Below are 238,360 nucleotides of genomic sequence, written 5' to 3' on the forward strand. Positions count from 1 at the left end.
AAGTTAGCCGACATTTCAAAATTTTTAGAAATTTTTCATTGAAAAAATTTATGACACTGAAGTTGACAGACATTAGAAATTTTTTTAATATTTTTTAGTTATGAAATTATTATAAAATTTTACATGTGAAAATTAATAATGACATTAAAGTTATTTGTCACTTGACAATTTTTTTAATTTTTTTAACAAATAAATTTGTTTCAAAAAATTGCATTTATAATTTTTTAAAATTTCTAAGTGTCAATTTTTTTTATAAATTTTTTTTGCCATAATTTATTTGTTGAAAAAATTTTTAAAATTATCAACTATCTGGTAAGTTAATTTTCAAAAATTAATAAAAATTACAAGTCAAAATTTTTAGAAGCATTTTTTTATTATTATTAATTTGTTAAAAAAATTTTTAAAATTGACAGCTGACGGCTAACTTCAGTATTGTAAAAATTTCAATTAAATAATTAAAAAAAAAATTTCATCTGTAAAAAACTTGAAAAACTTTAAGTGTAATTTTTTAGAAATATCTTTTTAGTTGTAATTTAATTGCTAACTTCAGTATCATTATATTTAATAATTTTAAGAATTTCACAAGTGAATTATGGCAAAAAAAAACCTTTTTTAAAATTGACATGTTGAAATTTTATGAAATTAAAAATGCAATTTTTTGGAATAAATTTTTTTTTGTTAAATAAAATTAAAAAACTGTCAAAAAGTGACAGCTAGATTTAATATCATATATAATTTTTTAAGTAAGATATTTATAATTTAATAATAATTGAAGTGGTAAATTAAATAAAATAAATTAACAATTGATTAGTGATAAAATGAAAATATTTCAAATGCTATTTATTTCTAAAACCTGAGAAAATTATTTTTTATATTAATATTATTACATTAAAAAATTTATTTGAGTTAAACACACTGTATGCAAGAAAATGGTAACTGAAAAATTATTGATAATAAATCTAGATAAAATAGTAACAAGTGAGAAATGTAACTAGAGAATAATAGTATTTTTTTTAAACTAATATTGCTTAAGATTGCAAATATTTTACATCACAGTTACATCAGTCTCAAAGTTTTCATTGGTAACTTTAACTTACAATAATATTTACGATAATAAAAATAGCAGTTGTATTTAAAATTTTTTATAAATCTCAACAAATATCTATAGAATTTTTTTAAAACTCTTGATCTGCTATTTTTATTAATTTTGACTGAAATTTTAATACTTTATTTAATACGTATAGCACTGATATAATACTCTTAATAAAGGTATTAAAGGAACCATCAAAAAAATCTGTCATCAAATATATCAAGCTCACAAAAATAAAATAATTTTTTTCCGACAGATTTTTTTATAAGCCCTTAAATACTTAACAACTACATCTAATATATCGTGTTCCAGATGCCATAAGGGCGTATAATAAAAATTCTGTTTTTTTTAAGTTCAAAAAAATTTTTAGTTTGAAGAAAAAAATTTTTTTTTTTTCGGGAATTACTTATTTTTGTATGATACGTGCATAAATGCAAAAAAAAAAATTTTTTTGGACTTGAAAAAAAAAAGAATTTTTATTATACGCCCATATGGCATCTGTAACGCGATATATACTTCAGTCTTCTGAATCTTTGAAATATTTCTTCACAATCCTAGCTCAGTATCATTATCTAAAACATAAAATACAAAATCGCCATCTTCGCCAAAAATGTAAGTATTATTCAAGACGGTTTCAGCTAATTGTGAATCTGAGTCAATTCTAAGTTGAGGAACATCATTAAGTAACTGATTGTTAACTTCCAAGTCAACACTTTTAACATTTTGCATCAAATCTTGAATATTCTCAGTCCCTTGAATTCCTTGAACTGTATTCAAGCTCTCCGAAAATTCTGTTGTTACAGGTTCTGCAATGGATCCAGTAACTTTATCAGTATCTTCAAGATGCTCCGTAACATCTTCAGATACTTGCTGTTCTACCAAAACTTTATCAAGAGTACCTGGTTCATCAGGACTCTTATCACTATTTCCAACAGTAGACTTTTCTTCAAGTTGTTTGTAAAATCCCGGCTTATTCCATTCATCAGTAAGATCTCTGTGCTGTTTTTTAAAATGCCTTCTCAAACTATGCCTGTGCCTGACAGTGGACTTGCAAAACGGACACCTATAAATAATTCCACTGTGGCAAGTTTGCATGTGCCTGGCAACTTTAGCTTGAGAGGGAAAAAACTTTTTGCAAACGTCACATGGATATCCTTGAATATTTTTATCATGACCAGCGACGTGTTTATTAAAAGCGCTTTCAGTCATGAACGTTAAGGAGCAGTGAGGACAACTTTGCAAGACTTTTTCAGCGTGAATTTGTTTGTAGTGCTTCAAATAATTGCACTTTTGAAAAAAGCTCTTGTCACATTTTTCGCACTGGTACTTTTTGTTGCCATGCAACAAAACATGAACATCAAGAGCTCTCTTGCTCTTGAATTTCTTACCACAGACATTACAAGGCAGCTCGGCGCTCTGATGCGTAAATTTGTGTTCCTTCAAAACACCAATTCTGTGAAAACGACGATTACAAATTTCACACTCGTAAGCTTTCTCGCCATGAGACTTTTGATGCTGTTGAAGATTCCCAAGATTTTTAAAAATATCTCCACAAATTTCGCAGATCGCCGATTTTTCTTCCCCAGGCTTTTTTTTCTTCTGAGCTTTCGGCGCCTCGTGTTGTCTCTTGATATGCCGCTTTAAATAAAGCGCAGTGAAAAAATTCTTCCCACACTGGCCACAAGCTTGATTGGGTGACCCACACTTGTGTGAGTCCAACTCGGACTTGGTTGAGAATCTATGCCGACATCTTCTGCATCGGTAGACCTCACAGTGCTGAGCAATGTGATTTTTAAAATATTTTTCTTTTGCAAAATTTTTCGAACAATATGAGCACTGGTAGCAAGTAGAGTCTTTTCTCGGACTCTTGGTGGCTGAACAACGGTGTGACACTAAATTTTCTTTCCTTGCAAATACACAGAGACAAGTCGAGCAGATAAATTCTCCAGTGTGCTTGCGCAAATGACGGTACAGATAATGCACACGTTGGAATTTTTTTCCACAAATATCGCAGTCAAAATTCTCAGTTGAATTTTCAGAAATTTTTTCCTCGTCTTCCGGAATTATGTCTAGCAGCTCTGAGGATAATTCTTCAACGTTGAACTTGACAGAATCCGCGCTTGAAATGTGCTCGGATAAAATAGAGTCAGCCATGGAACTTACGTTCATATTTAAGCACTGGTTTTCGAGAATAGACTTGAGGGATGAATTTTCTATAAGACTTCCAGCGTGATGAAGCAAATCATTGGTGTTGATCGAACTGTCCAGTAAAGACAAATCATGATTTTCTTTTTCTGTCATAAATTGCTCGCTCATATTCAAAATAGTCGCGGCATTTTGTTGCTGCTGGTTAGCAGTTGTTGGAATTCCGACAATATTTTCTTCATTTCTTCCTGGACTGTGCAAATCAGCTCTGTGTCTATCTAAAGTAGCCAAATTTGGAAATTTTTTATTACAAATAGTACAAATAGTTCTTACAAGAGGCTTGTAGTGATTCATCTGATGCTTGGCGTAAGCAACCACTGAGTTAAGAGTCATCGCGCAAATTCGGCAAGTCCAAATTTTTTTTTTATCTTTTGCGCCGAGCTTCGTCGGAGAAAGTCTGTCTGCTAATTCTTGAGCCAGAGCTACGTTTAAAATCTCTACGGAATCTTTTTCATCGGGTGTTATCGGATGGAGAGGAGGGAGAGCTCTGTTGTTGACGTGCAAGGGGATCTTCATCTTCTGGGCGTAGTAGGGCGCGTACCAGACTCTCAGCTCTTCTCCAGCCGGGATTTCTCTCGAGACAGTGTAATAAATTTCTTGATTAGACTGGTAGCAAATTAAATTCTGCTCCTTGGCGTTGGTAGCCGGTGGGACGAAACACATCCAGTTGCTGGTATCTTCGTCGGAGTAGTCTAGGTAATAAGTGTCCTTGGTAGACTCTCCGAAGATTTTTATTGTGAAGTTGATCGCGGGGTTCATTGCCCAGTTTCGCTTAGCTTCGAATGGTCCGAAGGTCATTCCTCGCTGGTAATTGCACTTCGCTATGACACTTGTTGTGCCATCGGCCATCCGGATGATCTCCAAGTCCTTTGGCAGGGTCTGACGAGCTCGGGTAGTTGTTTTGGAGTCGCGGATCTGGATAAATTAATTAAATTAGTTTTTTTAATGAAAAAAAAAAACTATTTCATGGTTTGTAATTATAATTCTGAAGTTAATTGACAAATTAAAAATAAAAATTAATTAGAATGAAAAATTTATACCAAAAATTTTTAATAAGTTTTATAATATTGATAACAACCTGAAATATTTTTTTTATACGCCCTTATGGCTCTCGGTAGCCACCTTTGATGTCAAAAGGGCATATATTAAAAATTCTATTATTTTTTCTAAGTCCAAAAAAACTTTTAGTTTGAAGAAAAATTTTTATTTTTGCATTTCTACACGTTTTATACAAAAATACGTCGATTACTAAAAAAAAATTTACTATTACATATAAGCACTATTTTCAAACATTATGTAACTGTTTTTTTTTTTTTTTTTTTTTTTTTTTTTTTTTTTTTAATGGAACCCGCTTATAGGCTTTGCTGTAAGGTTCAGTGTATTGTTTAAAAATAAAATAAAAAATAAATATAATAATTTTAACATGTAGAATTTTTTAATTACATTTTTTTCATGATAACTTTATTGCTATAGAATTGTAAAAAAATGTATGTCCGTTAAATTCATAATACTAAAATTAGCCAACGTTTGTAATTTTTTAAAAATTTAATTATGTAAATCAAGTTAGCCGACATCAAAAAATTGAAAAAATTAAAAAAAAATTTTTTATTTGTAAAAAATTTGAAAAACTATAAGTGAAACTTTTTAAAAATAATTTTTAGTTAAGTATTATAACTTAATTTAATAATTAGAACTAAAAAATTTTTTTTGTAATTTTTTTTAATTTTTAGATGTCGGCTAACTTAATGTTAACTTCAGTGTCTTTCTGCAATTTAAAAGTTGTAATAATAAATATTTATTTTCATTTAAAAAAAAAAAATTATTTGAAATAAAAATAATTTGTGATAATTGTTTAATATAAATATTTACATATTGAAAGTTGGTTAAAAAATAACACTCATGAGTTTTGTGAAGGTCACCACAGATATTACATCCTGGAAATAAAAATAATAGATTTATGTAATCAAAAATGATAAACTTAATTTTAAAACATAATTAATTTAATTTGATGATTTACCTGAAAATTCTATTTTAGTATTATTACCAACGTTGCAATTAAGCAAGTTGTCTTCCATTTTTTCTCTCATTGATAAGTCATCAAGTTTAAATTTGTAAATTTTAATAAAAAATTTTTTTATATAATGATAAAATAATTAAAATAGAAAGATTGAAACTTAAACACATGATCAGTTTTGTTTGCGAAATTAGGTTAAGTTCGAATTGAACTAAGAAATAATTATATATATATATATATATATATATAGAACAAATTACTACAAATTTAAATTTGGTGATTTTCTAGTAATTTCTTTTGTGACTATCATTTTCGCAGTCGCGCGTTTAGTGTCTCACTTTCTCTGCAGAGATATTTTGTAGATAAAATATTTTTGAGTGAGATAAAAATAATACTGAAGTTAGCGATCAGCTGTTGATTTAAAAAATTTATTTAACAAATTAATTACATTAAAAAAATGCTTCTAAAAGTTTTTACATGTGAAACTTTTTGATTAAATTTTTTTTAATAATTTAATTGCTATAAAATTCCAAAAAAATTATTTAATATCTGTCAACTTCAGTGTTATAGATAAAAACTAAAATCTCACCGCGAGTGCTGACAGGCTTGTCACTCTGAAAAACAAGTGAATGTTTGAAATATATTTTTCAGAGCTGCTTACAACTCAATTCACTTTTGTTTACATTATGCCATTGATGCCTTCCAACAATTGTTTATTTTTTTTTAAGTACCTGTAACAATGCAAAATTACTTTTTTAATAAAAATAAAACAATGGTAAGTTATAAAAAAGATTACTTAGATGTAAATATTTTTAAATAAAAAATAATTTTAAAGGTTAAATTATAATGACACTGAAGTTGACAGATATTAAAAATTTTTTTAGAATTTTATAGTAATTTTATTATTATAAAAAAATATTGTTAAAAAGTTATGACATTAAAGTTAGCTGTCACTTGACAATTTTTTTATTTTTTTTAACAAATAAATTTGCTCCAAAAAATTATTTTTAAAAAATTGCATTTGTAGTTTTTTAAAATTTCTAAATGTCAATTTTTTTTATAAATAATTTATTTGTTACAAAAATTCTTAAAATTATCAACTATCTGCTAAGTTTATTTTTTATTAAAAAGTTTCACATGTAAAAATTAATAAAAATTTTTAGAAGCATTTTTTTTGTAATTGATTTGTTAAAAAAATTTTTAAAATTGATTTTTTTTTATATTTTTTTTAAATTTTATTTTTCATTTAAAACTAAATTTAATTGATGTAAACCTAATTTATAAAGCCGATTGGCGTTTAAATAAATAAATAAATAAATAAAACAAATTTATTTAAAAAAAAAAAAAATCAAAAAACTGTCAAGTGTCTGCTTATTTCAGTGTCATAAATTAAAAAAAAAAATTCCAATACATTACAAGCCTCACTAGTAATTAAAAAAATAAATAGGAAAATAATTAACGTGGCAGAAGATAAACAACCAGCCAATGGAACGTCAGTTGACGTTTGCAGTGGACAAAAGCTGAAATAAATTTCAATTAAACTGGTGAGTCGAAAAAAAATAAATAATAATTAAAATTCACATATTTTTTATGTTTCAGAAAAATAAATAAATAAATAAAATTAAATGGAAAAAAGCAAGCTTTATAAACTAGCCTTCAAAATATGTCCACCAATTGCATTGATATTCAGCATCCTGGTGACAATAACAACTCTGTACATCAACGAAGGACTGTCACCGCTGTTTATCTTCATTTCAATCCAAGTTTATTTGAACTGGTACGCAATTTACACGATAAGCCAGGGAGTAACGACTGCTAGACGTCAAACACGCGACGAGTCTGACTTTGACAGCGTGGCAATAACCATCGCACAGGAATCCCCTGCAAATGTGAAGTACTGGTACTGCGACAAGTGCCAGAATTATACGTACAAGCCTACTCAACATTGCGTAGTATGTAACAAGTGTTTCCACTACCGGGATCATCATTGCTTCTTCATCGGCAGCTGTGTCATCCAGCAAAACATAGGAAACTTCATCCTGATCTGCTTCCACACCTCTCTGGCTTGTCTCTACTCTCTGATAGTAATCGGGCCTTATTTGTATGAGAGTTTGAGGGATATATTCGAGCAAGATCCAAGTGTCGTCAACGTAATCATCAATTTTTGCTTTCCAATAGCTATTGCAAGACTCTTGATCTTCGGAAATACTTCTTGCTTACTATTGATAACCTTGTTTGATACTTTATTTTCGGTCTGGATCGTTTGCTTGGTTTACGGAGCTTGGAAGTTGTTCAGTTGCTACACCGGAAGACAACGATACTATCCCCATGTTAGAAGAAAATTTGATTTAATGCAGATTTTCGGCAGCTACGGTCTGTTGAATTTTTTTTTTCCGTACAATGGATTAATTAGTTCTAGAGATTTGAGAGGAAGATATCTGCTGAAAGATATTTAATTTATTTTAAAGGCTTGATATGTTTGCTTAAAAATCATGATTATATAATTAGCCGACGTTTTGCAATTTTTTAATTTTTTTCATCAATTAAATTACAAGTGAAAAAAAAAAAAAAAAAAAAAACTTAAAAAAATTGAACGTATAATTTTTTAATTTTCTACATGTGGAATTTTTTTTTTTATTTTTCAATAAAAAAAAAGAGTAATAAAAATTTTTAAATGTCGGCTAATTTAATTTTCATTAAATTATGATAAAGTATAACACTCAATTATTGACACTTGCCCTTTTATTTTAATTAAAAAAAAAAAAAAACAAAATAATAATGAATTAATAAATGTAATTTTTGAATATTAAATTTTAAGAAAATTAGTTTTTTTGAGAACAATTAATTTTTTTAATTAGAATAAAACTGCTGCTCAATTTTAAAACACAGTAACTGACATTTTTTAATCTTTAAAATTTCTTATTAAAAAAATTTTTTTTAATTTCTTATTAAAAAAAAGTTTGCGCGTCAAATTGATAAAAAAATTTGATTTATGGGTAAAAAATACTTTTAAGAAAAAAATGCTTGAAATTAAGGTCTAAAAGTTATAAGAAAAGCAGCAGTACTAAAAATAATTAAAGTATAAAAATTTTGCAATTACTGTGTTTTAAAATTAAGCAGTCGAGAATTGCAAGTGTTAAACTTTTACCTTACTGAAGTTAGCTGTCAATTTTTTTTTATTTTTATAGTAAATTAATTACAATAAAAAATGCTTCTAAAAATTTTATTTAATTTTCACATGAGGAATTTTTTTACTAAATTTTTTTTTTCATAAAAATTTACTATAAAATTATAAAAAAAATTTCTAATGCCTGTCAACTTAAATTTCACCTAAAAATCTTGTAATTATTGTAAATTATGTATTATAAATATTAAAATACTATGTAAACTATTTAATTTAATTATTTATTGATAATCCTCGCGCTTTGGTTCATTCACACTGACAAACAAAAATTAACATTTATGCATTGACATATCAAGTGGAATATATTTACAACTCAATTATCGATGGAGTGATGTCAGAGTCTTGAAGACAATTAATTTAAATTAATTATTATGCCTTAATTTTTATTGTATTTTATTTTTAGTCTTTAAATTTATTTAATCATAAATTATCTGGAGTGATTCATCTAAAGTTCATCGTGCCTACTGCCGTGTAAGCTTGTTGGGTTGATGAAGAGTCCTTCCATAGCTTGCCATTGCGTGTACCCACTGTGTACCGAGTGTTCTCCGACTACTTCCATCTGTCCCGCAATTGGAGATCCGTATGATCTTCCGCTTACAGATAAAAATCTAAAAAATTTTTTATTTTATTAATTTAAAAAAATTTCAGCCAATAAATTTTAAAATTAAAATAATAACTTACACTTGAGTATCGATATGCTGAAGAGTAACTGGTTCACGTCTCTCCCAATATTCTGAGTTACAAACAACCATCCAGTGATCACCCGAATCACCCTCGCCTTTTTGGTCACCATAAGCTGATACTTCTTGCTTGCCGCTCAATGGTGAGCGCATTAAATGGGAATGAAGATTTTTTTTTGTATTTACATGCTCGAATCTTACCGTATCTCCACATTTTATCGGTTCTCTATAAATAAAAAGAAATTTTAATTAAGAAAATTCATTTAGCAGACATTTAACAATTTTTAGAAATTTTTTCAACAAATAAATTATAGAAAAAAAAATTGACTTGTAGAAATTTTAAATTATTAAAATTGCAATTTTTTTAAAAATAATTTTTCAAAACAAATTTGTTTGTTAAATAAAATTAAAAAATTATTAAAACTGCTAATTTTAATAATAATACTAAAGTAAGCCGACGTTTAAAATTTTTTGATTTTCTTTTCATTATTAAATTAGAACTAAATAATATTTTTAAAAAATTTCACGCATTATTTTTCAAGTTTTTTACAATTGAAATTTTTTTTTTAATTTTTTTTTAATCATTTTTTTCAATAAAAAAAAATTCTAAAAATTTTTAGATGTCAGCTGACTTAATTTATATATTTTAATTAATAAATTTAACAATTTTTATAATTTTTTTCACAAATAAATTATGGAAAAAAAAAATTGATTTATAGAAATTTTAAAATGTTAAAATTGTAATTTCTTTAAAAATAATTTCTTAAAACAAATTTGTTTGTTAAATGAAATTAAAAAATTGTTAAGACTGCTAATTCTAATAATTAATTAAATTTTAAGTTTTTAATTTTTTGATTTTCTTTTAATTATTAAATTAGAACAAAAAAATATTTTTAAAAAATTTCACGCATTACTTTTCGTTTTTTACAATTGAAAAATTTTTTTTAATTTTTTTGCAATCATTTTTTCAGTAAAAAAAAAACTCTAAAAATTTTTAGATGTCGGCTAACTTAATTTACATATTTTAATAAATAAATTACGTGAAATAAATTTTTTTACATAAAAATTAGCAATCTTGACTATTTTAAAAATTTTTTTATCAAACAAATTGATTTTTTAAAAATTGCATCTTTAATTTTTATAAATTTTCAAATGTCAATTTTTTTTGTTATAATTTATTTGTTAAAAAAATTATTAAATTAATTTTCATGAATTTTTGAGAAGAAAAAATAAAATTACCCTCTGGTGAATGGTTTTTTAGTGGGACCCTTGACAAACCAATATGAATTAGCATCAGTCTCAACTTCTGTCGCTGTTACGGATTGTTGTCCACTTCCACTGCCATACTTGACATCGTGAGAGTGCAACCTCACTTTATAATCAACATTTAATAATTTTAAAACTGAGCTGTAAGTGACGTAGGGAGTACCAGTTACTAAAACAATAAGTTGTAGGTTAATTTTATATTAATTTTCTTTTTTTATGTAATTACAAGTGTAAGTAATTAGTTTTTTTTATTACTTAAGGATAATTGCATAAGTTAAGTGTATATTTACCTCCAAATATATTTGTTAAGGATATAATTATTATAAAAATAGGAAAAACTAGCCGCTGCATCATACACCGCGTGGCCATTTTAAATGGAACTGTCAGCAATATCGCGTGGGGAAATTCTATTGGTGGATATATTTTTTTTTCTCCTAGTTGAGTTGATAAAGAAGAAAACAATTATTTATGAAAACTAAAAAAAAAAATAATTTAATGACAAAATTCAAAAAAAATAAATAAATAAGAATTTTGTTGTAAGATAAAAATTAAAAAAATGATTTTTTTTAAATTTATTTTATTATTATTATTATTATTATTATTATTATTATTATTATTATTGAATGTCAATAAAAATATATTCTTCAATTTTATATTTTTGACAGATGAATAATTAAAATTTTTATAAATTTAATTTAAAAACAAAAAAATTAATGAAAATAATAATAATAATAATAAAATTTGATTTTTATAAAATTTAACTTGATAGTAAAATTAGGCAACAGCTGTCAATTTTTAGAATTTTTTTTTAATAACTAAACTATTGTAACTAGCAACCTTGCAGTCACTAAGTGAAATTTGTGAAATATAAATAAATGGAATTTTGCTTTATTAAAAAATGACTTTTGTTAAATTGCACAGTACTTTCTTAAATAATGACATTTTTAAAGATATAAGCTCGTCTTGATGTTATACTCATCAAAAGCTTTCATTTGAGTACCCACATGTATTTTTGATATATTTTTCATATATACATATATATAGTATATATCAATATATAATATATATGAAAAATTGATGTGGGTACTCAAATGAAAGCTCTTGATGAGTGTAATGTCGGGGTGAGCTTATATCTTTAAAAATATCAATATTTCACAAAATTCTAGGTAATTTTTTAATTAGGTATCTAGAGGTAAAGCACTGTACTTTCTTAACTATTGACATTCTTGAAGATATAAGCTCATCCTGACGTTACACTGATCAAGAGCTTTCATTTGAGTACCCACATGCATTTTTTATATATTTTTCATATTATACATATATATAAATATGTAAAATATATGAAAAATTGATGTGGGTACTCAAATGAAAGGTTTCGATGAGTATAATGTTAGGGTGAGCTTATATTTTCAAAAATATCAATAGTTCACGAGATACAAGGTCGTTTCTTAATTGTTGATATTTTTAAAGATGTAAGCTCATCCTGATGTTACACTCATCAAGAGCTTTCATTTGAGTACCTACTTGCATTTTTATATATTTTTCATATATACAAATATAGAATATATATAAATATATAAAATATATAAAAAATTGATCATCTTAATAACATAGATTAAAACTTTTTTTTTTTTATTTCACATCAAGATATCCACACAAATTATCAATATAATTTTTTTTTTAATTTTTTATTACGATTTATTTAGTGAAAAAATTTTTCCAAAAACTGACAGCTGTTGGCTAATTTTACTATCATAATTTAAATAATAATTGAACGGATTTTTAAAAAAGACGAAATAAAAAAAAAACTTTTCAGTTTAATTAATCCGTTTTATTAGTAATAAATATTAAATTAAAACGGTGAATGAAGATTTTATCAGCCAGTTTTCATTAAAATTAATAGCAATAATAATAATTAATAAAAAATAACTATATACATTAATATATTATTAATTATTATTTATAATTCAATCAATACCTTCAGTATAACAATTAAAAGTATGACTGAAAAATTTAAAAACTTTCAAATAACGCAGGCATTAGAATGAAATCTTTAATACTGAATCGCAGACCTACGACCGATCTGAGCATCATAATAATAAAACCAAGACAATAAAATACAAGTGCCTGCTAAAGATTTTTTTTCATTGTGGCTACTATTTATTAAATTGCAATTTTAAATCGATAATTGTAAAGTTTAATTTGCTCAAGATTTTTTCCTATATCAATATGATAAATATTTCAATTAAACAGATAACATTAATAAGTCTGTCAGTACCGCGAAGCGATATATATATATATATATATATATATATATATATATATATATATATATATATATATATATATATATATATATATATATATATATATATATATATATATATAAGTATGTATATTAATTTACAAGTGTGTTACAGTATTAATGAAAGAGGTAATTTCCACGTGCTTGCTTTTTTCATTTGAGTGATTTTAACATAAATAAAAAAATAATTATGCTAAATCGATAAAAATATTATAAATATTAACTTTTAATTTTACTATCGATTTTTTCGCATTAAGATTATGGCGATTTTTTTGTAATTTTAATGTCAATACGTTTATTCAATTAAATCAGCGCTAAATTTATGAAATTTGAGGAATTTCAAAGTTAACGCTGAGATTTGCTGAGTGAGCTAATTTTACAATTGTCGACAATTTTACGGCAATGCGAGCTGCTTCATCAAGATCATCTACTGGAACAATTTTTAATCCAGCGTTAGCAATCAAGGCTTTGGCTTCATCCACGTTTGTTCCCTGTAATTTAAAAAAACATTGATAAAAAAAAATATTAATTAATGTAAATTAATTTAACAAACATTTGATCATTTCAAAAATTTTTTTAACAAACAAATACATTGACAAAAAAATTAAAAAAAAAAAAAAAATTGACGTAGAAATTTTTAAAACTTGAAATTGCGATTTTTTAAAAATAATTTTTTGAAGTAATTAAGCAGGCATCTAATAATTTTAAGAATTTTTATGACAAGTAAATTATTCTAAAAAAAATTTGGAAAAAAAATTGACAAGTAGAAATTTAAAAAAAAAATTAAAAATGCAATTTTTTTTTTCAACAATTTTTTCGAAAAAATTTGTTTGTTAAAAAAAAAATTAAAAATGATCAAGTAACTGCTAATTTTAATGTCATGACAATTAAAATTAATTTAGTGGATATTTGATAATTTTAAAAATTTTTGTAACAAATAAATTATGACAAACAAAAATTTTTTTTTTTTTAATTTTAAAAACTGAAAAATGCAATTTTTTTTAAATAACTTTTTGGAACAAATTTGCTTGTTAAAAGAAAACAAAAAAATTGTTAAGTGACAGCTAAATTTGATGTCATTATTAATTTAAAAAAAAAAAAAAAAAAAAAAAAAAAAATTACCTGAAGTCGTACAACAACCGGAATCTTGAGATCTAATTCTTTCGTGGCAGCAATAATACCCTCTGCGATTACATCACATCTCATGATACCTCCGAAGATGTTGACCAACAAAGCATGAACCTAATAACAATAATAAATTATTATAATTAAATAAATTTACTCCTAGTTATTTATTTAAAAATAAATGTTACCTTGGGATCGGATGTAATAATTTTGAAGGCTTCTTTGACAGCTGAAGCAGTAGCACCACCACCAACATCCAAAAAGTTAGCGGGCTCTCCACCATGAAGCTTGATAATATCCATGGTAGCCATGGCTAAACCTGCACCGTTGACCATGCATCCAATATTTCCATCAAGCGCGATGTAATTCAGCTCGAATTTAGCGGCCTCGACCTCTTTGGGGTCTTCTTGAGTCCAATCCCGGAGGGCAAAGAGGTCTTTTTGCCGGAACTCGGCATTATCGTCAAATCGGCACTTGCAATCAAGTGCAAAGTCTAAAATGATATAAGTATAAATATAAACATAAATATTAGGGTGGGTCAAAAAAATCGAATAATTTATTTTTGACTTTATACTCTGAAAAATAGGTTCGTAGACACCTAAAAAGAATTCTCTCCAAGTATAAGCTCTTAGTTATAACGGGAAGGTCCTCCGCTTTGCGGGTTTCTATTTTTTTCGAATAATCAGATAAAAAAATTTATATCTCGCTTCCAACTGCTTGGAAAAATATTCCGTGGCATAGATTTTGTGAGAAATTGAATGCTTTACAAAAAAGGTCTCTTATGACTTTTTCAAAAACTCAACCGATTAAAAGATATTCATAGTTAAAGTTTGGCTATTTTAAGGAAAATATTCGTTTTTATTATGAATTTTATAAGTCGATGAAAAAAATTATTTCGGATTGCGGAACTCATGATTTTGTAGGAAATTTACTGCTCTACAAAAATGGTCTCTTATGATTTTTTGATTAAGTGAAGCCGTTACGAGATATTCATCGTCAAACATTAACGAATATCAATATTTCCAGTTTTTGATCAATAATTCGATAAATTTTAATTTAAACTATGAGTTTCAGGAAAATTTACATAAATTTGAGTTTCGATCGATAAAGAAATGTTATAAACAATTTTTTTAATATTGTTTTCAGTCTTGAGCTTGTTTGATTGCATTAAAACAAGAAATTAGAGCATTTTTTCGACATATAGCCAATGATTAGTTTAATTTGAAGTGAATGACATATTTCTTTGTCAAATTTAATATGAAAAGTATTGAATCAAGTGAGAAACAACCAGTATTTAACTTTTTTATAGATAAATTTTTTATTGAATTATCAATTGCAATATAATTGTCTATATTTTTAACATAACAGTACGCTATTACTATAAATAATTTCTTTTATTACAATTTGGGAATGTTTTTGATGTTCTTTGACAACTTGCAATAAGTACTGGAATTGTTCTTCATTTTTGTCAAGCATTGATTATATTCACTGACTAATGCAACAGCTCGCTCTGCTGAATCATTGACAACTTTTAGTTGTTGAAAGTATTCTTTATTTTCGAGATAACTCTCATTAGTAGGCCATAATTCAACATCGACATCAAGAAAGTCATACGGTAGATCGAAGATTTTGAAAAGATTTAATGACTTTTTAGACACAAAGTCACTCAGAGTTCTCTGCGCCAATGAATTCAAATCTTTTTTAGCAATTACAAATCTTTTAGCTTTAGAATCTGTACCTTCACGAGTATTAACAGCTTCAACAATACGTTTTTTTACTTCTAATGGAACGCCATCGTCAAACAGTGATAAAATGGCAAGTTCATCGCTCAAATACCATAAGTGCGAAATCATTTTTTCACACGTAGCTGAAGAAATCAAAGGATTGATATGTTTGTACTCCAATAAATTTTTCATAAACTGCAAGTCATGATAAGCAGCAGTTGTTGCAGAAGTTGATGAAAACCAAGCTTTTAAATACAATGTGACTATAAAAATACAGAAATGACGAAGACCATGCAATTCTTTCTGAGAGAGTTTGAATTCATCTCTGAATAGATACATTTTCAAACTATAAATGGCCTTAGCCATCCATCTAGCATGATGAACAGCACCAGGACGTTTGAAAGAAATCTTTTCTTGAGGCATTTCTCCAAGGAAAATCAATGATAATTCCAATAATTCTTTATCTAACTTATTATAACATTTCTTTATCGATCGAAACTCAAATTTATGTAAATTTTCCTGAAACTCATAGTTTAAATTAAAATTTATCGAATTATTGATCAAAAACTGGAAATATTGATATTCGTTAATGTTTGACGATGAATATCTCGTAACGGCTTCACTTAATCAAAAATCATAAGAGACCATTTTTGTAGAGCAGTAAATTTCCTACAAAATCATGAGTTCCGCAATCCGAAATAATTTTTTTCATCGACTTATAAAATTCATAATAAAAACGAATATTTTCCTTAAAATAGCCAAACTTTAACTATGAATATCTTTTAATCGGTTGAGTTTTTGAAAAAGTCATAAGAGACCTTTTTTGTAAAGCATTCAATTTCTCACAAAATCTATGCCACGGAATATTTTTCCAAGCAGTTGGAAGCGAGATATAAATTTTTTTATCTGATTATTCGAAAAAAATAGAAACCCGCAAAGCGGAGGACCTTCCCGTTATAATTAAGAGCTTATACTTGGAGAGAATTCTTTTTAGGTGTCTACGAACCTATTTTTCAGAGTATAAAATCAAAAATAAATTATTCGATTTTTTTGACCCACCCTAATAAATATATACAGATAAAAAATAGCGATAAGTATTTTTAATCTTCTGATAACTTACAATTGCCTTGGATGTCTTCGGCAAGAGGGTTCACCTCGAGCAAAAGCGCGTCTTTCTTCAAGAACATGGCGTAAAGGTTCAGGATGATGTTTGAGATGTAATCCTTAACGTTGCCCAGACCAAGTTTTTCAGCGATGCGGCTCGCTTGTTCTTTAGTAATGCCTTTGTTGATGTCAATTGGTTCGTACATAATGGCATCTGGGTTGGTAGCGGCTACTTCCTCGATGTTTACACCTCCTTGACTTGAGGCAATTATTACTGGACCCTGAATTTATTATTTTATTAATTAAAAAAATTTTTTTTTAATCAGGTGAGAAATTATTTAGGTTTAATATTTACTCCAAAGGCTCGCTCCATCATTACAGCTAGATAGTATTCTTTTCGAGGAAACATCCGCTGTGTTATCATCACAGCATTACATATTCTACCACCCTCACCAGTTTGCTTGGTGATTAATAATTTTCCTAACATCTGGGCTGCTAGAGATTTAGCTTCTTCTGGTCTATAAAAATAATCAAAAGAAATATAATTAATAATTAGTCAATAAATCATTATAATTGAAGAAATAATAAATACTAGCAACCTTGCAGTCACTAGGTGACTAAAAAACTTTTTTTATTATCTCAACAACATAAATTATATTAAAATTAGCAGACATTTAACAATTTTTGATTTTTCTTAACCAAAAAAATTATTTTTAAAAAATTGTACTCAGAATTTTTCAAATTTTTTTTTTAATAATTTTTGCAATAAATAAATCATAATTGTCAAAATAATAAATACTATATTAAAATTAGAAGACATTTAACAATTTTTTATATTTTCAATCAATAAAAATTACAAAAAAAAATATTTTTAAAAAATTGCACTTGATATAAAAAATAAATAAAATACATACGTTTCACACATTTTAACACCACTGACAGAGCTGTCCTTGAAGTGACCCTTTCCACGGCCACCAGCCAAAACCTGGGCTTTCAGGACAATGTCCTTGGTTTTGAGATCAGCAGCAAGAGTAGCAGCTTCATCTGGAGTCTTGGCGATTCCAAATTTGGGAGTTGGAATACCGGCTTCATTGAGCAAGCTGTATGAGATGTGTTCATGCACATTCAGACATCTCACCGGTTGTTTTACTAATCCATTAGACTTTGAAAGAATCTAAATAAGGAAAAATACACAGTAAGTTAATACATACTAAACAATATCATTAACAATATTTTCACAGAATGACACTGAAGTTGACGGACATTAAAAATTATTTTAGAATTTTATAATAATTTAATTTATATAAAAAAAATTCCACATGTGAAAATTTTTAAAAGCATTTTTTTATTGTAATTGATTTGTTATTGAAATTTTTAAAATTAACAGCTGACGGCTAACCTCATGACACTGAAGTTGGCAGATTAAAAATTATTTTAGAATTTTATAATAATTTTAGAATTATTATAAAATGACATTAAATTTAATGAAGATTAACTTAGCAGATAGTTGATGATTTAAAAAAATTTTTTTAACAAATAAATTATAACGAAAAAAAAATTATTAAAAAAATGGACTTGTAGAAATTTTAATAAATTAAAAATGCAATTTTTTTAAAATAATTTTTTAGAACAAATTTTTTTGTTAAATAAAATTAAAAAATTCCACATGTGAAAATTAATAAAAATTACAAGTGAAATTTTTTAAAAGCATTTTTTTTATTTTAATTGATTTATTAAAAAATTTTTTTTAATTAACAGCTGACGGCTAACTTCAGCATTATTTCACAGATCATATTTATATTGTGTTACAAAAACATAATTCGGGATATTTTAAACTTCTAATAATAAACAACAAACGTAACGTCATAAGAGTTAACCTTGACTGATGAAACGTAAAAAAAATCCACTAGAGATAACACTAATAATCATTGCATAATTATAAATCCTAAAAAAATAATCGAATAAACAATGTCATTGGCGCAATGCAATGTTTTGCGATAAATTGGCTTTAAATTGTCTGACCCTGGCGCCTAATTTAGCAACTTGACACAATCTAATATGGAGATCATTCAATGTTGATCAGTAACCATGATCTAAATATTTAAATATTAATTCCATCACTTTTTCACTATCAGTAGAAGAAAAATAAATTAAATGCTTACAAAAAAAAAATTAATTTATTAATTAAAACTATTTAATAAAACTTACTTGTGAGTTTAAACGGACAATCGCCCGGGACAACATGGTGGCCATGTTACTTGAATCTAAGACGGTGGCAATGGACTGTCAGCTGGTGCTTGGGTTTTATCTTTCTTGTCTACCACCAACTTCACTCTTTTTGCTCTTATATTTTTATCACCAGACTACTACACTAACTCGTTATTTATCTTTGTGCTAGTGTAATCGAAACAAGTCCGTGTGCTGCTGGGATGAAAACTAAAAACCATGTGACTGATCGGTGGATCCCTCTGGGCTTCTTCTTCCTTTCGGCGAAATTATGAAATTACCTCTCCTCCTGCGCGCTTCATGCGCATGCGCAGATCAATTGCGCATGCGCACAGCTGTATTTTATATTTGAATCGTGGCCACGCCGGAAAAACCCGAGTGAAACTTTCACCGAGCAAGACATGCATGCATTCTTGAGTTTAAATGCCTTCGAGAGTTTATTAGTCATGATTTATCATCGATAAAAATATTATTTCATCAGCTGATTAAAAAAAAGTATGAAAATAAATTTAGCAGATATTTAATAATTTTTATAATTTTTTTTAACAAATTAATTATGGCAAAAAAAAATTAGGAAAAAAATTCGACATTTAAAAATTTTTAAAAATTAAAAATTATCTAGTAACTGCTAACTGTAATGTCATTGAAAATTAACAATACTAAAGTTAGCCGACGGTTTAAATTATTTTATTTTTATTTTTTTTTTTCATTAATTAAATTATAACAAAAAATTATTTTTAAAAAATTGCATGTGTAATTTTTTAAATTTTCTACATGTAAAATTTTTTCTTTATTATTTTTTTAAAAATAATTTTTCAATAAAAAAAAAAATTCTAAAAATTTTTAGATGTCGGCTAACTTAATTGTCATTGAAAATTAACTTAGCCAACATTTAAATTTCTTTAGAATTTTTTTTATTAATAAAATTATTACAAAAACATTGCACATGTAAAAAATTTGAAAAATTCTACGTGCAATTTTTTAAAAATATTTTTTTATTGTTAATTCAATTAATAAAAAACAATAAAAATATTTTAGTTTCATAAAAAAGTAGAGCTGTCAACGAAAAAATTTTATTTTTTTTTTTATTAATTGAATAAGCAATAAAAAAATTGTACATATAACTTTTCAAATTTTTTACATGTTCAATTTTTTCTTTTAATTTTTTTCTAATAGTTTTATTAATAAAAAAAATTCTAAAAAGTTTCGATGTCGGCAAACTTAATTTTCATTTGATAAAAAGAGGTAAAATTTTTTTACAACAGTTTATTAAGTAAATAAGCTATAACAATGTTTGTTGAAGATAAATATATCAAATAGAAAAAAAACTTGTTTTTTAAATTTATTTTCACTCAATTGAAATAAAATTAAAATTAAGATTACATTACAATATAAATAAAAAAAAAAAATGAGTTAATTGAATCAACAAAAAAATTTAGTCCATACTAAATTAAATTAACAAAAAATTGAATAAACTTAATATTAATATTTTAAATTTAAATGTAATCAATCGATTCTTTTATAGAATATTTTATACACCAGTGCATCGGCACAATAGATCATACACTTAGTACGATTACGCATATTAAATTGCTGCTAACCATGATTTAAACGTCTGACGCAGTCTTTGATAAATATATTTTAATATTAATATCATTATAATTAAGTTAGTTAATTAATTAATTAATTAGAAGCTAAATCTGTCGTTGAGAGTTCTGCCAGTAACTCCAAGATTGTTGGAAACACTGTACATAACTTGGCTGAAGGTCCGGTCGTCAGGATTTGCGGGTATTGACGATACAGTTTGGGCACGGCTGCGAGAGCGAGACCGTGAACGGCTTCGTGATCTTATAAATTGTGGTCTTGGAAGCTGTTTTGAAATAAAAATACAGAGATAATTATTATCTATTAATATAAATAATTACAAAATTGAACCTCATTGAGAGATAAAAAATTTTTACGCAAATTCTCTAAATTTTTTAGCTTTTACTGATGTAAGATATTTTTTCTATCACTTATGGGTTGTTAAAAATAAAAAAAATTACAGAATTCTGCATAGTGGGTCTGAAAGGTGACCGTTCTCGAGACATATGACGCATATTTGCCAAATTACGAGGCGGAGCTGGGTTGAAAGTCATCTGGCGGTTCATGTTGTACTCATCTCCAAGAGTACACATAAAATTGACGTTTGGATTCATTCTAGTAGCGCTAAAAAATAAAAAATAAATTAATAAATAATTTTAAAAAACTTTAATAAATAGGCTTAGACGATAATATTGAAGTTAGCCGTCAGCTGTTAATTTAAAAAATTTTTGTAATAAATCAATTACAATAAAAAAATGCTTCTAAAAATTTTTATTAATTTTCACATGTGGAATTTTTTAATTTAATTAATTTTTTTTATAATAATTGCATTACTATAAAATTTTAAAATAATTTTTAAACGTCAACTTCTATGTAATAATTTTTACTATTTTTAGCTCATTTTTTAACTCATTCAAAGTTATTATCCAAAAAATATGTGTGGCAAATTTCATTTAGATCTGTCAAGAACTCTAGACACAATCGCGGCAACATTCCTCGTTATATTGTATCCATATATACATTATTTGACTAACATTATTTTTGACCTTTACTCTACTAGTTAAGAGATATTACGACAAAATTCTGACATGAGTAACAATGCAAAAGATTGATTTCCATGAAATCTATCTAAAAATTTTCACGTGTAATTTTTATTAATTTTAACATGTGAAATTTTTTAATAAAATTTTTTCAATAATAATTTAATTGCCATAAAATTTTAAGAATATTTTTTATGTCTTTCAACTTCAGGGTCATGCTTAGACGTACTTTATCTAGGCCATTAAAAGATAATTACTTGTATTCCGAGTAACGTATTAACTTATAAAAAAAAAAATGACTAAATATTACGACCTAACAAGCTGATGATAATAATAATAATAATAATAATAATAATAATAATAATAATAATAATAATAATAATAATAATAATAATAATAATAATAATAATAATAATAAAAGTACACAATAGTTTACTTTTGTCTCATGAGTTTCTGGGCGTATTGAGCACGCCGTTGAGTGCGTAATATTTGATCAGAACGAAGTCCACCGGCGTTGTACATCCTTTGTTGCGTTGATAAGAGTTGTTGTTGTTGTTGTTGTTGTTGGCGACGCTCGATTGCGCGTCGTTGTAATGCTATCAGTGATTTTGCCGGGCGATACACCTGCAAAAATAAATTATAATTAAAACCTTGTCTTAATTAATTACAGCTTAAATAAATAATAAAATAAATTACCAGCTGGTCGTCGGCGCGCTTCTGTTTGTTCTGAAGCTGAAGTAACAATTTTTTAGCTCTCTTAACGCGATTTCTGTACGCAACTTGATTTAGACTCTGATATCCCAGACGATTGTGAACCGAATTGGGGTTACGCAAATCCGGGAGGCTGTTTGTTTTCTTGAGTACTCGAGAGTTGGTCGAAAAATTTTTAACGGGAATCGTAGAAAGGTTGTTACGACTTCTCGATCTGGTCAATCCAAATCTCGGGTTCTTTGTGCGACGAACAGCGAGCGCTTTCTTGTTAATCTGCTGTTGCTGTTGCTTATTTTTCAGCGCAAATCCAGGCTTGGCTCTCTTAACAACTCCATTCTGCTGCTTGTATCTCTTAGTAACAAATCCACTGTTGGGTTGATTAACATTTCGGCCTCTCTGTAGCCGCCAAGCCTGACTCTGGTTGCGTTTTTTCGCGTTAGCAGTAACTCCATTTTTAAAATTTTTCTTAAAATTTGCGTTAAATGTTTTAGTTCCAACACCGGCAGCATTACGTGGACGTCCTGTACCTCTTGTATTATTTCTTCTCAAGTTCCTCTTGATAGCTGGTTTTCCATTGACATTTTTCTTTTTTTCCTTGCGGTCCAGTTTTATGATTTCATCTTAAAAGAAGGGTAAAATTTTGGTTGATCGTTTTCTTGTTGCCGTTCATATTTTTAAATCTCAATATTTTAGCTTTAATGTGAGCGTACGGTCTTAATGAAATTTAATAAATAAAATTTATTTTTTTAACAAAATATGTTGAAGGATAATAAAACAGCGCGTTTAATTACTATAAATTCATATGAATTTTTTTTTTTTTTCACGCAAAGTAACAGAAATTTTTTAAAAAAATCATTGGGAAATTTTATAAACTATTCTTCATAATGATAGATAAATAAATTTATATTCCATAATAAATCACTCGCGTAAAACTAAATCGCTGAAGACGACCGACGTGACTCGTGTAGCTTCCTTAAAATACATTTTTAAATTTTTGACAATTTTAACATCATGCATTACGTGTACTCCATTTTATCTCTATATATAAATATATATCTTGATTTAAAATAACTCCCTGGTGATTTAATATCTTATAAATATCATCCGCTGCAATGGTAATGATCTTCTCAAGAGAGAATAATTATTCTCGTTGTTACTTAAATAATTCCTTTTTAGGAAACACCACCATCTTCTGATCTTGGTATGAATGTGCTGCTATAAATATATATTATTTACATAATATATATCTGTATACACTCAAATCATTGGTATGATTATTATCTATGGTATGGTTCTGTATGGTATTGTTTATAATATACATATAGTAGAGTATTATATATTTATATGAAGGATGTAGCTAAAGGTACGGCAACTGGACGATATACGGCTCCGTATACATACGACTCGTGTAAATACAAACGGAGTCGTACGCATACGGAGTCGTAAAGCATACGGTCCTGACTTGAAGATTATAACTCGGAAAATTATAAAATTAATTATCGAAGAGTTCCACATATTATTAATATTCATAATATTAATATTAAGGGCTTCACTTTTATTTACCAGGCATCTTTTTTCATCTCCCTGAAATTATTTCAGAGGGAATTTCGAAAAACAAAAACTAGACATTTTTTATTTAACCTGTCTAATGGTTGTATTATACGTGTGTATGGTCATCCTTATGTGAATGTAAAATTTTAAAAAATTTCATTGGATTAATTATCTGTAGACATGTTAATTTAACAACTGTGAAATTATATTGAACCGTACGCTCACGGAGGTATTACGTCGTAGATACTTAAAAGATTTTTTTGCTTTGGCCACTTACCAAGAGACATATTTATTTTCGCGTCAAATTCGGCCATATTGTGTGGCTTTGTTTTTTTTTTTTTTTTTTTTTTTTAAATTTTTTAATAGAAATTATTATGTGTGCGCACAAGCGCGTGCCTTAATATAGAATTGCATATACTTTCTTCTATATTATTATAAATTTAATCACGCCACGATTAAATAGGCTTCACATATATTTCGTCTCAATTTTAATATTATTATTATTGTTATTATTTAGAAAAAAAAAAAAATAATATTCTTTTAATTTTATTTTATCACGAGCGATTGACGCTAACGAATGTAATTATTATTTAACACTTTTAAAACGCGAAACTGTCGTAGAACAGTTGATTATTTAAATCGACAAAATAAATATTTATTTTTGTGAAACCTGGACTGTAAACTCTGGACACAACACGAATGGACGACAAACTTTAACGAACTAAAATGGCGGCCGATGCCAAGGAGACGGAAGAGAAGACAAGCGAGCTGCGCATTGCAGAGACCTCTATATTAGAGTGCGCATGCGCAGAACTAAGTGCGCGCGCAACTTGAAATATTATGCCTGAAAAAATAAATAAAAGTAAATAAATAGGTTATTGTTTTTACCTAGCGCTTTGTAAATAATGGATGATCATTTTCATATTATTATTTTTAATTGGTAAGTTTGAAAAAAAAAATTTTTTTTTAAATCAGCTGATTTCATATTTTTTTTTTTTTTTAGCTGACAAAAAATGTGACGTTGATGTGTTTATGGTAAATTTAAAAAATACATGAATGATGACGTTGAAGGACTTGATAAGACGATTCACTAGGACAACAACGAGTAAATCTAGTCAGGAAAAAACAAAGAAAGTTGAAAATAAACCATCTCTTATTGTGTATTGGATTCTTGCTGGGTTTAGAATTCTGCTCACTTTGCTTCCGCAAACTGGGTACCTTCATCCTGATGAATATTTTCAGTCGATAGAAGTAATCGCAGGTCATTTTTATTGATATTTTTAAGTAGCGGAAGTAGTGGACAGCTGTCATTTTTTTTAAATAATAAATCAAATTTTTTTAATCACCAAATATTAATTAAAATTTGATAAACTTTCTATGATAATAAAAATTAATTCAGTCGACATCTCAAAATTTTTTTTAATATAAAAAATTCGCTTGTAAAAAATTAAAAAAATTATACATGCAATTTTTTCAAAGTGTTGTTTTACTTGTGATTTAATTGTTGAAAAAAAAATCAAAAATTGTTAAACGTCGGCTAATTTTAGTATCATTCTATGATACAGAAGTTAGCTAACAATTTTTTTCACTTTTTAACAAAACAATTACAATATTTAAAAAAAAGAAGCTAAAAATTTTTTAATTTTCACATGAAGAATTTTTTAATTAATTTTTTTTCATTGCTATAAAATTATAAAAATCAAATAAGCCGACATTTTTAATTTTTTGATTAATTTATTAAATTTAAACTAAAAAATATTTTTTCTAAAATTGCACTTACAGTTTATCAAATTTTTTACAAGTGAATTTAAAAAAAAAAATTTTTGTTTTAATTTTTTCAATAAAAAAAAAAGTATGAAAATTTTAGATTTTTTTTTCATTTATTAAATTATAACAAAAAAAATTTTTTTTAAATTGCATGTGTAATTTTTAAAATTTTCTACATGTAAAATTTTTTTTAAAATATTTTTTCAATAAAATAAATTATTAAAATTTTGAAATGTCGGCTAACTTAATTTTCATATTAAGTTAGCCGACATTTTCAATTTTTTGATTTTGATTAATTTATTAAATTTAAACTATAAAATATTTTTTTTTAATTGAACTTACAGTTTATCAAATTTTTTACAAGTGAATTAAAAAAAAAAAATTTTTTTATCATTATTTTAATAAAAAAAAAGTATGAAAATTTTTAGATGTCGGCCAACTTTATTTTCATAAAAAGTTTCTAAAATCATAACTTTCTGCTATTTCAGTATTTTATAATCAATAATAAACGAAAGAATAAAAATAAATATTTATTTACAGGTGATCGCTTCGACATAGACGTGTACAAGCCATGGGAATATAACACAACATTCCCTATAAGATCAGCATTTGTATCCCAAGTAATAATAGGAGTTCCATACTCCATAATAAACGTGCTATCTCCATATCTATGGTACTATTTCCAAGTAAGAATCAGGACACCGTACTTCCTGGTGACAGTTCCACGACTAGCAATATGTATCCTGTCATTCTTATCAGATTACTGTCTCTTCAAACTATGCCAGATCTGCAAGCTGAACTATCGATCGCGATTAATAATTTACGCAAGTTCCTACGTCATGATGGTTTACGCGACGCGTACTCTCTCAAATTCCATAGAATTAATTTTAAATACTTTATTAATTTACTATGTCTCACGATGCATTGTCTACTCTGAGAAAGTGGTCATCCAGAGTGACCACTTAAAAAATGCCTATGACAAGGCTCAGAATATTGTAGAACGAGTAAAGTACTACAAGTTGCGAGCATCGCTTCCTTCGCACTCGCTCAATCATTGCCTGGTCCTTGTGACTCTTACCGTACTTGGTATTTTTAACCGTCCCACATTTATTGCTTATGCATTTCCACCAATTTTCTTCTGGCTTCAACGAGGACTTGGCTCTCGGAGTGTAAATCTCTGGGATTTTCACATACGGATTGTTATGTTTATTCTCTGTGGTATTCCAGTAACTTTATTTTTAATAATAGTTGACAGTTTTTATTTTGGATACTTGACACTTGGAGAAATTATTAATTTAGATTTAGGATTTAAAAATATTATTGTAACACCTTTGAATTTTTTGAGGTATAATTCTGTGACAGATAATCTCGCTGACCATGGATTACATCCAAGATATTTGCATTTTTTAGTTAATGTACCATTTTTATTTAATATTATTGGAATTATTGCTCTTGTCGTCGGCTTAAAAATGTGTCACAGGTATAAATTATTTTTTTTTTTAATTTGGTAATTATTTACAAGTGGGGTCAACCTCATTTTGGGCCATAGCGAGGTGAAAAATTAACATTTTCAAATTTTTTTATTCTCCTTGTTTTAACGGTGCATTTATGATAAAAAATTTCGTAAAAGGAAAAAAATTAAGATTTTGATAGCTTTTTTGTCTTTAAAAATTTGAAAAAATTTTGGCTCTCTTGTTTTTGGATAAAATTTCTATTTCATCTTTTTTTGATATATTTTTTTTGAAAAGTACATAAAAAACGAACAATTAAAAAAAAAAAATTGAATATCACAATTGCCTAAAAACTTAAAAAAATTTTTTTTTAATTTATTAAAATTGTGATTATCACTTTTTTTTTTTTTTTTTTTTTCAAATTGTTTATTTTTTTATGTATTTTTCAAAAAAAAAAATCTATCAATAAAATCAAATCGAAATTTTATTAAAAAAAATGAAAATCAAAATAGTTGACTGACTCCACTTGTAAATATTTACCAAAAACTATTATTAATAAAAAAGCACAAATTTATAAATAAAAATTAAATTTTCAGCATCGCAAAAAGACACTGGTTGGAGCTACCACGGATCCAAAGTATTGAAAGTCTAATGACGGCTTGCTTCATCATACCAATTGGACTTCTATCACTATTTCCTCACCAAGAGCCAAGATTTATCATTCCAGTAATTTTTCCAATCGTATATCTCTACTCTCCAATAATTGAACGCAGCAATAGATTGTTAGCTTGTAAAAATACCCAAGAAATAGTGGGCCTAGTACAAAAAAACATTGGAGTGAGAAGACTCCAGTACCTCTGGGGCATAAGCAATATTTTACTGATAATTTTCTACGGATTTCTCCACCAAGGAGGAGTGCTACCTCTTACTAGGCATGTAGCAAGAGAACTCAGAGCCAAACCCGAGCTTACACACATTCATCTCTTTACTTCCTACACCTACTCGCTGCCCACAGCTCTTTTGCAACTGAGAAACACAAAGAGAATTTACACGAGCTCGGATCAGCATCGCTACAAGCTTAAGCAAGATTTCTTTCTCTACGAGCAAGGCAGCAAAGCAATGAGCGACGTACTTGGTATAATTAATTCCAAGATTGTCGAGTGTGAAACTAAGTTGAAGAGTCATAAAATTCCTTACAGAGTTTATTACGCAATGCCTTTTAATTCATTAAGTAATTTTATTAATGAGCACAGTCTCGCTGTTAATGGTACAAATAATTTAACTTTTAGTACTGTTAGTATTTTTTATCCGCATTTAACAACCGAAAAGTTACCTCTGTTAAATTTCACAAGCAATTTTGACTGTTTCTTGGTTGATAAATTAGAAGTTTGTTTTGAAAAATTTATTTCGAATTTATTAAATCGTTTTGTACAATTTTTCAAAAATTTTGGCCTGTTAGTCATTCGGATACAATATTCTAAAAATATTGATAGTATTTAGGATATTAATTAATCTTGTAAATTTTATATATTTTAATTAATATAAATAAAATTTTAAATTAAAGATTTAATTAAGTGACAAGTAACATTTTATTTACTATAAAAATAAAAAGTAAATTATAATAAGATTAATTTAAAACGAGCATTAAAATATTTAATAAATTTTATCAATATATTGCGTTACATCTACTATAAGAGCGTATAATAAAAATTTTATTTTTTTTTTAAGTCCAAAAAAATTTTTAGTTTGAACAAAATTTTTTTTTTGTATTTCTCGACGTTTCAGATAAAAGTAAATAAATTTCCAAAAAAATTTTTTTTTTTAGAATCAACGTATTTTTGTATGAAACGTGCAGAAATGCAAAAAAAATTTTTTCTTCAAACTAAAAATTTTTTTTGGACTTAGAAAAAATAATAGAATTTTTTTTATACGCCCTTATGGCATCCGAGGTGGATCGATATTATATTTTACATTTCAATAAGAGGTTCATCGTAAGTCCAAGGAAGTTCTTCATTAAATTTACTGAGGTAAGCGGCGCTTTTGGCAGCATGTAACCGCGGATTATCAACGTAGGCTTCGCATCCATAACACCAGACAGAAAGATCAGTGAAGCTGAGAGTCAAAGGGTGTCCTTGATCCTGCCCATGAAGAATAGCATGTTGATTAACAGCTCTGGCGCAATTAACCCCATAGCAGTGAAGACAGATCCAATTTTCGGCTGTACTATTGCACTCTTTGCAGGGAGCTTTTACATCAATACCTTGTGACGGAACCTCAGCTATCAGGTCCAAGTGAGGACAATAATTCAAAGGAATTATTGCAAACATCATACTGTCCATCAGCGGTTTATCTTCATGGGGATTCCCAGAATCATTCGGATTAATTCTCGAAGATCCAGGCTTGCTTTGGCTAGAACATCCAGGTTGTTCCTCAACCTTCCCCGGCTTTTGTTCTTGAGAATCAGAACACTGCTTGCCCTGGACACTCTGGTTGACATTCAACCCACCCATTTCTTTAGACAGCTGATGGATTGCATTTTTCTCAGTTTGCCACTCTTCCTGGAGAATTTTGGACTCCACTCCCGGACTCATGTCAAACTTAAGACTCACTGGTTGAGGAATGACATTTTCTTTCGGCAACGCGGCTTGATAAACTAAATTTGGCCAGTAGGGTTTGTGAGTTTTTAAAACATTTTTAATACTAGTAATAGCAGACGTCGACAAAGCAGCAGTACTGCGAGTTATAGGAGCCAGAGGATCTCCAAGAAGAGCTTTAGTGCACATGGTCATTGCGTAAGAGATTGAGTTGACATTGTACCCGCCTTCTAGGATCAAAATCAGCCGGCCATTAGCCAGCGACGACAACCAGTGAGTAAAGTGTCCATAAGCGACTGGAGAAACGCTGTAGCTGCCAAGAGGATCTCCAACGCACGCGTCAAACCCAGCAGAGACTAAAATTAATTCCGGGTTGAACTGATAAGCAATCGGCATGATTATTTGCTGAAAGGCAGCAATGTACTCAGTGTCACCCATTTTTTTGCGGTTCCAGGGAATGTTTACGTTGAAGCCTTCGCCTTTTCCGCTCCCGACGACGTTGTAGTTGGCTTGCTCTGAGGAAGGAAAAAAAGAGCCATTGTCATACCTGTGAATTGAGATGTAGAGAACTTGGGGATCTTGTTCAAACATCGCTTGAGTCCCGTTGCCGTGATGGACGTCCCAGTCGAGGATCAACACGCGCTTGCATCCGTGAAACTCAGTAGCGTAACGCGCAGCAATGGAGACGTTGTTGAAGATGCAGAAGCCACAAGCTGCGTCTCGCTCGGCATGATGTCCTGGAGGGCGAACTATCGCGACTCCTGACTGGCTTTCTCCATTGAGAACGCTGTCAACCACTTGCAAAACTGAACCTGCTGCCAGGCTGGCGCTGGACCAAGTCTCGGTGTGGAGATAAACGGACTCGAAGTTCCGTGACTCTTTGTGAACTTCAGACATTTTTTTCTTCTCAGTCGCCTTCATACTTTCTACGTAGCTCTCAGTGTGCACCAGCAGAAGCTCTTCCTCTGTGGCAATCCGACTGGGAATTCTGTGGCAGCGCTTGAGCAAGTCGTACTCCTCGTGTTTGGAAAATATTCCAGAGATTCTTTGAGGAGTTTCGGGGTGCGTGGTGTCGGTAGGGTGACAGTGCTTCAGCATACGCTCGTCGTAGACCAAGGACACTCGGTGAGGAGCTTTGTTTAACTTGGTAGTTAATTGAAGGGAAAGTAATTGGTTGCGAATGTCATTCAGAAAAATTTCACTTTGTACTGGGTAGCAATTGCGGGTCTCGTAGACACTAAGTTTACTTTCATTGCCTTTAAAAATTACCGCTGGAAGGTGACGGTCGCATTCTTTGGTATCTTCTGAGTGGATACTGTAAATGTCCTGGAACTCGTAGCAACTCCAGTAAGGCTTCTGTGCGTAAATTACGTTCAAAATTGTCTCTCTGATACTTGCCGAAGGTGGCTCGAGGGTTGATATTATTGGACACGGGTCGCCTAAAAGAGCTCTTAAAGTTAGAGCTGCTGATTCTGAGAGCGACTCTAAACAATATCCGCCTTCTAGGATCACAGCTACTTTTCCGCTGGCTAGGCTGAGTAATTGTGAAAGTAAATGCGCGTAAAATGCTGGAGATATTTTCATTTCTCCCTGGAATAATTTAATTATATTAAATTAATTTTTTTTTTTCTAAATTTAAAATTGTAGTTTAGATTATTTTATTTATTTCACCACCTTCTCGTCTTCTAGAGCAGAGTCAAAGCCAGCTGATACGACAATGAGGTCGGGGTGAAACTAAATAAAATAAAATAAAAAAATTTTGTTAATAATTTGGGATAATATTACCTCGGGACAGCCGAGAGCGGCGTCGTAACCTGCTGAAATTACTACGAGATCTGGTTGAAACTGAATTAAAAATATGGACAGTTTAATTATTGTAGTAATTGTTTATACTGGGATTTACAGTGGAAATAAAAAATATACCTCGTATGCCATAGGCAGTAGAACTTGCTGGAAGATTGCTAGATAATCTGCGTTCGTCATACCAGTTTTATTGAGGGGTATGTTGAAGTTATATCCAATACCCATGCCTTCACCGACGTAATGGTAATCAGATTCTCTTAAATTAGGCCAGAATTCACCCTGCTCGTAGCGGTGGATCGAGAAATAGACTACTCGGGGATCGTCATAAAACATTTGCTGCGTCGCTTGGCCGTGGTGGACGTCCCAGTCGACAATCAGCACTTTCTTGGCTAAGCGTTCACTTAGCATTGATTCCACGGCAATGGCTACATTGTTAAAGAAACAGTAACCACAATATTCTGATTTCATTGCATGATGTCCTGGTGGCCTAAAAAAAGTCATTTTTTGTTTACCATTATTATAAATTTTTATTCTACGATTTAAAAAAATTATTTTGTGAATTAAATGATAAATGATGCTGAAGTTGCTAGACATCTAACTATTTTTTTTTATTGCAATAAATTTTTAAAAATTGTCACAGAAAAAAATATTTACTTGAATCAAGTAGAAAAATTCGGTAATCATTTACGGTTTTTATTTTGGGTACTTGACACTTGTCGTGGAAGAAAAAAATAAAGATTTTGATAGCTTTTTTGCTTTCAAAAGTTAGAAAAAATTTTGGCTTTCATATTTTTGGATAAAATTTCTATTTTATCTGTTTTGATATATATTTTTTTTAAAAGTACATAAAAAAATGAACAATTTAAAAAACAGAAAAGTTGAATCTTACAATTTTCTAAAAAATTTGTAAATTTTTTTGAAAATTTGTTAAAATTGTAATAATCAACTTTTTTTTTTTTTTAATGGTTCATTTCTTTAAGCATTTTTCAAAAAAAAAAAATATATCAATAAAATCAAATAAACATTTAATTAAAAAAATGAAAATTAAAATGGTTGACCCCACTTGTAAATATTTACTAAAAATTCTTGAACTAAAAAATATTTCTCTTGAATCAAGTTAATTTTTTTATCAGTGTATATGTATTTTAATAAAATTGTCAGCTGATTTCAGTGTCATAATAATAATTACCTAATTATTGCCATTCCATTTTGAACTTCTTTTTTACAAATAGCTTGCAATAAATTAATTGTCGATCCAGCAGCTAATTTCGACAATTTATATGTTGACTAAAATAAAAAAAGAATATTAATACCAAGTTTAAATATTCTAATAACGATATTAAATTTTTCTTACTGGATGAACATAAATAGCGTCATATTTCGAAGATAAATCCTCGAGTTTAGTGAGATCAGTACACCCGTCAGTCGCCTTCAGAATATCAATCTGCTTGCGACTATGTTTCAGCAATAACTCCTTATTTGTCGCCAACCTTGGGCTGATCTTCTTGCACCTATCAATCAACCCGAGTTCTTTGCATCGCTCCAGCGTTCTAGTCAATCTTTGAGGACACTCAGGGTAATTTTTGTCCCAGAGGCATTGATGCTCTGCCATCGAATCATCGTAAACTAATCCCGTCTCTCCCCGCGTCAGCAGACGTGAATCCATTGCACTTTGATAAATATCGTAAATAAAATTAGTGTCTGGTACCTTTGCCTGCAAGAGTTTCAACTTTTGTTCCGCAGCAACCTTTTTTTTCGCAGCTATAATTTCACTAGACGGTCTAACCTGAAATAAAAAAAAATTTTAATCACAAGATTGCAACAGGTCTTATCAGCTGGCTGATAAAAGCTATAAATTTAAATTTAAAATAAATGAAACTAAAGTTAGCAGACGTCAAAAAATTTTTGATTTTGTTTTATCAATTAAATTACAACGAAAAAATATTTATACAAAATTGCACTTATATTTTTTCAAGTTTTTTACATGTGACAATTTTTTTTTTTTTTATTTTTTAAAGGAAATTTTTTCAAAAAAAAAAATTTCTAAAAATTTTGAAATGTCGGCTAACTTCATTTTCATTAAAATAAACATAACATTAAATTTAGCTGTCACTTCACAATTGTATTAATTTTTTTTAACAAATAAATTATAGCAAAAAAAAAAAATTATTAAAAAAATGGACTTGTAGAAATTTTAATAAAGTAAAAATGCAATTTTTTAAAAATAATTTTTTAGAACAAATTTTTTTTTTAAGAAAATTAAAAAATTGTCAAGTGACAGCTAACTTTAATGTCATAAAATAAACTTATAAATTGTTCAAGTACTTTTGATAATGATGATTTATTTTTGTTGTTGGTCCATGACTTTTGTTTTGCAGACATTTTTAAATCAACTCAATAATGAATTATTTTTTTTTTTTAAGTCTTGAGAAAAATTTAGTGTTGATAACAATTATTAATATTAATTAAATATATTATTATTTTAAAAATAAATATAATGCGTCACTGATAAACACACTGATGTCAAATGATACTTAAATAAATAATAAAAACATGTGGGCGATTAACTTCCCACGGAAAATAATTAAATTATTCATAAAAATGACAAAACATTTTTAAAAACTTTCAAGATCTCATATTTTATTAATTATCATCATCATAATAATTATTTAACCTGAATTTAAATAATAATTTGACATAAATAATAATAAAGAAAACATTCACTCTGTTAAAACAATGAAAGTAAAAGTATAACGAGTGATGAACAATTGTTTACCCGTCATTTTTTCCAGATCTACTTTGTTTTAAATAATTACTCAACCGAAATAAAAAAAGAAAATTAGAAAACGTTATTATTTTGTTTTTTTTATAAGTGTGTTCGTTGGTGCATTACTTGTTTCATTATTTACACTGAGCGCTGCAGTCGCGCGGAAAAAATAATACTGAAGTTAGCCACCAGCTGTCAATTTTAAAACTTTTTTTAAAAAATATGATATTCAAGTTAGCTGTCACTTGTCAGTTTTTTAATTTTATTTAACAAAAAAATTTGTTTCAAAAAGTTGAATTTTTTATTTTTTTTAATTTTTAGTCAATTTTTTTTAGGAAAATTAATTTAGCAGATATTTTATAATTTTTAGAATTTTTTTAACTAATAAATTATGGCAAAAAAATTAGAAAAAAAAAAAATTGGCATGAAGAAATTAAAAAAAATTAAAAATCCAATTTTTTTTGTTAAAAAAAATAAAAAATGGGTCAAGTGACTGTTTACTTTAATGTCATTTTTTTTTGCCAAAATTTATTATTTATAAAATTATTAAAATTATCAAATATGTGCTACATTAATTTTCATTAAAAAATTAATTACAATAAAAAAATATTTCTAAAAATTTTCACCTAAAATTTTTATTAATTTTTACATGTGGAACTTTTTAATTAAATTTTTTTTATAATAATTTAATTAATGCCATTAAAGTTAACAGTCACTTAATTTTTTTTTCGAGTTTTTTTTTTTAACAATTAAATTTGATCAAAAAAATTATTTTTAAATAATTGCATTTTTTATTCTTTTAAATTTCTACATGTCAATTTTTTTTTCTAATTTTTTTTGCCATAACTTGTTTGTTAAAAAAATTCTTAAAATTACCAAACATCTGCTAAATTAATGACATTAAAATTAACTGTCACTTGACAATTTTTTAATTTTCTTTAACAAAAAAATTTGTTCTAAAAAATTATTTAAAAAAGATTGTATTTTTAATTTATTAAAATTTCTACCAGTCTATTTTTATAATAATTTTTTTTTGCTGTAATTTATTTGTTAAAGAAAATAAAAAAAATTGTGAAATGACAGCTAAATTATGACATAAAAATAAGCAGCCGGTTGATAATTTTTCAATTTTATTTAACGAATAAATCTTTTTTGAAAAACTATTTTTAAAAAATTGTATTTATAATTTTTTTTAATTTCTAAATGTCAATTTTTTTTCTCATTTATTTTAGCCATAATTTATTTGTTAAAAAGTTTTAAAAATTAATAAATACCTGCTAAATTTAATGTCATACTAAATTAATTTATAATACTGAAGTTAGCGGTCAGCTGTCAATTTTAAAAATTTTTTTAACAAATTAATTACAATAAAAAAATGCTTCCAAAAATTTCCACTTGTAATTTTTATTAATTTTCGCTCGTGAAACTTTTTAATAAAATTTTTTTTTAATAATTTAATTACTACAAAATTCTAAAAAAATTTTTCATGTCTGTCAACTTCAGTGTTATTAAAATTCTAAAAGAGATTTTCAGATTTTAATGTCTGTCAACTTCAGTGTCATAAAAAATCTCTCATGAAAACAAGACTTACTTAAAGCTCGACACTCAACTCAAGAGTCCAACCAACGCCATTTTCATAAAGCTAATCTTTGAATAAATAATTATCAATTAATATTTTATTTATTTAATTAATTGATTAGTAGAGCAGCTGTTATATTTATTGAATGTTTGAAAATGAATGAGAGGAAGAAAATTATCGATGAAAAATCAGTGTGTGAACCGGAGTCGAGTGTTGAAAAACCCGCGGAAAATACAGAGGTGTCTGAACCTCGTTTGAGTGATAAAAAAGAGCAGGAGGAGTTGAGTAAACAGAATGTTTCAAATGTAGGACAGGATTTGACTGTAAGTATTTTATCTTGATTGTTTGTTTATTAATTTTGACTCCAAAGAGAAAAATTGATTGAATTTGTTTAATTTTTAGGTATCTAGTGCCTCGACGACGGACAAAACCCCTGGAGTTCACACAGATGTTGTTGCTGAACACTATAATGCTATTCCCGAGCGAGGTTTGTCTCATAGAAATCAGAGTAGAATTTTTTTCATGAGAAATTTTAACAACTGGATTAAAAGTATGCTTATAAGTAAGTACTGTTTTAATTTATTTATTGATTTTTTATTTTATTGAAAGTTTTGAAATTGTAGCTTATTAATGGAATTTTTTTAGATGAGTATCTGGTGAAGATAAAAGACTCATTGCCCCATGGGACTCCTATTAAAGTACTTGACATGTGTTGCGGTAAAGGTGGTGATCTTTATAAATGGAAACAGGGAGCAATTACGCACTTAATATGTACTGATATTGCTGATGTTTCTGTTCAGCAATGCGAGAGTCGGTATAACGAAGTCGCTAATCAGGCTAACAATAATCGTGGATATGCAAAAATTTTTACCGCTGAATTTATTGTTGCCGATTGTACAAAGGTAAAATTTTACTCATGAAAATTAATAATACTAAAGTTAGCCGACGTTTTTAATTTTTTTTTTTTTTTTTTTTTTTTTTTTTTTTTATTAAATTAAAACAAAAAAATTTTTTTTTAAAATTGCACTTATATAGCTTTTAAAGTTTTTTACGATTGAAATAAAAAAAAAAATTTTCTATGACAACTTTTTCAATAAGAAAAATTTTTAGATTTTTTTTATTGAAAAATTAATACAAAAAAAAAAAAAAAAAAAACATTTTTTTTTGTAAAAAATTTGAAAAATTGTAAGTGCAAAAATTTTTAAAAATATTTTTTTGTTCGAATTTTCTCAATAAAAAAATTAAAACTTCGGCTAACTTTAGTATTATATTTTACTATTTTTTTAATCAACTTGGGTAGAATTAATAATTGTAAAATGTAATTTTGAATTTATTCAGGTACGTTTAAGAGAAAAATATAAAGATGCAAGCGTCCAACTTGATTTAGTAAGTTGTCAATTTGCATTACATTACAGTTTTGAAAGTTTACCACAGGCTGAATGTATGATGAGAAATGCTAGTGAGAGTCTTAAACCAGGTGGTTATTTTATCGCAACCATTCCAAATGCTAATGATCTAGTGTAAGTATTTTTTTTTTTTTTTTTTTTTTTTTTTTTTTTTTTAATTTACTCTACTGATTCATTCTTGTAAAGTAAATTTCGCTGTCATAAATTTTAGATATCAATGGAAGCAAGCTGAAGGCAATAAATTTGGAAACAGTGTTTACAATGTTGAGTTTTTGTGTGACAAGGAAAACATACCGCTGTTTGGCGCCAAGTACAATTTTCACCTAGAAGATGTTGTCGACTGTCCAGAATTTCTTATAAATGTTACAGTATTAAAAAAACTTGCTGCTAAATTTGGACTTGAATTCATATCATTTGAGAGATTCAACGAATTTTACGCCCGGTGCAAAGCTGATGGCAAATCCTTGCTGGCTAAAATGCAGGCAATGGAGTCATATCCGCCGTACCATGAACCTGAATTGAAGGGTAACAACCCTGAAGATTATCAGCACGCGATTCAGTATACGCAAAATAAACCCGATCATCGCAAAATCGGGACACTTACTCTTTCCGAATGGGAAGCTACATGTAAGTATTTTTTTCAAAGATTACTAAAATAATTTTTGCACGTCTCAACGCAAAGCGTGAGTAGTGATTTACTCTCACTCTCTCAAGGTCAAGCAATTATCTCTGCTTAAATTGCTTTTATCCGAACTTTTTTGTACTTTGAGTATTAAATGAGTGGATTAATATCAACAATAACATTTTTTTATGACAGTATGAGCGTTGAGACGTGCACTTTTGTATTTTCCAAACTTTTTTATTTTATACTTTGATATTTATATTAATTTTAATTATTTTTTCAGCTTTATATGCCGTGGTTGCATTTAAAAAAATGAAAACATCGTGGAGTAGCGAGGGTAAACCTGAATACTCAAAAGCGTGAGGACTTTTATACATTTTTTTTTTAATAAAAATAGGATTAAGAAATTACTTGCGTAATAAAAAAATGAATCGTACAATTATTGAAATAAAAATTTTTTCAACCTTACTCTAATTGATAATCTGAACCAGGGAATTTTTTTAAAACGTTGATAAAATAAATAAAAAAAATTTATTTATATACATTTTTTTTCTTTATACCAAAATTCAAAGATCTGTCAATTTTTTTATTTTTATAAGAAATTTTTAATAAAAAAATTATAAGTAAAAAAATGACACTGAATTTGACGGACATTAGAATTTTTAAAAAATTTTATAACAACTAAATTTTTATAAAAAAATTTAATTAAAAAATTCCACATGTAAAAATTAATAAACATTTTTAGAAGCATTTTTTTATTGTAATTAATTTGTTATTAAAATTTTTAAAATTGACAGTTGACCGCTAACTTCAGTGTTATTAAAAAAAAATATTTTGAAAAAATTTTCTACATGTCAAATTCTTTTATTTTAATAATTTTTTTCAATAAAAATTCTAAAAATTTTTAAATATCAATTGATTTTACTTTCATAATTAATTTTTATGAAAATAAAGTTAGCCGACATTAAAAAATTTTAAGAATTCTTTTTTATTGAAAAAATTATTACAAAAAAATTTTCATTGGTAAAAAACTTGAAAAACTATAAGTGCAATTTTTTAGGTCTAATTTAATAAATTAAAAATAATCAAAAAATTAAAAACGTCGGCTAACTTTATTATTGAAAATTAAGTTAGCATGACATTAAACTTAGCTGTCACTTAACAATTTTTTAAATTTCTTTAAAAGAAAGTTTTGTTCTAAAAAATTATTTAAAAAAAATTGCATTTTTACTTTATTAAAATTTCTACAAGTCCATTTTTTTAATAATTTTTTTTTTTTTTTACCATAATTTAGTTATTAAAAAAAATTTTAAAAATTGTGAAGTGACAGCTAAATTGAATATTATTGTTAGCCGACATTTAAACTTTTTTTATTCATGAAATAATAACAAAGCAATTCCACATGTAAGAAATTTGAAAAACTATACCTGAAATTTTTTTTTGAATATTTTTTTATTGCTAATATTCAGTTAATAAAAAAAAAAAAACTAAAAATTTTTCGCTGTCGGTTAATTTTATTTTCATCTTCATTATTATTTCATTTTTAATTAAAAAAAAAAAAAAAAAAAAAAAAAAATCAGCTGTTTTTGAATTTCAGTAAAACATTTTTCCTTATCATCTAATAATTAATATTCGTATAATTTCCAACAACAATTTATTAATCCCACACAAAGTTATCAACACAAAGAAGTTTAAACCAATAAAGAAAATCCGGAAAATCACGTGACCCAAAAATGTATGCGCATGCGCATTTTTGCATTCGTGGCACTTAGCTATTTTCCAGCAAGTCTCTGGCGTGAACTCTGTGCTCTCGCTCGTGCACTTGTGTTCCCGAGACTTGTACGACCGTTTGAGGTTCTCTAGTTGCCGTGGTGGTGAGGAGTGGAGGCCTCCTAGCCCAAGCTCATTTAATGTCACATCACTGATCACTGTTCTCGTATCCACCTCAGCAGTATCTACCCCAATACTTGTACTCTTATTGCATAAATTATACAATTACATCGTGTACAAGCACACAACAGCAACTACATATTTACAAGAGTGTACAGTGTACGAGAACCGACACCGAGTACAGAGCAGCCGCCAGTTGCCAGAGCCAGTAGGTCTTAGTTACCTGTCGTCATCACACTCTACCATCGCTCGCGGTCACTACCACTTTTTCATACATTACAAGTACAAGTGTACCGCAAAATTACTCTCACTCAAGACTCAACTCTGAGTGAATTTCTTGCCGAGGTAGAATGGAAGTCGAGCAACCCGCTAGACCAAACTCTGAATCCGTAAGTTTATTAATTTATTTTATTACAATTATTTATTTCCCGAATTTTTACCTATTCAATTATTGATAAAAATTCCGTATCAACTCAGTTTACTCTTTAAATACGGTACGCTTGTTTGTAGAGACGCGAAATTTTTCAAAGTCCCAAAATGGCGTCTGCGACTAAGTCCCGAGAGCATTATAACTCAATAATTATAACTCTGAGTTAATATTTAATTTCTAGCATTTTATAACCAATTATTTTAATTAAAAAATTATTAAATAAATAAATAAATTATTTATAAATAATTAATAATAATATTAAGTCTGTTGGTCCAGAATTTTAATGATAATTTTATTATTTTAGGAAAAAAAGGCCAAGGAAAATAGTAGCGCAGCCGGGAATCATGGAGGTAAGAAACATGACGAACAATACGTAAAATAAAATCACAAGCATGAGTTTATAAATCGTGAACACGTTCGAGAATTTTCTAAGTTAGGTTAACTGGATGGTAATAAATCCATAGCGTTTAGTGAGGAATAAAATAGCCAGTAGGTGTGTATATGTGTGTGTTTAAAACTATTGAGTTTATTTAAGTTTAAAAGATATCTCGTTTTATTGTTACATGCATATAGTTAGAGTATACCACGTGCTCGTATCGGACTAATGTGTGTTCTTATGTAGATGTACAATGGCTATTAATTATTCAAGTTGCCTGATCAATAGATTTCTCTATTTTATTTAGATACTCATATGAATGGTATGTCCAACGGGTTCGATCGCAAGAAAGAGCACAAGTCCGAGCGTAAAGACAAGGAGAGATCTCATAAGTCTGAGCACCGGGACAAGGATCGCAAGGACAAGGAGAAGAGCCACAAGTCTGAGCACAAGAGCAAAGATCGTGATAAAGACAAGGAGAAGGATAAAGATCGGCATAAGGACAAGCACAGCTCCTCCAATGGCTCTAGCTCCAAGGATAAGGATAAAGACAAAGACAGACATGCTAATAGTTCTAGTAGCAAGGATAAAGACAAGGACAGGAAGAGCAGTTCCTCGAGCAAGGATAAGGACAAGGAGCACAGGAGCAGCAGCTCGGTTACCAAAGACAAGGAAAGGGATAAAGACAAGAAGGATCATCACAAATCTAGTTTGAGTTCTAAGGATAAAGACAAGTAATTATTTATTGTTATGCTTTTTTTGTGTTAGTAATTATTTTATTTTAATTTATGAAAATTAAGTTGGCCGACATTTAAAAATTTTAATAATTTATTTTATTGAAAAATTATTTTTAAAAAAATTAAAAGGAAAAATTTCACTTGTTGAAAATTTTTAAATTACACATGCAGTTTTTTAAAAATATTTTTTTTTTGTTATAATTGAATAAATGAAAAAAAAATTAATAACGTCAGCTAACTTTAGTATTATTTTTTTTTTTTTTAATTGAAAAAATGATTACAAAAAAATAAGGAAAAAAAAATTCACTTGTAAAAAAATTTAGTAACTTTAGTGCAATTTTTAATTAATAGTTTTTTGTTCCAATTATATTTAAAAAAAAAAATTAAAAACGTCGAGGAAACTAAAATTAGTCGACAGCAATTTTTTTTTTTTTTTTTTTTTTAAATTGAATTAGCAGTAAAAGAATATTTTTAAAAAATTGCACGTATAGTTTTTCAAATTTTTTTGTTATAATTTTATTAATAAAAAAAATTCTAAAAAAGTTTAAATGTTGGCTAATTTAATTTTTATAAAACGCCGACTAACTAGTATTATTAAAATTTGTAAAAACTAAAATGGGTGACATTCAAGTTAGCAGTCAAAGATTTGATCCAAAAAATTATTTTTTAAAAATTGCATTTTTTATTTTTAAAAATTTTTAGTCAATTTTTTTTTTTTTGCCATAATTTATTTGATATAAAATTTTTTAAATGATTAAATATATGCTACATGAATTTCCATTTAAATTATCCGATATTGAAAAATTTTTAATAATTTTATTATTGACAGAAAATTTTTTAAAAATTTGACATGTAAAAAATTTTAAGTGTATAAAAAAAATCATAAACTATTAAATTGCTAATTTTATTATCATTAAAATTAAATGAGTTAATTTTTTTTTGTCAAGGCATCATTCAAGCTCGAAAACAAAAGACAGTAAGGATAAAGAAAGGAGCAAGGACAAGGATCGGCATCACCATGAGTCCTCCCGGGATAAGGAAAAAGACAAGACATCATCCTCAAAAGACAAAGACCGTAGACACAGTTCGTCTAAGGACAAAGATCGACATTCCACGTCTCATTCTTCGTCTAATGACAAAGATAAGTCCAGATCGGACAAGGATCGGCACCGCCATGATAAAGACAACAAGGATCGGCATCGTCGTGATAAGGATAAAGACAAGAAGAGTCGCGAAGACCGCGACAAGGGTGAAGTTAAAGAAGAGATCGCCGTGAAGGAAGAGGAGAAGAGCCAGGTTTATAATAATGACTCTCAGGTTTACGAGGACAAACCTCAGGTTAAAGACGAGCCTGTGAGTCAGGTGGCTGAGGACGAAGACGACTCCAACAGTGAAAACGGTCTTTGTATCAATGAAGATGATGGTAATGACACTGCGGACAGAAATGTTAAAAGAGAGGAAGAGGACGAGGATGAGGATTACAAGCTGGAGCAGAACAGCATGAACTCGTCGGACGCTAATGATACCAGGCTGTCTGATTTGCACAATACCACTCTGAAGACAGAAGAAGAGTCTGACGAAGACTTACCACTGGTATGGTTTTGTTGCTGCATTTACTTTTAATTTTTTTGTTAAATATTTGACACTTTATCTTGACTTATTAGAATATTTTGACAACTCGCTTTTTATTTTGTGATAAATTTTTGGGCAGTAACACATTTTTACTCCAGATTACTCAACTCTGTGACATACTGTACTCAATAGAATTAATCGAATAACTTAAAAAAAAAAAAGACAACTTTACTAAATTCATTCACTACTCGATAATAATTTTATTTAACGGTAAGTTTACTCAGTACTAACTGTATTCAATGTAATCTTTACTCAATAGTATTTTATAAGTGTTGACGCGCTTTTAAAAATCTCTATTTAATTTTTTTTTTGTTTAATAATATGTTTACTTTAAATGAATTAAAAAAAAACTCTACTCAATAATTTTATTCTTAAAAAATAAAATTCTATTGTTTTACAAACTTTATTCAATGTCAACTTTACTCAATTATATATCATTTATATATCTATATGTAGTAAAAAATTTTTTTTTTAATTTATTAAATTATTTCATTGGAGTATAGATTGCACAGAGCTGAGAAATTTTGAGTACAGTTTTGTTTTTGCCGAATAAAATATTATTAAACAAAAAAAAAAAAAAAAAAATTGAATAGATATTTTTAAAAGCGCTTCAACACTTCTAATGTACTATTGAGTCGAGATATCATTGAATACAGTTAGTAGTGAGTAAACTTAGCGTTGAGTAAAATTAGTATCGAGTAGTGAAAGAATTGAGTAAAGTTTTTTTATTTTTTTAAGTTATTCAATTTTTTTAGTTGAATACAGTATGTCGCAGAGTTGAGTAATCTGAGTAAAAATGTGTTACTGCCTTCAAAAGTTGTAACAAGTTTAAAAACGGCTAATTTTACAATTCGTAAAGTTTACAATCGGCTAATTTTATAAGTTTCTGCAGTAAAAATTGGCTACAAATTCACGTAGCCACAGATTTTTATTTTTCGCTATTTTATAAATGACTGAATTTATATTTAGTGAAATTTCAATTTTTCTAATTTCATTAATATCATTTTTAATTAGCGACTAATTTTACAAATGACATTATCAACTAATTTTCACATTTATAGTTTATAAATGTTCGAGTTTACAAACGGCTATTTTCCAGTAAACTTAAAAACATACTTAAATTAATGACCAAGATTGTATTATTATTATTTATAGAATATACTAGTCACAGGATCGGCAACTGCCGTTTTGTTGCTGCATTCACTTTTAATTTGTTTGTTAAAAATTTGACACTTTATCTTGACTTATTAAAAGATTTTGACAACTCGGTTTTTATTTAATGGTAAATTTTTGTTAAGTAATGGGCCATGAAAATTATGGAGACATTCTGGATGATTTTTTAAAAACAAAACAGCCAACTGGCTATCAGTGTAGCTTTAGTTATAAATTTAGGGTACTATATTCATTAATTTGCGTGTATATTATTTTAAATGTATGTTTTATTATTGGCTAATTATTTTACGGTTGACATATCTTTATTTATTTATTTTTAGAGTATACGTAAACCAACGTCTCAAAATTCTAAGAGAAAAGTTGAGTCCTCGGATGACGAAGATGATGTTCCTTTAGTCGCTAGGAAGAAAACTAAAAAGGAGGTTGTTAAGAAAAAAAAGAAGAGAAAACACTCTGATGATGAAGAGGAGAATGATTATGAAGAAGAAGTTAAAGCTGTAAGTGATTTTTATTAATGATTTTTTTTTTTTTTTTTTAAATATCTAATTAATATAAAAATGATGGTTTAATTTTTATGACAGAAGTCAAAGAAAAAGAAGACGGCAGTCAAGCCTGTAAATAATGCGTCTCCGAGGAAAAAAAAAGAAGGATGAAGAAGAAACAGAAGTTTGGAAATGGTAAGAAAAAAAAAAGAAAAAAAAAAAAACATTTTGAATATGTAATTAAATTGTTGACTTGAGAATTTAATTGAGGCCAATTCTAACATCACTTGAGCTTGGTTGTATCACGTGGTTAAACAGTATAACCTCTTTTAGCGTTGTAATTTGATGAGTCTCTCATTGAAGTAGACAAATTCGATAACTTATTAATTGTTTTATTTTATCTATTCTACTGTAATATTCAGCTTTTAAATTTGCTCCGTATTGATTTATTTTATTAATCAGAGATTTTTATTTTAAGTCATGAGTTATTTGTTTTTTTTAATGTACTAAAGGTTGTTACGCAAAACGGAGTTAATTATGTCAAGAATTTGATTACTAAGAAGCCAAATAAAATGCGCTCGAGCATTTTTATTTTTGAGAAATCGATACGTAGATTATTTCTTGATTGCTCTGCTAGTAATAATGTCGCTCAATTTAAATTGTATAATAGTTTTAATGATAACTGCAGATCGTTGAGGTTATGGACGCGTGTGTTGGCTAGAAAGCCTGCGCTAAGTGTAAAGCCCGGGAAAAAAATCAATCAATGGTTCAAGAATTTTCTTATTAAATATTTAAATATTTTTTTTTTTTTTTTTTTTAATTAAAATATTGTTTCTTTAAAATTAATTTTTTACAAATAAACATTTAAAAAGTTACATGGGTTTCCTCCGGGGTAAAATGGTCTATTTTCAACAATTTTTTTTTAATTGAAAAAATTAAATATTTTATTCAAATTTATTACTGTCTAGAAGATATATGTTTAATAAGGGATTACTGAAATTTTGAAAAAAAAATTTTAAAAACTCTGCTAGGGTGACGTCACTTTCGGCGAGCCCTCGGAAAAAAGATGCGTCCGCGTGATCAGTAGAACTCCTAGCAGGATCATTTGAAGTGAAAAAAAAAAAAAAATATGTGCTCTAGTTAAGACTTTAAAGTAGGTCTTGAACGGAAGAAAAAAAAATGAAAATTAGATTTTTGGCAGAGGTTTTTACAAAAAAATTGAAAATTTCGCGGAATTTTTTTTTTAAATAGTTGTAAATGAAAAAAAAAAATCTTCCGTTCAAGACCTTGTAAATTATGTCTCGAAGACTTGTCTAAAATTTCATCAAGATCGGTTCAGTAGTTCTCAAGGAATCGTGGGTACCGTTTTTGAAAACATAGTTTTGAGAAAAACGCGTTTAAAGTTTTGAATTTCAATACAAAAGCGCCTTGAGCGCGCCACTTTTTAAAATTGTATCTCCGAAACTATTATTCGAATCGATTTGAAACTTTAGGACAATATTCTAGAGATCTTGTAGAATTTAATATAAAAAAAAAAAAAAAAAAAAAATAGATTTTTTGAAACCATGAAACTCATGTAACCATTTAAATATTTTTTTCAAAAATAAATTATTAAAATGAATTTTTTTATTTCAGGTGGGAAGAAGAAAAAAAGTCAGATGGAACAAAATGGACATTTTTGGAGCACAAAGGTCCTGTGTTTGCTCCAGAATATGAACCACTGCCTCCATCAGTAAAATTCTACTACAACGGCAAAGAGATGAGGCTCACCGAGCCAACTGAAGAAGTAGCAACATTCTACGCTCGTATGTTGGAGCACGATTACACTACGAAGAAAATATTCAACGATAATTTCTTCAAAGACTGGCGCGAAGTAATGTCAGAGTCTGAGCGTAAAACAATTACGGACTTGAGTAAGTGTAATTTCCGACCAATGCACGATTACTTTGTTCAAAAGTCTGAAGAGCGCAAAGCAATGACCAAGGAAGAAAAGAAAGCACTGAAGGAAAAGAACGACGAGATAACTAAAGAGTACGGGTTCTGTACTATCGACGGGCATAAGGAAAAAATAGGAAACTTCAAGATTGAGCCGCCAGGTTTGTTCCGAGGTCGTGGTGAACATCCCAAGATGGGAAAGCTTAAAAAACGAGTAATGCCGGAGGATGTTTTGATAAATTGCTCAAAGAATTCTGTTATTCCGAAACCACCACCGGGACACAAGTGGCGAGAAGTTAGACACGACCCCACGGTGACGTGGCTGGCTTCTTGGACTGAAAATGTCCAAGGACAAGTGAAGTATGTCATGTTGAACCCGTCGAGTAAATTAAAGGGAGAAAAAGATTGGCAGAAATACGAGACAGCAAGAAAATTAGCCAAGTCTATAGATAAAATTCGTGCTGAGTACCGCGAAGACTGGAAGAGTAAAGAAATGCGGATTCGACAGAGAGCTGTGGCACTGTACTTCATTGACAAACTGGCTTTGAGAGCTGGTAATGAAAAAGACGAGGACCAAGCGGACACCGTTGGTTGTTGCTCGTTACGTGTTGAGCACATTACTTTACACGAGCAGAAAGACGGGAAAGAATTTGTCGTTGTGTTCGATTTCTTGGGTAAAGATTCTATCAGGTATTACAACGAGGTACCGGTTGAAAAACGCGTCTTCAAAAACCTACAGCTTTTTAAAGAGAATAAATCCGACGGGGATGACTTGTTTGATCGGCTTAACACTGCTGTGCTGAACAAACATCTTACTGAACTGATGGACGGACTCACTGCCAAAGTCTTCAGGACGTATAACGCTTCTTGGACCTTGCAACAGCAGCTCGATGAATTGACTGATCCTGAATATTCGGTTGCCGAAAAAATTCTTGCTTACAATCGGGCCAATCGTGCTGTTGCTATTCTTTGTAACCATCAACGGTCTGTTCCTAAAGGACATGATAAATCTATGGAAAATTTGAACGCTAAAATTGAAGCTAAGAAAGACGCTATCAAGGAAGCTGAAGGTCAAGTTAAAGATACTAAGCGGGAAGTTAAACATGGATCGATGAAAGCTAAAGAGTAGGTTTATTTTATTTTAATATTGACATTTAAGTTACCAGTCACGATCATTTTTTTTATTTTTTTTTTTTTTAACAAATTTGTTCGAAAAAATTGTTGAAAAAAAAATTGCATTTTTTATTTTTAAAAATTTTTAATGGTAATTTTTTCTTTAATAATTTATTTGTTATAAAAATTCTTAAATTTATTAAACGTCTGCTAAATTAATTTTAATATTGTTATAACACTAAAATTAGCAGTCACTTGATCATTTTTTAAAAATCAAATTTGTTAAAAAAAATTGCATTTTAATTTTTTTAAATTTCTATATCAATTTTTTTTTTGCAATAATTTCTCATAAAAATAATTAAATGTCTGCTAAATTAATTTTAAGATTATTATAATTATCTAACGAGAATGTTTTTTTAGTGCACATGAAAAAGCTAAGAAGAAATTGGAAAAATTAAAAGAACAGCTGACAAAATTAGAGGTACAACGAACTGACCGTGATGAAAACAAAGCTATCGCCTTGGGAACGTCTAAGCTCAACTATCTCGACCCACGAATTACCGTAGCCTGGTATTTATTATTCTAATTTATTGTATTTAGAATTATAAAATAAATAACGAGTATAAATTAAAAAACAATTTTTTTTTTTTAATAGGTGCAAGAAAAATGACGTGCCAATTGAAAAAATATACAACAAAACTCAGCGTGATAAATTCAGGTGGGCGATAGACATGGCAGGACCCGATTACGTTTTTTAACAAGATTCATTGTAATTAAATTATGAATAATTACATACTTATACATATATATTTATATATACATATAAATATAATTTTTATAATTTCGAATGGTTGACTATTCGACAATTCGATAAAGTATTTAGTAAATTTTTTTTTAATTAAATTGCCACAATAATTATCTATTTGTTTTTATTTCAATTAAAGTGGTCAGTAGTTTGATATTCATATTGTGCTGGTGAATAAATTACAAGAAGAAATTCAATGATTTTTATTTTTTAAATTATCAATTTGATTTCATAGTAAAAAAAAAAAAAAAAAATTAAAAAAGCGTGAGTGTGTTGCAAAAAAACGAAAAAAAAAAAAATTATAAAACTCCGTAGTAAAAATAGCAAAAAAGCACGTTTTATATAAATATTATATAGTGTGATGAATGAATAAAGTATGTAATGACTTAGTTAATAAAGTAATTACAATTAATAACAATAATAAAGTTAAAAAAAAAAAATTATTATTAAATTAAAGTGATAATGAAGGGTTGAAAAAAAAATGTGTAGACTTCTTATGGATTTTTGAAATAATAAAATACAAAAGTTATTATTTAAATTTGATATTGTAAATAATGTCTCTTAATGTACAAAATGTATAACTGGGTGTATATGCTACGTCTTAACAACGCTGTACATTTAATCACATCATTAATTCGGGCCCAACCGGTGTGAATTTTTTAAAATTAGACATTTAAATTAAATTAATAATTAACAAAAAAAAATTAAAAAAAAAAAAACATATACATATTATTAGTTAACACTTACAATATAAATAATAATTAAGGAAACTCATCGTCCCACTATGAAAATACGTCAAACGCATAAATAATTATTATCGATAATCAATAATTAATTAGTGACATTTAATAGTAATAATAATAATAATAATAATAATAATAATAATAATAATAATAAATTAGATAAATTACGAAACAACGATAGATTTAAAGCACAAGATCATTCATATTTGATTAAGTTTAATTTTTATATTATAATTATATCATACAATAACCTGCCTATATTAATGCAAATTTATATTATAGCATGTCCTCAATATATATAAATATAAATATATTTAATAACGTATATAAACATATTCAATTATCGAAGCGTTTAAGCTGAGATAATTGATAATTTATTATTTTATTTAAACAATAAACAATTAACAGGAGAATTAATTATTTTTAATCAAGGAAGATGACATTTTATGTCCAGTGACTGAAAATTTATACTTTTTAAGTCAATCATATTTTATATTGTTTGCTTGTGATTTAAAAAAAAAAAAAATTTTTTTTTTCTAACTTAATTACCATTTATTTCACGACTCTCAATGTAATAATAATTAGACAATGATATTATATAAAGATATATTTAATTAATTAATTATTCAAGTGATTAAGGTTTAAATTTAAAAAAAAAAAATTGTCATAAATATGCGACTAAATAAATAATCAAGTAATAAATTATCTTGTTATTTTATTAAGTGTTCCTTTTTGTTATTTTAGTAGAAAATTGAACGCGCTTTAAGCGCTTCTGTTCAAATTTTTATTATCGACAATTTAAGAAATTTAGATTTTAAAAAATTTTATTTATTAATATTAAACCTTTGCTATGTTAACCGTTTCCATAGTAACCGTTGCTATAGTAACCGTTTCCATGGTAACTAATTAATTTTTTTTATAAACCTTAAGTAAGAATTAATAATAAAAAAAATTTTTCTTTACTTTGATATAATTTTATTAACCAGTACAATACCACCGTTTTATTGTATAAAATAAAAAAAAAATTATTAGTAAAGAAAAATAATAATCGAAGGACTAGTAATTAATAATGTTAAAATAAAGTCTTTTTTAGTTTGAGACTAGACTATCGCAAAGAAAATAAATAAATAAATAATAAATCATTGTAAATTATTTTAAACGAATAAATGTAACATGAAGAGTATAGTTAACAAAAATAACAAACGTCGATAAATAATTAATCAGGTCTAATCATTGGTGCGCTAGTAGTAAAGATACAAAAAAAAAAAAGAAGTTTAATATTTTTTAAACGTGCCAGTTAGTGACTCTTTTACTGTTAAAAAATCATCAAAGCAATTAAAAATAAAGCGAGTAATAAATTATAATATGTAAGTCGATACTTAAGAGTCAGTAATTGGTATATTTATTTTTTATGGTAGTAAATAGTTAATCTTCTTTTTTTTTTATCACTCTAAGTCATTTTCTTCGGCTGAAGACAGCACAGTTCTCATTCCAGCGGCTGCGACTTTAGCTTTGTAAGTGTCCGGTTCGAACCAGCGAATCGGCGACTGAAAAAAAAAATATTTTAATAATTAAGATGATTTTTTAATTAAATTAAATTAAATTAATTTTAGAAAAGCTTACCTTGTTAAAAAAAAAAAAAGAAGTGCAAGTACAAATTAGCAAAAGGTTAGTTAATTAACAAATTTAATTATAATTATTATAATTGTTATTGTATTAGTTATTAATGTATTTATTTTAAGTTTTCTACATTTCCTCACATTATTCTTTTAAATCGTAACGCTCTCCTAATAAAATTTTGATTTCAATATTAGTAATAAATATTTTAATCTTAAATATGTATTTGATTTTATTTTTATTCTTTGGAATTAATTTTATATGGCATGGATAAATTTTTTACCCTCGATATAATAAATTACTTACGATCAATACAATACATTACTATAATTATTTATATTATTATTAATAATAATAATAATAATAAGAAAAATCTTACTAATACCAAGATTTAAATCTGAGATTCAATACATCAGACAAATACTTATTCATATCCTACAAGTCTTTTACTCCTTCTCGTACTCCAGGTACAAACAATATAATATTCTTCTCAAATACAAATACTATCACGTTTAACGTAATTATAAAGATCAAATATTTTAATTTTTATAAAATACTGAGTAAAGTAAGCTATTTTTTAGTCTATGCGTATGATTTTTAAAAACACAAAATATAGCAAGCAAATAAACAAAAAAAAAAAAAAAAAAAAAAAAAAAAGGGTAAAAATTAATGAATGAATTATTGATTAATCAAATCAATGGTATGAATGTTAATAAATGATCAAGCGGCTCATTGTTTTGGTTTAGTGCGTATTTGGTTTAGTACGACCGACGATGGCGGTCACAATGATTAGACATTCCATAGTGAACGTTTGAACGTATGAAATTGGTATCGGTCGACCGGCGACTTTGAGTTTCTACCTTACGAATAATATTGGGACATTCTTCTTTTATGCGCGCCCAGTTAGCTGGTGGTCGCTTTGCGTAAGGACCTTTTGCGCAGAGTAATAATAATTCATATGACATTTCTCGATTTTCTGTAAAAAAAAAAAAATTTTTTATCAAGAATAATCAATATTATTAAGAGAATAATAAGAAATGACCTTGTATCTTGTCAACTATTGACATTTTTAAAGATATAAGCTCACTCCGATGTTATACTCATCGAGACCTTTCATTTGAGTATCCACATCAATTTTTCATATATTTTATATATTTATATACATTATATATTTATATATATGAGAAATATATCAAAAGTGCATGTGGGTATTCAAATGAAAGCTCTTGATGAGTGTAACATGAAGATGAGCTTATTTTATTAAAAACATTAATAGTTAAGAAATGACCTTGTATCTTGTCGACTATCGACATTTTTTAAGATCTAAGCTCAATCCGACATTACACTCATTAAGACCTTTTATTTGAGTACCCACATCAATTTTTCATATATATATATATATATATATATATATATATATATATATATATATATATATATATATATAAATTTATGAAAAATATATAAAAAATGCATGTGGATATTCAAATAAAAGCTCTTGATGAGTGTAACATCGGGATGGGCTTATATCTTTAAAAACATCAATATTTAAGAAAGTACAGTTCAATTCAATAAAAAGTCATTATTTAAAAAAGCAAAATTTTATTTATTTATAGCTCACAAGTCACGGCAGTTACATAGTGACTGCAAGGTTACTAGTAATTATTAATTCAATTAGAACTAAAAAAATAATTTTAAAAAATTACAGGGGTAATTTTTTAAATTTTCTACAAGTGAAAATTTTTCTTTTAATTTTTTTTTAAATAAAATAAATTAAAAAAATTTTTAAATGTCGGCTACTTTCATTTTCATTAATGTAACATTGGAATTAGCAGACATGAGACAAATTTTTGTTATTCATCTTATTAAAAAAATTATTTTTTAAAAATTTCATTTGTAGAAAATTAAAAAAAAAATATAAATGATATTTTTTAAGTTTTAATTTAATTAATAAAAAAAATTTTTCAATTTATATAATAATTATTAAAATAAAACTTACCGTTTCGTCGATTATTAATTTTTTCTTTAATCGTTTGATTAGTAGACTTAAAAGTTTCTTCGCTCTCGGAAGTCGCATTACTCTCCAAGCTATTTTCCCTTTTTACAGCAGCATCAACATTAACATTACCATTATTATCGGGGATTTTGACCTGCTGATTATTGATAGGAGTGTTGGAAAAAGATGGAAAGTCATCAGTAAAATCAAAACACTCGATCCCACTGTCTCCAGACCACTTGGAAAAGTGCTCGTCGAGAATTATTTTGGCTGTTCTCACAAGATTCAAGTTGCTTCCAGTTATTTTTAATGAATGATTGCCGACGTTTACGGTGTGCTTGTAATCACCAATGCTCGCGTCGTTGGTCGACAGGCTGTGAAGCAGGGTCGAACGCATCTGCGATGGCTGCTGGAACTGTTGAGGAAGACGATTACTCTCGTCTGAAGCGCTGCTGTTCAAAGATGAGCTTGATCCTCCGATACCGCTCGTATCAGCTGCTCTGGCCGGTCCCATTCGGACTGGTGAAGCATTTCGTTGGATTGTTTCCTTGATTAAATCTTTCGCGTAACTTAAATAAAAAATATTATTAATAAATATTAAACATTTTAATTTATTTTTTTTTAAATTTTCAGTTTTATAAAAAATTACTAAAAAAATTAGACATCTAATCTATATTTAGCAATTTATTATGATAAATATTCAGGCTGCATTCAAAAATGCTCTATCTCTAGATACATAATATATCTTCAAAAATGTCAATAGTTAAGATAGTACAGTGCTCTATCTCTAGATACATAATTAAGAAATGACCTTGTATCTTATGAACTATTGGCATTTTTAAAAATCTAAGCTCACTCCGACATTACACTCATCGAGACCTTTCATTTGAGTACCCATACAATTTTTTATATATTTATATATATTACATATATGTATATATGAAAAATATATCAAAAATACATGTGGGTACTCAAATGAAAGGTCTTGATGAATGTACCATCAGAATGAGCTTATATCTTTAAAAACGTCAATATTTAATAAAGTACAATGCAATTTAACATAATTAAGAAATGAGCTTGTATCTTGTGAACTATTGACATTTTGAAATATATAAGCTCATCCGGATGTTAAACTCATCAAAACCTTTCATTTGAGTACCCACATCAATTTTTCATATATTTATATATTTTATATATATGTAAATATGAAAAATATATAAAAATGCATGTGGGTACTCAAATGAAAGCTCTTAATGAGTGTAAAATCGGGATGAGCTTATATCTTTACAAATATCAATATTTAAGAAAGTACTGTGCAATTTAACAAAAGTCATTATTTAATAAAAATAATAAATAACTTACTGTATTTTTTCTTCTGAAGTCCCAGTTATTTGGACTAGTCGTTCTCTAGCTCCAGGATTGACTGTAAAATATAAATAATAAATTAAAAAATAATCAATAAAAATTTTTAAATTATTAATTAAAAATTTCATAGCAGTTATTTATAATTCAATTGTGACGCAGATTGTTACAGTGCATATTAATTGAGAACCATGCGTTCTTTTTTTTTTAATAATAAATTTAATATACAAATTGTTAATTAATGGTAATTATGGATGATAAATGCTGAATAAAACTAGTATAAGTAAACAAAACGAAGTTAATATTGGGTTGGATGCACGTTAACATGAGTGTTGAAAAACACAATGCTTCACTGCAATCTCGAGTATTAATAAAATTAATATGTTTCTTTTTTATGGTTTGTTTTATTTTTTATTTTGTTTGTTTACTGTACTTTTATTTATTCGTTCGTTGTCTTTTTTACCTCGCTGAAAGGAGATGATCGTCTCGCTGAGCTCCTCTATCATGTGAACACGCCTTCCCTTTATTCCCATCACTGTTTTAACGTTCAAATTTTTTTTTAAAAAGTAAAATAAAATTTCGAACGACTATTTGAAGAATATCTTCTAAATCGCTGTTTAAAATAATTAACTAAAAATATTTATAATGTTATGTCGGACTCAACGTCCGACATTTTTATTTTATAACAAATAGAATTTAATTATTCATAAATAATTTTATGTTCTTACAACTAATTACATACATTTATTTTATTTTTAAAATTTTGTTATCTTCAAATTTATCAATAGCATTTTCGAAAGAAACTTATTTGAAAAATTTAGTTTTAGTTGGGCCTGACCATACTAAGGGATTTGAGCCTGAACAAATACCCTAATAGAATTTTAAACTTTGTCGAGATCCAAAATAGAAGTTTTCGATAACAAAATAAATGTATATATAAAAAATAGTTTAAATAAAATAAAAGTAAATAATGATAAAAGAAAAAAATAAAAAGGAATGTTATGATTATTCTAGTATCAACAGAAAAAAAAAAATATATATATGTTGATAATTTAAGGAACAAAATTTAATAACTATAATTTAAGTTTAAACAAAAAAAAAATAATAAATAAATGTTTTCTTTTATTTTCGAATAAAATAACGACTTAAATAAAAAGAAAAATTTAGATCTAAAAAACTAATGACAATTTGTAATCTATGCACAAATTAATTTTTATCTAACTAATTTAATATAAAAATTTGGTCACAGTAAATAATTTAATGTAAAATAGTACACATGTATGTCTTTGTCTATGCATAAATGCGCTTACGTATACACAAACACATAGATGTATAATAGAGCATAAGAGTAAAGGAGAAGCGATATTGTACTCTGACCCAAGTAGAGGGGATTCATGCAACATTATAGAAAAATCTAAGAGAGAGGGCAAGGGCTCAAGGAAATAGAAAAATAATTGGACATTATTTCTCCCATCTAGTAAAAATAAGTAACGCCCTAAAATTCGACACCTTTACGATTTTTCAACAAAAATATCTCTCGTTGTCCTGACGTCCTAGTGTTAACATCGAAAATGTTTTTATAAGTTTTAATTAAACCACGCGTCAGATTCAAAAAAAAACAATTGTTAGTAAAGTAAATTTCAATTATGTAAAGAAACGGTAACAATGACATTTAAGTAAGTTCTTAATTGAGATTTTTATGTTTGTTTTAATAATTCAAATCTTTGTATGATAATTTTATAATATATTTATTAAATTGAATTCATTTTCTTATATTATAACTTCAACCCCTTCCCATAAAGCTTCAGATCCTTATCTATTAGCCTAACGGCTAGGATAAAAATAATTAAATTTTAGTTGCGTTTTCGACGTAACAATAAAAATAAAATTCAATTACCTTTTCCAGAGTCGCTGTTCCGAATCACAACTTCATCTTTGCAGTAATTTTTACCGGGAATTCGCGTGGGTTTAGTAAATTTTCCGCTGGCTTTTATAACTTCACCGACACCGAGCACTGGAGGCGTTTGAGGTGATGTCAGATTGAGGGTTGCTACTTGGTTGTTCATCCCATCAACGCCGATCATATTATCCGGCTGCTAATTAATTAATTAATTATTTATTGTGTGAGAAATAAAATTTTTAAAAGGTGGTTATATACTTCATTTAAATCAGCAAGCTTGGACGCATAATAAGCATCCATTGAATCATTGTAGCGCCATTGCTTAGCTCTCAGTTCAATTAGCTCCAGTAAATGAATTCTTGTCGTCAGATCAAGTCTTTCGTCTTGGCTTCCATTGCGTATGGCTACAAAAGCTCTATCCAATTGATCTAAAACATTTAATAAAATTATTTAAAGTTAGTTGGAAAATTTTATTTTATTGCACTGAATGAAAAAAAAAAAAAATCAAGAAAATTATTTAAAAATTCGCTTGTAAAATTAGCATTGATAAAATTTACCGTTGAATAAAATTATTAATGACAGCTCGGAATTTAATTAACTAAAAAAAATATTATAAAAATAAATTTATGAAACTGAAGTTAGCTGTCAATTTTTTACGTTCTTATAAAAAGCCAATTACAATAATAAAAATATTTTTGAAAGTTTTTTAATAATTTTTTTTTTAATTTTCATGCATGGAATTTTTTTATTAAATTTTTTTTTTATAATTTTATTGTTATAAAATTCTAAAAAAATTTTTCATTTTTTTTTATTGAAAAAATTAAAAAAATAAATTTTTTTTTATTAAAAAAAAAAAAAAAAAAACAAAATAAAAATTTCAATTGTAAAAAAAATTTGAAAAATTTTTATGAAATTAAAGTCAGCAGTCATTTGATTATTTTTCAATTTTACAAATAAATCTTTTCTGAAAAAATTGCATTTATAATTTTTGAAATTTTCGACGTGTCAATTTTTATTCAATTTTTTTTTTTACCATAATTTATTTTTTAAATTCTAAAAATTATTAATCAATTCGCGTAAAATTTTATGTGAAATAAAAAAAAAAAAAGTAAATTTAATAAATTAAAAACGTCGGCTAACTTAAGTATTATTAATTTAAGCGTTGTATAAATTTTTATGCTTGAATAATGACTGAGATACTGACGATCAACGCTAGCTTTATAGCGTTTTAAAAATTTAAATAAAAATTATTAGTATTAAAAATTATACATACTATAAATGATTGATAGTATAAAAATTATTGACAATTAAATAAAACCTTTATAAACTGGTTCGAATTGATGAGCACATTGTTTCAAAGTATTACACATAGTAATAATATTCTGCTGAAGTGTTGGGTCGTGAAAACCATTCGATAAATTCGAAGCTACGTTGTCGATGAGAGATACCAAATCTTCAACTGAAATTATTATTAATTTATTAAATTATTACTGTTAAGGAGTTACATCGACTTCACGGTTTCAAAAAATCGATTTTTTTTTTTATTAAATTCTACAACATCTCTAGAATATTGTCCTAAAGTTTCAAATCGATCCGAATAATAATTTCGGAGATGCAATTTTAAAAATTTGCGCGCTCACGGCGCTGTTGTATTGAAATTCAAAACTTTAAACGCGTTTTTCTCAAAACTATGTTTTCAAAAACGGTACCCACGATTCCTCGAGAACTAATCAACCGATCTTGATGAAATTTTAGACAGGTCTTCGAGATATAATTTACAAGGTCTTGAACGGAAGATTTTTTTTTTTTTTCAATTACAACTATTTAAAAAAAAAAAATTCCACGAAATTTTAGCCAAATTTGCAATTTTATTGTAAAAACCTCTGCCAAAAATCCAATTTTAATTTTTTTTTTCTTCCGTTCAAGACCTACTTTGAAGTCTTAACTAGAGCACATATATATTTTTTTTTTTTTCACTTCAAATGATCCTGCTAGGAGTTCTACTGATCACGCGGACGCATCTTTTTTCCGAGGGCTCGCCGAAAGTGATGACGTCACATTAGCAGAGTTTTTAAAATTTTTTTTTCAAAATTTCAGTAATCCCTTATTAAACATGTATCTTCAAGATAGTAATAAGTTTGAATAAAATATTTCATTTTTTCTGTTAAAAAAAAATTGTTGAAAATAGACCATTTTTTCCCGGAGGAAATCCATGTAACTCCTTAAATAAATAAAAATAAAATTTATAAATAAATGAAATAAATACCTGTAGCAATTCTCTCATCAATACTTGAGTGTCGAAGATTAAGTTTCAAAGGCCGTGGCTTTTCGTGTTTTTTCGTCATTCTAGGTCGTGGTGTCAACTGAGTACTTGCCATTTCGAATCGTTACAACTGTTGACAATAAAAAAACTTATTAGAAAATTAATTATGAAAGTATGATCTAGAACTGATGAAAAATTCAGTGTGGGCACTGAATGCCGAGCCGATGTGAACTAAAGACTGAAGAAATAGAATTAATAGGTGTTACTTGATAAGATACATAAAAAAAGGGAAAGGGAAGTAGAAAGAGAAAGGGAAAGGAACTGAAAAAACACATGTAGTTCCAGGTAGGTGATTGATCCTGAAAAAATTAGTCTGCATTAAAATGATATTAAAAAAAAAATTTACTGTGTGAAAAATTCTTAAATTATGGATTTGTAATCACTAATCAAAAAGCAAACAATTTAATTCAGTCGTCAGTTCATTGACAGAAAATTCACCTAGATGTTGAAGACTATTAACTGAAATAAAAAAAAAATTTAGGATTAAATTTAGTAATTTTAATTACATTGTTATTAATTAAGATTATTTTATGATACTTAAATTAGCAGACATTTTATCATTTTTTTGAATCAATAAAAATGAGAAGAAAAAAAAATTTTTTTTAAAATTGCAATTAATTTAGCAGAATGAAAATTAACTCAGCCGATATCTGAACTTTTTTTATAAATAAAATTATTACAAAAAAATTAAAAGAAAAAATTGCACATGTAAAAAATTTGAAAAACTATACGAGCAATTTTTTTAAAATATTTTTTTTATTGCTAATTCAATTAATAAAAAAAATAATAAAAATTTTTCGCTGTCGACTAATTTTAGTTTATTTTTATCAGATATTTCATCGTTTAAAATATTTTTTTTTTTAAATTAGTGGCAAAAAAAAAATAAGAAATAAAAATTGACATTCAGAAACTTTATAAAACAAAAAATGCAATTTTTTAAAAATATTTATTGGTTTCTTTCAATTATTAAATTAAAACTAAAAAATATTTTTAAAAAATTTCACGTATTGTTCTTCAAGTTTTTTACAAATGAAAATTTTTTTTTATTTTCTTGTAATCATTTTTTTAGTAAAAAAAACAATTCTTAAAATTTTTAAATGTCGGCTAACTTTATTTTCATAAAAATTAATATGACACTGAAGTTAGCAGACTAAAAATTTTTGATTTTTTTTTTTAATTAAATTACAACTAAAAAAATTTTTATAAAAAATTGCACTTGTAGTTTTTCAAGTTTTTTACATGTGAATTTTTTTTTTTATTTTTAATTGTTTAATTGAAATTTCTTTAATAAAAAATTTCTAAAAATTTTGAAATGTCAGCTAACTTCATTTTCATAAATTAATTATAAAAATAAAATTGTTGGATTCTCTGAGCAAAGATAAATCCCAGTTACAAACTTTTAGTTTTATATTTTATAAATATTTATTTTAGAAAAATAACGTATTTTCTTTTATTAGTTTTTAAATGTGAAAAACACATTTAAAGCACATTTGTGCAGCTAGAATAAGAAGGTTGATTTTATGACCTTAGATACTTGAGTTGTACATAGGACTTCTTATTTTACACTGTACAGTACCACCAAATATTACGGTTTTAGTTAATATAAGAAAAACATGTGTTTTACTAAGAACAATACAGAGGGTTACCTTACAATAAAAAAGTTTCAACATTATAGTTAGTCTGCGACTAAACTCTGTCAAGTAACGACACTTTTCTCAATACGATTACTTTTTAAAATAAAGATTTTATTTGAATCACTCCATGTGGATAATAATCTTGTATTTTCTCTTTATTTATTATTAATCCTATACATAACTTCCTACAAAAATCAATCGACATTTAAAAATTTTTAGAATTTATTATTAAAAAAAATTTTTTTTTAATAACAATGAAGTTAGCCGTCAGCTGTCAATTTTAAAAATTTTAATAACAAATTAATTACAAAAAAAAAAAAAATGTTTCTAAAAATTTTCACTTGTGATTATTTTTTCAGTAAAAAAATTTTAATATGTCGGCTAACTTAATTTACATCAAATTTAATTGTCAAAAAAATAAAAAAATTGTCAAGTGACTGCTGTTTTTAATTTTCATTAAGATTATTTTAATACTGTCTATTGTTAACAGATAAAATTTTTTAAACAACCTTTTGAGGTTATAATTTGATAAGTACTATAAACTAGATGATTCATTAATGAAATATTAGCTAGTGGGAGATTGATGATAAATAATCTCGATTATATTCATTTAATTACGATGTAATTTGAGATAAATAAACAAACATTAATCTATAGTATACAAAAATAACAAAATAAAATATAACTAAAAATAAATCTCTGATAAAAGAGCTTACATTGTTGTTATAAATATTAAATAATATAACTTGGTATTATTTATTTCACTGACTATTTTCGTATTACAATTTAATAGATTTTAATTTAAATATAAAGATGAATATCAATATATACGGCACACTTTTTACGTCACTCTCAGCGACGAGAATAAAAACAGCTGTTTTATATAGTGAGTAAATTATTTCTTTTAATCCTAAATCAGTAATTAATTATTTCACAATATGTTTGGATATATTTAATGCAAATTTCTGAATTAAATAATTTTGTCAGTGAAAAAAAAAAATTGTCTATGATAATTAATTAAACTTGTTGCTTGTATTTAATTGATTTAAATAAATTAATCAAATTAATTATTTAAAAACTTACTTTTAATAATTTAACCCACGACTTACTAATGTATTTCGAATAATGGCTTTCTTTGTAAAGAATATGACAGGAGGTTTCGTCGTTTCTTTTTCCTGTTATACATGTACACCAAGGAATGTATATATCACAAGTACCTATATTATATGGAGATGTTTGTATATGTCATTTACATTTGTTTCACATGCATCAGTGTGTGTTGCAGCGACAGTGGTGGTAATAGTGAAAGGCTTAGCTTATGAAAATTAAGTTAGCCGACAATAATACTAAAGTTAGCCGATGTTTTTCATTTTTGGATTTATTTTTATTAATTAAATTAGAACAAAAAAATAATTACAATTAACTTAGCACATATTTAATTATTTTAAAAATTTTATAACAGGTAAACTATGGCAAAAAATGTAAGAAAAATAATTGACATCTAGAAATTAGAAAAAACAAAAAATGCAATTTTTTTTTTTAAATTAGTTATTTGAAACAAATTTTTTTTGTTAAATAAAATTAAAAGATTGTCAAGTGACAGCTAACTTTAATGTCATAAAAAAATATTTTGTAAAAATTGCACTTGCTGTTTTAAAATTTTTATAACACTGAAGTTGACAGATATTAAAAATTTTTTATCACATTAAAGTTAGCTGTCACTTGACAATTTTTTTATTTTCTTTATCAAAAAAATTTGTTCTAAAAAATTATTTTTATAAAATTGCATTTTTAATTTTTTTTTAATTTCGACTAGTCCATTTTTAAAAAAATTTTTTTTTTGCTATAATTTATTTGTTTAAAAAAATTAAAACAATTGTGAAGTGACAGCTAAATTTAATGTCATAAATGAATAAAAATTCTAGGTAAAAATTTTTAGAAGTATTTTTTTTTTTATTGTAATTAATTTTTTAAAATTGAAATTTTTTTAATTTTTTTTTTTATTGAAAAAATTATTGCAAAAAAATAAAAAAAAAATTATCATTTGTAAAAAAACTTTAATCGTACTAACTATTATTATAATAAAATAAAAATTTCTACTATTTTTAAAAAAAATTCAGAAAAGTCCAAAAAAATTGAAAAAAATGTATAATTTTTTCGGACAGCCGTTTTTTAGCAAAAAAAATTTTTTTTTCCACCTTTTTTTAGTTAGTATGATAACAGAATTTATATAAATTAAAATTAATAATCTTTTTTATTTTTTTGTTTCAGATCATTAGAAAGCTTGCAATCGTGAAAAGATTGGCGCGCTATTTTCTTTGTACCTCTTATTTTAATACCATCTAACTTTTTCAGTTTTGTATTTTTTGACTTTTTTTATTTTTTCTTGTATTCTCAAAACATTAATAAACGCCTGTCAAAACAATTTATAGTAAAAATATTTTTTGTTTTTTATTTGTGCAATTTTTTTTTAAATATTTTTTTTGTTGGGATTTAATTATTAAAAAATCATCAAAAAATTAAAAACTTCGGCTAACTTTAGTATTATCTTAGCTTTTATATTTTGGCAAATGAAAGAATTTAAACATCAATCACGTATACACCTTTAAAATAATTTTATTCTGCATAAAATAAACGATATTACATCTATTATTTTGTTTTATTATTACAAAAATTAACAGTAGTTATAGATTAGTTAATTGAACTAAATAAATTATTTACATTATTTAACCTGTATACAACTAAAAATTGTATGATTATTTATAAAACCAAATCAAGAGTCCAAACTTAATGATCAAATGAGTATTTTTCCCTTAAATCATAATCATGGATTTTTATTTTTTTTTTTATTTTAACTTATTTATAGTAAATTCGTAAGCTCATATGTGTAGGAGGTTCAAGGTAGAATAGAGATGATTTAAAATTTTTTTTTTTTTAATTTTTAGCATTTGGAAGTTTGTTGGCTTCGTAGTTATATAAAATTGCTTGAATTTTTTTTTTTTTTTTAATTTTTGGCATTTAGAAGTTTCGCTTCTTCTTAAAACCTAAACAGAAATAAATAATTAATTTATTATTGAGATAAAAAAAAATTAAATTCCCTTTAAAATTAATTCTTAGATTTATTTTTGTATTTATGGTATTAAAAAAAAAGATTTAATTTAAAAATATTTTAAGTATATAAATTATCTTCTGGTATTTTTAATAAATTGCGTTAATAATTTTAAAGGGAATTTAATAAATTTTTAAAATAAATATGAATAATTAAAATACATACGTTTCTTGGTTTTTTCTTTACCCGCACGACGTTTTTTCCCACCAGAAGGACCACCAAAGCTTGTAATTTCATCCCCAAGAGTACCAAGAGTCGACATTTGACGATTGCGATGTTTCTCTTGTTTAGACACCGGTAACCGCGTCATATAAGTCTCCTCGTACTCGATTTTCTCTTTGTGCTCATTACTCAAGTCTATTTTCTTTTCCCTGTCAAGACTGTCCTCCATAGGTGTTTCGAGAAACTCTTCTTTCAATTCCCGTAAAATAGCACCCGATACAGCCTGTCTGCGAGATCGTTCTTCAGCCTTACGTATTTTGTCCAACTTAGTATCATCTCCATCTAGAAAAATTAACAATAAATAAATAAACAGATGAAAATTAATTTAGTAAATATCTGATAATTTTTTTTATGGCAAAAAAAAAATTAAAAAAAAAAAAAAATAATGAAAATTAAGTTAGCTGACATTTAAAAATTTTAAGAATTTTTTTTTTATTGAAAAAATTATTAAAAAAAAAAAATTTAATTGGTAAAAAACTTAAAAAACTACAAGTGCAATTTTTAAAAAATTTTTTTTAGTTCTAATTTAATAAATTAAAAATAATCAAAAAATTAAAAACGTCGGCTAACTTTATTATTATAAAAAAAAATGATATTGAAGGTAGCTAACAGCTGTCAATTTTTTTATATTCTTATAACAAATCTATTACAATACTAAAATTAATTCTAAAAATTTTCACTGATCATTTTCTTTAATTTTTACAAGTGGAATTTTTTTCACAATAATTTAATTGTTATAAAATTCTGAAAAAATTTCTAATGTCTGTCAACTTCAGTGCTATAAAAAAATTGATATTTTTGGGAAGAAATTTGTTGGTTAAAAAAATTTTTTAAATAATTAAATGATTGCCAACTTATATTTATATGAATAACTCAAAGAAAATTCAAATTTAATTTTAAGCTCTCGAATCGTCGTTTTTTAACTCAAAAGAAAGTTAGTTGTAAGTGCATTTAATTAATTAATTTTTTATTTTTTTAAAAATAAGCTTAAACTGTAAAGTTGGTTACTAACATAAGGGTTAATGTGATGATACTGAAATTGAGAGACATCTGATAATTTTACGAATTTTTTTGACAAACAAATTATAGCAAGAAAATTAAAATTAAAAATTTCATCTTTAGAAGCTCTGAAAAATTGAAAATGAGATTTTAATAAATAATTTTCTATGCCTAGTTTATTTTTAAAGAAAAATAAAAAAATTGTCAAGTGTCTGCTAACTTAAATCTAATTTAATGTGAGAATAAACCTAATTTAATTAAAAAAAAATCAATTACTACTCTATTAGTCGGTGCAATAATTTCTTTATAGTTATTAAGTACATGCATAAAAATAAAGCTATCTAATTAATTAATTCATATAATTTTCTAATAAAAACTCAAATGTATAAAGCCGATTGGCGTGTAATCGTTCTTGAAATAAATAAATAAATAAATAAACAGAGTACATACCATAATGATGAGCTGAGATTTTAGGTGGCACATAGACGCCTTTCTTGGATTTCTTTTTATCAGAGTCTTTGGCCTCACCGTCCTGGTCATCATTCTCGCTCTCATCCTCATCATCGTCATCAATTTTGGCAGCAAAAGCCTCGGGGTTGGCTTTGAATTTGGTCGGATCCATATCATCGCCCACGCTCATGGTACTTCTCACCAGCTTCTCGATTTGGTACTTGAGCTTATAGTCAATCGGCTTAATCTTCTCCAACACTGTTTTTATTTCAACAAGACGATCAATCGACGGACTTCCCTCGATTTGCTCTCCCGAGCACTTTTTTATAATAATGTACGTCAAGTTTATGAGGTATGAGAGTAACATGTGGTACTTAGTTTCTAAAAAGCTCAGACCCTTGGACGTTGATAATTCATTATTTTTAGCACGACTCATCATCAATTCCACCAGTTTGTTAACTTCAATAACACTTGCATTCATTTCAATTAAAAGACTCAGCGACTGAGCCAGGTCCTTCTCCTCCATTTCATCCGTAGCCTGTCAAACATTTTTTTTATCAATTTTATTTCCTCTTTCTTTTTATATTTTTTTTATCCTACCCTTCTTTTTTTACTTTTATTATTTTTATTTCGTTTTATTCTTTTTTCCCCCCAGCAGATTTTATATCAATACCCAACGCCTTTATTTTAAATATTTATTGTTAATACTTACGATAACCATCTTCTGTGACTTTTTAGTGATACTTTTAATACATAATAACCTTTATTTAACTCATGTATGTACTTTTAATTATAAAATTCACGTGGGATACAACACATATCAGTATCACATTCGCCATATTTGTTTCCCTGTGGTTAAACTTTCAATTTAACTTCCATTTGATTTACTAAAAAAATTTATTATTTTTATTTCTTCCCTTAAATTAATATTTATATTTTATAATGTCAAATAAATGTTTATTTCTTCTTAAAAATTATTATTTATTGTTTGTAAATTGAAAATTTGACTTCAGACGCTGACGCAACTTCTGGTGGGAAAATTTAAAAATTATTTTAGAATATTTTTTAAAACTTGCGAAGATTTTATCCACTGAAAAAGAAGAATATAGAAAAAAATAAGCATAATATTTTTTTATTATTATTAAAAAAAAATAATTGTAAATATTAATTTTATTTTATTAGAAAAATATAAAAATTTTTAATTACTTACCAAAATAATAGTGAAGTTAGTAGTCAGCTGTTAATTTAAAAAATTATTTTAATAAATTAATTACAATAAAAAAATGCTTCTAAAAATTTTTACTTGTAATTTTTATTAATTTTAACACGTGCAATTTTTTAATTAATTTTTTTTTCAATAATTTATTTTTTATGAAATATAGAAATAATTTTTAATGTCTCTCAACTTCAGTATCATTTTTATATTATTAAAAAAAATAAATTACACTGAAGTTGGCAGATATTAAAAATTGTTTTAAAATTCTATATTAACGCGATTATTAAAAAAATTTTTTGTAATTTTATTCAACAATTAAATTTATTATAAAAAAATTTTTTTTAAAAATTGCATTTTTTAATTTTTTTAAATTTCTAGATGTCAATTTTTTTTTCTTACGTTTTTTTTCCCCGTAATTTATTAATTAACAAAAAATTTCAAAAATTATCAAATATCTGCTAAATTAATTATGATACTAAAATTATTAGCCGACGTTTTTAATTTTTTGATTTTTTTTTAATAATTAAATTAAAACAAAAAAATATTTAAAATAAATTGCACTTATTATAGTTTTTAAAGTTTTTTAAAAGTGACATTTTTTTTTTTGTAATAATTTTTTTAATAAAAAAAAATTCTAAAAATTTTTAAATGACGGCTAATTTGTTAAAAAAATTTTTTAAATTAACAGCTGACCGCTAACTTCAGTATCATATAAATAAAAATTCAATTTTAATTAAAAAAATGTAAAATTATTAATAACACTGAAGTTGACAGATATTAAAAATTTTTTTATAATTTTATAGCAATTAAATTTTTATAAAAAAAAATTAAATTTAACAGTTTCACATGTGAAAATTAATAAAAATCACAAGTGAAAATTTTCAGAAGTATTTTTTTATCGTTATTAATTTATTAAAAAAATTTTTTAAATTAACAGCTGACGGCTAACTTCAGTGTCATATTTATTAAATAACTTATCAAGACGAAACAACTTAAAAAATAGTATCTCAATAAAATGTCCAGAAGAAAAATAACTGAAACCACAAATTCAAAAGGTGCGCGCGAACGAATTGTTGACAATTGACAATCGTTACTAGAGAGCACATAGACCCCAAGGTAGGCCAATGGAAGCGGTGTAAACACAGAACAAACGTGTAGGATTGGTCAGTTAGTAACTAACTCACCTCGGAGTAACAAATGAGGTTGGCGAGTGTCGTCACCTGGACTAGTTCCAAGAGAAAAGCTGCTCTCAGCGAGAGGCACCAGCAGGAGTGCTTGGAGAGAGAGACTTCTCGGAAGTATTTAAAAGATAACAAGAGGAAGCGAGCTAGCCGAAGACTCCCCCACTTAGGCGATAAAGAAGAGAGAAAAACATACACAGTAACACGTCCGTGGTAGGTCCTCCAGAAGCTCGGCCATTTGCCTCAGCGAGTAGTGAATTGTAGTTGAATCGTGAGTGACACCAAGTGACACTAAACATACAGCCTGACAAAAGATTTTATTTAATAACTTTGTTTTAGACAATTAACTGGGCGGGTTATACCCGTAAATAGAGTCAAAATAACGCGGCGGAAAAGGATGATCCATTCGGGGCGTACGAGACTCGAGGCAAGTATTTTTTATTGTCTTCAATTACTATTATTACTATTCTAATGTTCTACGACTTGTTATTATTATTTATTTATTTATTATTTTTAGTGTTATTTTTTTTTTTTTTTTTTTTTTTTTTTTTTTTTTTAATTATTATTGTTGTATTATTTTTATTAGTGGATTTGTTATATTGTTTTATTGTGTACATTCGGTAGGAGTTGGAGACAACGGATGACAAAGACAAAGCCCTGAAAAGTGTAAAAATTAAAAAGGAAAAAAAAAATAATAATGAAAAATAGATAATGTTATGTTTTTAGAGAAAGGAATAATCGTATAAAGTTTATAAAATTGTTTAGGTGCACACATGAAGACTATGTTAACTTGCATGTGATGAATAATGTTATTCAAAAGGAGTCCTGTGTTTCCTGTGTCTCCTGTGTCTCCTGAGTTGATCGCTCGATGTTGTGTTGTCATTCGTCGAGGCGAACAGCTGACTCTGTGTATTCTCTTCACATCTGAGTGAGAGTCGAGTCGCACTGCCATCATTTATCTTTATTATCTTGTGATCATTTCTCATTATCATTGCCATAATCATAATCACTGTCACAATCATACATATTATCATGACCATTGTCATTATTATTCCAATTACGCTTAGTAATCAACTATTGCCATGGGAGCACTGTTTGGAGATAAAATCAATCAATTTTGCCGTTGACCTTTTATTTTGGTCGCATGACAACTGTACCTGTGCGAAAATAGTCTTCTCAATTAATCTTTTTGTTCATGGGGATATTTTTATCAATAATATTTTTTCACAGTTCAGTAGTCGTGTTATTATATATAGTCGTGTTATTATTATAGTAGTCGTATTGTTTTTGGACAGTGAAAAATTTTGTTTTTTTTTTTTTTTTTTTTTTTTTAATTATTAATTTAAATTAAAAATCAGCTGTTTCATTTTTAATTTTTTAAAGAATTTTTTTTTTAATAATTAATTTAAATTAAAAATCAGCTGTTTCATTTTTAATTTTAATTTTTTAAAGAATTTTTTTTTTTTTTAATAATTAATTTAAATTTAAAATCAGCTATTTTCATTTTTAATTTTAATTTTTTAAAGATTTTTTTTTCTTTTAATTATTATTTTAACGTGGTTTGTTTAGATAAAAAGTATTTTAATTTAAATCAACAATCATCAGCTGTTTCATTTTTAATTTTTATTTTTAAAGAATTTTTTTTTTTTTTTTTTTTTTTAAATATTGTGCTACTTAAGAAAGCAATGAAATAATTTTTAAACAAGTTTTAAAATAATTTTTTTAATAAATTTAAAATTTATTTAAAGTCTTAAGAATTAGAAAAAAAAAATCAAAATCAAAAATTCACTTTAATTAATAATTTTTTACAATATTTAAAATAAAATCAAACAAAAAATTTATAAAATTAAACTCAAAATTTTTTATTAAATTTTTTCAACCATATTTGAAGCATAAAATATCAACTGATTGTCTTCTTTCCACCGATTAACCCTTAGCAGTCGTCGAAGCTAATCTTCATCCGAAATAAATAAATAAAAGCCTATTTTTTTTAATTAATCATTTTTTTTTATTTACTTTTTTACGGATGATAAAAATAATATTACGGGTTAGCGTCACAATTAGTTTTGGCAAAATGAAAAAAAAAAAAAAATCTAAAAATAAAATAGATTAAAGGAACCGACGGGAAAAGGTTAAATGAACAAAAAAAAAAAAAAACTTGGGTTGTTGTAGCAAAAAGTAAATGAAATAAAAGTGCATAAAGGGATCCAGACAGTTGGGAGGATGGAGCAATCGACGACGACGGGTAATCAGTGGTCGAAGCAACAGTATCTTCCCTATCAGCATTATTATCATCATTACCACAATTATTATTACTATTATAACGATCATCATCATCGTCATCATCACCAACACGATCATCAGCATCATCAGCGTCAACAGCAGTGCTGTGATCGGCACCATCAGCATCATCAGAACCAGGAATGTCTTCCGAGCTCTTGCTATATGTCCCCATCGATTGCTCACATTTCGATGAGTAATATGAAAAAACAATCCTCTGGCGTACAGGTTGGTATTTATCATCGGCCTACAATCCTCGTGCTAGCTTTATTTATCTTTATCTCATCAACATCATCATTTTATTATTATAATAATGATAATGGTTATTATTAATATATTATATGTCTGATATTGTTTTTATTATTTATTTTTTTTTAAGGAAAACACCACTGTGATAAATATATCCAAGTAAAAAAAAATATTTTTATAATTATCTATATAATTTAAAATTATATACCAATCTATATAATTATACATAATCTTAAATATACTTTTTTATAGTTATTTGTAATATTATTTGTGATATTTGTATCATTATATAAAATTATTTATAATTATATACGGCCATTATATATATAATTATATACAATTAAAAATTATATACAAGTCTATATAATTATACATAATCTTATATATTTTTTTATAGTTACATAAAATAATATAAGATGAAAATTAATTTAAAAGATGTTTTATAATTTTAAGAATTTTTTTAACAAACAAATTATGGAACAAAAATCAAGGAAAAAAAATTGACATGCACAAATTTTAAAAAATTAAAAATGCAATTTTTTAAAACAATTTTTTTTTTTTTTGTTAAAAAAAAATTAAAAAATAGTCAAGATTGCTAACTTTAGTATCATTATTTATTTGTGATATTTGCATCATCATATATAATTTTATATATAATTATAATTAAGTAAAAAATTTTATGTAAGTCTATATAATTATACATAATCATAAAAAATTTATAGTTATGTATAATGTTATTTGTGATGTTTACATCATTATATATAATTATATAGGGCTATTTTTAAATATAAATTTTTTCAACCCGGATATAAAAAAAGAAAAAATAAAAATCTCCCACAATATACTAAAAATAAAATGATATGATTAATAATTCACAGTGGTGTTCCCCTTTGTAAACAAAAATCAATTTTAATTTTTCTATTTATCAATAATTATTTATTTATAGCTAACATGGGTATTTCATGACGACGAGGCGCAAATAAATAAAAAACTGCCAAAGGAATTACTATTAAGGATCCTATCATATCTTGATGTAGTCTCGTTGTGTCGATGTGCTCAAGTAAGCAAAGCGTGGAACGTTTTGGCTTTAGATGGATCCAATTGGCAACGAATTGATTTATTTGATTTTCAAAGGGACGTTGAGGTAAAAAAAAAAAAATTAATTTAATTTAATTAAAATAAATTATTACTTAAATAAATTTTTTAGGGACCAGTGATAGAAAATATCTCAAGAAGATGCGGAGGTTTTCTTCGTCAACTGTCCCTGCGCGGTTGCCAGAGTATCGGTAACAACTCAATGAAAACCCTAGCCCAATCTTGTCCCAACATCGAGGAGCTGAATTTGAGCCAGTGCAAAAAAATCTCAGACGTAACTTGCGCGGCTTTGAGCAGCCACTGCTCGAAATTACAGCGTCTGAATCTGGACTCGTGTCCGGAGATAACAGATCTTGCGCTAAAGGACTTGTCAGACGGGTGTCGGCTGCTCACTCACATTAATTTGTCTTGGTGTGAGCTGCTCACGGACAACGGGGTCGAAGCACTGGCACGTGGATGCCCGGAGTTGAGGAGTTTCCTAAGCAAGGGCTGCCGACAGCTTACTGATCGGGCCATAAAGTGCCTCGCTCGTTACTGCCCAAACCTCGAAGCAATCAATCTCCATGAGTGCCGAGTAATTTATGCTGTCATTTATTATAAACACTAAATTTTATTTTATTAAATAATATTTTATTTTATATTAATCTAATTTAATTTAATTTATTTATTTCAGAATATAACTGACGACGCTGTGAGAGAATTAAGCGAGCGTTGCCCGCGACTACACTATGTTTGTATATCGAACTGTTCAAATTTAACAGACGCTTCGTTACTGATGCTAGCACAACACTGTCCGTTGCTCAGTATTCTCGAGTGTGTTGCATGTACTCACTTTACTGATGCTGGTTTTCAGGCTCTCGCTCGAGTACGTTTTATTTATTTATAATTAATTAAACAAACTACTTGAGCTAATAATAAACTTTTCAGTAGTACAGAGTTTTTCTTACTGAAGATAAATTTTAAAATCTAAAAAGCGCCATTCGGCCACACCCGATATGGATAGGTAGATTTCTTGTTTAAATATTGAAAAAAAAAAAACACGTTATTAAAACGCAATAATGTAAAATTTATTTTTTATTATATATTTGCAAATAACGTTATGAAACCTACTACAACAAATAGATATTCAAAGACATCTACCCAAAAAATATAATTTGTAACAGATGAAAGTCATTTGATGATAAAAGCTAAAAATCAATTTATTCTTGATTTTTTTTTATTTTCCCAACTGCGAAATAAATTGAAAAAAGTATCAAAAGACGACAAAAAATAGTTCAAATTGAAGATAATTATGTGAATTTTAACATAAATTTGATAGATTTAAGCTATCTTTTACGGCTTAAAAATTATTTAAAGAAAAAAGGCCGAAAAATTACGTTAATGTAAAATTTTTTTAAATTTTCCAAATCACGGAATTAATTAAAAAAATCATCAAAACCAGACAAATGATAGTTTAAATTGAAGGTAATTAGATGAAGTTCAAGATAAATTTGATAGATTTCATCTATCTGTTACATCTGGAAAATTATTTTCATAAAATGTACGAAATTCAAAATTTTTTTAAAATGAAAAAAATTTTCAAACACCCACAACTTGTAAACTAACCGGCCGATTTTGCTCATCTTTGAACTTGATCTTGGTATTGATCCACAGAATGAGCCCACAAAATTTCATATAGATCAGTTGAGAACTGTGGGCGCAATCCTGCTGACATGGCGCGTTATATTATAATGCCATTTTTCGACATTAGTCGATGAAATGAAGCATATTATGACAAAATTTTCTTAAAATTACTACAATAGATAAATTTCTAAAGAAATCTACCTAAAAATTACTAGCGATCCAGTAGTATAGGAGTCAAAGTGAAACTATATTTAGTGTTTTTTTTTTTAATTTTTTTATTATTATTATTATTATTATTATTATTATTATTATAGAACTGCAGGCTATTAGAGAAAATGGATCTAGAAGAGTGCACCCTCATCACAGATGCCACTCTCATTCATCTTGCAATGGGTTGCCCACGACTTGAGAAACTGGTACATTTCAATTTTAAAAATAGCTTTTGCTATTCGTTATTTAAAAGCAATAGTACTAAAAAAATTCTTTTATATATTTTTCTCCAGAGCTTGTCTCATTGTGAGTTAATAACTGATGAGGGGATACGGCAGCTGGCACTTTCACCCTGCGCTGCCGAAAATCTAGCGGTTTTGGAGCTTGACAACTGTCCTCTTATCACGGATGCTAGTCTAGATCATTTACTGCAGGCGTGCCATAATCTTGAACGAATCGAGCTTTACGACTGCCAGTTAATTACTAGATCCGGCATCCGTAGACTTCGGGTAAGTAATTTTTATTTAATTTTATTTAATAAAATAAAAATTAATATTTTATTAATTGTTTTAAATTTTAAACATAAATTTTAGTCACATTTACCAAATATAAAAGTACATGCGTACTTTGCACCAATGACACCACCACCAAGCGCCGGTGCATCTCGACAACGTTACTGTCGTTGCTGCGTTATCCTGTGATTTAACAATCGATTGATACTCATAATTTATGAGTAATAATAAATAACTTGTTTATTGATTCGCCATCGATTTATTGGCTGGCTACGGATGACATTCATCCACCTGAGGAAGGATGCTACCTTTTTGATGGGATTCGGAGGATATTTAATGTCATTACGCCTGAAACAAGTAATTGGGGGAAAGGTTTGTTAATTAATAACAAAAAACATAAAACTAAAAAAAATAATAACAAAGTCCGCGTTTAAATTGGTCATCAATCAACTAAATAAATATCCCAGATATTTGTTTGTTATGTTGATTATAATAATGTTTATATTATGTATTTCGGATAATTCTGTATTTTATTTGTGTAGGCATCATGTTCCTTAAGGGGGAACACCACTGTGATGATCGAAAAAAAAAGGTGATTTTCGGGAATTTTTTTGACAGGGAAAATAAAGGAATTTGAAGATCGGATTTTTTTTTATTTTATTAAGGGTACATTAAAGATTATTACCCTAAATTTGTATTAAAAAATATTTAATTGTTACAAAGTTATTAACAATCTCGTAAGAGCACTAGAAAAAAAATTCAAATAAAAATCCAAATTGCTTTTTAATTAGTAAGGATGTAGTTATCGTCGCACGCATGGAATTTAAAAAATTTTTATTTTAAAGATTTTTTTAGCCGGGTTAAAAAAAAAAATAGTAAAAATAGTGAGAAAATTTTCAATCAGTCGCCATTTTTTTTTTAAATGAAAATTTTCAAAATTCCGTACGTGCGAAGATAACTATATCCTTACTATTTAAAAAGCAATTTGGATTTTTATTTTCAGATGATCCATTTTTGAGTTATCGAACCGACCATGGAGGGGGAAATTTTTTCTAGTGCTCTACGAGATTGTTAATAACTTTTTAACAATTAAATATTTTTTAATAAAAATTTAGGGTAATAATCTTCAATGTACCCTTAATAAAATAAAAAAAATCCGATCTCAAAATTCCTTTATTTTCCTTGTCAAAAAAATTTTCGAAAATCACCTTTTTTTTTTGATCGTCACAGTGGTATTCCTCCTTAATTTTTTATTTTTTTTTTTTTTTTATTTTTAATGATAGACTGTTTTTATTAATTAACGTTCTCTGCGTTATATTAATTAACTAGGAGAGTACAGACTGAAAATGAGAAACAAATAAATCAAATTTTTATTCACGCGGTTTTTTAAATTAAAACAATAATTATAATTATCGATATAATTGTTATTGTTGTTGATACTAAATATTTCATAATTAAACGTACGAATTATTATTTTTTAATTTTTAATTTGATAATTTAAACCGTATTTTAGGCCGCTGACAAATTACTGACAATTTAAATCGCACGAGTTGTTTATTGAAAAACAATAACAAGATTCATTTAAAATGATGATGATGATGATGATAATAATAATAATAATTGTATTTGCGAACCGATAATATAATTGAAGGGATAAAAAATTGTCGTGGCACAATTTTTTGTGGGGCCACTTCTGAGAAGTTTTTGTTTTATCAACAAAATGATTAAAAAAAAAATTGTAATCGACAGTGTCGTTTTAAAATATACAAACATCTAAAATAATAATAAAAAAAAAGCGCTAGTAATTTTTTAATCTAGCGCAAACTCGCCTATGAGTGTAAATTTTAAATAAAAAGGAAACGTGATGGATTAACTGAAATGAAGGCCAATAGTTAAAATAATATTAATCATATGAATAATAATTAATTATAAATATATAAATATAAAATATGTTTTATACGCCACATGTCATCATTAGATAAGAAACAAATAATTTAAAAGAAAAAAAAAAAAAAAAAAATCGATAATCGTCGTGTCTACTATCGCATAAATAGTGTATCAGTAGTAAGTACCTTACGTCATATTTGGAAAGTCGCACATGTCTTGAAACGTACCTGAACGAATCGTTTTAACGATCCTGCGACTAATATATTCTATAAATAATAATAATACAATCGTGGTCATTAATTTAAGTATGTTTTTAAGTTTACTGGAAAATAGCCGTTTGTAAACTCGAACATTTATAAACTATAAATGTGAAAATTAGTTGATAATGTCATTTGTAAAATTAGTCGCTAATTAAAAATGATATTAATGAAATTAGAAAAATTGAAATTTCACTAAATATAAATTCAGTCATTTATAAAATAGCGAAAAATAAAAATCTGTGGCTACGTGAATTTGTAGCCAATTTTTACTGCAGAAACTTATAAAATTAGCCGATTGTAAACTTTACGAATTGTAAAATTAGCCGTTTTTAAACTTGTTACAACTTTTGAAGGCAGTAACACATTTTTACTCCAGATTACTCAACTCTGCGACATACTGTATTCAACTAAAAAAATTGAATAACTTAAAAAAATAAAAAAACTTTACTCAATTCTTTCACTACTCGATACTAATTTTACTCAACGCTAAGTTTACTCACTACTAACTGTATTCAATGATATCTCGACTCAATAGTACATTAGAAGTGTTGAAGCGCTTTTAAAAATATCTATTCAATTTTTTTTTTTTTTTTTGTTTAATAATATTTTATTCGGCAAAAACAAAACTGTACTCAAAATTTCTCAGCTCTGTGCAATCTGTACTCCAATGAAATAATTTAATAAATTAAAAAACAAAATTTTTACTACATATAGATATATAAATGATATATAATTGAGTAAAGTTGACATTGAATAAAGTTTGTAAAACAATAGAATTTTATTTTTTAAGAATAAAATTATTGAGTAGAGTTTTTTTTTAATTCATTTAAAGTAAACATATTATTAAACAAAAAAAAAATTAAATAGAGATTTTTAAAAGCGCGTTAACACTTATAAAATACTATTGAGTAAAGATTACATTGAATACAGTTAGTACTGAGTAAACTTAGCGTTGAATAAAGTTATTATCGAGTAGTGAATGAATTTAGTAAAGTTGTCTTTTTTTTTTAATCATTCGATTAATTCTATTGAGTACAGTATGTCGCAGAGTTGAGTAATCTGGAGTAAAGATGAGTTACTGCCAATTTATGGAAGTCCTTTTACATGCCTTAAATCGTTGTTTGATCCTTCAATCCGTTCAAGAATTACAAGAAATTTAGAAACGGCTTTTACAATTCACAAAATTTACAATCGACTAATTATATAAATTTCTGTAGTAAAAATTGGCTACAAATTCACGTAGCTACAGATTTTTATTTTTCGCTATTTTATAAATGACTGAATTTATATTTGGTGAAATTTTAATTTAATTAATATCATTTTTTATTTGCGACTAATTTTTTCAACTAATTTCCAGTTTACAAGCAGCTACTTTCCTGTAATATAAAAAACATACTTAAATTAATTACCATGATTGTATATACTCGCATATATATATATTTATTATATAAATACGTGTGTAAGTTTTGGGGACATTACCTGCGATTGTCCAAGTTTGAACAGCTACTAATCGCGAAGAAATAAATAAAAAAAAAAAAAAAAAAAAAACCAAACCCAATATAACTAACCACTCTTTTTGTAAACGTAATATTAATCACGTTAAACGGATTAATTAACGTTGTGTATTTGTGAAAAAAAAAAAAAAAAATTATTTAAAAAGAGCTGAGATGTAAAGTATATAAGGATTACGACGAGAATGTGATGAAAGCGTCTGGCTGTGCTGTAGATGATGATGGTGACGAGTTGTATTGATATGAAAGACTATTGTTTGGTGGAGGTCTGAAGATTGTTAAAGAATGTATTATTATTATTTAAATTTAATTAATTATTAAGTAAACATAATAGATAAAATTTTTTTAATCATTGAAATCCCAAACGACTATCGAGATTGCTTTATTAAATAGCAATTTAATCATATGTATATTTTCAGTAATACCTATATGTGTACTATAAAATAATTTTAAAAACAAATAATTGAGTTTTTAAATTATCTTATCTAATTTTAATTTTTTTTTTTTTTTTTACTCATTTGTAAATTAGTTATTAAATATTAAGTTAATACTGTAAAATATAATTTAAAATTTATATTTCAATGGAATATTCAAGTAGTATCAATAAAATATAAATAAATCAAAAAAGAGAATCGTATTTTTTATCACCAAGTTTTTTTTTAAGTTGAGCGGGTTTTTTTTTGGCTGGTATACTGCTGGTGCTTCTGGTGGAATAATCTTGCGCCCAATCAAAAAATCCGCATGATTTAGGAGACTCTTTGGAGCATGTGTAAAACTCTCTGCCTTTGTTTGCTCCGTTTTTTTCCACGGTTTGTCTGGAAGAAAAAATAAAAATAAATAATATTAAGTCGAGTCAAGTGTTGTTGAACTATCGGGAAAAAAAAAAAAAAAAAAAAAAAAAATAAAAATAAAATAATTAATTTGAATCAATACACACAATCGAGCTGGCTGACCACAAATACACCTGGCTTCTGAGTTCTCAACAGAGTTCAACGTTCCTGAGGTGTATTGATCGTCGAGTCTATTTTGATCGTCACCCCTGTCCCTATCCCAATCCTCGTCCTCATCCCATTCCCACTCTAAATTATTTTCTGAAGGTTGTTGAACGGCGGAAGGTTGTTTCCGGGCGGCAACGTCGATATTTGCCCATTGAAAAAACTCGCAAGCGCTTTCTTGACCTCGCGAACAACCGTAGAAGGACCTGCCTTTGTTCGCTCCTTCTTTTTTTACTACAAATCTTTTAGAGTATACTTTAGCATGATAAATAATCTCAAAAGCTTTTAATAAAATTTAATAAATTAACATACTTGCGAGCTAGTTCTCCACAAACGCAGATTAAATTACCTTCGTTTACATTTATTTTATTTTCTTGTAAGTTTTCTTCTAAATTATCATGCTCCGATTTTGATGCTGATTTTTTGTCAGCCCACCTGAAAAATTTGCAATTGCTGCCGGATTTTTTGGCACACGCATGAAATACTCGACCTTTGTTTGGACCTTCTTTTTTTACAATTATTTTTTTTGCCGGCTCATTACACTTGCACTTGTAGTTAAATGAAGACATTATTTTTCTTCTATTCTTAAAGCAAAAATAATTATAACGTTTAAAATATTTGTCAATTGTGATGACACTGAATTTTATAGACATTAGAAATTTTTAATTTCTCATTTAATTTAGCTGTCACTTGACAATTTTTTAATTTTTTTTAGAAAAAAAAATTTGTTCTAATAAAATTATTTTTTAAAAAATTGCATTTTTTAATTTTTAAAACTTTAAGCCAATTTTTTTTTTAAATAATTTATTTGATATAAAATTTTTTAAATTATTAAATATATGCTACATGAATTTTCATTTAAATTATCCGATATTGGAAAATTTAAATAATTTTATTATTGAAAGAAATAATAATATAAATTTTTTAAAAATTTGACATGTAAAAAATTTTAATAGTAAAGTTAGCCGATGACATTAAATTTAGCTGTCATTTCACAAATTTTTTAATTTTCTTTGACAAATAAATTATAGCAAAAAAAATTTATTAAAAAAATGGACTTGTAAAAATTTTAATAAAATTAAAAATACAATTTTTGTTTAATTATTTTTTAGAACAAATTTTTTTGTAAATTAAAATTAAAAAAAAATTGTTAAGTGACATCTAACTTTAATGTCATAGTTAGCCGACATCTAAAAATTTTTAGAATTTTTTTTATTAAAAAAATTATTACAAAAAAATTAAAAAAAAATTTACACGTGTAAAAAACTTCAAAAACTGTTAGTGCAATTATTTAAAAATATTTTTTTGTTTTAATTTAATTAAAAAAAAAAATTAAAAAAATTTATAACGTCGGCTAACTTTAATGACATTTTTAATTTATTAAAATTCCTACAAGTCCATTTTTTAATAATTTTTTTTTACTATAATTTATTTACTAAAAAAAATTGAAAAAATTGTGAAGCGACAGCTAAATTTAATGTCATAAATTTTTTATGACATTTAAATTAGTAGTCACTTTACCATTTTAAAAAATTTTTTTATCAAACAAACTTGCTAAAAAAATAATTAAAAAAAAATTGCATTTTTAATTTTTAAAAATTACTAAAAGTTCATTTTTTGTTTGTTTAAAAAAATTCTTAAAATTAACAAATATCTACTAGATTAATTATCATTAATTTTTTTACAATTTTATAAAGCAATTAAAATGTTTGAAAAAAATTATAAATCAAAATTGTACTCATAAAAAATTTTTAAATTTTACCTGTAATTTTTTTAAATCATTTATAAAAATAACAAAAACAATTTTACAGTAATTTATATAAAATAAAAATGATAAATTTATTCAAGTGGAAAAATTTATTAGGACATTTTTAGAGATTGTTGTGTCAAATAATGAACAAATATAATAACACAAATTGTCAAATGTCTTTTTTTCAATAACAAAAATTAAATAGGTTAGGTTAATTTTAAATAATTTTAGTGCGCACTAAATTTAAAAACATTTGTGCATCGTGGAAGGTGGAGACATCTATATCTATTGGCAGTAATTTTAAATATACCTTTCCCGCGTTTGCAAAAATTTAAATGACATTACTTGGAAGTCATTTAAAAATATTTTAATTTTATTTAACAAAAAAATTTGTTTAATAAATTGTACTTTTGATTTTTAAATGCCAAATTTTTAAATACCAAATAAATCTATAAATACATAAGAGATTATTAGGTATATAGTGACTCATCACGATATCTCTGGAACTATAAACTTCCAAATTCTGTTCAAACTTTGCAGACTTATCGAAGACGCTTTTTTTTTTTTTTTTTAAATAAAATACATTTTTTTTTATTTACACAATTATTAATTTATATTTATTGAAATTTCTAACACTATTCTTAATTTAAATTTATTGAAACTTATTTTCTATTTTTTTAATTCGGTTTTCTATAAAAAGCGTGTTTTTTAGATTTTTTAAACTATTATTGATTTTATTTTAAGCTCTCGAATCGTAGTTTTTTAACTCAAAAGAAAGTTAGTTGTAAGTGCATTTAATTTATTTATTTGTCATTTTTTTAAAATAAATTTAAACTATAAAGTTGGTTACTTACATAAAGATTAAATGAAAAAATTCATTTTTTTTATAAGTATATATTTTTATTAAAATATCTTAATAATATTATTTATTTCTTCATTCTTTTCGTGATTATATATTACAATATTAATTGTATTATAATCATAATAATAAACAAGTAATTAATGCAGTGATTACTTCTCCTAATTAAATTATATAAAAAAAATATAAATCAATTGATTTTAAGTAAAAAGCGCCTGAAAATTAAAATTTATAAAAATTATTTATTTACATGAATAATAATAAAAATTAATAGATTTTAATAATTAAATTAATACAGTACGATAAAAATAATATTGTATCAAAACATTTTTTTTACTTACTATTTTAGGTACAAGCAAATATCATTTGCTAATGCGATTTAATATTTTACTTAAGATTAATAAAAATCTGACTCATTTGAAACAATATTCTTAAACATTGTATGTCAAATGAGTCGGTATAAAAGTTTCAAGTGTAGCTGAAACTCCGTTAAAATAAGATCGATCATCTTTGTCCTTAAATACTGTGGTAGAGGTAGTAGTAGTAACAGTAGAATTATTAGTAGAAGTAATATTCTCTTTTGTTGTCAGATTAGCTTGATAAGCTGTTGAAGGTATTGCTTGAACAATAATTGGCTGCGGAGAGCTACCATGACGAGAAACTGTTTGAACAACCTGTCAAAAAAATAAAACATGTTAATTAAGAATTAAATAATTATAAAAGATTTTTGCTTTAATTTTGAAATAAATGGTGTAATATTTAATTTTAAACAAAAGTTGTACAAAATTAAATTGTCTTTTGATTTTTTTATACGATCAATATTTTCACTGTAATTTCAAAATTAAGATTTGTAATGAATAATTCAAATTTTTTACTATTAAAATTTTAATTTTGAAATTACAGCTATCTTATTGGTCCTAAGAAAAAATAATGACATTTTTTTTTTTTTTAAATTAAAGTTTTAACAACTTTTACTAAAGTAAGATTTTTGTATCAATTTTGGATGACCGCAAGGAGTTTCGATTTCACGGCTAATTAAATAAATAAATTATGTAATTCATAATTAGTAGTTATATTGTAATATTACTGCACTGATAAAAAAATTAACTTGACTCAAAAGCCATAATCTTGAACCAAGAATACCATTTTGAAAAAAATAATTTTCTTGAGTCAAGAAAATAAATTCTCAAAACAAAAAAATAATTTCTTAACTCAAGAATTTATTCTTTTTACTCAAGAAAATCATTTTCTTCAAAATAGTATTCTTGGATCAAGATTTTGGCTCTTGAGTCAAGTTAATTTTTTTATCAGTGTGTATTAATGTTCTTATAACTATATAGCTTTGAGCAATTACTCCATTGTAAGTAAGCATTTTATTAATTATTATGTATATTATATTTTATCTATTGCTAATAAGAATGTACTTAGTGATCCTGTTAATTATTTTCTTTCAAAAATTTATTGTGTACTCTTAAAACATGTATAAATATACCCTCAAAATTTTAAAACGATTGATTGACTAGTTTTTTTTTTTTTTTTTTGCTCCCAAAAACGTCTTTTTTTTTTGACGCTGTCACACTAGGTGTGCCCCTTAATGACATTTACTGTTGGGCCTCTGTTTAAATAAATAAATAAATAATAATAATATACGACGAATATTTTTACCGTAATATTAAAAATTTAACATTACTAATTAATGGTTTAAAATTAAAGCAAAAATCCCGGCCATAATCATAATAATTAATAAATATAATAAGATAATATATTAAATATAAAATTACTTGAATCATAGAATTTGGTACAACATTAGATGAAATAATATTCTGTTGCGCCGGAGTAGTTTGAAAAGTCAAAGCAGTAGTTTTTTTATTATCCATTTGATGAATATCATCATGTTGAAGCAATGATTCAGAGTTGTTTTCAGATTCATTGTTATTATTACTACTACTACTACTATTATTATTATTAATATTACTTTTATTACTAGGTTGTTGTTGTCGTAGACGTTTGGTGTGAGAAGTATTAATTCCATGTCTTCTCTTCATATGTTTATTGTAATTAGGCCAGTTAGTAAAATGATGTTGACACTCTAAACAAGAATAAGGACGTTCTCCAGTATGCTGTCTTCGATGGGTCGTTAAAATTCCTTTGAATCGAAAACTTTTACCGCAAAATTCGCAAGTAAATGGCATTGCACCAGTGTGAATTCTATGATGCTCTCTAAGAGTCCCCTTTTCTCTAAATGTCCTGCCACAAACAGTACATTGGTGGGGTTTAGCACCAGTATGAACAGTTTCATGTTTCTTCAATTGAAGTGGCGTCTTAAATGCCTTAGGACACTGCGTACATACGTAAGGTTTGTCCTTAGAGTGAGTAAGAAAATGAGCTTCTAAATTACCTTTTTGTATAAAACTTTTTCCACATTGATCGCAAGTGAAATTTCTTACTCCAGAATGAATACGCTTGTGCGTAACAAGATTCGGTTTTGTTGAAAATCTCTTGTCACATTGATCACAAGGGTATCTATTTTTCATAGTATCCGGCAAATGACAGCGACTGTGAACATATAACGCACTCTGTTGTCTAAATGATTTGTTACAAGTTTGACAAACATAAGGACGATCCTCGCTGTGAACTGATCTATGTGACTCTAATACCTTTTTATGTGTAAATGATTTTCCACATTCATCACAATTATATTTTGATTTTATTTTATGCCGTTTTATGTGAGTCAAAAATCCATAATACTTTTCGTATACTTTACAGCATTGAACGCACATATATTTCGGCTGCTGATTGTGGACAATTTTGTGATGCTTCTCAAGCATCTCCAAGCTTGAAAGTTTGTCATTACAGTCAGTGCATAGCCAGGGATATTTTTCTAAGCTTATTGTTTCTTTCTCTTGCTGTTTTTTAATACTTTTTGAATTTAATTCATTTATTTTAATATCACTTATTATTCCACAACTACCGTCGCTACTTCCACTGGCGCTTAATTCTCTTCCAGGAAACTCTGTTCCTATCATATAGTTATCTGGAATTTTAACATTTGGCTTTCTTTTTATTAGTCGTTTGTCTTTGACGTAACTATCACCGCCGTCATTATCCTCAACATCATCAGCATCAGCATCAACATCATCATCATTATCATCTTCATCATCATAATCATGATTAATGCCATCATAATTATGATAATTGATGTCTTCTTTTAAATATATATTCTTCTGTTCCTTACCTTGATTTTTAACTTCCGTACAACTAGATGATGATACAATTTTTTTGATATTATTCTTAGTTACTCTTTTCTTCTGTTCAACAGTTTTTTCACTATTTTTTTTAAGCTCAGTGTCTAAATTTAATTTAATTTTTTCACATTTTATTAATTTACTATCATCGCAGTTGATATTTGAATAATTACTTGGCTCATTACTTTTAATATTGTTGACATTTTGTTGATTTGATAATTCTTCTTCAATTTCTTCAGTACCTTTATTTTGAAATTCTTTTTTGCCATCTCTAGATACTGTACTAGAATCAATTAAATTTACAGATTGATGCGGAAAATGATTGCCAGTATCTTTCAATCCAAGTAATGATTGTCTTAATGAATTTTGGGCTTTATTTGATTGTTTGTAAAAATCACTGCATTGGTTCAAGAGAACACAACAGTCAATACAAACTAACTGCGAAAGACCATCAGTAATGTTTACCTGTAAGCAAAATTATTTATTAAAAAATTATACTCAAGTCAATTTTTTTTATTTTTATAAAAAATTAAATACAATAAAAAAAATGCTTCTAAAAATTTTCACTTGAAATTTTTATATAAAAATTAATTTAGCAAATATTTGATTATTTTTGTAACAAACAGATTATGGCAAAAAAAAATTGACATGTAGAAATTTGAAGTCCATTTTTTGTTATAATTTATTTATTAAAGACAATTAAAAAAATTGTCAAGTGACAGCTAAATTTAATGATATTAAAGTTAGCTGTCACTTGATAATTTTTTAATTTTCTTTAACAAAAAAATTTGTTCGAAAAAATTATTATTAAAAAATTGCCTTTGTAGTTTTTTAAAATTTCTAAATGTCAATTTTTTTTATAAATTTTTTTTTTGCCATAATTTATTTGTTACAAAAATTCTTAAAATTATTAACTATCTGCTAAATTTATTTTCATTTAAATTTAATGTCATCCGACATTTAAAAATTTCTAGAAATTTTTTATTGAGAAAATTTCACCTCCAAAAAACTTGAAAAACTATAAGTGTAATTTTTTAGAAATATCTTTTCAATTTTAATTTGATTAATAAAAAAAAATCAAAAATTTTCAGACGTCTGCTAACTTCAGTGTCATTTAATAAATTAAAAATGCAATTTTTTAAAAATAATTTTTTAGAACAAATTTTTTTGTTAAAGAAAATTAAAAAATTATCAAGTGACAGCAAACTTTAATGTCATCCTAAATAAATTTTTATATTACCTCAATATCAAGATGTTTTCTTTATTTTTGCAGATAAATCAAACTTCAGTCCCTCGTTGTCATGAATGCTAATTAAATCAGCTTTTAATTCGGCACAAAGCCGGCAAATATCTTGTTTAGACATTATAATTTAGTTTTTTTTTTTATTTTTTAAACTCGAATATTATAAAATTTATTTTAGTTATTTATAAATAATTGTTATTAAATATTTTTAAAACTTTTGTTTAATTAAAAATGTAAATTCACTGAAATCTTCGACAGGCATCTTGCTATTTTTCACCAATTTTAGCAAAAAAAAAAAAAAAAAAAAATATTTCCTCCATATTTTAAATAACCATGTCGCTGTCAACTATCAATCAATATTATAAAAATAAGTTTGTTCAAAACATCATTGATCTCAGATTTAATAATTGATAATAAAAATGATCATAACCTTAATTATAATATTGAAAAATTATTAAATAATTTTGTATGTACATATAAACATCAACTTTTATATTACAAACACTTCTGTAAGTTGTATTTATGTATTTATGTATATATACATATTTATAATTGATAAATAAAAGTTACAAGTGCTAAAAGTACGCCGGCGCACTAAATTGTTAGCGCACCCTGGTTTTAATTGTCTGCACGAATTTAAATTTAAAAAATATTATTCAGATTTAACAATTACCTACATACATACGCACACATGTAAATATTTTATTTTAAATTTATAATTTATTATGACATTAAAGTCAGCTGTCACTTGACAAATTTTTAATTTTATCTAACAATTCAATTAAATCTCAAAAATTTTTTTTTTAAAATTGCATTTTTAATTTTTTCTTAATTTCTACATGTCAATTTTTTTTTCTTATTTTTTTTACCATAATTTTTTTGTCAACAAAAGTTTTAATTTATTAAATGACACTAAAGTTCCAAAAAATTACACTTATAGTTTTATTAAGTTTTTTACAGGTGAAAATTTTTTTTAAATTATTTAATTGAAATTTTTTCAATAAAAATTTTCTAAAAATTTTTAAATGTCAGCCATATTTATTTTCATTTTATCAAAATTTCTACAAGTCCATTTTTTTAATAATTTTTTTTTTTGCTATAATTTATTTGTTAAAAAAAAATTAAAACAATTGTGAACAGACATTAAAAATTTTTTTAGAATTTTGTAGCAATTAAATTATTAAAAATTTTCACTTGTGAAAATTAATACAAATTACAAGTGACAATTTTTAGAAAAATTTTTTTATTGTAATGAATTCGTTAAAAAAATTTTTAAAATTGCACTTAAAGTTTTTCAAGATTTTTACAAATTAAATTTTTTGTTTCAATAAAATAAATTATAAAAATTTTTTACTTCCCGCTAATTTAATTTTCATTCAAAAAACTAATTAATTCTTTATTTAAAAAATATAAACTTTCTAATGAAATTTTTTTTAATATTTTATGTTAAATATATATAAGTCACATAATGTTAAACTGCTAACGGTACTTGAGAGATTATAAATCCAAGTATTTTATTTTTATTTACAAAAATCATAAAATTCAAAAAAATTTGAATTTTTTCAATTCAAATTTATTCAATTATTTCTACAATAATAATAATAATATTTAAATGAATTAAATTTAGTGCACAGTATATAAAAATAAAATTGACAAATTATTCATAGCAAATGAAAGTAGTTAACAAGTATACATTAATTATTATCTACTGTTTATCACTATGAGATTTTTTCGAGAAAAATTTGATTCTTTGGTATCAACAAAAATTTTAAAAATTCTTTTCTCATCGTTTTCACTCAAATATGTAGCCTTGACATAGTTATTTCGTTTCTCCTGCCCTTCTATATGACTAATTCCGAGAATTTGTATTTTTTTTTTAATTTTTTTTACATTTCTTCCACGTGGCTCAATACATATTTAATGTCCAATCCTGTTTAATTTTTTTAAGCTCTAATTTAATTAATAAAAAATAATTTAAAAAATCGGCTAATTTTAGTATTATCATTTTCAATAAAAAAAATTAAATCATTAAAAATAATAAATTAATTAATTTTTCATTTTTTAGCTAATTAATTAAACAAATATATTAATTAAATTATTTTTTAATTTTTCTTCTTTTAAACTATAAAATTTTCTGGTACCTAATTAACAAATTAAAATTTTATTAATCAAATTTAACAATACTTAATAATAATAATTATTATTATTATTGTTATTATTCAAGCAATAATTATTTTATTTTAAAATAAAAATTTTAATATTTTTATTTCTGTAATTTCTTTATTTTAAATTGAAGATATTTTTTTTTTTTTTTTTTTCAAATGTTAATTATTTTATAATAATTGTTTTTATACAGGCTAAAATATTTTGTACATTTTTTTTTTAGCTAATATAAAAGAATAATAATGTAAATAGTAAGATCTTCCAACTCTATCAGATTCAGTTACTTATATAGGTATATTGAATATTGGATATATAGCTTCAACGAACTTGGTGTATATATATACAAGTAATGAACGTGAAGAAGCGCAGTTCATCGTTGAACGTTCATAAGTAAGCATCACTTTTTTTTATCAATAAAATTTCTTCTTAAATTTATTGACAATTAACTCGATAAATAATTACTGTTTATTTCTAAATTTTCTTGAATTAATTTTGTATTTTAAAACAAATTTTATACATTAATTTTAATTAATATAAATATCGTGGATAAATATTAAAAAAAATAATAAACTATTTTTTTTTTTTAATAAAAATACAAAATAAATTTATTTTTCTATCAAAATATTTTTTTATTTCAGATTCAATAAAAAATGTGGCGATTTCTTGTATTCGGCTTTTTGACAATAGCTGTGACAGGTCAATTTCAGGCCCAACCATCCGGTAGAATTTTAGAACCCCCAATTCCTCCACTTTGTGCTCAAAGTAAGTTTATTTTTCTTCTTTAATATTTTAATTTTATTTATTAAATAAAAGAAAAAATATTTAATAAAATAAATTTAATTTTTTTTAAATATTCTTCTTTTTTAAATCAAATAATAATTAAATCAGCAGACAACTAACAATTTTTTGAAATTTTTATAACAAAACAAATAATGAAAAAAAAAATTTATTAAAAATTCTCATTTATAATTTTTTTAAATTTCTTCTTAAAAAAAATTTTTTTTACAATAATTTAATTGTTAAAATAAAAAAAAATAATTTATAAAATATAAAGAAGTTGAAAATAAAAAAAATTACATAATTTATTGCTACATTTCTTCAAATTTTAATTTTCTTCATTACTAATTTATTTATTTACAATTAAAAAATTAATTCTTCTTTAAAATTTATTAAAATTGTCGTTTTTATTAACAGTAGCGTCGAATAAAAATTAAGTAGCACATATTTAATAATTTTAAAAATTTTTTAACAAATAAATGATAGCAAAAAAAAATTGACATTTAGAAATTAAAAAAAATTAAAAATACAATTTTTTAAAAACAATTTTTTAGAGTTAATTTAATTTTTAACTAAAATAAAAAATTTATCAAGTCATAATTTTTTTTATTGTTTTTAATAAATAAATTTGCTCCAAAAAAATTATTTCTAAAAAATTGCATTTTTAATTTTTTTAAATTTCTAAATGTCAATTTTTTTTTGCCATCATTTATTTATTAAAAAAAATTTTTTATTATTTAAATTAATTATTATCTTCTAAATTGATTCTCATTAAATTTATCTGTCATTTTAAAATTTATTAATTTTCTTTAATAAATAAATTATGGTAAAAAAAAAATTGTTAAATGACAGCTAATTTAAATATATTATTAGAGTAAAAATTAATTTTTCTTTTTTTTCTTTACCCAAATATTTAAATTTAACTTAATCCCTAAAATAAATGATCCAGCACACAATCATTATAATAGAAATAGAAAATCTCATAAATTTTGATGATGAGCATCAGGAGAAATTTTTTACGTGTATTGAATAATAATAATAATAACAACAATAAATTCACTTTGACCTCTTTAGAAAGTGTTACTCCTTGACTTTGAATATAAATAAGATATATCGCATACCTTTGAGAAAGGAAAACAGGCTTGTCAATTTAAATATAAATATAAAAAATAATTTTAATTGCAAACCACCAATAATTTTATAGATTCTTAAAATAAAAGAAGAAAATAAAATTTGCAAGCTATTGATTATTTTATAAATTAAAAATGACCCAAATTACACTTTTAGTAAACTAACTCTCGAATATTCCTGTCACGTTTTAATTTTTTTATTATCACACATGAGAAAGACAAACATTTGATTATACGGTGTTCTTTATTTGGTAAAGCCTTCATTAGCATGACTGGGCCGGTACTTTTTTTTTCTTTCCTGTTGACAATATATATATATATATATATATATATATATATATATATATATATATATATATATATATATATATATATATATATATATATATATACATTTATCTTTGAGGATATGTCAATGTCTAGGTCACATCGGTTGAGATGCCGTTGTGGGTCACGTAAGGCCGGATTCTCTCAGGGCGATCCACCTAAATTTCACTTTGTGGTATTTTATTATTATTATTATTTTTTTTTAACTTGTATCGGAAAATATTTAAACAGGTCATACAAATTTATTTTTATAAAAAATTATATTTGCAATAAAATATAATTATTTAATATTAAAAAAAAAATATTTTACCTCAAACATCGATTGTCAACCGCAATTTATTAAAATTATCATACCACCCGCATTAAATAAGTGAAACTCGAGAATAAAATAAAAATTCCATTTGTTTAAGTGTGTCATTAAATTACAATAATTAAATATTTATTTTTTAAAAATAAAATAAATAATTTAAAAAGATAGGAGGTAAATATTTGACAAAAAAAATCAATTTATAAAATAGTAATTTAGAAAATTAAATAAATTTGCGTGGGTGTATGTATTTAAGGGAAAGCTATATAGAAAGTATTTTAATTTATTTTGAAATATTTTTACGTAGGAGAACTTTGGATTTGGTACTTGTGATTAATAGTAGTGTTGTTCTTAAATTGATAGAGGACAATTGTGATACTTATTAATAATAATTATTGTTATTATTAGTAATAAATTTATGAATTATTAATTTATTTATCATAAATTAATAATTTATTACAAATAAGTATTTTTATATCAATTTGTAAATTAAATTAATTAAATAATAAATTAATTTTTTTAAATTATAAAATGTTTTATAAATGAAAATTTTTTACTCAGTTTTTTTTAAATAAAAAAAATGATTGTGTCTGTTATTTTATGTATTTAATCTATATTAATTAAAGAATAAGAAAAATTTTGTGTCCAGGATAGTAATATAATAAAATCGGGTTTTTTTAGTGAAATTTAGTGTCATTGCAAAGGTTTTGACTTGAATTTGTGCCTTGTCAAAGTTTCATATCATTCTCACATAGTTAAGAAACTACCTTGTATCTTGTGACTTATTGATATTTTTAAAGATATAAGCTCATCCCGATGTTACACTCATTAAGAGCTTTCATTTGAATACTCACATGCATTTTTGATATATTTTTCATATATACATATATAAAATATATATAAATATATGAAATATATGAAAAATTGATGTGGGTACTCAAATGAAAGGTCTCGATGAGTGTTACATCGAGATGAGCTTATATCTTTAAAAATGTCAATAATTAAGAACTGACATTGCTATCCCGTCAACTATTGACATTTTTAAAGATATAAGCTCACCGCGACATTACACTCATTGAGACCTTTAATTTGAGGACCCACATCAATTTTTTACATATTTTATATATTTATATATATTATATATATTTATATATGAAAAATATATGAAAAATGCATGTGGGTACTCAAATGAAAGCTCTTGATGAGTGTAACATCGGGATGAGCTTATACCTTTAAAAACGTCAATAGTTAAAAAAGTACAGTGCAATTTAATAAAGCAAAATTTTATTTATTTATATTTCACAAGTCACGGTAGTGACACAGTGACTGAAAGGCTGTTAGTATTTAATACAATATCTAACAATTAAATTAATTTTTTAATTAATAGGAACTATCCACGAAAGATTCAATGGAAAAGGATATTATTATTCTTGGGCAGATCCTAGAACAGCAGGCCAAGAGTTAGATTGGTTATCTGGAAGAAATTTCTGCAGACAGCGATGCATGGATCTAGTTTCATTGGAGACTTCTACCGAAAATGAATTCATCAAAAGCCGAATCGTCCAAAGTAATTAAAATTAAAATTAAAATCTACTAATTAATAATAGAATAAAAAAATAAAAATTGAAATTATTTTTTCAGACAAAGTTAAATACATTTGGACTTCTGGACGACTATGTGACTTCAAAGGTTGCGATCGGCCCGATCTTCAACCATTGAACGTTAACGGTTGGTTTTGGACTGCTGAATTACAAAAGCTTGCACCTACAACTGATCGCAGTCAAAATGATTGGTCTGAAAGCGGAGGGTAAATTTTATTAATTATTTTCCTATTATACTTATATGTTAGGGTGTGTCAAAATTTAAGTTCAATATTTAAGTGTATTATTCTGCTGAGCCCAAAAAGATGAAACGAATTCCAATCTCAAAAAGTTTACCTCCTACCGTAGTCGCTCATGACCTTAGTAGTTTATGCGACTTTAAAACAAACAAACAAAAGAAAAAAAAATAAATAAAATAACATATCAATGCATTTAAAGTGAAAATACGTTGTTTCCCAAAAAAAAATTTTTTTGTACCCCCCAGTGGGTGCCATAAGGGCGTACCAAAATTTTTTTTTGTATTTCTGCCCGTTGGTACGTCCTTATGGCACACGGGTTCGTATAATAGGCTGATTTTCGTACAGGAAATCCCCAAACACAACTCCTATTAAAAGCGGAACTTAAAATTCCAATTTTAAGAGGTCCATCACAGAAGTTACATTTTGGCACACCCTATTATATATATATATATATATATATATATATATATATATATATATATATATATATATATATATATATATATAATAATTGAAAAATAATTTTTTTTTCTTTTTCAAGTATTGGTAAACCTCAGCCGGATAATCGCGAAGCAATCCAAAACGGAGCACCTGAAAATTGTCTTGCAGTACTTAATCAATTTTACAACGACGGAGTTAATTGGCACGATGTTGCTTGTCATCACAAAAAGCCGTGGGTGTGCGAAGAAAATGATTCACTTCTCAAATACGTTAGGTACACTAATCCTAATTTGAGAGTGTAATTTTTCCAGAAAAATCATAAATACATATTTATATACATATTTATACGTTAATACTTAAACAGCTAATTTATGAGAAGCAACCATTAGAAAAAAAAAAAAAAAAAAAAAAAACTGTATTTATTTTATTTTGTTTGTTTTTCTTCAATGTACTAATTCTGTATATTTTGACGATTAAATTAAAACTTTGATGTATGATTATAAAAACAAAATAAATAACAGTAATTATTTTTTATATATTATTCATTATTATTAGAATAAAAATTGGTAAAAATGAAAATGATCCATACTTATTAATGAATGATGAAAAGTTTATTATTTTTTTCCTTCTATCATTATTATGTGATAGCCAAATTTAGTTTTTATTGGAGGGTCAGTGTAAATTGGATTGGATAAAGAAGATACTGGTAGAGCAAAAGCTGCATCTTGAAATGGACCGACCATCGCTCCTCTAACCATCCATCCGAGGTCTCCCTGTGATAAATAAAAAAAATTGTTACTCCAAATTTAATATTATCAATTGATTATATTATAAATATACTTACTCCCGATCGAGCTTTATCTTCACTGTAAGTAGCGGCTATTTCATTGAATTTTTGTCCGGCTTTTAATTTTTCTAAAGCTTCATTTATTTTCGATTGTTTTTCACACAAAATATGTCTGACCTTGTAAAAAAAAAATTTTTTTAATTATTATTAGAAATTATGTGTGACATTAAAGTTAGCAGTCACTTGACAATTTTTTTATTTAATTTAAAAAAAAATTGTTGTGAAAAATTATTTATGAAAATTAATTTAACAAATATTTAAAAATTTTAATAATTGTTGTAAAAATTAAATTATGGAAAAAAAAAAATGTAAAAAAAAAAAAAAAATTGACGTAAAAATTTTAAAAGATAAAAAATGTAATTTTTTCAAAATAATTTTTTTTATACTGACTGCTAACTTCAATCTCATAATTATTTTTTAACAATTGCATTTTTAATTTATTAAAATTTCTACATGTCAATTTTTTTTTCTAATTATTTTTTATGAAAATTAAGTTAGCCGACATTTAAAAATTTTTAGAAATTTTTATATTGAAAAATCACTTAAAAAAAATCAAAAGAAAAAATTTCACATGTAGAAAATTAAAAAAAACTACACGTGCAATTTTTGAATAATATTTTTTGGTTTCAATTTAATTATTAAAAAAAAATCAAAAAATTAAAAACGTCGGCTAACTTTAATATTATTTATTTTTGCCATAATCAATATGAAACTAAAATTATCCGACAGCGAAAAATTTTTATTAATTGAATTAGCAAAAAAAAAATGTTTTTAAAAAATTTCAGGTATAGTTTTTCAAATTTTTTAAATGTGCAATTTTTTCTTTTAATTATTTTGCTAATAAAAAAAATTCTAAAAATTGTCAGCTGTCAGCTAATTTTATTATGAAAATAAATTTAGCAGATATTTAATCATTTTTAAAATTTTTTTTAACAAACAAATTATGGCAAAAAAAATTGACATCTAGAAATTAAAAAAAAAATTAAAAATCCAATTTTTTAAAAATCATTTTTTTGTTAAATAAAATTAAAAAATTTTCTAATGACTGCTAACTTTAATGTCATAATTTTATTTTCATATAATTTATTTCTTATAAATAAGATCAAGAACTTGCTAAATTAATTTTCAAAATTTTATTTACATTCCTTATGTTTATATATTTTAATATATCTTACTTTTACAGATGACCCTCCTTTTTTTTCCTGTTTTCCTTTATCACTATCATCAGCACCTTTTGTTGATTTTGCCGCTTTTGCATTGTTTCCTTTTTTTGGAGGCATTCTAATTACAATTATCACTACTTAATTTTTTTTATTTATCTATATTATTGCTTTTTATAAAATTTATTTATAAAAAATGTGATATTTTAGGTTATAAATAAAATATCAACTGAGCAAAGCTGATTTTTGAAAAACATTAGTCACTGAACACACACTATAGTTAAAGTCGGAGACTTAGTATAGTATAATACACTTATTTAGCACTATTGGACGCAAGTCAGTTTGCTAAAAACTATCTAAATATCAGACCATCAAATTAAAAGAGATTAATAATATAAAAATAAAAAAACAATATATTAATTAATTTAAAAAATGTCTTCGGTATTGCTACCAGAAGTCCCAGCTCCAGGATTTTCTTTCGATTTGTGTAAAAGGTAAAATACAAAATTATAACCCAACTTTTAAAATATTGCTGTGTCATTAGAATTATTTTTAATATTAAAACTTAAACAATTATTTAAACAAATAATTTTTTACTTTTTTTTTTATTTTTGCTATTAGAAATGAATTGCTGGCTAGCAAAGGATATGCTGCACCGAAAGCCCAAAAAACCGGTACGACAATTGTTGGAATAATTTACAAAGATGGTGTTATTCTCGGCGCAGATACTCGTGCTACTTCTGGTACAATTGTAGCTGATAAAAATTGTTCTAAAATTCATTTTTTGTCCGAAAATATTTAGTAAGTATAACATAATTATAAAATTAGAATAATAGTAATAATAATAATAATCATAATAAAATTAGCAAACATTTGACAATTTTGAAATTAAAGTTAGCAGATTTAACTATTTTTTTCAACAAAAAAATTTATTTTGAAAAATGATTTACTAAAAAATTGCATTTTTAATTTTTTAAAATTCTACATGTTAATTTTTTCTTTCTAATTTTTGTTTTTCAAATTTTATTTGTTAAAAAAATAATTAAATATATACTAAATTAATTATCATGACAATGGAGTTTTTAAAGCACATCAATTAAAATAAAAGACCCAGTTATTGACACTTGCAATTTTATTCTAATTAAAAAAATTAAACGTTGTCAAAATTAAACCAATTTGCTCAAAATTTATAATTAAAAAATTATATTTATTAATTTATTAGAGTTGAATTGTTTTTTTTTCTAACTAAAATAAAATTGCAAAAGTTAATAACTGGGTCTTTTACCTTACAAAAAAAAAAATATTTTAAAAATTCGCACTTATAATTTTGTTAAAATTTTTACATGTGAAATTTATTTGTCAAAATTTTTTTTTAATTGTTATTAAGATTTTTAAAATTGTGAAATGTCTGTTTAATTAAGTATCATATAATAATAATAATAATAATAACAATAATAATAATAATAATAAAATTATAGCTGTTGTGGAGCTGGTACGGCAGCAGATACAGAGAAAACAACAGAAATGATAGCAAGTCAATTAGAATTGCATCGTTTGAACACAGGACGTGTACCAAGAGTTGTTACAGCTAACAGAATGTTGAAGCAACATCTATTCCGTCATCAAGGACACATTGGTGCTGCTTTAGTTTTAGGAGGTGTTGATATTGATGGTCCTCATCTTTATGCCATCTTTCCTCATGGTTCTAGCGAAAACTATATGTTTACTACCATGGGATCAGGATCTTTGGCAGCAATGGCTGTTTTTGAAAGCCGATGGAAACCTGGATTAACTGTAATTATATTTTTTTTAGAGACATCTTATTATTGTTAGAATTTTTTTTTAATTAATAAATTATAGCCAAAAAAATTTATTCAAAAAATAACATATTTAGAAAATTTTTTAAATTCTAAATGCAATTCTTTAAAAATAATTTTTTTGATCTAGTTTATTAAAAAAAAAAAAATTATCAAGTGTAATTTTTTTATGATACTTAAATTGAGAGACATCTAATTATTTTGAGATATTTTTTAATTAATAAATTACAGCTAAAAAAATTTATTTTAAAAATAAAATCTTTAGAAAATTTTAAAAATTATAAATGCAATTTTTTTAAAATAATTTTTTTGATCTAGTTTATTAAAAAAAAATTGTCAAGTTTAATTTTTTTATGATACTTAATTTGAGAGACATCTAATTATTTTCAGATATTTTTTAATTGATAAATTACAGCCAAAAAAATTTATTTTAAAAATAAAATCTTTAGAAAATTTTTAAAATTATAAATGCAATTTTTTAAAAATAATTTTTTTCATCTAGTTTATTAAAAAAAAAATCATTTAATGTTAATTTTTGGTTAAACTCAAAAAGTAAGTTATAATTTTTCTACCAAATAAAATTTTAATTTAAATAGGAAGAAGAGGGCAAAGAATTGGTAGCAGATGCGATCCGTGCTGGAGTCTTCAATGACTTGGGATCAGGTTCAAATGTCGACATTTGCGTTATCCGCAACAACCAAGTACGTGGTCCAATTTTCGACTCTCGTAGCGTTGATTACATTCGTCCGTATGACGTTGCAAATGAAAAAGGTAAACGTCAAGGATCTTATCGCTACAAACGAGGTACTACAGCTGTTCTTGATAAATCAGTGCGCCCAATAATCATTGAGCATGAGGCAGTGCGTAAAATTGAATTAGAATCAATGGACACATCCTCATAAAAATATCTTTCAATTAATTTTTTTTATTAATATTTATATTAATAATACATAAAAAAATTTCTTTTCTTTTTTATAACTATACGTATGTTGTGGTTATTACTAGGTGGTAATAATAACAATAATTATAACTGATTAATTGGTAAATTGATAAACACTATGCAAAAATAAATGAATAATAATAAATTTATTTGTTTTGATAATTTTTTTTTGTTTAGTGTTTAAATTATTAATTAAAATAAACCGGCTTCTTGCTTTAGTCGTTGTCGTTTCCAAACTGGTAATTTGTTGAATTCAATTGGATTCATTTTAAAAATAATCAAAAAATCGTCGTAAGTTAAATGCATTTCTTTTTTAAAAACATCAACACCACTGGGTAAATTATCGGGTTCACTTTTCAATATTTTTAATGGATATTTAATATAAGCATCAAAATTTGATACAGAAATATTATTATTATTATTATTATTATTTGTATTAAACTTGAAATTCAATTGATTGCTGCAATTATTATTATTTTGTTTGGATTTTTTAATTAAACTGCTGTCTAATGACAACCGAAATTCATCAAACGAACGATAATCACGTAAATAATTGTGATTCCAATTTTCAAACAGTCCAATAAAAGTAGGAGGTTCTTTACCCTGTTGTACTATTGATATTGTTGTGTTACGATCACGAGTTGACGAGTGAGTATGTAAAAACACACCGGCGTCTTTTATGTATTTTTTAATGTTACTGGTTTCGCAAAGACTGCCGAGCCAGATCCATATTACTGTTGCTGTGTCCAATAGCCATGCTGCTTCGGGTAGTAAACTAGATTGTGATAAATTTAAAATTTCATTTCCTACAAATATGTTGTTTACAACGTTACAGTGGTACAAATGTTTATCTATTTGTTGCACTTCGTTATTAATTTCTGTTCCATATTCTCCTTTTCCTGAAATTAAAAAAAATATGATGATAAGTATTTAAGCTGCATTCAAAAATATCTCTAGATATATAATTAAGAAATGAAATTGCTATCTCATCAACTAATGATATTTTTTAAGATATAAGCTCATCCCGATGTTACACTCATTGAAGCCTTTCATTTGAGTACCCACATCAATTTTTCATATATTTTATATATTTATATATATATATAATATATATAAATATATAAAATATATGAAAAATTGATGTGGGTACTCAAATGAAAGGTCTTGATGAGTGTAACTAACATCGGGATGAGCTTATATCTTTATAAATATCAATAATTAAGAAATGACGTTGTATCTTGTGAACTATTGATATTTTTAAAGATATAAGTTCTCCCTGATATTACACTTATCGAGACCTTTCATTTGAGTACCCACATCAATTTTTCATATATTTATATATATTATTATATATATCATATATATGTATATATGAAAAATATATGAAAAAAGACATGTGGGTACTCAAATGAAAGCTCTTGATGAGTGTAACATCGGGATGAGCTTATATTTTTGAAAACGTCAATATTTAAGAAATTACAGGGCAATTTAACAAAATTCATTATTTAATAAAGCAAAATTTTGTTTATTTATAATTCACAAGTCACGGCAGTCACTCAGTTACTACAAGATTGCTAGTTTATTAATTAAAAAAATTATATTTACCTTCTAATTGAATCCAAAATTCATCATCTTCATTTCCTTCACAAATTAACGGTGCTGATATAGGCGCAAGACGTCGTGAAGCTTCACGAGTATCCCCAGTGCTTTTTCCACCACACCAAACAACCGGGGATTCAGAAAATAAAATAAAAACTCCCGCTGAGTCCAACGAACTAGCTCTTAGTGGTCGCTCTACAGCTTTTGATGTGTAAGATGTTGAACCGAATACTCTTACAAGATATTTCTTTGGTGCTGTATAAATATATTATTAATTCAATATTTTAAATATTTTTTCACTTATTTAATTTAAGTAGAAATAATTAAAAATTTTAATTACGAATGTCTCTGTGATTTCCAGCAAGAATACATAATTTTCCATTATAAATTTGCAACAAGTGAGGAGGTTCTCTTCCCTGTGAAGCTTTTACAATTTGTCCTGATGTTTCTTCAGCTAATTTGCAGGCAAAATCTAATCCAGCTTCTCTATCAGTGTTTATTGAATGCGCTCCCTCCCAATAATAAATCTAGAAGTATTTTAAAAAATATTGAAAAAAAAATTAATTAACTATTTAATATTAAAAAATTAATCTCTATTATTAAGAGAATAAGTAAAATTTTGTGTCTAGGATAGTCATATGATAAAACCTCTTTTTTTTTTTTTTTTTTTTTTTTTTTTTTTTTTAGTGAAATTAATTGTGATTGTAAAAATCTTGACTTGAATTTGTATCTTTTCAAGGTTTCATATCATTCTCACCGATATGTAATTTATTATGATAAGTATTTATGCTGTATTTAAAAATACTTTATCTCTAAACACGTAATTAAGAAATTACCTTGTATTTTGTAAAATATTGACGTTTTTAAAGATATAAGCTCATCCCGATATTACACTCATCAAGAGCTTTAATTTGAGTACCCACATGCATTTTTACATATTTTTCATATATTTATATATATAATATATATAAATATATAAAAAATGCATGTGGGTACTCAAATTAAAGCTCTTGATGAGTGTAACATCGGAATGAGCTTATTTCTTTAAAAATGTCAATAATTAAGCACTGACATAGCTATCTCGTCAACTATTGACATTTTTAAAAATATAAGCTCATTCCGACATTACACTCATCGAGACCTTTCATTTGAGTACCCACATGCATTTTTGATATATTTATATATATTATATATATAAATATATGAAAAATATGTAAAAATGCATGTGGGTACTCAAATGAAAGCTCTTGATGAGTGTAACCTCGGGATGAGCTTATATTTTTAAAAACGTCAATAGGTAACAAAGTACAGAGCAATTTAACAAGAGTTATTATTTAATAAAGCAAAATTTTATTAATCTATAGTTCATAAATCACAGAAGTCACATAGTGACTGCAAGATTGCTAGTTTAATATTAAATAAAAATACTTACAATAGATTTTTCTCTTCTTCCACTGCCGTAAGTATATTTAATAATATAACAAACACTAGCATAAAAAAATCCCAAAGATTTAAGATTATTCTTATTAACTAAAACAATATTTTCTTCACAGACTCTCCAAATAATTAAATTACCAGTGCCATCATCAACTAACTGGCACTCAGCAGCCAACTTGGGTCTTTCATTCATATAATCACCGTCAAAAGAAGTCTCAAGAATATGAACAGGATTATAAATAATTTCCCATGGTCGTAAAAGTTTCTTCATTTCTTTTGGCTCATAATTTTCAATAGCACGTGCAACAGGTACACAACTGCTGTATCCTTTTTTTTTAACAAATCCTCTGGCATTTCTTATAGCTTCTAATTTTTCTCTAGCATTAACATTATTTCCAACCCAAGCCCAAACTCCGGCTTCGCCTCGGTCAATAAAAAACACCGAAGATGATATTAAATCACTGCGAAAAATCGGTCCTGATTTTAATTCAACAACTTTGTACTTTCCTGATTTTTCACTGCACTTGTAGAGTTTTATCACCGGAGCAGGTATGTTTATTATTTTAGATTTATTGTACGGAATAACTGAACGTAATTTGTAATCTAAAATGCTTGAAAATAATTTTTTTTCTTCATCAGGTAGCGTTTGCTCGTAGCCATCATCAACAAATATTATTTTTTTATCAATATTTTTACAGTCACGCTCTTCTATAAATTTCATCGCGTGACGACGGTCCAAAGCTGAAGATGATGAACCAAGCCAAATAAATACTACTCCATGTGATTTTACGTCAATTATTATCACGTCTGTTGAAGAAAAATGGTCCCATTTTATTGAATCACATTCGTTGATAATCGGCACCGATAATCCAGTCACGCGGTACAGTAATATGTCCGGTTTGTTGTCCAAATAATCAATGTAATCTATTTTTATTCCTCTACTAAAATATCCAATAAAACGAGAACTTTCGCGCCCCTCAGACTCGCGGAACAGAAGGGTTGCATTCACTTGGGCATCCAATTCCGCTGTTCTTAGTGCTGCAGCTCCTGATATGCTTGAGTCACAATTTCTTCCGATCCAGAAGTGGATTGTACGGATTATATTTTCTGATACTTTGATTTCTTTCATCTACACAAATAAAAAAGAAAATAAGTCTTGAATGAAGCGGAAATTTTCTTGAACGAAGAAAATCTTAAGGAAGATTGAAAATTTCTTAAATTTTTTTTTCAGCCAAGAAAATTTCTTCTTGCTCTAAAATAATTTCGGTCTTTCTTACAATTTTTTTGGTTCAAGAAAGGTTTTTTTTTTCTAGGTAGTAATTAAATATTTATTAATTTATTATTATTTAAATTTTTATTTTTTTTATTAAACTAGTATGTTAGATAAATTTATATAGTAAAATAAATTAATTTTAATAATACTCACGGGGATTCCAGGGTAAGATAGTCCGCTTTCTTTTGACGACATGGCATAAATTATATATGCTGAGTCAGATAAAAAGTATCCTATTTTATTACGTGGTACAGATATTGCTTGGAGTCCCTTTTTATCAAATAAAAAAATTATTATTAATAATAATTTGTGTTTTTTAAATTTGATTATTATTAATTATTATTATTATTATTATTGTTATCTATATTATTAAAGGAATAGAAAAAAATTTTATCTCCAGGATAGTCATATGATAAAATCGGTTTTTTGGTGAATTTTAAGGTCATTGAAAAGGTCTTGACTTGAATTTGTGTCTTTTCAAAGTTTTATATCATTCTCACTGATATTTAATTTATTATGATAAGTAATTAGGCTGCATTCGAAAATACTCTATCTCAAGACACATAATTGAGAAATGACCTTGTATCTTGTGAACTATTGAAATTTTTAAAGATATAAGCTCATCCCGATGTTATACTTATCAAGACCTTTCATTTGAGTACCCACATCAATTTTTTATATATTTATATATTTTATATATATGTATATATGAAAAATATATAAAAATGCATGTGGGTACTCAAATGAAAGCTCTTGATGAGCATAACATCGGGATGAGCTTGTATCTTTAAAAACTTCAATATTTAAGAAAGTACAGTGCAATTTGACAAAAGTCATTATTTAAGAAATGACCTTGTATCTTGTAAACTACTAATATTTTTTAAGATATAAGCTCATCCCAATGTTACCCTCATCGAGACATTTCATTTAAGTAACCACTTCAATTTTTCATATATTTCATATATTTATGTATATTATATATATGTATATATGAAATATATATCAAAAATGCATGTGGGTATTCAAATGAAAGCTTTCGATGAGTGTAGCATCACGATGAGCTTATATCTTTAAAAACGTCAATATTTAAGAAACTACTGAGCAATTTACCAAAGGTCATTATTTAATAAAACAAAATTTTATTCATTTATAATTCACATCACAGCAGTCACACAGTGATTGCAAGATTGCTAGTTATTATTATTAGTATTGAATAAATTTTTAAATACATACTTGAATTTTCCAAACCATAAAAGCTGATTGATTTTTTGGTACATTTCGAAATGCATCACTACCAGAGTCTTCTGAAAAACTTGGATGCTCATCCTGGTAAAAAAATTATCTCATCATTAATTAAAAAAAAAAGAGTTAAAACTTATATGGAGTGTTATAATTAATTGTAAATAAAATTAAAACTTGATACACATCTCTGATTTTTATGTTCTACTAAATTACAAACCTACATAATATTCAAACTTTTATTTTAAATTAATAAATTTAAAAAATTTTTTTAAATTATTATTATTAACACAAAAAAAATTTTTTTTCTACTATTTAAAAATATATAAAAAAAATTAAATATCAAATTTACTATTCCTAAATATTTATTAAATAAATTAATACCACTTACGTGCTGATTTTTTCTTGAACCCATTAGCTGTCAAAATTTATATATTAAATAACAAATTATTATTATTATTATTGTTTTTAATATTAATATTGTAATGATAACAAAAATTTCAAATAATTTGAAGAAATAAAATAATGACAATGAAGATGATAGTTACAGTTTGAAAGTTAGCTTACTACTAACCGATATAAGTAAGTAAAGTTGTTAAAACAGTGTAACTAATATAATAAAAAGTATATAGTTTTAAAAAAGAAACCATAGTGGTCCGGAAACGGGTCCGGAACTCAAACCGGCCACCCGGAACATTACAACGTATACATACATAAATATTATACTCAACACCACACCAGGTACACAGGCATTTTTCTACATTACTCTCTTTATTTTGAAATAAATATGTACTGTTTGTATACATATTATCCACTATACAGCACACACTCATTAAAAGTTAACTGATTATATTCCTAACGCACCTGCTGTGTGTTTTATCTTTTTTTTTCTTTCTCTTCACTACCTCTATATACGCAATAACTGAATATTAAAATTATTACTTGTAAAATAAATAGCTTAAAAAATTATTTTAATATTTTTAATAAAAAAATTATTAATTTTTTTTTTTATGAATAATTAAATATATTTATTAACGTTCTAATTAACAAATTGTTTAACTTTATATTTTTTAAAAAATTATTTTTAAAAATTTTTAAATAATAATTGTCTAAAAAAAAAATTATTTGAGTAACTTGAACAAAAATATTATACATATACTAAATTATTTATTAATTTATAGATGAAAAAAAATTTTTTTCAATTTACTTTTTTTTTTTGCATAAACTTTTACTAAAAAAGTACAATTTTGGTAAATATTTATAAATAGAGTCAACCATTTAAATTTTTATTTTTTTGAACTAAATTTCTATTTAATTTCATTAAAATATTTTTTTTTGAAAAATACATACAAAAATAAAAAAAATTAAAAAAAAATGATAATCACAATTTTAACAAATTTAAAAAAAAATTTGAGTGTGAATTTAGCAGACATCTGATAATTTTTAAATAATTTATTTGTTACAGAAGAAATAGTATAAAAAAATGCATATGGAAATTTTCATAAGTTTTTTCTATTTATTCGCAATTTTTTAGATTTTTTTTTACAGCTATTAAGTTAAAATTAATTTAAAAATTCTCAAAAGTTAGCTGTCTGCTGAATTCACCCTCATAAAAATTTATAAATTTTTTAGAAAATTGTGATATTTAATTTTTTTTTAATTGTTCAATTTTTTGTATTTTTCAAAAAAATATAAAAAAAAAATAAAATAGAAATTTTATCAAAAAACATCAGAGCTAAAATTTTTTCCATTTTTTGAAGGTAAAAATGCTATCAAAATCTATTTTTTTTTTATCATAAATGTGCCGTAAAAATAAGCAAAATCAAAAAAAAATTGAAAAAGTTAATTTTTACCCAGTTACGGTTGACTCTACTTAATAAAAATAATTACCAAAAATATTTACTACAAAATTGAAAAAAAAAAAAAAAAAAAAAATACATAAATTGTGGACATATTTCTGATACCCATAAGCGTAACAGTAAATCTAAATTTACACATTATTTTTTTCCAACTGTAAATTATTTATTACTCCATATCAATTATGTAGTGTTATTGTTGTATTAAACAATTAGAATTCTTTTTAAAATGATGAATCACATTCTTAATAAATGCAATGAAAATAGTTTAACCGCAAGTTTTAACGGGTTCTTTAACTTGAACATCATCTGAGTCAGTATCATGAGAATCTTGTTTTTCGCCAACTTCAAATCTTGCAAAATCAATTATTTCAGCTTGAGCAGCCAATAGGGCCTGTTGGACATCGATAGTTGGGTCCAGTAAATATTCTTGATAAATAAGGGTTGATTCATCATCGGAATTTTTGTTGGGTACATCAACATCTGGTTGTCCAATTTTACTAGGGTTCATTCCTAAAAAAAATAAAATTGATAATTAAAAAAAAAAATTTTTTAAATAGGAAATTAAAAAAAAAAAAGTTTTGTTTAATATAAAATTAAAAAAAAAAAAAAAAAAAAAACCTATGACATGTTGACAAAGCTGCATTCCTAGTAGTTTATTTGGCGGTGATGATTTAAAAGCTAACAGCGCTCCATATTTGCCAAAAGAAACTGGCAACGGGTGAACTGGAGCTGGGTGTGTGCACCCAACTAACTGTAAATCTTGATTAACATTCATACAAAGTGCACGTTTAATATAAATATTTTCTCCAACACTTCCGATAGTCAGTGCGACATGATCAGATAAATTTTTTCCATCATCAGCTGATATTTCTTTCAATAATTCGGCGTCTAGTAATATTTTGTCGCTTCCACCAATTGTGTCGGAATTTTTTAATTTTGATGAATAATTGACGACAGATGTTACCACTGTCTCGGCAAAACTGTGGAACGTTTTATTACGAGCTACGAAATCTGTTTCACAATTTATTTCTACCAATGCGCCGTGATTTTTGTTAACCATGACTGCTACCAATCCTTGGGCTGTTGCTCTTCCTTTTAATTTTTCAGCTTTTGACCATCCTAACGCTTGAGCTTGTTGTTTCAACCAAGTTTCTGCCTGTAAGATTTATTAAATTAAAAAAAATATATATATGGAACACTGAAGTTGAGAAATATTTCGTTTTTTTCAGAATTTTTTAATGAATAAATTATAAAAAGTAAAATTTAGGAAAAAAATTCAATATTTTAAAATTGTTGAAAATTATAAATGCAATTTTTTTAAAATAATTTTTTTAGTTATAATTTCTTTGTTTAAATAAAGATAAAAAATGGTCAAATGTCAATTTCAATGTTATTTGCAAATTTTTTTTTAATTTTTTCAATTGAAAAAATTTTAAAAATTCCGAAAAAATTTTCAAATGTCGGCGAATTTAATTTTCATGGAAATTTTTTTGACGATAAAGTTAGCCGACATCTAAAAATTTATTAAATTATTTTATTAAAAAAATAAAAAAAAAAAATTAATTGAAAAAAATTCACATACAGAAAATTTTAAAAATTATCCGCGCAATTCTGTATAAATGTTTTTTTTTTTGTTCTAATTTAATTAATAAAAAAAGTCGAAATAAGGATGCCATAAGCGAATAAAAAAAAAATTTTTTTTTGGGAACCGACGTATTTTTGTATAAAACGTGTAAAAATGCAAAAAAAAAAAATTTTTTCTTCAAACTAAAAATTTTTTTGGACTTAAAAAAAAATACAGAATTTTTATTATACGCCCTTAGCGCATCTTAGGTGGATTCCGAGAGCCGTAAAGGCGTATAAAATTTTTTTTTTGCCTTTCTCCATGTTTCAGACAAAACTACGTCGATATCATGAATTTTTTATAAACATTTTATGACATTAAAGTTACCTGTCACTTGACAATTTTTTAATTTTCTATGACAAAAAAATTTGTTCTAAAAAATTATTTAAAAAAAATTGCATTTTGAATTTATTAAAATTTCTTCAAGTCCATTTTTTCAATAATTTTGTTTTGATATAATTTATTTGTGAAAGAAAATTAAAAAAATTATGAAATGACAACTAAATTTAATTTTAATTTAGTTTTAATTTTTTTTTAACAAATAAATTATATCAAAAAAAAAATTATTGAAAAAATGGACTTGTAGAAATTTGAATAAATTAAAAATGTAATTTTTTAAAAATAATTTTTTTGTTAAAAAAAATTAGCAAATTGTCAAGTGACAACTAACTTTAATGTCATTTTTTTATTAACATGAATTTATAATAAAAATTAATAAAATTTTCGAATGTCAGCTGATTTGTGTCACAAAAATATCCAAAAATAAAGACTAACCTTATCAACATCATTGTCATGTAATTGTAATGCTTTTTTACAATTAACAAATGTGTATCCTGTTTTTTTACGTAATTTTTCCAGTAAGCTTTTGCTTGATGATTGCCATAATGATGTATTTGTTGTGAAATAACGATTGAACCGGCATAAATTCATCTGGAACATTTTTTTTAAATCCTACATTAGTTTTGGTATACTTCTTATAAATTTATATAAAAAAAATCAGAATAATAAAATTAAAGCATGCAATTAAAATTACCTTTGTTTATTGATGATTTATTAAAAATAAATTATATTTGTTTTTTACACCAACAGTACTTTCAAAGAAATTAATTGATAATAATTATTATTAATCAAAAGCTTGACAAATTTATGAATAAAAAAGAATTGTTTAAAAAGAAAATTGGCAAGCTCGAAAAATGGAGTAAAAACTATTATTAATTTTATTAATTCAAACTGTTAATCAATGTGATGAAATTAAAATAAAAAACATGAAACATTTAACCGCATAGTATAGGTTATGTTTTATTGTTATTATGATTATTGTAAAACTAACAAAATGGCAGCTGGTCAGTTAGATTTCTCAAAAATAGTGTACCATTTTGTGATAAATTATTTTTGCATTTACAAAAAAAATAAAAATCTATACTTATATTTTATTTACCCAGTTATAAATTTATTTAATTATGTATATTTTATTTTATTTATAATTTTATGTATATCATTTTTGCCATCCGGCTTTGTGCTTTGGCATTTAAATCTAATAAATAAATAAATAATTATAATTAAATAATTGTAATGGATGAAAATATCAAGGCTGTCATTGTTGATGAATATATTTTTTAAAAAGTAAGTTAAAACGGTCAAATTTATCAAAGTATTATTTAATTGTTCAACAAAATTAGTTGAGTGTGCTGAAAATAACTTAGAGAATTTAATATGATTATCTGTCAAATTTTAATTCAGCTAAAAATATCTAATTAGCACAAACAATTAACTCAAAATAACAAATAAGATGTTATTTACGAACAAAGAAAATTATACTAATAATAATCATGAAGAAGAGGAAGCTGTCATCTTTAAGGAAGAAAAATAAATTGTTTTATTATTATCATTCATTATTAAATGTACATAATATAAGGTAAGTATTTTATTAATTATTTATCAAAATTAACTTAGCAGATAGTTAATAATTTTAAGAATGTTTGTAACAAATAAATTATGGCGAAAAAAAAATTGACAAATGAAATTTTTTAAAAATAATTTTTTGGAAATTTATTTGTTAAAAAAAATTAAAAAATTGTCAAGTGACAGCCAACTTTAATGTCATTAATTATTTTGAAAAAATTCACAGAGAAAAAATTAAAATTATTTACGGACAAAAAATTGATAAAATAAACAATTTAATATATAAATTTTCAAAAGAAGTATTTTCTTCATAACACTGAAGTTGACAGACATTAAAATTTTTTTTTTGAATTTTATAGCAATTAAATTAAAAAGTTTCACATGTGAAAATTAATAAAAATTACAAGTGAAAATTTTTAGAGGCATTTTTTATTGTAATTAATTTGTTAAACAAATTTTTAAAATTTTACAGCTGACCGCTAACTTCGGTATATTATATTATATTTTCTTCTTTGTACTTGTGACAGTTAATTTATGAGCTAATGTAGCCTATATTTAATAATTTCAAGAATTTTATAAAAAAATAAATTATAGCAAAAAAATTTGACATGTAAAAAATTTAAAAAGATAAAAATTGCAATTTTTTTTAAAATAATTTTTTTGATAAATAAAATCAAAAACTCTTCAAGTGGCAGCTAATAACTTTAATGTCATTTAAAATTTCAGCATTAAAAGTACCGAAAATAGTGAGAATCCGCGATGCCAATGATTAGATGATCAGAAGGATGAAAATAGTTATTGGGGGATGAAGTTTGGCGGCACCCTGTCTACTCGGACCGGACCGCGTACCGCTCACCGCTCAGTAGATGAGTAGATCGCAGGAGACTCGTTGCCTAGCGACATTGTATTGATCTCCAGCTAGTATCTCGGCAACGGCAGCTTTCTCTATATACATACATACACTCACACATACATACATACATACATACATACATACATACATACATACATACATACATACATAGATACACCCAATACAACCCTCAACTTACTCATATATTCTGTAGATATTATATACATACAATCTGCTTCACCCCCTTGATCCCTTTTATTGCAATATCGTCACAGTATCTTCTCCCATAAATAATTAAATTCTTTATTTATTTATCCATTTATTGAAAAGTATATTTTTATATAAAATTAATACATAAATACAAGTATTGCAATAATACTTAAGTTAGTCATCAGCTGTAAATTAAAAAAATTTTTTTAACAAATCAATTACGATAAAAAAATGGATCTAAAAATTTTCACTTGTAATTTTTATTAATTTTTACATGTGGAACTTTTCAGTTAAATTTTTTTTATAATGATTTAATCGCTATAAAATTAAAAAAAAATTTTTAATATCTGTCAACTTCAATTTAATGTATTGCAAAATTTTTTCTATAAAATTCGATATTTAATTTAACCATTTTTATAATACAATTTTATTTTATTTTACATACAATATATTTCTAATATTACATCTATTTAAAAAAAAAAATATTTTTACAACAGGAGAGTATTAAAATACAAATAAAATAATACAAATTTTTTAATAATGAACATAATTGGGATTTATAAAATAAATAAATAAATATATAAAGGGTGTAAAGCTTGCATGGGTCCATCCAGGCTTGGTGAGCAACTATCGTCCACCCTAAAACTTTCAATCGTTTTGATGGTGGAGGAGAACCTCGATCCCCCTTTCCAAATAAATATCTCTTCTTTATTTTATTTTCTGCCCTTTTGATCTCACTCTCTTCTTCGGTATCTTCGTGAAACTCTGATCAATATAAATCCCCCTCATGCTATTTGCTTACAAAGTCCCCCTCTTTTTTTTTTTTTTTTTTTATCATACAATTATATCATAAAAAAATTTATCAAACATAAATGATCAATAATCTTAACAATTTTATTTTATAAATATTAAAAAAAAAATATTTATTATTAATGAATTAAATATTAAAAAAAATATTTATTATCAATTAATTAAATATTAAAAAAAATATTTATTATCAATTAATTAAATAATTTTTTTTTAAATATTTAATTGACGTATTAACAAAAATATTTTATTTATTTTGAAGATAATCCTCGTGAAGATTAATTGTTGATTACGGTCCGCTCTTAGCATTCACCGCGTGCCTTATGAATTGTAAAAACATGGCACATGGAAGCCCGCTGTGAACGCAAGGAGCATAGACTCATTTGTAAGTTTAATAAAATTAATTAATACATTTAATATTAATAATCACAGTCACATTTTAAGCACCAACACAATCACAAGTAAATTGATAAATAAAAACTTTGATATAAAGTTGTCTTGCAGATCCGTCCGAACGATCCTGGGCCTTGTAATTTATTAGATAAATAATAATAACGGCGAAGAGCGACTGGAATGAAAGTAGAAGTGAAAAAGGGTGATCAGGGCCGAGGGAGAAGGGGAAAGTGCAAGGGACAAGGAACAATTTGATACAATGCAACATATTGAAAAGAGGCAAACGTCACGCAGATAGGGTGTTGGTCTGATAAAGTTGAGTTGCTGGAGATAGATGGTCAAAATGGTTACAAGGGGAGGAGGGGGATTATTGATGATTATTTTAGTATTTAAAATGCAAAACTAGACCCTCTTTTTTTTTTTTTTTTTTCCAAGATGATGACTTATTATTTATTCCTCCTCGTAGGGAGAAACCACCCTCTTTTTTCCCCCGTGTTTTCATTACTTAAAAACTTATCCCTAAGCACTATGGACCCCCTTGAGGATATACACAGCATTTATAATTTTCAAGAGCAGCTGACACTGCCTGATGGTCTACTTTTATTGTATATGGACATTCGCATAATCGAGTAGTTATATATCCCCCTATCGACCCACATTACCCCTCTTTTAGAAATAAATTATGTCCGTTAGTTATAGTAGTATAAAAAGAATTTTCACTAGTATTTTTTTTTAATTTTATTTTATCTAGAAAAAAAAAAAATTAAAAAAAAAAAATTTTTTTTATTTATTTGAAAAATTAAAAAATTGCAATTTATTTTACTAACAAATTATTTGATGCGATAGAAATAACACGTGGACGTTACGGATGATGACCTTTATGTCGACACACGCCCACCCCATTGATTTTAAAATACTTTCATTCATGATATATATTTTGTCATTATTTTTTTAATTTTATTGAGTAAAAAAATTTAAAAAAAAAATTTTTTTTAACGTTTATTTTATTAATAAGTAATTTTTTTCTCACTTGAGATAAATGTTAAAAAAAAAATCATCCACAAAAATTTCAAGTGTTAAAATTTATATAATTAATGATTTAAAAAAAAAATTAATTAATATTAATTTTAAAAAATCATTCACAAAAATTTCAAGTGTTAAAATTTTTATAATTAATGATTTAAAAAAAAAAAGATATTGAAATGAAGAATTAAGAGAAGAAATTTAGATAATTCACAAATAAAAATTTTATATTTTTACAGTTTTAATAAAATTAATAAAATAGTAAAATTCACTGATATTAAAAAAAAAAAAAAAAAAAAAAATACAATAAAGACACTCACTAAAAAATAATAAAAAAAATCTGGCGATTTATAAAGTTTTAAACAAAAGGGATAAAAAATAAAAAAAAAATAATAATCAATTGATACCTTGAGGATATTCACAAATTCTTGTAGTATTGATGTAGTAGCGGTTTACACAAGACGATGTTCACACAGAGTTGAATTGCCAAGAACAAATATAAATTTAAAAAGGTGAATAGTAATATAAAAGTATAAAAATATAAAAATATAAAAATATAAAATAATAGAACTGTCGGAGGCGATGTACGGAATCGCGCGGCAATGCTTGGTAAATGTGAAACGACGAGCGTTAGAGTGTCCAGAGTGTGGCAAGGACGATGATGATGGTTAGGACGAGAAAAGGGAAAATTCGTTCTACTGATCATGCGCTACCCGGTTTTAACTTGTACTAGTATTAATATTTCATATGTATATTTAATATATATACTACACTGTAACTGTGAGTGAGTAATAAGAGTCAGGGTGTCGTCAGTTGGTGTTGTTGGTTTGATGGTCGCGGGGCCACTGCGCCCTCTTCGTCACCGTAACCCTCTCTAGTCTTTGGAGCAACCCCTAGCTTCAATTCTAAAACCCTACATCCCCCTACTTCCTACTTCTTCCCCCTATCGAACGCTCCTACCTAAATTTTCCACCCCAGTTTCTGCCCCTACACCCCCTACACCCCTACACGCCTCATACCATTTTCCTCTTATCACTGTTCTCAACAGCACACTGTGATGCTGTTGCTGCTACCAATACTTCCCCATGCATTTACCGACACACTAAAATTTAAACCGCCCTATGTCAGCCCTACTCTCTCTTATCCATTTCCACTTCTACTTTCTCGTCACAATCATCACTACTGCTTCTACCACTACTGTCGTACCATTTATCCACCACCAAATGTTCTCTGATCATTGCTACCATATATCTGTTCTGTTACTATTTTACTACTACTACTACAAAGAGCATAGTAATTGTAGTAATAGTAAAAGCATTGATGATTATCATCATTTATTTACTAAATACATATCTTCTTTTCATTTTTAGAGTTTAAAGTTTTTTTTACAATTAAAAAAAAATTTATTTCAATTGACAAAATTATTTTTAAGAGTTTTATTGTTTTTAATTAAGTAAAATTTAGTTTTAAAATTTTTATATTTAAAATTAATTTTTTTTCTGTGCAAAAAATATATCATATACACGTTAAAAACAAGATTACACTGGATATCATCCTAGATTATACTGAGTGAAAAAAAATCCAGATAGTAGCTAGTATAATCCAGATTATAATGATTATAATCCAGATATCACTCAGTATAATCTGGATTTTTTTTTTTTAGCTACTATCTGAAATTTTTTTTCACCATAGATATCACTGAGTATAATCTAGGATGATATCCAGTGTCATCTTGTTCTTTTTGTGTATAAAGCTTGATTCAAAATTTTTTAATAAATTAAAATTGAGCCGAAAAAATTTCTTAATTTTAAAACTTTTTTTGCCCGTTTTTATTTTAAATAATTTTAATTTTTTTAATTACTAATTAAATTTTTATCTTGTATAAAAATATTGAATAAAAAAAATTTTTTTTAAGAATTTTTTTAGATTTGATAGTTGGTATTACAAATAAAATATTTGTTTATTTTCAATCAGTAAAAACAGTACTAAATTTTACCACCTACAAACTCAGTAATTGAGAGTATATCTTGATCATAATTTTCATCTCTGTAGGATATAAATTGACCAAAGATACCGCTGACAAAAATCAAGACCAAACAATCTTTAAGATTTTTTTTTATAGATTTGCTTGAATAAAGAGAAGAAATGTAAAATACTTTTGGCTTTGTAGGATTTTGTTGCTATTTTAAAGCTTTAAGCTCTAAAAATTTTTCTGTTACCGAATTATATTTTTTTTTTGCGCTCTTTTTTAATTAATTTTTATTTATTTATCATATTTGGATTTAATTATTAGGAAGAAAATTTAGTGAAATTACTTGAAGAAATAATAAGTATAAAAATAAGTAGATTTAATGTAGTATAGGCCAGCCAATATATATATATATATATATATATATATATATTTCTCGTTCTATCTCAAGTTGGGTCGCTAGGCAACCCTCAGCTTCGTGCCTGGAAGCCTGCAGAATTGCCAGAGCGAGATGCATCCCCTTCAAATGTATCGGCCCAGCCAACTACTGTCGATTTTAGCTCTACGCACAAATACCGTACACCAGGATATTGAAAAAAAAATAATATTCATTTTAAAATAAAAATTATTATCGATTTCAAACTTTAACCATTATATCAATCTCACTAAAAATTTTATTTTTAGTTCAAAAAAATATTATTAATTAATATTTTTATTGTTTTCTGTTACTCAAGTATTTTTTTCCTAAGCAAAAATTGATTATTCTTGATTGACGTTTGAGGGGATGTAGAAATAGGAAGAAGATGAGATAAACTAAAAGAACTTTATTATTATTATTATTATTCTGTACGCTGGAGAAATACCGGGCGTCGTGCTGTCTAGCATTTGAGCATGTACGATTAATGGGGATAAAAAAATATTTCAAACTCGTGTAAACATTCCATAAATGTTTTTTATTTTTTTTTTTAAGTATAAAAATTTTATTGAAAATTTTTATTTAATGTAAATAATTTTTTATAATATGCAATAATATTTTTATTAAAAAAATTTTTTTTTTAATTAAATTATTATTGAATAAATAAAAATTTTTATTTTATATTTATTTTTTAGTACAAAAATGAAAACATATTAATAATACTTTAGATCTTTAAATTATTATTATTAATTAAAATTTTTTAATAATAATAATAATAATAAAATTTGTCTATATAAATTTGGGAAAATCAAAATTAATAACACTGAAGTTGACAGACATTAAAAATTTTTTTAGAATTTTGTAGCAGTTAAATTAATAAAAAAGTTTAACGTGTGAAAATTTATAAAAATTACAAGTAAAAATTTTTTTATTGTAATTTATTTGTTAAAAAAATTTTTAAAATTGACAGCTGACCGATAATTTTCAGTATTATAAATTTAATGGTAATTAAAATGAAAATCTCAATAAAAAACATTAATAAAAAAAAATCTATTACTTGGGCAAGGTTACTCACTTTTATTATTTGTTTTAAGTAATTTTTTTTTTCATATAATGGTGTATAGACCACAGAGAGAGAGAGAGAGAGAGAGAGTTCCTTTTCCTATCAATAGAAGAATAAAGTTATTTGGCTCGCCAGTAGGATACACCTTGTCAAAAATAAGAGCAAGGATGTATAAGTCTTGATCTCTTTATGTGTGATGAGTGTGATGACACTGTGCATCTCCAAGCGTTTTGTTATTGTGTGGATGTGTCTGACCATATATATATATATATATATATATATATATATATATATATATATATATATATATATATATATATATATATATATATATATATATATATATATATATATATATAATAACAAATTGAAAGAGAAAAGATAAAAAATGTAAAAAAATGAAAGCGAATAAGTTTTACGGGGGTGTTGGCCCGCAGTTTCAGCACAGAGAGCATTCGCAGTCGTGATAACCGAGACTAAATGGGGTGGCTTTAACGGGAGTTAGGGATAGTTTGGGGGTGAGTCCGTGATACAGTATAAGGGGCTTGCAAATCGATGAAGCCGTGACGTCACGGGGCGGGATACTGCGTTACCATGGTGACCGCCAACAGATCCCGGCCATTTGAGGCCGCTTCAGGGTCTCTGTTGGATCAAATTTTATTTAATTTAAACCCCTGATTCAAGCCCTTTTATTTTTTTTTATTCTTATTCTTATTCTTATGCTTCTTGTATACTGGAACTGTCTTTGCTTATTTTTCCTTATATATCTACTGCGCCTTTATCTCTTCGTTATTTTATTAACTTTGCATGGAAAATAATTTCGAGGTACTTTTAAATTTATTTTTTAACTTCCCGCTGGAAAAATAAATCATTTTAAGCAAGTAAAAATATTTTTACGATTGTGTAAACCTTTTGTTACTTTTCAATGGCTTGATCGATCAAAACAAGCTTTAAGGTACTTCAAAAAACTACCAAGTTAAAATTTACAAAATTAAAAAATCGCTTCGGTAAATTTTTTTCTTTTAATATTCAGATTTTTTTTTATAAATTAAATTAAAATTTATTTTTATATACTACTTATTTAATTAAAAGCCAATTATAAATTAAAAAATAATTTTTTACAATTATAAAATTAATTTATACACAGAAAGAAAAAAAGTCTTGAGTCAAGCGTAAATTTTCGTAAATAAAAAAAATCTTAAGGAAGATTGAAAATTTTTTAAATACAGTTAAAATTTCTCGAACAAAATTTAATTTTTTTTAAGCCAAAAAAATTTCTTCTTGCTCCAAAATAACTTCGATTTTCCTTACAATTTTCTTGGTTCAAATTTTTTTTTTTTCTATGTATATTAATCACTCCATTTATTTAATTTGAATTTTAAAATTTTGTAATTTGAAATTATTTCTTAGATATTAAATATTTCTTTTAAAAAAATTAGTGAAAGAGAAAAAGAGAGTCAAGAACAAGTTAGTAAATTATAATTAAGCTTCTGTATACTCATAAATTATAATAATAAAAATAATAATGTCACTCTTTACTGTAATAAATATTTTAAAAACTAAAATATAAAAAAATTGTTTAAAATGTCGGAATTTTTGTAATATTAATTCTGAAAAAAAAAAAAAAAAAAAAAAAATAGGTTTGAGAGCAAAAATATAATTTTGTAGAATTTTGATAATTTTGAATAAAGTTTAAATAAAATTAAATAATTTTTTAAATTAAAAATTTTTTACTTGATTCAAAATTATCAAAATGAAATTATTGGATCAAAAATTTTCCTCTAAAAATTTTTTTATCCATTTTTTTCAAAAAAATTTATCAATTGAAGACTTTTTAAGTCAAATGAAGACAATAAAATTTTTCAAACAGATTTTCTTGAAAATAAATTAAATTTTTTTACTTGATTCAAAATAAAATTACCAAAATGAAATTATTGGATCAAGAATTTTCTCTAAAAATTTTTTTTTCAAGAAAATTTATCAATTGAATACTTTTTAAGTCGAATAAAGACAATAAAATTTTTCAAACTGATTTTTTTGAAAATAAATAAAATTTTTTTTTTATCAATAAATTATTACAAAAATAATAAGGCCAAAAAATAAAATAAAATTCAGAGAAAAATTTGAGATGGATAGATATTTAAACGGATAAATCAATAGAGAGAAAGAGAAAATGAAAGAAGAATAGTAAAGAAGGGTGTTAGTTTAGGGATAGTTGAAGATCCAAGAGATTGGGAATTATATAAGGGGCAGAAAAGTAACGGGGTTATATACATGATATATCTATATACGAATATATAGGGTTGTGAGTTCTAGATTTGTGTGTACAGGGTAGTAGGAGTAGCTGAGAGAGAGAGAGAGAGAGAGAAGGACCGAAAGAGAGAAAGTAATAGGGGTGTGTTTGGTCCGGGAGCTAGAAGCTGATGATGCTGTATTGATCCAGTTGAAATGAGAGGAAGCTAAAGTAAGCCGCAGAATGTTGTCATGGTAACTGTTCTCGACTCGTGTACACCTCATCCCTTTATCTACATATATATTTAAAAATATGCAAGTGTAACTTTATATATAATACATACATATATTATAAATTCCGATTATAATTAAAATCGTTCATGTTGATGGCTATTTTCTTTTTAAAAACAAAATTTTTTCGCTATTTGTCGGGAAATTATTATTATTATCATTATCATAATTTTCCTTTTATTTAAATTAAAGGATCTTTTTATAATACATAAAAATATTTTTTTTTACTATTTCTTCTTTTTACAAACATAATCATAAATATAATTTTAAAAAAATTAGCCAGTAGATAATAAAAATAATAAGATCTAATAAAATACTTCTTAAAGCTACTTATCATTAATAATAAAATCAATAATATCAAATATATAATTTAATGGAATAAAGCTTTCTTGAAAATGAAGAAAAAAAATTTTCTCAATTTCTTCTAAGAATTTTCTTAGCTCACAAAAAAAAAACGCTCAAGAATTTTTCTTCTTTAAATTATTTTTAGTTAAATTAATATCTTATAAAATTTTGTGCTTTTGAAAAAGATTTCAAGAATGTAATAATTTTATCTTATTATTTAATTACTGAGGCGTAGACTTTTTATAATTATTAGTAGCTTACATTTAATTTTAAATAAAAAAATCATCTTCAAAAAAATTAATTTTTCTTTTCGCTGAAAAAAAAAAAAAAATAAAATAATACAATTAAATTTGTAATTAATAATTTTTAAAAAAATATTTTAGTTATTATTTTTAATCATGAGCTTTTTTTCTTACCTAAATTTTTAGTTGATATAATTTTATTATCAAAAAAAAATATTAATAATAGTTGATTGTTTATTAAAATAAAAAATTAATAATATTTAATTTTTTATTAAAATTTTTGGTAATTTTTATTTCTTCTTAGATTTTTTGCTGAAGAAATATTAATAATATTTGATTTTTAATTAAAATTTTTGTTCATTTTTATTTCTTCTTAGATTTTTTGCTGAACTTTGCATTAATATTAATACCAAAATTCGATAAAGTATTAAAATACATATATATATGTATATATATTTTATATAAAATATATATATTGGATTTTGATGGTTGTTATGGCGCTATCTTTTGGATTAAATGTGAATTAAAATCACTCTAGGGGATGTTGAAAGCTTCAGTTTAGTTAACATCTCGAGTTTCGAGTTTCGAGACTAGGACCAGAAGTTTTGTGGTGGGAGAGATGAAAAAAGGAATTGAAAAAAGGGATGCTAGAAAGAATTAAAAGTCCACAAGGGCGCAGGACAAACTCGACAATAAGTAAGTATGTACTATTTAATTAAATTTTCTTGTTTTTTTTTTCATCTTTCTAAATATATTTTCTTCTCTAAAGACTTTAAAAATAAATTCTGATCTTTAAAATAATTATTGTTAAAATTTGAACGTAAGAAATAATCAATTTATTTTTTTTTTTTCAGTTATACTAGGGTGATTATGGAACGAAAAAAATTTTTACTCATGTCCTGTGCGGCCGCAATCAATTCTAAATATTATTAATAAAAATTCTGTAAGTAATTTTATTATTTTAAATTTAATTGTTAATTTAATAATATTTTGAATGTTATTTAAAAGCAATTAATTAACCAAAGAAGAAAACATAAAATCAATAATTAATTAAAGTGATAAAATAAATAATAACAAAAATACTTAAATAAAAAATGAGATCTTACGACGGTGAAAGCAGTTCAGGTGATGAAGATGATCGGCGTGAAATTCTTTCTGATAACAACCATTTAAATCAGGGTGGATGGCGTGGCTCAACGCATCCTACATGGGCATGGGAACACCGTGTGAGTATTTTAATAAATATTAATTATTTTAATGACACTGAAGTTGAGAGACATCTGATAATTTTTAGAATTTTTTTAACAACCAAATTATAGCAAGAAAATTTGATTTAAAAATTTCATCTTTAGAAGCTCTGAAAAATGATAAATGACATTTTTATAAATAATTTTTTATGGCTAGTTCATTTTTCAAAAAAAATTAAAAAATTGTCAAGTGTTTGCTAACTTAAACCTAATTTATTTTAACAAAATTAAAATTATTAATAATATTAATTAATAAAAAGCACCAGTTACAAAATCAATCAAATCCATCATTGGAGTCAATAGCAGCGTATTCAGCTCCACCACCGGCACATCCAGGTCTTGGAGTATCTTCAACAGGTTACACTCCTGGATCTGATCATACGCAAAATCATGGAAGACGAACTCCATTGGGTGCTGTTGGTCTTGGAGGATTTTATTTTCAACAACAACCTCAACCACATACCTCATCTAGTGCTTTATCTTCTGATGAAAATCGTCCTGATCAAGAAAGGTTTATTAGAAATTTTTATTATTATTATTCTTTAAAAAATTTAAGTGAATTATAATTATAATTTTAAGATCTAACGTCTTATTTTTATTATTATTGCATTTTTAATTTTTAAAAATTTTTAAATGTTAATTTTTTTTCCTAATTTTTTTTGCCTTAATTTATTTGTTAGAAAAAATTCTAAAAATTATCAAATATCTGCTAAATTTATTTTCATTGAAATATTACATGTTTATTTTCAAGGTACTTACAGATTTTAAAGTTTTTTACAAAAAACTTTTTTTTTTTTTTTTTTTCCATTTTTTTGTAATTATTTCTTCAACAAAAAAACTTTTAAACATTTTCACATGTCGACTAACTTATTTTTCATTTCATACTTACGAATCCATAAAAAAAAAAAAAAAAAAAAATGTGACACTGAAGTTAGCAGACGTCTGAAAATTTTTAATTTTTTTTTTTTAATTAAATTACAATTAAAAAAATGTTTAAAAAATTGCACTTGTAGTTTTTCAAGTTTTTTACATGTGAAATTTTTTTTTTTAATTGTTTAGTTAAAATTTCTTCAATAAAAAATTTATATCATTTAATTTAGCAGTCACTTGAAAATTTTTTAATTTTCTTTAATAAAAAAATTTATTTTTTATTTTTTTATTTTATTAAATTTCTACAAGTCCATTTTAATAATAATTTTTTTTTTGCCATTTTTTATTTAATTGTTTAGTTAAAATTTCTTGAATAAAAAATTTATAAAAATTTTTAAATGTCAGATAACTTCATTTATGACATTAAAGTTAGCTGTCGCTTGACAATTTTTTAATTATTATTATTATTATTTTTTTTTTATTTTTAGGCCTACAGGATCACGTTTAAATTGTCCACCAAAATCAAAAAGTTCACGTCAAGGAAAAAGTGTAAGATTAAATATAAATGCACGTGAACGCCGAAGAATGCATGATTTAAATGATGCACTTGATGAATTACGTTCAGTTATCCCTTACGCTCACAGTCCTTCAGTAAGAAAATTATCTAAAATTGCAACATTATTATTGGCTAAAAATTACATTCTTATGCAAGGTAACTTAATAATATTTTTATTTAAATACCTTTTTAAAAAATTCAAAATATATTGCTTTTATTGATAAATACAGGTAATGCACTGGAAGAATTGAGGAGAGTAATAGCAGTACTTCAATCACCGCATGCACATACAACAGCACTACCGCCCACACCAGTTTCATATGATTTACTCCAAGGATTTCCTGGTAAACTTTTTCAAGATGTTCCAGAGTTACAAGGTATTCATGCATTAAATACAGCAGGTATTAATTCAAGTGGTCCATCTAATGATAGAACAGCCTCAACTGCTGATTTGAGTATTACAGGATCAGAGTCAACTTAAATTTTTTTTTTTTATAAATATTATAAGTAGAGTTTGAACTAAATGAAAGTAAATGAAAGTAAATGAAAGTACTAGTCACTAAGATTTTCAAATACAATAATATTTACAAATAATTTTTAATAAAGCAATAAATATTTATTATTAACTGAAAAATTGTTCTTCTTGAACAACGGACAGTTAATAAATAAATAACGAGGAAACGATAGTCAATATAGCATGTGATACGTGTTAATAAGATTTTAATAAAATCATATGCGTCAATAATAATTAATTATATTGCATTAACTATTAAATTTATATAAGTAAAATATAAATATATTTATTATTCTCTATATTAATATATAATAATAATAATAACAATTGATAGATTATATTTATAATAATAATAATGGATGAAATCGCTCAGATAATAATATTTCAAGTGCCAAAGAGCATGGATTAATTTATTTTACAATTAATAAATTAAAAATTCCATAATTTACTGACTTAATAATTTATAAAATATTAAAATATAAATGACGAGTAATAGTGAAGATATATATTAATATTAATATTAAAAAAATTGTCATCGATTACATTGATAGATGAAAAAACATGTTAGAGTTAAAGAATTTATTTTAAAGTATTAATTTATATTATATTTAATATAAATAAATATTTATTAAAATTGCATTAACAACATTTATACTAAACAGATTATTTACAATAGATTTGTATGATTATTGATAATTATTCTAGGAAAAAAAAAAATTTTTTTTATGTACCTAACGACCCGTGAAATCGAAACCGAATTATTTTTAATTTATATCTTAAAAAGGAAAAAAGGAAATGTATTATGGTTTTAAAAATTAAGAATAATAATATAATTATCGATTAAAAATAACTGTAGTGTCAAAAAGAGAAATAAATCATAATATACAATATTAAAAAAATAGTATTGTTTTTTAATCCAAGATATATTTTTAGTGAAAATTAATTTAGCTAAATTTAAGGATTTTTTTAATAAATAAATTATATAGCCAAAAAAGTGACATCTAGAAATTTTTAATTAATTTGATTAATTTTTAATTTTGTCTAACAATTAAATTAATTCTGAAAAATTATTTTTAAAAAATTGCATTTTTAATTTTTTTAAATTTCTATATGTCAATTTTTTTTTTTTTTTTTTTTTAATTTTTTTGCCATAATTTATTTGTTTAATACAAATTCTAAAAATTATCAAATATCTCCTAAATTAATTTTCATGCTTAATTTAATTTCATGCTAAATCAATTTTCATAGAAATTTTAAACAATTGAAAATTCAAATTTTTTAAATGGTCAAGTGACAGCTGACTTTAATGTCATGTTTTTAATTTTGAAAAAATATAACATTGCCCTGAAATATTACGACATTTAAGTTAGCAGTCATTAGAGAATTTTTAAATTTTCTTTAACAAAAAAATTTGTTCTAAAAAATTGTATTTTTAATTTATTAAAATTTCTACAAGTCCATTTTTTTAATAGTTTTTTATTACTAAAATTTATTTATTAAAGAAAATTTAAAAAATTGTAAAGTGACAGCTAAATTTAATGTCATCTAAATTTATTTTCATTCAAATATTAGATGTTTATTTTTAATGCACTTATAGTTTTTAAATTTTTACAAAAAGATTTTTTTGTCATTATTATAACACTGAAGTTGACAGATATTAAAAATTTAATTAAAAAGTTTCACATGTGAAAATTAATAAAAATTACAAGATAAAATTTTTAGAAGCATTTTTTTATTGTAATGAATTTGTTAAAAAAATTTTTAAAATTGACAGCTGATTCCTAACTTCAGTATTATTAATTATTTCTTCAACAAAAAAAACTTTCGAACATTTTCACACGTCGACTAACTCAATTTTCATTTCATACTTACGGATCCATAAAAAAAAATTTATAGCGCTGTAATAAAAAAGCTTTCATGACAGCTACTGAGAAAACAACAGTAGCGCCACTACAGTTGAGAAATTCAAAAATAATTTATTATAGTATGGACCAATTTGTTTTTTAATTACAAAAATGTTTTTTAAGCTTTAATTATTTACAATAATTAAAAAAGTACAAGATTATGGGTGCATAAATAGATAAATAATTAAAAAGTGATTAAAAATAATAGTAAGTGATAATGCACTATATAAAAAAGTGAAAGCAGTCAAAGGAATTTACAATAGTGTAGCCGAATAATAATAATAAAAATAAAAAAATTAATAAAATTAAACATGGAATAATATTTACAAGTGCATTTATACACTTTGTATCAATTAGTGCATCCGATAATCCACAGTGAAAAATAATAAACAGATAAAGACAATAATGCATCATCGAATATTGTACAGTGGCAGGCGGCAGCATCAGCACGCTACTATAGCTATAGCTATAGGTGTTTATATAGTTGTTGGTTGATGCGTCGTGACCATCGTAGATACACTACATAAGTAGTCACTGCTGTCTTTACCTTGCATACATACTTGCTAGTACAATTTACAATTTTAACCTTATATTTTAATATACTTTATAAATATTTTTTAGTATATTAATTCTTCATTTTTCTACCTGTATTGTGACGCTCCAAAATTACTTACAATTGTTCTGCATTCTTATTGATACACAACATAAGTATAAAAAAAAAAAAAAAAAATATATATATATATATATATATATATATATGTATATGTATATATGTATACATATATACAAAGAAAGAGAAAAGAAAAATACTGGAGTATCGTCAAGATGGCTTGGTAACACTCAACTTAGCAATATATACTTTACGATAAACACTTAAAATTATTAATATTTATTTTAACATTTTTACTATTAATACAATCAAAATTTTATTTATAAAGTTGATTTTTTATTATTTCATCACGCTGTTTATGTAATTATTTGACAAGAAAAAAACTCTGACGTGATGTTTTAATACAGTGATTTTAACTATGAAAAATATTAATATGGAAGGAGAATAATTTTCAATCAAAAGGTGAGTTGCCGGTATTTTTTATTTTATTCTTATTTAATTTATTTAACAATATTAAAGTTAGCCGATGTTTTTAATTTTTTTTTTATTTATTATGAAAATAAATTTAGCAGCATTTATTCAATTATAACAAAAAAACATTTTTAAAAAATTGCATGTGTAATTTTTAAAATTTTCTACATGTGAAATTTTTTATTTTTATTTTTTTTTAATAATTTATCAATAAAATAAATTATTAAAATTTTTAAATGTCGGCTAACTTAATTTTCATTTTATTTATTATTTTCAGTTCATCAGACAAGTTGCGTGTACCGTGAAGAATTTCAATATTTTTGACAAATTTATCTACTAGTTTAAATCAAATTTAAATAATTGGTTTTCTAAAAAAAAAAAAAAAAATTGAAACAAATAAATAATACAAAATATTTATGACAATATATAACTACGAATAACGGGAGTCGTAAAATAATTATACAAAATGATAGTACACGTACATACTTAATTTAAAAATGAAAATATTTATTTCAGAAAATTACTATTTTATTAAAAAAAATTAAAACAATATATTAAATTTAGTAGAATATATTGTGTTATATTTAATTAAAAAAGGTAAATTAAATTTCCAATTGTTAAAAAATAAGAACTATAATTATCTTTAGAAATTTTTAAAAAATTTTAAGTAATTAATTTAATTATCAAAAATTAAAAACAATTAACTATTAATTGTAATACTCAAGGGTGTGCTACTAAATTTATTTTATTGATGATAACAGAGGACTTGTTCTTATCGATGCGTTGATATTTAAAAACTAAATTTTAATTTTAATAAAGTAATATCTAATTTTGAGACTAAAATTAAAATAAAAAAAAAAAAAAGGCATGAATAAATAGAGAAAAGAAAAAAAATAGCTGATGATATTTTCAATGATTGAAGATTAAGCATCAGTTGCCACGACGACCGTCATTGATTCCTTTCCCTCTTGTATCAGAGCTTTTACCTCTTTTTTTTACATTCTCTTCTACAATTATTTCCATTCAATTTTTACTTTCTCTTTTAACTTATTTTCTCTCATGGTTTTGATTTTATAACTAAAAAAATTGACGAATAGAAGAATTGCTTTGATATTTATAAAATTTATAAAATTTATGGATTAAAGCTTCAAACGACCAATAAATTTTATTTATTTATCGATAGATCCTTCTGTAGTCACTTAACTAATTAAAAATCTAAATAATAATTAAAAAAAAAAAATATGTTAGCTTACGGTGTAAATTTACTGTTCGATAACGCTTCTACATTACTGCAGTACTATTATAGAGGTAAGGGTAAGGATCGATTCTCTGATTCTCCCATTTTCCTGAGCTTTTCGACTCACAAACTCACATCAGATTTAATATCAGTAGCATTTGGAGTAAAATTTGTATCAGGACTAAAATTTTAAAGTTTTTTATTATAAAATTATTTAAAGAATTTTACAATAAAATTTAATCCCGCAAAATATTTTAAATAGTTAAATCAGTGCAAAAGTGAATTCTAAATCAACTTACTGTCTATCTGCCTTATAAACAAATTCTACTTTTTTTTTTAATTTTTTTTTTTTTATTTTTTTTTATATAAACAAGTTAATTTAACAAACGCGCGTGCGCGCAAAACCTACACTAGTACACTTTACTACAAAAGTAGGAGTACATGAAAATACTACATATATCTATTATATATTTATATACATATAATGTTCACTACACTCCAGCTTTTACAACAACTTCAACTCACTCCGTTCACTTTAAAGTCAACTACGAATCGGATAACGGCTCCAATAAACAGAAGCAAGTTTTTATTTTTTAGTTAATAAATCATAAATTTATTTCACATAAGTGTTTACATTATATTATTTTACATATTATTTATTTTATTAATATTTATTGATAAAGTTACAAATAAATCAATAAATAAAATTAATTTTTAAATAATATCACAATTATTAATAACTTTTAATTTATTTTTTAAAAATATTATAAAGAAGAAATAAATAAACATGTGTGTGAAAATTTTTATGTTTAAATTAAAAATTAAAAAATTTAGAATTATTAAAATTTTTTTTTTTTTAAGCCACTATTATTATTTTTTTATTATTTTTAATTATTGTTTTTTTTTTGTATGCGCATTGGTATCAGTAAGCGCGCTATTTATTGATCTCATTGAGCTCTCATTATTAAATAAAATAATAATTAAAAAAAAAATTTTTTTTTATTTTTCAGAAGAAAAAAATAAACGAGAATGAAAACACCGGGGATAATTGAAACAAGTAGTATGAAAAATGAGGCCCAAAAGGAAGCTAACTCATCGGACACTGCTACAAACACCGCAGTTCCGTTTAATCAATTACAATTATTTAGTAATGATAGTGAAAATATATCAATAGATAATAATAATTTATTAATGAATAAAAATACATCTGCGGGTGAATGTACACAACCATTGACATCAATTGATCAAGTAAAAGAAGTAATAACAAGTGAAGAAAATAAAGAAGACAAAAATGAAGAAATAAAAATTTTAGATTTTAAAGAATTAAATAGTGTTGATTCAACAGATGAATTCGTACCTATTAATAATATTGATAAGACAGTAGTCGGTCTTGAGATATCAGATGAGGAAGCCAAACAATTGAAGCATGATGTACGTAGGCTATCTCCAGTGCTTGTGAGTCTTCGTGAACGTACTCTTGGTGAAATATCATTGACACCAGATAATAATAATAGTAATAAACATTTATTAGATCGTAATATTAGTCAAAATAATAGTAGCAATCTTGATAAAATTAGTAATAGTAGTTGTAATAGTAATCAACAATTAGATGATATAATTAATTTTGAAGAATCAATAGGAAATTGTTTACTGAATGATAATTCTAAAATATCATTAGAAGAAACAATTAATCAAAAAGAATTAATGGTTGTATTGTCACGTGTTGACGAAAATAATGAATTTAAAATAAAATATGAATGTGGTGAAATAATTAAATCTCAACAGATTATTAAAAATAATTCAACAAGTGTTAGTAATAATAAAAATAATAGTTGTTGTAATAATAGTGACAATGAATTAAATAATTCGTTTGATATGTCATCAGAGTATTCAAAAAACGATGGCTTGAAAATAAATAAACGGCTTGAAGATGAATTTGATCAATTGGAGCAAAAAGAAAATCCAGTGGAAGTAATTACTGAATCAAAAATTATTGAAAAAGAAAGGGAAGAAAGAATTGAATCAGTTGAGTTGGAATTAATTTCTATGGCGACAACGGATACTATTCAGAATTCGGTTACTGAATCGGGTGTTGGTGAATTGGAGCCTGATAGACAAGAATTAAAAAATGAAACTCAATTCAATAGTATTCAAATTGATGTTGATGATAATCTTGATGTTGATGTTGATGTTGATGGACTGACCTGCGATGAACCTTCATCGTTGACCAGGCTTACGTCGATCATCCAAGAACCCGAGGAAGATTCTGCGGAAAGCTTGGCGCTCAATACTGGAGCTGCTGGGGACGAAGTTAGATCAGATGGAAGTGATTCAGGCTTAGGGAGTGAAATTCCTGGTGATCCTGGAATTCAACCAGCACCTGAAAGTGACTCGGAGACGTCTTTTCTTGATAGAATTCCAGAAGATATTCTTGGAGATAAAGAGAAGGGTATATTTATTAAATAAAATTATTCTAACTTATTTTGTTAAGTTTAAATATTAATTATAGTTGAATTTAATTTTTTTACAGTTGAATTTAATTTTTTTTTTTTTTTAATTTTAATTGTAAAACAATATAACACAAATTTTAATTTCATTATATTAGAATTATAAATAAAATAATGTTTTTTATTTCAGAAATAAATCCACTTAAAAATTCGATATCAGTAGATGAAAATAACGAGGCTTCATTGACACTACTACCGTTGCCAACTATTGGTACTCCACAAAAAAGCAATTTAAAACGACGAATGTCTGAATATGCGAAAGGTGAACAACCATTCGCTAAGAGAAGTAATAACATTAAAGATAAAGATGACCATCATCACCAAGAGCAGCAGCAGCACCAAGAGGATCAAGAACAGCAAGATGAAAAACAACCGATTATAGCAAAAAAACGCAACATACATTTTGATGCTGTAACAGTTTATTATTTTCCACGAGCTCAAGGTTTTACTTGTGTTCCATCTCAGGTATTATTTTTATACATTTTTTAAAATTTAATTTAAGGTAATAGACTCAGTTATTGACACTTGTAATTTCATTTTAATTTTAAAAAAAAAAAAAAAAAAAAAAAAAAAAAAAACTCCAATAAATTAATCTATACTATTATGAGAATAAGCAAAATTTTGTGGTCAGTGTATTTATATGATAAAATGGGTTTTTATTTTTTTAATTGTAACTGGGTCTTTTACCTTATATTTAATTTAATTTAATAATATAATGACAACATAAATACCAATATCAACCAATATCAGGGTGGTAGCACACTGGGTATGAGTGCAACTCACACACATGCTGAGAGATTTTCACTAACAGAACATGCTGCCGAACAGAGAAGACTTCATCGAGCGCGATTAGCTCAATTGAGATCTGAAAGAGCGGCTACTTGTATCGCTGAGGCTGCGTCAAGTTCCGAGGACCCAAGTGATGACACCGACGAAGAGCCCAGTGACACCGAGGATCTTGATATTGATAGTTATTATTTTCTTCAACCGGTACCAACTTGGCAGAGACGAGCTTTGTTACGTGCTGCTGGTGTACGCAGAATAGATGGTATTGAAAAAGACGATTGTCGCGATATTCGTGCAAGTAGAGAACATTGCGGCTGTGGCTGTAAAGGATATTGCGATCCTGAAAGCTGTCCTTGTTCACGAGCCAATGTTAAATGCCAGGTAGTTTTTTTTTTTTTTTTTTTTTTTTTTTTTTTTTTTTTTTTAAATTATTCATCATTAATACATATGAAAATTAATTTAACAGATATTTTATCATTTTAATTATTTTTGTAACAAATAAAATATAGCAAAAAAAAATTGACAAATAATTTTTGAGGTTTTTGAATCAATAAAAATTATAAGTAACAAAAAATTTTTTACAAATTGCACTTAGAATTTATCAAATTTTCTTATTAAATTATAGAAATTAATTAAGCAGGTATTTGATAATTTTAAGAATTTTTTTAATAAACAAATTATAACAAAAAAAAATGAGGGAAAAAAATTTGACATGTAGAAATTTTAAAAAAATAAAAAATGCAATTTTTTAAAAATAATTTTTGGAAAAAATTTGTTTGTAAAAAAAAAAAATTAAAAAATGATCAAGTGACTGCTAACTTTAATTTCATTAATAAAAAATCGATTTTTATATTGCTTTTTATTATTTAATAGGTTGATCGTACTGGTTTTCCATGTGGTTGTTCACGTGACGGCTGTGCTAATAGTTCAGGTCGCATAGAATTTAATCCAATCCGTGTACGAACACATTTTATCCACACACTAATGCGACTAGAGCTTGAGAAGAAACAGCGTGAAGAAGAAATCACAACATCAACAATAACTGCAGCATCAGCAACAACAGCACCAACGACAGGAACACCGACAATAATTACAACAACAACAGAAGCTTCTAAATCCACAACAATAACACCAGGAGCAGTTTTATCCCTGCCAACAGTATTTGATCAAAAAATAAATGACCTAGACCAATCGAATCATAATCATCTATCAGAATCATCTTCAACAGAAATTTCTACTGGCTTAACAACTCTGCATTACAGCAATGTTGATACATTAGATTCAACAAAAATAAAAAAACCAACAACACCTCCACCACTGCCATCATCTGGGATCTTGTCATTACAGTCAACGCGTGAAAATAATCTTGATTTGTATGGCGTGCGGGATAATTGTTATTCAAATGAAGATATTTCTAATACGTGTAATAAAATTCCGCAAGAATTTAATCAAGTTTTTCAGAGTTTTACTGGACCAAATTTTCAATCTAACTATGAAAATTATTCAAGTTATGATTTAAGACCATCAACATCGCGGCATCATCAAAATAATTACCATTATTATCAGCATCAGCATCAGCAACAAGAGCAACAGTTGCAAAATCATGAAAATAAATTAAAACAGCAGCAACAACAAAAACCACAATTTATCCAGCAATTCCAACAAGCGTTTAATTATTATAATAATTACCAAGATTCTTCAACAACAGCATCAGCTTCTGGAGCAGCTGATGTTTCCGCTGGACCGTCAATCTCTTGTGAGGCAATTCAAAAAAATAGCCAAGCTAAAATTTATCAGCAATCTTCAACAGAGGATAATCCTCCTCTGCAGTACACTAATTTAAATTCAGTAAGACAATCAACGAGTGCTGGACAGCACATGGGAAAACTTGAGCCTTTTTCAGACTTGTTAGACGGACGGTACTCTTATTACGACCAAGCTGAGTCCCATTCTTTGAGTAATTATCAGCTGGTTAATTCTGTTAAGGATGGTAGTAATCATCACCATCATCACCATCATCATCATCATCATCATTATCATCAACATAAAAATAATGACGGTAACCATGACAATGATAAAGAAAAAAATACTGATAATTGTAATGATAATAATGATTATGGTAATAATGATAATAATAGTGAAATTAATAAAAATAATGCTGAAGAAAAAACAACTGATAATAATGAAGAAAATTTTGGAGAAATAATTAAAAAATCAATCGTTGAGACAGTGTCTGCTTAAAAGTGCCGAATTTTTAAATTTTATAAATAAGTGATTAAAAAAAAAAAAAATAGAATTATAAAAAAAATTTTTTTAAATGGCTAAAGGTGTAAATGTGAAGATAAATAATTAATTAATATCTTTTTACTTTTTAAACTTGTATTGACAATCTTTACAAAGTTAATGAGATAGGTATAGATTTTAATTTTAATTTTAATTTAATTATTTATTATTGAAATAATAATGTTGATTAATTAATTAATTAATTATTAATTATTGTATTAATTTAAGTTTTTATTACTTGAATTAAAATTATATCATAAGGTAGTTTGGTTGTTAATTATATTAATTCTATTGTATATAGATATTTTTATTATATTATTTTAAGAATAATTAACTTTTTTTTTTTTATAAATTTGTATGATATATTTTTTATCATAAATATTATACATTTATTTCTTAACTAATTTTATTAAGATGAAAAAAATTTACTATCGATTTGTATACGTATGTTCTTTTTTTTGTTTGAAATTAATTATTCAGTAAAAGTGTCATTAAGTAAATAATTATTATTTCAAGTAATTTTTTTTATACAGCCTAATTATGTGTACATACACCAAGCTACTTTGATGATTTACTAAACAACAAAATATTTGTTAATTATTGTAAAATCATACACAGAAAATAATTAAAAAAATTGACTACATTCATTTAAAAAAAAAAAAAAAAAAAAAATAAATAAATAAATAGTAAATAAAAATTATGTTTATAATTTTAATGAATAAACTACATACTAAGAAAAAATTAAATAATTATTATTTTCTTGAGTTACTAATCGATAATATCCGCATGCGCACTTTTGCCTAATTGATTTTATCTAAATAAAAAAATAAAAAAAACCATTTTTTACCTTTTAATATTATGATTATATTTTAAAATAAATTTAATATTTTTAATATTTAATTAAATAATAATAATGTTTTTTATTTTGTTTAAATTATGATTTAAAAATTCACGCCAAAAGTAAAATTAAAAATTCTGCCGCCAGAGGCGTCAAAGTCTATTTTTATTTTTCCCACCAAATAATTATTAAAATTTTTTTTCTATTTTTATTAACCCTTTTTAGTCGTCAGAGGCGTTGAAATACAAGTTTATATTAATTTGCGCTGCGCTACAGCTGCTACAATAAATAAGCAAATGTAAGTGTATTGTGATAGTGAAGTTAGCTGATAACTGTCAATTTTTTCAATTTTTACAACAAATCAATTGCAACAAAAACAAAATTAAAAAATTTTTTGTAATTTTCACATGTGAAAATTTTTTATCAATAATGTTATTGTTATAAATTACAAAATAATTTATAATGTCAATTAACTATAGTGTCATAAGTGTATTTCAGAACACAAATACATTTCATATATTTTATATGACCTAGATTGTTATAAACCAATAGTCAATAAAAAAAAATAAATAAAAAATATAATAGAAATGTCTATGACTATGTCGGTTTTATTTTAAAAAGTTCTGGTAATAATTTATTATTAAAATTTAATGTTAAATTTTTAAAATTTTATTGAGAAGAAATAAAAAAAGAGAAAGAGAAAAGAAAAAACAAATAATAATAAATTTCAAGGATCAGAGTATATTGATTGTTACTTTTTATATACCGATCGTTTAGTGAACACAATATTGTACAGATTAAAAATGGCTTGGAAATAATGACACTGAAGTGTACGAACATTAAAAATTTTTTTTAGAATTTTATAACAATTAAATTATTCTAAAAAAATTATGACACTGAAGTTGACGGAGATTAAAATTTTTTTAGAATTTTGTAGCAATTAAATTATTAAAAAAAAAATTTAATTAAAGTTTCACATGGGAAAATTAATAAAAAATACAAGTGAAAATTTTTGGAAGCATTTTTTTATTGTAATTGATTTGTTAAAAAAATTTTTAAAATTAACAGCTGACGGCTAACTTCAGTGTTATAAAAAAATTAAATTAAAAAATTCCACATGTGAAAATTAATAAAAAATTATGACATTAAAGTTAGCAGTCTCTTTCTTATTTTTTAGATTTTTTTTAACAAATAAATTTGTTCTGAAAAATTATTTTTAAAAAATTGCATTTTTTATTTTTTTAAATTTCTACATGTCAATTTTTTTTTCTAATTTGTTTTGCCATAATTTATTTGTTACAAAAATTATAAAATATCTGCTAAATTAATTTTTATATAAAAATTACAAGTGAAAATTTTTAAAAGCATTTTTTTATTATAATTAATTTGTTATTAAAATTTTTAAAATTGACAGCTGACTGCTAACTTCAGTATTATTGGAAATAACAATAACATCAACAACTTAACTATATACAGTGTACACATATTTATAATAATAATAATATTATTATTGTCATTGTTATTATTATGTAGTTTACAAAGTTGTGAGAGAATTATTAATACCATCAGCACACCATACTTGTAGTGTTAATTAATAAAAGTAAAGGAAAGAAGAGGAAAAAAAGGATTAAATTAAAAAGTGAGTAGAGAGTGGTAATAAAGTGTAATAAAGAACCTAGAGTTCAGATTAAGGGTCTGTAGTGGTTTGTAGTTTTCGAGAGAGAATCAGAGAATGGTTGAGAATGGCGTCGGGCCCCGTATGGATTCCTGTAAATATCTGTGTATCTGTTTGTGTGTGAATTGTCAAATTTTTGTTTGTACATACTGTACTGATGCTTCTCAGTGATCATTTTGGATCCTAAATTTTAATAATAATAATATTACTATTATTATTATTATATATAAAATAAAATAATTGTGTGTTTGGATGGATACCGTTAGATTTTATTATTTTTTTCATGTGTTACAATTTTGTTTGTGTTTTTTTTTTTTTTCATTTTTTTACAAAAATTAATTTAGCAGATAATTTAAGAAATTTGTTTGTTAAAATTTTATTTTTGTTATGGTGTAATGTAAACATGTAAATATGTCTAAATGTCGGATTGGATGACAGGTGTCTCGTTGAGCGCATCAAGCTAGGCTGTTAATTTTTTTAATTGGATAAGATATGAACATTAATTTAGCAGATATTTATTCATTTTTAGAACTTTTGTTAACAAATAAATTATGACAAAAAAAAAATAAGAAAAAAAAATTGACATTTAGAAATTTTAAAAAATTAAAAATCCAATTTTTTTATAATTAACTTAATTGTTAAATAAAATTAAAAATTAATCAAGTGACAGCTAACTTTAATGTCATGAATAAGATTTATTAATTGTTTATGATATTAAAGTTAGCTGTCACCTGACCAATTTTTAATTTTATTTAACAATTGAATTTATTATCAAAAATTATTTTAAAACAATTGCATTTTTTACTTTTTTAATTTTCTAAATGTCAATTTTTTTTGCCATAATTTATTTGTTAAGAAAATTTTTTAAATTAATTATTATCTGTTAAATTGAATGTTATTAATTGTTTTTTTTTTTTTTTTTTTTTTTATTTTAGTCATCAAATATTTTTATTTAAATCGTAAAAAATTTTCAATTAATAATTAACAATATTTTTATAAATAATTTATTAGTGATCATTAGCTGATGAGAAATGTTCAAGACTTACTCAAGTATTATTCATTAAGAAGAAGGATGATGAAGTACGAATTTTATGTGATTACGGGCTATGACCACTGAAAATGGAGACGATTCTTTGGTAAGTTATTCATTTTTATTATTATTATTATTATTATTATAATTTTAAGTAATAATTTTTTTCTTGGAGTGCTCGAAAAATATATTTATTTTCTTTTTAATTGCACATACTACATCATTTTATTTGTAATAAAATTATTGATTTTTTATAAAGTTGAATTACAATGAGGCTGAAGTTAGCAGACACTTGACAACCTTTTGATTTTGCTTGAAAAATAAACTAGGCATAGAAAATTATTTATAAAAATGTCATTTATAATTTTTCAGAGTTTCTAAAGATGAAATTTTTCAGTAAAATTTTCTTGATGTAATTTGTTTGTTAAAAAAATTCTAAAAATTATCAGATGTCTTTCAATTTTAGTGTCATGAATTACAAGTAATCTAAAATTATTTTACAAATATGGTTCATTGGTTTTTTATTTATTTAGTTCTATAAAATTAATTATTTGCATGAGAAAGTTTATGGTGCATTCTAGAACACGACCTAGTTTTTAGTTTCTTGTTAAATATTTTACTCACTATAAAATTACTTACTTTTTCAATTTTTTTATTTATTTATTGATTTATTGAATTTAAATGCCAAGGCATAAAGCCAAATATCAAGAAGTAAATACATAGAATTTTGTTTCAAAAAATTAATAAAATGAATATTAGAAGTATTAACTTAAGTATAAAATTTTGTATTATTTATAAATAATATAATTGAAATTTAAAGTATAGCTTAAGTAAATAAAAAATTTACTATATTCAGCAATAGTAGCATGATTTAAATTTTAAATATCTTAATAAATAAATTTATACACTTCACGAGTATTTCTCAGTAATTTAAATAGAAATCTAACTAATCTAGATTTAAAAGAAAATCGAATAGCTTGGATTTAAATGATTGTAAGCTACACAGAAAGTAAAATTTACTTAATTTTTTTACTCAAATTAAGAAGATAAAATCCTTCAAAATTATTTACTTGATTCAAGTAATTTTTTTTTTTCTGTGTAAGAGCTTTTTACTCTTATACTCTAAATAAATTTAATTAAAAAAAAAAAAAAAAAAAAGTAAATTATTGTTTTAATACTTTACAGAGAGTAAATTTTATAAAATTAAATGAAATAGAAAAGAAAAATTTGTCTTCTTGTACACTTTTAATTTTCTACAGGTATACTGTTATAAATAGTATAATTATAAAATTCTCACGTTCGGTGAATGGAATGAAACAATATATGATAATTTACAAACACATAATAATTTTACTGTACTGTGTACACTCACACACAAATTTATGATGATTATAAATAAATAAATAAATAAATGTGAGAAAATTGAATTAAGCAAGATACTATTAATGTTGTAAAAAATCTGTAATTAAAAATTTTTAAATGTACTGAAGTCAAATAACAGAAAAAATTGAAACAAAAAAAGTAAGAGAGAAAAATCAATAATTTTTTAGTTTTATAAATAGTAAAAAAAAATTATTTTAATAATTTAATTTGTAAAAAATAAAATAAACAGATAGAATTGATATATATTGTGAGTAAGGACTAATAATATAAATTAAATAGCGAGTAATATAAAGAAAGTAGTAGGGTTTAAAGTCTAGACTGCTTTTGCTTAATTATGCTTATATTAATACTCATACATACTGTAGAGTCCTCTCGTACCTATCTACAACACATGTACATTAAATAATACCTATGTACGCATGTTACTCATGCCTCATGCTCTCATGCTGCAGTCAAGTTAAACCAAGTCCAATAATAAAACTCAGTTTACACTTCTACAGTCGTCCACAGCATAAGTAGTAAAGTCGTTTATAAAGTTTATAGAGTCCTCAAGGCTCTACATATTTTTTCCCATTTTTTGTTTCGCGTTTAATCAAATATAGATAAATGTATAAACAATTAAACGTAACACGTTTTATATTATTATTGTTATTATTAATCACATAAAATACAGTTATTTTATGAATATTAGATCTTCAAAATTTTACTTTAAAAAGGTAAATTATTTATACTACATTAAATACACTTTAAATATTTTTTATTTATTATCTATAAATTTTTATTTATTTATTTATTATAAAATATATCAAAAATTCTATTTATTTCTATGAGTAATAATTATTATAAAAAATATCACTAATGTCAGGCGACTATTGATTTTAATATATTTTTTTATATAAAATTATAATTGAAATTTAAAATTTAAAAACCCAATAATACTTTTAATACTTATTATTATTATAAATATCAGTACAATCTGCTGTTTGATAATAAAAAAATTAAATGTAATGACTTTGACGTGTGAATTGATTTTACATTGAATAAAAACAGTGTCGTAATCCGTGAGTCATTTTTTTTTTTTTAATTAAACATTCATTTTACCTAGTTTTTTTTTTCTTTTTATTTTTTTCCAGTTTAACGTATAAAGTAATTACATTTTCTTGGAGAAAACGTTTGATATTTGTATTGGTATTTATAATTAATAATAAAAATTTTTATAAATAAAAATCAATAAGTAATAATAAATATCCTTAAACAATTTCTGTTAGTAGAATTTTTTTATAATTTAATTATTGAAAAAATTGTTAATTTTAATATTAAAATTATATTAATTAATATTTTAAGTATGATATTAGTCTACAAATTTTTTTGATGCTTTAACTTTGTTTATTTACATAAGTGAAATGAGTACATATATGTTTATATATTTACTACACGTGTCCAGTCATATTCTAAACTCATTTTTTAACATTTTGTTTTAATTATATACAAAATATATTTATAATATATAAATATTTATTAATTTAAATAAAATCAAAAAATTTTTATAATAATAATTTTTCAAGGGCATATAAGAATCGATAGATGTTACTTAGCTTAAGCCTTGACAATATCTTTAACTCAATCAATCACTTTTATTTGTTATTATGATGCTTTTATATTTTCTCAATTTATTAATTTAAAAGATCAAACATTTTATTGAATATTTTTCAACTATTACTAACAAATTAATTTATTTTAAGTGATATTTATTATTTTTATTATTTCAATAAGTCAAAAATAAATTAATTTCACCTCAAGTTAGCTTCTTTAATTTAAAGTAAAGTGGCTGTTGTATAAAATAATAAAAAAAAAAATTTTTTTTAATACCTTATCAAGAAGTATAGTAATAATAATTGATGATAATAATAATAATAATAATCATCAATATAATTCTATAAAGTATGAATTTTATATTTTTATTTTAACAAAGTTTAAAAATTTTTATATCTTCTTTTTATTTATTTCTTAATTTTTTTTCTATTGTTATTATTATAATTATTATTAATTTTAACAATAATAACAAAAGAAAAATACTAATATTTTACATATAATAAATATATTTATAAATATCTTCATCAATAAAAAAATAAGTTAGTCAGTAAGTCATTGTTAATCATATTAAATTTCCATTATTCAATCATTAACACTCAATTTAATTATTTTAAAATGTCAAATTATTCAACTGTATTACTGATACGTTTAATTGTTCATACACTGACATTGTCAATTACAAACTATAATCAAAAATATCTAATTAATTATTTTGATAAAGGAGTCGTCAATTTTTATTGAAATTTAGGTCAAAAAAATAAAATAAAATAATTATTAGATAAAAAGACTGAATCAATTGTGGATGGTGTGGCGCGCGCTAAGGGATGATGGACCGAGTCTCTCGCTATTACACGGACCTCCTCCTCGTCCCTTTTCTATTTCTTCTTCTCCATTTTTCGCTTATCCACCTTATAAGGTTACTAAGTTCAATAAAAAGCCGCGTAAACTCGGTCCACTATTATTGTGTACTTGCATGCCTGTTGCACGGAAAAATCATGATAGTCAGTGGTGCATTCATCAGGTAACAAATTAAATCATCTCATTGTATTTAACAGTTACTTAGTTATCTAATGAGTCTTGCTTTTTAAATATTATATTATATTATCATTTCTTCTTTCATTATTTTATGCACTGAATTTAAGTATTGTTGCTTTTATCAGAAAAAATTTTAAAGAAGAAATGAAGAAAAGTTTTATGTTACTTTTCAAATGTATAAGGTATATGTATGTGTAACTAACGAACTTGGGAGGGGCTGAAGTGAGCAATTATACGTCACCTGACCGGAAACAACAAGGCTTTATATCCAATGGGATTTACATACACTTATACACTTACTTATATGAAATAGTAACGGGTGAATGCCTTTGTACTTTGTTAGTCTTTTATATACACATTTGGGAAAAAAAAAAAAAAAAAAAAAAAAAAAAACAGATTTTTTTTTCTTTAACCTTGAGTCATTACTAAATTTAATTAATGTATTTTTTAAATAGTTGAGTAATAGATAAATTAATTAAATAAGATTATTTTTTTTTTTTTTGTATAAAAATTTTCAGCGCTCCAAGCTAGTTTATTTTAACAGGAATAATAAAATTCAGGAGAATACTGACAATTTTTTTAAATTTGTATAATAAATTAATTTTTGTAAAAATAAAAATTAAAAACTTAAAAAAAAAAATTTTTAAATAAAAATAAAAATTAAAATTCAAAAAATTTTAATTAAAATTGAAAAATTAATTTTTGTAAAAATTTTCACTCAAAAAATGAAAAAAAAAAAAATTTTTTTTAATAATTTAATTGTTAGAAAATTGTAAGATGTCTTTTAATTTAATAATAATTTAAAATAAATATTTATTGTCATTAAAATTTACAGCCCACGTGGCGCTTATGGGGCGAGGAAAAATGCGATGGAGTTATTTATACAGTGTACCTGAAAAAAGTAAGATATCATCGTCCAACTCGAAGCATTTCAGCATCAGTAAGTTTTTACATACTAAAATCTAATATGTAATTAATATGATTATTAAAATAATAAATAAATTAATTAAATTAAAATTTAAGGATTCAGAGGATGAAATATCGCACTTAGAATGGGAAACAGTGAGAGTGAGATTTTTAAAGGCCGGCACAGTACAAAAATTAGTTGAAAGTTTAGCCAATGATGACGGAGAATTAGAAACAACATATATAAATGTATTCTTGGCAACTTACCGTGCATTTACAACTCCAAGAGAAGTGTTAGAATTATTATTATCACGCTATGATGATCTTAACAGTGATGGAGATAAAAATGGCTGTGGTCAAACAGAGGAACAGCATCGCAAAACATTGATACAGGCATTGCATGTCTGGCTTGATGCTTATCCTGGTGACTGGAATTCTCCACCGAATTATTCCCTTCTTAAAAGATTACTGGACTTTACTCATCGGCGGCTGGCTGGGTCTGAGCTGGAACTAAAAGCAAGGCATCGTCTTGATAAATTTCAGTGTCAAGATCAAATAGGTAATTTTTATCGATATTATTAAGAGAATGAGAAAAATTACCTTATATCTGGTGAACTATTGACATTTTTAAAGATATAAGCTCATCCCGACATTCTACTAATGAAGACCTTTCATTTGAGTACCCACATCAATTTTTCATATATTTTATATATTTGTATATTGTTACGTCGAAAACGCAACTAAAATTTAATTATTTTTATCCTAGCCGTTAGGCTAATAGATAAGGATCTGAAGCTTTATGGGAAGGGGTTGAAGTTATAATATAAGAAAATGAATTCAATTTAATAAATATATTATAAAATTATCATACAAAGATTTGAATTATTAAAACAAACATAAAAATCTCAATTAAGAACTTACTTAAATGTCATTGTTACCGTTTCTTTACATAATTGAAATTTACTTTACTAACAATTGTTTTTTTTTGAATCTGACGCGTGGTTTAATTAAAACTTATAAAAACATTTTCGATGTTAACACTAGGACGTCAGGACAACGAGAGATATTTTTGTTGAAAAATCGTAAAGGTGTCGAATTTTAGGGCGTTACTTATTTTTACTAGATGAGAGAAATAATGTCCAATTATTTTTCTATTTCCTTGAGCCCTTGCCCTCTCTCTTAGATTTTTCTATAATGTTGCATGAATCCCCTCTACTTGGGTCAGAGTACAATATCGCTTCTCCTTTACTCTTATGCTCTATTATACATCTATGTGTTTGTGTATACGTAAGCGCATTTATGCATAGACAAAGACATACATGTGTACTATTTTACATTAAATTATTTACTGTGACCAAATTTTTATATTAAATTAGTTAGATAAAAATTAATTTGTGCATAGATTACAAATTGTCATTAGTTTTTAGATCTAAATTTTCTTTTTATTTAAGTCGTTATTTTATTCGAAAATAAAAGAAAACATTTATTTATTATTTTTTTTTTGTTTAAACTTAAATTATAGTTATTAAATTTTGTTCCTTAAATTATCAACATATATATATTTTTTTTTTCTTCTGTTGATACTAGAATAATCATAACATTCCTTTTTATTTTTTTCTTTTATCATTATTTACTTTTATTTTATTTAAACTATTTTTTATATATACATTTATTTTGTTATCGAAAACTTCTATTTTGGATCTCGACAAAGTTTAAAATTCTATTAGGGTATTTGTTCAGGCTCAAATCCCTTAGTATGGTCAGGCCCAACTAAAACTAAATTTTTCAAATAAGTTTCTTTCGAAAATGCTATTGATAAATTTGAAGATAACAAAATTTTAAAAATAAAATAAATGTATGTAATTAGTTGTAAGAACATAAAATTATTTATGAATAATTAAATTCTATTTGTTATAAAATAAAAATGTCGGACGTTGAGTCCGACATAACAATATATTATATATATATATATATATATATATATATATATATATATATATATATATATATATATATATATATATATATATATATATATATATATATATATATAAAATATATCAAAAATGCATGTGGGTACTCAAATGAAAGCTCTTGATGAGTGTAACATCGGGATGAGCTTATATCTTTAAAAACGTCCATAGTTAAGAAAGTACAATGCAATTTAACAAATTATCTTGTGAAATATTGACATTTTTAAAGATATAAGCTCATCATGACATTACACTCATCGAGACCTTTCATTTGAATACCCACATCAATTTTTCATATATTTTATATATTTATATATATTATATATATAAATATATGAAAAATATATCAAAAATGCATGTGGGTACTCAAATGAAAGCTCTTGATGAGTGGAACATCGGGATGAGCTTATATCTTTAAAAACGTCAATAGTTAACAAAATACATTGCAATTCAACAAAAGTCATTATTTAATAAAGCAAAATTTTATTTATTTATTGTTCATATTTTTTTTCTAATAATATTTTGGTTTATGTTACAGATAACTGTTTGGTCTATGATAATGGAAGATTGTTACTCAATAATTCTACAGATTCATTTACAAGTGACAATTGGTCGGGATATAAATTCCCGGAAGTTCCGCATCGTCACTTTGCCGAACAATTGACACGTATGGATGCTGATGTATTCAAAAAATTGATAGCACATCAATGTCTAGGAGCCGTATGGTCACGTCGTGATAAATCCCGTAGTCATGATGCTGCAACAGTATTGGCTACTGTTAATCAATTTAATGCCGTATCATTAAGAGTCATATCGACAATACTGATTGATCCAACTATAAAATCACAAGAACGTGCCAGAATAATTGAAACTTGGATAGATATTGCTCAAGAATTGAGAGTTTTAAAAAATTTTAGCAGTTTGAAGGCTATTGTTTCGGGATTACAGAGTAATCCTGTTTATCGATTAGAAAAATGTTGGCAATCTATGCCACGTGATAAACATGAAATTTTTATTGAATTAGAAAGAATTTTTTCGGAAGAAAATAATGCTTGGACACAGAGAGAATTATTAATTAAAGAAGGTACTGCTAAATTTGCTGATACTGCTGGTAGAAGTGATCGACATTTACAAAAAATATTTCAAAAACAAAATACTCAAGCTGGTGTGAGTATTATTATTTATATTGTTCAAAGAATAAGCAAAATTTTGTGGCTAGTGTATTTATGTGATAAAATGGGTTTTTATGGTTAAATTTGGTATCGTTGGGATAGTTAATTGAAAAATGACTTTGTATCTTGTGAACTATTGACATTTTCAAAGATATAAGCTCACCTCGATGTTACACTCATCAAGACCTTTCATTTGAGTACCCACATCAATTTTTCATATATTTATATATATATGTATATATGAAAAATATATGAAAATGCATGTGGGTAGTCAAATGAAAGTTTTTGATGAGTGTAACATCAGGATGAGCTTATTTCTTTAAAAACGTCAATAGTTGAAAAAGTACAGTGCAATTTCGCAAAATCAATTATTCAATAAAGCAAAATTTTCTTTATTTATAGTTAGCAAGTCTCGGCAGTCACATAGTGACTGCAAGGTTGCTAGTTATTATTATTTGTACCAAAAAAAAAATTTTAAATAAGCGAAATCAATGACTTTATTTGATATATACAAATTTAATATGTATATTAAAAAATTAGTTTAATATATATCATAAATAATTAATCAATAAAATTAAAAATTTTAATTTATTATACAAATTTGTATCTTTTACAATAATAATAATTTGTGTTTTAAACATTTTATTATTATTATCATTTATATTAAAAAAATTCTTATTAAAAGCTAAATCAATGGCTTAATTTTATTTATATAAATTTAATATATAATATAAAAAGTTATTTAATAAAACAAAAAATTTAATAATAGTCAATAAAAAAATTAAAAATTTTTATTCAATATACAAATTTGTATAACTAACAATAGAAAAAATTTTTTTTTATAACATTTTATTATTATTATTAATACTTTTTTTTATTTAATTAAAAAAAAAATTTTTTTTATTAATAAATTGTCTATAATATAATTTTTTAATTTATTATTTTTTTTACAGAAAATATCATACGGAACAATACCTTACCTTGGAACATTTTTAACTGATTTAACAATGATTGACACAGCAATACCTGATACAATAGCCGAAGGGTTGATAAACTTTGACAAAAGACGAAAAGAATTTGAAGTACTTGCTCGGATACGTTTACTACAGGGTGCAGCAAATGCCTATAACTTTACAAAAGATCCATTATTCGACCGATGGTTTCATTCACTAATAATAGTTGATGATCGTGAGGCCTACAAGTTAAGTTGTCAAATAGAGCCGCCACCAGGCGGAAATACTTTACAAAATCGTAAAAAAAAACTCATCAGTGTCATCAGGGTCATCGTAAAAATGATTCACTAGCATCAACTTCCAGTTCAAGCTCCTCACAATTTTATTGTGACCTTGATTCACTTCCAAGTTCGCCTCACAATTCACTTGATCGTCGAACATCACCCTCTCAAATGTCTAGCTCGTCTTCCAGTTCTTCATTACCTTCCTTAGACGTTAGTCTAGGCTCTGGAATAGGAAGTAGTAACATTAATAGCAATAGCAATAAGAACGATAGTAATAATAACAATAATAATAATAATAATAATTTAGGACAAATTTTAAGTACAACTAATAATGGAAGAAGTAGTACACCAAATTTAATAAGTTTATCGAGTCCAAGTAATTCACATAGTAATACGCCAGATTTTTATATTATTAAAGTAACTATTGAAACGGATAATGTTGAAACTGATGGTGTTATTATGTATAAATCAATAATGCTGTCTAATAACGAACGTACACCCCAAGTAATAAGAAATGCAATGCTTAAATTATGTATTGAAGGTAATCCTGATCAATTTACACTTGCCCAAATATTACCAGATCGTGAAATGGTATTACCTAATTCTGCAAATGTATATTATGCTGTTAATACTCAGCATAATCTTAATTTTATTTTAAGACCACGTAAAGATTTAAATGACAGTAAAACTGAGAGTCCAAAGGGTAAATCAAATAATAAAAGATGATATATAATAATAATAATAATATAATAAATCGGCTGTCCAATTTCAAAACACAGTAACTGATAATTTGAAGATTTTTTAAAATTTTTCTTTAAAATTTGATTAAAAAAAAATTGATAAAAAATTTGATTTATGAATAAAAAAGCGCCATTCGGTCACACCCGACATGGATAGGTAGATTTTTTATTTAAATATTGAAAAAAAAAAAAAAAACATTTTATTAAAACGCAATAATGTTAAATTTATTTTTTATTATATTTTTGATAATAACGATATGAGACCGACTACTACAAATAGATATTCAAAGACATCTATCCAAAAAATAGAATTTGTAACAGATGAAACTCATTTGATGATAAAAACTAAAAATCAATTTATTCTTAATTTTTTTTTAATTTTCCCAACTGCGAAATAAATTGAAAAAAGTATCAAAAGGCGATGAAAAATAGCTCAAATTGAAGATTATTATGTGAATTTTAACATAAATTTGATAGATTTAAGCTATCTTTTACGGCTTAAATATTATTAAAAAAAAAAAAAGAGCCGATAAACGTTAATGTAAAATTTTTTCAAATTTTCAAAATCACGGAATTAATTAAAAAAAATCATCAAAACCTGACAAATGATAGTTTAAATTGAAGGTAATTAGACGAAGTTTAAGATAAATTTGATAGATTTTATCTATCTGTTACATCTGGAAAATTATTTTCATAAAATGTACGCAATTCAAAATTTTTTTAAAATGAAAAAAATTTTCAAACACCCACAACTTGTAAACTAACCGGCCAATTTTGCTCATCTTTGAACTTGATCTTGGTATTGATCCACAGAATGAGCCCACAAAATTTCATATAGATCGGTTGAGAACTGTGGGCGCAATTCTGCTGACATGGCGCGTTATATTACATAAATACATAAATAAACTTTTGAGCCAATGCTATTTTTCGACATTATTCGATGAAATGAAATATATTATGACAAAATTTTCTCAAAATTACGACATAGGACCGGCTACAATAAATAGATTTCTAACGAAATCTACCTATAAATATTTTTTAAAAAATTACTTGAAATTAAGGTCTAAAAGTTATAAAAAATGGAGTAATACTGAAAAAAATTAGGTATAAAAATTTTGCAGTTACTGTGTTTTAAAATTAGACAGCCGAAATGTTAGAAATATTACTAAGATCGGTGATTTTACTTATTAAAGAGGATTTATAATTTTTAAGCCAACTTACCCGATTCACTTGGAGACAATTTAATTTATATTTATTAATTAGTTCACCACAATAATACCAATGTGGCTGACTGCTCCAATATTGGGTGTTTCTATTAAAAAGTTTCTATTAAATCCTAATAACAGTAGGATTTCTTTTGTATTATCAATTAATTACATCAAATTCTTAGTATTTGTATAAATATATAAAAAAAAAATGTTTTTTTTATTTTTTTTTAAACATTTTCAATATAATTTATAGTTTTATTCATATTTTATTATGTAAAAAAAATATTGACGGTTCTTATAAAGAGAAATTTGTTTAATTTGATTGAGTACGAGATAAAATATAAAATAATAATTGTCAAATCGTTCCGGTATTGGGTCTTTTACCTAATTGTCGGTATTTCTTTATTAAAAAGTTGATGTGACGTTTTCATTGTTGTTGCTTTTCGTATTATTATTATTAATGAGTAAAATTTTTAAAAATATTAATTAATTAAATTGTCAAAAATAAACATTTTGACAGAAGCGCGTAAAGCACGTTCGATTTTTTCATAATTAAAAATTTGTATTTTTAAACAAATTTAATTAGAATTATTTAAAGATTTCATTAAGTTGGCTTAAAAATAATAAATCCTCTTTAAAAAATACAATAAATTATCGTGTGTTGGAGATTAATGATCATTTTAAAAAAAAAAACCTACAAATAAAATTGATCATTTGTTTAATTTTTTTTAATTACTAATTAATATTTACAAAAGAGTGTTTGTATATGTTTGAGTGATTTTTGGTATTGTAAAATAAGTTGAGAGATTTTTTAATTTTTTTTTTTATTATTCAGTCTAAGTGGCAAGCTGTTTTTTTCTTCATTTTTTCAGCTTATTGGTTTGTTAATTGATTATCAATTATTGTATTTGTAGATAATAATAAATAAGCTACTCGTCGCAATATTGATACACAGTATCGCTCTTGCCGTATTTTTTATTTTGTTTATAAATTGATAAATAATCGGATAATTTTATCTAATACTGATTTTTAATTTGATAATTAATTTCTTTCATTAAAATATTAATTATTATACATTTATAATTGCATAAAATTTATTAATGTAAAAAAAATTAAACACAACAACGGCAGCTAACATAAACGTAATATTTATTTTTTTTTTTTTTGTTAATAAATATTTAAAAATAATTCTAATTTTTAATTTTTTTAATTTTAAAATTATGAACTAATAATTTATTTATTGTGAATAGTTGTACGTATTTAATACAATTTTTATTGATTGATTGTAGAGTTATAAAGTATATTATTAATTGTAATAGTTGTTTAAAAAAAAAAAAACATCGCCTAATTAGCCGTTTGATTTATTTCTAATTTATATAACTTATATAACTCAGTGTAAATGAATGTAACGAATTCTGTGATAATACGAGCATCTCTAGAAAGAAAAATAAATATTATTATTATATTTTTTGGTTTTTAAAAATTTTCTATTTAATTAAATTAAAATAAAAAAAAATTAAAATTATTAAAATTTTGTAATTTACTTTAAAAAAATCCAATTGCAAATTATAAGATCTTTAAATAAATGATTGACAGCTGTCAATTTTTTAATTTTATAACAAATTCATTGCAATAAAAAAATTTTTGTTAATTTTAATTAATTTATTATATTTAAAAAAAGAATTTATTATTTATTAAATAATTGAACTTTAATAATCAAAAACAATTATCGATTGTATAAATTATCCATTATTCAATTATTCAGCACTCTATAACTCTTAGATGAGTGGACTTCCGGTTTTAAAACCAGCACATCCGACACGCAAACCTGTTGATTTAATGTCTCAAACCTCTTAGCTATTATTCCAGTGATTAAGTTTTGTGATTATTTTCTTAATTATTAATTTATTATTAAGATAAAAGTCTTTAGAAAAAAATTGTAGTTATTGCTAAAATTTTTTTACAAAATAAAAAATATCATTTTTCAAAAAAAAATGAAACTGAAATTAGCCGACAGCGAAAAATTTTTATTATTTTTTTTTTTATTAATTGAATTAAAAATAAAAAAATATTTTTTAAAAATTGCACGTGTACTTTTTCAAATTTTTTCTTAACAATTTTATTAATAAAAAAAATTCTAAAAAAGTTTAAATGTCGGCTAACTTAATTCTCATGTAAAAAAATATTTTAAAAAAATTGCACTTATTGTTTTTAAAGTTTTTTCACATTGAATTTTTAAAAAATTTTTTTCTAATATTTTTTTTTTTTGCTGAAAAAATGATTAAAAAAAAATTTCAATTGTAAAAAACTTGAAAAACAATGTCTGAAATTTTTTAAAAATATTTTTTAGTTCTAATTTAATAATTAAAAGAAAATTGAAAAATTAAAAACGTCTGCTAACTTTAATGAAAATTAATTTAGCAGATATTTAATTATTTCTAGAACTTTTGTTGACAAATAAATTATGGCAATATAAATAAGAAAAAAAAATTGACATGTAAAAATTAAAAAAAATTAAAAAATAATTTTTTAGAATTAATTTAATTGTTTGATAAAATTAAAAATTAATCAAGTGACAGCTAAATTTAATGTCATCTAACTTTAATGACACTAATTTTTATTAAAAAATTATCAAGTTTAATGTAAAAATAAAAAATGACATTTAAGTTAGCTGTCACTTGACAATTTTTCAATTTTTTTTAACAAACAAATTTGCTCCAAAAAATTATTTAAAAAAAATAGCATTTGTAGTTTTTTAAAATTTCTAATTGTCAATTTTTTTTGCCATAATTTATTTGTTACAAAAATTCTAAAAATTATCAAATATCTGCTAAGTTAATTTTTATAAATAAAAATAAAAATAAATACTTACAATATAAATATTTTTCTATTTTAATTTGACATTTAGTAAAACAAGTGATAAAAAATACATACTGGTCAGACTTGTCAGAAAAATCCTTCTGGTAACTTTCTAGTAACACGTGACTAACATAGTTTCAAAAAATTCCGCCAGATGACAGAAGTGTCAATTTCAAAGCTTGAAACTACTGAAATATACACACACCAGTACCTACCACTCCTAAGTGGCTAGGGTGAAATTTCAGCTAATCAGATTGCTCCTACCGCCATACAGTAGTATTCTTGTTTGTTATTATTATTAGTAACACAGTGCACGACGTAAAGCTCGGAACTCTAGGACTAGACTCGCGATTCGCGACTTTGACAGTTCAGCCAGTACAGCACTAGTGAGCAAGTTTGCACCACTAGAGCCAGAAAAATTAATAATAACAATAATAAATCTAAAACGATGAGCAACGAGCTACCACGACGAGGCTCTGCACAGAGTACTAAGTTGCATTAACATTAGTAGTCAGTTGTCAGCTTACGTTTCTTGACGTAAATTAAAGACCGGCCTGTGAGGCTGCGATGCGCTTCATTAATTTTAATAATTCCCTTCTGCGCTCGCGTGTCGCGACGTTTGTTAAATTAATAACGAACGGAGGACGTGAATTTATTTATCTGCAATCATGAGAGATGTAAGTTAATAATTATTATTAAAATAATATCAACAAATATTTTTTCTCAATTGACACATTAAAAAAAAATATAAATAAATATAATTTTATTCAATAATAAGGTTAAAAAAAAAAATAACTGCACCCTCGACACAATTTTTCCGTAATACTAACATCGCGTGTCTTCACACACTTGCTTGAATTCTTGGGTTTTATTTAAATATTATTATTATTGTAATTATTGTTGTTGTCGTTGTTGCTCATTTATTTTTTTTTTCTTATAATTATTTTAGTTGTTTACTTTTGAATAAATTATTTTCTAAGAATTTTTTAAAACATGTCCAAAATAGACAAAACAGTGTTTAAATAATAATTCTATTTTTATTGATTTTTTTTTGACATTAATGATAGTGAGGAATAAATATGAAATATAATAATAAGTTTATCGTTCGATTGATGACCACGAAAAAGGTAGAGACGCGACAGTAACCCGATAACCGAGTTTCTACCTCGCGCCCTCTTTTTCTATGTATTTTTTTTTAATTACGTTTATTTATTTATGTTAATTATTTTTATTTTTTTTTTTTTTCAGATATTATTTATTTGTCCAAAAAATACAACCCAGCTTTTTGATTGCCGCTTTTATTTTTATCAAAAATTATTGCAATAATTTTTATTTGATATTTTTTAAAAAGTAAATTTTTTTTTTTCAATATAAGTCTATTTTTAGTTTTTGAATGGAAAAAAAAAAAAAAAAAAAAAAAAAAAAGCCGGAGGTAAAATTTGACTGTGAACTAACGTTTCCATTAGACCGAGCACCGAGCATCGAGCAACTGCCTTTTGCCTTTAAACCTATTCTTGTCTTTTTTTTTTTTTTTTTTTTTTTTCTCCAGAACCTCCCATCTCCTAACGGTTGAAATAACTCTGCATAAAGTGCTTGACTTTTTTTTATCTCAAAGTTTTATCAAAAAGAAACTTGGGTTAAAATAGATTTGCATTAATATTTTATAATATTATTATTTTTATTGTTATTGGTTAGAGACGACTGTAGAAATTCATAAGGACGACACTCTTAGTTTTTGTATTGTCAGTCCTCGACCTCGTCGGCGTTACAATCGATCGATATAACCAGAAAGCTCTCTTCGTGCAAAAGAGATAGCGTGATAGAGAGTAGGAATTAATACTAAATACTAAATATTTAATTTTTAATCCCACATTTACAATTTTTTAAATATTTTTTACTTTTATTAAAATAAAAGTATTATTTAAAATTTTAATTATTTATCTTATAAAAAAAAATTACTAGAAATATTTTATTTTTATTCAAATTAAAAAAAAAAAAATGAGTATTTAAATTTTATACGCAGGAAATAATAAAAATTAAAAAGCCGTGATAAAAAATTAGGTACATTGCAGAAATAAAATCCAAGTGTAACTTTAATTGGTTTATAAAAAATATCTTTACTGTTTAAAAATCGAATTGAAAAAAAATTTTTTTTTTACATAATTTAATTTTTAGCTTGGCAATTAGAGTTGATTTTTTCTAAATTAGAATAAAATAAATTAAATAATCTAAAGAGATAACAAAATGACATTTCACTTAAAGAAGCCTTATTGTTGTGTTACAATACAATTATTATTTTTTGTATTACTGTATTTTTAAAAAGCTAATAGCTTAATATTGTACATAATACGCTTTTATAAAATTTGTTATAATTTTATAGTAATAGCTTATTATTACTGCAATCTATCAAATGAAGCAATCTCGTTTTAGAAACATGCTTACTAAGTAATAAAATCAACGGCAAGAGCGACACACTGACGTGTGTGTATGCAGCGCGTTTCAGAGTAGTTATTTATTTGGTAGTAACACTATACAATTAGTGGAGAAAATAATTGGGTGTATTTATATCTGTCATTAATCAATATATACATATACAATGTATATAATATACAACATTATTGTTCCTATATTAGATAACAAATCGATCGACCCTTTGTCCTTTAGCCATACTTCGAATAGTAATAAAATACCAATATCCAAATCAATATTGTTCAATTTTATTCATTATATTAATGCTATTGTTTTCTGTATGATAGCTGAAAAAAATTACTTGAATATTATACATATTGCTTTTTGTCAATATACATAAAAAAGTTAAAAAAAAAATTAATTATGTCCAAAAAAAAGCTTATCAAATATCATTTTGTAGGAGTAGATTAAATATGAGATCCAAAAAAAAGAGTTTAAGCTTGATTAAAATTTTCAATGTATAAAAGGATGTATGAACCAAAAATAATTTATGTTTTACTACTCTGCTCGATATTATTCAAATATTTCATTTCTTCAATGAATTATTACTACTGCAGTTAAGTAGTAAGTAGTTTAAACACGCGATTATTTTATAGATATTATAATACTCATTTTTTTAATTATTGATTATTATTTTTTTGTCATTATTATTATTATTTATTTTATTTTAAGTTGTTTTTTAACAGCTAGGTCATTAACAACTTCTATTTTCATTATTATTATTTGCAATTAATTTCAAGAAATAATTTTTTATATATTTGTTTTGTCATTTTAATGAAATGTTATTTTTTTTTTAATAATAATAATAATAATAAATATTTCTTAAAATTTGTTATTTGCAAATAATTAAAAAAAATTTTCCTTTTCATTTTAATGAAAATTTGTTTTATTTTTCTAAATAAAAGAAAAGATAATAATAACAAAAATAATAATGTTATTTTTATTTTTAACTTGAGTTATATATTTTTGGTACGTTCACTTTGGAGCATCATTGATTTCACGTTGCCTGGTGTAGTTTAAGAGGCAGAACACGCGGTTAATTCCCACAAGAGCGCTCGTGTCGTTTAAACAAACTGCATTTATTAGATAAAAAATGTAAATTTTTAACAAAAATTACTCTATCATTAATTTTCAAATTCTAAATAATAATTTTTACAAAAAAATACTTGGAATTTATTTTTTAAACATTAAAAAAAATAATTTCTAACGATAAACATATTCACATTAATTTATGTGTTAGTTATTTTTTGAAATCGTTGTTGCAGGGATTTCATTAAAAAAGTTAAAATAAAAGCTCGGTCATGGTCATTAAAGAATTATCAGGGCGGACGTAGGTGGAAACAGCAGGAAGTCATCCAATTACGATTAAACAAGCTCCGTAAAGATCACGATCTGAGATCTCGCGTATCATAGTCACGGCAGGTTCTCTATTGACCCCCTGCCAAGTGACAAAGACCGTACACGCCGATGTAATAATTTTATCCAGTCGTTTTTAAAGAAGAAATATACACTAAGTGTATTTTTAATCATCATTAAATAACTTTAGGCATTAGTTGTATTATTTTATTTATTATCAGAAAATATTTTAATTTTATTTCTGTAGAGTTTAAAAGACTTTACTTCTTTATAAGTGAAAAATTTTTAAATAAAATAATGAAGCTTACGAGACAAGACGATTGCCAAAAGTTATAAAATAAACTCAAATAAAAATACAGGGATTATTGACCGTAAAGAAAAATGATAAAATAAATCAACTACAAAATTACTTTAAATTTTGTAAATGTCCCAACTTGTCAACTTGTTTTAATTGAAAAATACATATGTTTAAATTTTGTAAAAATTTTTATTAAATTAATTAGAACTAAAAAAATATTTTTAATAAATTGCGCTTATAGTTTTTTTAAATCTTTTACAAGTCAAATTTAATTTTTTTATTTTTTTATAGTAATTTTTTGAATAATAACAATCTTAAAAATGCTTTAATTGAGTGCAATTTCTAAAAAATATTTTTTATTTATAATTTAATGAATGAAAAAATATAAAAAAACTAAAAACGTCGGTTAACTTTAGTATTATTGTATATTAGGGGAAAAAATAGAAAAAAAGAACAAGTCAGATAGGAAGAGGGAAGAAGAAAATCTAGAGATTAATGATTGTCGATATGAATAACTATTGGAGTATTGGGGTAAATTTACTTGAAAGATTTTGTTGGTAGTCGAGGGAGAGAAGATTGGAGAAGATATTAACTAACTATAGACAGGGATTGGAGTCAGGTCAAGGATAAATAGGCAGGATGTGACGTCACGGGCAGCAGTAGCCTGGACGATCGATATTCGTGTGGGGGATATTATTGCGTCATTTTGCTACATGTACTTAAACTTCTTCACTATTTACGAAGCATTGTCTTCTTTTATATATATAAAGCTCAAGCTTTTTAATCTTCAACGTAAGAATTTTTATTTTTCAATTTAATGCTAATGAAGAAAAAATTTTTTTAACAGATGCTAAAGTCATGCAGAACACTGAGTATGACGGTACGTGGACCGGCATTGGATCCGCGATGTCGGGGAGGTCATCCGATATGGACAACTGGATCGGGAAGACAACAATCTTGTTCGTGGATGGATCGTCAGGGTCGTCCGGCGTCACCGCCGCCTTTACATCCACATGACTCACGATATGGATCGCGAACTCGCAAAGTTGAACTTTGCATTGAACCCGGACAATCATTGGGTCTGATGATACGTGGGGGATTAGAGTATGGTTTAGGAATTTATGTTACTGGTGTTGATAAAGATAGTGTTGCTGATCGTGCTGGCCTTTTGGTAAATATTGATATTTTTATTAATAATCTTTATTATTAAAAGAATAAGTAAAATTTTGTGGCCAGTATATTTATATGATAAAATGGGTTTTTAAATTAAATTTAGTATCGTTGGAAAGGTCTTGACCTGAAGTTGTGTCTTTTCAATTTTTCATATGCTTTTCTAAAATATTTTATTTATTATGATAAATTTTTGAAGTAGTTATAAATAGATTCAAATTTAGTGATAAAAAAAATTTTTTTATTTATTTATTTTTTTTTTTTGTACACGTCAATGGAGTTATATGTCAAAAAAATAATTAATTTATATAATTAAGAGACTAAGAAATTTTTTTTTTTTTTTAAAGATAATTTTAAGTAGTCACAATGAAAATTAATTTAGCAGATAGTTGATAATCTTAAGAATTTTTGTAACAAATAAATTATGGCAAAGAAAATTTACAAAAAAAAAATTTTAAAAACTACAAATGCAATTTTTTTGGAGCAAATTTATTTGTTAAATTTATTGTTTAATTTATTTGTTAAAAAAATTAAAAAATAATCAAATAACAGCTAACTTTTATGTTATGTAGTCACAAACAAAGATACATAGTTAAATTAAACAAGCTTAAAAATTACTTAAAAAAACTCGATAAATATTATAACTAACTAATGTCATGATACTCAAGGTAGATCTCAGCATTTATAAAATAAATAAATGATTAAGTTGACGATATTTGGTAATTAACAATATTACGTTATTATAGATTATTAATTTAGATGTAAAAAAATAGTGTTTTTAAAAAATACATCTGAGAAAAATTTAGTAACGGGTAAATCTTTATCGTAAATAGGGTTTGATATTTTTTAGCGACAGTTTTTATGATTTAAATAATTGAGAAAAAAATAAAAGGAAAATTTTGTGACGAGCATAATAGTATTTTTAAAAAAATTTTTATAGTTTAATTTGGTATCATCAGAAAGGTCTTGATAAGAATCAGTGCCTTTTGGTTTTACATATTTTTTAGGAGTTAATTTATTATGTTAAGGTTTTGGAGGAGTTTTTAATAGTTTTTTAATAGTTCTATAAATTTGATCGGTCACATTTGTCTATTAAATTATTTATAATTGATCCTGTGATAGGACTATTATTTTTAAAATTTATTTAAAAGGACCCAAACTATTAGTGTGATTATAAATATAAAAAAAATCATAAAGCCAAAGCTTTCTTATTTATAATTCGTAAATCTCGGCAGTCGCATAGTGACTGCAGGTTGCTAGTAATCATAAATTGTTCAAAACATTCAAGTTATTGTTTTTATTGTTTAAAATTTTATTATTATTTTTAAAAACTCAATTTTGTATTAAAAATTAAAATTTTTAATTTTTTCATTGATTTTTTTCTAAATTCTAAACTTTGTAGATAGATTTTTGATAATATTATATTTATTGAAGTTTTATAAATTAAATCAAATGATTGATTTAGCTTATAATAAAAATTTTGTTATTAAAATAAATAATAATATTAAATTTATTATTTTTATAGGTAGGTGATCAAATAATTCAAGTAAATGGTACAAGTTTTGAAGAAGCAACGCATGATGAAGCTGTAGAAATACTCAAAACAAATAAACGTATGAGCTTAATAATAAGAGATGTCGGTAAAGTACCACATTCATGTACAACAAGTAGACCAATTATTGTACCAAGGTATCCAAACACTGATCATGATCCGCAATCTATTTTATCAAGTCCTGGAAATAATAATCCACCTAGTCCGTAAGTATTTTTTTTTTTTTTTTTTTTTAATTTATTTATTAAGGATTTTTATGTGGACTAGAATTAATTTAATATTTATATTTATAGAACAAATACAAATGAATGGAAGCATCGTGGAGTGCACACACTATCATCAGCAACAGCCTCAATGGTAGAAGAAAAAGCGCGTGTCGTTTTAGCGCGAAGTGAACGTGTTGCATTAACTCAATTAATTGGTGATTATAGAACTCGAAGATTAAATATTCAAGATCTTGTTGCTAATCTTGCTGATTTACTCAATACGCAAGAAAAATTAACGCTATTAACAGAATTACGTGAAGTTATTGACAGTAAAGATCGAGCAATATTTGATGAGCTTGTTTATCGGCCAAGAGCTTCTTCTTCAGCCAGAGTAAGATTAAATATTAAAATATTTATTAATTATTTCTACACAGAAAGAACGAAATTACACTGCATATCCTCCTATATTATTCTCAGTGTAATCTGTGGTGAAAAAAAATTTCAGATAATCGGCTGCTTAATTTCAAAACACAGTAACTGACAATTTGAAGATTTTTAAAAATGTTTTTTTATTTAAAAAAAGTTTGCGCGCCAAATTGATAAAAAATTTGATTTATTAATAAAAAATACTTGGATATAAATATTTTTAAGAAAAATTACTTGAAATCAAGGTCTAAAAGTTATAAGAAATGCAGCAATACTGAAAAAATTTTACAGTTGCTGTGTTTTAAAATTGGGCAGCCGTAATATCAAATATAATCCGGATTATACTAAATTATTTTTGTATTATACTCAGTGTTATCTCCGATTTGACCAAGTAATTTTTCTGGTTATACCGCGTAAGATTACACTGGATATAATCCGAAAAAATATCCTGTATAATTTGAATTATACTCAGTAGAATCTTGGATTATACAATTTTTTCGAAAATTGTGATATTCAACTTTTTTCTTTTGGAATTGATAAATTTTTTTTGAAAATTTAAAAAATTTGTGAAAATTGTGGTAATCAATTTTTTTTAAATTTTGAATTTTTTTTTTAAATATTTCGATAAAATAAAGTAGAAATTTCGTTCAAAAAAATTAAAAATTAAAATGGTGACTTGAAAATATTTACCAAAAATTTTTCAACCGCAAATTATCAGAAAAATTGTGCTTAAATGCTCCTTGAATATTTTCTATCCATGCAATGCATTGCATTTTTGAAAAAATGAACAATTTAAAAAAAAAATTTAATTATCACAAATTTTACAAATTTTCAAAAAATTTTATAAATTAAAAAAGAAATAAGTTGAATATTACAATTTTTGAAAAAATTATATAATCCAAAATTCTACTGAGTATAATTCAAATTATACGGGATATTTTTTCGGATTATATCCAGTGTAATCTTACGTAGTATAACCAGAAAAATTACTTGGTCAAATTGGGTATTTGCATGATTTTGATATTCATAAACTTTTGATATTTTTACATTCTATATAATTTTTTAAAATTTTTGGAAAAAAAATTTTTCGATTTTGTTCTTAAAAATTTAAATAATTTAATAAATAAAAAAAAAGCAGATATTTAAATGAATAAGTAGCTCCATCTCGTGTATGTGACGTCATAGTGCTTATTTCATTTGAAATTTTAAGCGCCAATCTCTTGTAAACACGTAGCAGGTGTAAACAATTGTTGTGTTAATTGTGATTGATTAAAAAAAGATCTGGTTGTGTTGTTTATAATAAAATAAAATTATTTAATTACTCGAAATGTCGTCAAAAAATGAGTTTTATTGGTGTATAGTTCCAACGTGTAGAAATACTGGTAAATCGACACTAGAAAAAATTTTTATAAATGTTCCATTAAATTCTGTTAAACGGAAAAATTGGTTAGATGCATGTGGAAATAAAACTCATTATTCATCATCAACTCGGGTTTATTGTTGTGAAAATCATTTTGACGTAAGTATTTATTAAAAATTTATTTTAATGTTTACATAAAATCATAACCTAAATTTGTGATTTTCGTCTCATTGCATGAATTGATGTTGAATTTTATTCATTTTAGCTCAAAGTGGATTTAGAAAATTGGCTAGAATGGACAATGGTTGGTGGTAACAAACGTATCAGGAATAATGTTATACCTCATAAATTTATTGAGCAATCAAAATCATTAAGCATGGGTGATGGAAGTAGAGAGAATCCTCAAGCTCCTTCAATGAAAGTTGATAAAGTAGGTACTGAAGCAATGGATCTAAATATTGCCAAGTTACGGCTGGATCAAGACTTAGGAGGTATAATGGACGATTTACATTCTGATCTATCAAATTTCAATACACCAGAAGATTTTCAAAAGAATAAATCCAATGTTTGTGACGATCCCCCTGCCACTGGAGGTCAAAAACTCCATGTTGGTGTCCAAGTAAAAATAAGGAGTTCATACAGAAGTGTAAAAGTTCAATGTAAACCTGTGACTAAAGATCGTTCATCATCTCCAATTGAGCAGTTGGTTGATGATATAAATGCGCATAATTTTATTTCTCAACCAGCTAATAATGATCAATTATTGAATCCTTCACCTAATACTACGAATTTATCTTCTAACACAACGGCTAGTTCATTCCCTACTTCATCAGATAATTTTTTAACATCAAATGGAAGTACAGAAAATGAGTAGAAAAATGCATTTCAACAAGAAGAATTTCAGAAGCGTAATTTAAAGCAAACATTTGAAAGAATTCGGCTGTCACCTCGTAAATACATCGGGATTCCAAGTGATTGCATGGATATTATCGATATTTTACGTATGGCTAATTTAAGTGACATTGATATATTTATTACGTTAAAAAAAATAAGATTGAATGAGAGTTTTGCGATTTTAGCTGATGATTTTGGAATGTCCACTTCTAATATAAGTCGTATCTTTACTAAGACTTTGCCAGTCATGGCAGAATATCTAAAAGACTTTATTATATGGCCTCCATCAGCAAGAATTAAACTTCAGTTGCCAATAAGTTTCCGAAGCCGTTATGCAGCAGTAGAATCAATCATTGATTGTTTAGAAATTGAAATTGAAAAGTCAACAGATCCTGTTAAACAATCATTAACCTGGTCTGAATACAAAAAATGCAATACGGTCAAATATTTAATTTCTTGTACACCTGATGGCATAGTTAATTTTATTTCACCTGGATTCGGTGGTAGAATATCGGATGCTGAAATAGTTTCTCAATCTGGATATTTGGATTGTTTAAAACCAGGCGCTGCTATACTGGCTGATAGAGGCTTCAAACACATAGAAAATTTTGTAGTTGAAAAAAAATGTACATTAATTAGACCACCAACAGTAAGTTCTGAGAAGCAACCAAATCATGATGAAGTGTTAGCAACAAAACGAATCGCGAGTCTCCGTATTCACATTGAAAGATTAACAAGAAGAATACGAGAATTTGAAATTTGCGAACCTCATTCATGTGTAAATTCTAAACTTATTCCACAGATGGATAATATAATGACAATCGCCGCAGCTTTAACTAATCTACAAGGACCATTGATCAAAAAAACATAAGTTTTAAAAGTTGTTGTTCAATAAAAATGTAATATTTATATTAAGAATTCAATTTTTGTATTTTTTTTTATTAAATAATTTAATTTATTTCAATGAATTAAATAAACGCTTGAAAATATAATTTTTCCAAAATTTACTTAGGTCTTTTAGTAATTTTTCAACTACTTGTGAATCATAATCGATAATAATAGATTTAAATTGCCGTGTTTCTTCAAAAGTTGGGTCTGCTACGATAAACATTGCTTTATTTCTTCCTGTGAAAAGCATTTGCATTTGCATTTGAATAAAATATTTCATTGCAATTTTATTGTAATTGTCAGTGTCAATATAAGTGCGAAAGCTTTTTTGAGACGTCGGGCATTTAATTTCTACCACGAATTCGTCATCTATTGCATCTGGAGAAGCTCCTAAGTACGGGTGATTTTGGGATAAGAATAAACCACACTTTTGGAATTTACGCTTCAACTTTTGCTCAACTTGTTGTAAAACTGTAGCTTCCAGTTCTTTACCTCGTTCCATAGCTTTTGTATTGCGTAGTTTTTGACCTCCAACTAGCAACTCTACTAACGTTCCATTAGATGTATTACAGCGGGATGCTTCATAAGCTTTCGACGCTGTTATTCGTCCATACCGCAATGAAAACCAAAGATCACAATCTGCTTGGTATTGAGTTTCCTTTTCTATATTATCACACAAGTCAGGAGACATTCGATTTGCACTAAATTGTATAAAATTATCGCATAATGTTCCTCCTAAATTAATAAAGTCCACTAATAAATTGTGTATTGAGAGGCTTTTTTCAGTATTCTCAGAGATGAAATACTTCAAGATTTGGCTCTGTACGTTTTTTTGTTTTGTTCTATTGACAAATTCTTGCAAAGTATTGAAAGACTTAGGTACAGCAGTAATATTTGTCTCAGAATCAAAATCTGTCACTCAAATGAATTTGATTGCTGACCCAACTTGAGATAAAACTGATTTACGCCAGTAACATTCAACATCAGTTGGAGATGGTTCTTCCGATCGTCTGTGTAGCCACATTAAAAACGCGATTGAGTGCTTACATCCACCTAAAAAAGGTATAACAAGAAGTGATTATTGGTTATAATATTATCAAAATATTTATTTTAACATATTATATAACGTGTGTATTAGATATGAATGTTTATGCAGGAAATTATGAAACAAACAATAACCGCAATGATTTTATTACTTGAATATTGTTAAATTATTTTATTTACCTGACGATGCGGCGCAATCATGACACTGAATCAATAAAATTTCTTCATCAACAATATTTATAACTACAGTCACTCTATATGATTTATTATGTACTCTGTGTTCAGGACAAATAAGACACTTGAGAGTACATTCAGGTCCCTGAAGCTTAATTTGTACATATTCAATGGCTGCATCTCCATATGACTTTCTCCCAGATCTATAATTCAAAATATTAAAATAAATATTATTTATGTAACAGCTAATGAATACTTAATGAACTTGTTGATAAAAAAGTACCGATTTATTTATAACTAATATCTAAATAAACAGCTGTATTAAAATATACGAACATGCTAGCTTTTGTTCCTTTCATTTCTGCTGATACAAAATCAGAGTTTGTAGCGAGATAAGTTGCAACTAAAGGTGCTTCACTAAAACCAGGATCCACTTTTCGCCGAGGCATTTTTATTAATTCGTTGATAATCACAAACTACACTGTTGAACTGATGCTTCTCAAAAGTCTTAGTATAACAACATTGACATGTTCATAACCTCCAAACACATTCACTTTAAATTTAAAAAAACATTTCACAAAAATTTATTTCACTTTTAATTATTTTCAACAAAATCTAGCATTAAAAATAGGATGTATAAAACTTAAAATTAAAAAAAACTTAACTTTAAGTTTTTTAGCAATGTAAAATATTATACATGACTTTAAATGTTCATTCAAATATACGCGCTACAAACAGCACAATGACGTCACACCAATTACATCACGTTTTACATCACGTGACTTTTATGTAATTTAGGACCACTTTTATTTATTAAATTATTTAAATTTTTAAGAACAAAATCGAAATTATTTTTCTTCCAAAAATTTTAAAAAATTATATAGAATGTAAAAATATCAAAAGCTTATGAATATCAAAATCATGCAAATACCCAATTGGAGATTATACTGAGTATAATACAAAAATAATTTAATATAATCTGATAACACCACAGATAACACTGAGTATAATATGGGAGGATATGCAGTGTAATTTTGTACACTCACTACAAAATTTTTATTTCTTTTAAATATTATTATTCTTCATAGCGGCAGAAAGGCGACAGAGCACATTCAGATCTTATTGTAACACCTTCGATACATGATTTAACGGTAAGTTTTTACTTATATTAATTACATTAAAAATAAAATTATGAAAATAATTAAAGTTAATATAATAACAATAATTAACTCCTTCTTAACTCACTATCAATAATAACCAGTAGATTAAATAAATTAAAGACTAGATTTCCTTTCTTGTTTCTGTCTTTCTCTGTCTCTTTGTACACAATACACAATGCACAGTACATCAATTACATATATACTTCTTTTTTTACTAATATACATTTTATTACTTGTACACGCATAAACAAAAATTTTTAATCAATGCAATATACAACGATTACTTTAAAATATATTTATATTATATAAAAAAGAATAATTGATTATTGTTTTTTTTTAGTTTCAATTAAAAATTCTAAATAATAAAAATATTATTAATTGTATAAAATTGTGACTAATTTTTTTTATTTTATTTAGAAAATGATTTAGTGAATGTTACATGATGAAAATTTTTAATCAAAATTAGCTTTATATTTTAAATAAAATTTAATTGATTAATATTTTATTTTTAATTACGCTTGCTAGTGCTTACTGCTATTTCATAATTATCTATTTCAATTTATACAAACATATTTAAACATACACACAATTAATTAATACATAAATTATTTTGTGCTTTTTTAATCCTGCTAAATCCTGAAAATAAATTTTAACAATTTTCCAATCAATTACTTTAAAAAAAAAAAAAAATTATTTTCTTTTTTTTAAAAAATTTTTTTTTTATTTTCTTTTTTCGAGTTTGCCTGAGCTTTGCTGACCTTTTATTTTGTTGCCGCGTATTTAAATTAAATATTTCTCGCGCGACTTTAATAATGTAGAATTAATAAAAATGAAAGCTCAATGAAAGCTCATGCAAACTTAGAGATTGAAGAAAAGTAAAATAAAAAAAATAATTATAATAAATAAGTGTGAAACAAAACGCAAGGGGAGAGGCAGGTGCCTTTCATACCAGTTGTGTCTATGATTTGCCTTAGAGGGGTGTTCAAAGCAGTTCATCCTGTCGTCCAGGACGGCTGATGGATTTGGAGGGAGACCCATTGGGTGTCACTGGTCCACTACCACCTCGAGATAACCAGGAACACAGATCCCCGAGTGAGGACAGCGGTCTTGGTTCTGACATGCCTCGTACGAGGTCCGACAATACACTTATTTTTTTTTATTTATTATAATTATTTATTTTATTTATTTATTTATTATTATTATTTCAATAATTACTAATCTAAAATTTTACTTTAAAATAATTTAATTTTATCGAGAATCTCTTGAATTTATTATCAATTATAAAATAATAATAAAATAATTTAATTAGTAGCAAAATATTTTTGCCTCAAATTTAAAATAATAATTTATAATAAATTATTCTAATTATTTATATTGTGGCAAAAATATTAATCGTGATAAAAATTGTTTTAAATTTAATTTTACAAAAAAAAAAGAAAAGACCAATATTTTCGCTGTAATTTTAAAAATTTGAACTATTTATTTGAAAATTGGCGCGAAAATTTGCCCTATTATTTGAAAATGCCGCGAAAATTTGCCCTATTATTTGAAAATTGCCGCGAAAATTTGCTCTATTATTTATCAATTATAAAATTTTATTAAACTTAATTAAAAAAAAATAAAAAAATTTATTCACGAGAAACTCGAAAAAAATATAAGTGAGAAAAAAATAATTTAAGGATGAGGTTGGAAAATTTTGGATCTTCCAGGGCTGGATGCAGACGTACACAACATCAAGTCGCCACATCTGACCTTACACTTTCTAATGATGACGAGTACGACAATCAGGTACAATAAAATGACAATTTAAAGGCAGAGACAAGTTGGGAATAAAATAAATTTTTTGCATAATATTTAAAGTCGCGCGAGATAAAACAATTACATACAATTTATTAATTTACCTATCAATAAATATCAAAAATAAAATACATAAATTATTAATTTTTTTTTTTTAGGATTATGATGATGAAATTGATAACGACAGAGGTCGAAGGCATAGTTCACCCGGAGGATCAAGAAGTAATCAACGAGACTATTCTTCTCATCATAATTTGTATCCAGATAATTTGGTAAGTTATTTAAAATAAATAAATTTTTTTTATTATAATTATTAGTATTATTTTTTTATAAATTATCAAATATATTAATAGAAACTGCGCCCATCGTCTCATTAAATTAAATTAGTAGAGTTTGTTATAGACGTTATTAGTAAGTTTCAATATTTATTGTTAATAATAGCTTATTAAATTAAAATAATAATAATTTTACTGTTTATTTAAACCTGTGATAGTTTAAAAATATGTTGTTAGTTATTACCCATTAGGTAGTGTTGTTGATTAAATTAAAACAAGTAGATAAAAAAAGTAAGATTATAAAAACTTAAAAAAAAAAAAAAAAAAAAATTTAAATACTTCTGCTCAGGGTTCATAGTCGTGCATAATTATTTTATTTTATTTTTCACATGTAAATTATAATTTTCTTTTATACATATCATTATTCAAACTTCCTGCAACATGCCAACTTTAAACATGCAATGGGATTTTTTAAAAAAAAATTTTAAATAAAAAAAAATATCTTTATTTAAAATTTAAAAATAAATTTCAGAATAGTCTTTCATGATAAATAATAGTAATATATTTTAAATAATTATGTATTATTTATAATAATATACCTCAAGGTGAAATTAACAATATTTTTCGCGATTCGTTCGAGTAAGTTGAATGTGGAAAGCGAGAGAGTTTGTTATTATTATTATTATTATTATTATTATTATTTTGTTATTAAATGCTCAGGGGGGTTATCCCCGGAGTCCGATTCTCCGAGGGCCCAGCCTGAGCTCCGTCCGTTACTGCTGGACCACTCCGCACAACAAGGCGGTTAGTGATCACAGCAGGCCAAAGTCATTTCCCTTAAGAGACGGAGAGAACCAAGTAAAACAGCCTTCTGCATCCTAACTGCCAAGAACTCAGCTTTTGATGAGCAAGCTGGAACTTTGGCAAGTGAGGATACAAAAGACTGCTTCATCCCTCCTAGGACGCCAACAATCAGGACGACAAGCTTGACACGGTAACCTGGGTAAAGTTTACCAATTTCAAACAGGAGATCCTGATATATTTGTCTTTTGTGCTCTTCTTTGGCTGAGATGTTGTATTCAGCCGGGGCCGAGAACTCAATGACATAAATGTCATGAGTGGCCTTGTCGAAGAGCACAATATCAGGTTTGTTGTGATCTATCCGCCGGGTTGTTGCAAATGGCATGTTCCAATAAATTTTGCAACTGTCATTCTCAACAACCTGGGGAATATCTCCTGGCAAATAAGGCAGCACTGGTGTCACGTCAATACCGTAGCAATGACGAAGATAGTAGTACAGTACTCTCAGGGCAGCATTGTGACGCTGGATATATGCACCTCTCGCCAGCACTGGACATGCCGACAAAAGGTGCATAAGCGTCTCCGGATGTTGTCTACACCTCCTACAGGACGTGTCCGGAAGCTGCACCTGGAGCACCTTGCTACGGTACTCAAGAGTGTTAATGACACCATCTTGGCAGGCAAATATGAACCCTTCAGTCTCGGACATCAGGCCCGCTGACTTTAAGAAGGAAAACGTCAGCTGGATGGACAAGCCATGATCACGCACGTGTTTAAAGAACACGCTGTGCATGGACTTGTCCATCAGTTCGCCAAGGAGTAGTTTTTCCTCGGCGTTCCTGATGACGCTCTTAAATTCCTCCTTTCGGAGTTCCATAAGAGCGTTTATTTCTCCAAGACCAAGGGTTCTTGCCGCATATATTGCTGCCTTATACAAGAATGACCCCTTATGCGCATTTTCATGTTTATGTACAATTTGCATAAGAAAGTCATCCTCGTCTGCAGTGAAATTGACAACTTCGTGAGTTAAACCCAGGACCAAACGGTCGTGAAGCCGCTCCAAACTCTGCAAACCTCTCCCACTGATGGACCGGGAGAGGTATAATCTGGCGACTGATGAATTGGGGTGCATGCTCCGATTCATATTAATGATCTTACGGGTTTTGATGTCGAGATCTCGTAAATCCTTTCGGGTCCATTTCAGGACACCGAAAGAGTATAGTAAGACTGGGACAGCGAGCATGTTAGTAGCTGAGACTTTGTTTTTGCCGGAAAGTTCGGAGGACCAAATTTTCCGGAGTCTCCTAACATACTCGCTCTGGAGAGTTGTTCGGACTTCAGAGACCGCATGCATGCGGTGCTCTTCCATTCCTAGATATCTATACAACTCCCCGGCGTCTAATTGGCTTAAGACGCTCCCATCCACTAATTCGACATCATCACCAGTATCAGAGCACTTACCCCTCGCCAGATGTACGACCGCACGCTTTTCCAACCCAAAAGACATTCCGACATCTCGTGTGTACTCTGCTACGATGTTGAGGGCTGCTTGTAGATGATCTTCATCAGCACTATATAGCTTCAGATCATCCATGTAAAGCAGATGGGTGATCGAATATTTTCGATCACCCGGAGGCCCCACAGAGTACCCACGAGTTTTACGGAGAGCAACAGATATAGGCAGCAGTGAAATGCAAAACAGCAGAGGGCTCAAGGAATCGCCTTGGAAGACCCCTCGTTTGTACTCTACAACTCCGGTTACGTGCAATGCGTTTCCACTTCCAATGTGAAATCGCGTTCGCCAGAGCTGCATTGTACGCCGAATACATTCCACTATTTCGGGATTGACTCCCAGGCATTTGAGTAGATATAAAATTAACTCATGTGGAGTTGAGTCAAATGCCTTGCGATAGTCAATCCAAGCCATTGACAGGTTGCGTTGATAGTAGATCGCATCTTGTAAGACGCATCGATCCACTATCAGGTTCTCCTTGCAACCTGACAGGCCTCTTTACTGCCACGTTGTTCATATATCTGTTGCCATACAGGCTCTATCTGCTGCAAGATACGGTTATTTAAAATTTTTGTAAAAATTTTATAAACCGCATTCAAGCAGGTGATAGGGCTGAAATTCTTAGGGTCAGACAAGTCACCTTTTTTAGGTATCAGTACGGTTCGCCCTTCTACAAGCCAGTCCGGAATCGGATCGTCAGCTCTAATGTATGATGTAAATATGCGGGCCAGATGGAGGTGGGTAGAAGTAAACTTCTTCCACCAAAAGACATTAATGCCGTCTGGTCCCGGGGCAGCCCAATTTTTGCTGCCATTTAGAGCTGAACGAACTTCATCCACACTGACTGCAGGGCTCTCTTCATCAGCATTCTGTCGACGGTGTTCCCGACAGAATACTTTGAAGTCGTGCAGAGCTGGAGTGTTGGCGTTCACGTTTGGTTGATCTCCATACAACTCAGTCCAAAAGCTTCCACCCGCTCAGGTGTTGGATAATTCCCGGTAACATCGGTCTTTGGTGTCAGAAACCGTGAAGGGCTGGATCGAAACAACGAGTTGTCGACCAACCGCTTCAGCCTTTTCTCTAATGACTTTTTAGCAGCCACTAGAGCCCGCAATTTATTAAGAGACTCTTCCTTGATGACATGAAGAGTACTCTTGTTCAGTGTGTGATGACGCCACCGAAGTTCAGCAGCAATGCGCCGAATTCGGGGCGTGTATGGTGTTTGAGTTGTGTCGTACTCAATCACACACTGAATGCGGGAGACCTGTTTCCGGGACATGTCAATTTTCAAGCCAAGTTGTGAGATGCGCTGTTTCAACCTTGCCTCGATCGAGAGACATTGTCTCTCTCTCGGAAAAGCCGAAACTGCTGCACCATACACAACCTGGCTCACAGTGAGCAGGGTGGAATCCTCCAGGATGTTTGCACGGAGATCTTCGTTTACCGCGTCAAGCTGTTGTTGGGAGTAAGTTATCTTTTTAGATATACTTACTTGCCGTCCTACAAAGGGATTGTTGTTGTCCAAGGAGGAACGGCGTCGCTCTTGGTGTAGTTGCGCCGGAAAGGAAAGTCTATTAGACTGCCTTCTGTCCGGCACAAGCGATCTTCTATTTCGCCGAAGATGAGCGGCATAATTACGCAGGTGTTTGGGCGTAAAATGCGCTAGCTCCGGATGCATATCACTCCAAAGAGTGTGCATCCGGGCCATATAGCCGCTCACCCCCGGCTCGCTACGTTGGTAGCACACCAAGAGATCGACTCTCAGTTCCTCCGTCCACTTAAAGTAAGTCCTTAAGGCGCCAGGGTCGTCATCATTCATCGGGTCCGGCGTGCTCCTCCCACCTGATGAATGGTCCTCATCCGAAAAGGACCGGTTGTGGGGAGCACTTCTGAGTTGGTATCTTGTGGTAACTCAGTTATTTCCATGCAGTGGGTAGTTGGCCCACTGCACGGGCTACGTCGTTCGCCTACAGACCTGATGTTATGGTCTGCGTTTCCCGCGATGCGCCGCTTGGAGGCCACGTAGCAAGCATCGCATTATTATTATTATTATTATTATTATTATTATTATTATTATTATTATTATTATTATTATTATTATCATTATTATTCCAACTTGAATTTTTTTTATAAATAAAAAAAAAAAGGACACTTAGGATAAAATATTTAATTTTTTTTTTCATCACAGAAAAATTTAATTTATATAAAATTTATTAATTAAAAATTAATTTTATAATAATATTTACAAATTTAAGAGTACATAAAAAAAAATTAAGTAATCAATATTTCTATATAAAAAATAATTTATAAAATAGGTACAGTAGCATAATAATAAAATAATAAATATAATTAAATTAAGTTTAAATAATTAAAGTTTGTCTTGAATGGCTTGTCTCAATTCTTCGGTGGCTTTAGCAACGTCTTGAACCTGTCTAGCCGTATGTGTGTCTACACGTATCACACAGTGCTGGATTGTTGAATTAGATCGTCTAACAGAGTTACCACTTCCGAATTTAGGTCGTGGAATTTTAACTCGTTGCACATCGCTTAACCATGACTCCATTATTGTTATTTATTTATTTTAATTATTATAAAAATAACAACAGTTATTTTACTCAATTTTTTACTCTAGAAATAAAAAATAAAATTAATTATTATGTAATATTTTATTTTTGTCAAATTTTATGACATTGCAAGACATTTGATAATTTTTTTAACAATAAATTAAATCTAGAAAATTATTTTAAATTTTTTTTCCTGTAATTTATTAATAAAAAAAATTATCAATGTTGGTATCATAAAATTTTATGTAAATAAAAATTTTTAAATAATATTTTCAAGAGTATATTTAATCTAGAAGTTGTCATAAAATTTTTTTTAAAAATATATGGATAGAGTAAAGTAAGATGAATGTTTTTTATAACCACTTATGTCTTAAAACGTGAAACCGGTTGAATATATATTATACATATATAATGTATTTTCCCAGGCTCAAGATCGTGTACCGTATTGGAAATACAGCTATACGTTTACTTTTATATATATGTATATATTTAACTTGATCTATTAAAATAATATTTATTAATTTTAAATTATAAGTTAAAAATTTTTATAAAATATTTAAAGAAGAAAAAAATGTAAATTTTTTATTTTAATTTTTTGGATATTAAAATTTAAATTAATTTATTTTAATAATAATAATAATAATAATAATAATAATAATAATAATAATAAAATACTTACAAGTGGAAAAAATTAAATCAATCATTAAAAAAATGAAATAAAAATTTGTGAATAATAAAATAAAACTAAACACTGATTTATAAATAATATATAAAAAAGACACAAAAATAAATATTAAATAATAAAAAAATAAAAAATAATAATATTAAAAGATGTAACTAGTGTCACTATGTTAAACTGAGAAAAGTCTATAGAAGACTGAAAACTCATGAGACTCATGAGTGAATTGACTTAACAGTTGAGTGTTGTGTTTGTATATTATTATTCTATATTGTATATATTGTATAGTAGATACCTACACAACACAGGTACTTTTAACTAAACAAGGACCGATTATGGTTGCAACAACAGTTGTCCAACAAAGATGTATATAAATATAACTGAGAGGATATTATGAACCTACAGGATGATAAAATAAGACAAAAAAAAAATTATAGTCAGTGAGGGAGTTAGGAAGTGAGTGAGAAATATTGTTTTGCTACACTGTTGCCAAGTTTTCACCTTAAATTTTATATTTTTATAAATTGTTTTATATTTTTTATTTATTTATTATTATTATTTTTTGGAGATTTATAATGACATAATTATATCATCAAAAATTTTTAATTTTATCAAAAAGTCAAATTTTAAGACACAATTATTATTATTATTATTATTATTATTATTGTTAGTGTTATTATTTCTGTAAGGAAGAAATTCTATTTATAATTTATCTGTAAAGAAAAAAAAACCGTATAAGTCAATCGGAGAAAGTTTTTAAAATGTCTTTTATGTGCTGATTTAACTACAAGATACTTTATTTAAATATTGAGGTCAATTATTTAAAACTCTTTTTTAATGCAACTCCAAAAAATCAAAAAATTTATATACATAAATATTTCTTCTTTATTCAATTTTAATTATTACTATTAATAATATTCATATAAAAATAATAAAATCTAAAATGGAAAGTTAAATGCTAGAAGAAGAAAAAAAAGTATTCTTCTTATTTGAATAAAAATCTAAATTTCTATTATATAAAAAAAAAAAAAATCAAGTAATAATAATGATGAAGATGATAATAATAATAATTATTGTTACTGGTGGGTTGGCCCTCTTTTAATGTGTGCATAGGAAAACGACGGCGTTTGCGAGAGTAGAGACGTCGAGATGATCGGTAATGGTCGTCGCGACCGCGATACTGAGGATGAGGAAGAAGGAAGGGAAGAAAGGAGCTCGGAGGGTGGAAGTGTAGGAGGTTTCGGTGGTTGGAGATCACACCTTCTTGGTGGTCTTACCCAACGTGTCAAGTCCTGGTATTGGGGCGCCAGACCCCTAGTAAGTTCACAGCCAAGAACTTCCGCACATATTTTTTTTTTTTTTTTTTTTTTAAATAACACATCACTCATTTATTATTATTATTATTATTATTATCAATTATCATTTATTACCTATTTTTCTATAATTAATTACGGACCGCACGCTTACGGATTAAATTTTATATTTTAATTTTTTTAAATAACTTTTATATTGTTGATTATAAAAAAAAAATTTTTTTTTTAAAATCAATTACAAAAGGGGTAAAAAAAAAACGGATTTTGCATGTACTTAGAGTTAATATATAGAATTAATTTTTGCTATTAAAACTAGATCTAATGCTGATTAAATTAGTAAATATTTATCAAGAACAATTATTTCTTTTAATTAATAATAATAATAATCAACAAATAAATTATTGATAAATAAAAATAAAATTTTTAATAATTGCACTTAATTCATTTATAGTTCACTAAAAAGTTCTTCAACTCTTTTTAATTTTTAAAATTTTTATTTCTTCTTTGTATTATTATTATTATTATTATTATTACTTAATATTTTATATTTTAATTAAATAAAAATTAAAAGCACGATTATTTAGATTTGTATTGGGCATGCTTTCACAAAACACATTACAAAAAAAAAAAAAAAAAAAAACAATTATTTTTATTGAGAGTTGAAGAATAAAAACGTGCACTTCAAAAAATCATATCACAAAGCTTTAATTATAAATTTTTTATTAATACACTAAAAATAATTTATACTATTATTTATTTATATTATTTAATAATTATAAATTTTAAATAAATATAAATCTAAACACCACCACTCTCCGAGCACCAAAACACCCTACCAAATTATTATTATAATTATTATCTCTATCAGCAAGCATGTCTTGACTTTTCTACTTTTTATCATACTTTTCAATTCTATTTAATTACTAAAAATAATATTAATCTTATTTATTAAAATATAAACAATAATAATAAATATAAAAAAATAAATATAATAAATAAATAAGCACAAATTACTCTAAATGCAATAATACAAACAGTAGTAAGCCTTATTATTTTGTTGTTACTATTATTATTATTATTATTATTATTATTATTATTATTATTATTTGTTGTTATTGTTGTTGTTGATAAAAAACTTTAAGTTTGCATTGTATGAATAATAATTAATTAGGGGGGGATCTGGTGTTGTTTAATAAAAATAGGAGCTTGCGCACAAATTGTCTCGAAGTTTTGATATGCAAGAAGCGCAATTAATGGAAGAAGGGGCCACTAAATCGGGTGGGACCACCGGTAATCAAAGTGGAAATGGACCACCAAGACGTCATCACAGCGCACAAAGATTATCTCGCAATGATATTGGGGAGAGACTTCAAAAAGATGGTGCTCTTGTTGTACCAGATCATCAGGGTAATTTACGTATTACTGTTAAAAAAACTAAGTCAATACTAGGCATTGCTATTGAAGGCGGTGCTAATACTAAACATCCATTACCACGTATTATTAATATACATGTGAGTGTTTTTTTTTTATTTTAATTTGTAATCTTTATTTTTTTTTTAAATACATAAAATAATAAGTATTGATTAATTTTTATTTTTAAGGATAATGGAGCTGCTTTTGAAGCTGGTGGTCTTGAAGTTGGACAATTGATACTTGAAGTTGATGGCAATAAAGTTGAAGGTAAAATTATTTGGTTTTTAACATGAAATATTTTTTATTTATTACTAGCAACCTTGCAGTCACTGTGTGACTGCCGTGACTTGTGAACTATAAATAAATTAAATTTTGCTTTATTAAATAATGATTTTTGTTAAATGGCACTGTACTTTCTTAAATATTGACGTTTTTAAAAATATAAGCTCATCCCGATGTTACACTCATCAAGAGCTTTCATTTGAGTACCCACATGCATTTTTGATATATTTTTCATATATTTATATATATAACATATAAATATATAAAATATATGAAAAATTGATGTGGGTATTCAATGAAAGGTCTCGATGAGTGTAATGTCGGGATGAGCTTATATCTTTAAAAATGTAAATATTTTACAAGATACAAGGTCATTTCTTAAATAATGACTTTTGTTAAATTGCACTGTACTTCCTTAAATATTGACGTTTTTAAAGATATAAGCCCATCCTGATATTACACTCATCAAGGGCTTTCATCTGAGTACCCACATCAATTTTTCATATATTTTATATATTTATATATATTATATATATGTATATATGAAAAATATATGTAGGTACTCAAATGAAAGCTCTTGATGAGTATAACATCGGGATGAGCTTACGTCTTTAAAAATGTCAATGGTTCACTAGATATTTGTTAAAATGCTCTATACTTTCTTAACTACTGACATTTTTAGAGATATAAGCTCATCCCGAAGTTACACTCATTAAGAGCTTTCATTTGAGTACGCACATGTATTTTTGATATATTTATATATATGATATATATGATATATATATAAATATATAAAATATATGAAAAAATGATGTGGGTACTCAAATGAAAGGTCTCGATGAGTGTAACATCGGAATGAGCTTATATCTTTAAAAATGTCAATAGTTCACAAGATACAAGGTCATTTCTTAAATATGTATCTAGAGATAATGCATTTTCGAATTCAGCTTAAATACTTATCTTAATAAATTGACTGTCAGTGAGAATGATATGAAACCTTGAAAAGGCACTAAATTTTAGTAAAAAAAATTTTTTTTCATCTTCTTAATAAGATAAATTATTATTATATTTTTTGATTTATAAAAAATCTTGTATAATAATATCATTAATTGTAGAAGTATTATTAATATTATTATTATCGATAAAAAAAATTTTCTAAATAAAATAAAATGTATCTATTTTAGGACTACATCATCAAGAAGTAGCACGACTTATCGCCGAATCATTTGCCAGACGTGACCGAAATGAAATAGAGTTCCTGGTGGTAGAGGCTAAAAAAAGTAATTTAGAACCAAAGCCTACGGCTTTAATATTCTTGGAAGCGTAGCAAGAATCTCCCACCTCTGAGCCGGAACCACCGTAATATAATTCCAAATTTATTAACAATTAATTATTATTAATAGTTATATCAGAGGTATTATTATTATTACCATTATTATTATAATGATTATAATTTTAATATTTAAAGATGACCTCAAAGGAGCTGAGACCTGATATTAATAATCACATTAATTTTTTTTATATATTATCAAATATTTATTTATAAAATCTAAAGTTTCCAAGACCGGCTTACGAGGGTGGGATAATTACTAAATACTAAATAAATATCCGTAAATTTAAATTTGGCTTAGGCCTGATTATTAAATAAATAAATTAATTTATTTATTTATTTATTGACTTTCGAAGCAATGAGGCGACTGATATCAAACATATATAAATGATATTAAACATAAATGTAAATTTAAAATCGGGCTTTTATAATTAAATAAAATAATATATTATATATAATTACATTAATAATAATAATAATAATATTAACAAAAGCCATTTAATGAAATAAAAATAATAGGTCGCCAATTGTGCCAAACTACTTCCAAGGACCTCAATAAAATTTATATCAAAAACAACTACTTAATTACTTAATTACATATTACTTGGTACTTGTTTACTTAAAATACTCACTTACTTAATATGATAAAAGAATAATTATTTATTTGAAATGATTAATGCATAAAACCGTTGATTAAATGATAATTAAGTTTCAACGTCAATAACTTTGTTGAATTTGTTATTTATATTACTTGTTATAATTGTCATTAATATATATAGTATATAAGTTGTATAAATAATAAATAATTAATTAAGTCATGGCAATTTAATTATAAGAAATGTTGATGCTTAAATAATATAGTATATATGTTTATGTAAATAACTGATTAATTAGAAGAAAAAAAAAATTAGTATATTTTATTTTTTTTTTTTCTTGCCTATTATAAATAAATAATTTTATGCAAAATAAGTAAATTAATAATTATATCATTTATATCAAGTATAGAGATTTAAAAAAAAATTATTATAAAAACAAGAAGTAGAAGAGAAGTGAAAGACATTGTGTACAACAACGGTATCGAGCACTACTTTGGTAAATTTTTTTTTTTTTTATTATTATCATTATTTAATAATAAAATTATATGTTTAGATAAGTAATTTTTAAGTTTAAAATAAACACACACTTTTTGAAGTATCAAATGTGTGATCAATGTGCCAAACATTTTCAACTATTATTGTGTTAGTTTAAATTATTTAGTTAATTATAAATAGTTATATTTATTTATTTGTGAGAAAAAAATTAAATTAAGTAGTCAAGTGCACGGAAAAAATAAAATTACACTGCATATTCTTCCGTATTATACTCAGTGTTATCTGTGGTGAAAAAAAATTTCAGATAATATCAAATATAATCCAGATTATATTTGATATTATCTGAAATTTTTTTCACCACAGATTACACTGAGTATTATCTGGGAGAATATGCAGTGTAATTTTGTTCTTTCTGTGTGTATTGTAAAAAAAAAAAAAAAAAATCAAGAATGAATGATAAAACAAATAAATTGTAATTGTCACGCAGCGTTGAGACTATAATGAGAATGAGTATCCTTGTGGATAAAAAATACGTTCAAGTTAACGGTAATTATTGTCATCATTATTATTATTATGTTCTTTTCTTTTAAATCAGTGATCAATACTTAAAAAAAAAAAAAAAAACAAGGATGAATGGACTGGATTACAAAAATTTTTAGTTGACACGCACAATAAAATCACTGATACTCGCACTGCTTTACATATAAAAATAAAAATAAAAATAAATGCTAAAATAAAATATTAATAAAATTACAACTTGATTAAATACTAATTATAAATATTAAGTGGGTGAAATGTTTAATAATATTAAAATAATAAATAATAAGAATATGAAATATTTTTATAAGCGGCTAACCTGGGGAGGCAGATATTTATTTATTTATTTTATTATTTGTTTTTTCATTTATTTTTCTGCATATCCGACAATGCCTTATCGCTTTATGTGTTGGTTATTTTTATGAATATATGTATATGTATATGTATGTATTTATAATTAGTAAAATGAAAGAAAAAAATAAAGTTAAACAATTATTTACATTCAGAGAATATGTTATATTAATAATCGTAATAAAAATATTGAGGAATATAAAAAACACTGACTTAAAAAAAATATTGATAAATTTATTATAATTATTATTTGTCATAAATTTTTTGTTTTTTGTGGTGAGTCTAATTATTGTTATTATTATTATTAAATCAAGTGTTGAAAATTATAAAATATATATATATATATATATATATATATATATATATATATATATATATATATATATATATATATATATATATATATATATATATATCAAAATTTATAATTTATTCTTATGAAAATAATTTATTATATTTATTTAGAAAATTACTCTTCTCATTAATTAATTTCTGAAAAATTTGATAAAGAAAAAATCAACTATAAAAATCTAGAAATTTTTTTTTATAATTTTATATATAGTTTTTATAATAATAATTATGAAAATTAATGAAGATAATAATAATGATAACTTTTAATATTTATTTTTTCTAAAGACTGGTTTTATAATACTTTATATTTGTAGTTTTTTATTGACTGAAGGGAAATATAGGCTAAAAATATTATGAAAAATGAGAGAAAAATTTTTTGTATTAAACTGGATAGCCAATAAAAAAATTCAAAATATCAAGTATTATAAAACCAGCCTGTAGAAAAAATAAATATCAAAAAAAGTATACCATCGGCTTTAAAAATGTATTGACAGGAGGTCAAGGAATCAAAAATTAACATCATACTATATTAGAACTACAATTCATGGTTGGGTTTATCATTAGTACACGGAAAAAACAAGATGACACTGAATATCATCCTAGATTATACTAAGTGAAAAAAATTTTTTTAGATAGTAACTAGTATAATCCAGATTATAATGAGTATAATCTAGATTATAATGAGTATAATCTAGATTATAATGAGTATAATCTAGATATCACGCAGTATAATCTAGGTTTTTGTAGCTACTATCTGAAATTTTTTTTACCCCACATATCACTGAGTATAATCTGGGATGATATCCAGTGTCATTTTTTTATTTCCGTGTAGGTGACTGAATACTAATTGTGGACAGTGTCTCGGATAGCTTAACAGGTTGAGCCTTTGGCGCCAAACCAAAAGATCCAGGTTCGAGTCCTGGTCTGATACGTCTGAATTATTTTTTCAGTCAAATTTATCTTTAACAGCCGATCCCATCTATTTCTCGCGTCACACTCACGACGAAAAACGGCACTATTCTTGTTGCACTCGTGATAATAAAGCTAATTGCAGTTTTATGTTTTTCTTCTAAACAAATGAAAATTTCGAAAAAACCGCTCTCTCTAATATAAAATAGATATCTAAAAAATTTTTTACGTAGCAGAGTGTTTTTTTCAAAAATCTTCTTTGTTTAGGAGAAAAATGAAAACTTGCAATCATAAGGACCGGCTCTTAATGACAAATTTAGATATGAATTGACGATAAATTGTTTATGTCTGGAGGAAATACAAATTAACAATATTATGAAAAATTAGAGTCAAAATTGTTGTATTAATTTGGACATCCAATAAAAAACTAAAAACTAAAAATTAAAATAATAATAAATAAGATTAAAATTTTTCCTCAAAGAATTCAAGTCAAATTATTTAATTTAGGATACAAGATTTCTTCTTCAAATCTGATCTAATCACGTTTAAAAAAATATCATTCAAATGAAGCACACTGAGAAAAAAAAATCCTTTTACTCAATTAACAATTTCTTGGTTCAAGAAACTCGATAACGATAACGAAAATATTCTATTATTATTAATTATTAATTTCTAAAGAGAAGAGCTTCAATATTTATCTTTGGATAATAGATAAATAAGAGAATTTTTAAAAGGCTTTATTTAAATTAAGTAAAAATTATTTTAATCAATTTAACAAATTCTTGAGCTAAGAATATATATTCTTGAAAATTTTCAAGAACATAAATTCTTGTATCAAGAAAATTTTCTAAATAAAAGTATTTTTTTTCTCAGTGTAATAGTAGAAAAATTAGAACTTTTAATTTTTATTTAAAAGTACAAAATTTTCCACTTAATTATAATTTAATACTGATAATAATAAATTGGTATGTAGAAAAATTGATAGTTCTATCAATAATATGTTCCTTGGTTTATTCTACTCAAGGTTTAAAGACAATGACTCAGTTATATATTCATCACATTGTCCAGTAATGAGCGACAATTTACCAAGAGTGACTTTTACGAAATTAAAACAAAATGTAAATATCATTTTATTTTAAAATTCTGAGTAATTGGCTCAATTTACCGAGCTCAAATATTTTCTTACGTTGTTCCATAAATTATTTCCAACAACCAGACTCATTAAACATATATCGCAATATTTAATAATGATAAAATTAATTTTGTTGATTTTTAAAATTTTTAATCGTTACCTGTGCACAAATTTCATCATTGCCCAGTAATTACAGTCCGGAATTTATTTTCCAAAAAAAATAAACACAAATTTATTTATTTTTTTTTTGTTTCTTCTTTTCCTTATTCTGAATCCTAAAAGAATAAATCTAAATTAATATAATTTATCTTCACGTCAAGTTTTTTATTTAAAAAAAAAAAACTTGAATATTTTTTTTTTAAACATATTAAGGATAAAATGTTAATCGTGCAATGAATTGGAAAAAAAAATTATTTAAATATTTCACAATTGCTTATCAGTAAATTAGCATTGATAAAAATATGCTTTATTTAATTTGGTACAGAAATATTATTTTGCGATTGAATTCATTTTATGACTTCAAACTAAAAAAAAAAAAAAAAAAAAAAAAAACACTTTTTATAAATATATTTTGCACAATTACTATAAATATTATTTATTCATTACCATTTTTTTCAATAAAGTATTTAAAAAAATATTTATAAAGCATATTAAATTTTCTTACTATTTTTTTTTAGGTTAATGACATTGTTTTAGTTAATGAAGAAAATAAATAGCTACCTGTATTAATAAATGATTAAATCTGAGTAGTAAATCTGAAACAAAGAAGAAAATATCATTATTATTTATAAATAAATAAAAAAATAACAAAATAAGATTAAAATACCGCTTTAAAATTATGATGAGTCACAAAATTGACCAAAACCTTCAATGGCGCCCAAACGACTGTTTACTTTGACGGTTTAACCTTAAATTTAAACAAATACAAAATGGCGAGCCTCCAGCTCTTCTAGTCACTAACTAAATAATAAATAAAGAAAAAAAAATATTTAAAAGTGTAATTAATAAAAAAATATTAATAATGAATTTGAGTTCCACATTAAATTTAAAAATTTTGATAGTAACAAGCTGGATGTATAAAACTCAATAATTATTATTATAGAAATATTTTTATGAGGGTGTTGATAAATTTTTTTAACTATTAAAAATAAAATTAATATATTGCAATTGTAATAGCTTGCATGGATGTAAAACACATGTAAAATAAAATTTAAATATAATTTAATTAAATAATAAGCATCGCAGATGGTCGATTCACTGATTTTTGTAATCAATGTAAATAAAAAAAAAAAAAAAATTAAAAAAAAGGGGGCAGGTATTAACTTTTGCCGCACGTATAAAAGACGGAGAGACAAGACTTTGGAACAAATAATCGTATATGAGAAACTGACAATAGTTTGTGAACTTAAGACAACCAAGGAAAACTTAAGCAAAAGAGTCTTAAGTTAAACATCAAAAGTCAAAATGAAGAAATTTACCTTCATACTTTTGGCCATAAGTGCCCTGGGTGAGTTTAACAATTTATTTACTAATTTATCAGCTATGCAATCATTTAACTCGAAACTAATAGATAAAATTTTTAGCAATATCTACATGTCAATCAACAAACAGTGGTACTCAAGCGTCAGCACAATCTAAAAGTCATAGTTCAAGTCAAGCATCAGCCAATAGTGGAATGACAGGTATGATTGGAGGATATGAACCATACTATGGATATGATGATTGTGAAGATGAATCAGAGGGTGATTCTTACTCTGGCTCCGAAGCAGAATCATCGAGTAACTCTAGTTCATCTGCGGGATCAAACAGCGGTGGTGGATCTGGTGCAAATTCTGGATCAGGCGCCGACGCTGGATCAGGCGCGAGTTCTGGATCAGGAGCCAATGCTGGTTCAAGCGCCAGTGCTGGATCAGGCGCGAGTTCTGGATCAGGAGCCAGTGCTGGATCAGGAGCCAGTGCTGGATCAGACGCCAGTGCTGGATCAGGTGCCAGTGCTGGATCAGGCGCCAGTGCTGGATCAGACGCCAGTACAGGATCAGGCGCGAGTTCTGGATCAGGAGCCAATGCTGGTTCAAGCGGCAGTGCTGGATCAGGCGCCAGTGCTGGATCAGACGCCAGTGCTGGATCAGGCGCCAGTGCTGGATCAGACGCCAGTGCTGGATCAGGCGCGAGTTCTGGATCAGGCGCGAGTTCTGGATCAGGAGCCAATGCTGGTTCAAGCGGCAGTGCTGGATCAGGCGCCAGTGCTGGATCAGACGCCAGTGCTGGATCAGGCGCCAGTGCTGGATCAGACGCCAGTGCTGGATCAGGCGCGAGTTCTGGATCAGGCGCGAGTTCTGGATCAGGAGCCAATGCTGGTTCAAGCGGCAGTGCTGGATCAGGCGCCAGTACTGGATCAGACGCCAGTGCTGGATCAGGAGCCAGTGCTGGATCAGGAGCCAGTGCTGGATCAGGCGCGAGTTCTGGATTAGGAGCCAATGCTGGATCAGGAGCCAATGCTGGATCAGGCGCCAGTGCTGGATCAGACGCCAGTGCTGGATCAGGCGCGAGTTCTGGATCAGGAGCCAATGCTGGTTCAAGCGGCAGTGCTGGATCAGGCGCCAGTACTGGATCAGACGCCAGTGCTGGATCAGGAGCCAGTGCTGGATCAGGAGCCAGTGCTGGATCAGGCGCGAGTTCTGGATCAGGAGCCAATGCTGGATCAGGAGCCAATGCTGGATCAGGCGCCAGTGCTGGATCAGGCGCCAGTGCTGGATCAGACGCCAGTGCTGGATCAGACGCCAGTGCTGGATCAGACGCCAGTGCTGGATCAGGAGCCAGTGCTGGATCAGGAGCCAGTGCTGGATCAGAAGCCAATGCTGGATCAGGAGCCAGTGCTGGATCAGGCGCCAGTGCTGGATCAGACGCCAGTGCTGGATCAGGAGCCAGTGCTGGATCAGGAGCCAATGCTGGATCAGACGCCAGTGCTGGATCAGGCGCCAGTGCTGGATCAAGCAGCAGTGGTGGATCGGAAGCTGATTCTGGATCAGGCGCCAGTGCTGGATCAGGCGCGAGTTCTGGATCAGGAGCCAATGCTGGATCAAGCGGCAGTGGTGGATCAGGCGCAAGTGCTGGATCGGACACCAGTTCTGAATCAGATGCTAATGCTGGATCAAGCAGCAGTGGTGGATCGGAAGCTGATTCTGGATCAGGCGCCAGTGCTGGATCAGGCGCGAGTTCTGGATCAGGAGCCAATGCTGGATCAAGCGGCAGTGGTGGATCAGGCGCAAGTGCTGGATCGGACGCCAGTTCTGAATCAGAAGCTGATGCTGGATCAAGCAGCAGTGGTGGATCAGGCGGCGATGGATCAGACGCAAGTTCTGAATCGAACACCAGTTCTGAATCAGATGCTAATGCTGGATCAAGCAGCAGTGCTGGATCAGGCGCGAGTTCTGGATCGGGCGCAAGTTCTGAATCAAGTGCCAATGCTGGATCAAGCGCCAATGCTGGATCAAGCGGCAATGGTGGATCAGACGCAAGTGCTGGATCAAACGCCAGTTCTGACTCAAGCGCTAATGCTGGATCTAACGACAGTGGTGGATCAGACGCGAATGCTGAATCAAACGCCAGTTCTGAATCAAACGCCAATGCTGGTTCAAACGGCAGTGGTGAATCAGGCGCAAGTGCTGGATCAAGCGCCAGTTCTGAAGCAAGCGCCAATGCTGGTTCAAACGGCAGTGGTGGATCAGGCGCAAATGCTGGATCGGGCGCAAGTTCTGGATCAAGTGCCAATGCTGGATCAAGCGGCAATGGTGGATCGGACGCTGGTTCTGGATCAGGCGCCAGTGCTGGATCAAGTGCCAATGCTGGATCAAGTGCCAATGCTGGATCAAGCAGCAATGGTGGATCGGACGCTAGTTCTGGATCAGGCGCCAGTGCTGGATCAAGTGCCAATGCTGGATCAAGTGCCAATGCTGGATCAAGCAGCAATGGTGGATCGGACGCTAGTTCTGGATCAGGCGCCAGTGCTGGATCAAGTGCCAATGCTGGATCAAGTGCCAATGGTGGATCGGACGCTGGTTCTGAATCAGGCGCCAGTGCTGGATCAAGTGCCAATGCTGGATCAAGTGCCAATTCTGGATCAAGCAGCAATGGTGGATCGGACGCTAGTTCTGGATCAGGCGCCAGTGCTGGATCAAGTGCCAATGCTGGATCAAGTGCCAATGGTGGATCGGACGCTGGTTCTGGATCAGGCGCCAGTGCTGGATCAAGTGCCAATGCTGGATCAAGTGCCAATGCTGGATCAAGCAGCAATGGTGGATCGGACGCTAGTTCTGGATCAGGCGCCAGTGCTGGATCAAGTGCCAATGCTGGATCAAGTGCCAATGGTGGATCGGACGCTGGTTCTGGATCAGGCGCCAGTGCTGGATCAAGTGCCAATGCTGGATCAAGTGCCAATGCTGGATCGGACGCTAGTTCTGGATCAGGCGCCAGTGCTGGATCAAGTGCCAATGCTGGATCAAGTGCCAATGGTGGATCGGACGCTGGTTCTGGATCAGGCGCCAGTGCTGGATCAAGTGCCAATGCTGGATCAAGTGCCAATGCTGGATCAAGTGCCAATGCTGGATCAAGCAGCAATGGTGGATCGGACGCTAGTTCTGGATCAGGCGCCAGTGCTGGATCAAGTGCCAATGCTGGATCAAGTGCCAATGCTGCATCAAGCGGCAATGGTGGATCGGACGCTGGTTCTGGATCAGGCGCAAGTGCTGAATCAAGCGCCAGTTCTGAATCAAGCGCCAATGCTGGATCAAACGGCAGTGGTGGATCTGGCTCTGGCAGTGGATCAACCGCGAGGTCAAGTTCCTATTCTAGTTCACGCGCAACATCCGGTTCTTATGCCGGATCAAAACCTATGGGCACAACAGGCGCTCGTTCTCAAGCTCATGCTAGCAGTTATTCTGGTTCAGGATCACGCTCTTCATCTTCTTAGTAATTTAGATTAATATCCATTTATATGTAACATAAATTATTGATAAGTTTCTCAAAATAGGATGAAATATTGATTTTTGTTAAATTTATAAAGATTATTTGTGTAATTTTTTCATTTATTCGAGTAATATTAAAAATTTATTTAACTGTATTAATCAATTTTCAATGTATATTAATTTACACCTATATTTTCCTATTGTAAGCAGCAATATTATATTCTACATTCATCATCATTCATTATGATAGTTATTATGGAATTATGTAACATAGTCGTCGATTCATCAACATGTATATATTATTATATGTTACTCTTATATATTGTTCTCGAAAAAAATTTATATAAAATAAATCTCTTATTAACTACTTCAAGAATCTCGATAATTAATTTTTCCATTAATGAAATTTTAAAAGTTATCAAATTTTTCATTAATTATCGCTATTAATATTATTTTTATTTGAATTATTAAACTATAATATAACAACAACTAATTAATGCAATGACGATAAGGTGTCTAGTAAATTTTTTTTCCATCATTGATTGTCACTGTAATGTCCGTGGCGCATGTTAATTGTAAAAATGTATCATTCATACTTAATTTAACAAATTTTTTTATTTACTGACGTATTTAGCAGGAAAAAAAAATTTGAGTAATAAAATAAATATAAACTTTAAAATGTGACAGCAATGATGGAGAATTATAATGAATTTTATTTGATATAAAAATTAATTTAAATTTTATCCTTAAAAAATATAATTTTATCAAAGAAAAAATGGCGGCTTATCACATATAATAACAATTTAATATTTGTGAAAATAATATTTAACCTAACAACGTCGGCAGACAGACGTCGTTTTAATATTTTTTATTATTTTTTTAAATAAAAAATGACGTTTTATTTGTTAAGTTTTGTTTGTTAAGTAGTATAAAAGTGCAAGGATGGTAATGTCTCGAGACCAATTTGTCTTTGACGACCAGAGTGTTCATTGGAGGTATAGTGACAAAAAACCTAAAATAATGAGAGGATTCTTAATCGTATCACTGGCTGTGCTCGCCATAGGTATGTCAATTACATCTATCAATAATACTAAATTTTATTTATTTAAAAATAAATAAAACTGATTAATAATTTTAATGTTTAATATTCTAGCAGTTACAGTGATAAAGGCTGATGATGCAGCTGCAGCAGCTGGAGCTGCGGCAGGTTCAGCAGCTGGAGCTGCAGCTCCTGCAGCAGCTGGAACGCCCGCAGCAGCTGCAGCACCTGGAGCTGCAGCTTCAAGTGCAGCCGGAACTGTTGCTGCTGCTACAAGCGGTCCTACAGGAAGTTCTGCCAATGCTGGTAGCAGTTCACAAGCAAGCTCTTTTGCTGGAGTTATTCCTGGTGGTAATTTGATTGGTCGAATCTGGACTTTGGCCAAAAATGACTGGTTGGACCCAATGCTCGGGTAGTATTCCAATAATGAGGCCAATGTTAGTCCTTTTACAATAATAAACTATCTACTTTACATTTAATTCATTAATTGTCTAAATTGTCTCTTTAATTGGAAATAAAATAATTTGTATTGATTAGATTAGTAGATTTTTCTTCTAAATCATTTATTTATGATCTATTTGTCAGCTAAATGATTAGGCCCCAGTAATTAATTTAATGATACTGAAATTAACAGACATCTGTCAATTTTTTGGAACTCTATAACAATTAAATAAATATGAAAAAATTTTACATCTAAAAATTGAAAGTAATTAGAAGTGCAAATTTTTTAAAATATTTTTTTGTATAATTGATTTGTAATAAAAATAAAAAAAAAAAATTTCACATCGCTTTGTTTGATTTTGGAGCCATGGCTCCCTCAAGACCATCATACACTGAAAGACAGCCCTGGTTAAAAATACTGATTGAAAAGAATTGAGAAGCGGTCACTCCATGCAAACTGTATATCTATATATACAAACAAAAGAATTGAAATTATTGAAAAAAATTCGAATTTCATCATTTTTAATTCTTTTCAATCAATATTTTCAAACAAGGAGTTTTATTAAATATTAATAAAGAATTATTTGTATATAGTAAAACACGTACTTGGTTCATGCGTATTTCCTTAAGAAACAAACAGGCAATGAAATAGTCTCTTCTTGCTCTCAGTTTGAGCCAACCTAGTTTTTTGTAAAACGGTGTCATATGTTCAAGTTTTGAGATTTTATATATAAATCTAATACACCAATATACTTATGTATGTTAAAGGTTTTGTTATAATGAATAATTATTTATTATATGTACATAAACTTTAAAATAAAATATAATGGTTACTTACCATAAATTTTATCAGATTTTTTTGTGAAGATATTATTATCCTTGTTTTGATTTTGTAGGTTTTTTGATTAAAGTAAAATTACTCCAATAATAATTTCTTCAATACATACAATTGAAACGCGCGTTATAATGTTTAACCCTAAAATTTATTGAACATAAATAATAATAAAAATAAAAAATATAAATCATCTTACCTTTGTTAAAAATTTGACCATGTGAAAATTAATAAAAATTAGAAGTCAAAATTTTTAGTAGCATTTTTTTGTTGTAAAAATTTAAAAAATTGACAGCTAGCAGTCAATCAGCTGACTAACAATTTTTTAATTTTTATAAAAAAAAATATTTTTAAATAATGTTCAGTAATTTTTTTTAATCTCTAGGCGTTCAATTTTTTTTATAATTAATTAGCAATAAAAATATCATACTGAAGTTAGCCACCAGCTGTTAATTTCAAAAATTATTTTAATAAATTAATTACATAAAAAAAAATGTTTCTGAAAATTTTCACTTGTAATTTTTATTAATTCTCACATGTGAAAGTTTTTAAAAATATTTTTTTATAATAATTAAATTGCTATAAAATTCTAAAATATCTGTCAACTTCAGTGTCATAAAAAAATCCAAAATATTGACAGGTGCCTTTTAATGTCAATATCATTATAAAAACACCGCAAAAAAAACATTCAACATTTCTTGCTTGAATAACATTTAAATGCAAAATATTTTTAATACAAACTGCGTATATTTGTGTGATAATTTTATAAGAAGATAAACATATTTACATTTTAGTACTCGAATAAGCTTCATTAGACTGCTATAGTTTGTGTTAAGTAAGCAAGTATAGTAAAACATGGAATAGTTATATTTTAGTAAACTATTGTAATGATTCGGAAATTAGTTGTCAACTGTCAATTTTTTTATTATTTTTATAACAAATTTATAATTTTTTTCAATTTTCGCATGTGAAATTTTTAATTAAATTTTTTTTGATAATATTAAAATTATAAAATTATAAAAAATTTTCTAAATGTTAACTTCAGTGATAATACTGAAGTTAGGGGTAAGCTGTCAATTTAAAAAAAAATTTTTTTTAAATTAATTACAATAAAAAAATGCTTCTAAAAATTTTCACTTGTAATTTTTATTAATTTTCACATGTGAAACTATTTAATTAAATTTTTTTTTTTAATAATTAATTACTATAAAATTCCAAAAAAAATTTTAATATCTGTCAATTTCAGTGTTATACTTCAGTGTCATAGTTTATGTATTAAACTGAGACCGGGTTCTTCAGAAAAAGCAAAACAGGTGCAATAATCTTACAAAATAGTGAAGAGAAATATAAAGTAGACTTCATTTTAAAATAATATTAATAATAAATACCCATCATTACATTGTTACACTAATTTGATATTAAATAATTCAAGGTCAATTATTTTAATTTTCCAGCTGAAATTGATGATGATAATTTATTAATTTATAAAAAGCATCTATTCTGTGAATATAATTTATACCCTCGAATATGCACCCCAGTAACAAGATAATAAGACAATTGTGATACAATGAATATTAAATTGAATATATATGCGACATAAAATACATTTGCGACATTCTGGCGTCTTTAACTCATAATAATTTCATAGATACTTATTATTATCATCATCGGAATAGAAGGAATATAATGATAGGGGAAATTTCAAAGTAGAAAATAAATTTAGTAGCGTCGCAATAATATATTATTTTAAAATGTATACGATACTTCCAGGGAGCTTTATTGTATTGCAAGCAATAGGACTTTGGAAACCTCACATACATCAAAAATACAATAACAATAGTTCATCATTAATATACAATTTTTGGTATCGGTTTCGTACATTTGTAATATTTTTTCTTATTTATTCTTTTACAATTACTGGAATAACTGGATTAATATTGACTACTGAAAATATTGGAGATATTACAAGTAACTGTTTTATATTATTATCTATTTTTGCTATTTGTGGTAAAATAGCTAATATTATATGGAGTCGCGAAACAATTATTTTGATATTAAATACACTTGAAACAAATCCATGCAAGCCGATTAATGATAACGAAATTATTATTCAACAAAAAGTTGATCGTTTTATTTGGTAATAATTTAATTTATTATTTTTAAGATTAATTTTAGATGAAGAAATTTTTTTAAAATTATAAAATTATAAGTGAATTTTTATAAATATTTTTTATCATAATTAATTCATTATAAACCCATAGCAAGGGGGTATACAGTTAAAACATAAATATATAAATTACAATTTAGTAGTTTACATAGAAATATAACTATTGCATTTGTCTTCATGCGTCTTTAATTCATGATAGATCTTTTCCAAACTCAACATATTTAATCTTCAGAAATACGAATACGAAAGTCTAATTTAAATTTGAGCTCAATTGGTCAATTAGCTCATGAGTTATAGCACTTTATAGTTGTGAAAATTATGGAAATTCAAACTTTTACTTATTATTTCTTATATAACTTTTGATTTAAAAAATGTATAAAATCTTTAAGATCTCTATATACTTCTAGATTGTATGTTAAAATAAGTGCAAAAAAATTTTTTAAATATTTACGAAATTAAGATGTCCTCGATTTTTTTATTTCATTCGTTATGTTCGTGTGATTTCATCATCTTTGAAGATTGAATAGAAAAAAATTGAGTGTAAGTTAGTTGATCATTAACATTTTCATTACTATTTTGTATACAGGGAAGACCTAGTTTGAAGTCTTAACTAGAGCACATATTTTTTTTTTTTCACTTCAAATGATCCTGCTAGGAGTTCTACTGATCACGCGGACGTACCTTTTTTTCTGAGGGTTTGCCGAAAATGATGTCACATTTTTTTTTTTAATCTCAGTGATTTCTTATTAAACATGTATCTTCAAGACAATAATAAGTTTGAATAAAATATTTCATTTTTTTTATTAAAAAATAATTGTTGAAAATAGACCATTGTTCCCGGAGGAAACCCATGTAACCCCTTAAATGCACTGAAAAAAAAAATTCTTGACTGGAGTGTAAATTTTCTTGGCTCAAGAAAATATAAAGGAAGATTTAAAATTTCTTGAATTAAGTCAAAGTCTCTTGAGACAAGATAAATTTCTTGAGCCAAGAAAATTTATTCTTGCTCCAAAATAACTTTTATTTTTCTTAAAATTTTCTTGGCGCAAGAAATTTGTTTTTTGTGTGTGTGCTTTGTACTTATCGAATAAAACTATTTTGTGTGCTGTCCAGGTTCTGGGGTTGAATGTATACTGCTGTGGGTTGAATGTATCTGAAGAACAATAAATAATCTTAATTTATTACAAAAATTCTAAATTTTATAATAAATTAATTTATTGTTTCAAGATATTTTTTTTCTTACCTTAAAATAATTATTTTCTTTAAAATAATATTCTTCTTTCAAGCCATTTTTTTCTTGAATCAAATGAACTTTTTAATTACTAATAAAAATATTTAATTACAGGCACAGCACACTTTTCTATGGAATATTAACAGAAATAACCGTATTTATGATAACATTTGGTACCTTATTATTAAAATTACCAATAGGTACTTTGCCATACGATACTTACCTACCATGGGATTATTCACACGGATTTTTATACTGGCTTGCTTATGGTTACCAAATAATAAGTGTCTGTTTGTCAGCTAACTCAGACATCGGCTTTGATACTCTTGTTCCAGGGCTTATGCTGCAAATAACCGCTAAATTAGAAATACTAAAATATCGTTTTATTAATTTAGTCGATACGCTTAAATTAACAACCCACTGGAATAGTAATAAAAATAATAAAGATAATTTGAAGATTGAAAATAAATTAATTGCTGATTACGTAAAGTGTCATCTAATTATTCTTAAGTTGAATTTTTTATTCATTTAATTAATTTATACTTATTATATTATTTATCATAATATTAATAATTATAATTTTATTGAAAATATTTATAAAATTGTTTTTTATTATTTCAGATTAGCTGACACCATTAACGAAACATTTAATAAAGTTATATTTCTTCAATTTTTTATAAGCTCTATTGTATTATGCATAAGTGTTTATAACTTGGCTATTTTAGATGCTTTTTCAACTGAATTTACTAGCATTGTGCTTTATTTATCTTGTATGTTGACGGAAATTTTTATTCTTTGTGCAGCTGGCAATCAAGTGACAATAGTGGTATTTATTATTTATTTTTTTTTTCAATTATTATTTTATTTTTATTAATTAAAAATGAAAATACAGACATCTGAAAATTTTCCTTATTAAAAATTATTATAAAATAAATTTTTAAAAAATTCTAAATGTAGATTTAAAAAAATTTTTTTTTAGTTCTAATTTAATTTAAAAAAAATTTTAAACGCCTGTTAATTTCAATATTATTAATTAATATGATCATTATATTTTAGAGTTCAACATTAAGTGACGCTATTTATAATACTGATTGGATAAATTTAAATACATCAACCGTGAAAAGTTTAATAATTATAATGAATCGTGGACAAAAACCAATTATTTTTTCAAGTGGAGGTGTTATTAAATTATCATACGATTCTTTCAAAACGGTATTAAATTTTCAATTAAAATTGAAATAATATTGTAATTAATATATATTTTTTTATTGTTATAGTTGATTAAAATGTCTTACTCGGTATATAATGTGCTACAACGGACCTGAAATAAGTAATTAATATTTTATTAATTATATTGAATTACACACTGACATATGATAGTATTTGGATGGTGATAAGAAATAATTATGACCCCTCGCGGTTTCGGAATGACGGTGAAATCACAGTGAAATCACCTTCACTGTAAATTCACCGTAAATTTACGGTAATTTTATAGTGAATTCACAGTGATTTTGTTCCATTTCGTCACTATGGTTTAGTAGTGATATCACTGTAGATTCATGGTAATCTCACAGAGATAACACCGTGAGTTCATTATAGTTCCACAGTGAATTCATAGTAATTTCACTGTGATTTCATTGCAACTTTATAATGATTTGATAGTCATAACACGGTGAGTTCATTATAGTTTTACAGTGAATTCATAGTAATTTCACAGTAAATTCATAGTAATTTCACTGTGATTTCACTGTAGTTCTACCATGATTTCACTGTGGCTTTATAATGATTTGATAGTCATAACACCGTGAGTTCATTATAGTTTCACAGTGAATTCATAGTAAATTCACTGTGATTTTACTGTAATTCTACCATGATTTCACTGTGACTTTATAAAGAAAATTAAAAATTCTAAAAACATGGGCTAATTATTTTGTCTTACGACGATTTTTTAAACCGATTTTTCATCAGATCTTAATGTTTTAAGATCCCAGGATCTATTCTAACTCTTTCTCGGATGACGTCCGTGTGTCTATGTATATAAACCTTGAATAATTCTTCAATTACTCAACCAATTAGAAGGCTGTTTGTAGTAGTTAATGCGGCATCGTTAAGATTTACTGTCATTAAGATTTATCTCGATTTAACCAAGTAGATTTTAAGTAATCTCAAAAGTAAGATTTTTAAAAAATTGATTCCTTTCTTTTGAAATTACTTATAGACTTTTTTTACCGGTTGATTCTAAATACTAATCAGCTGTTCCAATCGAACAATCATGTCGACTGCCGCAATCCATAGCAAAATCGGTGAATTCGTTTAAGAGACATCGTTAATGCAACATTTTCAAAAAAGTATTCATTTGAAATAACTTATTAATTTAATTTCTAATTCAATTTTCGTAGTGAAATAACATTTTTATATTAGAAGAGCTTTCTGTTTAAAAATACTGATTGAAAATAATTAATAAATAACAATTTTGAATTTTTTTTAATAATTTCAATTCTTTTCTTTGTATATGTAGATATACAGTTTGCATGGAATGACCGCTTTTCAATTCTTTTCAATCAGTATTTTTAATCAGGGCTTCATCAAATTTCGTCAAGCGGGTTACAGTAAAATGACGCTTCAAAAAAATATCACAGTTTGGAAATTGAATAACAATGTGCTTCTTTTAAACTTTAATAATATTTTCAGCTCAAGGATTTCTAAAATTATATCAAATATTATACATTTTTAGGAAATATTTCTGCATTGCCACAAAATATCAAAAGAAGTAAATAAACTCCCAATGTGTGAAGGAAAATTATATAATTTATTATTTCAAATCATAAATAGTTACGTACATGAACGCTTACAAACATAAATTATTTTTTATTTTACATTTTTACAATGAATATTTCGTCAACTTAACTCTACATATAGTCTGTATTATTTTTTTCTTAAAAAAAAGACAACATATACGGTAAAGTACCTAGTAGCTGCTCAGGAACTATTACCTGGACACTCCATATATTTGTGTATCTATATTTATAAATATAGATTGGTCAATTACTGGTTCATGAGCAGCTACTTGGTACTTTACCTAACATTTATTTAAGTACAGTTTTTTGCATTATTTACCTTATCTACCATAATATATACAAAATATATATATATATATATATATATATATATATATATATATATATATATATATATATATATATATATATATATATATATATTAGGGTGCTTTTTTTTTTTGACTATTTTTTTTTTTCGTTCCCATAGTAAAAATTTGATGGGAGTACCAAAAAAAAAATTCCCTGAAATTTTGGGCCCTTAATATTAATATTCAGTACTCGACCAAGGCGTGTAATGATTTCCCATTTAATGATGGTTTTAATAAATTACATCGATGTGAGAAATAACAAAAAATTTAATATTTATTTGAGTTGTTTCAAACCCAATTAAATAATGGTAAATATTTTTATCAGCTTTTTCACACATTTTTATAGCGCAATTAGTTTACGTAACCTCAAATTTAATGCAAAATACGTTAAACGACGTTAGGCCGCTCAGGACTCGCGAAGCTTTGTTCTTACTCTCGCGGAACAAGTACGCGAAAGCGAAGAAAGCGCTGCAATTAATCGGAAAATTTGTGAAACTCAGGTGAGGTTGAGTAATAACGTACAACGCCATGGTACCTAACGTAAAACAAAATTGATCAGTATCATAATACAAAGAGTGACGAAATACAATTCATCTAATCTTTGTTTTGGTTATTATTATCTTACTTTTTTTATAAACTTTGAATGTATTAGATGATTAAAAATGAAAAAAAAATCAGAGAGAAGTTCACAAAAAATTTTCAATAGGAGGAAAAAAAATTTGAAAAAATCCGTTTAAAAAAATTTTTTTTTAATATCAGTTTCAAAATGATCAATTATTCAATTTTTCAATTATTTGTTAATTAAAATATGGATAATTAATGATTGATATGACAATTTATAGTGAAATTAATTTATTTCACAATTTAACTCAAAAATTCCATACCGCCTCAACTTTAAACCTCTATATCTCAAAAAGTATCATTCGTAACGATTTAGTGCTTTTTTGTAGAAAATTTAATTTCCTACAAGTCTAATTTTCATTTTTTCCGTAGCTAGTGTTGTTTACGAGATAGTTTAAAAAAAACGCGAATTTTATGAAAAAATTAGCTTTAGTGGCCCGTACTACCCCGCAGGTGTAAGTTATGACTTTGCCGTAATGGATACTTTTGTAGAGCGTTCAATTTTAAAAAATACCTGTCCAAGTCCTAGATAATCCCATGAAATGCGGCTGAGTAATAAAATTCGAAAGAAAAAAAATCAAGTTTTACGTGTATTTTAAATGGGAAATCATTACACGCCTTGGTCGAGTACTGAATATTAATATTAAGGGCCCAAAATTTCAGGGAATTTTTTTTTTGGTACTTCCATCAAATTTTTACTATGGGAACGAAAAAAAAAAAATAGTCAAAAAAAAAAGCACCCTAATATGGATATTGCAGGGATTTATGTCCATATGCAGTAATAAAGGTCTATTTTTAGAATGCCTAAACAAAGATAGATATGCATCTCCAACAGATAATCAATTAAAAAAATTATTTAATGGTCAAGATTTCTATTTACAGATGATAAGAAATTTTCAAACTAATTTCAGAAATAATAATAATCCTTAATTGAGAATAATATCACTAAGTAATAATGATTTGAAATTATTTCTAAAAATAATAACATTAAATATTAATAATTTCAAATTATTCTAACTATATCAAAATAATTTTTATAATAATTATCTTAAATAAATAAAAATTGCCACGTCATAGGATATGTACAGATGTGCATATACATAGCCCTGTATAAAAACGTGGAACAGCCAGTTTTCCGGCAAAAAAGTAGGGATAGATAAGGAAGGAACCTCGGATCCCAATTGGACTAGAGTTTCCCCCAAAAGATGGAAAACATGGGACCCACCCAAGAATATAAGGGAGTCTTACTCTAAGAATTGGGAGTGCTAGATGAAATTCCCAGGCATTGATTTCGCTTCCCGATCCAGTCGAATTGTCTATTACTTTTGTTGTATCAAAATTGGTGTGACTATCCCATCAAAGTTTATCAGTGAGGCTATCCCACTGTCAATTAATTTTATATTCTTGGTCTTCCCAAGTTTTTCATTTATTAGTGAAAATTATAATTCTTTTATATGAAAGTTATTAGTGAAAATTGTAATTCTTTTATACAAAATTTTTGTGAAAACAAATTCTTTCGTGCAAGAGTTTGTTAGTAAAAATTAAAATAACCAATAATCACGAAATAAGGTACTGTAAGATTTAGGATATAAATATAAAATTTTTGTAGAACTTCATTTCAAAGAAAGAACTAAATCTAAGAATATTTGTAAAAATAAACACAAAAAAAAAAAAGATAACAGCTAATCTAGTTCCAATTTGAAACAAATTAAATATTTTATTTTTTACAAAATTTTGTTTTATTAAAGTATTTTTTGTCTTGCGTCCTTCAAACAAAGTCCCGGAATTCCCAGTCTATAGGTGTAATACACCTGGACTAAAATGTAATAATCACACTCTGAAGCTAGAGATAGTAAGTGGTGATTTATAAATTGGGAAAGGTCCCTATTGCAATGCATATACCTCGTCAGTTTATAATCTAACTGAACCTCGAAAATTCAGACGTAACAAAATCAAAATTTGTTGGAATTTACGTGAAAATACCCATCTACATGAATTTCAAAGCAAAAATTCAAAAGCTAAGATGTTCCCTCAATCAGATTCCCAGCAGTTTGTTTGCTTAATTAAATATAAGTTTTTATCTGTTTTGATCAAAACAGCTAGTTTTATCAACCTTGATTCTCTAACGAAAAGTAATTTACTTGAAGTTATTGCTCGATAAATATGTTCATTATTAAATGCTTGTCTGACCTGATTAAAACATTTGATGAATATGCCACCAATTTTTTCATCATTATTTTGAAATTTAATCATAGTAGTTATTGAACCAAATGTCCCATTACCATCGTAAATGACGCAATCACAGAATTTTAGGTTTTTGGTGCCTTCGGCCATATAATTTTGTCCATTCAGTTTCATTTTTTTGAAACATTCGATATTTGTAGGATTATAACCTACTCTTAATAATGCAGCTCGTTCTTCAGCTGTAGACATTCGAGTTTTCAATTTTCCCAAACCAACTAAACGATTTTTTACGCTACCGTCATTTTGCTGAAAAGGGACTTTGATTTGCTTCGCAATAAATTTTTTTGTTTCATGAGAAACTTTTTCATCGTCCAAGGCATTAATTAGAAATTTTTGAATGAGAAAGCGCGTTGCGATTTGGTCAGTTTGAGCAAAAGAACTTGTAACGAAGTCCATTATTTTTTTATTCATTGATTCGAATGTAAATGCTTCATGGACCCAGATTGGACCCCAGTTTCGAACAACGTCAACTAAATGCGCCATCAAGTGTATGTTGGAGGTCATATTTTCAACACCGAAATATTGTTGAAAAAGTTTTATATATGCTTTTAACAACATGTAACAACGATTTAATTGATCTGAAGTGATGCAGTCACTATTTAAATGATGAATGTTAGATGATGAATGATCAGAAGCCAAAAAATAAATGGCTTCTGATAAAAGTGCATAATGATGAACGTACTTTGCAGGCAATACTTCCGTTAGACATATTGGACCGTAGTCTAACCAATTACGCCATTCCGAAGCTTTCCATTTCTGACACGTTGTTATAGATCTTGGTTTACGTAACCGACATGATGATGGCTTAATAGCTAACAAGCACTTATCTATTAATTTAATACTCCCAGGACTTCCTACATAATAGGGAGCTTTAGCTATCGTAAGAAATAGCCGAGTATGTTGCCGAACTACTCCTAGGTAAACAGCGTGCATAGCTTCGACAACAACTCCATCGCGTATATTGAATAATGGCAAAGCTACTAACGATGAGATAGTTTTCACCCCATGTCTCTTAGTATTATTATCATAAGCGTATGAGCGTATGTTTTTTTCGCATACGTGGAAATAATTCGTTGATTTGTACATATATTGGCCATGCACTTAAATTCGAAGATTTGGCGACGTTACATCTATCAGTATTAAATGTAAAGGAAAAATTATACCATTTTTCTAAAAATTTTCCAGGTAAGCATTGAGATTTATACTCTTGTCCATCAAAAATATCTTCATATGCATCTGGATTTGTTTTCGTTCTCCAAAATCTATATTTCAGAGATTCCGAAATATTAGGTATCTTCATAAGTTCTTTAATTTGTGCAGTTAAACTTAAGTATATAAAATAGCCTAAATTTGATTCTGATGCACCACAATAACAATTTGTTTTTAATTTATTCGTCTCCTTACATCTTTCACCCAAGTAGTGACGACAATTTCTACAATAATAATGATTTGTTAGGATATCCTTATTACGACCTAAAACGTGCCACAATTGTTCTTTATTTGTTGGTATACAATTGGCATGATACTTCGATTTTATCCATTGCAATTGATCTAGAGTAGCCTCGTACGATAACTTGTGCCTAACTGACGTTGCAATTGCAGCAAGTAAGTGATCCTTAACAGTAATATTTTGTTTTGGAATCAAGGGGATGTCAAGATTCGGTTCTTTATTAATGTTAAGAAATGGAGAATCGAGCGACAAATTATTATCATTGGACCGGATACCGATTTCATCATCATCATTATCATCATCATCATCATCATCATTGTCGTCGTCGTCATCATCATCATAATTATTATCATCATCAAAATCGTTTCCATCAACATCGACATGATTATCAGCATCATCTCCATTATCATCATCAATATTTTCATCTATCACATTACAATTTAAGAGTGCGAAACTTATTTCTGGATGGATATCATCCTCATCGTCACTTCCATGTGGATGAACGTCATTCCTTACATTATATCTGGTACTTATATTACTGATGGCTTCGTCAGCTTCGTAAAAACAACCAAACTGATTTTCATCCGAAGAACAAGCATTTTCCATTCTTGTGGCATGATTATCTTCATGGTCTTCATCTTCGTGTAAATATCCGTCAGGGCGTACATCTTGATCATGTATACCTTCCACACCCATTCTTTCAGCTTGGTGGTCAACATTCTGAAATTATGAGATTAAAATTAATACATGTTGGAAATATAATCGAAATACTTATAGTTGTATGAAATAATTTATATTCTATACTACACTAGTGTAAAACATCAGGGTGTAAAAAAAAGTCAAAATTTTTATCGAGTTTTAAAATAACCAAGTCAAAGCTTGAAGTTCCAAGTTTGAAGATCCTAAGTGAAGTTACGAGAATTCTCAAAGCAAAGTCTATCGTTCAATACCTATGAATACCGTAAAAAAATGTGGAAAACGGCTGACCGAAAGGCCACCCCTGCAACTTCCCGCTAATTTTAGCGACAGTTATACGAACATTTTTTGTTCGGATGTTTGTGAACTCTATCCAGTAAGCAAATCGTATGCGTTATTTCAAGCTCTTCGATTTTAGAAATATAATTTTTTGAATTTAGAGGATCGGCGCTTATTTATTAAAATAATTTCAAATACAAATACAGATCTGTCTATCTACATTTATTTCCATTGGTAATTTTTTCATACATTAGGAAAAATAATTAAACATTAACGATATCAAGGCATATAAACATTTCGACTTTACATTATATATGGTTACAGGAATGATATTAAGGTTTAATTGAATGATAATAATTAGAACAAGTCATTTAAATATTTTAAAGATGTGAAATGTTAATTATATTTTTTTCAGTTGAAATTTTTTTACTAAATAACAACGAAGCTTTTTTTAGAATTATTTTCAAAAACTCAAAATAATTGATTAAAGATATAACAGTATTCATCTTTAAATAACATAAATGAGCGGTGTTCATATTATTGTAAATAATTTTTAAAGTTTGGAAATTTTGACGGTTTCGTAAAATAAAGTCAGTAAGCGACAGTCGGTAAGAAAATACATCATTACTATAAGTGCGAAAGGAATAAGTAGCTAATACCCGTTAGCGTCTTTCACTGCCCGATAAACCACTTAAAATTTGAATAAGAATAAAAAAGAACACTTTTATGACTGAAAATTAAAAATTGCTATAACTTTTGAATGGATAAGTCCATTCTTAGGTGATTAATGGTAATTTTTTTTATTTCTTTCCGTCAATGATATCTCACGAACAAATCTACCGATTTTCATGTGATTTGCAGCAACAACATATTTTTTTGTTGTCCAGCGCTGAATAGTGTTTAAAATTGATTAGTCAAGCGGTTTCAGAGTATTTCTAAAAAAATCGATTATTGCGATTTCTTTCGTCAACAATTTCTTGCAAGCAAATCAACCGATTTTGATCCGGCTTGCAGCGATCGATGTGATTTTTTAGAGTAGAGAGCTGATTAGTTTTGGTATCGATCGGTTGAGCCGTTTCAGAGTTATTCCAAAAATATCGATTTTTGCAGTTTCTTTCGTCAACGGTTTCTGGTAAGCAAATAAACTAATTTTGACCCGGTTTGCGGCAATCAACGTGTATTGTGATGTGAAGAGCTGATAAAATGTTGGTGTCGATCGGTCAAACCGTTTCAGAGTTATTTCAAAAAAATTGATTTTTGCGATTTCTTTCGTCAACGATTTCTCGAAAGCAAATTAACCAATTATGATCAACTCAGTCGCAATCGACGATGTTTTTTGAGCTCTAAAGCTAATTAGTTTTTGAAGTTGATCGATTCAGCAGTTCAGAAGTTATTTCAACAAAACCACATTTCAAAAAAAATTTTTTCTTCGTTTTTTTAAGATTTCTCAAAATCTACTGGTCCAAATCGATTCAAATTTTAAGGAAATCTAAGTTTGGTGGAGCCCTTTCCAAAGCCGCCAGGTACGATCAAATCGGTCAAGCCGTTCCAAAGTTACGAGCGAGTGACATACTTACACACACACATGCCCACACACACACACACACGCGCGCACACATACAGACATAGTGACGACTTCTCAGGAGTGTTCAGGGGAGGTTCCTAGGACTCCAGATAGTCGAAATCTGATGAGAACTCGATTTTTGCAAGACGGGGTAAAACCAATAACTTCCCGATTTTTAGAAAATTTTCAATTTTCTGAGCGGGTAGTTAAAAATTTGAAAATCGGTCGATCCTGCAGAATTTACCCCTGGAATTCCCCGTTTTTTTCGTGCTTTGAATATTCGAAAAGTTTTATCCTACGATGATCTGAATTTTTCCAGCTCAAATATACCATTTATTAAGATTTTCGACATCTCTGAGCTGTAGCTCACATGTAAAATCTTTTAATTATTGACATTTAACATTCAAAATTTTCGAAAATTCTTGGTTTCACCCCGTTTTTCGAAAATCGAGTGGGTATCAGATCTCGACGTTTTAAGGGCTTAGGAAGCATCCCTGATAACTCCCAGGTGTGTGTGTGTGTGTGTGTGTGTGTGTGTGTGTTTAAACCTCTTATAACTTTCAAACGGCTTAACCGATTGGATCCTACCAAATGGTATTCGACAGAGTTCTACCAAAATTAGATATTCTGAAAATTTCAACCGATTCGGACCGGTAGATTCCAAGAAATCTTAAAAAATCTAAAAAAAAAATTTTTTTCAAGTGTTTTTTTTGGAATAACTTTAAACAGCTTTACCGATCGACTTTAAAATCTAATCAGCTCTCAACCTTAAAAAGCCACGTCAATCGCTGCAAATCGGATCGAGATCGATTGATTTGCTCTTTACATAAGGTGAAAGTCCCTATTATGAGACAATGTCCCTATTTTTGATACACAACTGAAATATACGATAAATAAAAAAAAAAAGACCAGGTAAATTAAAATATAAAAATTAAAATAAATACATATACCACTAAGTTCGTAAGGCAATTTATTAATTTTATTATTTATTTATTAGATATTGTTTAAAAAAATTCCTAATTGCTAGATTCATAATCTGCACTCAAATTAGCATATAAAGAAAATGAAACAATGACAATTATCTAATTTTTCATTCTGGTCAATAAACATTGTTTTTGCCATTTTTATACGTATGTTATATATTAATTAAAAGCTAATGAATCGTAAATTTAGTCCGTACGAGCATTTTTATGATTTTTATGACGAAAATATTTTATTTCCCAGTGTTTCATAATACCTACAGTTATTCACTTGTATGTACGGTTTTATGAGACACTTTATCAGGTGTATCGCATAACTCGGACATACGTTTTTAGTTGTAGTCCCAGTTTCATGAGACATTGTATGTTTATCGCAATAATTATTAGTGTTAAATAATAATTCATAAAAAAACAGTGTGAAAATATAATTTAAAACGTTATTAATGCACATAACTTTAAATTATAATATTTAAGTAAGTATAACACATTAATTGAAGTGAAATTATAAACCTAACCTATAAAATTATGACAGCATGCTAATGCTCCAAACTAAATTTTGACTTGTTTCATTTTTATGTATATAATTGTTTATTCATATAATATTTCCCACATTTATAAATTTTTTTTTTTTTATATTTCAGATTATAAAAAAACAAAAAATTATTGAAGAATTTCTTATAAACATGGCAAAAAAATCAACTCAATTGAGAATTCGAAAACAAACTAAGTTGGTGAAAAAAAATGTGTTGACTTCTGACAATATTAATGTCAATTTAAAGAAAAAGAAAATTAAAAGATTAAATTATAATCAAGACAATGTTAAAAAAGCTTTAAAAGCTGTAAAAGAAACAGGTATTTCTGTAAGAAAAGCTGCTGCTGCTTTCGATATACCTGTAGCGACCCTAGCCAGAAAAAAAAATCTCGATCCAGAGAAAACTAAAAGTAAAACCGGCCCTGGAACAGTTTTGTCAAACGATGAAGAAGATAGTATTGCTAAGTGGGTATTACATCGGGCAGAGATTGGAGCACCTGTTACGAAGAGTGAGCTGTTGGATAATGTTCAGAAGTATGTGAAAACTATTAAAAAAGAGACTCCGTTTACCGATGATCGTCCTAGTCGTCATTGGTGGGAAAGCTTTAGAAAACGACACCTGGAGCTCTCAATTAGAAAACCACAGCAGTTAAGTGCAACTAGAGCGGCTGTTACCCAACAAGATCTCCAAGATTGGTTTACAAACAACCAGGAATATCTTCAAAAAAAAAATCTATTAAATATTCCCTCGAACAGAATCTTTAATTGTGATGAGAGCAGTATTCAGTTGTGTCCTGATGCTGAAAGAGTGCTTGCTGCAAAGGGAACTCGTGCGGTCTATAAAATTGTTGATGGAGGAAAAGAAGCTTTGACAGTGTTATTCATGTACAGAGCCGATGGTATTCGTGCTCCCCCCATGCTCATGTACTCATACAAAAAAACTGTACCAAAGAAAATCATTGAAAATACTCCGAAAGGCTGGGGAATTGGTATATCTGATAATGGCTGGATGACATCTGAAACTTTCTATGAGTACATTACAAATGTATTCTACCCTTGGTTGGTGAAAGAGAACACACAATTTCCCGTTCTTGTGTACATGGATAATCACTCATCTCATTTAAATTTACCACTGGTAAATTTTTGTCGTGAAAAACAAATAGAGTTAATTATGTTACCACCAAATTCCACACATATCATGCAACCTCTTGATATTTCGTTTTTCCATCCTTTCAAGGAAATTTGGAGAAAATGTGTACCAAAATGGAAGAGTCAGCAAGGTGTGACACAACTCACCAAAGAAAATTTTCCCCTTGTTCTTCAATTTACGTTAGATAACATGCCTAATGCAGAGAAGGTTGTGCAAAGTGGATTTCGAGGAGCAGGGCTCTATCCATTCAATGCTAAAGCCGTGGATTATGATATTTTGAACAAGGGGAAAAAATGTGAACAAACTCTCAACAATAATGACACCGAAAATAGCCATGAGGTTACCGAAAAACAAGGATTTTTACAACTGTTCGAGAAAAATTTACCTGCAGGAATACTTCCCGATTTTAAGAAAGCAGCCAGCAATGGATTATGGACCGGTGACATTGAAAAAAAAGCATTGTTTGATTATTGGTTAAATATTTATAAAAAATCGACGGGTATTTTAGACTAATAATTATTTAAATTTATTTTACAATTATTAAGTATATACTTAAATATTTTTTTATTTTATTTACAATTAATTTTTTCAAATTTTATATTTACAATTTTTTATTTTTGAAATCAATTTTCAAGCTAAGATGAATTTAATTTATTATAAATATGTTACTATTAATATTAATTACTTTTTTTTTTAGTTGAAAATATTAATTAACTATTTTTTTTGTAGAAAATTAGATGAAATAATTTGATATAAATTCTTTTTATCATACACGTTTACATTATTTTATTAATAGATAAAATTCCGAAACAGAAGCCAATAATCATGAAGAATGAAGTTATAAATGACCCCAGTATTCTAGAAAATTTGAAAAATAGGTTGCATATTAATCAACAAGAAGGTATTAATTCAGAGATTAATTCCTTAATAAATAGTACATGTACAAGTGTTGAAGAAGATTCAATAAAGTTTGGAGTACACGCTGATGTAGAGAATAATGGTGAAAAATTGCAGCCTCTTATTATTTTTGAGGAGCATCTTGACGTGATGAGTTGCGACCAAAATGATTTTGTTGGGAATAATGATAGTTATGAAGTTGTATACGATCAGCCGGTTCAGATCATTAATGAAGAGCCATTGATTGATACTACTCATACGTCAGAGATTGTTAGGAATTGTCAATTAACCGTTACAAATTCAATAGTTCCTTCGGATAACAAGAATTTACATTTACTGAAAGAAAATGATTGTGAAGCAATCGATAAACAGAGTTCAAGCGTGAAAAAAATTTCACCAAAAGCTGTGAGACAAGGTAATATAAAATTTTGTTTAACGAATAATTTATAATTAAAAAGTTATTTAATAACAATTTTATAATATTTAATCTTAGATAATTCGCCTAAAACACCATTGAAAGAAATTTTTACTCTACCTGTCGAATATTTGCCTAAAAAGAAAAGGAGCCGAGTTGAAAAATCTGGTAAATCAAAATTACCTTCGGCTGGGACTTCGGATGAATGGTATACTCTTCAATTGGAAAAAGAAAATTTAAAAAAGCAGCAGGAGGAGAAAAAACAGAAAAAAAAACAATTACAGGAAGAAAAAAAAAATTAATGGAAAAAGTAAAGGAACTTCAAAAAAGAATGAAAGAGGAAAAATAAACTACTTTATACATTGCGTTAATTATTTGTTTAATCTGTAGAAAATTTTAATTCGCTGTTTTAAAAACATTTAAATTACTGATTTTATATAAAAAATGATCTCATATTAATAAAAATATAATTTAAAAATCGTTTTGTTTATTTTTCAGCTGTCTCATAAATAGGGACCTCTATCATGAGACAACAGGGCCATATGTCTTAAAACTGTCTCATAAAAGGGGTCATAGAGGTTGCTTGCAAAAATTGTTTATTTTAATTTATTTTTTAGTTAAAATTGAGTTTAAATATTAAATATCAGTCTGATAATCATAGAACAATCGTATAACACTATTCAAATTGTATTTTTCTCTCAAATACATTTTCAAATCGTACAAATGTTTAACCTACCTTGAAATATGTCTCATAATGGGGACTTTCACCTTATCAATGACGAAAAAAATCGAAAAAAATGCAAATTTTTAAATTACTTAAAAATGTTTCTGAAAATTTTCACTTGTAATTTTTATTAATTCTCACATGTGAAAGTTTTTAAAAATATTTTTTTATAATAATTAAATTGCTATAAAATTCTAAAATATCTGTCAACTTCAGTGTCATAAAAAAATCCAAAATATTGACAGGTGCCTTTTAATGTCAATATCATTATAAAAACACCGCAAAAAAAACATTCAACATTTCTTGCTTGAATAACATTTAAATGCAAAATATTTTTAATACAAACTGCGTATATTTGTGTGATAATTTTATAAGAAGATAAACATATTTACATTTTAGTACTCGAATAAGCTTCATTAGACTGCTATAGTTTGTGTTAAGTAAGCAAGTATAGTAAAACATGGAATAGTTATATTTTAGTATAGTTTGTAATGATTCGGAAATTAGTTGTCAACTGTCAATTTTTTTATTATTTTTATAACAAATTTATAATTTTTTTCAATTTTCGCATGTGAAATTTTTAATTAAATTTTTTTTGATAATATTAAAATTATAAAATTATAAAAAATTTTCTAAATGTTAACTTCAGTGATAATACTGAAGTTAGGGGTAAGCTGTCAAATTAAAAAAAAATTTTTTTTAAATTAATTGGGTATTTGCATGATTTTGATATTCATAAGCTTTTGATATTTTTACATTCTATATAATTTTTTAAAATTTTTGGAAGAAAAATAATTTCGATTTTGTTCTTAAAAATTTAAATAATTTAATAAATAAAAGTGGTCCTAAATTACATAAAAGTCACGTGATGTAAAACGTGATGTAATTGGTGTGACGTCATTGTGCTGTTTGTAGCGCGTATATTTGAATGAACATTTAAAGTCATGTATAATATTTTACATTGCTAAAAACTTAAAGTTAAGTTTTTTTAATTTTAAGTTTTATACATCCTATTTTTAATGCTAGATTTTGTTGAAAATAATTAAAAGTGAAATAAATTTTTGTGAAATGTTTTTTAAATTTAAAGTGAATGTGTTTGGAGGTTATGAACATGTCAATGTTGTTATACTAAGACTTTTGAGAAGCATCAGTTCAACAGTGTAGTTTGTGATTATCAACGAATTAATAAAAATGCCTCGGCGAAAAGTGGATCCTGGTTTTAGTGAAGCACCTTTAGTTGCAACTTATCTCGCTACAAACTCTGATTTTGTATCAGCAGAAATGAAAGGAACAAAAGCTAGCATGTTCGTATATTTTAATACAGCTGTTTATTTAGATATTAGTTATAAATAAATCGGTACTTTTTTATCAACAAGTTCATTAAGTATTCATTAGCTGTTACATAAATAATATTTATTTTAATATTTTGAATTATAGATCTGGGAGAAAGTCATATGGAGATGCAGCCATTGAATATGTACAAATTAAGCTTCAGGGACCTGAATGTACTCTCAAGTGTCTTATTTGTCCTGAACACAGAGTACATAATAAATCATATAGAGTGACTGTAGTTATAAATATTGTTGATGAAGAAATTTTATTGATTCAGTGTCATGATTGCGCCGCATCGTCAGGTAAATAAAATAATTTAACAATATTCAAGTAATAAAATCATTGCGGTTATTGTTTGTTTCATAATTTCCTGCATAAACATTCATATCTAATACACACGTTATATAATATGTTAAAATAAATATTTTGATAATATTATAACCAATAATCACTTCTTGTTATACCTTTTTTAGGTGGATGTAAGCACTCAATCGCGTTTTTAATGTGGCTACACAGACGATCGGAAGAACCATCTCCAACTGATGTTGAATGTTACTGGCGTAAATCAGTTTTATCTCAAGTTGGGTCAGCAATCAAATTCATTTGAGTGACAGATTTTGATTCTGAGACAAATATTACTGCTGTACCTAAGTCTTTCAATACTTTGCAAGAATTTGTCAATAGAACAAAACAAAAAAACGTACAGAGCCAAATCTTGAAGTATTTCATCTCTGAGAATACTGAAAAAGCCTCTCAATACACAATTTATTAGTGGACTTTATTAATTTAGGAGGAACATTATGCGATAATTTTATACAATTTAGTGCAAATCGAATGTCTCCTGACTTGTGTGATAATATAGAAAAGGAAACTCAATACCAAGCAGATTGTGATCTTTGGTTTTCATTGCGGTATGGACGAATAACAGCGTCGAAAGCTTATGAAGCATCCCGCTGTAATACATCTAATGGAACGTTAGTAGAGTTGCTAGTTGGAGGTCAAAAACTACGCAATACAAAAGCTATGGAACGAGGTAAAGAACTGGAAGCTACAGTTTTACAACAAGTTGAGCAAAAGTTGAAGCGTAAATTCCAAAAGTGTGGTTTATTCTTATCCCAAAATCACCCGTACTTAGGAGCTTCTCCAGATGCAATAGATGACGAATTCGTGGTAGAAATTAAATGCCCGACGTCTCAAAAAAGCTTTCGCACTTATATTGACACTGACAATTACAATAAAATTGCAATGAAATATTTTATTCAAATGCAAATGCAAATGCTTTTCACAGGAAGAAATAAAGCAATGTTTATCGTAGCAGACCCAACTTTTGAAGAAACACGGCAATTTAAATCTATTATTATCGATTATGATTCACAAGTAGTTGAAAAATTACTAAAAGACCTAAGTAAATTTTGGAAAAATTATATTTTCAAGCGTTTATTTAATTCATTGAAATAAATTAAATTATTTAATAAAAAAATACAAAAATTGAATTCTTAATATAAATATTACATTTTTATTGAACAACAACTTTTAAAACTTATGTTTTTTGATCAATGGTCCTTGTAGATTAGTTAAAGCTGCGGCGATTGTCATTATATTATCCATCTGTGGAATAAGTTTAGAATTTACACATGAATGAGGTTCGCAAATTTCAAATTCTCGTATTCTTCTTGTTAATCTTTCAATGTGAATACGGAGACTCGCGATTCGTTTTGTTGCTAACACTTCATCATGATTTGGTTGCTTCTCAGAACTTACTGTTGGTGGTCTAATTAATGTACATTTTTTTCAACTACAAAATTTTCTATGTGTTTGAAGCCTCTATCAGCCAGTATAGCAGCGCCTGGTTTTAAACAATCCAAATATCCAGATTGAGAAACTATTTCAGCATCCGATATTCTACCACCGAATCCAGGTGAAATAAAATTAACTATGCCATCAGGTGTACAAGAAATTAAATATTTGACCGTATTGCATTTTTTGTATTCAGACCAGGTTAATGATTGTTTAACAGGATCTGTTGACTTTTCAATTTCAATTTCTAAACAATCAATGATTGATTCTACTGCTGCATAACGGCTTCGGAAACTTATTGGCAACTGAAGTTTAATTCTTGCTGATGGAGGCCATATAATAAAGTCTTTTAGATATTCTGCCATGACTGGCAAAGTCTTAGTAAAGATACGACTTATATTAGAAGTGGACATTCCAAAATCATCAGCTAAAATCGCAAAACTCTCATTCAATCTTATTTTTTTAACGTAATAAATATATCAATGTCACTTAAATTAGCCATACGTAAAATATCGATAATATCCATGCAATCACTTGGAATCCCGATGTATTTATGAGGTGACAGCCGAATTCTTTCAAATGTTTGCTTTAAATTACGCTTCTGAAATTCTTCTTGTTGAAATGCATTTTTCTACTCATTTTCTGTACTTCCATTTGATGTTAAAAATTATCTGATGAAGTAGGGAATGAACTAGCCGTTGTGTTAGAAGATAAATTCGTAGTATTAGGTGAAGGATTCAATAATTGATCATTATTAGCTGGTTGAGAAATAAAATTATGCGCATTTATATCATCAACCAACTGCTCAATTGGAGATGATGAACGATCTTTAGTCACAGGTTTACATTGAACTTTTACACTTCTGTATGAACTCCTTATTTTTACTTGGACACCAACATGGAGTTTTTGACCTCCAGTGGCAGGGGGATCGTCACAAACATTGGATTTATTCTTTTGAAAATCTTCTGGTGTATTGAAATTTGATAGATCAGAATGTAAATCGTCCATTATACCTCCTAAGTCTTGATCCAGCCGTAACTTGGCAATATTTAGATCCATTGCTTCAGTACCTACTTTATCAACTTTCATTGAAGGAGCTTGAGGATTCTCTCTACTTCCATCACCCATGCTTAATGATTTTGATTGCTCAATAAATTTATGAGGTATAACATTATTCCTGATACGTTTGTTACCACCAACCATTGTCCATTCTAGCCAATTTTCTAAATCCACTTTGAGCTAAAATGAATAAAATTCAACATCAATTCATGCAATGAGACGAAAATCACAAATTTAGGTTATGATTTTATGTAAACATTAAAATAAATTTTTAATAAATACTTACGTCAAAATGATTTTCACAACAATAAACCCGAGTTGATGATGAATAATGAGTTTTATTTCCACATGCATCTAACCAATTTTTCCGTTTAACAGAATTTAATGGAACATTTATAAAAATTTTTTCTAGTGTCGATTTACCAGTATTTCTACACGTTGGAACTATACACCAATAAAACTCATTTTTTGACGACATTTCGAGTAATTAAATAATTTTATTTTATTATAAACAACACAACCAGATCTTTTTTTAATCAATCACAATTAACACAACAATTGTTTACACCTGCTACGTGTTTACAAGAGATTGGCGCTTAAAATTTCAAATGAAATAAGCACTATGACGTCACATACACGAGATGGAGCTACTTATTCATTTAAATATCTGCTTTTTTTTTATTTATTAAATTATTTAAATTTTTAAGAACAAAATCGAAAAATTTTTTTTCCAAAAATTTTAAAAAATTATATAGAATGTAAAAATATCAAAAGTTTATGAATATCAAAATCATGCAAATACCCTATTACAATAAAAAAATGCTTCTAAAAATTTTCACTTGTAATTTTTATTAATTTTCACATGTGAAACTATTTAATTAAATATTTTTTTTTAATAATTAATTACTATAAAATTCCAAAAAAAATTTTAATATCTGTCAATTTCAGTGTTATACTTCAGTGTCATAGTTTATGTATTAAACTTAATAAAATCTTATTTTAATGTACATTAAAATTAGCAGTAGAACATTTTAAAAATTTTTTTCAACAAAATTGCATCTTTAATTTTTCAGAATTTTTACATCTAAATTTTTTTTCTAATTTTATTTTGCCATAATTTATTATTTATAAAAACTTTTAGTGCCAGTTTCTCTATAAAAATAAAATATATTGGCATCGGATAAAATTTTATCTCGGATTGAAAAACTTGCCCTTAAAGCAATAAAATTATTGTGAAAAATTTGTTATGAAAATTAAAAAAATTGATGACCTTAAAGTTAGCAGTCACTTGCTTATTTTTTAGTTTTTTTTTTTTTTTTTTTTTTTAACAAATATATTTGTTCTGAAAAATTATTTTTAAAAAATTGCATTTTTTATTTTTTTAAATTTCTACATGTCAATTTTTTTGTTACAAAAATTCTTAAAATTATCAAATATCTGCTAAATTAATTTTCATAAAAATTGACACTTGTCAGCTGACTTCCGTATCATTAGTATCATTGTTTATTACTATCCATTTGATGTTCAGTTATATAGATAATCATTTTCATCGATTATATGTAAAAAAAAAAAAAAAAAAAAAAAAAAAAAAGACAAATAATAACAATGAAATTGAGTATCAAATAATTCTTACCTGTCATTCTATCTCTTATAATATTTTTTATATATTAAGATAACACTAAAGTTGACGGAAAAATTTTTTTTATGATTTTATATCAATGAATTTATTAAAAGAAGATCCACATGTGAAAATTAAAAAAAACTTATAAATAGAAATTTTAAAAAAATTGCATTTTTAATTTTTTAAAATTTATAAATGTCAATTTTTTTAAATACTGAAGTTAGCGGTCAGCTGTCAATTTTAAAAATTTTTTTAACAAATTAATTACAATAACAAATTGCTTCTAAAAATTTTCACTTGTAATTTTTATTAATTTTCACAGGTGAAACATTTTAATAAATTTTTTTTTTAATAATTTAATTGCTATGAAATTCCAAAAAAAAATTTAATATCTGTCAACTTTAGTGTCATAATTTTTTTCTATAATTTATTTGTTAAAAAAAATTATTAAATTTCTGCTAAATCTATGACATGTAATTTAGCTGTCACTTAAAGATTTTTTAATTTTATTTAACAAAAAGATTTGTTCCAAAAAATTATTTAAAAAAAACTGCATTTTTGATTTTTTTCTAATTTCTAGATGTCAATTTTTTTACTTACTTTTTTTTTGCTGTAATTTACTTGTTATCAAAATAATTAAATATGTGCTACGTTAATTCTCATGCTAAATTTATTTCCATATAAAATAAATAAAAATTGACAGTTGTCAGCTGACTTCAGTATCATTTTATTAGGTTATATTTCAGCTGACAGGTATTAAAATTTAATTTCTTCCATTTTGTTTATTTGAATTTAAAAATATATTTCTCCCGAAATTTTGTATGTCGACAAATCCAAGTAGCGCCCTCTACCTTGAGGAAGATAAATTAAAAATAATTATTAAAATTAACGAGTTCACCAACACAGATAAAAATTTCCACACATATGACAACCATACAAGTGATTTACCCAAAATTCACGGATGCAATGATGTTGATGATGTTGATGATGATGTAAGCACAAGTCAGCCAAAGCAGCAAGAGCGAGAAAACTAAAAAAGAATAAAAGTGGTAAAAAATAAAAGATAACATATGCGCGCGCTGAGCATTCCGACATCTTGTGCACCACATGACCTCGTTGCCGTGTCCCGTGACCAGCTCACGTGAATTTCGACAAATTCAAACGTTTTTTAGCTAAAAAATAATGGACATTCTTGACAGTCATCTTGATCCACAAGACGTCAGGTAACCTAGAAGTATATTATTATTTTATTATTTTTTTATTTCTTCAATGGCATTTATTGTTTCAACAATCGTATCGTTATTCGCTTCAAGGTCATCTGTGTACAGTGCGCACTTAATTAGTTATTTTTTTTTTTTTTTTATTATTTTCTATTTATTCTAACAAACTTTAAAATTATTAACTCAATTGCTACCAGCAGTGCAATTAAAAAAAAAAAAAAATATTCATTGAATTGTTTTGTAATTATTCAACAATTATTATTATTATTATTATTATTATTATTATTATTATTATTATTATTATTATTATTATTATTATTATTATTATTATTAACGACATTAAAGTTAGCAGTCATTAGAAAATTTTTAAATTTTATTTAACAAAAAAATTAGTTCCAAAAAATTTTTAAAGTTATCAAATATCTGCTAAATTTATTTTCATTCATTATTATTATTATTATTTAATTTACAGTGGCAATTCAAAGGATGAAAATGAAACGAGTATCGTTATTGAAGAAGCTGAAATAGTCGATTGTGATTGTAAGTATTAATTTTATTCAAGTATTAATAATTATACAAAATTGATATGAATAGTTAAGCAATAATTATAAAAAAATGTGAATTTTTCTATCGCTGATGAAGCATATGATCCTCTATCAGGGGACGGAGTACCCGATGATGAATTACGTTATCAAGAAGCACTAGCTTATCGAGTTGTACAAGTAAATGGTAATTCGGTTAGCAACGAAATTGAATTACCAGTACAGCAGCATGGGAATAATTCTGTTCAAGTGTTGACGTCTCCTATTAATGGACAATTTTATATTGTCGGTGGTACTAATGAGGTGTTTACAACTTCACAAACTTCTAGATCACTTGCTCCACGCACAACGACATTACAAATTGAAACACCGAGAAATAATACACCTGGTCTAAAAAAGGTATACAAATATTTATTTTCTTAATATTTTTGTTGGTTTATTTTTGTTATTTATTTTGTTAATTATTATTAGCGTGATGATAAGAGAAGAGCAACCCATAATGAAGTTGAACGTAGACGAAGAGATAAAATAAATAATTGGATTGCTAAACTTGGTAAAATTATACCTGATTGTAGCAATAATTCGGGTACGAGTAATGGGAATGGAAGTAGCAGTGAAGGAAAAACTAATTATGAAACACAGGTAATTTTATTCTATTTTTTTATCAATGCAGTTTTGACACTTTGACTTTATTTAATTAATATTCTTATTTAAAGATAAATAATTCAAGAATTGCATCAATTAACATTAATCTTAATTTTATAAAAAAGTATGCAGTATTTATAATACTAAAGTTAGCCGACGTTTTAAATTTTCTTTTTGTTTTTTATTTATTAAATCAGAACTAAAAAATATTTTAAAAAAATTGCACTTATAGTTTTTCAAGTTTTTTTTTTAAATAAAATTTTCTTTATTTTTTTGTAATAATTTTTTCAACAGAAAAAATTTTGAATATTTTTCAGATAACGGCTAATTCAATTTTTATGCAATACTTTTTTTTTTTAAGGATACTAAAATTAATTAGCCGACGTTTCAAATTTTTTTTTTTTTTTTTATTAAATTAGAACTAAAAAATTGCACTTATAATTTTCAAGTTTTTTTGAAAATGGTAATTTTTTTAATTTTTTTGTAATAATTTTTTCAACAAAAAAAAAATTCTAAAAATTTTCAAATGTCGACTAATTTAATTTTCATCATTAAAATTGACAACTATTAGTTTTTTTAATTTTCATATGTGAAATTTTTGTATTAAATTTTGTTAGTTGCTAAAAATTTATAAAAAATTTTTTTTATATTACTTTTTTTTAGCGTTGATAAATTAAGAAAAAAAAAAAGATATAAGAACCGGAAATGATTATTTAAATATATACGAAAAAGATTAACCGGATAGAGGGTGGACAAATTAATTCAATTATCTCAAAAATAGTAGAGATAAAAATATTAAAATGATAAGATTAAATTAGTTTTACTTTAATCACTATTAATGTATAAGTTTGAATATATTTTTTAGAGTAAGGGTGGAATATTGGCAAAAGCGTGTGAATATATCACAGAATTACGTGCAGCGAATCAAGGCCTAGGACAATGTTTACGTGACAATGAAAAATTGCGGCAAGAAGTTACGGCACTAAAACAGCATGTACAAAGATTGCAACGTGAAAATGATCAATTACGCAAAGTTAATGTTGTAGTATCTAACATTAATTAGCTTACAGTTAATTTAATAGTAATCAGTTAATATTAACTGATAATTAATCATTTATATTACTATTTTGGATTTTTTTTTTATTTAATATTATTTTTTGTCGATTCTCTCTCACAATGTATCTCTCTATTTCTTTGTTACTGATTTTAACCACCTTATTATTTAAATTGTAAATATAAATATTTATCTTTAGACGCCATAATACGATTTGTTATCTAAAAGTCGATAAGTAAAATTTATCAGTTATATTTAACATTTAATTAGGCATTTAATTCTACATGGGCAATTATTGAGGCCAAAATTTTTGCCTTAATTTAAAAATTAATCGCTTAAATATTTAATAATACGGCAAAAATGTTGATTTTAGAAAAAAAAAAGTAGAAAATTTAATTTCATAGAAAAAAATATTTTTTATGATTTTTTACCATCAATATTTTCATCTTAATTTCAAAATTAAAAGCCACAATAAATTTTTCAAATTTTTTGCTTTAAAAATTTAAACAAATTTTATTTAAAAATTTTTTTATACGACTAATATATTCGCCGTAATATAAAAAATTTAATTAATTAATTATTTATTGATATTTTAAAATTGAAGCAAAAATTCTGGACCTGCTAATTATTATTATTATTAATAATAATGAACTTATATTATAAAAAAAAAAAAAAAAAAAGTAATTTATTGTAACTAGCCAATGCATTTTTTAGTCAATTAAATTAAAAAACATTTTTTAAATAAAAATTATTAAAATTTAATCTCAGATTAAAATAATCCATGGCTGTAATTAACGTCAGAAAAAATTACTAAGAAAAATTTTATATTTCTGACCATTAAAATATATTAATTTAAAAAAAAAAAAAAAAAAGTAATAATTTTTAATTCAAGATTTTGAAAAAGTAAAATTACTTTTTTAAATAAAAATAATATAAGTTTAGTTTACCCCATGTAAAATTTAAAATAAACGGAGTGAAAGACAAATTATTGATAATGGCTGTATGAAAAAAATTATGCAATCTTATTAAATAGAAATGTAATATATCGTTAATGTATATACCGCGGGGTTATTGTTATATTATTATTAAAAAAAAAAATAAAAAATAAATAAAACTATTTTTTTTAATCCTTTAATTAAACTTATAAATAGCATAATGAATTTTTTTATATTTCATTGAATTTTTTTTACATATCGTACAATTCAATTAATATAAGCGCTGGTAAATAATAAAAATAACAGGCAATTATCTTGATTTAATTATTAATCAAATAATATTAATACATTTAAACTCAAGTAACTAAATATAATAATTAATAGATGACAAAAACCAGCACACCTCATACTTTTAAAACGTTATTTATTATATATAACATATCAACGTAATTATTGTTATTATATAGTATTTTAATAATTAAATAAATTTTTTATTTATTTAACATCTAAAATTAAATCTTTCCATCAATTATTATAATTTGCTCTATATTTATTTAAATTCTATCATGTTAACATAATATGATACAATAGCTAATACTTTATTTTTAGTAAATTTTAGGCAGTAACACATCTTTACTCCAGATTACTCAATTCTACGATATAACTGTACTCAATAGAAATAATCGAATAATTAAAAAAAAAAGACAAATTTACTAAATTCATTCACTACTCGATACTAACTTTATTCAACGCTAAGTTTAGTCGGTACTAACTGTATTCAATTATATCTTGGCTCAATAGTATATTAGAAGTGTTGACGCGCTTTTAAAAATCTTATTTAATTTTTTTTTATTTAACTATAAAATCGAACGCGCTTTTGTCAAAATATTCATTATTGACAATTTATTTGATCAATATTTTTAAAAACTTTACTCTTGAATATTTAACCGTTGCTATAGTAACCGTTGCTATGGTACTCATTGCCATAGTAACCGTTGCTATGGTAAACTTTTCTATAGCAACCGTTGCTACGTAACCGTTGTTATGGTAAACTTTTCTATAGTAACCGTTGCTATGGTTACTGTTGTCATAGTTACCGTTGCTATGGTACCCATTGTCATAGTAACCGTTGCTATGATAAACATTACTATGGTTACCATTGCTATGATAACTGTTTCCATAGTAACCGTTGCTATAGTAATTGTTTTCATAGTAACCATTACTATGGTAATCGTCAACGATTACTATGGAAAAGTAACCGTTACTACAGTAATCGTTGCTATGGTAACTGTTTCCATAGTAACCGTTGCTATGGTAAACATTGCCATGGTAACCATTGCTATGGTTACCGTTGCTATGATAACCGTTGCCAAAGTGGTCACCATAGCAACGAAAAGCGACAAAAATTAACACTTTGTTAAGTGAAAGAATTAAGTAGTTTTTTTTTTTTTTTAAGTTACTCAATTTTTTAAGTTGAGTACAGTATGTCGCAGAGTTGAGTAATCTGGAGTAAAGATGTGTTACTGCCAAATTTTATATGGAAAGCTGCTTAAAAATTTGTTATCATACATTATTTTTTAAAACTCTCATTTAATTTTTTGCGGATTTAAATCCCAAAAAAAAAAATTATTAACAATTATTTTTATACATTTTTGCTCATTGATAAAACTTGATAACTATTAATATTAATAACGATTAATTTTATCAACTTTCCAGTAAAGAAATTTAATTAAAGTTGATATTTATTTTTCATTCAAGCCTGATATTTAATTTTTATTAATTGTTTGCACATGATTACCAGCTCATCGTGCTTTTAAGGACGTTCCACCTTTATCATTTATTTATTGTCTCGATTAACATCTATTAAAAAATTAAAAAAAAAAAAAAAAAAAAAAAATTTTTTTCGCCTCTAAAAAATGTACTTTCAATTATTGTAATTATATACAAGGATGTAAAAATAATTGTTTTATAATCGAGGCATTAGGTGGAATCGTTGATCAATATTTATTTAAATCTATAATTTAAAAATTAATTTTAATCTATACACGTTATTAAAATATCCGGAATGCAATTTAATATTAGTATTATTATTTTTAATAAATAATATGTTTATTATTTTTATTATAAATAATAATTAATGTGTGCCGGTTCGTTGGAACGACCTTAAACAACTGGTATTTTAAACACATTTAAATAATACCTAATTGTAGTAATAGTATACAAGTGAGACTCTATCTATTAAAAAAAAGAAAAGTTGTTTATGAAAACAAAGAATAAATATTCACATTTTTTTTTTTTTTTTTAATTAACTATAAATACCGAAAAAATTTTTGTTCTTTGAAGAAAAAAAAATGATCTTTTAAAACTTGAATTAAAATATCTAAAATAGATAAAACCTCACTTTTACTCCATTTACTTTTCTTATTGTTTGTTTTTATTATAATTAAATATTATATATATATATATATATATATATATATATATATTTTTTTTTTTTTTTTTCTTTAATATTAATTTATATATGGATTGAATTAATCTTCCAAATTTCTGAAAGCTTGTTGAATATCTTCATACAATTGATCAAAGTCTGATCTGATTTTAGCCTCACCATCTTTGACTGGATCCTGTTAAAATAAAAAAATTTTTATTAAGTAAATATAATGATAATAATAATAATAATAATAATAATAATAATAATAATAATAATACTTTACATTTAAAAATTATCATTATTGTTATTAATAAAAATTAAAAATTTAATTTTATATAAAATGTTAAAGATCCAAAAAAAATTTTTTCTTGAATCATTCGTTGGATTAATAATAATAATACTTTATATCTAAAAATTATTATTATTATTATTATTATTATTATTATTAATAAAAATCCAAAAAATTTTTTTTTCTAATTTTGTTTGGATTAAAATAATAATAATAAATAATTACCTTGAATTTCATAGAACTTAATTGATATAATATATTTCCCATACTATCACGAATAACATTCCATGTAATTTTATTATCAGATTGAGCTGTAGATTCAACAGCATGTCTAGCCATATCGTAAAATGCAATCATGTTACGTAACATGCCCACTGTTTTATAGAATGGACAGAAACGATCGTATGGTGAATAACTACAAAAACAAGATAAAATTAATTAACATCTTAATTAATATAATTTATGAAAAAATGACAAAAAAATGCATACCTGTTTTGTTGTAAGAAATCATCTTTTAATAATTTAGCAACTTCCAATGTAATTTTATCAGTTTCAGCAAGTGAAGCTTTACCAACTAACTGTACAATTTCAGAAAGATCTTCTTCCTCTTGAAGAATTTCTTTCACTTTAGTACGCAGTGGGACGAATTCTTGGAAATTTTTGTCGTAAAAATCGTCAAGAGCACGCAAATATTTACTGTACGAAATTAACCAATTGATAGAGGGGAAGTGTTTGCGCTGAGCTAATTTTTTATCAAGACCCCAGAACACTTGGACGATACCCAGTGTTGCACTGGTAACAGGGTCTGAGAAGTCACCTCCAGGTGGTGATACTGCACCAACAATACTCACGGATCCTTCACGGTCAGGATTACCAAGACATTTAACTCTAAAAATCAATTAATAAATTAAAAATAAAAATAAATTAATAAATTAATAAATTAAAAATAAAAATAAATATTGTTAAAAAATAAATTAAAAATAAATATGGTTACCTTCCAGCACGTTCATAGAAACTGGCAAGACGCGCTCCCAAATAAGCTGGATAACCAGAGTCAGCAGGCATTTCAGCCAAACGTCCTGAAATTTCTCTCAAAGCTTCGGCCCAACGAGAAGTTGAATCCGCCATCATAGAAACATTGTAACCCATATCACGGAAATACTCTGATAGAGTAATACCCGTGTAAATAGAAGCTTCACGAGCAGCTACAGGCATGTTGGATGTATTTGCGACCAGTGCAGTACGCTTCATGATTGATTCGGTAACACCGTCAATTTCAACTGTCAACTCTGGGAAATCACGCAGTACTTCGGACATTTCGTTACCACGTTCTCCACAACCGACGTAAATAATTACGTCAGAGTTCGAGTACTTTGACAGAGCTTGGGAGATTACAGTTTTACCACAACCAAAAGCACCAGGTATGGCTGTTGTTCCTCCTTGGACACATGGGAACAGAGAGTCCAATACACGTTGTCCTGTCAAAAGTGGATGGTTTGCTGGTAATTTTTCAGTTACTGGTCTTGGTTGACGTACTGGCCAAACCTAGTCATTATAAAAAAAAATTTTTTTTTCATTAATTAATTTTAATTTAATTTAAATTAGCATTAGAGAATTTTTTTATTAATAAATTATGTATAAAAAATTTAATTAAATAATGAATTTTGTTAAATTGCACTGTAATTTTTTAAATATTGACGTTTTTAAAGATATGAGCTCATCCCGATGTTGCACTCATCAAGAGCTTTCATTTGAGTACCCACATGCATTTTTGATATATTTTTCATATATACATATATATGATATATGTAAATATGTAAAATATATGAAAAATTGATATGGGTACTTAAATGAGAGGCTTCGATGAGTGTAATGTCGAGATGAGCTTATATTTTTAAAAATGTCAACAGTTCACAAGATATTTGTTAAAATGCTCTGTACTTTTTTAACTACTGACATTTATAGAGATATAAGTTCATCCCGAAGTTACACTCATCAAGAGCTTTCATTTGAGTACCCACATGCATTTTTGATATATTTTTCATATATTTATACATATATATATAAAACATATATATAAATATATAAAATATATGAAAAATTGATGTGGGTACTTAAATGAAAGGTCTTGAAGAGTGTAATCTCGGGATGAGCTTACATCTTTGAAAATGTCGATAGTTCACAAGATACAAGGTCATTTCTTAATTATGTATCTAGAGGTAGAGTATTTTCGAATGCAGCTTAAATACTTATTATTATAAATTGACTATTGGTAAGAATGATATGAAACCTTGAAAATACACAAATTCAAGTCAAGACTTTTACAACGATACACAGGTCTCAAAATTTTGCTTACTTTCTTAATGACATTGATTTTTTTAAATCTTTTTAAGATAAAATTTATTCAATAAATTTTTCTTTCTATAATTTATTAATTAAAAAAGTTTCTAAAAATTATCCAATGTTTCAATAATAAATTTAATTATAAAATATAAAATAAATTACCTGCAACATAGTGTATTTATTTCTTTCACCATCAAATTCAGTTTCCAAAATAACATCATCAACAGTGTAATTACCAGCTGGTGCAATATAAGTGACTGTTCCCTTGCTCTTGGGTGGTAAAATCATTTTATGTTTAACAAGAGTATTTTCGTGAACAATTCCGTACAAATCACCACCAGTCATATGGCTACCGGTTTTAATATTCAAAGGATTGAACTCCCAAGACATGGTACGTGATAAAGATGGTATATTAACACCCTTAGGGATGTAAATAGATCCAGACAGCTCGTGAATGTCTTTCAGTGGACGTTGGATACCATCAAAAATACTGCCAAGAATACCTGGACCAAGTTCAACTGACAAGGGCTTACCAGTTCGGAGAACTGGATCACCTACTGTAACTCCTGATGTCTCTTCGTATACTTGAATAGTCGCCATATCACCCTCCAAACGAATGATTTCTCCTACTAGTTCGTAGTAACCAACACGGACCAGTTCGTACATAGCTGATCCGGACATTCTCTCTGCCGTAACGACTGTAATTTTTTTATTTTTATTAATAAATTATTTTTAAAAAATTTTTACCGCAAATTCAAAATTAATGATTCTATTTTTTTAAATTGTGGCTAAAATATTGGTCTTAAAAAATTTTTTTTCAAATAAGGTTGCTCCAAATTTAATTTTATAAAAAAATTGTTTTTTATGTTTTTTCTTTAGAATCAATAATTTCACTGTAATTTTAAAATTAAGATTTATAATTATTATAAAATTTGGAACTTTTTTTATAGATCTTAATTTTGGAATTACAGCAAAAATATTAGTTTTAATAATTGTGAGGGTGAATTTAGCATGACATTAAATTTAGCTGTCACTTCACAATTTTTTTAATTTTCTTTATAAATAAATTACTGCAAAAAAAAAAATTTATTAAAAAACATATTTTTTTGTTAAAGAAAATTAAAAATTTGTCAAGTGACAGCTAAATTAAATGTCATAAATTTAGTAGACAGCTAATTTTTGAGAATTTTTAGATTAATTTTAACTTAATGGTTGTAAAAAAAATCTAAAAAATTGCATAGAAAAAACTTATACAAATTTCTATATGCATTTTTTTATACTATTTCTTTTGAAAAAAATAAATTGTTTATAAATTATTAAAAAATTATCAGATGTCTTCTAACTTCACACTCATTAATAATTACCAGGTCCAGATACTGCGTATACATATCCAAACTTCCCCTCACGATGTTCGTTTACTATTTTCGGTAAAGATGTCATTGTTGATTGTTTTTGTTTTAGTTTTTCCCTTTATCTGTAAATAAATTTTAAAAATAAATAATAATGATAATAATAAATCACTTGAAGATAAATTTAATTTTATATTTTGACATAATATTTGTAACTATAAAAAACTCCAATAAATTAATTTTATTTGAATAATTAAGTAACTAAGACGTTTAAAAATAAATCTCCAAATAAAAACCAAAATAATTTTTTTTTAACAATGTCCTTCAGTAATATGTTAGAAATGAACATGTACTTGTGGATTCACGTGAGCAATTCGAAATGTAGGCGTAGCCCAGCCAGTGCGCGAGTGTCTCAATAAAATAATATATCATACCAGTAAAAATATATATAAATTTACAATTAATGTATTTTATTGTAATAATATAAAATACATTTTTAAAATAATTACTTAATTATAAAACTATTAAAAAATAATTTTGAATTAATTAACAATTGGCGGATGTTCAATTAAAAATAATAAGAGATAATTGTATGAGACGGGCTATGGCGTAGACGATCAATAGCCGCAAATATTTGTTAATACTTAAATAAATTTATTATTTATTTTTATTGTAACTTGTTTGATTATGATTGTTATTATATTAATAAAATAGATGTAAATTTATTTAAATTTTGTTATTTGTAATATTGTTAAAAAGTGAAATAAAAAAAAAACAACTTACAGAGATAGGACAGTAGTACTACTGCTGACACACGTATAATCCAACACTCAACCAAGCAAAGGCAAGCTGAAGCTGGGGCGAGCCTTACCAGTCAGTTCAGCTATCACAAGACTCAGGTCAGCTGACTAGTATCTGCTCCCGTTTTCATGTTCAATTTCTGACGGCTGTGACGTCAGCAGCCAGCTTTACAGTTCAAGCTGAGGTAATGTAGAGGGAGGTGTTCCAATGCGCAATGCGCGGTAGCAAATGTATAATTTGAAATAAAACTTGCAGGTGGCGCCACATGTAATGTTTTTTAGTTTTTTAAACAAGACACTGAAGTTATAACATTAAAGTTAGCTGTCACTTCATAAATGTTTTAATTTTTTTTAACAAATAAATTATAGCAAAAAAAAAATTATTTTAATGTCATAACGAGACACTGAAGTTAACTGTCAGTACAAATTTTTTATAATTTTATAACAATTAAATTATTATTAAAAAATTTTATTATGGTGAAGTCAGCTGACAGCTGTCATTTTTAAACGTTTTTATATGACATTAAAGTTAGCTGTCACTTGACAATTTTTTAATTTTCTTTAACAAAAAAATTTGTTCTAGAAAATTATTTTTAAAAAATTGCATTTTTAATTTATTAAAATTTCTACAAGTCCGTTTTTTTAACAACTTTTTTTTTACTATAATTTATTTGTTAAAAAAAATTGTGGTGACAGCTAAATTTAATGTCATTTATTTTATTTATTAAAAAAGGTTGTTCCAAAAAATAATTAAAAAAAAAAATGCATTTTCTATTTTTTTTAATTCCTACATATCAATTTTTTTTGCCATAATTTATTTGTTATAAAATTAAAAAAATTTTTAAATATATGCTATATTAATTTTCATGTTTTTATATAATACTGAAGTTAGCGGTCGGCTCTTAATTTTAAAAATTTTTTTAATAAATCAATTACAATAAAAAAATTCTTTTAAAAATGTTCACTTGTAATTTTTATTAATTTTTACATGTAGAAATTTTTAATTTAATTTTTTTTTATAATAATTTAACTGCTGTAAGTATCTAAAAAAATTTTTTTTTTATTGTAATTGAATTGTTATAAAAATAAAAAAAAATTGACAACTGTCAGCTGACTTCAGTATCATTTAATAAGAAGTTTTAATAAATTTAATAAAATAAATAAGTTTAATTAAAAAGTATTTTATTCCTAACAAAAATTTATCGATAAAAAATTATTCTTTATAAATAAATTTCAGCAAAATAAGTGAGTTTTCATTTTAAATGACGATCATATGATGACGGAACTTTTTTAGTTGTTGATGATATTGTAGAAAGTGTCAAGTGTTTTTTTTTTTTTTAACAAACGTTCAAATGTGCCCGGTTCTGTTTGACACATGTTCACAAAAATAAACAAATCTTACGTTCCGTAAACAGTAATGTTTCGTATAAATAAAAATTTATGTGAATATTCACTTTCGGGTAAATATTTAGCAACTGTTTTACAAAATGAATTGATTATAAAATACGCAAAAACATTGCAAGATTATTTGTTGTTTGATTTGACAGATTCAATTGAGGTTAAGCATAATTATAATAACAAACAATTACATATTTTGTATTTTTAATTAATATAATTATATTTTCAGAGTGTCGAGTGGTGTCCAAATGACCAGTACATTCTCTGTACAAATTTAAAAAAAGGAATTATACAAATATTTACAATAAAACGTAAAGAATTTAATTTCAAGTACACTGAAGGAAGTGGAGGAATAGAAAAAGTTATTTGGGGACCTGATTGTAAATCAATAATTATTATTTCTGATTTAAATGTAAGTGTAATTAATTTATATTTATTTTAAATATTTTTTTAATAAATTATAATAAGAAAAATTTATTTAAAAAATTCAATTTTTAGAATTTCAAAAAAATTTAAGCACGCAATTGATTTATTTATTTTGTTAATAGATTTACCTGTCAATAATAACATTGACCGAGCAAACAATAACCCGCATCTGGAATATTAAATCATCAGCTAAATTCTTGGCCATAAATAACAAAACAGAATGTTTAGCAATTATTTTAACAACAGATAAAACAGATAAAATAGAAATATATAAATCAAAGGATTGGAAATTATCACGCGTAAGTAAATATTAATTATTTTATTTAAAAGAATAAAAAACTTCAATTACAATAACTGAAAATTATAAATTTTAACCGCTTTGTCAGCTCCACAACTTGCTAATTCAATATCGCAATTATTATTTTTAATCGTTGGTCTAAATGCTAATCTTTTAATAGTTTTATGATGAGCTTCTTTATTATTAAGTTTAATCCAACAAATCCATTCACTCTCTATATTATACATCTTATGATCGAAAAATGTTTGTGGTATTGTCTGTAATTGAATGGAACCATCCTCAAAACCAATAGCCAAGACATAAGAATCATTAATAAGATTATTGTAAAAATCTAGAGCTGTTACAGAAGCATCCGGAAATTCTAATGATTCAATGGGTAAAATATTTTGATTATCCTTCAGTTGATCAACTTTCCAAAGTCCAATTTTACCATCACGTGACCCGGTCGCGAAGTATTTAGAATCATGGTTCCAGCTGCAGCACCAAATAATCCTCGTGTGAAGTGATTTAGCTGGTGAACAAGCTAATAAATTATAATTACAATTATCCCCGGAAGAATCAGCTTCAAAAACACTCCAGCGTCTGTCACGCGACACCGAAAGTAAATATTTTCCATCGGGAGAAAACTCAAGCTGTGTCACCGTAAGCCGATGACTCATGAGCTTACCTATTTGCGCCCAGGTCTCGGTGCTCCACAAAATGATAGCGGAGTGTTCAGGCGATGTCGACTTACAAGCAGTTGCTATTAATTTTCCATCACTGCGAGCTGCTATTGAAAACAATTCATACCCATGCCCGTACAATTTTTCCAGCTCGGGCCACAGGGTGTGTCTTATTATCTCTTCTTCAGTCGGCGGTCTTTTAATAAAATTACCTTCATTATTATCAGAAGTATCTAAATATTGTTGTTGCTCTTGGCTGGTTTTATTAGTCAGCCCCAATGCTGGAACTGAAGCGCTTGAGTCAGTCATATTCAATGCCTTGCTCCAATCATCAGCACTTAGAGCTTCAGAAAATCCAGCTGGTGCTTTAAAAACCCGGACGACTTTCTCATCAGCGCCAGAGCAGAACATCGTCGAGTTTAATATTGTCAGACAATTAATATCATAGCCGTGAATTTGTGGGCGTGCTATTTCATGCCAATTTGATGATGATGATGATGAATTTTTACAAGACGGTAAGAATGGTACGTGAATTCTTGTCGTCTGATCCAAGCTCGTAGTTAACAAATACCTGCCACGTGGCTCCCAATGTAAGTCAGTCACCTCGCTGAAGTGTCCGGTTGGTCCCGAGCGTGGGTACCATTTTTTAATTTCTTCGTTGAATCTCCACAGATGAAAGGTACCTTGGTAACCCTGGGCCAATACTGAAGACCCGTCGGAGTTAAATTTGCACGCGTAAAAACCCAGAGAGTTGCCACCGACCTTGCCCAATTTAACAGTCTCAATCCAAACACCACTGGGACTCGGCTCCCAGATAATAATCGTTTGGTCCAGCCCACTTGAGAGTAGCTTCAAACTATTTTTATTGTCAGGCGACCAGTGGACTCCGTTGACCCAGTGATCATGTCCTGTGAGCACTGACTCCAAAGAAATGTCAAAATTATTATCATCTACCTTGAATTGATACCGTTGCTCATCATCTACAGCTTCTGGAGGGATTGATGAAATTTTCCAGAGCCTTATGGTCCTGTCTTGAGAACCACTGGCCATAAAAGCTTCATTGGAATTATATTTAACAATATCAAGACACTGAATCCAGTCTTGATGGCCGCGTAGCTCAATTGTATGATTGAAATTTAATTCTGGGCTATTTTTATTTAGCGAATTGGGACTGCAAGTGTAAAGATGAATTGTTGCGTCGTCAAGACAAATTATTATCACTGGAATTGGCTTGTCACCTGGCAATGATGAGATTTTTATTTCATTTGGAATTTTTTTATTTAAATTCAACTTCTGGTGAATTAATGTCGATGATTGTTGGTACCATATTTTAAACTCGCCTTTAAATGATGAGCCAGCTATCAATAAATTATTATTCTTACTTGTTGACGAATCAGAACCAGTCCAATAAGCTGCGTGTGCTGTTGACAAATCACTGTCTAAGGAAATAATAATATTTGGCTTGTAACGTTTGGTGACAGATTCATGCCAGATTATTATTTTACCGTCCAGTGAGGCTGATAAAATTTTAGGTGGTAAGCTATCATCACTATTATTTTCACAGATCCACTCAACTACTTTAACTTGACTCTCATGCTGTTCAAGTTTGTCAATTACTCGGCCAGTTTCTAAATAATCGGGGTCGTATATTACAACGGAATTGGAACTCGCGTAACAAATAATGTTATTTTTTCGGCACCAATCTATTGCATGTGGCTGACAGTTTGATGCACATGATATATAATTTGTTATTACTTTCATTTTTATTTATTAAATATTTTTTTTTAATTTAAATTTAAGGTTTGTTTTGTGACAATCACGTGTATAATGTAAACTTGGGGTTTTGTATTTATAACCTAAAAATTATTTCAAATTCAGTATAGTGAAGTTAGCTGACATCTGTCAATATTTTTTAGTTCTCGTTACAAATCAATCATAATAATAATAAACGTATTATTAAATTTAACTGTCACCTCACAATTGTTTTAATTTTTTTTTAACAAATAAATTATAGCAGAAAAAAATTATTAAAAAATGAACTTGTAGAAATTTAAATAAATTAAAAATGCAATTTTTTTTAAATAATTTTTTAGAACAAATTTTTTTGTTAAAGAAAATTTAAAAATTGTCAAGTGACTGCTAGTTTTAATGTCATATAAATTATGGTAAAAATAGTAAGAAAAAAAAAAATTGACATCTAGAAATTTTAAAAATAAAAGAATGCAATTTTTTTTAAATAATTTTTTTACTTAATTTAATTTTTAAATAAAATTAAAAATTAATCAGATGACAGCAAACTTTAATGTCATTAAAAAAATATGACATTAAAGCTAGCTGTCACTTGACCATTTTTTAATTTTATTTAACAAAAAAATTTGCTCCGAAAAATTATTTTTAAAAAATTGCATTTTTAATTTATTAAAATTTCAAAAGTCCATTTTTTTTTTTAGTAATCTTAATGCAGTAATTTATTTATTAGAAAAATTATTAAATATCTCCTCAATTAATTTTCATTAAAAAAATGCTTCTAAAAATTTTTACTTGCAATTTTTATTAATTTTCACATGTGAAACTTTTTAATTAAATTTTTTTTTAATAATTAAATTGTTATAAAATTCTAAAAAAATTTTTAATATCTGTAATAATAATTTAATTGTTCTAAAATTAAAAAAAAAAAATTCTAATGTCAATAATTTCAAAGTCTTTAATAAAAAAATACTTTTAAAAATCTCCCCTTATGTTTTTTTTTTTAATTTTCACACGTGAAATTTTTTTCATAAAAATTTGATTGCTAAAAAATTAAAAAAAAATTTCTAAAATCAATTTCAGCATCATAAATTACTATTATTATTATTATTATTATTATTATTATTATTATTATTATTTTATAAGCTTATTTTTATTTTTATTTATTACAGAGATTGATCTGCGATAAATTATTCAGCATTGACGGGGTATCATGGTCACCCAATGGAGAATTGTTAGCTATTTGGTGTTCAATAATTGGAAAATCCCGAATACTAATATACTCAATGACAACAGATACACACATCGGCGTATTTAATGTCGAAGGAAATAATTTACCTTGCAGTGACACAATTGAAAAACCAATTAAAGGAATTGAGCAAGTTGTTTGGAGTCCCAGCGGACAAATATTAGCTATTGCTGGTTATAATGAGACAGTTGCATTGATAAATCATGTTACTTGGTCGGTAATTAATGAATTGCACTGTAAGCCGGTAATCAAAGAGGATGATAATTATCTTGGAAAAATTTATAAAGAAATTGATATTACTCGAAGAGATTGGTCTAATTATCTGTCGAATAATGTAATACATGATCAACACGTCAAGTATATTTTAGAACAAGTATTAGACAGACCTATAAATATTCCGATAGATATTGAACCTAAATATTGGGACGTGTCTATTGCAGCAATAGATATTCTGTCATTTAGTCCATGCGGTAAATATTTGGCGATAAGACATCAAGTTTATCCCTCGACTCTTTGGATTTGGGATTTGATTGACGATTGCGTTGATAATATTTTATTGAAAAATTCAATATCAGGTAATCATTTTTATAATAAATAAAAAAATTAATAACTAGCAACCTGTAGTCACTATGTGATTGCCATGACTTGTAAACTATAAAAAATTAAAATTTAGCTTAATTGAATAATGAATTTTGTTAAATTGCATTGTACTTTCTTAAATATTGACGTTTTTGAAAATATAAGCACATCCCGATGTTATACTAATCAAGAGCTTTCATTTGAATACCCACATGGCATTTTTATATATTTTATATATATATATATATATATATATATATATATATATATATATATATATATATATATATATATATATATATATATATATATATATATATATATATATATATATATATCAAATATATGAACAATTGATGTGGGTACTCAAATGAAAGGTCTCAATGAGTGTAATGTCAGGATGAGCTTATATCTATAAAAATGTCAATAGTTTACAAGATACAAGGTCATTTCTTAATTATTAATATTTTTAAAAATATAAGCTCATCCTTATGTTACACTCATCAAGAGCTTTCATTTGAGTACCCACATACATTTTGATATATTTTTCATATATTTATATACATAATATATATATAAATATATCAAATATATGAAAAATTGATGTGGGTATTCAAATGAAAGCTCTTGATGAGTGTAATCTCGGGATGAGCTTACATCTTTGAAAATGTCGATAGTTCACAAGATACAAGGTAATTTCTTAATTATGTATCTAGAGATAGAGCATTTTCGAATGCAATTTAAATACTTATCATCATAAATTAATTATCTGTGAGAATGATATGAAACCTTGAGAAGGCACAAATTCAAGTCAAGACCTTTGCAATATGACACTAAATTTCACTAAAAAAAAAAAAAAAACCGATTTCATCATATGACTATCCCGGAAATAAAATTTTTCTTATTCTCATAATAATATAGATGACATCTGATAATTTTTAGATTTTTTATGTAGTATCACAATAATTAAGAGAGTATTAATTATGTTTTTCACTTTTTAATTAGGAATCGCATGGGAGCCGACAAAAACCCGCTTATTAATTTTTTCTGAGTCTCCGATAATTGTTGAATGGCATCCAATTAAAAAAGTACAACTATTTGAATCTCCACGAGGGATGAAAGTTATTAATGGCAAGTGGAGTCCCAACGGTGAAACGATAGCTTTATTAGGATACAACAAAACTTCAATCATTAAAGTGTAGATATTTATTAATTTAAACAATTATCCTCTTTTTTATTTTAAGTTATTATTTATTATAATAAATTTTTTTCATGGCTTCTTCAAGCATCTTGAATAATTAATTATTAACATAAACGTCAAACATTTTCAGCATTACATTACTGAAAATTCTGATTGAATCGCATGGGAACGAATTGAAAAAACAGTGCCTTTAAAAAAAGTATTTATTAAGATTGAAATGGATAGAAAGTCGAATCTGTTTCTATTTGATTCCGTTTGTTGGGATATTTATAAATATCCAAACTTTGAATAACTGTATTTATTTATTTTTTGTAAATTCGATTTCTTCGCAGGGATATCGATTGTCAAAGTTTTCGATTGTCTGTTGTCCGCTAAATTCACACTCACAAATTTTTTAACAATTTTTAATTAATGATATTTTTCTATGTAAAATTAATTTTAAGATAAAAATGAATTTAGGTAGCAGAAATTTAATCATTTTTAGAATTTTTTCAACCGATAAATTATGGCAAAAAAATTTAGAATAAAATTCTTACCAACCAGTGATTACAGTAATTTTGCTAATTTTGGCATTATCAACGGAGTGATTAGTATTATATATATATAACCTAATTTATAAATTCACAACGTAAATAATTCATCTATTTGTACTTCTTACTAAATGTCAAATAATTTATAACATATTTTTATTTTTATTGTTATTATTATAAAAACTAAATTGTGATCTATTTAAGTGACAAGAAAAATATTAAGATTAATAATGTCAAATTTAAAATACTAAATACATTTTTGTGAAAAACTCCTAACTGTTTCTTAAAACAGAATTTTGTTTTTTCATTTAATTTTTCCTTTTTTTTATTATGACAAATATTATGGCAAGTGTTGATTTAAAAAATTGGCCAATACTTAGTCTGCTTAATCGTGAATTTATCAGTGAGATTGATACAATACTTGTTTTTGGTAATTATAACAATAATAAATTAAAAACTTTTATAATTGTACAAATAAAAAAGTGACATTAAACCTAGCAATTAAATCAATTGAGCGTTTTTTAATTTTTTTTATCAAACAAATTTGTTCTAAAAAATTATTTTTAAAAAATTGCATTTTTAATTTATTCAAATTTATACAAGTCCAATTTTTTAATCATTTTTCTAAGATATAATTTATTTGTTAAAAAAAATTTTTAAAATTGTGAAGTGACGGCTAAATTTAATGTTATCAAATTTGTTCAAAAAAATTATTTTTTAAAAATTATGATACTGGAATTAGCTGTCAGCTGTCAATTTAAAAAATTTTTTTAACAAATTAAGTACAATAAAAATTTTCACTTGTAATTTTTATGAATTTTCTTATGTGAAATTTATTAATTAATTTTTATAAAAATAAATTTAGCAGATATTTAATAATTTTTAGAATTTTTTTTTAACAAACTAATTATGGCATAAAAATTAGGAAAAAAAATTGACATTTAGAAATTTTAAAAAATTAAAAATCCAATTTTTTAAAATTATTTTTTGGAACTAATTTTTTTGTCAAATAAAATTGAAAAATTCTTTAGTGATTGCTAACTTTAATGTCATTTAATTTTAATGAAAATTAACTTATGGTAAATTTTAATGAAAATTAACAAATAAATTATGGTAAAAAAAAATTTTATAAAAAAATTGACATTTAGAAATTTTAAAAAACTATAAATGAAATTTCTTAAAAATAATTTTTTAGAGTAAATTTATTTGTTAAAAAAAATTTTAAAAATTGTCAAGTGACAGCTAACTTTAATGTCATTTAATTTTTTTTTTAATAATATAATTGCCACAAAAAAATTTTTAATGTCTTTCAACTTCAGTGTCATTAAAAATTGAGTTTATTTTAAAAATTTTCTACGTAATTTTTTTTGTTAAAAAAATAATTAAATATTTGTTGAATTAATTTTGATTAAAAAAAAATATATTATTACAGGATTACTTGGCAATGAAGTGTTGATAGTAACAAAAGACGGCAAAGTATACGCACTAGGAAGCAACACGTCAGGGTGTTTGGGCACAGGTGACACCCACAGCACTTTGTATCCTGTCAAAATAGAAGCTCTGACTCTAAAAGGCGTCAAGACATTTGCATTTGGTGTTGGACCTCATGTCTTGGCACTTACTAACAAAGGAGAAGTTTACTCATGGGGGCATAATGGTTACTGTGAGCTAGGAAATGGATCATCTAATCAAAATCCACTGCCAAGTAAGGTTGCTTCTAATTTTGAGGACAAACCTATCATTGCAATTGCTTGTGGTAGCCATCATTCATTAGCACTGACTGAAGATGGAGAGGTAAAATAAATAATTTTCATTTTTAAACACCCGCTAAATTAATTTGTTCCAAAAAATTATTTTAAAAAAATTGCATTTAGAATTTCTTAGCATTTCTAAAAAAAAAAAAAAAACAATAAAATAAAATAAATTTTTCTTGTAATAATTTACTTGTTAAAAAATTTTATAAAAACATCAAATGTTCCTCAATTTCAATATCATTTTTTATAACTGAATTATTAAATTATTATTTATTTATTTGAATTATTGTGAAAAAATTATTCAATTATTATGAAAAAATTATAAGTGCAAATTAAAAAATAAAATTTTTTTTTCATTATACACGGAAAGAACAAGATGACACTGGATATCATCCTAGATTATACTGAGTGAAAAAAAATTTCAGATAGTAGTTAGTATAATCCAAATTACAATGAGTATAATCTAGATTATAATGATTATAATCATTATAATCTAGATTATAATTAGTATAATCCAGATTATAATGAGTATAATCCAGATTATAATGAGTATAATCCAAATTATAATGAGTATAATCCAGATTACAATGAGTATACTCCAGATATCACCCAGTATAATCTAGATTACACTAGCTACTATCCGAAAATTTTTTTCACCACGGATATCACTGAGTATAATCTAGGATGATATCCAGTGTCATCTTGTTTTTTCCGTGTAATTGATTTATATTGAAAATTTTTCAGATGCCAACTAAATATAAATCCTTATTTATTTTATAATATTAAAAATAATAATAATTTTTATTTACAGGTTTATGGATGGGGACAAAATACTTGCGGACAAGTTGGAAGTGGTATAAGTACTAATCAAAATACTCCACGTAAAATAAATTCTGGATTAGCTGGTAAAAAAATAATTCAGATAGCATGCGGACAAACATCAAGTGTTGCCGTTACTAATAACGGTGAGGTTTATGCATGGGGTAATAACAGTGTTGGCCAATTAGGAGTTGGTACTTACATTAATCAATTAAGTCCTCAAAAAGTCACTGGACTGAATGGGATTGTTATTGGTAATTTTTTTTTTTTTATTAAATTTTAAAATTAAATTGTTTTTTAAGCTTAATTAATTAATTAATAAATAATAATAATAATAATAATAATAATAATAATAATAATAATTTTTATAAACAGCTAAAGTTGTGTGTGGCTACTCACATACAATGGCAATGAGTGACGAAGGTGATGTTTACGTATGGGGAGGCAATGGATATGGACAGTTGGGTTTAGGAACTAAATCGAATGCATGTCAACCGGTCAAAGTATGAAATTTTAATTTTAAATCAACAACATTAATATTTCATTTAAATATAATATAAAATAATTATTTATTTTGGTAAATAACAGCTGACAATCGGAGACATGGGTAGAGTAAGTGACATCGCAGCAATACACTGTAATCACATAAGTGCAGCGCTAGCTGAGGGTGGAAAAATTTATATGTGGGGTCAATGTCGGGGTCAAACAGTGACAACACCAACAGTGACTCCATTATTGCACTTACACGATGTACTTGCTTGCTACTCAACACCAAGTGTTATGCACGAGCCACTCGTACTCTATGCTGAAGATGAAACAAGTATTTTGGATTGTTTAAAACAAGCCTTTGATGATTCTGTAAGTATTTATTATTATTATTATTATTATTATTATTCCAGACAAATTTCCAGTTAATAATAATAATAATAATAATAAAATTTATCATTATTATTTTTATAAATAACAAAATTAATTATTAATATTATAGACTCACAGTGATTTGACAATACAAGTACAGGGAAAACCTATTTATGTACATAAAGCTGTTTTAAAAATACGCTGTCAATATTTTAGATCAATGTTTCAAGAGCATTGGACTGAAAATAACCAATCGTAAGAATTAAATTATAATTATTTTTAATTACATGTATTTATCAATATAAATTCAAATTTTATTTTCAGTGTTATTGTGCATGATGAATTTTCATATGATGTTTATAGATCATTTTTAAAATATTTATACACTGATCAAGTTGATTTACCACCTGAAAATGCACTAGGTAATTTATACAACATAAAATATAATATTGATAATTTTAAATTGTAAAATCTAATTTTTTTTAACAGAACTAATGTATCTTGCAAATGCGTATTTTGAAACTCAATTGAAAGGAAAGTGTGTACAAATGATTAAACGCGGGATTACTATAAATAATGTTGCTTTTTTATATAAAACTGCCATTGAATACAGTTCCAAAGTAAGTTTTTAATTTATTTATTTAATTATTAATTTTTATTTTAAAAAATATTATAATATATATTATTTACAGGAATTAGAAGACTTTTGTTTTAAATTTGCTTTAAACCATATGACAGCAGTAATCCAAACATCTCACTTTTCAAAACTGGACGAAGCAACGTTGAAGACATTTATTACCAAAGCTGCTCATGCAGGTGCATTTAAAACATGAGTAAATATTATTGGGACAATATATTATATTATATCTTTATTGTTGAAGTAATTAATCATCACTATCTATCACTATATTAAATTTTATTCCGTACGTGCATTTTTATTTGCTAAATAATTAATTTTATTAAGATTTTTTTTTTTATATTAAATATAATATATTTATTAATTTATCCAGATAAAAATATAATTGAGTTTTTTTTATGGTAAGAATTTTTAATTAATTCAATTGATAAATTTGCGTATATTTTTTTTTATAATTTATCTGTATTTTTTGGTTGATAAAAATAAAATTGAAAATTTCTTGTCAAAAAATAAAATTAAAAATTTTTTGTCAAAAAATAAAATTACAAATTTTTTTTCACAAAAAAAAACATTTTAATTAATTAATAAAAAAATAATTAATTAACTAAATAAACTAATAAAATATTTTTACAGTGCATTAAGATAATTACTTTTTAATTTTTTATTTATTTAATTATTTTATTATAATTTATAATAATATATTTGAAGAGAGTGATTTATAATAACATGGCAAAAATCAACATAATACTTAATATATATTTATATTTTTTTTAATACATAGTATTAATATTAATAATATGTGTGTGATGGTGTTAGGTGTATTATTTGCATTATTCGACCACTCATGTATGTAATTAATAATAAGATTTATAAATCCACTAATAATAATAATAAATTATAAAAAAAATTTTGAATAAGATTAGCTACAGCAACAATAACATCAACAACAACAGTAACAATAATAATGGTAATAATAATAAATATAATTACAATAAATTAATTAATTAACTAGGATGAAGATTATCGTATTAATTTAGGCCTGCGGGCTACTTTTACAGCAACATGCTGTCAGAATCCCATTTTAAATATAATAATTTTAAATTTATATTATAATCTATAATAATTTCAATAAAATAATACAAAAAAATATCTAAATAAAATTATTATTATTATTAGTTATTTAATATTTAAATATTAAGCGGAAGAAATAGCAAAAATTTATAAGCCGGCATATTTTATTTATTAATATCAATATACTATCCGTTTTTTTTTTTATTTTTATATTTTTTACTTAACTTTATTCTTAATAATAATAATTTGAAATATTTATGTATATTCGGTATTTTATTTTTCTTCTAATAAATTTATTTACTTTCACATAACTTCCTTGTATTATCAACACCGGTAGTTCATCAGTCTGGCAATGTTTTATTAACTCTTTATATATTTATAATTACAATAATATTATTGGCAATAAATTAAACGAAATATATATAATATTTATTTTTTACTTTATTTATTTATTTATTAAATACATTTGCTTATTAATTTGCTGGATTTAAATATTTATTTAAAAAAAATTTCTTCTTTTATCGCGTCTTAAGTAATAATGATCTAGAGTTTTTTTTTTTTAAACTTCCCGCCAAGAAAATTGAAAATTTTCAAAAATCGGGAAGCTATTTTTTATTGTAATTATTATATTATGTGATTTTAAATCACCCTTTTTTTTTATACTATTTTTTTAAGTTAAAAAATTCAAGACTTTTATTATTTATGTATTATTAATTAATGAAGAAAAAATTGTATATTGTAACAGTTCTATGATTAATCTTTGTTTTATTAATATAAATAACAAAGCCTTAAATTATTTATTTTATTATTATTATTATTATTATTATTATTATTATTATTATTATTATTATTATTATTGTTATTATTATTATTCTTATTATTATTTTAGTAGCAGTATCAAACTACAGACATAAATTTTTAATAATTTCAACAGTCAAAAAAAAAAAAAAGCACGATTGTTGAGTTTTTAATAAATAATTTATATTACTTAAATATTTTTAAACGACTTGCGTCATTATTTTTACTTTTATGAAGACATAATTGAACGATTTACTTTTTTAATATTTTATTAAAATTTTTTTTATAGTATTTAGAGTCTTATTGAAGACTGTCGATAGATCAGACTCAAGAGGGATTTGTGTATAATTCGATTGATCTTTGTTTATTTAAGTATTTACTTTGCTTTATTTTTTATAGTCGTAATATCAATACTTGCTATTGATTTAATTAACTTCCCTCTTGTAAATATACTTGTGTGAAGGTTTGTCTTACTTTTCATTTTGTTCTTGTTCATTTGTTCATTGTTTTTGGTTTTTTTTTTGTTTTTTTCTTGTATCCATATTTTAATTAATGTACTATACATACTTGAGCGAAAATTTCGCTTCCGACGGAGCTACAGAGGAATAAGTTGAAAATTTTGCGTTATTACGTCAAAAAATTTTGGGGTAAATTTTTAAAATAAATCTTTGTATTAAATTTTTAAGAAAAATTTAACAACTTATTTTTCCAAACAAATAAGTATGTTAAATTTTTAACAAATTTTTTAATTAAAAATTTTGTGTTTAATTTTTAAAATAAATTTTTGTATTAAATTTTTAAAACAAATTTTTGTATTAAAAATTTGGCATTAAATTTTTAACAAATTTTTTTATTAAAAATTTGGTATTTAATTTTTAAAACAAATTTTTGCATTCAAAATTTTGTATTAAATTTTTAACACAAATTTTTTTATTAAAAATTTCGTATTTAATTTTTAAAACAAATTTTTGCATTAAAAATTTTGTCAAAAATTGAAAAAAAAAATTTTTGTATTAAATTTTCAAAACAATTTTTTGTATTAAAAATTCTTATATTAAATTTACCGTCCAAAATTTTTTGTTAAATATTTCACAAAAAACTTCTTGATAAAAAATTAATCTCTAAATTTTTGTTAAAAATTAAAAACAATTTTTGACCAAATTCCGCAAAATTTTTAACTGTATAGAAAGTAACTTAAAAATCAAATTAAAAAAATTAAAGGACCAAATAAATAATAATAATAATAATAATAAAAACAATATTGAAAAGTAAAATTTCGATAAATTATCACAATAATAAAAATAAAAAATGTTTTTGAACATTTTCTCAAGTTTAAACTACCGTACCTATTACCAAATGTTTTGATTATTATATATATATATATATATATATATATATATATATATATATATATATATATATATATATATATATATATATATATATTATATAAATAGGAATATACTGATTTGTATTAAATAACGTTCTTAAAAGATTACAATCTACTTTGGTATTCTAGATGATTAATATATTATCAGTATAAGGTCCCAATGAAGATTAGATTATTACGGATTAATAATTTTTCAAATTAACCAGCTATCATCTTTTCACAAATCTCTTCAACAAACCAATACAACTCTAATTATTAAAAAAATCAAAGTGAATGCGTAAGTACTAACCCAATTGATTGTTTCTAAAAATAGCTTGCTTAAAAAATTGACTTTTGATTAATAAAAAAGTGCTGAATAATTTCAGTATCTAGAAAAAAAAAATCCGTGAGCTATATCGCGAGATGTGGAATCCAGGGTCTTTATTTTTCTCATTTGCGGCGGACTTATAACTCGATGCTTCACTTGTTATTGCCAGCACTGGCTTTACTCGGTCACTATAACTAGTATCGCCCCAGGATGTGAAATAAAAATCAATAGGATACGGTACGGCCGCTTGGAAATGTTCCAGATTTTTTTTATCTTTTCTTCACTCATTATTCTTTTATTACATTTAAAAAAAAAGTTTTTTTTTTTTATCGCGTTCAAGCTCCGATAAAATATCTTTAAAAAAATTCCTGATAAAATTTATTTAGCAAAAGAAGAAATAAAAAAAAAAAAAAAAAATTCGATACGATATGTAGTATTTTTTTTATTTGGACAACAATCATTGGGTTAGCTCGGGAATTGAGAGTTTTATTGATTTTCTGTCATTTTCGATGATAATTAATTAATAATTTAATTTTTTTTTAATTATTTTAAGGCAGCAAATAACTGTTACAATTTTATAGTGCGATCGATATTTAATCTGTTATCTAAAATCATTTATTTATATATTTATATATATGCATACTTAATAATCATTGACATTTATACATTTTTATCACACACATAAAAATTATTTTTAAATATCTGGTGAATTATATTTTAATTTTACAATAAAAAGAATTGAAATGATTTTTTTTTTAAAGAAGAAATAAATAATGTCTGACTAAAATAATTTTATGCTACTTAATTAGCCATAAATGTTAATTAAAAAAAAGGTTAATGAAAAATATGTATCTATTATTACTAGTATAAAATAATCTACGTAAATTTACGCAAATTAGTTACTATCGAATAATTTTCTGGTAGCATTTATTAAAAATTAAACTAATTTAAGTAGAATAAATATATTTTAGTACTGACACAAATTTTATCCAATTTTAAATTTAAGTTTAATTTAAAACTATAAATTAATCAAATTATTTATCTTTTCCAGACGGAAATATTAATTATTAATTTTTTTTTTTCATTAAAAAAAATTTTTTTTAAATGTAATTAAAATAAAATAAATCATTTCAATTCATATTTTATAAAATACAAAATGTCATTCATTATTTTTACTATTATTATTATTTTATTTAATCGCTCCTCGGAAGTATAATTTATTATTAATAATAAGTTATTTTATAATCAATAAATATTATTATCGTTGTTAAGTATTATATATTATTATTATTATTATCATCATCGATATTAATAAAGTTTAAAATTTTTTTTTTTTAGCATTCACTCATATACTCATTGTATTAATAATTAATAATATAATAATAATTATTATTAAATGATCGCTTTGTTTTTTTTTAATATTTAATATTTTATTCTTTATATAATTATCATATTTTGTTTTTATATATAAATAGTATAAAGCTTACTAATAGGCTTTCATTTAATAATGAAATTGATTAGATAATTAATCTTAATCCATCATATTCTCTTTATTTTTATTTAATAATAATAATCATCTTTTTTTTTTTAAATATTTAAAGTTATTTAAATTTTTTTAAAAACTTTTCAAGACTTTTTTTTAAATTTTTCATTTTGCTCGGTTGTCATATATATATATATATATTTTTTTTTTAATTTTCACACTCACTTAAAACCATTTTACACACCACTCTGTCTCTTTCTCATCTTTATCATTAGTACGGTATTTTTTTCCACTTAATATTCTCAACATTTATTTTTATTTTCAAAATTTTTACTGCTTGAGTTCTTTGCTGTTGTCTCATTTAGCTTGAGGGGAAAAATCCATTCACTCATTTCTTTTATTCATTTCTTCATATATATATAAATACATATATATATATAACTCTAGCTCTTTTTTATTATTTATTTTTAAGTTGCCTTTTTCTCACCCCCTTCCCCGTCGCTCGACGCTTTCTTTGTCTAACTGTGTGTTTCTTTCAAGAATTTTTTTGTCTGTCGCCTGTACAGACACTTATCATACATATACATACACTTGCATACACATGTACTTATACTTACATATATATACTTATAAATAAATACATACTTTTATGTGGATACACAAGAATAAAGAAAATTGTGTGTTGCAAAAAAACACTTGTTTTATATTTAATTTACAAACAATTGTTTAACTTTTTTTTTTTAATTAATTAGCGGCAAATAAAATTTTTTTTTGTTCTATTTTTAATTCACAAAAAATTCTTGAATTTTTTTCATTTAATTATTAGCAAATAAAATTATCATTAGAAAAATTTTTTTTTCTTATTTTTAATTTACAAACAACTGTTTAACTTTTTTTTTTTAATTAATTAGCGGCAAATAAAATTTTTTTTTGTTCTATTTTTAATTCACAAAAAAATTGTTGAATTTTTTTATTTATTTATTAGCAAATAAAATTATCATTTAAAATTTTTTAAAAATTTTTAATT

At 26.1% G+C, this 238,360-nt stretch overlaps 40 protein-coding genes and 1 long non-coding RNA gene across 59 annotated transcripts; 22 read left to right on the forward strand and 19 right to left on the reverse strand.

Annotated features, from left to right (window-relative positions):
* Positions 1–807: 807 nt before the first annotated feature.
* Positions 808–5,523, reverse strand: LOC141535507 (uncharacterized). Its single transcript, XM_074255466.1, has 3 exons — positions 5,313–5,523; positions 5,165–5,229; positions 808–4,210 (listed from the first exon to the last, which is right to left on the reverse strand). Exons 1-3 carry the CDS (start codon positions 5,380–5,382, stop codon positions 1,637–1,639), a joined length of 2,709 nt encoding a protein of 902 aa, XP_074111567.1. The 5' UTR covers positions 5,383–5,523; the 3' UTR covers positions 808–1,636.
* Positions 5,524–5,953: 430 nt separating this feature from the next.
* LOC141535513 (palmitoyltransferase ZDHHC22-like) lies at positions 5,954–8,538 on the forward strand. 2 transcript variants are annotated; one of them, XM_074255473.1, is made up of 3 exons: positions 5,955–6,084; positions 6,757–6,853; positions 6,909–8,538. In XM_074255473.1, exon 3 carries the CDS (start codon positions 6,935–6,937, stop codon positions 7,763–7,765), a length of 831 nt encoding a protein of 276 aa, XP_074111574.1. In that variant the 5' UTR covers positions 5,955–6,084; positions 6,757–6,853; positions 6,909–6,934; the 3' UTR covers positions 7,766–8,538. The 2 variants fall into 2 exon arrangements, with proteins under 2 accessions (XP_074111573.1, XP_074111574.1); XM_074255472.1 differs by lacking the exon at positions 6,757–6,853 and having other exon boundaries at positions 5,954–6,084.
* A 155-nt stretch (positions 8,539–8,693) lies between these two features.
* Positions 8,694–10,887, reverse strand: LOC141535516 (stromal cell-derived factor 2-like protein 1). Its single transcript, XM_074255475.1, has 4 exons — positions 10,730–10,887; positions 10,413–10,608; positions 9,175–9,399; positions 8,694–9,101 (listed from the first exon to the last, which is right to left on the reverse strand). Exons 1-4 carry the CDS (start codon positions 10,806–10,808, stop codon positions 8,939–8,941), a joined length of 663 nt encoding a protein of 220 aa, XP_074111576.1. The 5' UTR covers positions 10,809–10,887; the 3' UTR covers positions 8,694–8,938.
* A 1,361-nt stretch (positions 10,888–12,248) lies between these two features.
* On the reverse strand, positions 12,249–19,157 carry Scsbetaa (Succinyl-coenzyme A synthetase beta subunit, ADP-forming). Its single transcript, XM_074255470.1, has 7 exons — positions 18,906–19,157; positions 17,612–17,871; positions 17,053–17,215; positions 16,714–16,978; positions 14,058–14,362; positions 13,867–13,986; positions 12,249–13,235 (listed from the first exon to the last, which is right to left on the reverse strand). Exons 1-7 carry the CDS (start codon positions 18,948–18,950, stop codon positions 13,065–13,067), a joined length of 1,329 nt encoding a protein of 442 aa, XP_074111571.1. The 5' UTR covers positions 18,951–19,157; the 3' UTR covers positions 12,249–13,064.
* A 1,095-nt stretch (positions 19,158–20,252) lies between these two features.
* Positions 20,253–24,499, reverse strand: LOC141535496 (uncharacterized). The gene is made up of 5 exons (XM_074255452.1): positions 24,087–24,499; positions 22,244–22,878; positions 21,984–22,171; positions 20,969–21,131; positions 20,253–20,793 (listed from the first exon to the last, which is right to left on the reverse strand). The coding sequence occupies exons 1-5, from the start codon at positions 24,121–24,123 to the stop codon at positions 20,611–20,613; spliced, it is 1,206 nt and encodes a 401-aa protein (XP_074111553.1). The 5' UTR covers positions 24,124–24,499; the 3' UTR covers positions 20,253–20,610.
* A 117-nt stretch (positions 24,500–24,616) lies between these two features.
* Pig-z (phosphatidylinositol glycan anchor biosynthesis class Z) lies at positions 24,617–28,772 on the forward strand. The gene is made up of 4 exons (XM_074255450.1): positions 24,617–24,749; positions 24,813–25,070; positions 26,117–27,056; positions 27,624–28,772. Exons 2-4 carry the CDS (start codon positions 24,866–24,868, stop codon positions 28,525–28,527), a joined length of 2,049 nt encoding a protein of 682 aa, XP_074111551.1. The 5' UTR covers positions 24,617–24,749; positions 24,813–24,865; the 3' UTR covers positions 28,528–28,772.
* A 148-nt stretch (positions 28,773–28,920) lies between these two features.
* Hdac6 (histone deacetylase 6) lies at positions 28,921–34,295 on the reverse strand. 2 transcript variants are annotated; one of them, XM_074255447.1, is made up of 6 exons: positions 33,750–34,295; positions 32,779–33,210; positions 32,614–32,711; positions 31,545–31,911; positions 31,407–31,466; positions 28,921–31,211 (listed from the first exon to the last, which is right to left on the reverse strand). In XM_074255447.1, exons 1-6 carry the CDS (start codon positions 33,804–33,806, stop codon positions 28,995–28,997), a joined length of 3,231 nt encoding a protein of 1,076 aa, XP_074111548.1. In that variant the 5' UTR covers positions 33,807–34,295; the 3' UTR covers positions 28,921–28,994. The 2 variants fall into 2 exon arrangements, with proteins under 2 accessions (XP_074111548.1, XP_074111549.1); XM_074255448.1 differs by having other exon boundaries at positions 34,201–34,219.
* Positions 34,296–35,809: 1,514 nt separating this feature from the next.
* Positions 35,810–38,183, forward strand: Rnmt (RNA guanine-7 methyltransferase). The gene is made up of 6 exons (XM_074255451.1): positions 35,810–36,093; positions 36,173–36,332; positions 36,416–36,672; positions 37,109–37,290; positions 37,388–37,803; positions 38,082–38,183. Exons 1-6 carry the CDS (start codon positions 35,926–35,928, stop codon positions 38,159–38,161), a joined length of 1,263 nt encoding a protein of 420 aa, XP_074111552.1. The 5' UTR covers positions 35,810–35,925; the 3' UTR covers positions 38,162–38,183.
* Positions 38,184–39,413: 1,230 nt separating this feature from the next.
* Positions 39,414–48,484, forward strand: Top1 (DNA topoisomerase 1). Its single transcript, XM_074254625.1, is given in 10 exon segments — positions 39,414–40,077; positions 40,423–40,468; positions 40,802–41,228; positions 42,179–42,824; positions 44,357–44,533; positions 44,618–44,683; positions 44,685–44,713; positions 46,154–47,578; positions 47,987–48,136; positions 48,222–48,484. Coding segments are annotated over 10 exon segments (3,108 nt in total). The 5' UTR covers positions 39,414–40,038; the 3' UTR covers positions 48,325–48,484.
* A 1,903-nt stretch (positions 48,485–50,387) lies between these two features.
* Positions 50,388–61,172, reverse strand: Mxt (Eukaryotic translation initiation factor mextil). Of its 4 annotated transcripts, none has more exons than XM_074254631.1 (10): positions 61,030–61,172; positions 58,256–58,382; positions 57,308–57,448; positions 56,248–56,417; positions 55,987–56,185; positions 54,553–54,624; positions 54,090–54,150; positions 52,731–53,296; positions 51,592–51,707; positions 50,388–50,661 (listed from the first exon to the last, which is right to left on the reverse strand). In XM_074254631.1, exons 2-10 carry the CDS (start codon positions 58,365–58,367, stop codon positions 50,560–50,562), a joined length of 1,539 nt encoding a protein of 512 aa, XP_074110732.1. In that variant the 5' UTR covers positions 58,368–58,382; positions 61,030–61,172; the 3' UTR covers positions 50,388–50,559. The 4 variants fall into 4 exon arrangements, with proteins under 4 accessions (XP_074110732.1, XP_074110733.1, XP_074110735.1 ...); XM_074254632.1 differs by lacking the exon at positions 61,030–61,172 and adding an exon at positions 60,663–60,791; XM_074254634.1 differs by lacking the exon at positions 61,030–61,172 and having other exon boundaries at positions 55,987–56,182; positions 58,256–58,704.
* Positions 61,173–62,862: 1,690 nt separating this feature from the next.
* Positions 62,863–65,588, reverse strand: LOC141534966 (neuroguidin). Its single transcript, XM_074254636.1, has 4 exons — positions 65,439–65,588; positions 64,727–65,264; positions 63,221–63,559; positions 62,863–62,990 (listed from the first exon to the last, which is right to left on the reverse strand). Exons 1-4 carry the CDS (start codon positions 65,445–65,447, stop codon positions 62,965–62,967), a joined length of 912 nt encoding a protein of 303 aa, XP_074110737.1. The 5' UTR covers positions 65,448–65,588; the 3' UTR covers positions 62,863–62,964.
* Positions 65,589–67,310: 1,722 nt separating this feature from the next.
* On the forward strand, positions 67,311–73,312 carry LOC141534963 (uncharacterized). 5 transcript variants are annotated; one of them, XM_074254627.1, is made up of 8 exons: positions 67,373–67,550; positions 69,296–69,631; positions 70,599–70,796; positions 70,860–71,321; positions 71,421–71,612; positions 72,685–72,786; positions 72,874–73,089; positions 73,174–73,312. In XM_074254627.1, exons 1-8 carry the CDS (start codon positions 67,521–67,523, stop codon positions 73,279–73,281), a joined length of 1,644 nt encoding a protein of 547 aa, XP_074110728.1. In that variant the 5' UTR covers positions 67,373–67,520; the 3' UTR covers positions 73,282–73,312. The 5 variants fall into 5 exon arrangements, with proteins under 5 accessions (XP_074110730.1, XP_074110728.1, XP_074110727.1 ...); XM_074254629.1 differs by lacking the exon at positions 69,296–69,631 and having other exon boundaries at positions 67,311–67,394; positions 67,463–67,550; positions 72,685–73,089; XM_074254626.1 differs by having other exon boundaries at positions 72,685–73,089.
* LOC141534967 (DNA topoisomerase 3-alpha-like) lies at positions 73,312–79,691 on the reverse strand. 2 transcript variants are annotated; one of them, XM_074254638.1, is made up of 5 exons: positions 79,508–79,691; positions 78,058–78,324; positions 77,688–77,987; positions 77,399–77,565; positions 73,312–73,440 (listed from the first exon to the last, which is right to left on the reverse strand). In XM_074254638.1, the coding sequence occupies exons 2-5, from the start codon at positions 78,312–78,314 to the stop codon at positions 73,397–73,399; spliced, it is 768 nt and encodes a 255-aa protein (XP_074110739.1). In that variant the 5' UTR covers positions 78,315–78,324; positions 79,508–79,691; the 3' UTR covers positions 73,312–73,396. The 2 variants fall into 2 exon arrangements, with proteins under 2 accessions (XP_074110739.1, XP_074110738.1); XM_074254637.1 differs by having other exon boundaries at positions 78,058–78,329.
* An 886-nt stretch (positions 79,692–80,577) lies between these two features.
* Positions 80,578–85,424, reverse strand: LOC141534249 (uncharacterized). The gene is given in 4 exon segments (XM_074253485.1): positions 80,578–81,028; positions 82,136–84,064; positions 84,840–84,860; positions 84,862–85,424. Coding segments are annotated over 4 exon segments (2,295 nt in total). The 5' UTR covers positions 84,964–85,424; the 3' UTR covers positions 80,578–80,785.
* Positions 85,425–87,367: 1,943 nt separating this feature from the next.
* On the forward strand, positions 87,368–92,361 carry LOC141534484 (L-selectin). Its single transcript, XM_074253862.1, has 5 exons — positions 87,368–87,395; positions 87,644–87,767; positions 90,934–91,113; positions 91,188–91,353; positions 91,928–92,361. Exons 2-5 carry the CDS (start codon positions 87,656–87,658, stop codon positions 92,127–92,129), a joined length of 660 nt encoding a protein of 219 aa, XP_074109963.1. The 5' UTR covers positions 87,368–87,395; positions 87,644–87,655; the 3' UTR covers positions 92,130–92,361.
* LOC141534485 (peptidyl-prolyl cis-trans isomerase NIMA-interacting 4) lies at positions 92,352–94,089 on the reverse strand. Its single transcript, XM_074253863.1, has 3 exons — positions 93,850–94,089; positions 92,672–92,791; positions 92,352–92,600 (listed from the first exon to the last, which is right to left on the reverse strand). Exons 1-3 carry the CDS (start codon positions 93,952–93,954, stop codon positions 92,442–92,444), a joined length of 384 nt encoding a protein of 127 aa, XP_074109964.1. The 5' UTR covers positions 93,955–94,089; the 3' UTR covers positions 92,352–92,441.
* Positions 94,090–94,143: 54 nt separating this feature from the next.
* On the forward strand, positions 94,144–96,753 carry Prosbeta2 (Proteasome beta2 subunit). The gene is made up of 4 exons (XM_074253861.1): positions 94,144–94,328; positions 94,456–94,635; positions 95,313–95,628; positions 96,248–96,753. The coding sequence occupies exons 1-4, from the start codon at positions 94,267–94,269 to the stop codon at positions 96,551–96,553; spliced, it is 864 nt and encodes a 287-aa protein (XP_074109962.1). The 5' UTR covers positions 94,144–94,266; the 3' UTR covers positions 96,554–96,753.
* Positions 96,754–96,783: 30 nt separating this feature from the next.
* Positions 96,784–103,204, reverse strand: Qua (villin like protein quail). The gene is made up of 8 exons (XM_074253860.1): positions 102,714–103,204; positions 102,531–102,557; positions 102,134–102,226; positions 101,054–101,170; positions 99,623–100,756; positions 98,531–98,717; positions 98,197–98,445; positions 96,784–97,490 (listed from the first exon to the last, which is right to left on the reverse strand). The coding sequence occupies exons 2-8, from the start codon at positions 102,552–102,554 to the stop codon at positions 96,784–96,786; spliced, it is 2,511 nt and encodes an 836-aa protein (XP_074109961.1). The 5' UTR covers positions 102,555–102,557; positions 102,714–103,204.
* Positions 99,158–100,745, forward strand: LOC141534486 (uncharacterized). The gene is made up of 5 exons (XR_012480424.1): positions 99,158–99,649; positions 99,744–99,936; positions 100,009–100,176; positions 100,326–100,524; positions 100,609–100,745. It is a non-coding gene; the product is annotated as an uncharacterized LOC141534486 (long non-coding RNA).
* A 932-nt stretch (positions 103,205–104,136) lies between the features above and the next one.
* Mefts (elongation factor Ts, mitochondrial) lies at positions 104,137–106,892 on the reverse strand. 2 transcript variants are annotated; one of them, XM_074253872.1, is made up of 4 exons: positions 106,656–106,892; positions 106,397–106,573; positions 104,617–105,154; positions 104,137–104,508 (listed from the first exon to the last, which is right to left on the reverse strand). In XM_074253872.1, exons 2-4 carry the CDS (start codon positions 106,559–106,561, stop codon positions 104,264–104,266), a joined length of 948 nt encoding a protein of 315 aa, XP_074109973.1. In that variant the 5' UTR covers positions 106,562–106,573; positions 106,656–106,892; the 3' UTR covers positions 104,137–104,263. The 2 variants fall into 2 exon arrangements, with proteins under 2 accessions (XP_074109973.1, XP_074109975.1); XM_074253874.1 differs by having other exon boundaries at positions 106,397–106,552; positions 106,656–106,891.
* An 11,026-nt stretch (positions 106,893–117,918) lies between these two features.
* On the forward strand, positions 117,919–121,412 carry Oli (basic helix-loop-helix family member olig). Of its 2 annotated transcripts, none has more exons than XM_074253936.1 (6): positions 117,919–118,063; positions 118,222–118,310; positions 118,376–118,593; positions 118,875–119,125; positions 119,973–120,196; positions 120,271–121,412. In XM_074253936.1, exons 3-6 carry the CDS (start codon positions 118,462–118,464, stop codon positions 120,519–120,521), a joined length of 858 nt encoding a protein of 285 aa, XP_074110037.1. In that variant the 5' UTR covers positions 117,919–118,063; positions 118,222–118,310; positions 118,376–118,461; the 3' UTR covers positions 120,522–121,412. The 2 variants fall into 2 exon arrangements, with proteins under 2 accessions (XP_074110037.1, XP_074110038.1); XM_074253937.1 differs by having other exon boundaries at positions 118,053–118,067.
* Positions 121,413–123,249: 1,837 nt separating this feature from the next.
* Axud1 (AXIN1 up-regulated 1) lies at positions 123,250–130,445 on the forward strand. Of its 3 annotated transcripts, none has more exons than XM_074253546.1 (5): positions 123,250–123,534; positions 125,790–127,225; positions 127,414–127,748; positions 128,034–128,450; positions 128,943–130,445. In XM_074253546.1, the coding sequence occupies exons 2-5, from the start codon at positions 125,806–125,808 to the stop codon at positions 130,308–130,310; spliced, it is 3,540 nt and encodes a 1,179-aa protein (XP_074109647.1). In that variant the 5' UTR covers positions 123,250–123,534; positions 125,790–125,805; the 3' UTR covers positions 130,311–130,445. The 3 variants fall into 3 exon arrangements, with proteins under 3 accessions (XP_074109647.1, XP_074109645.1, XP_074109646.1); XM_074253544.1 differs by having other exon boundaries at positions 123,250–123,530; positions 125,787–127,225; XM_074253545.1 differs by lacking the exon at positions 123,250–123,534 and adding an exon at positions 125,279–125,354 and having other exon boundaries at positions 125,787–127,225.
* Positions 130,446–132,597: 2,152 nt separating this feature from the next.
* On the forward strand, positions 132,598–147,156 carry Rgl (Ral guanine nucleotide dissociation stimulator-like). Its single transcript, XM_074253547.1, is given in 7 exon segments — positions 132,598–132,829; positions 133,877–134,001; positions 138,742–138,846; positions 138,930–139,371; positions 141,324–141,952; positions 142,911–143,232; positions 143,235–147,156. Coding segments are annotated over 6 exon segments (2,214 nt in total). The 5' UTR covers positions 132,598–132,829; positions 133,877–133,971; the 3' UTR covers positions 143,921–147,156.
* Positions 147,157–152,631: 5,475 nt separating this feature from the next.
* On the forward strand, positions 152,632–175,092 carry Dysc (whirlin protein dyschronic). The gene is made up of 12 exons (XM_074255188.1): positions 152,632–152,655; positions 152,972–153,295; positions 154,820–155,052; positions 155,140–155,443; positions 160,927–160,989; positions 161,973–162,130; positions 162,708–162,786; positions 162,954–163,067; positions 169,741–169,944; positions 171,143–171,451; positions 171,542–171,620; positions 172,820–175,092. Exons 1-12 carry the CDS (start codon positions 152,632–152,634, stop codon positions 172,960–172,962), a joined length of 2,034 nt encoding a protein of 677 aa, XP_074111289.1. The 3' UTR covers positions 172,963–175,092.
* On the forward strand, positions 156,505–157,712 carry LOC141534457 (uncharacterized). Its single transcript, XM_074253816.1, has 2 exons — positions 156,505–156,997; positions 157,104–157,712. The coding sequence occupies exons 1-2, from the start codon at positions 156,806–156,808 to the stop codon at positions 157,710–157,712; spliced, it is 801 nt and encodes a 266-aa protein (XP_074109917.1). The 5' UTR covers positions 156,505–156,805.
* Positions 158,688–159,526, reverse strand: LOC141534458 (uncharacterized). Its single transcript, XM_074253817.1, has one exon. It carries the CDS (start codon positions 159,309–159,311, stop codon positions 158,688–158,690), a length of 624 nt encoding a protein of 207 aa, XP_074109918.1. The 5' UTR covers positions 159,312–159,526.
* Positions 159,526–160,611, reverse strand: LOC141534459 (uncharacterized). The gene is made up of 3 exons (XM_074253819.1): positions 160,175–160,611; positions 159,845–160,041; positions 159,526–159,673 (listed from the first exon to the last, which is right to left on the reverse strand). Exons 1-3 carry the CDS (start codon positions 160,285–160,287, stop codon positions 159,540–159,542), a joined length of 444 nt encoding a protein of 147 aa, XP_074109920.1. The 5' UTR covers positions 160,288–160,611; the 3' UTR covers positions 159,526–159,539.
* Positions 167,076–179,119, reverse strand: LOC141534461 (uncharacterized). Of its 3 annotated transcripts, XM_074253822.1 has the most exons (5): positions 179,090–179,119; positions 178,163–178,243; positions 178,057–178,091; positions 177,497–177,611; positions 167,076–168,012 (listed from the first exon to the last, which is right to left on the reverse strand). In XM_074253822.1, exon 5 carries the CDS (start codon positions 167,945–167,947, stop codon positions 167,753–167,755), a length of 195 nt encoding a protein of 64 aa, XP_074109923.1. In that variant the 5' UTR covers positions 167,948–168,012; positions 177,497–177,611; positions 178,057–178,091; positions 178,163–178,243; positions 179,090–179,119; the 3' UTR covers positions 167,076–167,752. The 3 variants fall into 3 exon arrangements, with proteins under 3 accessions (XP_074109923.1, XP_074109922.1, XP_074109924.1); XM_074253821.1 differs by lacking the exons at positions 177,497–177,611; positions 178,057–178,091; positions 178,163–178,243; positions 179,090–179,119 and adding an exon at positions 168,628–169,078; XM_074253823.1 differs by lacking the exons at positions 177,497–177,611; positions 178,057–178,091; positions 178,163–178,243; positions 179,090–179,119 and adding an exon at positions 168,309–168,335.
* On the forward strand, positions 173,962–184,036 carry LOC141534460 (uncharacterized). The gene is made up of 3 exons (XM_074253820.1): positions 173,962–174,057; positions 183,228–183,363; positions 183,454–184,036. The coding sequence occupies exons 2-3, from the start codon at positions 183,243–183,245 to the stop codon at positions 183,753–183,755; spliced, it is 423 nt and encodes a 140-aa protein (XP_074109921.1). The 5' UTR covers positions 173,962–174,057; positions 183,228–183,242; the 3' UTR covers positions 183,756–184,036.
* LOC141534462 (uncharacterized) lies at positions 178,793–182,635 on the forward strand. The gene is made up of 3 exons (XM_074253824.1): positions 178,793–178,843; positions 178,920–179,489; positions 179,574–182,635. The coding sequence occupies exons 1-3, from the start codon at positions 178,801–178,803 to the stop codon at positions 182,303–182,305; spliced, it is 3,345 nt and encodes a 1,114-aa protein (XP_074109925.1). The 5' UTR covers positions 178,793–178,800; the 3' UTR covers positions 182,306–182,635.
* Positions 184,037–186,335: 2,299 nt separating the features above from the next.
* On the forward strand, positions 186,336–189,335 carry LOC141534572 (odorant receptor 46a-like). The gene is made up of 5 exons (XM_074254001.1): positions 186,336–186,749; positions 188,125–188,520; positions 188,632–188,836; positions 189,067–189,222; positions 189,288–189,335. Exons 1-5 carry the CDS (start codon positions 186,364–186,366, stop codon positions 189,333–189,335), a joined length of 1,191 nt encoding a protein of 396 aa, XP_074110102.1. The 5' UTR covers positions 186,336–186,363.
* A 5,581-nt stretch (positions 189,336–194,916) lies between these two features.
* On the reverse strand, positions 194,917–202,891 carry LOC141534849 (uncharacterized). Its single transcript, XM_074254447.1, has 2 exons — positions 202,723–202,891; positions 194,917–196,193 (listed from the first exon to the last, which is right to left on the reverse strand). Exon 2 carries the CDS (start codon positions 196,167–196,169, stop codon positions 195,048–195,050), a length of 1,122 nt encoding a protein of 373 aa, XP_074110548.1. The 5' UTR covers positions 196,170–196,193; positions 202,723–202,891; the 3' UTR covers positions 194,917–195,047.
* Positions 199,297–202,475, forward strand: LOC141534848 (uncharacterized). The gene is made up of 4 exons (XM_074254446.1): positions 199,297–199,465; positions 199,634–201,173; positions 201,471–201,986; positions 202,065–202,475. Exons 2-4 carry the CDS (start codon positions 199,676–199,678, stop codon positions 202,286–202,288), a joined length of 2,238 nt encoding a protein of 745 aa, XP_074110547.1. The 5' UTR covers positions 199,297–199,465; positions 199,634–199,675; the 3' UTR covers positions 202,289–202,475.
* A 300-nt stretch (positions 202,892–203,191) lies between the features above and the next one.
* LOC141534137 (uncharacterized) lies at positions 203,192–204,784 on the forward strand. The gene is made up of 4 exons (XM_074253284.1): positions 203,192–203,379; positions 203,798–204,014; positions 204,148–204,344; positions 204,516–204,784. The coding sequence occupies exons 2-4, from the start codon at positions 203,902–203,904 to the stop codon at positions 204,647–204,649; spliced, it is 444 nt and encodes a 147-aa protein (XP_074109385.1). The 5' UTR covers positions 203,192–203,379; positions 203,798–203,901; the 3' UTR covers positions 204,650–204,784.
* Positions 204,785–204,876: 92 nt separating this feature from the next.
* LOC141535321 (uncharacterized) lies at positions 204,877–206,056 on the forward strand. The gene is made up of 2 exons (XM_074255189.1): positions 204,877–205,419; positions 206,036–206,056. The coding sequence occupies exons 1-2, from the start codon at positions 204,877–204,879 to the stop codon at positions 206,054–206,056; spliced, it is 564 nt and encodes a 187-aa protein (XP_074111290.1).
* A 443-nt stretch (positions 206,057–206,499) lies between these two features.
* On the reverse strand, positions 206,500–207,684 carry LOC141535322 (uncharacterized). Its single transcript, XM_074255190.1, has 2 exons — positions 207,185–207,684; positions 206,500–207,078 (listed from the first exon to the last, which is right to left on the reverse strand). Exons 1-2 carry the CDS (start codon positions 207,374–207,376, stop codon positions 206,500–206,502), a joined length of 771 nt encoding a protein of 256 aa, XP_074111291.1. The 5' UTR covers positions 207,377–207,684.
* Positions 207,685–209,543: 1,859 nt separating this feature from the next.
* LOC141534135 (upstream stimulatory factor 1) lies at positions 209,544–213,099 on the forward strand. 3 transcript variants are annotated; one of them, XM_074253280.1, is made up of 5 exons: positions 209,544–209,742; positions 210,212–210,279; positions 210,376–210,680; positions 210,753–210,923; positions 211,792–213,099. In XM_074253280.1, exons 1-5 carry the CDS (start codon positions 209,702–209,704, stop codon positions 211,987–211,989), a joined length of 783 nt encoding a protein of 260 aa, XP_074109381.1. In that variant the 5' UTR covers positions 209,544–209,701; the 3' UTR covers positions 211,990–213,099. The 3 variants fall into 3 exon arrangements, with proteins under 3 accessions (XP_074109381.1, XP_074109382.1, XP_074109383.1); XM_074253281.1 differs by having other exon boundaries at positions 210,382–210,680; XM_074253282.1 differs by having other exon boundaries at positions 210,400–210,680.
* Positions 213,100–213,322: 223 nt separating this feature from the next.
* LOC141534134 (V-type proton ATPase catalytic subunit A) lies at positions 213,323–220,262 on the reverse strand. Its single transcript, XM_074253279.1, has 7 exons — positions 220,111–220,262; positions 219,343–219,452; positions 218,141–218,676; positions 216,630–217,180; positions 216,125–216,523; positions 215,861–216,050; positions 213,323–215,539 (listed from the first exon to the last, which is right to left on the reverse strand). Exons 2-7 carry the CDS (start codon positions 219,416–219,418, stop codon positions 215,447–215,449), a joined length of 1,845 nt encoding a protein of 614 aa, XP_074109380.1. The 5' UTR covers positions 219,419–219,452; positions 220,111–220,262; the 3' UTR covers positions 213,323–215,446.
* A 1,161-nt stretch (positions 220,263–221,423) lies between these two features.
* Positions 221,424–227,770, forward strand: LOC141535263 (WD repeat-containing protein WRAP73). The gene is made up of 5 exons (XM_074255120.1): positions 221,424–221,685; positions 221,755–221,937; positions 222,074–222,250; positions 225,830–226,481; positions 227,491–227,770. The coding sequence occupies exons 1-5, from the start codon at positions 221,545–221,547 to the stop codon at positions 227,685–227,687; spliced, it is 1,350 nt and encodes a 449-aa protein (XP_074111221.1). The 5' UTR covers positions 221,424–221,544; the 3' UTR covers positions 227,688–227,770.
* Positions 222,256–224,768, reverse strand: Elp2 (elongator complex protein 2). Its single transcript, XM_074255117.1, has one exon. The coding sequence runs from the start codon at positions 224,670–224,672 to the stop codon at positions 222,297–222,299; it is 2,376 nt and encodes a 791-aa protein (XP_074111218.1). The 5' UTR covers positions 224,673–224,768; the 3' UTR covers positions 222,256–222,296.
* Positions 227,771–227,910: 140 nt separating the features above from the next.
* Positions 227,911–233,433, forward strand: LOC141535262 (RCC1 and BTB domain-containing protein 1). The gene is made up of 9 exons (XM_074255119.1): positions 227,911–228,646; positions 229,649–230,010; positions 230,782–231,043; positions 231,165–231,292; positions 231,378–231,647; positions 231,778–231,902; positions 231,972–232,069; positions 232,137–232,267; positions 232,340–233,433. Exons 1-9 carry the CDS (start codon positions 228,547–228,549, stop codon positions 232,478–232,480), a joined length of 1,617 nt encoding a protein of 538 aa, XP_074111220.1. The 5' UTR covers positions 227,911–228,546; the 3' UTR covers positions 232,481–233,433.
* Positions 233,434–238,360: the final 4,927 nt, after the last annotated feature.

The sequence above is a fragment of the Cotesia typhae genome, unplaced genomic scaffold (genome assembly GCF_013202065.1).
Source record: "Cotesia typhae breed Kobodo isofemale line unplaced genomic scaffold, CoteBio_Ctyphae scaffold_13, whole genome shotgun sequence".
Taxonomy (NCBI): Eukaryota; Metazoa; Arthropoda; class Insecta; order Hymenoptera; family Braconidae; genus Cotesia; species Cotesia typhae.

Excerpts from the sequence above, each read along its gene's own strand:
- LOC141535507 (XM_074255466.1), bottom strand. The coding sequence starts at position 5,382 with ATGAGAGAAAAAATGGAAGACAACTTGCTTAATTGCAACGTTGGTAAT. Across the intron at positions 5,230-5,312 it reads TACTAAAATAGAATTTTCAG|GATGTAATATCTGTGGTGAC; the intron begins GTAAATCATCAA and ends TTTTATTTCCAG. Across the intron at positions 4,211-5,164 it reads TTTTAACCAACTTTCAATAT|ATCCGCGACTCCAAAACAAC; the intron begins GTAAATATTTAT and ends TAATTTATCCAG.
- LOC141535513 (XM_074255472.1), top strand. The coding sequence starts at position 6,935 with ATGGAAAAAAGCAAGCTTTATAAACTAGCCTTCAAAATATGTCCACCA.
- LOC141535516 (XM_074255475.1), bottom strand. The coding sequence starts at position 10,808 with ATGGCCACGCGGTGTATGATGCAGCGGCTAGTTTTTCCTATTTTTATA. Across the intron at positions 9,400-10,412 it reads AAAAAACCATTCACCAGAGG|AGAACCGATAAAATGTGGAG; the intron begins GTAATTTTATTT and ends TTTTATTTATAG. Across the intron at positions 9,102-9,174 it reads CAGCATATCGATACTCAAGT|ATTTTTATCTGTAAGCGGAA; the intron begins GTAAGTTATTAT and ends AAAATTTTTTAG.
- Scsbetaa (XM_074255470.1), bottom strand. The coding sequence starts at position 18,950 with ATGGCCACCATGTTGTCCCGGGCGATTGTCCGTTTAAACTCACAA. Across the intron at positions 17,872-18,905 it reads TTGTCCGTTTAAACTCACAA|ATTCTTTCAAAGTCTAATGG; the intron begins GTAAGTTTTATT and ends TTCCTTATTTAG. Across the intron at positions 13,987-14,057 it reads TTATTACATCCGATCCCAAG|GTTCATGCTTTGTTGGTCAA; the intron begins GTAACATTTATT and ends TATTGTTATTAG.
- LOC141535496 (XM_074255452.1), bottom strand. The coding sequence starts at position 24,123 with ATGGCCGAATTTGACGCGAAAATAAATATGTCTCTTG. Across the intron at positions 22,172-22,243 it reads AGCGCGCCGACGACCAGCTG|GTGTATCGCCCGGCAAAATC; the intron begins GTAATTTATTTT and ends TTATTTTTGCAG. Across the intron at positions 20,794-20,968 it reads GACCCACTATGCAGAATTCT|CTTCCAAGACCACAATTTAT; the intron begins GTAATTTTTTTT and ends ATTTCAAAACAG.
- Pig-z (XM_074255450.1), top strand. The coding sequence starts at position 24,866 with ATGATGACGTTGAAGGACTTGATAAGACGATTCACTAGGACAACAACG. Across the intron at positions 25,071-26,116 it reads GTCGATAGAAGTAATCGCAG|GTGATCGCTTCGACATAGAC; the intron begins GTCATTTTTATT and ends ATTTATTTACAG. Across the intron at positions 27,057-27,623 it reads GGCTTAAAAATGTGTCACAG|CATCGCAAAAAGACACTGGT; the intron begins GTATAAATTATT and ends TTAAATTTTCAG.
- Hdac6 (XM_074255447.1), bottom strand. The coding sequence starts at position 33,806 with ATGTCTGCAAAACAAAAGTCATGGACCAACAACAAAAATAAATCATCA. Across the intron at positions 31,912-32,613 it reads AATGGAATGGCAATAATTAG|GCCACCAGGACATCATGCAA; the intron begins GTAATTATTATT and ends GACTTTTTTTAG. Across the intron at positions 31,467-31,544 it reads TACTGCCTATGGCATACGAG|TTTCAACCAGATCTCGTAGT; the intron begins GTATATTTTTTA and ends TTTTTAATTCAG.
- Rnmt (XM_074255451.1), top strand. The coding sequence starts at position 35,926 with ATGAATGAGAGGAAGAAAATTATCGATGAAAAATCAGTGTGTGAACCG. Across the intron at positions 36,333-36,415 it reads GATTAAAAGTATGCTTATAA|ATGAGTATCTGGTGAAGATA; the intron begins GTAAGTACTGTT and ends GAATTTTTTTAG. Across the intron at positions 37,291-37,387 it reads CCAAATGCTAATGATCTAGT|ATATCAATGGAAGCAAGCTG; the intron begins GTAAGTATTTTT and ends CATAAATTTTAG.
- Mxt (XM_074254631.1), bottom strand. The coding sequence starts at position 58,367 with ATGGCAAGTACTCAGTTGACACCACGACCTAGAATGACGAAAAAACAC. Across the intron at positions 54,151-54,552 it reads GATCATCTCCTTTCAGCGAG|TCAATCCTGGAGCTAGAGAA; the intron begins GTAAAAAAGACA and ends TATATTTTACAG. Across the intron at positions 51,708-52,730 it reads AATTAATAATCGACGAAACG|AAAATCGAGAAATGTCATAT; the intron begins GTAAGTTTTATT and ends TTTTTTTTACAG.
- LOC141534966 (XM_074254636.1), bottom strand. Across the intron at positions 63,560-64,726 it reads AATCTCAGCTCATCATTATG|ATGGAGATGATACTAAGTTG; the intron begins GTATGTACTCTG and ends TAATTTTTCTAG. Across the intron at positions 62,991-63,220 it reads TAAAGAAAAAACCAAGAAAC|GTTTTAAGAAGAAGCGAAAC; the intron begins GTATGTATTTTA and ends ATTTCTGTTTAG.
- LOC141534963 (XM_074254626.1), top strand. The coding sequence starts at position 67,521 with ATGATCCATTCGGGGCGTACGAGACTCGAG. Across the intron at positions 71,613-72,684 it reads GTTTTCAGGCTCTCGCTCGA|AACTGCAGGCTATTAGAGAA; the intron begins GTACGTTTTATT and ends TTATTATTATAG. Across the intron at positions 73,090-73,173 it reads CCGGCATCCGTAGACTTCGG|TCACATTTACCAAATATAAA; the intron begins GTAAGTAATTTT and ends CATAAATTTTAG.
- LOC141534967 (XM_074254638.1), bottom strand. The coding sequence starts at position 78,314 with ATGTCTTCATTTAACTACAAGTGCAAGTGTAATGAGCCGGCAAAAAAA. Across the intron at positions 77,988-78,057 it reads TGTGGAGAACTAGCTCGCAA|ATTTGTAGTAAAAAAAGAAG; the intron begins GTATGTTAATTT and ends ATACTCTAAAAG. Across the intron at positions 77,566-77,687 it reads TGTGGTCAGCCAGCTCGATT|ACAAACCGTGGAAAAAAACG; the intron begins GTGTGTATTGAT and ends TTTTTCTTCCAG.
- LOC141534484 (XM_074253862.1), top strand. The coding sequence starts at position 87,656 with ATGTGGCGATTTCTTGTATTCGGCTTTTTGACAATAGCTGTGACAGGT. Across the intron at positions 91,114-91,187 it reads CAAAAGCCGAATCGTCCAAA|ACAAAGTTAAATACATTTGG; the intron begins GTAATTAAAATT and ends TTATTTTTTCAG. Across the intron at positions 91,354-91,927 it reads GATTGGTCTGAAAGCGGAGG|TATTGGTAAACCTCAGCCGG; the intron begins GTAAATTTTATT and ends TTCTTTTTCAAG.
- LOC141534485 (XM_074253863.1), bottom strand. The coding sequence starts at position 93,954 with ATGCCTCCAAAAAAAGGAAACAATGCAAAAGCGGCAAAATCAACAAAA. Across the intron at positions 92,792-93,849 it reads AAGGAGGGTCATCTGTAAAA|GTCAGACATATTTTGTGTGA; the intron begins GTAAGATATATT and ends TTTTTTTACAAG. Across the intron at positions 92,601-92,671 it reads AAGATAAAGCTCGATCGGGA|GGAGACCTCGGATGGATGGT; the intron begins GTAAGTATATTT and ends TATTTATCACAG.
- Prosbeta2 (XM_074253861.1), top strand. The coding sequence starts at position 94,267 with ATGTCTTCGGTATTGCTACCAGAAGTCCCAGCTCCAGGATTTTCTTTC. Across the intron at positions 94,636-95,312 it reads TTTTTGTCCGAAAATATTTA|CTGTTGTGGAGCTGGTACGG; the intron begins GTAAGTATAACA and ends ATAAAATTATAG. Across the intron at positions 95,629-96,247 it reads GATGGAAACCTGGATTAACT|GAAGAAGAGGGCAAAGAATT; the intron begins GTAATTATATTT and ends TAATTTAAATAG.
- Qua (XM_074253860.1), bottom strand. The coding sequence starts at position 102,554 with ATGGGTTCAAGAAAAAATCAGCAC. Across the intron at positions 100,757-101,053 it reads TATCTTACCCTGGAATCCCC|ATGAAAGAAATCAAAGTATC; the intron begins GTGAGTATTATT and ends TTATTTGTGTAG. Across the intron at positions 98,446-98,530 it reads TGGAAATCACAGAGACATTC|CACCAAAGAAATATCTTGTA; the intron begins GTAATTAAAATT and ends ATATTTATACAG.
- Mefts (XM_074253872.1), bottom strand. The coding sequence starts at position 106,561 with ATGTTCCAGATGAATTTATGCCGGTTCAATCGTTATTTCACAACAAAT. Across the intron at positions 105,155-106,396 it reads ATGACAATGATGTTGATAAG|GCAGAAACTTGGTTGAAACA; the intron begins GTTAGTCTTTAT and ends TAAATCTTACAG. Across the intron at positions 104,509-104,616 it reads GCTTTGTCAACATGTCATAG|GAATGAACCCTAGTAAAATT; the intron begins GTTTTTTTTTTT and ends TATTTTTTTTAG.
- Oli (XM_074253936.1), top strand. The coding sequence starts at position 118,462 with ATGAGATCTTACGACGGTGAAAGCAGTTCAGGTGATGAAGATGATCGG. Across the intron at positions 118,594-118,874 it reads CATGGGCATGGGAACACCGT|CACCAGTTACAAAATCAATC; the intron begins GTGAGTATTTTA and ends ATTAATAAAAAG. Across the intron at positions 120,197-120,270 it reads AAATTACATTCTTATGCAAG|GTAATGCACTGGAAGAATTG; the intron begins GTAACTTAATAA and ends TGATAAATACAG.
- Axud1 (XM_074253546.1), top strand. The coding sequence starts at position 125,806 with ATGAAAACACCGGGGATAATTGAAACAAGTAGTATGAAAAATGAGGCC. Across the intron at positions 127,226-127,413 it reads TCTTGGAGATAAAGAGAAGG|AAATAAATCCACTTAAAAAT; the intron begins GTATATTTATTA and ends TTTTTATTTCAG. Across the intron at positions 127,749-128,033 it reads TTACTTGTGTTCCATCTCAG|GGTGGTAGCACACTGGGTAT; the intron begins GTATTATTTTTA and ends AACCAATATCAG.
- Dysc (XM_074255188.1), top strand. The coding sequence starts at position 152,632 with ATGAATAACTATTGGAGTATTGGG. Across the intron at positions 162,131-162,707 it reads TCTGACATGCCTCGTACGAG|GGCTGGATGCAGACGTACAC; the intron begins GTCCGACAATAC and ends TGGATCTTCCAG. Across the intron at positions 163,068-169,740 it reads ATTTGTATCCAGATAATTTG|GAAAACGACGGCGTTTGCGA; the intron begins GTAAGTTATTTA and ends ATGTGTGCATAG.
- LOC141534457 (XM_074253816.1), top strand. The coding sequence starts at position 156,806 with ATGTCGTCAAAAAATGAGTTTTATTGGTGTATAGTTCCAACGTGTAGA. Across the intron at positions 156,998-157,103 it reads GTTGTGAAAATCATTTTGAC|CTCAAAGTGGATTTAGAAAA; the intron begins GTAAGTATTTAT and ends TATTCATTTTAG.
- LOC141534458 (XM_074253817.1), bottom strand. The coding sequence starts at position 159,311 with ATGTCTCCTGACTTGTGTGATAATATAGAAAAGGAAACTCAATACCAA.
- LOC141534459 (XM_074253819.1), bottom strand. The coding sequence starts at position 160,287 with ATGCCTCGGCGAAAAGTGGATCCTGGTTTTAGTGAAGCACCTTTAGTT. Across the intron at positions 160,042-160,174 it reads AAAGGAACAAAAGCTAGCAT|ATCTGGGAGAAAGTCATATG; the intron begins GTTCGTATATTT and ends TTTGAATTATAG. Across the intron at positions 159,674-159,844 it reads TGATTGCGCCGCATCGTCAG|GTGGATGTAAGCACTCAATC; the intron begins GTAAATAAAATA and ends TACCTTTTTTAG.
- LOC141534461 (XM_074253822.1), bottom strand. The coding sequence starts at position 167,947 with ATGGAGTCATGGTTAAGCGATGTGCAACGAGTTAAAATTCCACGACCT.
- LOC141534462 (XM_074253824.1), top strand. The coding sequence starts at position 178,801 with ATGAAGAAATTTACCTTCATACTTTTGGCCATAAGTGCCCTGG. Across the intron at positions 178,844-178,919 it reads TTTGGCCATAAGTGCCCTGG|CAATATCTACATGTCAATCA; the intron begins GTGAGTTTAACA and ends TAAAATTTTTAG. Across the intron at positions 179,490-179,573 it reads CAGTGCTGGATCAGACGCCA|GCGCCAGTGCTGGATCAGAC; the intron begins GTGCTGGATCAG and ends GTGCTGGATCAG.
- LOC141534460 (XM_074253820.1), top strand. The coding sequence starts at position 183,243 with ATGGTAATGTCTCGAGACCAATTTGTCTTTGACGACCAGAGTGTTCAT. Across the intron at positions 183,364-183,453 it reads ACTGGCTGTGCTCGCCATAG|CAGTTACAGTGATAAAGGCT; the intron begins GTATGTCAATTA and ends TTAATATTCTAG.
- LOC141534572 (XM_074254001.1), top strand. The coding sequence starts at position 186,364 with ATGTATACGATACTTCCAGGGAGCTTTATTGTATTGCAAGCAATAGGA. Across the intron at positions 188,521-188,631 it reads TGTCATCTAATTATTCTTAA|ATTAGCTGACACCATTAACG; the intron begins GTTGAATTTTTT and ends TTATTATTTCAG. Across the intron at positions 189,223-189,287 it reads CATACGATTCTTTCAAAACG|TTGATTAAAATGTCTTACTC; the intron begins GTATTAAATTTT and ends TTATTGTTATAG.
- LOC141534849 (XM_074254447.1), bottom strand. The coding sequence starts at position 196,169 with ATGGGTGTGGAAGGTATACATGATCAAGATGTACGCCCTGACGGATAT.
- LOC141534848 (XM_074254446.1), top strand. The coding sequence starts at position 199,676 with ATGGCAAAAAAATCAACTCAATTGAGAATTCGAAAACAAACTAAGTTG. Across the intron at positions 201,174-201,470 it reads TATTTATAAAAAATCGACGG|ATAAAATTCCGAAACAGAAG; the intron begins GTATTTTAGACT and ends TTTTATTAATAG. Across the intron at positions 201,987-202,064 it reads ACCAAAAGCTGTGAGACAAG|ATAATTCGCCTAAAACACCA; the intron begins GTAATATAAAAT and ends ATTTAATCTTAG.
- LOC141534137 (XM_074253284.1), top strand. The coding sequence starts at position 203,902 with ATGCCTCGGCGAAAAGTGGATCCTGGTTTTAGTGAAGCACCTTTAGTT. Across the intron at positions 204,015-204,147 it reads AAAGGAACAAAAGCTAGCAT|ATCTGGGAGAAAGTCATATG; the intron begins GTTCGTATATTT and ends TTTGAATTATAG. Across the intron at positions 204,345-204,515 it reads TGATTGCGCCGCATCGTCAG|GTGGATGTAAGCACTCAATC; the intron begins GTAAATAAAATA and ends TACCTTTTTTAG.
- LOC141535321 (XM_074255189.1), top strand. The coding sequence starts at position 204,877 with ATGTCTCCTGACTTGTGTGATAATATAGAAAAGGAAACTCAATACCAA. Across the intron at positions 205,420-206,035 it reads TTATCGATTATGATTCACAA|ACCAGGTTAATGATTGTTTA; the intron begins GTAGTTGAAAAA and ends TTTTGTATTCAG.
- LOC141535322 (XM_074255190.1), bottom strand. The coding sequence starts at position 207,376 with ATGTCGTCAAAAAATGAGTTTTATTGGTGTATAGTTCCAACGTGTAGA. Across the intron at positions 207,079-207,184 it reads GTTGTGAAAATCATTTTGAC|CTCAAAGTGGATTTAGAAAA; the intron begins GTAAGTATTTAT and ends TATTCATTTTAG.
- LOC141534135 (XM_074253280.1), top strand. The coding sequence starts at position 209,702 with ATGGACATTCTTGACAGTCATCTTGATCCACAAGACGTCAG. Across the intron at positions 210,280-210,375 it reads TGAAATAGTCGATTGTGATT|ATGAAGCATATGATCCTCTA; the intron begins GTAAGTATTAAT and ends TTTCTATCGCTG. Across the intron at positions 210,681-210,752 it reads ATACACCTGGTCTAAAAAAG|CGTGATGATAAGAGAAGAGC; the intron begins GTATACAAATAT and ends AATTATTATTAG.
- LOC141534134 (XM_074253279.1), bottom strand. The coding sequence starts at position 219,418 with ATGACATCTTTACCGAAAATAGTAAACGAACATCGTGAGGGGAAGTTT. Across the intron at positions 218,677-219,342 it reads ATACGCAGTATCTGGACCTG|TCGTTACGGCAGAGAGAATG; the intron begins GTAATTATTAAT and ends AAAAAATTACAG. Across the intron at positions 216,051-216,124 it reads GATTTCTTACAACAAAACAG|TTATTCACCATACGATCGTT; the intron begins GTATGCATTTTT and ends TTGTTTTTGTAG.
- LOC141535263 (XM_074255120.1), top strand. The coding sequence starts at position 221,545 with ATGTTTCGTATAAATAAAAATTTATGTGAATATTCACTTTCGGGTAAA. Across the intron at positions 221,938-222,073 it reads TTATTATTTCTGATTTAAAT|ATTTACCTGTCAATAATAAC; the intron begins GTAAGTGTAATT and ends TTTTGTTAATAG. Across the intron at positions 222,251-225,829 it reads AGGATTGGAAATTATCACGC|AGATTGATCTGCGATAAATT; the intron begins GTAAGTAAATAT and ends TATTTATTACAG.
- Elp2 (XM_074255117.1), bottom strand. The coding sequence starts at position 224,672 with ATGAAAGTAATAACAAATTATATATCATGTGCATCAAACTGTCAGCCA.
- LOC141535262 (XM_074255119.1), top strand. The coding sequence starts at position 228,547 with ATGACAAATATTATGGCAAGTGTTGATTTAAAAAATTGGCCAATACTT. Across the intron at positions 231,293-231,377 it reads ATGCATGTCAACCGGTCAAA|CTGACAATCGGAGACATGGG; the intron begins GTATGAAATTTT and ends GGTAAATAACAG. Across the intron at positions 232,070-232,136 it reads ACCACCTGAAAATGCACTAG|AACTAATGTATCTTGCAAAT; the intron begins GTAATTTATACA and ends TTTTTTTAACAG.